General features: G+C 44.8%; 1 protein-coding gene across 1 annotated transcript; it reads right to left on the bottom strand.

Moving 5' to 3' along the window:
• Positions 1-82922: 82922 nt before the first annotated feature.
• LOC126035561 (ras-related protein Rab-3C-like) lies at positions 82923-267550 on the bottom strand. The gene is made up of 4 exons (XM_049794204.1): positions 267494-267550; positions 251193-251311; positions 122325-122449; positions 82923-83196 (listed from the first exon to the last, which is right to left on the bottom strand). Exons 1-4 carry the CDS (start codon positions 267548-267550, stop codon positions 83009-83011), a joined length of 489 nt encoding a protein of 162 aa, XP_049650161.1. The 3' UTR covers positions 82923-83008.
• Positions 267551-276372: the final 8822 nt, after the last annotated feature.

Raw genomic sequence — 276372 nt, 5'->3', positions numbered from 1 at the left:
TGGTAATTGTCCTTATGGACCGAGGAATGTCCTGCTTAGGCCATCTCAGAGACAAAGGGCTCGAGATGATAAGCAGTTCACGATTCAGTCTCTGATGTCAAACAATCCTTGAGATGAATGGCTTGAGATGACAGTCCAGTCTCTCACACCTAACAATCTTTGAGACAAACAGCTCGAGATAACAATTCAGTCTCTCACAAATATAAACACACACACATGCACATACAAGCTAAGATTTTTCCCTGTTATATATGAGGACCACAGCTCAGACATTCCTTAAAATAGCTCATGATAACAGATTCATGAGGAAACCATGCAACAGAACTAACTCTGTGTGGTAGGTTGACCCTGGCTGGGTGCCAGGTGCCCACCAAAGCTACTCTATCACTCCCCCTCCTCAGCTGGACGGGGGGAGAAAATACAACAAAAGGCTCATGGGTCAAGATAAGGACAGTTTAATAAAGTGAAAGCAAAGGTCGCGCACGAAAGCAAAAAAAAAAACCAAATTATGTTATTCTCTACTTCCCATCAGCAGGCGATGTCTGGCCACTTCCTGGGAAGCAGGGCTCCAGTACACATAGTGGTTGCTCCAGAAGACAAAAAAATGCCCCCCTTCCATCTCTCTTTACTTAGCTTTTATATCCGAGCTGACATCACATGGTATGGAATATCTGTTTGGTTAGTTTAGGTCAGCTGTCCTGGCTATGTCCCCTCCCAAGATCTTGCCCAGCCCCAGCCTGCCATTGAGGGGGGGCAAAAATGTTGGGGACACAGCCTTGATGCTGTGCCAGCACTGCTCAGCAGTGGCCAAAACACTGGTGTGTTATCAACACCTTTCTAGCTACCAATGCAGAGCACAGCACTACAAGGGCTGCTATGGGGAGAATTAACTCCATCTCAGCCAGACCCAATATACTCTGCCTGGACTTCAAAAGTATTTCATACACTCCATATTGGGGTGGTCAGGAAAGTCTCAAGGAAGAAGCGGGTGATGGCATTTTAATGAGTAAAATAGCCTTTGAATTTAACACTCAGTGGAGTTGAATGGAGCAAGCTCACAGCCCTGTTGCTTGCACATTCCCCCGAGCTGCAGCAGGAATGAGCTGACCAAGGAGTCACAGATGCTGGCTGTGCAGACTGGAGTGAGTGGTAAAATACTGTCTCATCTTTTTATTTCCTTTCTTTTTTTTTTTTTTTTAATTTCAATTTAAATGAAGAGAGAGAGCAGAGCAGGCTCTCTAATAAAAAAAAAATAAAAAAAAATTGCAAAACCCTGTCAATGTTTACTTCTGTTTTCTGTTCATGACAAACTCATTGGCAGTAAGTTTTGACAGGGCCATGTGGTGGGTTGACCCTGGCTGGACGCCAGGTGCCCACCAAAGCTGTTCTATCACTTCCCCTCCTCAGCTGGACAGGGGAGACAAAATATAACAAAGAGCTTGTGGGTTGAGATAAGGACAGGAGAGATCACTCACCAATTACTGTCACGGGCAAAACAGACTCAGCTTGGGGAAAATTAACTCAATTTATTACAAATCAACCAGAGTAAGGTAATGAGAAATAAAACGAAATCTCAGAACACCTTCCCTCCACCCCTCCCTTCTTCCTGGGCACAGCTTCACTCCCAGATTCTCTACCTACCCCCCCCCAGCGGCACAGGGGGACGGGGATGGGGTTTACGGTCAGATCATCACACATTATTTTCTGCTGCTTCATCCTCCTCAGGGGCAGGACTCATCACACTCTTCTCCTGCTCCAGGATGGGGTCCCTCCCACAGGAGACAGTCCTCCACGAACTTCTCCAACGTGGGTCCTTCCCACAGGTTGCAGTTCTTCACAAACTGCTCCAGCATGGGTCCATTCCACAGTGTGCAGTCCTTCAGGAGCACACTGCTCCAGCGTGGGTCCCCCATGGGGTCACAAGTCCTGCCAGAAAACCTGCTCCATGGGCTTCTCTCTACACAGATGCGCAGGTCCTGCCAGGAGCCTGCTCCAGTGCGGGGTTCCCACGGGGTCACAGCCTCCTTCAGGAACCCACCAGCTCCAGCGTGGGGTCCTCCACAGGCTGCAGGTGGGTATCTGCTCCACTGTGGACCTCCATGGGCTGCAGAGGGACAGCCTGCCTCACCGTGGTCTTCCCCATGGGCTGCAGGGGAATCTTTGCTCCGGCACCTGGATCATCTCCTCCCCCTCCTTCTTCACTGACCTTGGTGTCCACAGGGTTATTTCTCTTACATGTTCTCACTCCTCTCTCCGGCTGCCGTTTTCTGTCTGTCCCAACTTTTTTTTCCTTCTTAAAAATGTTATCACAGAGGTGTTACCACTATCGCTGATGGGCTCGGCCTTGGCCGGCGGCGGGTCCGTCTTAGAGCCAGCTGGTATGGTCTCTGCCGGACACAGGGGAAGCTTCCAGCAGCTTCTTACAGAAGCCACCCCTGTAAGCCCCCCTGCTACCAAAACCGTGCCACACAAAGCCAATACAGCCATCTTAAAAAATACCGAATGAGTCAAAAGATGAAAGTTGTTGGTTTGGGTTTGTGTGGCAGGGGTTTGGTAGTGGGGGAGAGGCTACAGGGGTGGCTCCTGTGAGAATCTGCTAGAATCTTCCCCGGCTCCAAGTCAGACCTGCCGCTGGCCAAGGCTGACCCAATCAGCAATGGTGGTAGCACCTCTTTGATAACATATTTAAGAGGGGAACCTGCAGCGGGGGAGGAGATTGGAATGCAAGAGAAACATCTATGCAGACAGCAAGGTCAGTGAAGAAGGAGGGGGAGGAGGTACACTGGACAAGGTGATGCCCCTGCAGCCCATGGTGAGAGGGCCAGCTGTCCCCCTGCAGCCCATGGAGGTGAATGGTAGAGCAGATGCCCACCTGCAGCGCATGGAGGACCCCATGATGGAGCAGGTGGATGCCCCCAAAGCTGGCCGTGACTGCACGGGAAAGCCTGTGCTGGAGCAGTCTGTGCCTGAAGGACTGCATCCCGCGGAAAGAAACCACACTGGAGCAGCTTGTGAAGAACTGCAGCCCATGGGAAGGACTCATGTTGGAGAAGTTCATGGAGGACTGTCTCCTGTGGGAGGGACCCCACAGTGGAGCAGGGGAGGAGTGAGGAGTCCTCCCCCTGAGGAGGAAAGAGCAGCAGACAAGGTGTGACTAACTGACCCCAACCCCATTCCCCGTCCCCCTGTGCTGCATGGGGGAGGAGGTAAAGAGAACCGGGAGTGGAGTTGAGCCAGGAAGGAGGGAGGGGTGGGGGGAAGGTGTTCTAAGGTCTGGGTTTACTTCTCATTATCCTTGTTTTGATTTGATTTGTAGTAAATTAAATTGATTTTGTTTCTTCCCCAAGTTGAATCTGGTTTTTGCCTGTGACCATAAGTAGTGAGTGATTCCTCCCTGTCCTTGTCTCAACCCGTGAGCGTTTCTTTATATTTTCTCCTCCTCATCCCACCAGGGCTGGGGGGGAGGAGTGAACGAGTGGCCTTGTGGTGCTTTGTTTCTGGCTGGGCTTAAACCATGACAGTTGTTTAATTCTGTATTCATCTGCAATGACCAATAAGTTTCTTGGATGTGGGTGGGGACCCCGTGCAAGCCTGGAGCTTGCTACAGCAGCTGCTGTAAAGGGACTGTCACCCCTCTACCAGCCCGCTCCAGGGACTTACTGCCAGCGTTGCGGCTCGAAGCCTTGTTTACTCCAACCTCCTTTGGATCAAATAATGCATGTTAGGTGGAGCACTTCTAAGAACAGAGTGCTTTTTCAAACAAAAGAAAGTTAGAGTGCCCCTCTGCCCAGCTATTGTTGAAGATGGGTTTATTTTCTGGTGAGGGAAAGGAGTGGAGAGTAGTGCCCCACTGGAGGTGGAGGCAGAGCTTCCCTGCGCAGCGTGGCTGGGGGGCATGGATGCCTGCGGGCTGTGCCTGTGCAAATGTATGCTTCAGACAGTGTGTGTTACGAAATTTGCAGTCTGTTGTCTCTCAGCAAGTCTAGTGTTTATGTCTTGTACCACCAAGTCTATCTAATGGGCACAGTGCAAAGGGCTGTCATTGTGGCTGTGTTAATTTTCCTAGCTTCCACCCACTTCTCCTCCCCCCCCCCCCCCCCAACATGTTACCTCCAATCTTCACTCCTTTTCCTGTCAGGCACTGAGAAAGGGATTAAATATCACCTCCCCTTCCAGTAGCTAGGCTGTAACAAAAATCCCTTCCCTGAAGCAGCACTCAGCCTCTGGGAGGAGGGAAGGGGCTGGAATAGGTTGCAGAGCCAGAGGGGGCTGCAGCCTCAGTCTGCCCCCTCCAACCCACTTCTCTCACAGCTCTGCAGAATTAACCCATTTGTCAAATGTATTTTAACTACAGTTCATCATATTCATCCCATTTCATTATCACTTCTCACACCTTTCCTCTTAGTAACTCCCTGCACTCTCACATTTTTGCTGCACACAGGGGTCCTTTCCTTTTAGGCTGGGACATTCAGTTGCTGTCATTTTCCCTGGTCCCATGAGGTTTCTTTCTTCGTACTTTGTACATCATCACCTTGATACTCTTGCACCTTCCACTTCCTTGGTTAAGCACTGTAAAGGATGTTGTTCTGCTCTTTTTGCTGTCCCTAGGATGGAGCAACAAACCTCTACCATATTATGTTGTTTGGAATGCATACATATAGCGAATGATAAAGGTAAATAGATACGTAACAGACAAACTTATTTTCCTTGTGGCACTGAGTCTCCCAGAAACATCCTCCTCAGATATTCCTTCCTGGTAAACATCATTCAAAAGCAAGTACTTTCAACCATGATCAGTGGGTCAGGATCAACTATTTCTTACCATAAAGGAACTTTGATGCTGCATTAGAAATAAACCCTTGTAGCATTTATACAAAAGGATTTTAGTCCCATTGTCCTGTCAGAGCACAAACTGGTTCACTCCAGGTACCAGGAGGTGAAAGGTTCCCTCTGGTGACTCTGGATGAAGTAGACATTGAGCATGTGGGATCCTTGACCTGCCTGCTGTACCCCTGGGGGAGGCACCTCTCCCACAGCACAGTCATCTGCAGGGAACATTGCCCATGACTGAACCGTTGCAATGCAAAGCCCAGCATCACTGATGACACTGCCACTGAAGGTGGATTTGTGCAAAGACATGGAGATATGCACTGAAACAACTAATGTTTGGGTGCCTGTTCCCTTCCCCTGTCTCTGCAGAGGAGAGGGGCAGGCAACTTCTCAAACTGCAGAGATGATGCTCATCAGAGAATATAAAAGCCAGCCCAGCATAAATGGCATGCTGTCATCACATACTCCTACCCACCCCGATGGGTGTAGCTGCGTTCACATTGACACTGTCCACATCTCTGTACAGGATGGAGTGGGATGGTTCACCATGTGTGTACACAGGCTCTCTGCTGTTCATTGAGCATGGGGATGTGGCCTGTCAGTACAAGAACAACACCTTGCATTGAAGCACCCAGCAGCCTTTCCTGCTGCCTGGAGAACTGCAACCAAGAACAGAAAGATATGGAGGTAAAAAGCTGAGCTGGTCTTGGCAGATGTCAGCATAAGAGAAAGGTAAAAGCAACAAAAAAAGGAAATACAGCCCAAGTGCCCAGGTATAACTGTAGGATGGCTCAAGGAGGCCCAGCAGTGTCAAAACTTGTCAAGGCTGGTTTTCAGTGCAGAAAAAGCTGGTGGTCCACTTGCAAAGAGATGAAACCTGGGCCCATATTCTCAGCTTCATCTGCTCAGTGGGGGCAAGAGCATCTTCTGCCTGCGCTAGAGCTATTTGCATGTGCCTGGAAGAGGGACAGGGCAAAGCAGTGCCTGGGCCAGGCAGAGGTTTACCACTAACTGCAAAGATACCTGTGTAATCTAAGGTTATATGACTTGGACCATTCTCTGAAGCCCTGCTTCACCCTACCTCTCCTCACACTGTATTTGGAGAGAAAGCCACAACCAGAATGGGTTTGAGGGGCATATACTGGGAAAAAGAGAAGCGTTCATATCTGCACCATGCCTTACTGTGGGCCATCTGGGTGGTAGCACTGTGCCTGGCCCCTCTGGCACCAGATATGAGGTCACTGAGGCAGGTCGGTTGGAGGAAGGTGGTTCCTACAGGCAGTCAGATCCAGGTGTACCCCCTGGCCTGGCAAAATGGCCTGTGAGCTGGGTCTGAGCAAGTAATTTCACATGGACACCAACATAAAACGTAGATGGGGCCAACTGAATAACTGCAGATCACTTCACAGGAGTGTTGCAACCAGAAAATGGAGGCCCAGGACACAGGCTGGCCTAAAAGCAGGGTGGTAGGCTCTGACAGGAGTCTTCATCTGTGTTGCAAGGGTAGAAGCCCTACAAGGCAGTGGAGAAGTGAAAGAGAGGGAAGGGCACTGCTGTGCAAGCCAGCTTCCTCTGGCTCCTGGAGACAGCCCAGGTCTTTGCCCTATCTCATGGGGGGGATCTCCCAACCAAAGGAATTTCCTCTTTATATTTCTTTATATTTATATATAGCTTTTCTTTATATTTTCTCCTCCCCATCCCACCGGGGCCAGGGGGGAGCAGTGAGTGAGTGGCTTTGTGGTGCTTTGTTGCTGCCTGGGCGTAAATCATGACAATAAGCAAGCAAATCTTTTGGCTTGACATGTTAATTTTCCTCAATACTCTGCAAAAGCTTGAGCTCACTGGCTTAGCCTGCACCCTGTCCTCTACACAGCACATTTAGGATGTTGGGAACAGAATGGGGAGCTGAAGCTGACATCTTTACCATGTTTCTGAGGCCATGGTTAGGGCTGAATACATGCCGTGGCCTGGCAGGACTGCTGTAAACCACCATGTGCACAGTGGCTTCACTTCTGATTGATTGATGTCAAAGATGGGTGTGTTTCTTTCCCAAAATCAATACAAACTACTACACTGTTCAAAACACCACTTAAGTGGGATGTAAGTGAAGCACTGGTCTTCCTGAATTCCCCATGCAGGTGCAAATTTCATCTAGTTGTCTTGTATCCAGAATCATAAATGTGCCTTGGAAATTTGGGCTCCTAATGAAAACAGCAGGAACTGGAGAATCAATATTATAATGTTAGCTCGTTGCCTCTATTGAATCACCTCCCAACACAACCAGCATCACATTCCATTAAGGCATGGCAGTACCACCTGATCCTAACCTAATTCGATCAATTTAAAGTAAAAATCTTGCTATGCAGACATCAAGGGGCATGTGTGGAAACAGTTACATACCTAAACAATGTTTTTTCTTTCATTTGAAACTATGCAGGCCTCATTAGAAACATGGAGAGTTTTAAATGCCTGCCATGGAAAACTGATAAGGCTTGCTTTTGGGAAGTTGACAGCAGTAAATTAATTCATTAAATTTTTCCTCCAAGTACTGAAAATGTGTCCTCTAACATGTTACCATGTGAAAATGAGCTGAAAGCCAAAAGAGTATTTCATAGAATGGTGGTATGAAATTGCACGTTTGTGGGCATGTGAGAGGGTTTTTTTCTTCTTTTTTTTCGCCCTGATATCTCCAGCTTTTAACAGCTCCTGCAGTAGGAAAATCTGTGAGGCTTTCCAGCCTGGCAGGCAGCAGTGGGAAGCTGGGCATGTTGCCAAGATCTGACTGGTGCTTCCAGAGGTACCAGTCAAAGTTGTCAGCCTGAAGGAAAATAAAATAGCCCTGAGCCACGGTCAGGTGTGCTTGCTGTGTTTAAATCAAGCTGCATTGCTCCAAGAATGTGCAGCATTTTTGGATTGCTTGAGAATGATAGCATCAGGGGAAAAGATTCAGAGGTTTTAAAAGTGTTTCTTCACGGCCTTGTCTTATGCCTTCAAAGTGTGGTTTTTAAAGGGCGCAGGTGACTTATAAATGCCTATTTCAAAGGTGGGCTCTAGTTAGAGTGTCACATACTGTAGGGTTCAGTTATATGGAACTTAGTTATTGGGCCTGAAAATAGCTCATGGTCGCAAGACCGTTCCAGGTGCCTTTAGAAGGCCTTGAACAGAATAAATAAGAAGATAGAAGAAGAAAGATCCCAATTAGAAAAACACAGGTGCACATTCCACGATAAAGGGAACTTGGCACAAACAACCTTAATTCAGGGGCTTATCTTGACCAACTGGACTAAGACAAGTCTTGTATGTTTTAATTAACACAACTAATTATGTCTTGTGTTTGTGCGCGTGGACAGTACCGATGTAACCAATCACCGCTTATGCTTGTGCGCGTGGACAGTAGCCAATCAAAGTTTCTAAGCAACTTAGAGAATTGTATAAAAATGATCAGCTAAGCTCAATAAACTGGCGACTTTAATCATCATATTGGTGTTCTATCGTCCGGGCCCTGCACGGAATAATCCCTAAACCCTACAACATACAAACCAGACAATGAGTGAATCCACTGGTGAAAGCCAGTGACATGATCTGGTGGGGAAGAAAACGTCAGTCCTGGTGATGGAAACGTTTTAGATACTGAAAGTGGAGGCAGGAATTCTTTGTGGTTTCGACTTCAGAGTCATTCAGTTGAGAGGAGCCAAGATCGCCAACTCCCTCCTCATTTACTTATCCACATGCAGACTTTGAGGATTGCAGAATCATTAGATCATGTAACCCAACCTTTTCATCTGTTGAAATCGCATGTAGTTACTCAAAGCGGTGTTTGACTAAAAAAATATCTTCTAGTATGATATTCAAGTAGCTGGAAGACTTTTCTTTTACCTTCTTATGCCAAAGTAAGTGCTTTATCTTTCTTTTGGAGAAACTGCCTCTTTGAAGAGACTTCTTTCTCTAGAGGCTATTTTTTTGTCAGAGCTGAACTGACAAACTTCTCAGCTGCATTATGATTCATTCTCTTACTAATCATTGTCTTCAAAAGTGAAATTCACTTATATACACAAGTCCTGTCTGAGCTGGCAAGACAGGAAAGTCCCTGTGTGTCTGAGCAAGGGCACGAGGATGCTACTGAGGACTAGGAACTCCCACCTGAAGTCTCTACATTGCACAAATGTCCAGGTTTCCATGCTGAGTGAGAAATTGGTCAGTATGGCTGTCATGATGCTGCTTAGTAGTGTGTGATTAGACCAGGGTTTATTCGTATAAAGACTATATGAGCGTGATCAACACTGTCCCTAAAACTGACAGAGCATTCAGAGCATTTCTGTGAGGAAAAGAGAGGGATCTTTGAGGACCCTAAAGTAAGTAACAGCACAGTGATGACATGGGTTCCTAGAAAGCTTCGTTGGAGCTCAGGAAAGACACAGCGAAGCATATGCAGGTAATGCTTTGGTGCAAGTGGTCTTGGGGAAAGTACAGCTACCTGATCCTATGCTATGTGACAGAGGAAAGCTGATACACCAAGCTGGCCTTTGAAAAGTAATACCAATGATGTGGTTGCTTCTGGTTGACCAGAGAGACAATATCAGGCCACCAATAGCTTCAGCCTTTTATGAAATGAGGTGCATGGCTGCCTGGACAGCTGCAGACCTGATAGTATCTTTGGCAGGGCAGGAGTAGCTGATGGCTCTGAGTAGGTACAGGAGTGAGAAGTACACAGATTCCTTCTTGTAGTGATTCCTGACTATTGCTGAAGCCCTCCTTCCCCTCCAAATCCAGCAAAACTGACTCTGATCACATCAAACCCACTTGTATTAGTGTCTTTCTCTGTCCCTCTGTGTTTTTTTCACAGGCTTTGGCAGTGCTTCTTCCTCCGAGCTCAGCTTTTGATCCTCTTTCCTCTCTCCTGTGCACATTTGGTTTCCTAAATTTTAAATAAAAATGCACCCTAGGCACACCCACAGATCTCAATGCATATTCATAGAGAGGTGAGAGTAATTTTCAGCATTTAAATGAATAAGGATTTTGTGGTTAACCATTATATCACTACCATATTCTAAAGCAAGCAACACACCTACTGGCCAGCACACTCTGACCTTCATTCTACATGCAGCAGCACTAAAACGCCCTTTTTGGAAATAAACCACTGTGAACTGGTAACCTTTCAGTACATATTTTTTTTTATTTTTATTCAGAAGTTTTTGTTTAACATGGGCATGAAAGATGAATCAGACTTAACACATTTAATATGCACTAATCGGTATGCTATACTATGTTAATTACCAGTGTCTTGTGTTGAACACCTCTATACACGTTTCTGCTTTTCTCTTTTTGTGTAGATTCTGACATTTTTGCAGAGAGAAGACAACCTTTGTTAGCACGTAATAACAGTAGACTTTAATTTGTACTGCTCTGCTGACTTGAAACATTTTTTAAAAAAACAACTGAACTAAAAACTCATGTAGCAATGTAAAAAATTTAGGAAGCATTTGGCATTTAACAAATGTTTCATTGGATTATGTTAAAAATTGCTTTTTCTGGAGACTTCCTTTTCCACTGTTGTTGCCGAAAAACTCGGAATAAAGAACTTATCAACACCAATTTAGTGTAGATAAGCAGACACTTCTTTATTGACGGCCGGGTGTGCGGGTGAGTCCTCTCAAAAACCACGCACACCTGAACGCCAAAATCATACACCTTATATTGAACTTATTCATTCATATTCATTAGATTTCTGAGAAATGTTATGCATATTCATTAGATTTCTGGGAAGTTATTAGCATATGTAAATGTCCTTTACGCAAGCGCATTGAAGGTCTCTGGTGGTCTTCTAGAGTCCTCTGGTGGTCTTTCATAGTCTTCCTCACTTGTCTGCTTCTTGACCTTCCTTAGGTGATTCTGCGCAGTTTGGCCCTTGGCAGGTAACTAACTGTTTCTTGGCAGATAACCACAAGTTGCTTCATAAAGAACTTATCAGTTTCCATTAATTTGAAATTCTGACATCTTATACATTCTTCTAGGTTATAATATACTCCTACTATATCCAAATTATCTTAAATCTTAAGCTTGTTATCTAAGTTCTAAATGTTCCTACTAGATGATTTTGGCCAATTCCTCCGGCCTTGGTACAGGGTTATACAGAGGATTTCACAGCAGCTGTTGGTTGTTGGTTAAATGTGTAAAATGCAATAGATATATAGTTTTTGCTAAAATATTTCTTATAATTCTATATTCCTATTAAAATTGAATATGATTAATTCTAACTAATAACAAATCAATAACAAATCAGTAACATTTCCCCCCTTTGAAAGTGTTGAAAATAATTTCAATACTTTCACATTATTTACATAACATTTATCCACTACTATTTTGAGAGTTAATATTTGTTTCAGCATATTTTGGTGGTGGACTGTATTCTGGTGGAATAATTGGAACCTCTCTCATGATCATGCGATTGACTGCAATTCTATTAGTAAATTGTCTCTTCCGACAAGCATATGTCAGCATGATCATCAAAAAGACAATTAGTAACAGAAACAAAGTTTTGATTATAAACTTTAACCAAGAGCTCAGATTCCATCCTAATCTGCTAAATTTTTTTCCCAGCCAATCTTCTGACATATCCTCTCAAATGGTTTCAGTTTCCTTTTCAATTTTGCTCAATAGCTCCAAATCATGTTCTACGTCCTGAGTGACATTAGGAATATGAATACAACAATGGTCCAATCTATCCCTGAGGTATCCACACACTTAAATTCATAGTTAGAATTCCCCACGGAATAGATTCCCCTACTGCTCTTGGTATTGGCAAACAAGCAGTAATCTGGGTAACATTTTGCAAGCTGGCGAATCCCTTAATCAATCATAACATCAAATTTTCTTCAGACATTTTTTTAGGAATACTAATCAATTGTTTTGTTTCTACTTGTCTTTTGTTTCTAATCATCAAATCAGTCCAGGTCCCCACCAACATCATCTGCCAAACTAGTATAAAGAGAACAATTACAAACTGATATCAAAAATTAAACATGTTTCAGAGTCAGTTTTAAAGTCTTTGGGTCACAGCTAATAATCTTCTATGGAGTAGGTGCCTTCTTCACTCGAGTGTAGTGTATCCAAGCATCCGATTCCGCAATCTTAATAGCCATGAAGGTGGTTAACAGTATCTGGAAGGGTCCTTTCCAGCATTCCTGCAGGGGTTCGGAAGCCCACGTTTTCACATAGACATAATCTCCTGGTTGAAAGTCATGCACCGGAGCTTCCAGGGATAATGGTCTATTCCACACCACTGCTCTCCGAATTACAAAGTTTTTCCTAGGGAAAGCAAATAGTTATACACATCTTGTTTCCCTTTTACATGCATGTTTAGGTTTCGTTCTGGGGACTCATAAGGTTTTCCATACAATAATTCATAAGGACTGATTGAGGTTCCACTCTTTGGCTGTACTCTGATTCGTAATAATGCCAATGGAAGTGCTTGAGGCCATTTTAAATTAGTGTCCTGACAAATTTTACTTATTTGCCTTTTTAAGGTTTGATTCATTCTTTCTACTTTCCCACTGGATTGTGGCCTCCATGGGGTATGCAAATCCCATGTGATACCCAGAATTTTGCTAACATTCTGGACTACTTCTGCAACAAAGTGTGGACCTCTGTCAGAAGAAATTCCAATAGGAACCCCAAACCTTGGAATTATTTCTTGTAGTAACCACTTTACTACTTCCTTTGCTTGTGTGGAGTGACAGGGAAAAGCTTCTGGCCATCCTGTAAAAGTATCAACCCCCACCAGGATGTATCGATACCCATTTTGCCTAGGTAGTTCTGAAAAATCTACTTGCCAATAATCTCCAGGCTCTGTACCAGATTTTATTTGACCCATTTGAACCTTTTTCCTGATTACTGGATTATTTTTCAAACATACTTCGCATTTTGCAGTTATTATTTTTGCCATTCCTAACATTTTGAGCGATACCACTTCTTTTTGTAAAGAAGTTACTAAGGCTTCTGCTCCCCAGTGACATTCATGATGTTTTGTTTGAATTATTTCTCTCATCAGAAAGGGTGGAACTACTACCTGTCCTTTAGGTGTTACCCACCATCCGGCTTGGTTTTTCTTAGCATTTAATAATTGACCTAACTTATCATCCTCTTCCGAGCATTTTGGTTCTTCCCTAGGAAGGCTTACAGTTTTGGAGGGAATTAATGCCATTTGCAATGCTCGTTCCTTGGCTACCTTTCTTGCTGCTCTATCGGCAAAATTATTTCCAGCAATTTCCTTTGTGTTTCCAATTTGGTGTGCTTTACAGTGCATGATTGCTATCTGATCTGGTTTTTGAACTGCTTGTAATATTTGTAAGATTTCATCTTGGTGTTTAATATTTGATCCCTGAGAGGACAATAATCCTCTTTCTTTCCACAATGCTCCATGGACATGTACTACTCCAAAAGCATACTTTGAATCTGTCCAGATATTTACTTTCTTCTTTTCGCTTAGTTCTAAGGCTCGAATCAAAGCAATAAGTTCCGCTTTCTGAGCTGAGGTGGTACTTGCCAGTGCTCCTGCTTCTATAACTGTGGTGTCTGTTGTTACCGCACATCCAGCGTATCGGACTCCTTGCTCCACAAAGCTGCTACCATCTGTATATGATTCCCAGTCTGGTCGCTCCAATGGTACATCCTTCAAATCTTCACGACTGGAATAAACATACTCAATAGCAGCCAAGCAATCATGTTCCAATTGTCCTTCTTCCTGTATGGAACTTAAAAACACCGCTGGATTTACCAGGTTAGTTGTTTTTAAAATTACATCATCTTGTTGGGTTAATATTACCTGATACTTCATCATTCTGCTCAGAGATAGCCAGTGTCCCCCCTTTTGTTCTAAAACAGTTTTCACCATGTGTGGGACATAGACTGTTATTGCTTTTCCCAAGGTCAATTTCCGAGCTTCTTGTATGACCATTACTGTTGCAGCCACTGCTCGAAGGCAAGTTGGCTACCCTTTACTCACTGTGTCCAGTTGTTTGGAGAAGTATCCGACGGGTCGTTTCCAGCTTCCCATCTTCTGGGTTAACACACCAAGTGCCAAGCATTGTCTTTCATGAACAAACAGCTGAAAATCTTTAGTTAAATCAGGAAGGCCTAAAGCAGGTGCAGACATTAAAGCACGTTTTAACTCTGTAAAGGCCCTTTGCTGTTTTGGACCCCACTCAAAGGAAGAGTTCTTTTGGGCCTCATACAACGGTTTAGCCATTAGACCGTAGTTCATGATCCAAAGACAACAGCACCCTGCCATTCCCAAGAATGCTCTAAGTTCATGGATATTTTTCGGCTCAGGTATACTACAAATGGTTTCTTTGCGATCTTTTCCCAATTGTCGCTGCCCTTTTGAAATCTCAAAGCCCAGATATATCACAGTCCGACATGCTATTTGGGCTTTCTTCCTGGATACCTTGTACCCATTTAGCCCTAGAAAATTCAAGAGGTCAATGGTTACCTGTATGCAGGTAAATCTTTCTTCTGTAGCAGTCAGTATGTCATCCACATATTGTAGAAGTAAATGTTCAGGCCTTGGTTTGTCCTGTTTCCCAATTTCAAGCTCTTTTGCCAGCTGGTTTCCAAAAATTGTCGGGCTATTTTTAAATCCTTGGGGTAGTCTTGTCCATGTCAACTGTATCTTTTACCCAGTTTGTGGATTTTCCCATTCAAAAGCAAACAACTTTCTGCTTTCCTTCTCCAAGGGTATGCAAAAGAAAGCATCTTTCAAATCAAGCACTGTAAACCACTGATGGGTCTCCTTTAACGCTGTTAACAACGTATAAGGATTTGCTACCACAGGATATATGTCCTTGGCTATTTGATTCACTGCTCTCAAATCTTGCACCAACCTGTATTCACCCGAGGGTTTTCTGACTGGTAAAATAGGAGTATTATATTCAGATTCACATTCCTCCAAAATTTTGTACTCTAAAAATTTGTCAATCAATTTCTTCAGCTCCTGCCTAACTTCTGGTTTGATTGGGTATTGTTTGATTTTTACTGTTCCTGCATCTTCTTTTAAATCTATTTTTACAGGTGCTGCCAATTTTGATCTACCAGGAATATCTGTTTCCCATACTGTAGGAATCACTGCAGAATCCACCTCTGGTGGAATTTCCTGCTCCTCCACTTTTTCTTGTATCATCAGGATTTCTCCTGTTTTTGACTCAGGTATTTTCAAAAAGAGTTCTCCTTCCTCAAAAACAATTTGTGCATTTAATTTAGATAACAAATCCCTTCCTAGCAAGGGTATCGGGCATTCTGGTACATACAAAAATTCGTGTGTAATTATTTCATTTCCAAATTTCAAATCCAGAGGTTGCAGGAATGGTCTGTTTTCTTCTTTCCCTGTTGCTCCTGTTTGCTGTTTTTGTTCCAATTTTTCCTTTACAAGTATTTAATACTGAAAATGTCGCTCCTGTATCCACTAGAAATTTAACTTCTTTTTCTCCCAGCTTAATTATAACCAGAGGCTCAGCTGGGTTCCCCTCCGGTCCCCTTCATTCATCCAAAACCATCATTCTGGCTACCTCCTTCCAAATATTTCCTCCTGAACATTGCTCATTTTTAGGACAATCTCTTTTCCAATGTCACATGCTAGACAACATTTCTTCTCTTTCTTATTATCAGAAGTTATAGCCATTACCAAATTGTCCCTACTAGTTAGCTTGCATTCATTCTGCCAATCTCATCTCTGTTTTAAGTAAAAGAATAAATCCACATATGGTATTTCACTCCATTTCCCTTCTCTTCTACAAAACAACATTAACTGCAAATGGTGTTATAATTCAGCGTCCCATTCATGTGCCACCTTTCCTGATCTTCCAATGTATACAGAGGCCACCAATGATTACAGTATTCAATCATCTGACTTTTACATAAATCATCATGCAATTCACCCCAATGTGCTAATAAACATCCTAACAGAGAAGTTTTTGGGATTTTTCCATCAGTGGACAAATTTCCCATACTCTTACTCTTAAATAATTTGGCCAATGCCATTATGTTTATACCCAATACCAAATATCTATTAGATATATATCAAATATCAAATATCAGAAGTCAATAATCTATTATCAAATGTCAAATACCGAACCAAATATCAAATGCCAAGTATCAAGTACAAAGTTTCAAATACCAAATGTATGCATCAAATACTGGATATCAAATTAATAGAAATAACAATTTTTGCCACATAATGGAGTCCACCTACTTGCCTAGGGCACGGACAAAGCCGACTTCCCTAGGCAAGAGTCATAACCAATGTCCCCTGGCAAAATTATTAACCAACCAAATGTATTCACACTTTATACCTTCCAACCTCAGTTAGAGCTATACAGTACAATATACAATATACAATCACTCAAATCTGTCACTTCATTCTTCCAAACTCCACACTCGCTTCGTGCACATCTCACACTTGCAGCACTCACACTCGCAGCACTCACACTCACACCTTTCCACAATTGTTAGTTTAAACAAAGGTATATAACACACTATAACGCAATTCTTAATTCTGATTTGTGATACTTCCAAATACACTAAATATCTCACAAAGGTACACATATACTCTTAAAGATTCCTTGGAATTGGGACTCAAACCCAAAGTTTCCAAAATGCTTTTGAAGCTGGGACTCCAACCCAGAATCCTCAAAAGTTGTGGGACTCTAACCCACTCCCAAATTGTCCAACCCAGCAATAGCTTTCGCTTATGTCTTACGGGCAGATGCCTAGGCTTCCACTTCCTTCAGGATCCTTTAGTCCAACCCTGCGCAGCTTTCGCGCGTCTGACAGGCAGACGATACGGTGGGACTCTAACCCACTCAGTGGGACTCTAACCCACTTAGTGGGACTCTAACCCACTATCCCTAATATTTCAAAGAAAAGAAGTGTCTTACCAAAATCCAGGGGACGTCACAAAGAGCCTTATGGATCGGGGATCGATGGGTATCAATGGAACCGATCAGGTCCCCGACTCCTCCGGTCTCTCTCAGTGAGGTCCCACCTGGGTCGCCAGAAACTGTTGCCGAAAAACTCAGAATAAAGAACTTATCAACACCAATTTAGTGTAGATAAGCAGACACTTCTTTATTGACGGCCGGGTGTGCGGGTGAGTCCTCTCAAAAAACCACGCACACCTGAACACCAAAATCATACACCTTATATCGAACTTATTCATTCATATTCATTAGGTTTCTGAGAAAGGTTATGCATATTCATTAGATTTCTGGGAAGTTATTAGCATATACAAATGTCCTTTACGCAGGCGCAGTGTAGGTCTCTGGTAGTCCTCTAGAGTCCTCTGGTGGTCTTTCATAGTCTTCCTCACTTGTCCACTTCTTGACCTCTCAGGTGATTCTGCGCAGTATGATTCTCACCATTATCTACATTAATTTACATAAAAATGCATACTATGTCTATTCTTAAATATAACCTTTCTAATGATTGGTTCTTACGTCACACCATCTCATTAATATTCTTATGTTAAAACAAACATTGGTTGATCTCACTTAACTCTACTGATTGGAATCCTCAATAATTAGATCGAGGTGGGAAGGGTAAGGGGTTTCCAAGCAGCAAACTGGTGTCCATAACGGTTTCCTTAGTTTCTTAAAACAAAACACTATAAATCAACAAATCTTTGTCAAAGTTTCTGTGGTTAACTGATTTTAGACAATACTTGAATCACAGCACACCTTCTAAAGTTCCCAAGTTCCTATGACTATACTTCAAACTTAACACTCCCATACCTATGCTTCACAATTTTCTACTTCTTAATCAAACTGTTGGTTAAATGTGTAAAATGCAATAGATATGTATAGTTTTTGCTAAAATATTTCTTATAATTCTACATTCCTATTAAAATTGAATATGATTAATTCTAACTAATAACAAATCAATAACAAATCAGTAACATTCCCTCATCCACTAAGTGATCATGTGTCGGAGTGGGAGACGGTCCCGGAGTAATGATGGAGTCTCAATATGAGTATGATCGTTCTCCTTTATTACAGGGTTTACAGGGTTTATATAGAAAAAAGCGATAGCACGCGCTAACAACAGCATTATTATTGGCTAAGCTTCTATGTCCACGCACCTTGAGCATTATTGCAATTGGAGCAGCGCTTTGTTCACGCGAAGTGGAGACTCGACTCTTATCAGCTAAATTTCCGCTTATTCTACTTGCAGCACCACCTGTGTACATCTGGCTGGTCACAGAGAGTCCAAGGTCACCTCCTTCGGGCCTAACTCTTGCTCAAAGCCTGGGTTGCTCAGTGGTACGAAATCGTGTCCCTTCTTGCTCAACCATGTTTCCACAATTCCCCCTTCTTGTTTTTGAGCAATCCAGGCTTGGTCAACTATCTTCATCATGGCCTTTTTAGCGCAACTAAGTGCTACACACAGAAAAATACCTAAAATTACAAAAATAATTAGAATGCGTAAGCCTTCAGTAAGCAACTCTAACAGCCAAGTCGGCAAGCTCCCAAAAATACTAGTCAGCCATCCGTCAAGAAAGCCATGGTTCTGACAAATCTGATTGGCATGCGTTTTTAACCATTGCAACTGCTTATGTATGGATTCACTGTGGTCAGACAGATTTATACAACACATACCTTCAAAATCGTCACAACCATGTCCTTGAGCCAATAATAAAAAATCTATCGCTGCTCTATTTTGTAAAATTGCGTGACGTAGTCTCTTTTGGTCGTCTAAAAGTGCTTCTAACACTTCCGTGGTAGCATTGGCTTGTTTCTCTGCCCAGCAAGCTAGTTTTCCTAGTTCATTTAGCGCTCTTCCTGCAGCTGCACCTGGAACAAACAATGATAAAAACACCCGTTCTGTGGGGCTAAGTAGGGTGACCTGATCATTACAGTCAGGAGCGAGACCTGTGACGCTTCGCTTCTGACGACCAGATATACTATTTCTGTTTAAATTTTTCCACCAATTTTGATTTGGAGCCAGCAATGTTAATTTGCCTAGATAACATGGTCCACCAAATACATTCTTTGGAATTCCCTGCCATGCTCTATCGCCACATATTAAAAAGACATCAGGAGGCAGGGCCTTGGGTGTGCCATTGTTCCAGATGGGCAGACCGCCTCTAGCTTCTCCCCCAAGGGCTCCTAGTTCCTGCGGCCGTGAGGTGTCATTTGTACCACAAAAGTTGCCTATGTCCATATAGTCGTAATAGGTGGCAGCTGAGGTGATATTTGTCCATCCTGACCAATTATAAGATCGATAATAGTTCAAACCAGTGAGGCCAGGTCCTCCAAAAATTATACAGGTTTGGGTCCAATTCTGTGAAGTGTTACCAATGCGCATTGAGCCTAACAAGTTCAATTCTTGGGGGTCCCACAGTAATGTGCGGTTCAAGTTATTCAAAAGCAAAGCAGAACAATGACTAACACTTATTGCAGCAGTACAGTTTGTTGTACTATAAGCGGCAAAATTTTCTGCTTGAAAGCCAGGCACTCCTATTAAGCAGGTTCGAAAAGGCTCTGTTGCAGAAGCAAGGGATAGACAAAAAGCGGGTTGGCCTGTCATGTTTGCCCAGGTAACCCACATGTTTTGTCTGGGTTCAATGTGATGGAGGGTCGTTGTCACTGGGACCATCATGCCTACAATCAAAATCCTGATCATTAAAGTAACTTCCTGCCCTTTCTTAGTTTCCATGCAAGTCATTTTTGGCATTTTTCTTTCATTTGAGTCCAATCTGGTTTGGGAACAGCCCATATAGCGGGCACTAGGTTTGTTCTGCTACACTCGAGGTCACAAACTAACACTTCTTCTGCTTTTTTAAACACTAAATTGGCCCAGTCCCCACGACTATGCAAATAACCGGGCTTGTTGTAAAATTTTCCAATCGTGTGATTCCCATTTTGCAGTGCCATTTTCTTGCACTACCGGGCAAGGTAGAGGTGGGGCACCTCCCAGGTTGGTGGCTGCACCCCACTGTCCTAGAATAGCGTCTCTTATGATGCCACTCCATCGTGTAGGCCTTACTGGTGCCGGTGGGCCTACAGGGCAAGGTGGGAGGTTGGCTTCTTCTCGTCGCAAAAAGGGGTTTGTTGTTGACGATCCTTGTTTTAGACGCAGATCTAAATCATCGAGACGCTGTAAGACTGTTCGTAGTAGTTTATCTGTATTTTCTTGGAGTGGTTTTTCATGGCCGCCGTTAGGTGGAGTCACTGGAGCGGATGAATCACAGGAGGGCGGTAACGGTGGGTATAGAGGTGGAGCCAAAGGCGGGGGCCGACATCCTTCTCCTCCCAACTCAGGAGGCGGACGGGGCGGTGCCGGCCACTCCTCCTCAGGAGTTCCCTGGGGCACTACTTCCGCATGCGGCTCACATCTCTGTCTCGGGCTAGTGGCGGCAACTTCTGGTTTTTCAATGTGCTGCGGCGGGTCCGGTGGCACTCCCGCTTTTAGCGGGATCAGGACAGAGTCAACACTTGCACGAATCTCGGCAACCGTCTTGCATGTAGTCCCGGTCATCCCTTTTACTGCAGGTAACCCAAAAAATCGCGCAAAAGCCCCGGGCTTAGGATCATTGTCTTTAGATTTCTCAGGGACTGGCTCAGGAGTTAACGTTTGGGCTGCGCCACAGGCTACTTCACATTCTGCTTTCATGGCTTTTGGAGTCTCTAATACTGTTCGCCACAACTCACGGACAGCTTTTATTTCCTTTTTGACTTTCTTGTCTCCAGTTATAGTTTTCTGCCACATTATCTCCCCGAATTCATGCCATTCCGCAACAGAGAACAACATGTACGTGTCTTTAAAGCGATCCCATCGCTGTCCTAATTTAATCAACTTAATAAGTTGTTTTACCGTTGTCTTGATCCCTCTCTTAGAGAGGATACTTGTGAGCAACGTCACTGCAGCTTCTATTTCCATTGCTGCGCCTTGTCCTCTGGGAGACGAGAGGCCAACTCGAACCGTGTCTGCTCTGACTATGCACCCAAGCAGCACTTCTCCCAGCTGTTTAGTTTTCCCACTCCCCTCCTCTCGCTGCTTACCGCAGTCTCAGAGAATTCAGTCGTGCAGAACCATCCTCTGCTACCAGATGTTGGAGTGGGAGACGGTCCCGGAGTAACGATGGAGTCTCAATATGAGTATGATCGTTCTCCTTTATTACAGGGTTTACAGGGTTTATATAGAAAAAAGCGATAGCACGCGCTAACAACAGCGTTATTATTGGCTAAGCTTCTATGTCCACGCACCTTGAGCATTATTGCGATTGGAGCAGCGCTTTGTTCACGCGAAGTGGAGACTCGACTCTTATCAGCTAAATTTCCGCTTATTCTACTTGCAGCACCACCTGTGTACATCTGGCTGGTCACAGAGAGTCCAAGGTCACCTCCTTCGGGCCTAACCCTTGCTCAAAGCCTGGGTTGCTCAGTGGTACGAAATCGTGTCCCTTCTCGCTCAACCATGTTTCCACAATCATCTTGTCATAGAAGGAAATCAGGTTAGTCAAGCAGGACCTGCCTTTCATAAACCCATGCTGACTGGGCCTGATCAGCTGCTTGTCCTGTACATGCTGTGTGATGGCACTCAAGATGACCTGCTCCATAACCTTCCCCAGCACCGAGGTCAGGCTGACAGGCCTGTAGTTCCCCAGATCCTCCTTCCAGCCATTCTTGTAGATGGGTGTCACATTTGCTAAACTCCTGTCAACTGGGACCTCCTCAGTGAGCCAGAACTGCTGATAAAGGATTGAATGTGGCTTGGTGAGCACTTCCACCAGCTCCCTCAGTACCCTTGGGTGGATCCCAAGTTTGCAGAGATGAAAGCCATCCAGCTAGTGTTAGACATTGCTGAAAGAAAAAAGTGGCCAGTGCTCTATCTCTATACCGAATCATGGATGGTGGCAAATGCCCTGTGGGGGTGGTTACAGCAACGGAAGCAGAGCAACTGGCAGCGCAGAGGTAAACCCATTTGGGCTGCCGCACTGTGGCAAGATATTGCGTCCTGGCTAGAGAATATGGTTGTACAAGTACGTCACATAGATGTTCACATACCAAGTTGTCGGGCCACTGAAGAACATCAAAATAATCAACAGGTGGATCAGGCTGCCAAGATTGAAGTGGCTCAGGTGGACCTGGACTGGCAACATAAGGGTGAGCTATTTATGGCTCGGTGGGCCCATGACACCTCAGGCCATCAGGGAAGAGATGAAACATATAGATGGGCTCGCAATCGAGGGGTGGACTTGACCATGGACACTATTGCACAGGTTATCCATGAATGTGAAACATGCTGCAATTAAGCAAGCTGTGGACACATATTTAGCTAACGGTCACAAGAGCATTCCAGATGCCTTTAGAAGGCCTTGAAAAGAATAAACAAGAAGACAAAAAAAGAAAGATGCCAATTAGAACACAGGTGCATATTCCACGATAAAGGGAACTTGGCACAAAGAACCTCAATTCGGCAGTTTATCTTGACCAATTAGACTGAGAAAAATTTTGCATGTTTTAGTTGGTATAACCAATAATGTCCTATGTTTATGCGTGTGTAGAGTGTCAATATACCAATCATATTTTATGCTTGTGCATGTGTACAGTGACTTTGCAGAATATGTGACTATAAGTATGTGTGTGTTTTAGCAATAAAGGGTCGTCTGTCGTCTGGTTTCAAGATTACAGGTTGTAGGGTTCAGTTATATGGAAGTTAGTTATTGGACCTGAAAATAGCTCATGGTCACAAGATTGTTCCAGGCGCCTTTAGAAGGCCTTGAACAGAATAAATAAGAAGATAGAAGAAGAAAGATCCCAATTAGGAAAACACAGGTGCACATTCCACGATAAAGGGAACTTGGCACAAACAACCTCAATTCAGGGGCTTATCTTGACCAATTGGACTAAGACAAGTCTTGTATGCTTTAATTAACACAACCAATTATGTCTTATGTTTGTGCGTGTGGACAGTACCGATGTAACCAATCACCGCTTATGCTTGTGCGTGTGGACACCAAGTGCTTGCATGTAGTAGCCAATCAAAGTCTCTCAACAACTTAGAGAATTGTATAAAAATGATTAGCTAAGCTCAATAAACTGGCGACTTTAATCATCACATTGGTGTTCCGTCGTCCAGGCCCCGCACGGATTAATCCCTAAACCCTACAACAGGTGTCCATCTACTTCAATCTCCTCAGCAAGCAAAGCGGTTAAAGCCCCTGTGGCATGGAGGGAGATGGCTGAAATATAAATATGGGGAAGCCTGGCAGATTGACTATATCACACTCCCACGTGCTATGTGCTGACAATGGTGGAAGCAACCACCAGATGGCTGGAAACATATTCTGTACCCCATGCCACTGCCCAGAACACTACCCTGGGCCTTGAAAAGCAGGTCTTGTGGCAACATGGCAACCCAGAAAGAATTGAGTCAGACAACGGGACTCATTTCCAAAACAACCTCATAGACACCTGGGCCAAAGAACATGGCATTGAGTGGGTGTATCCTATCCCCTATCATGCACCAGCCTCCAGGAAAATCAAACGATACCATAGACTGTTAAAGACTACATTGAGAGCAATGCAGGGTGGAACCTTCAAACACTGGGATACACATTTAGCAAAAGCCACCTGGTTAGTCAACACCAGAGGATCTGCCAATCGGAGTGGCCTTGCCCAGTCAGAACTTTTATGTACTGTGGAAGGGGATACAGTCCCTGTAGTGCACATAAAAAAAAGATGTCTAGGTCACTCCTGCCTCAGGCAAAGGTAAACCCATTCGTGGGATTGCTTTTGCTCAAGGGCCTGGGTGTGCTTGGTGGGTGATGCGAAAAGATGGGGAAGTCCGATGTGTGCCTCAAGGGGATTTGATTTTAGGTGAGAATAGCCAGAATTAAACTGTATGATATTAGTTGCTATATAACCCTGCTACTGTATGTTATCATTACTATAATTGTTATATGCTATATCCATAGTACCACAGTCAGAATCACTTACATCAAGCAAGAAAGAACTGCGATAAAACTGAGCGAAGCGCAGTAGTGATGGGAACAGAACTGACTCCAGCATGCAACAATCCAACGGTGCACTCCATCCTCCTGCTGCGTCAAATGTCATCTGCTCGTCACACCGCACTGAAGCCCAGTTCTGCTCTACCGACTGAGAGGACTTTGCACCATCCCTCCTGCCCAAAAAGACTGGTATGATAGATAGGGCCCAGAGTCGGGAACTAAATGAACTCAACGAACATTTTATGAACACGACCCATAAACTAAAGGAATGATGTCTCTGTGTGTGCATACATATATATGCATATATATAGAGAGATATAAATGTTTCTATGTCTCAAAGGGACGGAAAAGGTGCTGATGATTGACTGGGATGTAACTGAAGGTATGGGAACTGAGCATGACGTCAATGGTATAGAATAAGGGGTGGATACTGTCCTGGTTTCAGCTGGGATAGAGTTAATTGTCTTCCTAGTAGCTGATACAGTGCTATGTTTTGAGTTCAGTATGCGAAGAATGTTGATAACACTGATGTTTTCAGTTGTTGCTAAGTAGTGTTTAGACTAAAGTCAAGGATTTTTCAGCTTCTCAAGCCCAGCCAGCGAGAGAGCTGGAGGGGCACAAGAAGTTGACACAGGACACAGCCAGGGCACCTGACCCAAACTGGCCAACGGGGTATTCCATACCATGTGACATCACATCTAGTATAGAAACTGGGGGGAGTGGGGGCGGGGGGAATCACTGCTTGGGGACTAACTAGGCATCGATTGGCAGGTGGTGAGCAATTGCACTAAGCATCATTTGTACATTCCAATCTTTTTATTATTGCTGTTGTCATTTTATTAGTGTTATCATTGTCATTATTAGTTTCTTCTTTTCTGTTCTATTAAACCGTTCTCATCTCAACCCACGAGTTTTACTTCTTTTCCCGATTTTCTCCCCCATCCCATTGGGTGCTGGGGGGAGTGAGTGAGTGGCTGCATGGTGCTTAGTTGTTGGCTGGGTTTAAACCACAACAAGCCTATTTAGTAGAAACACAAAACCTTGGCCCAAATAGATGACAGGCTTTTCTGTCCTATTTATCCTCCAGAAAGAGGAGGGCCCTAATGTCTCGTATTGTGGGAAAGATGAGTGAGCACTGGGTAGATGTAGAACCTCTGTAATTTGGAATAACAAGATATTTTCCCTTCTTTTTCCTTATTTTGTAATAACTTTATATTCTTAAACCTAGAAATTCAGAATTTGTCGTTAACATGCATATGATAAAAATAGATTTCCTAATGTAAACTCCTCCTTGAGGCTGTAGCATTGGATTTTTTGCAACAATCAGACAGAGCTAGGTTGTGATGCTTAAACAGGTCTGCTAGATTTGTACCAGACATAGCCTATCCAGAAAATATCTGTGGCCTGAGCTTCCTTAGAATCTGAAATATACAGTTCTTCAAGTATCATGTAATCTGCTCTGGTGGCCAGCTGGAATCTACCACCATAGTAGTTTTAAGATTTGTTTTAAGTCACTGTCCATGACTTCCTTGAAGCTGAAATTTCCAAAAGTTGCATTTCATTGTTCATGCCTTGATGTTCTTTGTGTGGATTTGGCAGTGGCTTAAACAAGAAATGGGACTGACAAAACTAGACTCATTTTTTTTAATTGAAAACATTCATTATTAAGCATTCACTACGAATGTCTTAGATTAATGGTCAAGGTCTTGCAATATTCTTATGAGACACATGCTAAAGACTGATTCATTTGCAGACCAGACCTAAATAGCTGTCCTGGTTTCAGCTTGGATAGAGTTTGTTTTCTTTCTAGTAGCTGGTATAGTGTTATGTTTTTGAGTTAGGTATGAGAAGAATGTTGATAACACACTGATGTTTTCAGTTGTTGCTAAGTAATGTTTAGACTAAGACAAGGATTTTTCAGCTTCTCATGCCCAGCCAGCAAGAAGGCTGGAGGGGCACAAGAAGTTGGGAGGCGACACAGCCAGGGCAGCTGACCCAAAGTGGCCAAAGGGGTATTCCATACCATGTGACGTCATGCCTAGTATATAAACTGGGGGGAGTGGGGCTGGGAGGAATCACCGCTGGGGAATTAACGGGGCATTGGTCGGTGGGTGGTGAGCAATTGCATTGTGCATCACTTGTTTTGTATATTCTAATTCTTTTATTATTTTTAGTGTCATTTTATTATTGTTATTATTATCATTATAATTTTCTTCCTTTCTGTTCTTGTGGCAGAACACTTCCGCCCCCCCAGCAGGAAACAAAACTTCTCCAGGCAGGGAGAAGAGAAAAAACCCCAACTAAACCCTAGAGGCCACAGGTTGAAATTTGAACTGGCCACTTGAGATGTGCCAGGTACACTGAGGTGACCTTCTTGGCCAATAGGGATTAAATGACCACAGGTCAGGTTCGACAGGGGTATAAATGGGGTCCTGCCGGAGGACATGTTGGCAGTCCTCCTCAGAGCAGCGGGTCTGCAGTTGGGGACTCCCCCTTGGATCGGGGCACCACCTGAGGTAACTCCTTGAGGGAGAGAGCCCTCAGCTTTTAGGTGAGTGATATGCGCATTTTGGAGCCATCATTTTTAAATCTTAAGGATTCTTAAGTTGGCTGTGTAGTATTAATTCTCTTTACATCATTGAGCCTGTGGTTTTATAAAATGTTACTGGACTTCTAACTAACTTTTTACTGAAGAATAAATCTGAGCTTTAACAGCTGTTGGATTTGGTTGTGCGTGCATCCATAACAGTTTTATTAAACTGTTCTTATCTCAACCCACGAGTTTTACCTTTTTCCTTCCGATTCTCTCCCCTATCCCACTGGGTGGGGGGAAGTGAGTGAGTGGCTGCGTAGCGCTTAGTTGCTGGCTGGGGTTAAACCACGACAGTAGCATTAAATTATGCTTTGAAAATAACCACTGCTACTGGGTTACATTGGTATGTTACTTTGCAGTTTGAGTTTCAATATAAGAACATTGACGTCATGGTCCTGCTTGATCAGAGGGCTGAATTCCAATAAAATTTGTGCTCACCGATGTACAGTCTATATCTCGCATAGCTATCATCCTTTTAAAAATGCCAATGCTTGACACTTTAAACAAGCTGTGTTGACATCAGATGCAGAGGAATGGAGGAATCACAAGCAGAGAAGGTAGCAGGAGAAAGGAAGTGACTGGAGGGGAGCAGAGGTGAGGAAGCTAATGAGGGAGAGGGGACTCAAACTTCCTTTAGACTGCCCACAAGGCTATACACTGCTTTGCTGCTGACTCACATGTACTCAATTTTGTTGGCTTTTTAAACTAATAACCTTCAGGTGGCATGAATGAAACTGTAGCCTTTAGTACTACTGATATATATCCCAATCCACAGAAGATAACTGCAAATTTGAAATCCCCCAAAGGAACAGCTCCTTCATCGAATCTCAAGGTTTGAGTTTGGTGCAGGGGCCATGATATTCCTCTGAACTTAAGAATAACAGTATTAGAGTATGGAGAAAAGTAAATCTTCTGCCACTTGAGCTGAGGGTGGGAACTGTTCAGGGACATTACTGAGTCACTGACAAGACTCACATGTTGTTGGCTGGCAGTAGAGGTTTCATATGGGAATACTGAGCGACAGTGTAACTTTGTCAACATGCACAATTACGGGGAGATAAAAAGAGTATATTATAGAATCATTTAGGTTGGAAAGGAGCATTAGGATCATCAAGTCCAATTGTTAACTAATGCTGCCAAGTCCACCACTAAACCATGTCCCTAAGCACCACATCTACACGTCTTTTAAATACCTCCAGGAATGGTGACTCAACCACTTCCCTGGGCAGCCTGTTTCAATGCTTGATAACCCTTTCGGTGAAGAAATTGTTCTTAATATCCAATCTAAACCTCCCCTGGCACAACTTGAGGCCATTTCCTCTCATCCGATCACTTGCTACTTGGGAAAAGAGACCAACACCCACGTCACTACAGCCTCCTTTCGGATAGTTGTAGAGAGCGATAAGGTCTTCCCTCAGCCTCCTCTTCCCCAGTTCCCTCAGCTGCTTTCTCCAGGCCCTTCAACAGCTTTGTTGCCCTTCTCTGGACATGTTCCAGGGCCTCAATGTCTTTCCTGTAGTGAGGGGCCCAAAACTGAACACAGTACTCAAGGTGCGGCCTCACCAGTGCCGAGTACAGGGGGACGAGCGCTTCCCTAGTCCTGCTGGCCACACTATTTCTGATACAAGCTGGGATGCTATTGGCCACCTTGGCCACCTGGGCACACTGCTGCCTCATATTCAGCCAGCTGTCAACCAACATCCCCAGGTCCTTTTCCACCAGGCAGCTTTCCAGCCACTCTTCCCCAAGCCTGTAGCGCTGCATGGGGGTGTTGTGACCCAAATGCAGGACCCAGCACTTAGCCTTGTTGAACTTCATACAATTGGCCTCGGCCCATTGATCCAGTCTGTCCAGATCCCTCTGTAGAGCCTTCCTACCCTCGAGCAGATCAACCCTCCCTCCCAACTTGGTGTTGTCTGCAAATTTACTGCGGGTGCACTCGATCCCCTCTCATCCAGATCATTGATAAAGATATTAAACAGAACTGGCCCCAATACCGACCCCTGGGGAACACCACTTGTGACCCCCTGCCAACTGGATTTAACTCCATTCACCACCAGTCTTTGGTTCCGGCCATCTGATGCAGAGACTGACACTAGGCCTAGTAGATGTAGAAATAGAATGTATGTTTAGACTCAGTGTATTGCTAAATAAAAGACTCAGGAATTTGTTAGAAGGTTAACGACTGTCTCCATAAGTTGATCTACGTAGACAAGCCAAGGACATAAAGCACAAGATTCCTGTGTCTGTAATATACGACAAGATAACATGTCCTGTTTGAGGAGGTATTCTGTTTGATAAGAAAACATGTTCTGTCTCTTGTGATGACTGAGCCAAAAGCTAGGTGATAAGCAGAGAAGTTGTTTGTGGGGCCCAGAAGGGGATCATACTGCGGAAACTCATACAACAAGGGTCAAACAGCGGACAAGTGAGGAAGACTATGGAAGAACACCAGAGGACTCCAGAAGACCACCGAAGACCTTCAATGCATAGGCGTAAAGGACATTTACATATGCTAATGACTTCTCGGAAAATCAATGAATATGTATATTATTTCTCGGAAACTCTATGAATATGTATGTAAGACATGTATTTAACCTATACAATTAGTCCCAGCTGGGAAGCATGTTTGGAGGAGCAATCCCCCGTGCTTCCAGGGCTGCAATAAAGAATACTTAACTCCATCACCGAATGCTCATTTTGAGAAACACATCCAGCCAGATTTTTACTCAGCGAAGAATACGCCCGTCCAAGCCATGAGCAGCCAGTTTCTCCAGGAGAATGCTGTGGGAAATGGTGTCAAAGGCTTTACTAAAGTTCCGGTAAACAACATCCACAGCCTTTCCCTCATCCACTAAGTGATCATCTTGTCATAGAAGGAGATCAGGTTAGTCAAGCAGGACCTGCCTTTCATAAACCCATGCTGACTGGGCCTGATCAGCTACTTGTCCTGTACATGCTGTGCGATGGCACTCAAGATGACCTGCTCCATAATCTTCCCCAGCACTGAGGTCAGGCTGACAGGCTTGTAGTTCCCCAGATCCTCCTTCCGGCCATTCTTGTAGATGGGTGTCACATTTGCTAACTTCCAGTCAACTGGGACCTCCCCGATGTCGTGGTTTAAACCCAGCCAGCAACTAAGCACCACGCAGCCGCTCACTCAATTCCCCCCTACCCAGTGGGATGGGGGAGAGAATCAGGAAAAAAAAAAGTAAAACTCGTGGGTTGAGATAAGAATGGTTTAATAGAACAGAAAGGAAGAAACTAATAATGGTAAGAATAGCAATATTAAAATGGTAATAATAATACTAATAAAAGGATTGGAATATACAAGTTATGCACAATGCAATTGCTCACCACCCACCGACCAATGCCCCGTTAATTCCCCAGCGGTGATTCCTCCCAGCCCCACTCCCCCCAGTTTATATACTAGGCATGACGTCACATGGTATGGAATACCCCTTTGACCATTTTGGGTCAGCTGCCCTGGCTGTGTCGCCTCCCAACTTCTTGTGCCCCTCCAGCCTTCTTGCTGGCTGGGCATGAGAAGCTGAAAAATCCTTGTCTTAGTCTAAACACTACTTAGCAACAACTGAAAACATCAGTGTGTCATCAACATTCTTCTCATACTGAACCCAAAACATTACACTTGTCCTGGGTTCAGCTGGGATAGAGTTAATTTTTACAGGAACCTGGGAGGTGGGGGCATAGCCGGGGCAGCTGACCTGAACTAGCCAAGGAGCTATTCCATACCATGTGACATCCTGCCCAGTATATAAATGGGGAGCGGGCCGGGGGGTGGCCTCTGTTTTCGGTGGGGGAAGTGGCGGAGCCTCGGGTCCCGGGTGGTGAGCAGTTGCACTGTGCATCACTCTTTTTGTATACTTTTTCATTAGTGCCGTTGTTGTTGTTGTAATCTCCTTTGTGTTTGTCCCAGTAAACTGCCTTTATCTTAACCGTCGAGGTTCCAGTTTCTTTTTCTTTTCTCTCCTCCGTCTCCTCCCCATCCCACCGGAGGGGGGCGGAGGAGTGAGCGAGCGGCTGCGTGGTCCTTTGTTACCGGCCGGGCTGAAACCACGACAGTCCTTTTTTGGCGCCCAACGTGGGGCAGAAGGGTTGAGATAACGACAGATCTGGCCAGAGCGTGTTGAAACAAATTTGCCAAACGCATTTCTTAGATAAATAGATGTTAGTCACAATGTTGTTTCATTTGTTTACATGGTGGCGTTTTGTAAGCTCTTATATGCTCTATGTATTGCCTGTAGTTGCGTATCTCATCTCTGGGAGAGTGATTGGGATTATCATTTTGCTGTACTGGGCAATGTCGACTTATGAAATGATTACATCACTGGTCATGAGGTTAAGCTGGTATCTGTATGAGGCAGTGATATCATTTCCATACTTTGGGCGCCTTCTGTCGGATTTTATTGGTAATTACACCCAATCCATGGGGAAATTAGGGGGGGATACGTCCCCCCGTCCGTTCACCTCCCTTTTCTCCTTCCGACTAATTACAACAGCTTTTGAGAATTTTGAATATCCTTGGGATGCGCAAGCCAGTGTGCTGTTAGTGCTATGCCTCCTGAATATGTTTCAGGCCTTATATAGGGCTACAAAAAGGCTCTTTAAGAGTACCACCCAGAGATCTGCCCCAAAGCTGGATATTCATGGGTGGCACGGCATGTGGGAGGATGTGGGCAGGTATCTAGAGAACTTCTCACCGCCAGTGACTTGGAAGTTCACTCCTGAACAACTACAGAACCCTTATGAAGTGACAGAATATTTGAAAGAAAAATGCTGTGGCTATTCCAAAGACATACAACTCGCTGCACTGTGCTGGGCCCTGGCCAGTATCTACCAAACACTGCTTGATATTATGCAGCACCCTTGGGGGGAAAAGGGGGAAAAGATGGAAAACAGGACAACATGTACCGTGGCTACCCAAACCCTGACAACAGACACCGTGGCTGCCCCTACCCCGACAACAAGCACCGTGGCTGCCCCTACCACGACAACAGGTACCATGACTACCCCTACCCCGGTGACAGACACTGCAGCTAAACCAGAGAACCAGCCTGTGCCAGTATCAGTCGCCCCTGTACAGAAAAAGAAACACACAAATAGATCAGTTCGCTTAGCGAGAGATGAAGATGAACCAGGGTCATCGCGAGAACAGGAGGTAGAGGCAGAACCTGAAATAATTACCCGATCTCTATCCATGAGTGAGTTGCGTGACATGCGAAAAGATTTTAGCCGCCACCCAGGTGAGCACATTGTTACCTGGCTGCTCCGATGCTGGGATAGCGGGGCTAGTAGTGTGGAATTAGAGGGTAAGGAAGCCAAGCAGTTGGGATCTCTGTCTAGGGAAGGGGGCATCGACAAGGCGATTGGGAGAAAAACACAAGTCCTCAGCCTCTGGAGGCGACTTCTGTTAGGTGTAAAGGAAAGATACCCCTTCAGGGATGAAGTTACATGTCACCAAGGCAAGTGGACCACCATGGAGAGAGGTATTCAGTACCTGAGAGAATTAGCCGTGCTGGAGGTGATTTACAATGATCCAGAAAATGCGCAGTCACCCACAGATCCAGATGAAGTCCAATGCACACAACCCATGTGGCGGAAGTTTCTACGAAGTGCACCACCAACCTATGCCAACTCATTGGCAGTAATGTCCTGGAGAGAAGGCTATGGACAAACGGTGGATGAATTGGCTGTCCAACTCCGGCAATATGAAGGGAGTCTCTCTTCCTCCCTACGGGCCTGTGTCTCAGCTGTAGAGGAATTGTCCCGAGAGTTCCAGCAATTCAAAGTGGATCTGTCCTCCTCCTCACCTGTACAGGCCCGCATCGCAGTTATTGGGAGTAAGCGTTCCTCTGCCCAAGAGAGAGGAGAGAGAAAGTACACTCGACGGGCTAACCTGTGGTTTTACCTGCGTGACCATGGAGAGGACATGAGGAAGTGGGATGGAAAACCCACTTCAGTCTTGGATGCACGGGTACAGGAGTTGCGAGAAAAAGCAACCAGAAAAGAGAATTCTTCTTGGAAAACTGCTGCTCCAGGTTCCCGTGAGCAGTCCCCCAGACGCAGTAGATGGGCTGATCTCATTTCTGATCCCCTTGAAGGGACTTCCGATTTACGTGTGCAGAAAATGAGTAACGGATGTTCTAACCAGGATTAGAGGGGCCCTGCCTCCAGCCAGGTGGAGGAGAGGGACAACCGAGTCTACTGGACAGTGTGGATTTGATGGCCTGGCACATCAGACCCACAGGAATATAAGGCTCTAGTGGACACTGGTGCACAATGTACCCTAATGCCATCTAGTTATAAAGGGGCAGAACCCATCTGTATCTCTGGTGTGACAGGGGGATCCCAAGAGCTAACCGTATTGGAAGCTGAAATGAGTCTAACCGGGAATGAGTGGCATAAACACCCCATTGCGACTGGCCCAGAGGCCCCGTGCATCCTTGGTATAGATTATCTCAGGAGGGGGTATTTCAAGGACCCAAAAGGGTACCGTTGGGCCTTTGGTATAGCTGCATTGGAGACGGAGGAGATTGAACAGCTGTCTACCCTGCCGGGTCTCTCCCAAGACCCTTCGGTTGTGGGGTTGCTGAAGGTTGAAGAACAACAGGTGCCAATTGCTACCACGACGGTGCACCGGCGACAATATCGCACCAACCGAGACTCCCTGATCCCAATCCATAAGCTGATTTGCCAACTGGAGAGCCAAGGAGTGATCAGCAAGACTCACTCACCCTTTAATAGTCCCATATGGCCCGTGCAGAAATCCAGTGGGTAATGGCGAATAACAGTAGATTATCGTGGGCTGAATGAAGTCACGCCACCGCTGAGTGCTACTGTGCCAGATATGTTAGAGCTTCAATATGAACTGGAATCAAAGGCAGCTAAGTGGTATGCCACAATTGACATTGCTAATGCATTTTTCTCCATTCCCTTGGCAGCGGAGTGCAGGCCTCAGTTTGCTTTCACTTGGAGGGGCGTCTGGTATAACTGGAATCGACTGCCCCAGGGGTGGAAACACAGCCCCACCATTTGTCATGGACTGATCCAGGCTGCACTAGAAAAAGGTGAAGCTCCAGAGCACCTGCAATATATTGATGACATCATCGTATGGGGCAACACGGCAGAAGAAGTTTTTGAGAAAGGGAAGAAAATAATCCAAATCCTTTTGAAGGCTGGTTTTGCCATAAAAGAAAGTAAGGTCAAGGGACCTGCGCAGGAGATCCAGTTCTTAGGAGTAAAATGGCAAGATGGGCGTCATCAGATCCCTGTGGACGTGATCAACAAAATAGCAGCTATGTCCTCACCGACTAATAAAAAGGAAACACAGGCTTTCTTAGGTGTTGTGGGTTTTTGGAGAATGCATATTCCAAATTACAGTCAAATTGTAAGCCCTCTCTACCAAGTTACTCGGAAGAAGAACGATTTTAAATGGGGGCCTGAGCAACGACAAGCCTTTGAACAGATTAAGCAGGAGATTGTTCACGCAGTAGCTCTTGGGCCAGTCCGGACAGGACAAGATATTAAAAATATGCTCTACACTGCAGCTGGGGAGAATGGCCCTACCTGGAGCCTTTGGCAGAAAGCACCTGGGGAGACCCGTGGCCGACCTTTGGGGTTTTGGAGTCGGGGATATCGAGGATCCGAGGCTCGCTATACTCCAACTGAAAAAGAGATCTTGGCAGCATATGAAGGAGTTCGAGCCGCCTCAGAAGTGGTTAGTACTGAAACACAGCTCTTCTTAGCACCTCGACTGCCAGTGCTGGGCTGGATGTTCAAAGGGAAAGTTTCCTCTACGCATCACGCGACTGACGCCACGTGGAGTAAGTGGATCGCACTGATCACACAGCGAGCTCGCATAGGAAACCCCACTCGCCCAGGAATGTTAGAAGTGATCACGGACTGGCCAGAAGGCAAAGATTTTGGAATGTCGCCAGAGAAAGAGGTGACACGGGCCGAAGAAGCCCCGCTGTATAATAAACTGCCAGAAAATGAGAGGCAATATGCCCTGTTCACTGATGGGTCCTGTCGCATTGTGGGAAAACATCGAAGGTGGAAGGCTGCTGTATGGAGTCCTACACGACTAGTCGCAGAAACTGCTGAAGGAGAAGGTGAATCGAGTCAGTTTGCAGAGGTGAAAGCCATCTAGCTAGCGTTAGACATTGCTGAAAGAGAAAAGTGGCCAGTGCTCTATCTCTATACTGACTCATGGATGGTGGCAAATGCCCTATGGGGGTGGCTACAGCAATGGAAGAAGGGCAATTGGCAGCGCAGAGGTAAACCCATCTGGGCTGCCGCACTGTGGCAAGATATCGCTTTTCAGATAGAGAAGCTAGTGGTAAAAGTACGTCACGTAGATGCTCATGTACCCAAGAGTCGAGCCACTGAAGAACATCAAAACAACCAGCAGGCAGATCAGGCCGCCAAGATTGAAGTGTCTCAGGTGGACCTGGACTGGCAACGTAGGGGTGAGCTATTTATGGCTCAGTGGGCCCACGATACCTCAGGCCATCAGGGAAGAGATGCAACATATAGATGGGCTCGAGATCGAGGGGTGGACTTGACCATGGACACTATCGCACAGGTCATCCATGAATGTGAAACATGTGCTGCAATTAAGCAAGCCAAGCGGCAAAAACCCCTGTCGCATGGAGGGCGATGGCTGAAATATAAACAGTGGGAGGCCTGGCAGATTGACTATATCACACTCCCACGAACACGCCAAGGCAAGTGCCATGTGCTTACAATGGTGGAAGCAACCACTGGGTGGCTGGAAACATACCCTGTGTCCCATGCCACTGCCCAGAACACTATCCTGGGCCTTGAAGAGAAAATTTTATGGCAACACGGCACCCCAGAAAGAATCGAGTCGGACAACGGGACTCACTTCCGAAACAACCTCGTAGACACCTGGGCCAAAGAACATGGCATTGAGTGGGTGTATCACATCCCTTATCACGCACCAGCCTCCGGAAAAATTGAACGGTACAATGGACTGCTGAAAACTACATTGAGAGCGATGGGGGGTGGAACTTTCAAGCATTGGGATACACATTTAACAAAAGCCATCTGGTTAGTTAATACTAGAGGATCCGCCAATCGGGCTGGCCCCGCCCAACCAAGAGTTCCACATACTGTAGAAGGTGATAAAGTCCCTGTAGTGCGCATGAGGAGTATGTTAGGAAAGACAGTCTGGGTTAGTCCTGCCTCAAGCAGAGGCAAACCCATTCAAGGGGTTGTTTTTGCTCAGGGACCTGGGTACACCTGGTGGGTGATGCAGAAGGATGGGGAGGTTCGATGTGTACCTCAGGGAGATTTGATTTTGGGAGAGAATAGCCAGTGAATTGGGCTGTATGATATTTAACTGCTAAATAACCTGCCAATGCATGTCATTGTATCTATAGTGTCTATATGCCATATCAAGGGTATTATTGTGAGAATTATCCAAATGACTACAGGATGGACTTTTGAAACTGAGCCAAGTACAACAGCAATAGAACTTGAACTGGCACCCACCAATTTCCTCAAGATCAACATCTTCGACCTGCAGACCAGGGGCATGAGTTACACCAAATGTACTAGCCACAAGTTCCAGAGGCAGCGTACAACAACCCAACATCTCACACCATCTCTCTCTTATCCTGAAGAACTGTTACAACAGATAGAGCACCAAAATCGATGGACACATTAGAGAGATAGCCCATAGGCTAAAGGAACACCGTGTGTGTGTGTGCGAGGTCAGGGGGTGGAGTCCATATACTTATATATAAGACAAGGAAAGTTGTAGTGGTTGATTGAAAAAAAAAAAAAAAAAAAAAAAAAGTAAGATCTGGGCATGATGTAGATGGTATAGAATAAGGGGTGGATAATGTCCTGGGTTCAGCTGGGATAGAGTTAATTTTTACAGGAACCTGGGAGGTGGGGGCATAGCCAGGGCAGCTGACCTGAACTAGCCAAGGAGCTATTCCATACCATGTGACATCCTGCCCAGTATATAAATGGGGAGCGGGCCGGGGGGTGGCCTCTGTTTTCGGTGGGGGAAGTGGCGGAGCGTCAGGTCCCGGGTGGTGAGCAGTTGCACTGTGCATCACTCTTTTTGTATACTTTTTCATTAGTGCCGTTGTTGTTGTTGTAATCTCTTTTGTGTTTGTCCCAGTAAACTGCCTTTATCTCAACCCTCGAGGTTCCAGTTTCTTTTCCTTTTCTCTCCTCCGTCTCCTCCCCATCCCACCGGAGGGGGGCGGAGGAGTGAGCGAGCGGCTGCGTGGTCCTTTGTTACCGGCCAGGCTGAAACCACGACAACACTATACCAGCTTCTAGGAAGACAATTAATTATCCCAGCCAAAACCAGGACACCCGGTTAGCCAGGACTGCTGATAAAGGATTGAATGTGGCTTGGTGAGCACTTCCACCAGCTCCCTCAGTACCCTTGGGTGGATCCCATCCAGCCCCATAGATTTGTGTGTGTCTGAGTAGTGTAGCAGGTTGCTAACCATTTCCCCTTGGATTATGGGGGCTTCATTCTGCTCCTTGTCCTTGTCTTCCAGCTCAGGGGGCTGGGTGCCCTGAGAACAACTGGTATTATTAAAGACTGAAGCAAAGGCAGCATTAAGTACCTTTGTCACTATGTTTCCCCCCACATCCAATAAAGGATGGAGGTTGTCCTTATCCCTCCTTTTGTTGATAATGTATTTACAGAAACAATTTTATTGTCTTTTACCGCAGTAGCCAGATTAAGTTCTAGTTGGGCTTTGGCCCTTCTAATTTTCTCCCTGCATAACCTCATGACATCCTTGTAGTCCTCCTGAGTTGCCTGCCCCTTCTTCCAAAGGTCATAAAATCTCTTGGCTTTTTCCTGAGTTCCAGCCAAAGCTCTCTGTTCAGCCAGGCCGGTCTTCTTCCCCACCGGCTCGTATTTCAGCACGAGGACGACCTGCTCCTGAGCTTTTAAGATTTCCTTCTTGAAGAATGTCCAGCCTTCCTGGACTCCTTTGCCCTTCAGGCCTGCCTCCCAAGGGATTCTGTCAACCAGGCCCCTAAACAGGCCAAAGTCTGCCCTCCAGAAGTCCAAGGTAGCACTTCTAACTACATTCCTCACTTTTCCGAGAATTGAAAACTATAATTTCATGATTGCTATGCCCAAGATGGCCTTCAGCCATCACATCACCCACAAGTCCTTCTCTGTTCACAAACAACAGGTCCAGCGGGGCGCCTTCCCTAGTTGGCTCACTCACCAGCTGTGTCAGGAAGTTATCTTCCACACACTCCAGGAACCGCCTAGACTGTTTCCTCTCCACTGTATTGTATTGCCAGCAGACATCTGGTAAGTTGAAGTCCCCCGCGAGAACAAGGGCTAGTGATCGTGAGACTTCTCCCAGCTGCTTATAGAATGTTTCATCTGCTTCTTCATCCTGTTTGGGTGGTCTATAACAGACTCCCACCATGATATCTGCCTTGTTGGCCTTCCCCCTGATTCTTACCCATAAACACTCAACCCTATCATCACCATCATCAACCTCTATACAATCAAAACTCTCCCTAACATACAGGGCTACCCCACAACCTCTCCTTCCTTGCCTATCCCTTCTGAAGAGTTTATAGCCATCCATTGCAGCACTCCAGTTGTGTGAGTCATCCCACCATGTTTCTGTGATGGCAACTATATCATAGTTTTCCCACTGCACAATGGCTTTCAGCTCCTCCTGTTTGTTGCCCATGCTGTGTGCATGGTGTAGATGCACTTCAGTTGGGCTATTGATCCCACCACCTTTTTGGGGGGAGAAGCCCTAATTCCTATGTGACCATTCTCAGGTGCTTCCATGGTTTCTAACACATCAATAACCCTTGCATCTTTTCTGCTGTGTGGATCTCCATCCCCTACCTCCACTGAGATGGCAGACCAAAGGACCTTGCTAGCACACCGTCCCTCAAATATTGGCATGCCACCCCCAGGCTTATCTCTAGTGGGCCTGGTTTTATCCCTTTCCTCCTTCAAATCTAGTTTAAAGCTCTTTCAATGAGCCCTGCTAACTCCTGCACAAAAGATCCTTTTCCCCCTTTGAGACAGTTGTACCCCATCTGTTGCCAGCAGGCCTGGTGTTGTGTAAACTGACCCATGATCAAAAAAAACAAAATTCTGCTGATGACACCAGGCTCTGAGCCAGGTATTGATCAGTTGGGTCTTCTTGTTTCTTCCCTCATCATTCCCTGCAACTGGAAGGATACTACTTGTGCTGCTGATCCCTTAACCAGTCTTCCCAAGGCCCTTGTGAGAGACTGAAAGAGTTAATGTCTCAAACACTGTGGTGGGGGAAGTTCTGCATAACAGTGAACTCTGCATAACAACGAACCCTGCAAAGCAAGGAACCACAGGTGAAAAGAAGCCGATCAGCACAGATCAACACAGGTCATCAGCAAGGGGACAGGAAAGGCTTGCCTGAGGGTGCACACCTCCATGTTCTGATATGCTGAGCAGGGCAGCTCACCATGCATGGCCAAAGATCAAACAAGGGTCGTGTCTGCAGAGAAGAAGTTACTCTCCAGATGACCCCCAAGCCCACCGACCCATTTCCCGAAGGTTCTGAAAGCACAAACTGCGCATGACACTTAATTAGCCTAATGAGTTCAAGTGCCTGCCCGAAGGAGGGGCAAGGATGATAAAAGGACACAAACTGAAGACACACATGCATACACCCACTGGAACTGGACCTTTAGACTGACTGGACCAATGCTGGACCCAGGACCAGTGAAATCTTTCTCTTTTCTTTTCCTCTCTCTCTCTCTCTCCTTTTTCATAATCCCTACACCTCATCCGTTTAAGACATAAAACTGTTGACCAAGTCTGGGACTAGGAGTGGATCCAGCTGCCCCTAGGCTCCTTTCTGAGGAGTAGTCTAGAAAGCAAGGGGGTCTGCTCTGAACCTCATGACTCAATGGGAGGACTCTCCTTTATTCCCTGAATTGATGTATATGGTTACCATGGGTTATACCGTTTAATGAGGTAGTTTTATGCCAATTCCTGTTGCGAGAAACTCCGCCACCTACTGTTATGCCTCCCAAGTTCAGTTTGCTTCTGCCATGAATAAAATGTTTAACTGATTGTTTGGTGTCGTTTCACCTTAATTTAGCCCGAGGGAATTCTGAAGTCACCGTGACCCCTCCCTGGTCTGTCCAGCCTGGGTCGAGACAGCCCTGAAGTCTCTCTTGATTACCCTCAGACTTCTTGTTGGAACTTCATCGCTGCCTATGTGAAAAATCAATAATAGATAGTAATCTGAGGGCCGTACCAGTTACTATTTAGCCAATAAATACTATTATTGCCACAAGATGTTATGACATTTATTACTAACAAAAATAAATATTGTGAGTTTATGATAACGTGGCAGGTTTTGTTTCTTTTGCTACTGGCTGTGTCTCTATAAAATAGAGAGACAGACTAGACTAAATATTGGAATCAGTATTTCATATATCTCCTTTATCATGCAGTTATATTGCCATGCTTAAGTTTATTTATCTTCCGAATAAACTTTGGCAGCTCACCATTGGCCTCTCAGAGGCATTTTCCTCTAAATTTTTGAAAAATAAAAGCGTTATCATATAGTCCAGGAAAAAGCAGACAAAACTGCAAATCTCATTAAGCGTATCATAGCATAGTTTAATTAATGGATAGCAGTTCAGCACAGCAGCATTTAGTTGTTAAGCTATCCGATCTTCTGGTTTGCTTTCATCTACCCCAGTGTAACCCTCAGTGATGATACCTGAAGAAGAGCAGGATCTGGTACAGAATGGAAGACACCTCCTTTATTTAACAACAGTTCTCTGAATAGCTGAGTATCTATAATGTCTCATCAGCCATGCAATGAAACTCCACTGTGAAATTTCTAGTCCAACAAAGCAAGTTTATTTTCAGACTGTCACATCTGCACTATTATTATTAATTATTGATGTTCAGTTCAGATATCAGCTGAGAGATAGCAGGCTACAAAATAGGTATGTTCTGCTTCTTGCTGTGTGATCATAAAGAGCAATGGGCAGAAACTCACCAACTAGAGGATAATTCTGCCACATACTCCTGGGAATTAAAACTGAAGTATGGGGATAGTTAAACCAGACCTCTCTTCTTGCCAGATGTAGATAGTAGCCAGGCATGATTTGCTTGTTTGTCATGTTTTCCCAAATAAAAGATTTTGGTGGTTTCATATCAGACAGGACTGCCACGTTTTTCTGAGTGAGGAAAAAAGGCCTAAGAAAGGAGCGATACAGCCTTCCTTACTACTGCCCAGCTCTAACAAGAGATTAATCCCCAAAACTGCAGCCCTTAATCTGTAGGGGTGGGGGCTATAGAAGAGGTGCAGCCACACTCATGTATTTCCTGGTCTGCAGCTGGTGCTAACAGAGAGGCTGCAGTCCATGGTGCTCCCATCTGTCTTGTTGGCCCTGCAGTGAGTTATATCTAGTTATGGCCAATAGTAGTCCTAATCAACTACTGTGAGAGCCAAAACTGAAAAAAAAATTAATAGGCAGTCATTTAAGCCACTCACTAGGCCAGTTAGGTCTAATGGAAATCAAGGGTGACTTTTAGTCTTGCTGGTGAATTCCTGAAGCATATAATTGAGATTAGCTCCACTAGGGAGCTCCACTCAGCCACCAGCAACTGAGCAGAACCTAGGTGAGTGTTTATCATAGAATCATTTAGGTTGGAAAAGACCTTTAAGATCATCGGGTCCAACTGTAAACCTAACATTTCCAAGTCCACCAAACATTGATTGCTATCAATGACTTCATGACTACGCTGCCCCATCTCAGATTTGAGGGAAAAGAAAGACATGGAGCACCCTGAGACAATTCTGTCCAGGCAGTATTTGCTCCCTTTTCTTATTAGACTCCGCACTGGCAGCATTCATATTGCTTGATGCAGCTGAGCACAGTTGAATGAACACCCTAATACCGGGTGGCAGCCTAGTATCTAAGAAGAAGATGGCACATCTATAGTGAAGGAGGTTCAAGGGGGGGATGTACAACCTTCTGCAGAAGTGCTTAGTCCCACAGCAAAATGAATGAAAGGAGTAAGTATGAGTAAGGGCCAATAGGACAAAGAACCACAAGTTCCACAAGTGTGTTTTCTCTATGGTTTAAGAACATAAAACCAGAAAAGAATGAAAAATGTCATGAAAACTTAACAGCTGTCTTTCCTGATTAACTGCTACAATGCCTGAATCTTTTTTTTTTTACAGTAAATCTACTGAAAACATTTTATGATAGGGTTTGAACTTTTAAATCAAAGTTTTACTATTTTCAAGATGAAAAACACTTGGATAAGGCTTTGCATAAATTTTCATGTGTAATATGAACATTTAAATTCAGGTGACCTCATCACAGTCTACAACTTCCTCAAGGGGGGCAGTGGAGAGGGAGGTGCTGATCTCCTCTCTCTGGTGATCAGTGATAGGACACGAGGAAATGGTATGAAGCTGTGTCAGGGGAAGTTCAGATTGGACATTAGGAAAAGGTTCTTCACTGAGAGGGTGGTCGGTCACTGGAACAGGCTCCCCAGGAAAGTGGTCATGGCACCAAGCTGGTCAGAGTTCAAGGAGCATCTGGACAACGGTCTTAGTCATATGATTTAGTTTTATGTAGTCCTGCATGGAGCAGGGAGTTGAACTCCGTGATCCTTATGGGTCCCTTCCAGCTTGAGATATTCTATGATTCTATGTCATCAAGAAGAGCCTTTTAAAAAACAGGCATATGTTCTTTTTTGTCACTGAAAGTTGTTTTCCAGGCAAACCTAAAGCCATGTTTTGGCAGTGTCAGTGATAAGAGAGGGTAATACATTAATTTCTGCCACATCCAAAACTTCAAGAATCCAATAAAGATTTTAGATGACATATTGAATATTTTTTGTTGGTCTTTCATGAGTGTTAAGAATGACCTGATGAAAATTATAGACGCCTGTAATGAAAAATAGAAAACAATACATTTGAAAAATTTTCCTACAATCATAGGTTCCTCTTTTTTTTTAGGGAGAATCAGTTGCAGTATATGCTGCTCCTCAAACTCTGGGGATATGCCCTTGACTTTGAAATGCAGGGACATTTTTTTTTTAAATGCTGGGAGAAATGTTTTGGAAAACATTGGGACTATGAAAATGGAAAGCATGTAGGTGGTTTAAGCTGGCACCAGTTTAGCACTTGTGAGCCAAAAAAAGTTTGATGACAAACTGTTGTAGTTTAACCCCAGCGGGCAACTAAGCACCACACAGCCACTCTCTCACTTCCCCCGGTGGGATGGGGGGTGAGAATTGGAAGGGTAAAAGTGAGAAAATTCATGGGTTGAGATAACAACAGTTTAATAATTGAAATATAACAATAACAATAATAATAAATGAAAAGGAAAATAACAAAGGGAGAGAAATAAAACCCAAGAAAGACAAGTCATGCAAATGAAAACAATTGCTCACCACCAACTGACCGATGCCCAGCCAGTCTCCAAGCAGCGGCCACCCTGCCAACCTCCCCCACAGTTTTATTGGTGAGCATGACATCATATGGTCTGGAATATCCCTTTGGTCAGTTGGGGTCAGCTGTCCCAGCTGTGTCCCCTCCCAACTTGTTGTGCACCCCCAGCCCACTCGCTGGTGGGGTGGTATGAAAAGCAGAAAAGGCCTTGACTCTGTGTAAGCACTGCTCAGCAGTAATGAAAACATCCCTGTATTATCAACACTGTTTCCAGCACAAACCCAAAACATAGCCCCATACTAGCTACTGTGAAGAAAATTAACTCTACCCCAGCCAAAACCAGCACACATTCTCCACCCCTTATTCCATAACATTTACATCATGCTCAGGTCCCACACTATCCAATACATCCTCATTAACCACCCAGCCCCCCTTCCCATCCTTTGATATAATACACAGATATCATTCCTTTAGTCTATGGATCACCCCTGCAAAATGTCCATAAAATGTCCACAAAGTGTCCACCGAGTTCATTTAGTCCATGACTTTGGGCTCCATCTGTTATGGTGGTCACTCAGGACAGGAGAGGTGGTATGTTGTGTGGAGTTACTGAGCACCAAAGCCAGCTCAGGTTGGGCCACTGCTGCACCTGCACTGCTTCTTGTAAGGTGTGTCCTCCATTGGTTCAGGTGGCTCCTGCTATAATTCCCATAACATGCAACTCAAATCATGGGTTACAACAATTTAAAGGTATATCCATTACATTCCCCACCCCTGGTCCTTTTGGACTAGGCCATAAGGTTTAACATTGCAATGAATTCTTCCTCTTGCCTCTAGCTTGGCTAGCAGCAAGAGGTTTCTGCTATAAAACCTTTGATATATGACAGTCACAGCAGTGGTGACATACAGCATCATGTAATACTGCCATCATACAACTGAAATCATGGATTATTTTCACCCAGGATTAAATCACCTTGAGGTACACATTGGAGTCCCCCATCCTTCTGCATTACCCACCAAGTGCACCCAGGTCCTTGAGCAAAACCAATCCCACAAATAAGTTTACCCTTTCCTGAGGAAGGAATAACCCAGACTGTTTTTCCTAGCCAGTTCCTTGTATGTACTATGGGGAACTTATCTCCTTCCACAGTGTGCAGGGGTTTTGATTGGGCAGGGCCAGGTCGACTGGCAGATCCTTTAGCGTTTCTAGCCAGGTGGCTTCTGCTAAATGTGTATCCCAATACTTGAATGTCCCAGCACCCATTTCTCTCAGCATAGCTTTTAACAGTCCATTGTATCATACGATTTTCCCGGAGGCTGGTGCATGATAAGGGGATGTGATACACCCACTCAATGCCATGCTCCTTGGCCCAGGTGTTTATGAGGTTGTTTCGGATTTGAGTCCCGTTGTCTGAATCGATTCTTTCAGGGGTGCCGTGTCACCACAAGACCTGCTTTTCAAGGCCCAAGACAGTATTCCGGGCAGTGGCATGGGTCACAGGATATGTTTCCAGCCATCCGGTGGTTGCTTCCACCATTGTAAGCACATGGTGCTTGCCATGGTGTGATAATGAGCTGATTTGTATGTTCCATCCCTTCCTAAATGTCCTGATGTGTCATGGGCCCATCGAGCTGTAAATAGCTCACCCTTATGTTGCCAGTCCAGGTCCACCTGAGCCACTTCAATCCTAGCAGCCTGGTCCACCTGCTCATTGTTTCAATGTTCTTCAGTGGCCTGACTCTTTGGTATGTGAACATCTATGTGACAAACTTTTACAACCACATTCTCTAACCAGGACACAATATTTTTCCACAGTGCGGCAGCCCAGATGGGTTTACCTCTGTGCTGCCAGTTGCTCTGCTTCCATTGCTGTAGCCACCCCCGCAGGCCATTTGCCACCATCCATGAGTCAGTATAAAGTACTGGCCATTTTTCTCATTCAGCAATACCTAAAGCCAGCTGGATGGCTTTCACCTCTGCAAACTGACTCGATTCACCTTCTCCTTCAGCAGTTTCTGCGACTAGTCGTGTAGGACTCCATACAGCAGCTTTCCACTTTCGATGTTTTCCCACAATACCACAGGATCCATCTGTAAACAGGGCATATTGCCTCTCATTTTCTGGTAATTTGTTATATAGTGGGGCCTCTTCAATACAAGTTACCTCCTCTGGTGACACTCTTAAGTTTCGGCCTTCTGGTCAGTCCATGATTGCTTCCAGGATTCCTCGGGCAGTGGGATTCCCCATTTGAGCCCATTGCATTATCAGTGCGACCCACTTACTCCATGTGGCATCAGTCACATGATGTGTAGAGGAGACCCTCCCTTTGAACATCCAGCCCAGCACTGGCAGTTGGGGTGCTAAGAGGAGCTGTGTCTCAGTACCAACCACTTCTGAGGCAGCTCGAACTCCTTCATATGCTGCCAATATATCTTTTTCAGTTGGAGTATAGCGAGCCTCAGATCCTCGATATCCATGACTCCAAAACCCCAGGGGTCGGCCTCGGGTTTCCCCAGGTGCTTTCTGCCAGAGGCTCCAGGTAGGGCCATTCACCCCAGCTGCAATGTAGAGCACATTTTTAACATCTTGTCCTGTCCGGACTGGTCCAAGAGCTACGGCATGAACAATCTTCCGTTTAATTTGTTCGAAGGCTTGTTGTTGTTCAGGGCCCCATTTAAAATCATTCTTCTTCCGGGTCACTATATAGAGAGGGCTTACAATCAAACTGTAATTTGGAATATGCATTCTCCAAAACCCCACGACACCTAAGAAGGCCTGTGTTTCCTTTTTATTATTTGGTAGAGACATAGCTGCTATTTTGTTGATCATGTTCATTGGGATCTGACGACGTCCATCTTGCTGTTTTATTCCTAAGAACTGGATCTCCTGTGCAGGTCCCTTGACCTTACTTTCTTTTATGGCAAAACCAGCCTTCAAAAGGATTTGGATTATTTTCTTCCCTTTCTCAAAGACTTCTTCTGCTGTGTTGCCCTATATGATGATATTATCAATGTATTGCAGGTGTTCTGGAGCTTCACCTTTTTCCAGTGCAGTCTGTATGAATCCACGACAAATGGTGGGGCTGTGTTTCCACCCCTGGGGCATTCGATTCCATGTGTACTGGATACTCCTCCACGTGAAAGCTGTGGCCTGCACTCTGCTGCCAGAGGGACTGAGAAAAATACATTAGCGATATCAGTTGTTGCATACCATTTGGCGGCCTTTGACTCCAGTTCATATTGGAGTTCTAGCATGTCTGGTACAGCAGCACTCAGTGGCGGCGTGACTTTTTCAGGCCTCAGTAGTCCACTGTTAGCCTCCACCCTCAGTTAGATTTTTGCACTGGCCATATGGGACTATTAAAGGGTGAATGAGTCTTACTGATTACTCCTTGACTCTCCAGTCACCAGATCAGTTTATGGATGGGAATCAGGGAGTGTCAATTCGTGTGATATTGTTGCTGGTGCACTGTCATGGTAGCAATTGGCACCTGCTGTTCTTCAACCCACAGCAACCCCACCACAGAAGGATCCTGTGAAGGACCAGGCAAGCTAGACAGCTGCTTAATCTTGTCCTTACTCAAGGCAGCTATACCAAAGGCCCACTGGTACCCTTTTGGGTCCTTGAAGTACCCTCTCCTGAGGTAGTCTATGCCAAGGATACATGGAGCCTCCAGACCAATCACAATAGGATGGTTTTGCTGCTCATTCCCAGTTAGGCTTACCTCAGCCTCCAACACAGACATTTCTTGTGATCCTTCCATCACTCCAGAAATACAGATGGATTCTGCCCCTTTCTAATCTGATGGTATTAAAGTAAACTGTGCACTGGTGTCCACTAGAGCTTTGTACTCCTGTGGGACTGACGTGCCAGGCCAATGAACACACACAGTCCAGTAAACTCGGTTGTCCCTTTCCTCTGCCTCGACGAAGGCAGGGACCCTCTATTCCTGGTCGGAGCACTCATTACTTGATTTCTGTAACTGCAAACAGAAGTCCCTTCATCAGGGTTAAAAGTATGGTCAGCCCTTCTACTCTGTTGTGAGAGACTGAAAGAGTTAATAAGATAAGAAAGATAGAATACAGCCACTCCACTGTCCTGGACAACCTGTTCTGGTAGGTTTACCTACTGTAGGGGAAGTATCTGACATTATTGCAAACCCCTTTGAACTTGTATGCGTGAATAGCAACCGATGCACATGGAAAAGACCACCAAATCCACATGCAATGGATAATACCCTCGTTTTAATCTATGTATGCTTTATATTTGCATTTTGTAGAACCAAGGAGAAAGACAGCAAGGGACACATGTTAGTCCTGACTATATTAATTGTTATTTGTGTTATCAGTTTATTGTTATTTGTAATTTTTGTCTGTTATTATAGAGAAAGATGTTTTGGGGAGCCTTCTCCCACATCCTGATCCTTTCCACTGGAGGATGGGGAAAAGATTCTCCAGATTTAGCTTGGAATATGATTCAAGGTTTTATGACACCAATCAAGGTGTTCATACAAAGGGATTCAATTCGGCCTCATTAATCTAAATATCACCAATCCTGTGGGGGAAAAAAAAAAAAAAAGCTGGTAAACCAAATTGCTCCTGGAACAACGCTTCTGGGAGACCTTTCATGGCTCTAAAAAACCCCACCTCCTCCCTCTGACTATTCAAAGATTTATCTTCTTCCCTGAGGAGGAAACCTTGAATCTTGTGATGTTGTTGCTAAAAGAACACAGGGTATATGGGATGTTAAATCTCACTGACAGAGAATGCTGTCTCACTATACACAATGCAACCACCTCCTTAGAAGAAGGGCGAAAGAAGATGAGTTAAGTTACAGACAAGACTGGAGAACTTTTCCAAGCGATGCAACCAAGAGACCAGTTTAATGGAGGATCGTTGCTGACTTCCCTCCTAATGTCCTTGGGACTCACGGAGTGGGGAAAATGGCTTGTTAGCATTGGACTCATGTTGGTATGTGGATTTTTGTTCTTAATGCTTGGCTTTTCAATTGTTCGCTGTATGATTACCCATGCCATCTCTTCCCTCTCTTTTCTCTTCTCTCCCTCTTCTGTCTGATGTTATCTCTCTCCCCCTTTTCTTTACATCTAAATCACCAGCCTGGGAGAAGACTATGGAGAATATTATATAGACAATGTTTGAGCCACAGGGTGGTGTGAGAGACTGAAAGAGTTAATGTCTCAAACATTGTGGTGGGGCAAGTTCTGCTTAACTACGAACTCTGCCTCACAAGGAACCACAGGTGAAAAGAAGCCAATCAGCACCCATCAGCAACAGGACAGGGAGGGGACTGGGTGTGGGAGGGTGCACAGCTCCATGTTCTGATATGCTGTTCTGATATGCTGAGCAGGGCAGCTCACCATGCATGGCCAAAGATCATGTCTGCAGGGAAGGGGAAGTTACTCTGCAAACGACCCCCAAGCCCACAGACCCATTTCCCAAAGGCTCACAAACTCCTCATGACACCTAATTAGCCTAATGAGTTCAATTGCCTGCCCAAAGGAGGGGCAAGGATGATTGATAAAAGGACACAAACTGAAGCCCCACATGGGCGTGCCCACTGGAACTGGACCCCTTGGCTGACTGGACCCCTAGGGTGACTGAACCAATGCTAGACCCAGGACTGGTGAAATCTTTCTCTTCTCTCTCTCTTTTTTTCCCATAATCCCTACACCTTATCCATTACTTTACATAAGCCGTTGACCAAGTCTGGGACTAGGAGTGGATCTAGCTGCCCCTAGGCTCCTCTCTGAGAAGGAGTCTAGAAAGCAAGGGGGTCCACTTTGAACCTTGTGACTTAACGGGACGGATGTCCTTATTGTCTTCCCTGAACTGATCCCCAAATAAGCAAGGCCTGTAGTATATGTTTGGTGATGTATGGGTAGCACATGCTACACAGTCTACTGATATAGTTTCATGCCAATTTTTGTTGTGAGCATACCAGTTCTTGTGGTGAGCATGCCAATTCTTGTTGTGAGTGAATAAATTTGAGTTTTGTGAGTTAAAGGTTCCCTGGTGTCATTTCACCTTAATCCTGACCTGGGAATCAGCAAACCTGAGTCGTCGTCCTGAGAATTTGGGATGTGACATCTGCCCAACAGACACTGGAACAGTTATTTTCCTGGATGGATGCTTTTTAGCTGTTGTTTTTCCTTGCAGCTCCTGTACCCAAGCTTCTAGTCTCCAAGTAGGTTCACCATCCCACTTCTTCATGTCCTCCCCCAGATCATGCAGGAAGAACCACAGGGTTGCACGTGGTGTGTGCCACCGGTACCCTCTCCCTTGAACAGAAAAAGGTTGACTCTTAATAGCTGAGATCTTGGTTGGAGTGTGTGAGGAAGACTTATCCTTCTCAGATTGCTTGGACAATTTTGGGGTCAGTTCCTTCACAGACACAGGCCTGCATGGAGGAAGAGAGATTATCTTTGTATTCTTGGAGTTGCTCTGGCCAATCCATCTATATTTGGCACCTCCATGTCTGTCTAGCTCATTATCACCTGGGTGTTGGTGTATGACATCAGAGCATTTTGTATAAACTTTTGCCACATGGACTGTATGCACTGGATTTCATCCAGGTCTTTGGATACCTGGTCATATCATAGAATCATAGAATAGCTTGAGTTGGAAGGGACCTTTAAAGGTCATTTAGTCCAACCACCCTGCAATGAGCAGGGACATCTGCAACTAGATCAGGTTGCTCAGAGCCCCATCCAACCTGACCTTGAATGTTTCCAAGGATGGGGCATCTACCACCTCTCTGGGCAACCTGTTCCAGTGTTTCACCACCCTCACTGTAAAAAATTTCTTCCTTATACCTATTCTAAATCTACCCTCTTTTAGTTTAAAAACATTACCCCTTGTCCTATCACAACAGGCCTTACTAAAAAGATTGTCCCCATCTGTTGTGGTTTAAGCCCAGCCAGTAACAAAGCACCACAAAGCCACTCTCTCACTCCTCCCCCCTCCAGCCAGTGGGATGAGGAGGAGAACATATAAAGAAACGCTCATGGGTCAAGACAAGGAGAGGGAGGGATCACTCACCACTTATGGTCACAGGCAAAAAACAGACTCAACTTAGGGAAAAAACAAAATCAATTTAATTTGCTACAAATCAAAACAAAACAAGGATATTAGGAAGTAAACCCAAACCTTAGAACACCTTCCCCCCACCCCTCCCTCCTTCCCGGCTCAGCTCCACTCCCGGCTTCCTCTACCTGCTCCCTCCAGTGGCACATGGGGATGGGGAATGGGGGTTGCAGTCAGTTTGTCACACCTTGTCTCTGTTGCTCCTTCCTCCTTAGGGGGAGGACTCCACACTCTTCCCCTGCTCCAGTGTGAGGTCCCTTCAAGGGGCTGAAGTTCTTCACAAACTGCTCCAGCGTGGGTCCTTTCCACGGGCTGCAGACCTTCAGGTACAGGCTGCTCCAGCACGGGTTTTCCCTTGGAGTCATGGCCATCTTCAGGGGCATCCGACTGCTCTGGCATGGGGTCCTCCATGGGCTGCAGGTAGGCATCTGCTCCACCGCTCACCTCCATAGGCTACAGGGGGACAGCCTGCTGTCTCACCATGGGCTGCAGGGGCATCACCTCCTCCGGCACATCTCCTCCCCCTCCTTCTTCACTGACCTTCGTATCTGCATAGGTGTTTCTCTCACATTCCAATCTCCTCCCCTACTGTAGGTTCCTCTTCTTAAATACGTGTATTGGTTTTGTTTGGCAAGGTTTTGGTAGCGGGGGGGGGGGGTTACAGGGGTGGCTTCTGTAAGAAGCTGCTGGAAGCTTCCCCTGTGTTCGAGAGAGAGAGAGCCCATACCAGCCGGCTCTGAGACGGACCCGCTGCTGGCCAAGGCCGAGCCAATCAGTGATAGTGGTAACGCCTCTGTGATAACATTTTTAAGACGGAAAAAAAAGTTGGGACGGGAGAGAAACTGCCGCCGGAGTGAGGAGTGAGAACATGTAAGAGAAACAAGCCTGCGGACACCAAGGTCAGTGAAGAAGGAGGGGGAGGAGATGCTCCAGGCGCCGGAGCGAAGATTCCCCTGCAGCCCGTGGTGAAGACCCTGGTGAGGCAGGCTGTCCCCCTGCAGTCCAGGGAGGTCCACGGTGGAGCAGATCTCCACCTGTAGCCCGTGGAGGACCCCACGCCGGAGCAGGTGGGTTCCCGAAGGAGGCTGTGACCCCGTGGGAACCCCGCGCTGGAGCAGGCTCCTGGCAGGACCTGCGGATCTGTGGAGAGAGGAGCCCACGGAGCAGGTTTTCTGGCAGGACTTGTGACCCCGTGGGGGACCCGCGCTGGAGCAGTGTGCTCCTGAAGGACTGCACACCGTGGAACGGACCCATGCTGGAGCAGTTTGTGAAGAACTGCAGCCCGTGGGAATGGCCCACGTTGGAGGAGTTCGTGGAGGACTGTCTCCCGTGGGTGGGACCCCACGCTGGAGCAGGGGAAGAGTGTGATCAGCCCTCGTCCTGAGGAGGTGAAGCGGCAGAAAATAACGTGTGATGACCATAAACCCCATCCCTGTCACCCTGTGCCGCTGGGGGGGCTTGGTGGTGAAATCCGGGAGGGTAGTTGTGCCCGGGAAGAAGGGAGGGGTGGTGGGAAGGTGTTCTGAGATTTCATTTTACTTCTCATTACCTTGCTCTGGTTGATTTGTAATAAATTGAGTTAATTTTGCAAATTGAGTCTGTTTTGCCCGTGACGGTAATAGTGAATGATCTCTCCTGTCCTTATCTCGACCCGCGAGCCTTTTGTTATATTTTCTCTCCCCTATCCAGCTGAGGATGGGGGAGTGATAGAACGGCTTTGGTGGGCACCTGGTGTTTAGCCAGGGTCAACCCATCACATATGCACATTTTGAGTCATCACTTTTAAACTGTAAAAATTCTTGTTGGCTGTGTAGTACAAATTCCCTTTACGTCATTGAGCCTGTGGTTTATAAATGTTACCGGAGTTCTAACTAACTTTTACTGAAGAATAAATCTGAGCTTTAAAACCTGTTGGATTTGATTGTGCTTTCCTCCATAACAGCCTCTCAAGGTTACCCCTCGAGGCTGAGAGATCCCTTACCTGACACCAGACATGATTTTCTAACTTTACTCCTGTTCCTGAAGACTACTGGTTTTACACCAAGATTTTGTGCAGCTTTTATGGACCCACACTCCTCTTTCCCCATATCTTCTTAAGTTTAGCACTGAGATGAAACCATTAGCTGAGCTGTGTGACTCCCTACTTGTTGGGCTGGAGCAGCACCTTCTGGAAAGCACAAGCAGATGCAGCACTCAGAAACCTTGTGGCTGGATCGTGAAGGGTGGCTGAAAGCAGACAACCAGGAAAGAGGCTGTCCACAAGAACATAGTTTCTGTTTCTCATGCTTGGAAGTGACTTTGTAGAGCTTGATGAAGTATCTGTGGTCATCAAAACCATCCAGGTCCAGCTGCCTTTTCCTGCCATGTCTTCTCTCTCATCATCATCATGTGCATATGCTGTGGCTTATTATTTGAGTGCAGCATTTATCCACACCTTTCCTGGCACAGTGAATGGTTCTTCTGGTTATTTGACGTTGTTTTCAAAAAACAAGACTCACTTCCCAGAATCCCAGCACTGAAAGGTCACAATTTCCCTTTGGAATATAAATGGTGAATGGGGGAGAAAGCATCTGTTTGCCTAGCACCAAGGCACTTGGCTCTGCCAAGGCCACTGACAAAAAGCTCATGAAGTTATGTTGTCCCATAAGTGGCATCATTTTCCTGGTGTGTGAAATGCCAATAAACACATAGAGCAGAGTTATTTTATTCCAATTCATGTTTGCACAAAGATGGGGGCTAGTTGGTAATCCACAAAGCTAGCACACCTCATGCCTAAACAGGAAAGCAATTTATACAGTTCAGTTATACATATTCAATTTCCAAAGTTCTTCCCCAAAACTATTACTGGTAGTTGCTTATCTAGTACAGTTTCTATTGGGTTAAAGTTTTCCCGATTTGAATTAAAGGTACAGTGTTCTTTTATTCTACAGCGCATGCTCAAGGAGAGTGTGTGTGTGGGGGGTAAGTCTTTTGGTCTTGAATTGAGTCTGTGGTCGTGATCTCTCCCTGCCGCCTTTACCTTTCCTCCAGTTATCAAAGATTTTTGCTGACTTCATGCCTATTAGCAATTATTCAGCTTTTCAGCACCTCCTGGGGTAGGATGTTCCCTTTTTATCAGTCTTTTATTTCTTCTTCAGGGGCACAGTCGTTAGCAAGGCATGCCTTGTATATACAAAGGGTATCTTATTTCACAAGACCTTTGTGGTCTTCTTAAGTACATCACTCCTTAAGTACATCGGTTAGCCCACTAGCAAGCTCAATGCTGGGGAAAATTCTGTTGCCGGCATGTCTCCAAAATGTAGTTCTGTGATTTTTACATTTCACATTGGTAGCAATTGCTAGGCACCTGCCATGCTGAGTTAGTGATTTTTGTATTATGGGAATATGTGGCCAGGGATTACATTTAGCCAAGATTGGTAATGCAAGAGAGAAGGTTTAGCAGGTTAATGAATTGTCTTTCTGGCTCCCTCTAAAATGTAATAGTAAAGTCATTATCTGCTAATGCAATAGGAAAAATCTCTACTATTATATTTCAGGAAAGTAATTAGTAGAAGAAAACTGGGAGTCACATGCAGAAGGGGAATTAGGCAATTTCCAGACTGAAATTCTCATCCCATGGTCAGGTGCTTATATCCCTTAGTACCAAGTGTAAGACTGAAAGAGTTAACGTCTCAAACACTGTGGTGGGGCAAATTCTACCTAACAACGAACTGTACATAACAATGAATGCTGCATAGCAAGGAACAACAGGTGAAAAGAAGCCAATCTCAGCACTGGACATCAGCAACAGGACAGGGAGGGCATGCAAGAGGATGCACAGCTCCCTGTTCTGATTATGCTGTTGTGATGGGTTGACCCTGGCTGGATGCCAGGTGCCCACCAAAGCTGTTCTATCACTTCCCCTCCTCAGCTGGACAGGGGAGACAAAATATAACAAAGAGCTTGTGGGTTGAGATAAGGACAGGAGAGATCACTCACCAATTACCGTCATGGGCAAAACAGACTCAGCTTGGGGAAAATTAACTCAATTTATTACAAATCAACCAGAGTAAGGTAATGAGAAATAAAACGAAATCTCAGAACACCTTCTCTCCACCCCTCCCTTCTTCCTGGGCACAGCTTCACTCCCAGATTCTCTACCTACCCCCCCCCAGCGGCACAGGGGGACGGGGAATGGGAGTTGTAGTCAGTTCATCACACGTTATTTTCTGCCGCTTCATCCTCCTCAGGGGCAGGACTCATCACACTCTTCCCCTGCTCCAGCGTGGGGTCCCACCCACGGGAGACAGTCCTCCACAAACTTCTCCAACGTGGGTCCTTCCCACAGTCTGCAGTTCTTCACAAACTGCTCCAGCATGGGTCCTTTCCATGGTGTGCAGTCCTTCAGGAGCACACTGCTCCAGCGTGGGTTCCCCATGGGGTCACAAGTCCTGCCAGAAAACCTGCTCCAACGTGGGCTCCTCTCTCCACAGATCCACAGGTCCTGCCAGGAACCTGCTCCAGCGTGGGTTCCCCATGGGGTCACAAGTCCTGCCAGAAAACCTGCTCCAACGTGGGCTCCTCTCTCCACAGATCCACAGGTCCTGCCAGGAACCTGCTCCAGCGCGGGCTTCCCACGGGGTCACAGCCTCCTTCAGGAACACACCTGCTCCAGCATGGGGTCCTCCACGGGCTGCAGGTGGATATCTGCTCCGGCGCCTGGAGCATCTCCTCCCCCTCCTTCTTCACTGACCTTGGTTTCCGCAGGGTTGTTTCCCTTACATGTTCTCACTCCTCTCTCTGGCAGCTGTTTCTCTCAGTCTCAACTTTTTTTCCCTTCTTAAATCTGTTATCCCAGAGGCACTACCACTATCGCTGATTGGCTTGGCCTTGGCCGGCGGCGGGTCCGTCTTATAGCCGGATGGTATTGGCTCGGTTGGGCACAGGGGAAGCTTCCAGCAGCCTCTTACAGAAGCCACCCCTGCTACCAAAACCTTGCCACACAAAACCAATACAGCTGTTCTGCTATGCTGAGCAGGGCAGCTCACCATGCATGGCCAAAGATCAAACAAGGGTCATGTCTGCAGGGAAGGAGAAGTTACTCCCCAGACGACCCCCAAGCCCACCGACCCATTTCCCGAAGGTTCTGAAAGCACAAACCATGCATGACACCTAATTAGCCTAATAAGTTTGAGTGCCTGCTGGAAGGAGGGGCAAGGATGATAAAAGGACAGGAACTGAAGCCCCACATGCACATGCCCACCAGAACTGGACCCCTAGGCTGACTGAACCAATGCTGGACCCAGGACCGGTGAAATCTTTCTCTCTCTCTTTTTTCCCCTGTAATCCCTATACCTCATCCCTTTAGACATAAACCATTGACCAAGTCTGGGACTAGGAGTGGATCTAGCTGCCCCTAGGCTCCTCTCTGAGAAGGAGTCTAGAAAGCAAGGGGGTCTGCTCTGAACCTTGTGACTTAACGGGACGGATGTCCTTATTGTCTTCCCTGAACTGATCCCCAAATAAGCAAGGCCTGTAGTATATGTTTGGTGATGTATGGTTAGCACATGTTACACAGTTTACTGATATAGTTTCATGCCAATTTTTGTTATGAGCATACTGGTTCTTGTGGTGAGCATGTGCATTGGGTCTGGCTGAGATGGAGTTAATTTTCCCCATAGCAGCCCTCATAGTGCTGTGCTCTGCATTGGTAGCTAGAAAGGTGTTGATAACACACCAGTGTTTTGGCCACTGCTGAGCAGTGCTCCCACAGCATCAAGGCTGTCTCTTCAACATTTCGTCCCCCTCAACAGCTGGCTGGGGCTGGGCAAGATCTTGGTAGGGGACATAGCCAGGACAGCTGACCTAAAGTAACCAAACATATTCCATACCATATGATGTCAGCTCAGATATAAAAGCTAAGTAAAGGGAGATGGAAGGGGGGCATTTTTTTGTCTTCTGGAGCAACCACTACGCGTACTGAAGCCCTGCTTCCCAGGAAGTGGCTAGACATCGCCTGCTGATGGGAAGTAGAGAATAACATAATTTGTTTTTCTTTGCTTTCACGCACAACCTTTGCTTTCACTTTATTAAACTGTCCTTATCTTGACCCATGAGCCTTTTGTTATATTTTCTCCCCCCTGTCCAGCTGAGGAGGGGGAGTGGTAGAGTGGCTTTGGTGGGCTCCCAGCCAGGGTCAACCCACCACAGCATGCCAATTCTTACTGTGAGCAAATAAAAGTTGAGTTTTGTGAGTTAAAGATTCCCTGGTGTCATTTCACCTTAATCCTGACCTGGGAATCAGCAAACCTGAGTTGTTATCCTGAGAAATTGGGAAGTGACATTTTAATTGGTGTCATGAACAGGATTCCCTGAGTTGAGGAGGATCAGATGGGAATACCAATGATCCACCTGATTTATGGGTGGGGAGAGTCAGGAAGTGACTTCTCAGCCATTGGCCAGGAGAGGTCCAAGCAGTGGCAAGCCATGGCTGCCCAGGAAATGCTGGAGCTTGACTGTTTTCCCCTTTCTGAAAAATTGGAGGAATGTAAGGCATGTCCCACTCCACCAGGGATGATACGGTCTCACAATAATTGGCATGATCCTAAATCAGTGGCAGAAAGAATTACAGTACTGGCAAAAGAGCAAGAACAGAGACTGGGAAAAGGAAAGGCAGTGGCATGTGGAGTGTTGGGAGCTGCTCTAATGGCAGCCCAATAGTATAGGAGTGTAAGCAAATCTGCTGAAAGCATAAAATCTCTCCAAGCTGCAAAATCAATTGGTGGAAGAAAGGGCTAGAAGGATAAGAGCAGAGACCCTGTTAGGTGTGGAACACAAGGCAAATCACCAACTTAACACAGACCTGTTTGTTTGACTTACGAGATAGGGAGAAAATACTGTGTGAGGCACTTAAGTACCAGAGGGGAGCTAGTGACTCCAATTCTGAAAGCGAGGTTGGTTTTCCATCCCTAGCAAAGAGAGACGACCCTAGAGAACCTTGGTCACTGACCCAAAGGGCGGCTTATTGGGCAGGAGGTTTAGACCCTCTAGAAATAGAAGAGATCCAATCAGTATTGATACCCCCAATATTGATCACTTAACTGAAAGCATCCAAAAAAATGCCTGCCTACAACTCATGCATCATAGACAATTAATCCCGAGGCAACCATGCCTGATGCTATTGATAGCTGATAAAATTCAGTTGCAAGACTGGTTAAGGGATGCCCTGACTCCCCAAGCAGGAAATCCTGCCAGGCTGAGAACAGGCAGAACCCTAACCTGGGGGGAGGTCGCCCAAGAATTAATTCATTATGGAAAGAGAATGGGAGTCAGGAGGAATTTATTATGGGCCGAAAGAACTGAGAGGGGAATTCCCTGAGATTTAATGGAGGGGATACCCGCCATGGCACTGGAAAAGCTTGTCTGTGCTGTCATGACCCCAGTTGGACAGACCAGGGAGTCGTGTTGAATTCAGAATTCCCTCAGGCTAAATTAAGGTGAAATGACACCAAATGATCAGTTAAACATTTTATTCATGGCAGAAGCAAACTGAACTTGGGAGGCATAAAAGTAGGTGGTGAGGTTTCTCACAACAGGAATTGGTATGGAACCACCTCAGTAAACCAGGTAGCCCATGCTAACCACATACATCGATTCAGGGAATAAGGAGATCCCTCCCGTGGAGTCACAAGGTTCAGAGCAGACCCCCTTGCTTTCTAGACTCCTTCTCAGAGAAGGGCCTAGGGGTGGCTGGATCCACTCCTAGTCCGAGTTGGTCAACGGTTTATGTCTAAAGGGATGAGGTGTAGGGGTTATGAAAAAGGAAAGAGGAAGAGGGAACAAGACAGAGAAAGAAATAGGAAAAGAGAAAGATTTCACCAGTCCTGAGTCCAGCATTGATTCAGTCAGCTGATGGGTCCAGTCAGCCAAGGGGTCCAGTTCCAGTGGGCTTGTGCATGTGGGGCTTCACTTCCTGTCCTTTTATCATCCTTGCCCCTCCTTCAGGCAGGCACTCAAACTTATTAGGCTAATTAGGTGTAACCTTTGGGAAATGGGTTGGTGGCTTGGGGGGTCTAACTTCTCCTTCCCTGCAGATGTGACCATTGATCTTCCTATCAGAACAGTGTATCAGAACAGGGAGCTGTGCACCCTCCAGCAGGACCTCCCTGCCCTGTTGTTGATGTCTGTGCTGATGGGTGCTCAGCGGCTGCTTTTCACCTGTGGTTCCTTGCTGTGCAGGGTTCATTGTTATGGAGAGTTTGTCTTTAAGCAGAACTTGCCCCACCACAATGTTTGAGACATTAACTCTTTCAGTCTGTCACACTTGCGTGGAAGGGAAAGGGGGAAATACCCCCAAAAGAAGGACCACCTACTCGAGTTAAGTGCTGGTTGCCAGGATATGAGACTGCAATAGAAACTATAATGATATTGGAACTAGATTTGCTGGAAGGATGAGCCTGGATAGACTCGAGAGGAAGAGGAAGAGAGTGGGTGTTTGGTCTCTCCACAGTGTCTTTTGGCTATTACAGCCTGCACCTGAACTACCCCCTTCTAAGACTGTTAATGTTAAACCTTATTTGGTCCCCCTAGGGGCAAGAGAAGGGATCACTTCAGTGATAGCTGAATTATGGGAGCAAGGGATAGTTGTCCCCACACACTCACCTTATAATTCCCTGGTATGGCCAGTCCATAAACCCAATGGAAAGTGGCGATTCACCGTTGACTATCAGCACCTGAATGCCAACACGGGCCTCTTGACAGCTGCAGTGCCTAACATGGCCTAGCTAATTGCGACCATACAAGAACAAGCCCATCAAATTTTAGCAACTACCAATGTAAAAGATCTGTTCTTTATGGTCCCTTTGCAGGAAGCAGACAGAGGTTGCTTTGCTTTTACATGGGAAGGCATGCAATTCACTTTTACACATCCCCCAAGGATATCAGCACTCGCCAACAATGGCTCATTGTGTATTGGCTCAAGAGCTCGCCAAAATCACTCCTGCAGAAGGGGTTATGGTATACCAGTATATTGATGATGTATTAATTGGTGGTCCTGATATCAAATTAGTGGGACAGACCCAAGCAGAGATAATTGCTCACCTAGAAAAATTTGGACTTCAAATTCCAGATGAAAAGATACAACTCCCATCTTCCGAAGTAAAGTTCCTGGGTATCTGGTGGAGGGGTGGAACAGCGTGCATTCCCCCTGAAACCTTAACTACCTTAACTACTTGAACAGGTTAAAATGCCTGGAAATAAGAGGGAACTACAACATGCCCTAGGTTCACAAGTATTCTGGAGGAAGCATATTCCAGATTTCTCTATCATAGCCCAGCCCTCTATGACTTAACACGCAAAAGAGCTGCTTGGGACTGGACCCCCATTCATGAGGAAGCTCTGAAGTGTTGGAGCGGCGGAGGAATGCACATAAGTCGACCCAATATGAGTGATAGAAGTGATTCAACTTTATTTGCACAGATAGCTCATATTTATACAGTTTGCGATAATTATGCCTACTAGTCCTAATATGATTGGTACATTGCTAATGTTTATTCATTACTAAAACACACCCACTTGTGGTTTGCAACTATGCGTGTTCAGTAACTTTCTCATGGGAACTTCTTCAAAAGTTACTTATGAAGTTATGCCAAGGTCACACTGTTTTTATTTTTCTCCCGATAACGGCAAGACCAGCTGCTGTTTTTCTCCTGCTATCAGTAAAGCCAGCTATTTTCGGCCAAGGCCTAATCCTGTTGCTCAAACTGACATTCTTTCACACAGAACTCTGCTCGCACAACTTTTCCACAGGCCCATGTCCTTTTTCAGCAAGCCACTTCCCAACAATTCCCCCTTTTTCTTTTTGTGCGAGTAGAGCTTGGTGTGTCAGCTTTGAGACTCCTCTCATCATGCACCCATACGCAATTCTAACTATTACACAGATTAATATCAATATACCCAAGCATCGTAAGGCTTCCTTAATCAATGACATTAGCCATGGTGTTATCCCACCAAATATTGACTGTAACACCCCATCAAACCAACTAGTTTCTTGCTGGATCTTTGTGTATGTTTCTTCAGCCAATCTATTTGTATATAGTTTGAGAATGATCACTTAAATTAAAGCAACACATCCCATCAACATCTTTACACCCGTGTCCTTGTGCCAGCAATAGAAAATACCCAGACCATGAGGACTATGAGGAAAATGAACCATTTATACATTCTTGTGCCATCTTGCTCCACGAACTCAGCCCAGCAATCGGTAGGTGCCAGCTTTCCGTGGGCGTCCCCACAGAGGCAACGATGGCCTCACTGTACACCAGCCCGATGCTCTTCGGAAAATCCCGGTATTTATACATTTGCAGAGGAACGGGGTTTAGCACACGTGCCCAGCGGGTGCCAAAAGTCCGCCTCGGTTGCAATCTATGACGCATGTGCTCGCTGGCCAGGCGCGCTGCACGAGTCATAGCCATCTTGTCTATTGGTTCGTGGGCTTTACGATACAGTTGCGATGCACAGAGAATCTTGACCTGTGATGTTAGTCAAGGTGACCTACACGTTAGTTTTCGGCTGAGGTAGTATTCATATTGCCACATCATCTATGATGCTCCAGATGATGATGGTTGTGTAAATCGAACAGGAGTCCGTCGTGGGCCTGTATCTGTGGAAACACAATCAACCTCGTTCCCAGGTTATTAATGGAAATAGACCTTACCCCTGATTTTGGCTTTAACTAACTTTACATTTACCCCACACTGTCTTCCCGTAATCACACTATGTTTAATCAAATTATGCTTAACACACTTTTTACCTAAAGCAAGTTCTATATACAATAAGGCACACTGTTCTAAGTCCTCTACAAGCGATACTCTATTAGTCGGAATCAGTCAGATCAGTGGCTCCAGCACCCGCCAGTGCCATGCCACTTGCCATTGGGACAATTCCGGGTCCAGCATCAGTGCGAAGCCATGGCTTGACCCACTTAGCTGGGATCTCCCAGTAAGTTTTACTTCTGCTGATCTGCACCATTTCCCGGATTCTGGGTCCTTATACATTACCATGATTCCTGTACTTTGTTGCGTCCTTTCTGCCTGTAAAAGAACATGATGCACTACCATTGGTGGGTCTTTGTGATCACCTGTCAATCTAAGATAATTTAGCACAAATAATTCTTTGGCCAATCGTTCCTCTGGGAGTAAGCCCTGGGTTCCCCCCTTTTGTTTTCGCAGCATGTTCTTTTAGGGTTTGGTTGGCCCATTCAACAATAGCCTGTCCTGTGGAAGATGTGGAATACCGGTACCATGGTGAATTCCCCACAAATTACAAAATCGAGCAAATCGTGTAGAACCATAGGCTGGGCCGTTGTCCATCTTAATTTCTTTAGGCACACCCAGTACTGCAAAAGAAGCATGAAGATATCATTCAATATGTAAGGCCTTTTCTCCAGATCGTGCCGTGGCCCATATGGCAGCAGGATAGGTATCAATACACACATGCACAGAACGCTTTGCACCAAACCACATGACATGGGTGACATCCATTTGCCACAACTGCAATGGCAAGAGACCTCGTGGGTTAACCCCACAGCCCAAGCCCAGCCCTTCCTTTTGACAATAAGGGCATGCTTTAACGATACCTTGGGCATCAGTAAGTGGTAAGTCAAATTGCTTTGCTAACATCCTAGCGGGTTGGTGCAAGAACGCATATGATTGAGATCTATAATTAACAAATACCATTCTTCTGGAAGCATAACTGGAGACGGCAAACCTGGCTGCAGGGCTCCCATACTGTCCATCACCGCATTCATAGCTCTGAGATCATGTAACAGTCTCCATTTCCCACTTTTCTTGGGAATGGTAAATATTGATGTATTCCATGGACTAGTAGAAGGAACAACATGTCCCGCTCTCAATTGGTCCTCAACTAACCCTTGTATTTTTAGCAGCCTTTCAGAATTTAGCAGCTACTCATCAATCCAAACAGGCTCATCTGTTTTCCAGCTAATTTTCAGAATTGGCTACACCTCAGTGACCGCTCCTAAAAAGGATGCGTCACTAACATTGCCTTCATTTGGCTCAATAAATCACGGCCTACGAGGCCAAACAATTCAGTTGGGGTAGTCATGACATACGGACACGTCGTAATGTGTTCACCATCGGGGAACACAAATGTAATCAGTAGCTGACTTACTAAGGTGGCTTGTGTGCCCCCTATCCCTGCAATACCAAAATTTGGATTGATCGATGGCCGTGATGGAGGCCAAATGCATCGTGAAATAATTGTAACATCAGCTCCTGTATTGATTGTCATCGGTTTCTTGACGACAACTCCATCGGGCCCTTCCAATTGCACTACCTTTTCTGGTTTACCTCTTGTTGTGTCCATGGCAAAGTATACCTGCGGTTTCCCTGTGGAGCCAAATCCACCATCTCCACGTTGTACTTCTCTTGGGTTTGGAACACATGACCTGAATGGAACTAATTGTGTTATTCTGGTACCTTTAGGAATACAAACAGGAGGGATTAAAACATGAATCATAATTTTCACAGTCCCACAATAATCTGCATCAATAAGCCCTGGGAGCACCAGAATTCCTCCTAGAGCTGTTGAAGATTGCCCCATTAAAAATGCACTAAGTCCAAACCCCAATGGTCCCTTTATGTTGACTGCGGTTTCCACATCCACTCCGGAGCTTCCTGCAGTGGCGGATCTGGTAGTTGCGAGGCTGCCTGAGGGCTGGCAGCTCAAGCCCCTTGCATTCGTGTCGTGCGAGGGGTCTTCGCAGTCGGTGTCCTGTATTCTTAGTGGTATGGTTATCTTTCTTACACTTGTTGCAGCACTTACTGTTAGCAGTACCTGTACATTTGCTCCTAATGTGTCCATGTTTGCCACAGTTAGAACACTTGACCAAGGGTGTCTTACTGGCCTTGTGTTTCTTTGTAGCTCCTTGGAGAGCTGTGGCAACATAGGCTACTTTCTGTGAGTCCACTGATCAATCCATGTATTCTATCATATCAACGACGTCTGCATTTTTCGGCAAATTACACAATGCTTTGCGTGTCTTTTCAGTAGCATTTTCAAAAGCAAATATTTTGAACATGTTTTCTTTCATGCCCTCGTTCATGTCAGGGTGGTCATAAATTGTATTCTCCTGTTTCACCTGGGTAAAAGCATGGCTGTACATATTGTTTGGTACGGTAAGAAAGGCTTGATACGCCAAGATGTGTGATAGATGATGAACCTCAGTGATACATTGTAACTGAGCGTTCCCTGATGCGAAGGGTCCAGTACCCATCAGCATCTGCGTGGTTACTCCCCATAGGGGATCTGTTTGTTGTCGTGATGTTGCTTGTTCCCTATCACAGAGCTTCTCCCACTGCCGGAAAAACACTGACATTTGGGCGGGTGTCAAAACCAACTGTGCTAGCTGTTTATATCTTGAGGTATCAGCGTATCAGCAGAAAAAATGAATTGCAGTATTTGGTGAGTTAACGCAGATTTGATTCCGTACTGACTCACAGCATTCCTTAATCTCTCAATGACCTTCCAGTCAAACGCCTCCCATTTTTTCTGTCCATTTGATGCAATAACTGGGAATGCTTGGAGCATAGTCCCTTCCATAATGGCCTCTTTTATTACACCCCTCCAATGTCTCTGCCTTTCTTCTGCAGCGGCTATTACAAGCGGCTCCGCATCTATCGCAGGTGCGGTTGGTTTCCCCGTCTCTTTTCCGCATTTCCTTTAACAATTCTAACATTGTCTCTTTTTGTTCTATTATTAGAGTAGCCAAGTCCTTGTTTGCATTATTTGAATCAGGTTGTATTCTAGGTATAATTTGTTCATGTTGAACGGTGGTATCTGGGGGCTGTGTTTTCGTAGGCAGATTTTTACTCACTCCCTGATTCTGTAGGGTTTCCTTTAATCGTACGGTTAGGGAGGCTTGGGAACTGTCAGATGGCTGATTAATATAAGTAGTCCCAGGGAGTGGAGCAGAAGTCAAGGGCACAAGAGCAGGCGAACAAGCTCCAAAAAGTCTCTCTCGCTGCATTATGTTTTTCTCCCCGCTTTCCCCTTTCGCTTGCAGTTGGAGAGAGAGAGCAGCAAAAGCAGACGCAGACGCTTTACGATCTGCTTTCATTTCTTGCAGAGTTGTCTTAATCAATTTCCATAAAGTTGCAAGATCTTTAACTTCTTTGGACCCATCACTAATTTCATCCCATAGGGAGGTTCCGATAGCATTCCAGGTACTAAGCTCAAAAGCTGTACCCACACTAATTGAAAGGTTTCTGTCCTTGCTTCATTAGTTTTTTAGCTGATTCATCATCGTCAATTACCATATCCCATAATACGTCTCCTAATCTACACCATTCACTCTCCTTAAATAATAAATCCGGATTCTTAAAGCATCCCTTAACACGACCTAAAGCAACTAATCCCGAAACTTGCTTAACGCAATTTACCCCCTGCTTTTCTAAAAAGCACTGTAATAATTTTAGGTCTACTGAGACACGTCACTACTTCTTGATCCATTGCCGGCTGGCTTCTCTATTCTCCTTGATACTCCTTGGTGCTTCCTTGATTAAGGCACCTCGGTTAAAAAGTCTTTGCAGCCTGTAGGGATTGGCGCTCGGAAGATCTCGCGATGTACGGAAAGAGAAGGGTTAAAGGAGGCGGGATGACCGACAGACAGTATATAAGGGCGTGACGCAGTTGAATAAACGCCATTTGCAGCATCCTCATATTGGTGTCAGTGCTCTGTGGCCCAGGGTATGGTGGACCCTGTGCCGAGTCCCACGGGGTGATCAGACGAATGTCTACAAGTGGTGACCCCGACGTGATTGGACATCGGCGGATTACGCGGGGCGTAATCGAAGGCCTGGCCAGGCATGGAAGCAGTCCTGAAGGTGTTGGACTCATGCTCTAGAGAGGTAAAAATCCCTATGGGACAAAAAGAAGCGAAAGCTTGCCTAGAGCGGCTCCTGAAAGAGGAAGCGATAGAGCGCCCGGGGGACATATTGTCTCCTGAGTGCTGGCCGAAATGCACCGCGGCTTTAGCGGAACGGGCTATGGCGACGCAGCATGGTCCGGAGTTAAAGACGTGGGGGCGGATTAGGGCGATTTTCAGGAAAGTGCGGGAGGAGGGCTTAACATGGAAGGAAGCAAAGAGATTGATGCACGCGCAGGCGGAGCGGGGCGTGCAGGCGGATGGGGAGGCGCGGACAGAAGGGCTGACGGAGGTAGCGGAGCAGACGCCTCTGGTGCTCCCAGTGCAGCCGTCAGCACCGGCCGAACCACCGGGATACCCTTGGGAGGAGTTTGAACGGGAGCGTGAACGGGCGAGAGAGGAGGAGCGGGAGAAAGAGCGACAGTTAATTCAGGAGGCAGAGGAACCCGTGGCTGAGCAAAGGAGACGGGAGAAGGAGAGGCAGAGACTAGAGGAGGCGGAGAGGGCTGTGATGAAGGGATCAGAAAAGGAGCAGGTAGAGGAGGGAGCGGTTCCCCTGTATGATCCGGAGGATTGGGTGCCGGGACGTGTTTTGCGAACCGCGCCACAAGCGCACCCTAAGATGGCGCCGACATCCGCTTTCTCCCCGGATGTCTCTCCGGAGGTCGGGAGAGGCGGAGCACGGCCAAAGGAAGGAGGAAGGAAAGTCAGGACACTCCCACTTCCGCGCGTAGCGGAAGAGGAAGAGAGTGGGCCGGACTCAATCGAGGGGTCGGCTCAACGGTTAGAGGAGGCGTGGCAACTGGTGGGCGGAAACCGCTGTCGTCCGCCGCACGCAGCGATAAAACAAAAGGCTATCTCCGGCTGTAAGGCGCAGTCGGCAGCAGCCAGTGAAAAGGCAACGCCTATGCCTTTAACACCTGCGCCCGACCCAGCTACAGATCCGCTGCAGATGCTGCAGCGAGTAGTAGAGGAGTTGCAGGAGCAGGTGAAGCAACAGCGGCAGCTGCTACAAGCAGCTGGGGAACAGAAAGGAGTTCCCAATTCACCGAAGGTCACGTTGCCGGACTGGAAAATTGTAGCAAAGGAATGTGTTATGGACGGCATACGTTTTGAAGGACCCCCTTTAGTTTGCCCAGTCCGAGCTGGTCCAGGTGGTGTAGGGGTGGAGTGGTCTCCGTTAGATAGCAAGCTTTTGCAACAAGTGAAGAAGACCGTGGATGATTACGGCTTAGGACATCCCATGACAGGCCATTGTAGAACGCGCACATCGCACATTAAAAGCCAAGCTTGATGTTCTTAGGGAGGGGGAGCAGGTACCCCAAGAGACAGACCCTCTTGACCACAAAAATCATCAGCAACAAAATCCCAAATGCCGACGTTCTGCTCGTGAGACCCCTGTGCACCGTAATGCACGGTTGTTGGCTTTAGCACTATTTGCACTCAATCAGTTTGCCCGTGGTACAGAGTCACAGAGTCCAATGCAGAAGCATTGGCAACAGGCGATAAGGGGAGTAGGGCCACCAGTATTGGTCCGTGACCCAGAAACAGGAAAGTGGGAAGGAGGGTGGCGCTTGGTGACACAGGGAAGAGGGTATACTGCAGTACAATCATCAGAGCACCCAGACTCACGTATGCGCTGGGTGCCGGCACGGTGGTTGAAACCAGACCTCAGTCAATAACGATTTGTTGTGAGTTATTTTGCAGGATGCCGTTCAAAAGATCATCTGAGTACCTGCACTGTGGTCGTTGTGACCCTTGGGTGCTTGTCAAGTATGACCGCTGTGGACAACAACTCTGGAGACGCACCAGCCGAGCATCAAAATGGTGTGACCGATGTTTTGAACACCGCAGACCCACTTTACAGCAACCGCTGTGTGTACCCCATAAGCAGGGGACTATGATATGCTTTTAGACAAAGCCAATCAATTACAGGAGGCAGGTGACAGTGGCTTGACAATCTCCTCTCGTCGACCTGGCGATGGCTCCTGTCTTTGATTGACTGAAAAACGTTGACCCTATTTGGAATCCTTTTGGTGGTGGTGGTTATTATGGTTTGTTGTGGGATACCAGCACTGACTGTTTGCGTGCGGAAACTCTTTATACAGAGTGCGGGTACCCACCAGTACACGAATTACCATGAGGTGGTGGAATCGCTTATAGCTGTAACGCCAGTTTGTACCGTCGGTCATCCGCCATAGTGAGGGGGGACTTGTAGGGATTGGCGCTCGGAAGATCTCGCGATGTACAGAAAGAGAAGGGTTAAAGGAGGCGGGATGACCGACAGACAGTATATAAGGGCGTGACGCAGTTGAATAAACGCCATTTGCAGCATCCTCATATTGGTGTCAGTGCTCTGTGGCCCAGGGTATGGTGGACCCTGTGCCGAGTCCCACGGGGTGATCAGACGAATGTCTACAGCAGCCTTTTTCCAGTAGCCCTCACTGATGGCGAACCCCTTTTGGACGGTCCAGGCACGAGAGTTAACACACCAACCAAGACGATCAGCGTTCGGTTAATCTTTTGCCCCCCGGTCGCTGCTACCGGTGCTTCTCAGTGTCCGTCGCTCCAATTCCCCTTTCTTTGGTCCCCGTTCGGGCGCCATTTGTTGGAGCAGCGGAGGAATGCACGTAAGTCGACCCAATATGAGTGATAGAAGTGATTCAACTTTATTTGCACGGATAGCTCATATTTATACAGTTTGCGATAATTATGCCTACTAGTCCTAATATGATTGGTACATTGCTAATGTTTATTCATTACTAAAACACACCCACTTGTGGCTGGCAGCTATGCGTGTTCAGTAACTTTCTCATGGGAACTTCTTCAAAAGTTACTTATGAAGTTATGCCAAGGTCACACTGTTTTTATTTTTCTCCTGATAACGGCAAGACCAGCTGCTGTTTTTCTCCTGCTATCAGTAAAGCCAGCTATTTTCGGCCAAGGCCTAATCTTGTTGCTCAAACTGACATTCTTTCACACAGAACTCTGCTTGCACAACTTTTCTATAGACCCATGTCCTTTTTCATCAAGCCAATTCCCAACACTGAAGCTGTTAATCTTTGAGGCTAGGGTATATCAGGCCTTAGGGCCAATACACCCAATAGATCCACTCCACATCGAGTGGGGTTTTGCAATTCACGGACTGTCCATACACATGTGGCAATGTGGACCAGAAGGCACGACTCGGCCTATCAGATTCTATTCGCGACGTTTCAAAAATGCAGGAAAATGGTATTCAGTTTGGGAAAAAGGCCTCTTTGTAGTTAGCCTAGCTTTGCAGGAAGCTGAAGGAAAGATAGGACAGCTATCAATCCAATCAGATAACGGGAGCTACTTTACTGCCGGGTTGGTCCAAGAGTGGGTACACAATGAAGAAATACAGTGGGTTTTCCACACCCCATACTACCCTCAAGCAAATGGGATAGTGGAGCATACTAATGGACTTCTAAAACAAACCCTAAAACTCCACAAACGGGAACATCTGAAAGGAGTGCCAGACACGGTCATGGAAGTGAATAGCTGCTGGGGGGGTGAATGGATGTCCTAGACTGACTGCATCTTGCCCAAACCCCCCTACCTACTTCCAGGAAGGGGAGATGAGAAAGATACAATACACCCCCTCCACTGTCCTGGACAACTTGTTCTGGTAGATTTACCTACTGTAGGGGAAGTAGCTGACATTGAAAACCCCTTTGAACTTGAATGCGTGGATAGCAACTGATGCACGTGGAAAAGACCACCGAATCCAAACGCGATTGTGATGGGTTGACCCTGGCTGAACACCAGGTACCCACCAAAGCCGTTCTATCACTCCCCCATCCTCAGCTGGACAGGGGAGAGAAAAAACAAAAAACAAAAAGCTTGCGGGTCAAGATAAGGACAGGAGAGATCATTCACTATTACCGTCACAGGCAAAACAGACTCAATTTGGGAAAATTAACTCAATTTATTACAAATCAACCAGAGCAAGGTAATGAGAAATAAAACGAAATCTCAGAACACCTTCCCAACCACCCCTCCCTTCTTCCTGGGCACAACTTCACTCCCGGATTTCACCACCAAGCCCCCCCCAGCGGCACGGGGGACAGGGATGGGGTTTATGGTCATCACACGTTATTTTCTGCCGCTTCACCTCCTCAGGACGAGGGCTGATCACACTCTTCCCCTGCTCCAGCATGGGGTCCCACCCACGGGAGACAGTCCTCCACGAACTTCTCCAACGTGGGCCATTCCCACAGGCTGCAGTTCTTCACAAACTGCTCCAGCATGGGTCCATTCCACGGTGTGCAGTCCTTCAGGAGCACACTGCTCCAGCGTGGGTCCCCCACGGGGTCACAAGTCCTGCCAGAAAACCTGCTCCGTGGGCTCCTCTCTCCACAGATCCGCAGGTCCTGCCAGGAGCCTGCTCCAGCGCGGGGTTCCCACGGGGTCACAGCCTCCTTCGGGAACCCACCTGCTCCGGCGTGGGGTCCTCCACGGGCTACAGGTGGATATCTGCTCCACCGTGGACCTCCCTGGACTGCAGGGGGACAGCCTGCCTCACCAGGGTCTTCACCACGGGCTGCAGGGGAATCTTCGCTCCGGCGCCTGGAGCATCTCCTCCCCCTCCTTCTTCACTGACCTTGGTGTCCGCAGGCTTGTTTCTCTTACATGTTCTCACTCCTCACTCCGGTGGCTGTTTCTCTCCGTCCCAACTTTTTTCCTTCTTAGAAATGTTATCACAGAGGCGTTACCACTATCACTGATTGGCTCGGCCTTGGCCGGCGGCGGGTCCGTCTTAGAGCCGGCTGGTATGGGCTCTCTCTCTCTCGAACACAGGGGAAGCTTCCAGCAGCTTCTTACAGAAGCCACCCCTGTAACCCCCCCCGCTACCAAAACCTTGCCAGACAAAACCAATACAGTGATGGATAATACCCTCGTTTTAATCTATGTATGCTTTATATTTGCACTTTGTAGAACCAAGGAGAAAGACAGCAAGGGACCTTTATTAGTCCTGACTATATTAGTTATTTGTGTTATCAGTTTATTGTTATTTGTAATTTTAATCTGTTTATTATAGGGAAAGATGTTTTGGGGAGCCTTCTCCCACATCCTGATCCTTTCCACTGGAGGATGGGGAAAAGATTCTCCAGATTTAGCTTGGAATATGATTCAAGGTTTTATGACACCAATCAAGGTGTTCATACAAAGGGATTCAATTCGGCCTCATTAATCTAAATATCACCAATCCTGTGGGGAAAAAAAAAAAAAAAAGCTGGTAAACCAAATTGCTCCTGGAACAACGCTTCTGGGAGACCTTTCATGGCTCTAAAAAACCCCACCTCCTCCCTCTGACTATTCAAAGATTTATCTTCTTCCCTGAGGAGGAAACCTTGAATCTTGTGATGTTGTTGCTAAAAGAACACAGGGTATATGGGATGTTAAATCTCACTGACAGAGAATGCTGTCTCACTATACACAATGCAACCACCTCCTTAGAAGAAGGGCGAAAGAAGATGAGTTAAGTTACAGACGAGACTGGAGTACTTTTCCAAGCGATGCAACCAAGAGACCAGTTTAATGGAGGATCGTTGCTGACTTCCCTCCTAATGTCCTTGGGACTCACGGAGTGGGGAAAATGGCTTGTTAGCATTGGACTCATGTTGGTATGTGGATTTTTGTTCTTAATGCTTGGCTTTTCAATTGTTCGCTGTATGATTACCCATGCCATCTCTTCCCTCTCTTTTCTCTTCTCTCCCTCTTCTGTCTGATGTTATCTCTCTCCCCCTTTTCTTTACATCTAAATCACCAGCCTGGGAGAAGACTATGGAGAATATTATATAGACAATGTTTGAGCCACAGGGTGGTGTGAGAGACTGAAAGAGTTAATGTCTCAAACATTGTGGTGGGGCCAGTTATGCTTAAAGATGAACTCTGCATAACAGCAAACCCTGCATACAAACGAACCACACAGGTGAAAAGAAGCCAATCAGCACAGGGCAGGGAGGGCGTGCTGGAGGGTGCACAGCTCCCTGTTCTGATTATGCTGTTCTGCTATGCTAAGCAAGGCAGCTCACCATGCATGGCCAAAGATCAAACAAAGGTCACATCTGCAGGGAATGAGAAGTTACTCCGCAAACAACCCCCAAGCCCACCAACCCATTTCCCAAAGGTTACACCTAATTAACCTAATGAGTTTGAGTGCCCGCCCAAAGGAGGGGCAAGGATGATAAAAGGACAGGAAGTGAAGCCCCACATACATATGCCCACTGAAACTGGACCCCTTGGCTGACTGGACCCCTCAGCAGACTGAACCAAAGCTGCACCCAGGACCGGTGAAATCTTTCTTTTCTCTCTCTCTTTTTCCCCATAATCCCTACACCTTATCCATTACTTTACATAAGCCGTTGACCAAGTCTGGGATTAGGAGTGGATCTAGCTGCCCCTAGGCTCCTCTCTGAGAAGGAGTCTAGAAAGCAAGGTGGTCCACTTTGAACCTTGTGACTTAACGGGACGGATGTCCTTATTGTCTTCCCTGAACTGATCCCCAAATAAGCAAGGCCTGTAGTATATGTTTGGTGATGTATGGTTAGCACATGTTACACAGTTTACTGATATAGTTTCATGCCAATTTTTGTTGTGAGCATACCAGTTCTTGTGGTGAGCATGCCAATTCTTGTGAGCGAATAAAAATTGAGTTTTGTGAGTTAAAGGATCCCTGGTGTCATTCCACCTTAATCCTGACCTGGGAATCATCAAACCTGAGTCGTTGTCCTGAGAAATTGGGACGTGACACCAAGGTATGGGAAGCACCCATATAATAAACACAGATAGCAAGCAACCTGCTGACCAAAAGCATAGGAATCATGAAATGAAAGGATGTATCTGAAATCCTGTGCGTTCTCTTGGTTAACTGCTCTCCTATAGTCTTGAAATGGCCACCAAGTTCCTCTGTCCTGGTAGATGCTCCCCATTCCCTGTGAGGTGAAAGGAGGCTATTTAACCAGGTTCTCAGTAATGCTAGTGCTTATGTTTTTATCCTGCATAGATGCAAAGCAACATTTGTTGCATCTTGACTTTAGTTATACAGTAGAACCTTAGTGGTTTTCTGCTTTGCCAGGTGGCATGTGGATGGTTATGTGCCCTCATGCAGGGAAGACGTCAGAAAACTCATCTTTCTATTGTTAATTACTAAAGAAAGATACTGCAATTTGAAATGGGTTTTATTTTCTGCACAATTTCTGATGTTGTTCCCCAATGGAAATAAAAGAGATGGCTCATAGGCAAGTTCCACCTGAGACACCCACCAGATGTTGCCTGAGCTGATGGCCACCCTGCTGCTGCAGGGCAAGGCTGGCTCGATGGTGTGTGGAGCAGAGCAAGCTGCACGTGTTGTGTTGTTGACCTGCAAAGGATCTGGTAGCATTGGGGTCAGGGGCTAAGCTTTTTTCTTCCTTGTTGAGTATTAAAGATAACAGTAAAAGTGAAGATACGTGGTGGCCAGCTTTGCTCTTAGGGTACATCTTGAAAGAAATGCAGGGCATGGTTTTAAAAAATGGCTGCCTGATGTTATATTCCTAAAACCTTATTTAAGCTTTAAAGCTTTAAGAGGTTGACATCTTGTGTGGCATCCCCAGATGTTCTAAAACCATTCATAGAGTTATTTTCTAACCACAAGCACTGGTTTGAAACAAGTGCACAGGCACAGGCACTTCCTGGGGCCTCAGAAACCCCAGCACCCCGGCATGGGCCACAGAACGAGGTTGCTCTGCTATGAGCATACTTGTGTGTGTCTGGCTGAGTTGTATCGGGCTAGCTGCATTGCATCATTAGAGACTGATAATTTGCCTGCCCAAGGTCACTCTTTGTGCATGCTTGGACATGAAGAAAAGGCAATATCTCCTCAGGAGCATATGTTCCTGCTTAGGGGAGGCCCCAGATATCCTCCCCAGGACAGCTGTTAGGAAGCGTAACGCTAGAGTTTCTAACTCTCCAAGAAGATGGCTTTTATCTTCCTAACAACAGGGGGTTTGGGTGGGATTTGACCCTTCCACACCTTTTTTCTACTGTTGGAATGGTCCCTGGTCTCATTTTCCATCCCCCTGTGGTGGGTCACAGAGCTGCCTGAGCTCACTCTTGCGCTTGGTTGCTCATATGGCTGGGGTGTCTCCTCATCCTGCCACTCCTCAAGCACCTCCAGTTTCTTGAGCCCTAGTGGAGCCTAGATGCATTGGGACCAGACCCTAGGCAGACCCTCTGGCTAGCACATCATGGAGGACAGGACCTCACACCAGCTTCCCATTGCCTGTGCCTATCACTGATGACCTGAGTTCACTATGGCTTAAAGCACGTCTTTTCCTGATGTCAACTGGTTAAGCTGTACATCTTCTGGTTTACAGTTTAACTCTTCAGGATCTTGCATAGGTGCAAACAGACACACAGATATAGCAAGGCACTTCATAAGATTTTCAAAGGCACCTTTGTTTTTCACTTTACAGCTCAAGAGTTGCACAGATCTGTACAAAAACAACTAACCCTCCTTGCACTTAACTGCCTCGATTTTCTGATTAACTTGCAGATTTCCTTCAGTCGGGTGTAAGCCCACAGTTTGTCTTGATTTTGGTGGTTCCCATTGCTAAATCGTCCACCCTCACTTCACTGGAACATTCTGCCTGCTTGTCCTTTCTTACTCAAAGTTGGGAATCTTTTTTGTGCCACTTTATATCTCCCCTTTCCAGCATCTTTTCTGATATCTTTTTCTTTGGTGGTTGGGAACTTTCTACCTCTGTCTCCAGCCTTCTGACTGGAAATAAGATAAAGATGGGTTTTCTTGAGCAAGAAACACCTGTTGTTGACACAGTTTTTATCCTAGTAGATCACTGTTCTCATCTACCCATCTGTAATTTTCTCTAGTCTAGTTCTATGTTAAAAGTTTCAACATATTCAAAATAACAGCAATTAAAAAATAGCCTCGTTTCAAGGTATCTGTCAGAAGTTGTCTGTTCCTTCCCTGTTATCTTACCCCTCATTCTCTTGTCTTCCACTCACCCTAGTAGGCAAAGCAAGTACATTAGGGCCAATCTCACACAGCAATGGCATGAGGAAGATGCTCAGTTTGGTAGCTGGGAGGAATGAGGGAGTTTCATTCTCAGATGTGATTCAATAGCAAGAGTCGGTGCCAGAAAGAGAAGCTCTATGAGTGAGGGCAGCGAGCTGCACAGATAGACCCCCTCAGCAGGAACCTGCCTAGAGATACGGGGTCCTGAGCAATAAGTTAGGAAGCACTTGGTGCTGAATGAGAACTTTGCATTAATCAGGCATTGTTTACTCTGCAGATGAGATGTAAATATACTAGAAAAACTGGGGAACTTGACTGAAATACAGTGGAACAATGAGAGGGAACATGAGCTAAAGGAGTTTGCAGGCAGACCCCTGCAAGCAGGAGCTGGGGGTCAGTGTGACCTGTTCAACAGATTGGATGAAGATTAGGATTTATGTGAAGGGAAGATAAATTCAGGAGTTGCAATAGGGTTCAAACTAGCACAAGGGTGGCTGTGTGTCTAGAAAAAAGCAATACCTGGATACTAATATATCACACTATGTGTGAACTACCACCCTCACAATTAAGATGGATCATACGGGCTAAGATTGCATGGCAAACTAATAACAGCATCCAAAAGGCACGGACAGTGTTTAACAGTTTATACAGTGAAAAAACTTTACCCCATGCTAAAGGGCCAGCGTATAGGCTGACACAACACAGCTTTTGGTAGGGAAAAGTCTAATCTTTCTCCTGCAGACTCCTAGGGCAAAATCTCCAGTGAATTCTGTGGGATGGAGACAGAACTACAACTCACCAGTGCTACTGAGGGGATATTAATGAAATTATGTAGTATCATTGTCCATTATTTTATCAAAACTGAAGTAATTCTCTCACAGTTTTAGTAAGTGAAAGGAAATAAACAGAGGGAGGGGGGTAAGACCATATCACTGCAACTGAGATATTCATGAATATAGTCTCTTGAATATTTATTGTAATCACAAAAGGAAAAAAACTTTCAACAAAAAATTAAACAAACAAAATCCACTTGGTATATGGAAGTCGCATACAAACAGAATATCCAATGGAATACAGACTGTCTCTACTTCCACATAGAATTAAAACTCTGCACATAGATAAAACTTGTCACATTCAGACAAGAGCTCCCATGGATTCACAAAATTTGTCACCCAGCAGCATTTTAAATTAACATTTTTTAGAACCACAGTCACTATATTGCATTAATAGTTGGGGGAGGAGGGACAGAGTGAGTCTCATCCCCCTCACAAATGTATCCTAAGCAAGCACTTCAAGAACAATTCAGCAAGTAAGTTAGCTTGAGGGAGCCAGAACAGCTACATATTTTCAAGGTAAGCATTTATCTTTGTGTATGTAATCACATGTCTATGAGGAATAATAAAAATACTAGGTAAAATTATTTGCCAGACCTTGAACAGTCAGGTCACTTAGCAATAAAGAGTTTAGGTAATGCATCCTCAGTCCTGTAGCAGCCTGTATATTTCTATTTAAGTGGTATCTCATATTATGATTCTTACTTTGTCTGCTCCTCAGCTACAAAGATATCCAGAATTTCCTTTTTTATTAAGCAATCCCAAATTTATCTCCAAATACATTTTCATTTCACTCTGGTCTTTATAAATTTGCAGAAGCTTTCATGTCAGAAGGTATAAAAACAAGAAGAATTTTAAGGGCTGCTCAGGTCGTTGCAAGTACCTTCCTGTGCTACTTAATGCAATCTGGCTACTTTGCTTTTGCAGAGAAACTATTTGATGACATAGGAAAGGAAACCCATGCTACTGGTTTCCAGTAGGCTTTAGAGTTTGATTCTTTGTCTGATCAGGCTAATTTAAAAAAAACAGAACCAAATCTAAATCAACCTTGTAGATTATCAGAAAATTGTATCAGATCAAACTAAAAATCTACTTAAGTATCTTTTAATGTGTTACTGATGAAAACAATTTGTTATGAAATTTGTTCAGCAAAAACAGTTACTCTCCTTGGCCCAGACTCAGTGGCCCATCTCTATTTAGCAAATTCCCAAGGTGCATGACATGTTCCTTTGAAACCAGAGATGTAGCAAGAATTAGCAGAATGAGCTTCTCCTCTGCAGAGTCCATAGACACAGCTGGGAACCCATGGCAGATCAGTGATTCAGGGTTTAAAGTCCCAAATGTACCCAAGGGTTTTGCTGAATAGTGATGGCCTTGCTTGTTTGCTTAGAGATTTATTAGAAATATGCAAGGATAACTGGAAAGAAAAAAGAAATTATTGAATGTCTCCTTTTAATATCATGGTTAAGTAATGGGCTGAATTTTGTTTCCATTTATACTGCAGCTTTACTGCTAACAGTGGAGTTGTTCAACATTGAGGGCCATGTAACAGTTGAGTGAAGTCTGGGTCAATATATTTAAGGATGTATCTTCCATCTTTAGGATCTAGAAAAGTTAAGAAACTTAATTGACAGAAGTGACTAATTAAGGTCACCATCCACTGTGCTGGACCATTTTGACTGTAACCTTCAAGCTGTTCCCAAAAATGTTAACTCAGTACATCAACTGAAGTTTGCCGAGTCATCTGCAAGAGTATCAGGTACTCCTATTTAATATTTCAAGTAAGTATTATGAGTTAACTGTATCAGATTAAAGAAAACATGCCCACATGATATAATGCAATATAGGCAGACAGAGCATGTAATGGATTCTTTAAGAATAAATAACTCGCTGTAACTGCTGAGCTCTAGGAGGTTCTCTTAATGCTTCTAAAGAACATGCTTTAAAAATATAGGCAGATAGTTTAGAAATGTTTACAAGCATCTTCTGACTGAAAGCGCTATCCCACTAGTGTTGGTGTAACATGATCATTTTCAAAAAGGACACAAGTCTAAAAGTAAAATTGACATGCACTTGCAGTAAACCTACAGATATCTTTTACTGTCATCTCATATATGAAAAATAGCTCAAATGACTTAAGAATATTCTTACACTACACTGGTAAAGCATTACTATATAAATTTTACTACAAGACACATATAGCTACTAGAAATCTTAAGCCACACAGGCATCATCAACAGCTTATTACACATACATGACACTTCTTCCTTTCACACAAGTTTATATACACTAAGTCATTAAATATTGCACTTACTGGCCCATGATTCCTCAGCTTTGAGGTATTAAAAAATAGAAAACATATCTATTTTTATAACATATTTTCATGCAACATTTCAGACATTTCAGTTCCACAAACACTAGTATATAGGTTACACATTCTGACAGTCCAACTGAGCCATGACACGTCTGACATTACTGACAAAATATTAAATGGGAATTACAGCACAAACATTTCATTTAACACTAGTTGCGGGTACATGTCAGAATTACTTGAGGAAATTTATTGCCAGAAGTGGTAAGCATTCCCTAGCTTTCATTTCTGCATGTTATGCATGATCCTGAAGTTACTGGAAGATTAGGACTTATGCTTCCCCCCAAAATCAAATACCAGGTACCTTATTGTATAAATGACAAGCCATCTACATCTGCTGGAACCATGGATAATAAACCTATGGCCTGCAAATGTAACCCAGCTGATTTCTGGTGCTAATGAGAATTTATGGATAAATTCCACTGTGGCATTTAGGGAAGGCTGCACTGAACATGAACAAGTAGCAGTGGGAACTGAATGAGTGTCAAAGATGTACTGCTGTGTATATGTGTATACTATATGTGTGTAGTTACAATTTCTGCTTCAATGAACATCCATGGATAAACAAAGTTAAAAAAAAGAAAAAAGAAAAAAAAGCTTAAATTGCAAAGATGAACTACATTTACCCCTTCTTAATAAAGAAAACTGGTAGAAATAATTCAAATAATTGAACTGAGTTGCCTCTTTAAATGAGACTTGACAAATGATGAACCTTGGAGAATCTGGAGTCAGTGTGTACTGAAGAGAATATGCATATGGATTAAATAGTGTAAATCAAAACAACTCACTCCCCTGTTGGCATAAATGAAGATCTGTTGCTTTACACCCCTGAGGGTTTATCTATAAGGATTTACATACTCATGGTCTCACACCGCTAAATCTGTCATCATAAAGAGGATCTAGACACTGTGTGTCTGTCTATATGAAACAGGCCAAGGAGGAATCTGTCCTAACAGTCAGTCAGCAGAACAGTAATTTAGTTGATGCCCTTAAAAAGGCAAGTAATAAAACTTGCCTCTCACAAACAAATATAGAAAAGAGTAGTTGGGGAGGGATTTTTTTTTGGGGGGGGTCTTTTGGAATGCAAATCAGCATAATTCATCTGCTATTGAAGAAACAAAGGCATCATCATCAGATGTAGAATTTGTACCACCATTTTTTTTCCTAAAAATGACAATTAAACTCAAAGCATTCTCAAAGTTAGGATCAAACTCCAGCACTTTTTGTGCACCCTGAAATAGCACTTCATTCCTAAAATAAAGAAGGTGCATGTGCCACAGCTGAATATACACAGCTGAGCAAACTGGGAAGAAAGCTTAATCTTTCAGACTGATGCTCTAGGAAGGCCACCTAGATGTAGTTGCTCAGGTAGTTTCTCTAGGCATTACATTAAATATAAGCACAAAGGAACAAACAGTTCCAGGTATGTCACATACACAGCTGTTCAGAAAGAGTATTTTTTGACAGAAAATCAGGCTAGTTCATATGTATTTCAAATGCCAATCAAACAAGTCTAAATAAACCAAACAACAACAAAATCAGTAATAAGTTAGTTGCACTATAAGGATCAGAATGCTTGTGAAGATTAACTCTTATAAAAATTGAAAACATGCATATGAAGGTTCAGCCCAGCAGGGCTTGCTAGCTGTTTGGTGGGTCTGTGCTGGGAGGCACCACAGGAGCCAGTTACATCCCACACTGTCATGTGCTCCCAAGGCATTTTCTGAGCACTAGTTTGATCATGCAGCAAGACACTGTCAGAACATGATAAGGCTGGTGCATTACCCATGCACAGGATTAGCCTGCTTCTAAAAGCTTTAGTCTAGATCATAACTTGGAAAATAGGTTGCGTAGTTCAGCTGGCACCACGGAGCTCAGGACCCTCTGTCCAAAGGCATCTAATCTCTCATAAATTTTATGTGCTCTGTGTGTCAACTGCTGTATCTCACCAAGTGGCCTAAATCTCAGCTGAAGAGGTTATCTATGGCTGGACCAATAAGGCTGCATGACATTCAGTCCTATTTCTGTGCTGAGAGTGACAACAAATTAGTGCAAAGTGTGTGAGTACTTTTGCACCAAGAATTGTGATGAGGCTAAAAATAGTTTTGGATCTCCTATCCCAGGTTTCAATTTAATGATCCAGCCCTCTTCCATCACTAAAATATATATCTTTTTAGCCTGGTACTTTCTCTTGCCGGAACTGTGCTACAACAGTGGATAGATCAGGGATCTAACCAAATCCTGCTTGTCTCATCCAACAACTCATAATCAGTGACTATTGGATATGTGTGAAGAACGAGCCATTGATTGTTTAAATTTTGGCACTTGATCAGTTTGGGATGGGATTTCCAAAAGTGCTCAATATTAGCCTAACTCTACTTGCATTTAAGAAAATTGCAATTCCATCACATAAGTCAATAGGAGCTGAACTAGATTGACACAAGCTGCTTTTGGAAATCCTACCCTATGAAACAGGCCAAGGCATAATTTTAAATAGAATGAAAATCCCAATCCTGCTAGTTCCCCCAGAATTCAAACTAAATTTTTAGAATGTTTGGGAAGGGATAGTAAGTTACTTCCCCAAAGCCTTTTTGTGTTTCGTGTTTCTCTACAATAGCCAGGTTCCAGCTGAGAGAGGTACTGAGATCATGATGCTTCTGATCTAAATCTGACCAAACTCAATATTCCTGTGAAACACATGGCTCCAAAAGCCAACCCATGATGGAAAATCAAAGCCTACTTTTCCAACAGTAAGTAACCCGGATTGTTCAGAAAAGGTCTACTTGAACTTCCACACATAGGATAAATTGGGTTCGATAGGACATCAGCAGGTCATCCAGCCCAACCTCCTGCTCAAAACAGTGCCAACTAAGAGGTCCGAGCAATTTGCTCAGGGCTTTATCCAGTCTAATCTTGAAAACCTTCAAGGATTTGATGTGAACACTTTAAAAATTAATCTAATTCTGAACTCTATGACAATATCTGAGTGTCAATACAAAGATCCTAGGAGTTTTTAATCTACTGACTGGTTCTGCTGTTGTACTTCAGATGAGCCTTTTCCTTATAACACATGGCTGGCAGTCTAATGAACAATGTTACTCTGGCAGCTGCTTCACCCATCCCATACAGAAGGTCAGACATGTTGGAGGCCTGGGTAGTTAGTTGTCTCAGAAATCCAAAGGAGAGATTCTCCCTCTTTGATTTTGCTATTACTCTTCTGCCCAGTCTTTTGATGCAAAATGAAAAGCAATTTATTCATCTTATTTAAGTAAAGAACTATTTATATATCACTCAATTTCTTTAAAAAGATATATGCTAATAATGTATTGCCACCACTGATTAGAGTCTACATGGTCATAAAGAGGCAGGAAGGGTCTAGAATTCATTGCAATGGAGTATAAGCAAGGTGTGGCTGTAGCAAGGGGCATCTTGGGGTCTTTTTTCCTTGTTACAACATGCATAGGAGATGACCATTTTGCAGCCAGCATCCCAGAGCAAAGCTGGGAGAATATTTGCACTTGTAGCCATGCTGCATGATCCAGGATATGCCCAAGCTCATGTAAGATGTGACCATGTCCTCCTGTCACCTTGCCTTGCCTGAGGATGGCTCAGACTAATAATACAACCTAAATCTTTCCTAAAGGACTGAGGGCTGCAGCTGAGTGCTGTCTCAAGGCTTCCTTGCTCCTTTTTCTCCAGCAGGAATAACTGCACATAGCAAGCATAGGGTGGAAAACTGCTCACCATCTCACACAAATCTTCCTCAGCTTCTTATTGCTTCTTTTTCCAAAGCAGCTGGTACCTAGTGGGTGAAGAGGTATCAATTAAAGTCTCTCAGCACAGTTATCAACATTCTACCTTAGATGGGGGATAGAAAAGCAGCATCCCTGGAGAGAGACAGGGTTATGGTTAGGGTAGCACATGCCTCTTCCACCTGGCTGCTCATCGGCCCCAAAGAGGACAGTGCTTTCCCTTCATAGAAGTAAACAAGTGAAGGTTCAGCTTCCATGTCTACTAGGAAAACAAGTGCTTAAGGAAGCTAGCTAACAGGACAGATATTGTTTAAAACCCCAGACTGAAGAAAGAACATTTATTCATTTAAGTTAGGCAGCCAATGTAGCTCCCTGATGGCATACCCATTTTACATGTGTCTATATGCCTTGTTTGAAAGTTGTTTTTACTGTGTCAAAGTTTATGTAGGTTATTTAACCAGTAAAAAAGTGTGACCATTTTCTCTTAGTGTGTTTCAGGAAGTTATATAAATTGCCTTCAAAAAAGGTAATGTGCGTAAGGGATTTCTTTGCAGTCATGAACAGTTTGCAATACCTCATGTTACTTCCTTTTTTAAAATTTGTCTTCCAATTTTTCCCATTGCAGTCATTTTAAGAAATGTCAGCCTTGTCCTAAATCCTGTTTAATAGGAACAATAAAACAGTTAACACTTCTTCAATTATGCAATTTAGTTAAAAAAATGTCACTGTGACCCAAATAAAGCATTTATACAAAGTACTCCAGGGCACAGATGTAAGAAACTGCCACCAAGTACTAAAGGAGTACTTTTAAAAACTGTGAAATATTAATATTTTTAACACTTTATTAAAAAAGAATTGTGTACTTTATTCTGCTGTCTTCACAGCCTTTTGCTGATCTTATGAATATATTCAGCCTAACTCCAGAAATATTGACAATTGACAATTTTTTATTACTCCTAAAATTTTAAAAAATCTTGTGAATTTCTAATTGTCTTGTAAAAACCAAGATATTCTCATCAAAGTAAAATTGAGGTCAAACTCCAGTTCACTGACACCAGCAGCAGTTCTGCAAGAGGTCTGAGTGAAATACAAGTGTTTGTAGCCAGTGTGGTGATGGTTGTCTCAGTGACTGAACGGGAGATGAAATTCCTGAATGTTTAAGTATACAAGTTTGACAGCAACATAAGACAGTTTTCGGCTATGAACAACTGAGTGTAATGGATTTGGCTCTGCCAGGGGTAATATCAGAACTGTGTATTTAATATCTCATGCAGGTAGAAATGAAAAGAGCTAGTCAGCCCTCCAGTACTGGGGCAGGTACTACTGGGATCTTTGTAATGATCCAGTTTCAGAAAGGTATTAGATAGATATGCAGCTTCCATGGAAATGTAAACATACTAGCTATTCAAACAGGATGAAGTACCTAATATCTCTGAGGATCTGCACTGAACACCCACATCCAGTTGGAAACTCACAGGGAAGTTCGGTGGCTTTGGGTCCAGGAAGGATGGAGGTTTTTCCTTTCTAACTTCTGCAATTTCCAAGCAGCCATGATGTGTAACATAGTGAGCGTAGATTTGCCACAGCAATACGCTCCAGGAAGTGTCCCTTATACAAATGATCTAGACAGAATGAGTGATTGGCTCACTAGAGCAATATTTCTAAATTGATTTTCAGTGAGGAGAAAATATAAGTGACATCAGGAAGCTTATTCTAAACCACCTTGGCCACTACCCTAAGGATTCAACTATATAATTTGAAACCCATGAAGCAAAAATTAATTCTAGGCAAATGTGGTCTGAGGATATGGCACCAGCTGAAGTAAGTGTAATGTAAAACAGTAAAAAGAAAAGAGAAACTAACAGCCATCCTGCATGCAAAAGCCAGATGCTAAAAAATGGATCGTCCTTTCAAACTAATAAAACCTCTATCTCCATACACATGCTCAACCAGCTGCTGATGTAAAATAAAAGATTTTTCTCCCAAATAAATTAATAAGACAGTATAAATAAAGGCATATAGACCATTCATAAATACTCTGTTGGCAACAGAACGCACTGGAGCTGCCTTTGTTGATAGTTGCATTAACAGCCACAGTTGGGCTGCTGTGGAGGAGGGGTGTCTTTTAGCCGTGTGTTCTGCTTGCTGGCAGCAATGGTAGGATCCATCTCCAGACTTTCCAACATTTTGTCACAGATGATATCCACGAGTTGCTCAAATGTCTGCTTGATGTTAATGTTGTCCTTGGCACTTGTTTCAAAAAATTCAAATCCTAAGAAAATAAACAACACATTCATGTTTGATGCATATTCCAACATCTCCAATAAATATACAAACTTCTCTTGGGCAAGGAAGAGTAGAGAGACACACAGAAAGGAAATATGTGAGAGCACACATATAAAAGAGCGATATTGCAATAACAGTTAAAATTGTAACACAGAGTAACTACATTAGTGTTATTTGCTTTATACCAAGCCAGATGAAATCAGGATGGGCCCCAGTATATTCCCTTAAACAAATTCTATTTTAAACCAGTTTCATCTAAAAATTGACATCTGTTTGAGAGTGCTATTATTTTAGAAATGCCCTATATATTCAGCCATTGTGAAGGAATAATCTACTGCTCCATCTCTAACTATTATGTTCCTCTGAGCATTATTCAGCTGGAAACAGCCACTTCCATTGTGACATTAACCTGATGCCAAAATAGACAACTGTGTTTGGACATAACCAGGAAAAAAAAACCACAAGGCAAGGAAAGATTTCTGCAATTTGATATTTAAGATAGAGGTAAATCTGTGAGAACAAAGGGGCCCCCAACCCCCCAAACCAAACTAATAAACAAATAGACAAATGCACATATTTTTCTTCCTTAATTAATTTATATAGAAGGACTTTTTATTTATCCATTCCCAATGACTACCCCAAAGGCAAAAATTAGAGCTATCCTTAAACCAGAAGGGACACTGGAAGCCTTTATGGAGAAGAGCCAGCTTTCCTAAGCTCACTTCTCTGCCCCCATTTGTCCCACATCTTATCTCCCATGTCTGCCTCCTCCATCTGGGCCAGGTTTGCAACTTGCTAGTCAGTCTACTATCCAGCAGGCTTCTGCTAGTGCTGGGTCTTTCCATGTTCTTACTTCCTTTACAATTCCTTTGTCTTTTTTTTTTGTTTGTTTTCAAAGCCTTTTCTGCCATGCTCCATCTTTTCCCACAGTTACCACATTGCTCACCTGAAGCAATTGGTAATTTAATACTTTCTCCTACTTCTGTCTTTCCACTGCCTAAAGGTTCAATATTAACACAGTTTACAAAACATCTAATCCACTGGTAATTTTACAGAAGTGGCTTAAACTTTGCAGAACTATTTTGATTCTTTTTGATTAACTCTGAATAAGAATGTGCAAATACCACTGCATTTAATTATGAGGAAAATTCCAGTAAGAAAAAGTCAGTCACTTGAAACTCATGGCTTAGACAAGTGTACTCTTCGCCGGGTAAAAAACTGGCTGGATGGACGAGCCCAGAGGGTTGTGCTGAATGGAGTTAAATCCAGTTGGCGGCTGGTCACAAGTGGTGTTCCTCAGGGCTCAGTGTTGGGGCCAGTTGTCTTTAATATCTTTATTAATGATCTGGATGAGGGGATCGAGTGCACCCTCAGCAAGTTTGCAGATGACACCAAGTTGGGAGGCAGGGTTGATCTGCTCGAGGGTAGGAAGGCTCTACAGAGGGATCTGGACAGGCTGGATCAATGGGCCGAGGCCAATTGTATGAGGTTCAACAAGGCCAAGTGCTGGGTCCTGCACTTCAGTCACAGCAACCCCATGCAATGCTACAGGCTTGGGGAAGAGTGGCTGGAAAGCTGCCTGGCAGAAAAAGGCCTGGGGGTGTTGGTTGACAGCTGGCTGAATATGAGGCAGCAGTGTGCCCAGGTGGCCAAGAAGCCAACAGCATCCTGGCCTGTATCAGAAATAGTGTGGCCAGCAGGACTAGGGAAGTGATCATCCCCCTGTACTCGGCACTGGTGAGGCCGCACCTTGAGTACTGTGTTCGGTTTTGGGCCCCTCACTACAGGAAAGACTTTGAGGTGCTGGAGCGTGTCTGGAGAAGGGCAACGAAGCTGGTGAAGGGCCTGGAGTACAAATCTTATGAGGAGCAGCTGAGGGAACTTGGGTTGTCTAGTCTGGAGAAGAGGAGGCTGAGGGGAGACCTTATCACTCTCTACAACTACCTGAAGGGGGGTTGTAGTGAGGTGGGTGCTGGTCTCTTCTGTCAGGTGGCTGGTGATAGGACAAGAGGAAATGGCCTCAAGTTGTGCCAGGGGAGGTTTAGATTGGATATTAGGAAAAATGTCTCTACTGAAAGGATTGTCAGGCATTGGAACAGGCTGCCCAGGGAAGTGGTTGAGTCACCATCCCTGGAGGTATTCAGAAAGCACATAGACAAGGCACTTCAGGACATGGTTTAGTGGGCATGGTTGATGGTTGGACTCGACGATCTTGAAGGTCTTTTCCAACCTAAATGATTCTATGATTCTATGAAACTCTTGGCAGAAGGGAAGAAAAAAGCTTTTTTTTGCCTTTTTTTTAATGTTATGTGTGTTTTCTAGTGAATGGGCTAATCTTCCATTTCCAAAGGCCACTTGAAATTTAAATGCAACTACTTTAATAACATTAGTACTATATATTCAATATGCCAGCTAAACAAGATGTAATGTGCTCATTCAGTCCTATAACTGCTTACCATGTAGCTTTCGCATGTTTGAATACTAGTCTAGACTTACAGCAGATGATAGTTACATTTAGCTTGGCATGATATCCCAGCATGCGTTAATAACCAATGCAAAAAATTAATGCTATGTTCTGAATTTTCTTCATATTTTTAATTTACATAAGGTGCCTTGTGCTGAAATGGCTGTAAAGGGGACTAGGCCTTAAGCCTCATTGTTTCTAAGACTATTCATATCAGACGTATAACTAATGATTAGAGATTGTTTTAGATGGGGTTAATAGAATGCAGGTGCTTATAAAACAATATGCATAAGCTGCTCATTGGTCCCTCATATAGCCCTCACCATAGCTGGCTTAAAACCCAGTCAAGCTGAATCAACAGAAAAAGGATCATACATCTTTAGGTCTAAGACATAAGAATAGATAAGAGTAAGTGATTAACTTCAGAGTAAGCAATATCAGAAAAGTTAGCTATTTTGGACTAGACATAGGCTAAGTATGAATTAATAGAACAACCTGAGTGATCTTCAGAAATTCAAAGGTGATCTTTGATGTGTAAGAAGATAAGTGACTGTGGTGACTGGAGACTTTCTGCCTACGACCACTAACTTCAGAAGAACCGAGATGAGATGATAAGAATCAGTTGAGACAGGAAGATGTATTGGACTTTTGAAACCACTGGAGAATAGAGCAATGAGAGTTCATGGAAATACACCAAGAATACCAAGAACTTCTTTTGACAAAACATCAATTGTATAATGTTTTGTAAAATCATATATATAGAAGGCGTTTTTGTTATCCTTCGCCATTCACTGTGCTGGTGGCCCAACTCTGAGTTGTTAATAAAGCAAACCTAGAGAAACCCATGACTGAAAATTCTTTAACAATGGCACAAAGTGCTAAATTGTTTAAATGCATAGGAGCTAAACACAGGCCAAAGTTAGTGTTCATAGGTAGTTTAGATAATAAGAAATATAAACATTGTACAGGGATTTAGGCATAAAATTTCTATTAATATCAGCAAGAAGTGTGAGGATAACCTCACAGGTATGAGTATATATTGGTGTGAAAACTTTTCCTTTCCACACTTCTCTGGAAAGCAGGAAAATGATGCATAATTGTATTGGTTTTGTTTGGCAAGGCTTTGGTAGCGGCGGGGGGGGGGGGGGTTACAGGGGTGGCTTCTGTAAGAAGCTGCTGGAAGCTTCCCCTGTGTTCGAGAGAGAGCGAGCCCATACCAGCCGGCTCTAAGACGGACCCGCCGCCGGCCAAGGCCGAGCCAATCAGTGATAGTGGTAACGCCTCTGTGATAACATTTTTAAGAAGGAAAAAAAAAAGTTGGGACGGGGAGAAACTGCCGCCGGAGTGAGGAGTGAGAACATGTAAGAGAAACAAGCCTGCAGACACCAAGGTCAGTGAAGAAGGAGGGGGAGGAGATGCTCCAGGCGCCGGAGCGAAGATTCCCCTGCAGCCCGTGGTGAAGACCCTGGTGAGGCAGGCTGTCCCCCTGCAGTCCAGGGAGGTCCATGGTGGAGCAGATATCCACCTGTAGCCCATGGAGGACCCCACGCCGGAGCAGGTGGGTTCCCGAAGGAGGCTGTGACCCCGTGGGAACCCCGCGCTGGAGCAGGCTCCTGGCAGGACCTGCGGATCTGTGGAGAGAGGAGCCCACGGAGCAGGTTTTCTGGCAGGACTTGTGACCCCGTGGGGGACCCGCGCTGGAGCAGTGTGCTCCTGAAGGACTGCACACCGTGGAATGGACCCATGCTGGAGCAGTTCGTGAAGAACTGCAGCCCGTGGGAATGGCCCACGTTGGAGGAGTTCGTGGAGGACTGTCTCCCGTGGGCGGGACCCCATGCTGGAGCAGGGGAAGAGTGTGATCAGCCCTCGTCCTGAGTAGGTGAAGCGGCAGAAAATAACGTGTGATGACCATAAACCCCATCCCTGTCCCCCTGTGCCGCTGGGGGGGCTTGGTGGTGAAATCCGTGAGGGTAGTTGTGCCCGGGAAGAAGGGAGGGGTGGTGGGAAGGTGTTTTGAGATTTCATTTTATTTCTCATTACCTTGTTCTGGTTGATTTGTAATAAACTGAGTTAATTTTGCAAACTGAGTCTGTTTTGCCCGTGACGGTAATAGTGAATGATCTCTCCTGTCCTTATCTCGACCCGCAAGCCTTTTTTTATATTTTCTCTCCCCTATCCAGCTGAGGATGGGGGAGTGATAGAACGGCTTTGGTGGGTACCTGGTGTTCAGCCAGGGTCAACCCGTCACAATAATAAAAGACCATATACAGAAATCATATACTGGGAGGTGGTTTGAATCTATATGTCATTGTTTCAGTTTCGCTTGGCTTGCATGTCTTTTTTGTTGTAAACTAGAAGGAAAATCAGGAAAGCCAGTGTAGCCTCACTTGCTGGTGGCTTCAGTGCTCCCATAGAGCTCCATGCAGAAGACTGTTCAGATCTCTTGGGGAGTGCTTGGGGGAAGGAAGATCCTCCACATTTTCAGTGCTCTGTATTGAAACCCAGCTGCAACCATGTAACACAGCAACACAGTCAGATCCTTCTACTACTGTTAGCATCTGCTACACAGGAAGCAGGAGGAAAGCTGCTGTTCCAAAGAGGAAGAAGCAGGACCAGAGGGCAGAAAAGTTGAGGGACAATGAGGGGAAACCTGAGAACTGGAACACCAAAGCCTTGGAGAAGATGACAGGAAGAAGAATGAATCTTAAGGACATTTCTGAGGGGAACAGTTTTTACAGATAAGAAGACAGAATAACTGGCACATGAGATGATCATGAAATGGCAGATATGACAGGTAGGTAAGAGATCTGGATAGAGAAAAGGAGAAAGTGAAAGGAAAAGAGTCACAAAGAAGAGAGGAGACCAATGTCAGGAAATACTGTAACATAGAGAGGATCAAGAAAACAGGTCCACTACCACGATGAGGACGTTCTGCGTAAGACCACCGTGAAAAACTGAGGCACCCATTTTCCAAGTAAAATAGGGACTTACAGAGTGTTCAAGCACAAATGCATTTATTCAAATAAAATGCAAAATAGACAGCACATCTGTGGTAAAATCTATGGAATTTCAGTTATGATTTTGATATAAGAAGGAAATTGTAGTCACAGCAGTGGCGTAGCTGGGTATCAGGCTATGCCTGTATAGACATCCCATCGACTTATTCATTAATTCCCTGGAAGATCCAGGACTTCCCTGGCTACACTCTGTGTAGATGAGACAATGCACTGACCTGTGAGAAGGTGACTGAACTCTCAGCTGCCTCCACAACAAAGTATTTGCCTTATTCTTTACAGGAACTGTACGACTGGGAATTTTGGACAGTCCTGGAGATTCCCCCAAGCAGCCCCTGCTGTGCATAGGACAGCTGATTGGCACTATTTATATGCTTAAATGTGCTGATAAACATCCTGAGTGGAGAACATGGCCATGCCAGTGGGCTCCTCCCAAGCAGTTCCTACTGTAGAATGGCTTCAAATGCACACAGGTAAGACACTTGTAGATGGTCTATAGAAACTGTTCATGCAGATGCAGAAATGGTCATGCAGAACAGTCTTTTGAAGACAGTTAAGACAGTTAAGAGATGCTCTGTGCACAGTTTAAAATAATCACTGCCAATGGATCATAACATGTACTGCGGTGGGCACATAGGACCAGACGGATTACAAGAATTCATCAGAACAGGAGTTCAGAGTCTCACCTGATGCAGCTGAAGACACCATTGCAAGGACCCTTTCAACAGAGGCTCCTGTTGCCATCCAGACAGCAAATGACTGTCCTGTCCGGGGATTCAATTCTTCACGAGTGTTACCTTATGCAAAAGAGCCCAATAAATTAGGGTTGTGGTGTTTCTTTTTTTTTTTTTTTTTTTTTTTTTTGTATAACAGAAACTCTGTCTGTGGAACAGTTTCAAAGAGATAGGGAGAATTTTTCCTAGCAGAGTGTGTCTGGAATCATAGAATCATAGAATCATTTAGGTTGGAAAAGACCCTTAAGATCATCAAGTCCAACCATAAAACTAACACTGCCAAGTCCACCATTAAACCATGTCCCTAAGCACCACATCTACACAACTTTTAAATACCTCCAGGGATGGTGACTCAACCACTTCCCTGGGCAGCCTGTTTCAATGCCTGACAACCCTTTCAGTGAAGAAATTGTTCTTAATATCCAATCTAAACCTCCCCTGGCGCAACTTGAGGCCGTTTCCTCTCATCCGATCACTTGTTACTTGGGAAAAGAGACCAACACCCACCTCACTATAACCTCCTTTCAGGTAGTTGTAGAGAGTGATAAGGTCTCCCCTCAGCCTCCTTTTCTCCAGGATAAACAACCCCAATTCCCTCAGCTGCTCCTCATAAGACTTGTTCTCTAGACCCTTTCCAGCTTTGTTGCTCTCTTTTGGACACACAATGAATAAGTCAGAAAAAATGGAATTATGTAAAACCTCCTAAATTCTGGCTGTTTTCCATTTTGTTATGAAATATTTTGCAGACCTCGCCTCTCCTCCTGACTCATCTTGCAAATATTTTAATAGTGCTTAGAGACCCTAAAGTTCTAAAATGCCTGTGTATGACAGCCTCAGATCTATGCCTTTGTGGTCGGTTGACCCTGGCTGGACACCAGGTGCCTACCAAACCACTCTATCACTCCCCCCCTCAGCTGGACAGGGGAGAGAAAATATAACAAAAGGCTCATGGATTGAGATAAGGACAGGGAGACATCACTCACTAATTACCATCACAGGCAAAACAGACTGAACTTGGGGAAATTAATTTAATTTATTGCCAATCAAAAGTCAGAGTAGGGTAATGAGAAATAAAATCAAATCTTAAAACACCTTCCTGCCACCCCTCCCTTCTTCCCAGGCTCAACTTTGCTCCTCATTTTCTCTACCTCCTGCCCCCGAGTGGCGCAGGGGAATGGGGAATGGGGGTTGTGGTCAGTTTATCACACTCTGTCTCTTCCACTCCTTCCTCCTCACACTCTTCCCCTCCTCCAGCGTGGGGTCCCTCCCACGGGAGACAGCCCTCCACGAACTTCTCCAACATGGGTCCTTCCCAGAGGCTGCAGTCTTTCATGAACTGCTCCAGCATTGGTCCTTTTCACAGGGTGCAGTCCTTCAGGAACAGACTGCTCCATCATGGGTCCCCCGTGGGGTCACAAGTCCTGCCAGAAAACCTGCTCCAGCGTGGGCTCTCCACAGGGTCACAGCCTCCTTTGGGCATCCACCTGCTCTGGTGTGGGGTCCTCCTTTGGGCTGCAGGTGGGTATCTGCTCCACCGTGGACCTCCATGGGCTGCAGGGGGACAGCCTGCCTCACCATGGTCTTCCCCATGGGCTGCAGGGGAATCTCTGCTCCGGCACCTGGAGCACCTCCTCCCCCCTCCTTCTTCACCGACCTTGGTGTCTGCAGAGTTGTTTCTCTTACATATTCTCACTTCTCTCTCCCAGCTGCTGTTGCACAGCATTTTTTCCCCCTCCTTAAGTAATGTTATCACAGCGGTGCTACCACCATCACTGACTGGCTCAGCTTTGGTCAGCGGTGGGTCCATGTTGGAGCTGGCTGGCACTGGCTCTATAGGACCTTGGGAAAGCTTCTCACATCTTCTCACAGAAGCCATCCATGCAGCTCCCCTGCTACCAAAACCTTGCTACGCAAACCCAATACAGCCTTTTAATACTTTCTTCAGTTTTTTTAAGTGAGAGGAAAGATTTTCCATGTGAGTATGAGCCTGAAGTGAGGCAACTCCCTGGTGATGACGAGGGCAGCAAAGCTCAAAGAACACCATGTTCCTACCACCTGTGATGATCTGTACTGCAGATGTGGATGAGACCAGGCAGAGCAGATGACTGCACAGATATGACAAAGCCCAAGAGGCAAGTGGGTAGGTAAGGCAGAACAGAGCTGAAACTGGAAAAATGCAAAATATCCATGTGCTGCCTGAACATATGAACACTGTGTGTGGAAGATGCATCAGGATATTCTCATTTAAATCCCTTTTTCTGTGTTTCATTCAGTTTTCCTTTTGCTGTCCTTATACTGTGTCTCTTTCCCTTATCTACCTTCTTCCCTCTAGTATTGACTCAAAGCAAGCTGGCAAGCTCTCAGCAGCCCCTGGCAGAGCACTACAGCAGCAAGGGCCAGTCAGGACACTGGCATGGTGCTGTTGCTCAGCTGGTGAGCTATAGTTCACACTGAGCAGTTTAGATAACCACCCTGAAACACATAGGCAGCCTGAATTACTGACTTTGTTCCCTCTCTGCCTCACACTTGCACTGGCTCTGAAGAAGCTCCTTCATCAATGCTCGTTAACACGTGTTTATGCCTGCTTTCAAAAAATAAGGAAGAAAAAAAAACCAGAAAGGAGAGCCATGTGCAAAGGGAAGAACATTCTGCACCCTTTCATCTTCCTGAGAAAATGTGACATCAAGAGAACACACTAGCTAATGCATTTTAAGCACACTTCCACAGCCAATACAGACAAGAGCTATGTTAATGTTTCACTAGCTGATCAAGAAGACCTTCTGATTTCAGAGTGTTTGTCCACAACCAAGACAATTTTATTTACCACCCCTGATGTTATGGTTAACAGACGTCCTCAAGGGTATGTTCCTGCAATAGCTATCCTTCCTTGAAGACAAAGCTTGAACTGTGACGCTTGGTGCTGCTCTTGCCATTGCCTTGGTGAATCCAGTATTTTGAGGAGTAGTAGGAGAATTGTATTGGCTTTGTGTGGCAAGATTTGGTAGTAGGGGGGTTACAGGGGTGGCTTCTGTAAGAAGCTGCTGGAAGCTTCCCCTGTGCCCGACAGAGCCAATACCAGCCGGCTCTAAGACGGACCCGCCGCCAGCCAAGGCCGAGCCAATCAGCGATAGTGGTAGTGCCTCTAGGATAACAGATTTAAGAAGGAATAAAAGTTGCTGGGACACAGAAACGGCAGCCGGAGAGAGGACTGAGAACATTGCCCTGCGCATCATTTGTACATTCCAATCCTATTAATACTACTGTTGTCATTTTATTAGTGTTATCATTATCATTATTAGTTTCTTCTTTTCTGTTCTATTAAACCGTTCTTATCTCAACCCACGAGTTTTGCTTCTTTTTTTCCCCGATTTTCTCCCCCATCCCACTGGATGGGGGGGTGGAGTGAGTGAGTGGCTGCGTGGTGATTAGTTGCTGGCTGGGGTTAAACCACGACACCCTCCCAGGCCAACTCCCCCCAGTTTATATACTGTGCATGACATCACATGGTATGGAATATCCCTTTGGCCAATTTGGGACAGCTGTCCTGGCTGTGTCCCCTCCCAACTTCTTGTGCCCCTCCAGCCTTCTCGCTGGCTGGGCATGAGAAGCTGAAAAATCCTTGACTTTAGTCTAAACACTACTTAGCAACAACTGAAAACATCAGTGTGTTATCAACATTCTTCTCATACTGAATCCAAAACATAACAGTATACCAGCTACTAGGAAGGAAATTAACTCTATCCCAGACAAAACCAGGACAGCTTCTTTCTACAGTGATATAGCGGAGGGTCTTTCCCTTCCCCCAGTCTTTTTATACCTGCATTTAAAAATATTTTGTATTCTTTTTAAAGCCCTGAGCAAAGGTGAGGGACAGAAACATTTAAAGAGATCAATTTTGCATTACTGACTGTTTCTCTGCATGAGGGTTTTATAACATAAGTCATTTATTTGATTGCTGGCTATGCTTAAAGTTGTTGGCCAGAAATCTTTGAACTTCACTGAAGTACAAAAAGCAAGCTGTTCATTTAATCAGCACATTTAATTCATCCTGCTTTGCATGCTGCTCCACACTCTCTTCTTTCCATATAAGGATTCTGTGGTATCTTCCTGCAGCACCCCTGCCTTTATTCTGAAAGCAGCCAAAGATGGCTTTGTGCATATTGCTTATATATGCTATAGGCCCAACTCCTTTTTGGTGTGCAGTGTAGCAGCTATCTCCCTCTCATATATCTCTTCTCTTCAGGTGAGTTGTTTATGTTCTTTTCACACCAACTGAGAGCATGTTCTTAATTTATCTTGCTTTTTAATATTTTAGCTCTGAGTGACTAAGTGGGAAGTGAATCAGCAAAATAAGCTTTGGTTGTATTAAGGATTTATATCATTGATAGGTGTCTTCTGCCTTTAGACATTTCTTTTTGCTTAATACTGGTTATTCATCAGATTTCTCTTTAAGCAGCCATTGTTTAGAATCCAATGAGGGCTTTCTAATACTATGCAAAAAATTTTAAAAAAACCTTCAGGGCAAAATTAAGGAGAGGGAGGAAAGATTTTCTAATTTAGCAATCATACTATATTAACAAAAATATATCATATTTGTTCTGGGCTTTAGTAAGATTAGGGATGTTTGTTTATTCTCTCAGAATCGCTCTCTCACTCATGGATTATATATAAATATGTAACATGCAGTTTACAACAAAATAATACAACCTTTTGTGTGACTTTTGGTGGACTCTTTTTAATGTAATTTACTTTCCTATTCTAAATTAAGGACAGTGTGCCACTTCAGCCTTCAGAGATTATCTACCACAAATGTTAGAAAACGTACTTGATTATCCCTTAGCATCTGTTCATGCAGACCCCACTTTACTTTACTGGACTGGTTTCAGATAACTCAGAATTTCTTTCTCAGCCACATCCTCTCTTCCATTCTAAGATATCCAGAGGGTAGAACTTAAATTTTTTTTATGAAACTGTCCTGGTTTCAACTGGGATAGAGTTAACTGTCTTCCTAGTAGCTGGTACAGTGCTATGTTTTGAGTTCAGTATGTGAAGAATGTTGATGGCGCTGATGTTTTCAGTTGTTGCTCAGTATTGTTTAGACTAAAGTCAAGGATTTTTCAGCTTCTCATGCCCAGCCAGCGAGAGAGCTGGAGGGGCACAAAAGTTGGCACAGGACACAGCCAGGGCAGCTGAGCCAAACTGGCCAACGGTGTATTCCATACCATGTGACATCCCATCTAGTATAGGAACTGGGAAGTGGGGGCGGGGAATCGCCGCTCGGGGACTAGCTGGGTGTTGGTCGGCGGGTGGTGAGCAATTGCCCTGCGCATCATTTGTACATTCCAATCCTTTTATTACTACTGTTGTCATTTTATTAGTGTTATCATTATCATTATTAGTTTCTTCTTTTCTGTTCTATTAAACCATTCTTATCTCAACCCACGAGTTTTATTTCTTTTCCCAATTTCCTCCCCCATCCCACTGGATGGGGGGGAAGCTAGTGAGCGGCTGCGTGGTGTTTAGTTGCTGGCTGGGGTTAAACCACGACACAAGCCGGTTGCAAGAGTAAAGCGTTTAATATATCCCATTTTTGCTATTACATCCACTTCTCCCTGGATCCTTTTCCCTTGCTGCTTTGTGATACTGAGATTGGAAAAAAAATGATTTGTTCATTTTTTCCCCTTCTTTGCCCCTTCATCCATGTTCAATACTCTTGTGTTGCTGGGACATCTTAGTCTACTCTCTTTCATACGTTAATAAGCACTTGTAGTCATCAGCTGCTGGTACGATCACTGAAAATAAGTATTGCAAATGCAGTATACCTCATGTATTCTGAATAGAAAGGGAGATGCTACGACGCGCACTAGATTTAAATCCTCTATGAGAAGAGCATACCTCCGTGCAATTTCCCCATTCCTGTCACAGGTTCATCTACTGCAGCTTTCTATTTTGATAATTGTTTCCTTTATTGAGTGCTTTTCTTGACTTTCACTAACTGCTTCAATAATTGTAAAGGGATTCATGAAGGGAAGAGGTAAAAGAATTTGTATTGGCTGTAATCACTGAGCTTTTATGACACTCAGCTGGAGCATGGCAGACTAATGAAATGAGTAGCAATAGTCTGAATTTAAAAGTTGCAAAAATCCAAACATTCCTGCATGGTTTAACCCCAGCGGGCAACTAAGCACCACACAGCCACTCACTCACTTCCCCCGGTGGGATGGGGGGAGAGAATTGGAAGGGTAAAAGTGAGAAAACTCATGGGTTGAGATAATAACAGTTTAATAATTGAAATATAAAAATAAAAATAATAATAAATGAAAAGGAAAATAACAAAGAGAGAGAAATAAAACCCAAGAAAGACAAGTCATGCAAATGAAAACAATTGCTCACCACCAACTGACCGATGCCCAGCCAGTCTCCAAGCAGCGGCCACCCTGCCAACCTCCCCCACAGTTTTATTGGTGAGCATGACATCATATGGTCTGGAATATCCCTTTGGTCAGTTGGGGTCAGCTGTCCCAGCTGTGTCCCCTCCCAACTTGTTGTGCACCCCCAGCCCACTCGCTGGTGGGGTGGTATGAAAAGCAGAAAAGGCCTTGACTCTGTGTAAGCACTGCTCAGCAGTAATGAAAACATCCCTGTATTATCAACACTGTTTCCAGCACAAACCCAAAACATAGCCCCATACTAGCTACTGTGAAGAAAATTAACTCTACCCCAGCCAAAACCAGCACACATTCTCCACCCCTTATTCCATAACATTTACATCATGCTCAGGTCCCACACTATCCAATACATCCTCATTAACCACCCAGCCCCCCTTCCCATCCTTTGATATAATACACAGATATCATTCCTTTAGTCTATGGATCACCCAGGATTAAATCACCTTGAGGTACACATTGGAGTCCCCCATCCTTCTGCATTACCCACCAAGTGCACCCAGGTCCTTGAGCAAAACCAATCCCACAAATAAGTTTACCCTTTCCTGAGGAAGGAATAACCCAGACTGTTTTTCCTAGCCAGTTCCTTGTATGTACTATGGGGAACTTATCTCCTTCCACAGTGCGCAGGGGTTTTGATTGGGCAGGGCCAGGTCGACTGGCAGATCCTCTAGCGTTTCTAGCCAGGTGGCTTCTGCTAAATGTGTATCCCAATACTTGAATGTCCCAGCACCCATTTCTCTCAGCATAGCTTTTAACAGTCCATTGTATCATACGATTTTCCCGGAGGCTGGTGCATGATAAGGGGATGTGATACACCCACTCAATGCCATGCTCCTTGGCCCAGGTGTTTATGAGGTTGTTTCGGATTTGAGTCCCGTTGTCTGAATCGATTCTTTCAGGGTGCCGTGTCACCACAAGACCTGCTTTTCAAGGCCCAAGACAGTATTCCGGGCAGTGGCATGGGTCACAGGATATGTTTCCAGCCATCCGGTGTTTGCTTCCACCATTGTAAGCACATGGTGTTTGCTATGGCGGGTTCGTGGTAGTGTGATATATTCAATCTGCCAGGCCTCCCCATATTTATATTTCAGCCATCGTCCTCTATAGCAAAAAGGCTTTAGCCGTTTGGCTTGTTTGATTATGGTGCACGTTTTACATTCATTGATAACCTGTGCAATGGCATCAATAGTCAAGTCCACCCTGGATCACAAGCCAATATGTATGTTCCATCCCTTCCTAAATGTCCTGATGTGTCATGGGCCCATCGAGCTGTAAATAGCTCACTCTTATGTTGCCAGTCCAGGTCCACCTGAGCCACTTCAATCTTGGCAGCCTGGTCCACCTGCTCATTGTTTCAATGTTCTTCAGTGGCCTGATTCTTTCATATGTGAACATTTATGTGACATAATTTTACAAGCACATTCTCTAGCTGGGATGCAATATCTTTCCACAGTGTGACAGCCCAGATGGGTATACCTCTGTGCTGCCAGTTGCTCTGCTTCCATTGCCGTAGCCACCCCCACAGGGCATTTGCCACCATCCATGAGCTAGTATAAAGTACTGGCCATTTTTCTCATACAGCAATATAAAGCTAGGGGAAGAAGAAGGAAGGGGGGGGACGGACGTTCAGAGCTATGGCATTTGTCTTCCGAAGTAACGTTTACACATGATGGAGCCCTGCTTTCATGGAGATGGCTGAACACCTGCCTGCCAATGGGAAGTAGTGAATGAATTCCTTACAGGGGTGGCTTCTGTAAGAAGCTGCTGGAAGCTTCCCCTGTGCCCGACAGAGCCAATACCAGCCGGCTCAAAGACGGACCCGCCGCCAGCCAAGGCCGAGCCAATCAGCGATAGTGGTAGTGCCTCTAGGATAACAGATTTAAGAAGGAATAAAAGTTGCTGGGACACAGAAACGGCAGCCGGAGAGAGGACTGAGAACATGTAAGAGAAAGAACTCTGCAGACACCAAGGTCAGTGAAGAAGGAGGGGGAGGAGGTGCTCCAGGCGCCGGAGCAGAGATTCCCCTGCAGCCCGTGGGGAAGACCCTGGTGAGGCAGGCTGTCCCCCTGCAGCCCATGGAGGTCCACAGTGGAGCAGATAACCACCTGCAGCCTGTGGAGGACCCCACGCCGGAGCAGGTGGGTTTCCGAAGGAGGCTGTGACCCCGTGGGAACCCCGCACTGGAGCAGGCTCCTGGCAGGACCTGCGGATCTGTGGAGAGAGGAGCCCACGGAGCAGGTTTTCTGGCAGGACTTGTGACCCCATGGGGGACCCACGCTGGAGCAGTGTGCTCCTGAAGGACTGCACACCGTGGAATGGACCCATGATGGAGCAGTTCATTAAGAACTGCAGCCCGTGGGAAGGACCCATGTTGGAGAAGTTTGCGGAGGACTGTCTCCCGTGGGTGGGACCCCACGCTGGAGCAGGGGAAGAGTGTGATGAGTCCTGCCCCTGAGGAGGATGAAGTGGCAGAAGTAATGTGTGATGAACTGACTGCAACTCCCATTCCCCATCCCCCTGCGCCACTGGGGAGGGTAGGTAGAGAATCTGGGAGTGAAGCTGTGCCCGGGAAGAAGGGAGGGGTGGAGGGAAGGTGTTTTGAGATTTGGTTTTATTTCTCATTACCCTACTCTGGTTGATTTGTAATAGATTGAGTTAATTTTCCCCAAGCTGAGTCTGTTTTGCCCGTGACGGTAATTGGTGAGTGATCTCTCCTGTCCTTATCTTGACCCACAAGCCCTTTGTCATATTTTTTCTCTCCCCTGTCCAGCTGAGGAGGAGGGAATGATAGAATGGCTTTGGTGGGCACCTGGCGTTCAGCCAGGGGCAACCCGCCACAAGAATGCAACGTCAGAGCAAGAAGCGGCTGCAGGAAGCTGCTCCCTTTGTAACACAGCAGTGTAGAAAAGGCAAAGTGTAGGAAGCCATGGGAATGAATCATTTCACAGTGTCATAGTATATAAAGGAGAGGAGCTAATGATGCCTTATTTTCTTGGATTTGCATCCCATGGTCAGTTTGGAGGGGGCACTCATCTTCTTGCCTGCTGTGAATAGTATCTAATAGTGTTTGCATTCACATTGCAGGCTGTCAGTCAAGGCAACTGTAAGACCTGTCTCCTCTGCTCAGTTGTCCACTTCCTTCAGAACTGTTAATATCGTTGAGATCTCTACCCCTCTCTCAAGAAGAGGCACACATGGCATGATTGCAAAGGTCATTTCTCCTAAGAAACAGGGCTGAAAGTAGCTGGTGACCATTGTTGCTCTTCAAAGTTGTAATGGTTTTGGCTGTGATAGAGTTAAATTTCTTCATAGTAGCTATTATGGGGCTATGTTTTGGATTTGGTGGGCACCTGGCACCCAGCCAGGGTCAACCTACCACAACTGAAAACAGTGTTGATAATACAGGGATTTTTTTTGTTACTGCTGAGCAGTGCTTAGACAGAGTCAGGGCCTTTTCTGCTTCTCACCCCACCCCACCAGTGAGTAGGCTGGGGGTGCACAAGAAGTTGGGAGAGGACACAGCTGGGACAGATGACCCCAACTGACCAAAGGGATATTCCAGACCATATGATGTCATGCTCAGCAATAAAAGCTGGAGGAAGAAGAAGAGGGGGACATTTAGAGTGATGGCGTTTGTCTTCCCAAGTAACTGTTATGCATGATGGAGCCCTGCTTTCCTGGAGGTGGCTGAATGCCTGCCTGCTGATGGGAAGTAGTGAATGAATTCCTTGTTTTGCTTTGCTTGCATGTGCAGCTTTTGCTTTATGTATTAAACTGTCTTTATCTCAATCCATGAGTTTTCTCACTTTTACCCTTCCGAATGTCTCCCCCATCCCACTGTGAGGAAGTGAGTGAGTGGCTGTGTGATGCTTAGCTGCCTACTGGGGCTAAACCACTATGAAAGTATATCCTGCAACTGCAGCTATAGTAGCAGATCTGGTTACACTGTGCTGTGCTTTGTAGGCCAGCTGGATGGGACCTGTGCTGTCCAAACAAGCCCAAGGACTAGACTACGTTAAGAAAAGTATTAAAACAACATTAAGCCCCAAAATAGGACTTTACTATTATTATCTCAGCAAAGAGCAGTGCTTTAGCACTATTCTGGATAGAGCTAATGTAAACATTGTTAACAGAAAGGCTAAGATATTTATCCATCCTTTAGGGTGGCCAAATTAAAAATAAAAAAAAAAAGCTAAAAGAAGACTCTCAGCTGTGACAGAACAGACAGACATGAGAGGTGGTTACTGGTAATGTGCTAGCAAACACCTTCTTTTCCAGTCTTTCAGAACATAAGTTTTCCATATAAATTCCAGTTGTACTGATTTTGTTTGTGGCTTCCAGATACCTTTTGAAAGAGTGCATTTGGGGAATAAATTAGATTCCTGGCAAAGAAATTTTTGTTTGTTTGTTTGTTTGTTTACATGAGACATTTAGCGAATGAAAACAATCCCTTGCTTCTCATTGTCGTTAAGTAACTTTCCTGTAATGCAGCTCCAAGTGCGTGAAAGCAACGGCAGGTTGGCATTTCCCCCATGTAAAAAAACATCCTGGGGACAGGAGCCTTTAATTGGTCTGCCAATACCCTGTGTGTGTTGTAACTAAACAGAAGACTCTGGTTTGTCAGTGCTATTAGTCTGTCTCCTTCCTCTGGCACTGACCTTTGCTCTTTAAAAAGAACTAAAAAATGGTGAACTATGAACAGGCATGTTCCTGCACAATCCAATTATTTTCATTTTTTAATGCAAAGTTAGATGCAGCCATATGTCTGTGCTCTTGAAGCTGCTGGTGACCCTGCCTTCTGCACCATGGCCTCCAGCCGGCCATGGAGGTAAAACAACTTGCTGCTCTAGCAAGCTGTGTGCTGAGGTGCTAAGTCCCACTTGATTCCTGATTTAGATGCTAAAATTACAGCCCTAAAAATGCCTCTTCAGTTGCTGCCTAAACTCACAGATACCTAATACCCCCAGTGTACCCACAGATGCCTAATGTACACAGATGCCTAATACCCACAGAGCTTATACCCCAAGGCATGCGAAAGTTCACCCCAGTCCTAATGCTGCAGAGCTGCTGTCTTGTGCCCCAGCCCTGGCAGGATTCAGAAACCAGTCACGTTCCTGCCCCATCTCAGGAGCAGGCCTGGTCTTGCAGGCTTGGTCAGATCACACAGAAGTGCTGGGTGCCAAATTACACCCTGTATAAGCACAGGGCACTGACAAACACTCTGCTTTCAGGCTTGCTGGGGTGCTAAATGGGTTTAATTTGAAGAAATCTAATCACCTCTGAATTGGGTCTCTGGCATGTCCCCAGCACAACCATTATGTATATACATGCTTGAGCCAAGAACAAAATGAAAACAAAATAGGCAAGGCAGGCTGATTTTGGTTTGAAGTGAGAAATTTTCTTTTTGTTTTTGGTGGAACATATTTTCAAAGCACTGGGAATCAAGAGAAGGAAAGAAAGAAAAAGCTGAAAAGAAAGACTATAAGGAAGAAATGGCACAAAAGAGGTGAGAAGCAAAAGGATGGAGAGAGGGGAAAGAAGACACGAAATATGCAAAATAAGGTATGTGTTAAAAGCTGAGGGATAAAATGACCACCTCTGTGAGTGACAAGCTGTGTACGCACACTGAAGCCCTGGGCACTGCTGACCCTGGGGCATGTAGCATTCACAGCCCTTTGCAGGTGCCCTGAATTCAGAATGAGGGCTGGCTTCTGCCTGCCCTTGCAGAATGGAATGTGAGAGCTCACCCAGAAAGGCCCCATTTTGTTTTGTTTTCTGGCATCAGTTGGAGGCCTCTGGGAGAAACAGTGTGCCAGGATACATTTGCAAAGCAGGTGAGCGCATCCTAAGACATGCTCAGAAGTTCTGGGTGCTGCCAGCCATGGGTGACCCTGGGTGACAGAGAGTAAGCACAGAAAAATCTGATGGGAAGGGCACTGCCCTGAAAACTGCTTGACAGAACATAGAGTCAGAGGTAGATTTTAGTGGGACATCACTCTAGATGATCACCAGAGGTCCCTTTCCAACCAATGTTTCTTTGATACAACAACAGCTCTGTTTCCCAGAGCCTTAACCAACCCGAGCCAAAAAGTTGGGGTAGGACAAACGGGACCTTACAGCAAAGATGGACAGACATTTGGGGCAGATATTGCAGTATCCCCCTAGTACCTGGTACAGCATGAACACAACAGGCATAGTTTGCACCTATAGCAGGATTGTACTTCTGCAGCAACCTTAGAGGTCCCTGGTCTTAAAGATATAATATACCCTGTAATGACAGAACTTGCAATTAAAAACTAATTAGCGTTTAAACAATTTGTAGCATGCGCATAGCAAATAGGAGTTGTACAGAAGCACATGAATAACCAAAGGCAAGAAAACATATAAAATTATGTACCTAATTTGCAGGCACAGCCAAACAGCATAAATAAATGGGGAAACTGTATGTCAAACTACATATGCAACCATCCATTTGTGTGTGCAGTTACTCAGTGTCTATTCAAAGCTCTGCACATGCCTCTGCCTGCTAAGCCTTTGCCAGAATGTAGATCACAATATATCATGCAGACCACAAATAAAAAGAACCAAGAAATTAATGCCATCTGTGAGTCATTCTTTTTATTTCTATTCTGACAAGTGACACCAAACTTTTATGAACATATGAAGCTTTGAACTCAGCTGAGATGAATATGTTAGAAAAGCTGTGCGAGTAATGCAGATGGCAAGTGTGCATGCATTTTGCTTGCAAGAAGTTTCAAGCCTTTTTTACTAAAATGCTTTAAAGCATATAAGTGTTGACTATATTGGGGTTTCACTTGATAGCCAATGCATGTAGTGCTCAGAGTAAACATTCATGAAGTGACAAAATAGCATAAGCATAATGTTCCACACCCTTTATTTTTAGTGATTAGTAAATAAACCTGTTTAAATGTGATTGCTGTGATCACCACATCAATTACCATTATGTTAATTTGTTCTTTCTACTGGCTGATTTGTCACATTTCTATATTTTCTTGGTACGATATCTCTGTGAGGTAAAGTTACATGACTCAGCTGAATTTATTTGATCCTGTCTGTTTTCATCTCATTCTAACATTACTCTTTTAATGATGCTAATATGTTAAACAACCATGAACTAATTTCTCAAAAAAAAAGATGTACCACTTACTTACAAAAAGTACTGAATAGGGTGACAAGGAATGACTAAGGTGTGAGATGGTCTTGTGTCTGAAATGATGAAATAGTCTGGGAATTTCAGCCTGGAGAAAAAGGAGGGGTATGATAGAGGTCTCTAAAACCAACAGTGGTACAGAGCAGGTAAGAGGAAACAATTGTTCACTGCTTCTCAGAATATAACAGTTAAGAAACATCAAATAAAATGAGCAAGTGGCCAATTCAAAGCAGAAACAGATGACCCAGATAAACTGTGTATATTTAAAGGATGTTGTGGATGGTAAGATTTTATATGATTTCAAAGACATCATTGGACAAGTCCATGGGAAAAAATCAAGAAAGGTCTACTGAATATAAAGATACTGCCCGCGAACATAATTTGCTACAGTCTGGGAAAGTATCACTATATGTTTGCACTTTTATACCTTTCCCAAGGCACCTACTTCTGGCCATTAATGTAGGTAAGGTCGTATGCTGCTTGCAGCTATGATCTGTGGTCATATCACCATTGTTATGCTCTATGTCATTAACAACAAACTTTAAAAAATGTAAAATGGAAATTAGACAAATTCTGTCTTCATAAACACTCTGTTAATTTCCCTTCAAGGTCAGATCTGGTTTTATTAACCATTCCTTCTCTCTTTTGTGAACTCCCATTAGTGTCATGAGGAGAGCTACTCAGAACTACCACAGGGTACTTGACTAGTTTAGTCAGACTTCAGCAGGTAATGAAACCTATTGCCGGTTGATCTAAACCACTTGTTTGGGGTTACAGCTGAGAAATAAACCCGCACTGAGATTTAAAGAAATTATTGATTACACCTCCTTAATAAAATTGAAGGCCACACTTTTCAAAGAGGTCAGCAGCCACAATTTTCCGATAACGCTGTTCTCAACAGGACACCGTGATTCCTGGAGGGCTAAATGCCCAGTGTTCTTTTTGACTTTTTGTAACCCCTGCCCAAAATGTACATGTATTCATTTTCTCAGTGACTTCAAATAAACCAGGGCTAAAAATAAAACCACACTTGAGAAAATAGTGTTTCACAATGTGTTCTTTGTACAGCACTCACATGTGTTGTGCTTGCTTCTAATTGCAGCTGTAACCAACTTTGCAGACCATGGCATTCAAAGGGCCCACAGTCTTAAAATGTCTTGCTGGACACAAAAATCTATATCATTATTGTCCTGGGTTCAGCTGGGATAGAGTTAATTTTTACAGGAACCTGGGAGGTGGGGGCATAGCCGGGGCAGCTGACCTGAACTAGCCAAGGAGCTATTCCATACCATGTGACATCATGCTCAGTATATAAATGGGGAGCGGGCCGGGGGGCGGTCTCTGTTTTCGGTGGGGGAAGTGGCGGAGCCTCGGGTCCCGGGTGGTGAGCAGTTGCACTGTGCATCACTCTTTTTGTATACTTTTTCATTAGTGCCGTTGTTGTTGTTGTAATCTCTTTGTGTTTGTCCCAGTAAACTGCCTTTATCTCAACCCTCGAGGTTCCAGTTTCTTTTTCTTTTCTCTCCTCCGTCTGCTCCCCATCCCACCGGAGGGGGGCGCAGGAGTGAGCGAGCAGCTGCGTGGTCCTTTGTTACCGGCTGGGCTGAAACCACAACAGTCCTTTTTTTTGAGGCCTGTTGTCGGGGTTGGGGTAGCCAACGGGCCTGTTGTCCTGTTTTCCATCTTTTCCCCCTGTAGGGATTGGCGCTCGGAAGATCTCGCGATGTATGGAAAGAGAAGGGTTAAAGGAGGCGGGATGACCGACAGACAGTATATAAGGGCGTGACGCAGTTGAATAAACGCCATTTGCAGCATCCTCATATTGGTGTCAGTGCTCTGTGGCCCAGGGTATGGTGGACCCTGTGCCGAGTCCCACGGGGTGATCAGACGAATGTCTACAAGTGGTGACCCTGACGTGATTGGACATCGGCGGATTACGCGGGGCGTAATCGAAGGCCTGGCCAGGCATGGAAGGAGTCCTGAAGGTGTTGGACTCATGCTCTAGAGAGGTAAAAATCCCTATGGGACAAAAAGAAGCGAAAGCTTGCCTAGAGCGGCTCCTGAAAGAGGAAGCGATAGAGCGCCCGGGGGACATATTGTCTCCTGAGTGCTGGCCGAAATGCACCGCGGCTTTAGCGGAACGGGCTATGGCGACGCAGCATGGTCCGGAGTTAAAGACGTGGGGGCGGATTAGGGCGATTTTCAGGAAAGTGCGGGAGGAGGGCTTAACATGGAAGGAAGCAAAGAGATTGATGCACGCGCAGGCGGAGCGGGGCGTGCAGGCGGATGGGGGGGCGCGGACAGAAGGGCTGACGGAGGTAGCGGAGCAGACGCCTCTGGTGCTCCCAGTGCAGCCGTCGGCACCGGCCGAACCACCGGGATACCCTTGGGAGGAGTTTGAACGGGAGCGTGAACGGGCGAGAGAGGGGGAGCGGGAGAAAGAGCGACAGTTAATTCAGGAGGCAGAGGAACCCGTGGCGGAGCAAAGGAGACGGGAGAAGGAGAGGCAGAGACTAGAGGAGGCGGAGAGGGCGGTGATGAAGGGATCGGAAAAGGAGCAGGCAGAGGAGGGAGCAGTTCCCCTGTATGATCCGGAGGATTGGGTGCCGGGACGTGTTTTGCGAACCGCGCCACAAGCTCACCCTAAGATGGCGCCGACATCCGCCTTCTCCCCGGATGTCTCTCCGGAGGTCGGGAGAGGCGGAGCACGGCCAAAGGAAGGAGGAAGGAAAGTCAGGACACCCCCTCTTACGCGCGTAGCGGAAGAGGAAGAGAGTGGTCCGGACTCAATCGAGGGGTCGGCTCAACGGTTAGAGGAGGCGTGGCAGCTGGTGGGCGGAAACCGCTGTCGTCCGCCGCACGCAGCGATAAAACAAAAGGCTATCTCCGGCTGTAAGGCGCAGTCGGCAGCAGCCAGTGAAACGGCAACGCCTATGTCTTTAATACCTGTGCCCGACCCAGCTACAGATCCGCTGCAGATGTTGCAGCGAGTAGTAGAGGAGATACAGGAGCAGGTGAAGCAACAGCGGCAGCTGCTACAAGCAGCTGGGGAACAGAAAGGAGTTCCCGATTCACCAAAGATCACGTTGCCAGACTGGAAAATTGTAGCAAAGGAATGTGTTATGGACGGCATACGTTTTGAAGGACCCCCTTTAGTTTGCCCAGTCCGAGCTGATCCAGGTGGTGTGGGGGTGGAGTGGTCTCCGTTAGATAGCAAGCTTTTGCAACAAGTGAAGAAGACCGTGGATGATTACGGCTTAGGACATCCCATGACAGGCTCTCTTTTAGATGTGGTTTTTTCCGGTTCACTGACTCCCTGGGATTCGCGACAGTTTTACAGTATGATTTTGACTCCCATTTTTTTTTGATTTAGAAAGAAGCTTGGACAAACAGATTACGAGCAGCACTAGTTGAGACCCAACAAGAAAGACCCAGAAACAGGAAAGTGGGAAGGTGGGAGGCGCTTGGTGACACAGGGAAGAGGGTATACTGCAGTACAATCATCAGAGCACCCAGACTCACGTGTGCGCTGGGTGCCGTCACGGTGGTTGAAACCAGACCTCAGTCAATAACGATTTGTTGTGAGTTATTTTGCAGGATGCCATTCAAAAGATCGTCTGAGTACCTGCACTGTGGTCGTTGTGACCCTTGGGTGCTTACCAAGTATGACCGCTGTGGACAACAACTCTGGAGACGCACCAGCCGAACATCAAAATGGTGTGACCGATGTTTTGAACACCGCAGATCCACTTTACAGCAACCGCTGTGTGTACCCCATAAGCAGGGGACTATGATATGCTTTTAGACAAAGCCAATCAATTACAGGAGGCAGGTGACAGTGGCTTGACAATCTCCTCTCGTCGACCTGGCAATGGCTCCTGTCTTTGACTGACTGAAAAACGTTGACCCTATTTGGAATCCTTTTGGTGGTGGTTATTATGGTTTGTTGTGGGATACCAGCACTGACTGTTTGCGTGCGGAAACTCTTTATACAGAGTGCGGGTACCCACCAGTACACGAATTACCATGAGGTGGTGGGATCGATTATAACTGTAACGCCAGTTTGTACCGTCGGTCATCCGCCATAGTGAGGGGGGACTTGTAGGGATTGGCGCTCGGAAGATCTCGCGATGTACGGAAAGAGAAGGGTTAAAGGAGGCGGGATGACCGACAGACAGTATATAAGGGCGTGACGCAGTTGAATAAACGCCATTTGCAGCATCCTCATATTGGTGTCAGTGCTCTGTGGCCCAGGGTATGGTGGACCCTGTGCCGAGTCCCACGGGGTGATCAGACGAATGTCTACATCCCCCTGAGGGTGTTGCCTAGTATCAAGCAGTGTTTGGTAGATACTGGCCAGGGCCCAGCACAATGTAGTGAGTTGTGTGTCTCTGGGATAGCCACAGCATTTTTCTTTCAAATATTCTATCACTTCATGAGGGTTCTGTAGTTGTTTGGGAGTGAACTTCCAAGTCACTGGTGGTGAGAAGTTCTCTAGATACCTGCCCACATCCTCCCACATGCCGTGCCACCCATGAGTATCCAGCTTTGGGGCAGATCTCTGAGTGGTACTCTTAAAGAGCCTTTTTGTAGCCCTAAACAAGACCTGAAACATATTTAGGAGGCATAGCACTAACAGCACACTGGCTTGAACATCCCAAGGATATTCAAAATTCTCAAAAGCTGTTGTAATTAGTCGGAAGGAGGAAAGGGAGGCGAATGGGCGGGGGGAAGTATCCCCCCCTAATTTCCCCATGGATTGGGTGTGATTACCAATAAAATCCTACAGAAGGTGCCCAAAGTATGGAAATGATATCACTGCCTCATACAGATACCAGCTTAACCTCATGACCAGTGATGTAATCATTTCATAAGTCGACATTGCCCAGTACAGCAAAATGATAATCCCAGTCACTCTCCCAGAGATGAGATACGCAACTACAGGCAATACATAGAGCATATAAGAGCTTACAAAACGCCCCCATGTAAACAAATGAAACAACATTGTGACTAACATCTATATATCTAAGAAATGCGTTTGGCAAATTTCTTTCAACACGCTCTGGCCAGATCTGTCGTTATCTCAACCCTTTTGCCCCACGTTGGGCACCAAAAAGGACTGTCGTGGTTTCAGCCCAGCCGGTAACAAAGGACCACGCAGCCGCTCGCTCACTCCTCCGCCCCCCTCCGGTGGGATGGGGAGGAGACGGAGGAGAGAAAAGAAAAAGAAACTGGAACCTCCAGGGTTGAGATAAAGGCAGTTTACTGGGACAAACACAAAGAGATTACAACAACAACAACGGCACTAATGGAAAAGTATACAAAAAGAGTGATGCACAGTGCAACTGCTCACCACCCGGGACCCGAGGCTCCGCCACTTCCCCCACCGAAAACAGAGACCATCCCCCGGCCCACTCCCCATTTATATACTGAGCATGATGTCACATGGTATGGAATAGCTCCTTGGCTAGTTCAGGTCAGCTGCCCCGGCTATGCCCCCACCTCCCAGGTTCCTGTAAAAATTAACTCTATCCCAGCTGAACCCAGGACAATTATTTTAAAATGTTGTCTGCAAGACATGTTATCAACTCACTGGCAGAGAAAGAAAAGACAGTCCCAAGTGTTTGATACAACTCGTGCCCTTCAAACTGGCCAACATGGCCAGAGCACTTATTACAGTTCAGGGAAACTCATTCTTCTGCTTTTCCTGACATCATCTCCCAAAAATCTCTGAGCAGATTTAAGAAATGATTGCAGCTGTACAGAAATCATATAAACATTTCTGTGTGCAGTTGTGGTGGTGTGCTCCCCCCCACAAGTTGACCTGTATTTCCTATAATCCTGCTCAGGTGATAACCACCAGTGGTGGTCGTAATGGATGCATCTGGTCATGATGGCTGCATCCAGCTCAAAGTGGATTTGGGGGAGACAGATAACAACACAATAGCCAAGGGCTAAATTTGAACAATGTGCCCATTTAACCACAGTGCTGGTCAATGTCCAACTCAAGCCAAATTTGGAAGAAACTAACACCTGTAGTCAGTATGTAAATATGACTATGAGTCAATTATCTTACTCCATAAGATAAGTGGCGGAGGTACTTGCCAAGCTACTCTCCATCATCTATCAGTGATCCTGGTCAACAGGGGAGGTCCCAGAGGACTGGAGGCTTGCCAATGTGATGCCCCTTTACAAGAAGGGTCAGAGGGAGGATCCGGGGAACCACAGGCCTGTCAGCCTGACCTTGGTACCGGGGAAGATTATGGAACAGTTTGTCTTGAGAGCACTCACATGGCAAGTCCGGGACAAGCAGGGGATCAGGGCCAGTCAGCATGGGTTCACGAAAGGCAGGTCCTGCTTGACCAACCTGATCTCCTTCTATGACCAGGTGACCTGCCTAGTAGATGAGGGAAAGGCTGTGGATGTTATCTACCTTGACTTCAGCAAGGCCTTTGACACTGTCTCTCATGGCATACTCCTTGAGAAGCTGGCGTCTCATGGCTTGGACAAGTGTACTCTTCACTGGGTGAAAAACTGGCTGGATGGACGAGCCCAGAGGGTTGTGGTGAATGGGGTGAAAACCCAGTTGGCGGTGGGTCACAAGTGGTGTTCCTCAGGGCTCAGTATTGGGGCCAGTTCTGTTTAATATCTTTATCAATGATCTGGATGAGGGGATCGAGTGCACCCTCAGCAAGTTCGCAGACAACACCAAGTTGGGAGGGAGGGTTGATCTGCTCGAGGGTAGGAAGGCTCTACAGAGGGATCTGGACAGGCTGGATCAATGGGCCAAGGCCAATTGTATGAGGTTCAACAAGGCCAAGTGCCGGGTCCTGCAGTTCAGTCACAGCAACCCCATGCAGCACTACAGGCTTGGGGAAGAGTGGCTGGCAAGCTGCCTGGCAGAAAAAGACCTGGGGGTGTTGGTTGACAGCCAGCTGAATAAGAGCCAGCAGTGTGCCCAGGTGGTCAAGAAGGCCAGCAGCATCCTGGCCTGTATCAGAAATAGTGTGGCCAGCAGGTGACTGTTCCCTTGTACTCGGCACTGGTGAGGCCGCACCTTGAGTACTGTGTTCAATTTTAGACCTGTTATGGTTTAACCCCAGCTAGCAACTAAGCACCATGCAGCCACTCACTCACTCACTCCCCCCCATCCAGTGGGATGGGGGAGAAAATCAGGAAAAAGAAGCAAAACTCGTGGGTTGAGATAAGAACGGTTTAATAGAACAGAAAAGAAGAAACTAATAATGATAATGATAACACTAATAAAATGACAACAGTAGTAATAAAAGGATTGGAATGTACAAATGATGCGCAGGGCAATTGCTCACCACCCGCCGACCGACACCCAGCTAGTCCCCGGGTGGCGATTCCCTGCCCCCCCTTCCCAGTTCCTATACTAGATGGAACATCACATGGTATGGAATACACCATTGGCCAGTTTGGGTCAGGTGCCCTGGTTGTGTCCTGTGCCAACTTCTTGTGCCCTGGCTGGGCATGAGAAGCTGAAAAATCCTTGACTATAGTCTAAACACTACTGAGCAACAACTGAAAACATCAGTGTTATCAACATTCTTCGCATACTGAACTCAAAACATAGCACTGTACCAGCTACTAGGAAGACAGTTAACTCTATCCCAGCTGAAACCAGGACAGTATCCACCCCTTATTCTATACCATTGACGTCATGCTCATTTCCCATACCTTTAGTTACATCCTGATCAATCATCATCACCTTTCCATCCCTTTGAGACATATGAACAATGAGATATCATTCCTTTAGTTCATGAGTTATGTTCATAAAACATTTGTTGAGTTCATTTAGTTCCCGACTCTGGGCTCCATCTGTCATCCCAGTGTGTCTGGGCAGGAGGGATGGTGCAAAGTCCTCTCAGTCGGTAGAGCAGGATCGGGCTTCATTGTGGTGTGACTAGCGGATGACATTTGACGCAGCAGGAGGATGGTGTGCACCGTTGGATTGTTGCATGCTGGAGTCAGTTCTGGTTCCATCACTACTGCGCTTTGCTCAGTTTTATCACAGTTCTTTCTTGCTTGATCCAAGTGATTCTTACTGTAGTACTATGTATATAGCATATAACAATTGTAGTAATGATAACATACAGCAGCAGGGTTATATAGCAACTAATATCATACAATTTAATTCATTGGTGTCTTACATACATAAAAGATGACAGATGTAATGGGTTTTAAAGTATCTAAAAAAATGTCAGCCAGCATATTGCTTCTCGTGCTGATTAAAAGGACATTTCCACTGTATTCACTCTTTCCAAAATTAACTCTATCCCAGCTGAAACCAGGACAGTATCCACCCCTTATTCTATAGCATTTACATCATGCTCAGGTCCCATACATTCCAATAAATTTCCAATTAATCACCATCACCTTTCCTGTCCTTTGACATATATATATATATATACACACACACACACACACACACACAGAGATTTCATTCCCGCAGTCTTTGGGCCATCCCTGTAAAATGTCTGTTGAGTTCATTTAGTCCATGACTTTGGGCTCCATCTGTCATACCAGCCTTTCTGGGCAGGAGCGATAGTACAAAGTCCTCTCAGTTGGCAGAGCAGGATTGGGCTTCGGTGCAGATCAACAGGTAGGTGACACTGGGTGCAGCAGGAGGATAGTGTGTATTGTTGGATTGTTGCATGCTGGAGTCAGTCCTGGTTCCATCACCACTGCGCTTCACTCAGTTTTATCACAGTTCATTCTTCATTAATCTAAGTGATTCTTACTGTAATACCATGGATATAGCACGTAACAATTAAAGTAATGATGACATACAGTGGCAGGGTTATATAGCAACTAATATCATACAATTTAATTCATTGGCTATTTTCACCTAAAATCAAATCCCCTTGAGGCACACATCGGACTTCTCCATCTTTTCGCATCACCCACTAAGTGCACCCAGGGCCTTGAGCAAAAGCAACCCCATGAATGGGTTTACCTTTGCCTGAGGCAGGAGTAACCCAGACTGTTTTCCCTAACATATTTTTCATGTGCACTACAGGGACTTTATCCCCTTCTACAGTATGTAAAAATTCTGATTGGGCAGGGCCACTCCGATTGGCAGATCCTCTGGTGTTGACTAACCAGGTGGCTTTTGCTAAATGTGTATCCCAATGTTTGAAAGTTCCACCCCCCATTGCTCTCAATGTAGCTTTTAACAGTCCATTGTATCACTCAATTTTCCCAGAGGCTGGTGCATGATAGGGGATATGATACACCCACTCAATACCATGCTCTTTGGCCCAGGTGTCTATGAGGTTGTTTCAGAAGTGAGTCCCGTTGTCTGACTCAATTCTTTCTGGGGTGCCATGTCGCCACAAGACCTGCTTCTCAAGGCCCAGGATAGTGTTGCGGGCAGTGGCATGGGGTACAGAATATGTTTCCAGCCATCCGGTGGTTGCTTCCACCATTGTAAGCACATGGCGCTTGACTTGGCGAGTTTGTAGGAGTGTGATATAGTCAATCTGCCAGGCCTCCCCATATTTATATTTCAGCCATTGCCCTCTATACCACAGGGGCTTTAACTGCTTGGCTTGCTTAATTGCAGTACATGTTTCACGTTCAAGAATAACCTGCGCGATGGTGTCCATGGTAAGGTCCACCCCTCGATCACGAGCCCATCTATATGTTGCATCTCTTCCCTGATGGCCTGAAGTATCATGGGCCCACTGAGCCATAAATAGCTCACCCTTATGTTGCCAGTCCAGGTCCACCTGAGCCACTTCAATCTTGGCAGCCTGATCCACCTGTTGGTTGTTTTGATGTTCTTCAGTGGCCCGACCCTTGGGTACGTGAGCATCTACATGACGTACTTTTACAACCAGATTCTCTAGCTGGGACGCAATATCTTGCCAGAGTGTGGCAGCCCAAATGGGTTTACCTCTGCGCTGCCAGTTGCTCTGCTTCCGTTGCTGTAACCACCCCCACAGGGCATTTGCCACCATCCATGAGTCAGTATAGAGATAGAGCACTGGCCACTTCTCTCTTTCAGCAATGTCTAACGCTAGCTGGATGGCTTTCACCTCTGCAAACTGACTCGATTCACCTTCTCCTTCAGCAGTTTCTGCAACTTGTTGTGTGGGACTCCATACAGCAGATTTCCACCTTCGATGCTTTCCCACAATGCGACAGGATCCGTCAGTGAACAGGGCATATTGCCTCTCATTTTCTGGCAGTTTACTATACAGCAGGGTTTCTTCAGCACGTGCCACCTTCTCCTCTGGCGACATTCCAAAATCTTTGCCTTCTGGCCAGTCCGTGATCACTTCTAAAATTCCTGGGTGTCTGGGGTTTCCTATGCGAGCCCATTGTGTGATCAGTGCGACCCACTTACTCCACGTGGCGTCAGTCGCATGATGTGTAGAGGAGACCCTCCCTTTGAACATCCAGCCCAGCACTGGCAGTCGGGGTGCTAAGAGGAGCTGTGTCTCAGTACCAACCACTTCTGAGGCAGCTCGAACTCCTTCATATGCTGCCAATATCTCTTTTTCAGTTGGAGTATAGCGATCCTCGGATCCTCGATATTCTCGACTCCAGAACCCCAGGGGTCTGCCTCGGGTCTCCCCAGGTGCTTTCTGCCAGAGGCTCCAGGTAGGGCCATTGTCCCCAGCTGCAGAATAGAGCACATTTTTAACATCTTCTCCTGTCCGGACTGATGCAAGGGCTACTGCATGAACAATCTCCCATTTAATTTGTTCAAAGTCTTGTTGTTGCTCAGGGCCCCATTTAAATCATTCTTCTTCCGCGTCACTTGATAAAGAGGGCTTACAATTTGACTGTAATTTGGAATATGCATTCTCCAAAACCCCACGACACCTAAGAAGGCCTGTGTGTCCTTTTTATTATTCGGGGGAGACATAGCTGCTATTTTTTAATCACGTCCATTGGGATCTGACGACGTCCATCTTGCCATTTTATTGCCAAAAAACTGGATCTCCTGTGCAGGTCCCTTGACCTTACTTTCTTTTACGGCAATACCATCTTTCAGAAGGATTTGGATTATTTTCTTCCCTTTCTCAAAAACTTCATCTGCCATGTTGCCCCATACGATGATGTCATCAATGTATTGCAGGTGTTCCAGAGCTTCACCTTTTTCCAGTGCAGTCTGGATCAGTCCATGGCAAATGGTGGGGCTGTCTTTCCACCGCTGGGGCAATCGATTCCAAGTGTACTGGACACCCTTCCAAGTAAAGGCAAAATGTGGACGACACTCTGCTGCTAGAGCGATTGAGAAACATGCATTAGCAATGTCAGTTGTGGCATACCACTTGGCTGCCTTTGACTCTAGCTCATATTCAATTTCTAGCATATCTGCAATGGCAGCACTTAGAGGTGGCGTAACTTCATTCAGGCCGCGATAGTCAACTGTTAGTCTCCACTCCCCATTAGACTTCCGCACTGGCCATATAGGACTATTAAATGGTGTGCGAGTTTTGCTGATCACTCCTTGGCTCTCCAGTTGGGAAATCAATTTGTGGATGGGAATCAGAGAGTCTCGATTCGTGCGATATTACTGCCGATGCACCGTCGTGGTAGCAATTGGCACTTGTTGTTCTTCAACCTTCAGCAACCCCACAATCGAAGAGTCTTGAGAGAGACCAGGCAGGGTAGACAACTGTTTAGTGCCCTCCGTCTCCAAGACAGCTATACCGAAAGCCCATCGATACCCCTTCGGGTCCTTAAAATACCCCCTCCTGAGATAGTCTATGCCAAGGATACACGGAGCCTCTAGACCAGTCACAATGTGGTTTTTCTGCCATTCATTTCCAGTTAGGCTTACTTCAGCTTCCAATACAGTTAACTCTTGGGATCCCCCTGTCACACCAGAAATACAAATGGGTTTTGTCCCTTTATAACTTGATGGCATTAGAGTGCACTGTGCATTGGTGTCTACTAGAGCCTTATACTCCTGTGGGTCTGATGTGCCAGGCCATCGATTCCACACAGTCCAAAAACCCGGATATCCCTTTCCTCCACCTGGCTGGAGGCAGGGCCCCTCTAATTTTGGTCAGAGTATTCAGTATTCACTTGTCGTAAAATTGGCTCAGAATTCCCTTCAAGAGGATCGGAAATAAAATCAGCCCTTCTACTCTGTTTGGAAACTGGAGTGGCATTTTTCCTGGTAGAATCCCCTTTTGTGGTGGTTTTTCCTCGCAGCTCACGTACCCGTACATTTAGGACCGAGGTAGGTTTTCTGTCCCATTTCCTCATGTCTTCTCCCTGATCACATAGGTAAAACCACAGGGCACCTCGCGGTGTGTACCTTCTATATTCTCTCTCTTGGGCAGAGGAACGCTCACTCCTAATAGCTGAGACAATGGTCCTTAGAAGTGGGGAGTAGGACATATCCTCTTTGAATTGCTGGAAATCCTCGTACAGCTTCTCCACAGCCAAAATGCAGGCTTGTAGGGAGGAGGAGAGATTTTCTTCATATTGACGGAGTTGGCGAGCCACTTCATCCACTGTTGGTGCCTCTTCATCTTTCCACGCCATTATTGCCATAAAGTTGGCATAGGATTATGGTGTGCTCCATCCAAACTTCAGCCACATGGGTCATGTGCATTGGACTTCGTCTGGATCTTTGGGTAATTGTGGGTTGTCCGGGTCATGATGAATTGTCTCTAGCACAGCTAATTCCCTCAGATATTGAATACCTCTTTCCATGGTGGTCCACTTGCTTGAATGACATATAACATCTTCCTCGAAGGGGTACCTTTCCTTCACACTTGACAGGAGTTGCCTCCAGAGGCTGATGGCTTGTGTCCCTTTTCCAATTGCCTTGTTAATGCCACCATCCCTGGCAAGCGATCCCAGCTGCTTGGCTTCCCTACCTTCTAATTCCAAGCTATTAGCCCCATTGTACTAGCATCAGAGGAGCCAGGTGATAATTTGCTCACTTATACAGCAGGCAAAATCTTTTCGCGTATCCTGCAGCTCACTCAAGGATAGGGACCGGGTTATTACCTCTGGTTCTGCCTCTTCCTCCTGTTCCCATGATGGCCCTGGTTCATCTTCATCCTTCGCTAAACGAACTGATTTTTTTGTATATTTCTTTTTCTGTACGGGGGCAACTGATACTGGTGCAGGTTGGTCCGCTGGTTCAGTTGCAGTATCGCTCGCTGGGTTTTGGATAACTGCAGTGCCCGCTGCTGAGGTTTGGGTAGCTGCTGTGCTCATTTCCGGGGCTGGAGGGGCTGCAGTGCCTCTTGCTGAGGTTTGGGTAGCCCAAGGTCTCATCACCAGGGCTGGAGGGGTCACGGTGCCTGTCGCCAAGGTCTGGGTGCCTGCAATGCTCATTGCCAGGGCTGGAGGGGCCACAGCGCCCGTTGCCAAGGTTTGGGTGGCCGTGGTGCTCATCTTTTTGTTGTCAGGTCCAGAGACTTTCTCTTCCCCTTGAGGGTACTGAGTGGTGTCGAACAGGGCTCGATAGGCATGGGACAGGCCCCAGCACGTTGCAGTGATTTGTATCTCTCTGGCGCTGCCGGGGTGACAGCATACCTTTTCAAAATATTTTACTAGTTCTTCTGGATCCTGCACTTGTTTACGGGGTGAATTTCCAAAATATTGGAGGTGCCCACTTTTCTAGGTACTTGCCCATACTACCCCACACACCCTGCCACTCATAATTATCCAGCCTTGGGGCACATCTCTGGGTGATCTTCTTAAATAGTTGTTTAACCTTAAACGAGAGCTGAACCACATTCAGAAGTATGCTAATTCCTAGCAGTAGGGCTAGGACTGTGCTAGTCCCAACACCCCAGGAGTATTCAAATTTTGCAAAATTCTCAAACACCATTGTAACTGGACTGAAGGAGAAAGGAGAGGGGAAGAAAGGTACCCCACCCATAGAGTGGTTCTCCAAGGAGGAAAGGTAAATGGTATAATTATTAATAGTTTCCCACAGGTGGCTCCCGCAGTATAAAGGTGACAATGCTGAGTGCAAATACCGGATTAATCCCACAGCCGATGACTTTATCATACCATAAACCAGTGTTATACCATACATCAAAGCGAAAACCTTAATCCACCTCCCAGGGATGATAAGCAGCAGAAGAGGAACTATATACAGCAAGCAAGGTGATACATAACAGAGCTTTAAAAACCAGAGCAACAACTCTAGGAACACATAAATCAGCATAATGAAAGCTTGGAACAAATTTGTTTTAACAAGCTCTGGTCAGGTTTGTCGTTATCTCAACCCTTCATGCCCCACGTTAGGCGCCAAAATGGACTGTCGTGGTTTAACCCCAGCCAGCAACTAAGCACCACGCAGCCGCTCACTCACTCCCCCCCCCCATCCAGTGGGATGGGGGAGAAAATCGGGAAAAAGAAGTAAAACTCCTGGGTTGAGATAAGAACGGTTTAATAGAACAGAAAAGAAGAAACTAATAATGATAATGATAACACTAATAAAATGACAACAGTAGTAATAAAAGGATTGGAATGTACAAATGATGCACAGGGCAATTGCTCACCACCCGCTGACCGACACCCAGCTAGTCCCCAAGCGGCGATTCCCTGCCCCCCCTTCCTAGTTCCTATACTAGATGGGACGTCACATGGTATGGAATACCCTGTTGGCCAGTTTGGGTCAGGTGCCCTGGTTGTGTCCTGTGCCAACTTCTTGTGCCCTGCTGGGCATGAGAAGCTGAAAAATCCTTGACTATAGTCTAAACACTACTGAGCAACAACTGAAAACATCAGTGTTATCAACATTCTTTGCATACTGAACTCAAAACATAGCACTGTACCAGCTACTAGGAAGACAGTTAACTCTATCCCAGCTGAAACCAGGACAGTACCCCTCACTACAGGAAAGACATTGTGGTCCTGGAGCGTGTACAGAGAAGGGCAACCAAGTTGGTGAGGGCCCTGGAGTACAACTGAGGAGCTGCTGAGGGAGCTGGGGCTGTCTAGTCTGGAGAAAAGGAGGCTGAGGGGAGACCTTATCACTCTCTACAACTACCTGAAGGGGGGTTGTAGTGAGGTGGGTGCTGGTCTCTTCTGTCAGGTGGTTGGAGATAGGATGAGAGGAAATGGTCTCAAGTTGCAGCAAGGGAGATTTAGGTCAGATATTAGGAAAAATTTCTTTACTGCGAGGGTTGTCAGGCATTGGAATAGGCTGCCCAGGGAAGTGGTTGAGTCACCATCCCTGGACATATTAAAAAAACACGTAGACAAGGTACTCCGTAACATGGTTTAGTGGGCATGGTTGATGGTTGGACTCGATGATCTTGAAGGTCTTTTCCAACCTAAATGATTCTATGATTCTATTATTCTATAAATAGTGGACAGTCCAGGGCCCATTGAGCTCTCCTACATGGAAGTGGGCTGCATGCCAGGATCTCCCCTTGAGTAGGGATGCCTCTCAAGGTTACTCCTCGAGGTTGAGAGAATCCTTATTGCATCAGATACTCAGTAAGTTAATTAGGAATAAGCATGCTGAAACTTTGAAATCTTACCTAAGTGATATCAAGGACTGTTGTGCACATATAATCCTTTAGACATAAACTATTGACCAAGTCTGGGACTAAGTCTCAATCCAGCCGCACCTAAATTCCCCTCTGAGGAGTTTAGAACGCAAGGGGGTCCTTTCTGAACCTCATGACTCAATGGGAGGGTGTCCCTGACAATTTTGTCTGACCCTGTCCTCTATGCAGTAAATAATCAAGTGTACCTTGCCATCGAATCTTGTTAAACCACTGTCGCATTTACTATCAAACTTTGTTAAATCACTGTTTTATATCAATAAACATTGCTGCTTCTTTCTTACGAGTGAAGTGCGTCACTCCATCTGCGACAGCAGTCTGAGTACAGTAATTGACATACTTGATCAGAGCCACAATTTATCCAATACAATAATCTTTCCTTGACATAGCCACAGGACGTATATCTGAGAAAGGAAAACCCAAGAGTAGATAAAGATGGGAGTAGAGGATAATCTGCTTCCATAAAGACTGAATTCTAAATCCCAGGAGTTAGAGTTTGCTTTAAAGCCTGAAACATGAGTTTTTATATCTATCTCATTCCCGATTTTTTTTTTTTTTTGCAAGCATTGGTTATTACACCTGAGGATTCTTGACTGTACAACATGCAAAGTTCCTTCTCATCCTGCTAAATTCATGACCTTAGGGATTGCTTGTTAACTCACTGTATTAATCTTTTAATAGGAAAATAGTTCAAAGAGTAGAAATTCAGATTAGTTATGTGACTTAAAAAAAATCTTCAAATTGCAAATTTACAGAGTGCCAGGCATTTTAGTGTCTGGTCTAAATTTGGGGTAAACATATACAGTTACAATTTTTGGATGTCTTTCTGCATTGAATACACTTTCCTAGCTGCTATTAAAATGAATAAATATAAAAAATGCTCACAGAGGGAGAACAGATTATAGAAATATATATAATGTGATAGGTATTTCTGCAAAGAAAAATATCCTGTTAAAGCAGGTGCAATTGCAACCATTTTGTTTTTGTTGCAAACAGTTCTAAAAAACTCAGTTCTTCACAAATATTGGCAATTTTTCTGGACATAGCCTATTAAATCTTTTCTGTCACCTTTCAAGGACTAATTTATGGTTACTTCTAATGGATACTTTTGAGGTGTACTTTCACACATATGTAATGCTTATTTAGACAGATGTGATAGGAAGATATGTTATTCTGATGAAATTATTTACCAGGACAAGCAATTGTACAACTAGAAAAATAATTTTTAAAAAAATTAGGTCATCAAGCTATGAAAATACGTAAATTAAAATACGCCAGCATGGGATTAGATCCAGCACACGTGGTGTACTGTGAAATGTCACCATCTCTTTCTGTTTCCCATGCAGTCATTTTTATAATACCCTTTCCCCTAAACACCTATATAAGAATAGTGACAAGGAGATCTTAGATACATACATGTTCACCAGAAGCCAGACTGAGCCTTTACCACAGTCAGTTTTAAAAATAATAATAATAACAATAACAACAACCCCATGCCCAGTACAGCACAAAAATTGACCTCCAATGATGCCAGGGTTTGATTTGCACACCTGCTGAACATGCTCTCCAGATATCAGCAAATCTGGAGAAAAAAACAGGCCAAGTAGTATTATTATGCTGCTCTGGAGCTTTTTCTATTACAGTTTGGCCAGTGTCACCTCAAAAACATTTCATGGTGTGAAAGGATATCACTGCTGGGCATAAACAGAAAGAATAGAGATGCTCACAGCTCCGTAATTTTCTGTGTGGGCAACATTTGCCTCCTAGAGGGAGACTTTGCGAGAAAGAGGTTCATCTTTACACCTGTGTAAATGTGCAATAGGTGAACTGATAGCAGTGGGAGTTGGCTATTGGTGTCTTTCTGGTTTGGATTATTGTTATTTGTGGTGGTGCATTCCCCCCTCCTGGGCCGCTCTAGGACCTCAGGGATTCCCGTTAGGCCTTAGCATTTGTGTAATGAGTTGGGTGGTTAAGCATCCCTTGACTGTACCAGAAACTCTTGCATGCCTAAGACGGGGAGCAGCACTGACCGTACCAAGGACTCCTGTTGCCTAACGGAGGAGGAGATACGGAAGCAGGAATATTAGTCATCTCCTGACAGCCTTGGAGCATCCCTTATCTGTTTTTTGTTGTTTCCTGACATCCTTGGAGCCTTCCTTATGCGAATCTTAAGTCATTCCCTGACAGCCTTGGAGTCATCCCTTATCTGAATTATAGTTCATGTGAAAACAGTACCAGTGCTACTGGAATCCCAGGAATTTGCTGATGACTAAAGCCAATCATCTCATGAACCTATAAACAGCGATCCTAAGTGAGGCCCTTTGAGCTCTCCTGAACCACAGTGGGCTGTGACCAGCATCTCCCTCTGAGGGGGATGCCTCTCAGAGCTCGCAAACTCTCCAGTTTGTGAAAATCAGAGGACTGTTGCTGAAAGCTGACGACAGGACCTGGGCTGAAACCTTTCGCTCCTTGAGGTTCAACCCTTTGCCCATTGAGAAAGTGCTGAGACATTAGACGTGAATATTTTACTTAACTCGAGGGGAATTTTTAACAGGTATATCTTTCTCTCTCTCCCTCTCTCTATCTTAGTGTCTGTGTGCATGCGTGTGTGAACTAACTCAGATATCCTATAGCAAGTATAGTACAAATATTGCCCTTTCGAATCTATACCTAAGTCACTGTTGTGATTATAGTAAATTCTATTCAAACTGTGAATGAACCTTAGACTGCTGCTATACACATAATCCCTTTAGACATAAACCGTTGCCCAAGTCTACGACTAGGAGTGGATCCAGCTGCACCTAAGCTCCACCAGGAGTTTAGAAAGTAAGGGAGTTTTCTCTGAACCTCGTGACTCAACGGGAAGGTCTCCCCTACCTTTTTACATTCCTGATCTCTGTGCAAATCATGAAGAATTAATTCTAACTCGATTTTTCCTTGTATGTTTCTGTCTTACTCTTTTGCATCTTCGGTCTTTGTATAAATCATTCTAGTTTGATTCTAACTTGATTTTCTTTCGTATATTTCATCCATGTATTAAGTAATAGAGTGAACCTTGACATTGAATTCTGTGAAGTTGGGCTTTTATAAATTCCTATTAAATCACTTTTGCTAATACCTTTGATGGTGAGTCTTTAAGCGGTCCAAACCATTCATTCACAACAGTATTGGAAATCACAACCCAAATGTTCTCAACTTGCATAAAAGTCACATTCTGAGTAAGCTGTTTCTTCAATCTCTTCACTCCTCTCCTTCTCCTAGTGTTTTTTTTTTTGTTGGTTTGTTTTGTTGTTTTTTTTTTTTATTTTTTTCCGTGGCTAGGACGTATCTGCCTATGGCTATAACTACTTAAACTTATTGTATATATACATATGCATGCCTAATCTTGCTGCTTATCACAAAGGCCATAACATACTTCCTATCTAAGGAGCAGCATAAGGAATGATGTATCAGATATGTCTTTAGTCTGAGCCAGCACTAGTCTTGTGAACACTTTTAGATGACAGACATGTCACAGCTCTGCACAAGGTCATCCCTGGACTCATGTCCATTCTAATGATGTTACAGTTTTAGTGACATCAACAAGGACAGTTCAGAGCTCAACCTACAGTAACAAAAGGGAGGTGCTGTATGACTATTTCTTTACAGTGAGTGTATCACGAATTTTTCATTACAAGTACTGTAGCAATTAATGACATTACATTGTGCAGTCTCACAAGCAATCATAAAGCTTTTGTAATTTCTTTTCTTACCAAGTTGCTCTGCTAAATGTTTGCCTCTCTCAGTGAAGATTACCCGTTCATCCTCCATGTCACATTTGTTACCAACCAAAATAACCTGGGCATTATCCCAAGAGAATGTTTTTATTTGAGTTGACCTTAAAAGAGAGACAGAGAGAGAGGGAGAAGTCAAAAAAAAGCAAATCCCCCTTAAATCAATTTCAAACAGAAATGTAACAGGGCAAAAAATACTGATTTGACATCTAGGGTAACATGATATATTGGGTTTGCATGGCAAGGTTTTGGTAGCGGGGGAGGTACAGGGGTGGCTTCTGTGAGAAGCTGCTAGAAGCTTCCCCTATGTCTGATAGAGCCAATGCCAGCCGGCTCCAAGACAGACCCGCCACTGGCCAAGGCTGAGCCAATCAGCAACAGTGGTAGTGCCTCTGGGATAACAGATTTAAGAAGGGAAAACAAGTTGCAGCAAGCACAGAAATGGCAGCTGGAGAGAGGAGTGAGAACATGTGAGAGAAACAACTCTGCAGACACCAAGGTCAGTGAAGAAGGAGGGGGAGGAGGTGCTCCAGGTGCCAGAGCAGAGATTCCCCTGCAGCCCGTGGGGAAGACCATGGTGAGGCAGGCTGTCCCCCTGCAGCCCATGGAGGTCCACGGTGGAGCAGATATCCACCTGCAGCCCATGGAGTACCCCACGCCGGAGCAGGTGGGTGCCTGAAGGAGGCTGTGACCCCATGGGAAGCCCACGCTGGAGCAGGCTTCTGGCAGGACCTGCGGATCCATGGAGAGAGGAGCCCATGCTGGAGCAGGGGAAGAGTGAGGAGTCCTCCTCCCCCTGAGGAGGAAGGAATGGCAGAGACAATGTGTGATGAACTGAATGCAACCCCAATTCCCCATTCCCCTACGCTGCTCAGAGGGAGGAGGTAGAGAATTCGGGAGTGAAGCTGTGCCTGGGAAGAAGGGAGGGGTGGTGGGAAGGTGTTTTAAGATTTGGTTTTATTTCTCATTACCCTACTCTGATTCTCATTGGTAATAAATTAATTTTCCCTGAGTCAAGTCTGTTTTGCCCATGACGGTAATTAGTGAGTGATGTATCCCTGTCCTTATCTTGATCCATGAACCTTTTGTTATATTTTCTCTCCCCTGTGCAGCGGAGGGGGGGAGTGATAGAGTGGTTTGGTGAGCACCTGGTATCCAGCCAGGGTCAACCCACCACACATATGTCCATATGCACACTGCTTCAGTACTAGCGTGCTACCTAGTTCTGCTCCTAGGAAATGCCTGGTAATACTTTTTAGTTCACAAAATATTCTCCTGAAAAATTTGCTTTTTAGTTCAATAGGGTATAATAAGATTTTGTATTGCTGCCACTTCTAACACTGTCATTTACTGAAGTAGAGAATACACCCAGTATTGCCTAGGCAAAGATATCCTCTGTTACCTCATCTCTCATGAGCACACAGGTTTCAAGGTGAATATTACAATGCTTAAAATGGTGGGCACACCATTATGAAGACCAAAGATGCTATTATTATGCACTACCCCCTCCAAGTCTGCCAGAGAATTAAATGTCAGTTCTGGTTATAACCAAGCATAGTGAAATGATCCTTCATGACAGAGATGAAGCAGTAGGTAAAAGGTCTATGTTGCAATACACTATCTTTTGGGAAAAGATCAGGTCGCACACACACACACAAACATGCACACACATGCATGCACACACACACTTGGAGCTAGCCAGGACTCCCCTGATCCCCCGTAGCAACTCCCCAATGGTCTTGCCCTTAGAGAAACCCTTAGAAAGAAATTTAATTATGTTGTGGTTTAACCCCAGCCAGCAACTAAGCACCACACAGCCGCTTACGCACTCCCCCCCACCCAGTGGGATGGGGGAGGGAATTGGAAGGAAAAAGGTAAAACTTGTGGGTTGAAATAAGAACAGTTTAATAGAACAGAAAGGAAGAAACTAATAATGGTAATAATAACAATAATAAAATGATCGGAATATACAGAACAAGTGATGCACAATGCAATTGCTCACCACTCGCCGACCGATGCCCAGTTAGTTCCTGAGCAGCAATCCCCCCCCCAGGCCAACTACCCCCAGTTTATATACTAAATGTGACATCACATGGCATGGAATACCCCTTTGGCCAGTTTGGGACAGCTGCCCTGGCTGTGTCCCCTCCCAACTTCTTGTGCCCATCCAGCCTTCTTGCTGTCTGGGCATCAGAAGCTGAAGAACCCTTGACTTTAGACTAAACATTACTTAGCAACAACTGAAACATCAGTGTGTTATGAACATTCTTCTCATACTGAATCCAAAACATAGCACTGTACCTGCTACTAGAAAGAAAATTAACTCTATCCCAGCTGAAACCAGGACACACATGCACTGATAGCAGAGAATCACCCTAATGAAAATGCTCCAGAGGAGGCCATATATAATATTTATTCCAGCAAGTTCAGGTGACATGCGGAAAACAGACTCCACAATCAGTGAGATTGTAAAGTAGGTATGTTCATTCAGCACTGGGCAGCATGGGGGGTAGTCCCACCAAAGTTGTGTGTGCCCGACTTGGCAGTTTGCCTTAAGTTTATACAGTCAGGTATTACATATTCACAATACGCCTATACATATGCATGACCTATCCCCGCTTCATATTAAAATTAGCTCCGAGAGGTCATTTCCATAGTCTCCTCTCAACTGCGCTTGCACAGTGCCTCTTTATGGTGGTCGTCTGGTGGTTGCAGAGATGAAGATAGATGACTCCTCTTTGTCACCGCTAGTAACCTCTTTCCTTGCACAGGCTCAGTGATTTCTTGGTATTCACCCAAGCCGCAAGAGCAGTCTTAGCTGGCTCTTGGGGCCTGCTCCCGCTTCTTATCAAGGACTGTCTCTACCTCATTGGCTGGTTCTTGGGACCAGCTCTTCTTATCAAGGACTGTCTCTACCTCAGCTAATTTCAACAATGTAAGCACTAAACATCATCTTTCATCCCCCTTTATTATGTCTACTGAGATTCTTTTGACTCCCCTTGTCTCACAGGGAACATGTACTTCTGATGTTCTGGTTTCAGAAAGGAGTATGCAATTAACTAGAGTGCATCATCTTGCCAGGAAAATAAATAAAACAAAATTAAAAACCCCCAACCCCAGCCCAAATAAACAAATCCCCTACCAAATCTTTTTTTTTTTTTTAAGTTACTGTTATGTTGAGTTAACTGACTGGTTGATCCTAAAAACTCTCTCATGTCTGTCTCCAGCACGATGCCTCCAAAGTCCTTTAGCTGAACTATCAGGGGCTGCAGGGCAATGATGTGACCTGCAGTGGAGTCCAGGTTATCTATTCTAAAACTTTCTCAGTTTCTTGAAATATTTGGTGAGGGGGAGTGAAAAAGAAGCAGCTATGAGTTTGGAGGTGTGTCCAAAAGCATTCGGTGCCCCAAGCTGAATTTCTTCTCTTTATTTGCAGGTGAGAGTGCCAAATGCCTGGCTACCTCTGAGCAGGAAGGCTGGCTTTCCAGCATTTACAGGAGACAATTTTCTTTCTGTAATTGAGGCAATGGAGGGTATCTTCCCCCCCCCCCCCCCCTTCCCCCAGTCCCCTTCTTATGATGTGGGAAGGTATGGCACAGCCCCCTCCAACCCCCAACACAGACTGGGATGGTAAGGGGAAGATCTGCCATTCCCATCTTTTCAGGGGATTAGATTGCATCAGGAGCCCTTTCCCACCCTCATTGTCTGGGAGGAGCTCTGGCACTCTCCCCATTCAAGCCATCTTTTCCACAGGGTTAATCTGAGGTCTCCCTCATACTACCAAGTGTCTTTAAGACTTCAGTGTGTACCATATGCTCTATTCCTTTCCCTGTGCCCTCCTTTAGGTCGCCTAAGCCCTTATTATTCCCAGCAAGCCTGATATGTGCCTTAAGAATGCCCTTGTATCTTGGAGTTTTCCCATATCCTCTCTCTATTCCACTCACCTTGGAGATATGATGGAGATGGAGGATATAGAGGATTATTCTATACAGAATCATAGAATCATAAAATCATAGAATCAAGAATAGCTTGAGTTGGAAGGGACCTTTAAAGGTCATTTAGTCCAACCACCCTGCAATGAGCAGGGACATCTTCAACTAGATCAGGTTGCTCAGAGCCCCGTCCAACCTGACCGTGAATGTTTCCAGGCATGGGGCATCTACCACCTCTCTGGGCAGCCTGTTCCAGTGTTTCACCACCCTCATCGTAAAAAATTTCTTCTTTATATCTAGTCTCGATCGAACCTTTTTTAGTTTAAAACCATTAGCCCTTATCATATTGCTACAGGCCCTACTAAAAAGTCTGTCCCCAAGCACATTAATTAATTGCAATGCTGAATCTTGGTGGCCATTTGGAAGCTGGCTCAGTACCAGCTGCTCTGCACTTGGCACTCAGACCCTGCCACAGGGAGGGCAGGGAGAGAGGTGGCCTCAGGCTTTCTATCTGTTCCCCAGAATAATCCATGGCTGGCAGCACCCAGAACTTCTGAGCATGTCTTAGGATGCGCTCACCTGCTTTGCAAATGTATCCTGGCACACTGTTTCTCCCAGAGGCCTCCAACTGATGCCAGAAAACAAAACAAAATGGGGCCTTTCTGGGTGAGCTCTCACATTCCATTCTGCAAGGGCAGGCAGAAGCCAGCCCTCATTCTGAATTCAGGGCACCTGCAAAGGGCTGTGAATGCTACATGCCCCAGGGTCAGCAGTGCCCAGGGCTTCAGTGTGCGTACACAGCTTGTCACTCACAGAGGTGGTCATTTTATCCCTCAGCTTTTAACACATACCTTATTTTGCATATTTCGTGTCTTCTTTCCCCTCTCTCCATCCTTTTGCTTCTCACCTCTTTTGTGCCATTTCTTCCTTATAGTCTTTCTTTTCAGCTTTTTCTTTCTTTCCTTCTCTTGATTCCCAGTGCTTTGAAAATATGTTCCACCAAAAACAAAAAGAAAATTTCTCACTTCAAACCAAAATCAGCCTGCCTTGCCTATTTTGTTTTCATTTTGTTCTTGGCTCAAGCATGTATATACATAATGGTTGTGCTGGGGACATGCCAGAGACCCAATTCAGAGGTGATTAGATTTCTTCAAATTAAACCCATTTAGCACCCCAGCAAGCCTGAAAGCAGAGTGTTTGTCAGTGCCCTGTGCTTATACAGGGTGTAATTTGGCACCCAGCACTTCTGTGTGATCTGACCAAGCCTGCAAGACCAGGCCTGCTCCTGAGATGGGGCAGGAACGTGACTGGTTTCTGAATCCTGCCAGGGCTGGGGCACAAGACAGCAGCTCTGCAGCATTAGGACTGGGGTGAACTTTCGCATGCCTTGGGGTATAAGCTCTGTGGGTATTAGGCATCTGTGTACATTAGGCATCTGTGGGTACACTGGGGGTATTAGGTATCTGTGAGTTTAGGCAGCAACTGAAGAGGCATTTTTAGGGCTGTAATTTTAGCATCTAAATCAGGAATCAAGTGGGACTTAGCACCTCAGCACACAGCTTGCTAGAGCAGCAAGTTGTTTTACCTCCATGGCCGGCTGGAGGCCATGGTGCAGAAGGCAGGGTCACCAGCAGCTTCAAGAGCACAGACATATGGCTGCATCTAACTTTGCATTAAAAAATGAAAATAATTGGATTGTGCAGGAACATGCCTGTTCATAGTTCACCATTTTTTAGTTCTTTTTAAAGAGCAAAGGTCAGTGCCAGAGGAAGGAGACAGACTAATAGCACTGACAAACCAGAGTCTTCTGTTTAGTTACAACACACACAGGGTATTGGCAGACCAATTAAAGGCTCCTGTCCCCAGGATGTTTTTTTACATGGGGGAAATGCCAACCTGCCGTTGCTTTCACGCACTTGGAGCTGCATTACAGGAAAGTTACTTAACGACAATGAGAAGCAAGGGATTGTTTTCATTCGCTAAATGTCTCATGTAAACAAACAAACAAACAAACAAAAATTTCTTTGCCAGGAATCTAATTTATTCCCCAAATGCACTCTTTCAAAAGGTATCTGGAAGCCACAAACAAAATCAGTACAACTGGAATTTATATGGAAAACTTATGTTCTGAAAGACTGGAAAAGAAGGTGTTTGCTAGCACATTACCAGTAACCACCTCTCATGTCTGTCTGTTCTGTCACAGCTGAGAGTCTTCTTTTAGCTTTTTTTTTTTATTTTTAATTTGGCCACCCTAAAGGATGGATAAATATCTTAGCCTTTCTGTTAACAATGTTTACATTAGCTCTATCCAGAATAGTGCTAAAGCACTGCTCTTTGCTGAGATAATAATAGTAAAGTCCTATTTTGGGGCTTAATGTTGTTTTAATACTTTTCTTAACGTAGTCTAGTCCTTGGGCTTGTTTGGACAGCACAGGTCCCATCCAGCTGGCCTACAAAGCACAGCACAGTGTAACCAGATCTGCTACTATAGCTGCAGTTGCAGGATATACTTTCATAGTGGTTTAGCCCCAGTAGGCAGCTAAGCATCACACAGCCACTCACTCACTTCCTCACAGTGGGATGGGGGAGACATTCGGAAGGGTAAAAGTGAGAAAACTCATGGATTGAGATAAAGACAGTTTAATACATAAAGCAAAAGCTGCACATGCAAGCAAAGCAAAACAAGGAATTCATTCACTACTTCCCATCAGCAGGCAGGCATTCAGCCACCTCCAGGAAAGCAGGGCTCCATCATGCATAACAGTTACTTGGGAAGACAAACGCCATCACTCTAAATGTCCCCCTCTTCTTCTTCCTCCAGCTTTTATTGCTGAGCATGACATCATATGGTCTGGAATATCCCTTTGGTCAGTTGGGGTCATCTGTCCCAGCTGTGTCCTCTCCCAACTTCTTGTGCACCCCCAGCCTACTCACTGGTGGGGTGGGGTGAGAAGCAGAAAAGGCCCTGACTCTGTCTAAGCACTGCTCAGCAGTAACAAAAAAAATCCCTGTATTATCAACACTGTTTTCAGTTGTGGTAGGTTGACCCTGGCTGGGTGCCAGGTGCCCACCAAATCCAAAACATAGCCCCATAATAGCTACTATGAAGAAATTTAACTCTATCACAGCCAAAACCATTACAACTTTGAAGAGCAACAATGGTCACCAGCTACTTTCAGCCCTGTTTCTTAGGAGAAATGACCTTTGCAATCATGCCATGTGTGCCTCTTCTTGAGAGAGGGGTAGAGATCTCAACGATATTAACAGTTCTGAAGGAAGTGGACAACTGAGCAGAGGAGACAGGTCTTACAGTTGCCTTGACTGACAGCCTGCAATGTGAATGCAAACACTATTAGATACTATTCACAGCAGGCAAGAAGATGAGTGCCCCCTCCAAACTGACCATGGGATGCAAATCCAAGAAAATAAGGCATCATTAGCTCCTCTCCTTTATATACTATGACACTGTGAAATGATTCATTCCCATGGCTTCCTACACTTTGCCTTTTCTACACTGCTGTGTTACAAAGGGAGCAGCTTCCTGCAGCCGCTTCTTGCTCTGACGTTGCATTCTTGTGGCGGGTTGCCCCTGGCTGAACGCCAGGTGCCCACCAAAGCCATTCTATCATTCCCTCCTCCTCAGCTGGACAGGGGAGAGAAAAAATATGACAAAGGGCTTGTGGGTCAAGATAAGGACAGGAGAGATCACTCACCAATTACCGTCACGGGCAAAACAGACTCAGCTTGGGGAAAATTAACTCAATCTATTACAAATCAACCAGAGTAGGGTAATGAGAAATAAAACCAAATCTCAAAACACCTTCCCTCCACCCCTCCCTTCTTCCCGGGCACAGCTTCACTCCCAGATTCTCTACCTACCCTCCCCAGTGGCGCAGGGGGATGGGGAATGGGAGTTGCAGTCAGTTCATCACACATTACTTCTGCCACTTCATCCTCCTCAGGGGCAGGACTCATCACACTCTTCCCCTGCTCCAGCGTGGGGTCCCACCCACGGGAGACAGTCCTCCGCAAACTTCTCCAACATGGGTCCTTCCCACGGGCTGCAGTTCTTAATGAACTGCTCCATCATGGGTCCATTCCACGGTGTGCAGTCCTTCAGGAGCACACTGCTCCAGCGTGGGTCCCCCATGGGGTCACAAGTCCTGCCAGAAAACCTGCTCCGTGGGCTCCTCTCTCCACAGATCCGCAGGTCCTGCCAGGAGCCTGCTCCAGTGCGGGGTTCCCACGGGGTCACAGCCTCCTTCGGAAACCCACCTGCTCCGGCGTGGGGTCCTCCACAGGCTGCAGGTGGTTATCTGCTCCACTGTGGACCTCCATGGGCTGCAGGGGGACAGCCTGCCTCACCAGGGTCTTCCCCACGGGCTGCAGGGGAATCTCTGCTCCGGCGCCTGGAGCACCTCCTCCCCCTCCTTCTTCACTGACCTTGGTGTCTGCAGAGTTCTTTCTCTTACATGTTCTCAGTCCTCTCTCCGGCTGCCGTTTCTGTGTCCCAGCAACTTTTATTCCTTCTTAAATCTGTTATCCTAGAGGCACTACCACTATCGCTGATTGGCTCGGCCTTGGCTGGCGGCGGGTCCGTCTTTGAGCCGGCTGGTATTGGCTCTGTCGGGCACAGGGGAAGCTTCCAGCAGCTTCTTACAGAAGCCACCCCTGTAAGGAATTCATTCACTACTTCCCATTGGCAGGCAGGTGTTCAGCCATCTCCATGAAAGCAGGGCTCCATCATGTGTAAACGTTACTTCGGAAGACAAATGCCATAGCTCTGAACGTCCGTCCCCCCCCTTCCTTCTTCTTCCCCTAGCTTTATATTGCTGTATGAGAAAAATGGCCAGTACTTTATACTAGCTCATGGATGGTGGCAAATGCCCTGTGGGGGTGGCTACGGCAATGGAAGCAGAGCAACTGGCAGCACAGAGGTATACCCATCTGGGCTGTCACACTGTGGAAAGATATTGCATCCCAGCTAGAGAATGTGCTTGTAAAATTATGTCACATAAATGTTCACATATGAAAGAATCAGGCCACTGAAGAACATTGAAACAATGAGCAGGTGGACCAGGCTGCCAAGATTGAAGTGGCTCAGGTGGACCTGGACTGGCAACATAAGAGTGAGCTATTTACAGCTCGATGGGCCCATGACACATCAGGACATTTAGGAAGGGATGGAACATACATATTGGCTTGTGATCCAGGGTGGACTTGACTATTGATGCCATTGCACAGGTTATCAATGAATGTAAAACGTGCACCATAATCAAACAAGCCAAACGGCTAAAGCCTTTTTGCTATAGAGGACGATGGCTGAAATATAAATATGGGGAGGCCTGGCAGATTGAATATATCACACTACCACGAACCCGCCATAGCAAACACCATGTGCTTACAATGGTGGAAGCAAACACCGGATGGCTGGAAACATATCCTGTGACCCATGCCACTGCCCGGAATACTGTCTTGGGCCTTGAAAAGCAGGTCTTGTGGTGACACGGCACCCTGAAAGAATCGATTCAGACAACGGGACTCAAATCCGAAACAACCTCATAAACACCTGGGCCAAGGAGCATGGCATTGAGTGGGTGTATCACATCCCCTTATCATGCACCAGCCTCCGGGAAAATCGTATGATACAATGGACTGTTAAAAGCTATGCTGAGAGAAATGGGTGCTGGGACATTCAAGTATTGGGATACACATTTAGCAGAAGCCACCTGGCTAGAAACGCTAGAGGATCTGCCAGTCGACCTGGCCCTGCCCAATCAAAACCCCTGCGCACTGTGGAAGGAGATAAGTTCCCCATAGTACATACAAGGAACTGGCTAGGAAAAACAGTCTGGGTTATTCCTTCCTCAGGAAAGGGTAAACTTATTTGTGGGATTGGTTTTGCTCAAGGACCTGGGTGCACTTGGTGGGTAATGCAGAAGGATGGGGGACTCCAATGTGTACCTCAAGGTGATTTAATCCTGGGTGATCCATAGACTAAAGGAATGATATCTGTGTATTATATCAAAGGATGGGAAGGGGGGCTGGGTGGTTAATGAGGATGTATTGGATAGTGTGGGACCTGAGCATGATGTAAATGTTATGGAATAAGGGGTGGAGAATGTGTGCTGGTTTTGGCTGGGGTAGAGTTAATTTTCTTCACAGTAGCTAGTATGGGGCTATGTTTTGGGTTTGTGCTGGAAACAGTGTTGATAATACAGGGATGTTTTCATTACTGCTGAGCAGTGCTTACACAGAGTCAAGGCCTTTTCTGCTTTTCATACCACCCCACCAGCGAGTGGGCTGGGGGTGCACAACAAGTTGGGAGGGGACACAGCTGGGACAGCTGACCCCAACTGACCAAAGGGATATTCCAGACCATATGATGTCATGCTCACCAATAAAACTGTGGGGGAGGTTGGCAGGGTGGCCGCTGCTTGGAGACTGGCTGGGCATCGGTCAGTTGGTGGTGAGCAATTGTTTTCATTTGCATGACTTGTCTTTCTTGGGTTTTATTTCTCTCTCTTTGTTATTTTCCTTTTCATTTATTATTATTTTTATTTTTATATTTCAATTATTAAACTGTTATTATCTCAACCCATGAGTTTTCTCACTTTTACCCTTCCAATTCTCTCCCCCCATCCCACCGGGGGAAGTGAGTGAGTGGCTGTGTGGTGCTTAGTTGCCCGCTGGGGTTAAACCATGCAGGAATGTTTGGATTTTTGCAACTTTTAAATTCAGACTATTGCTACTCATTTCATTAGTCTGCCATGCTCCAGCTGAGTGTCATAAAAGCTCAGTGATTACAGCCAATACAAATTCTTTTACCTCTTCCCTTCATGAATCCCTTTACAATTATTGAAGCAGTTAGTGAAAGTCAAGAAAAGCACTCAATAAAGGAAACAATTATCAAAATAGAAAGCTGCAGTAGATGAACCTGTGACAGGAATGGGGAAATTGCACGGAGGTATGCTCTTCTCATAGAGGATTTAAATCTAGTGCGCGTCGTAGCATCTCCCTTTCTATTCAGAATACATGAGGTATACTGCATTTGCAATACTTATTTTCAGTGATCGTACCAGCAGCTGATGACTACAAGTGCTTATTAACGTATGAAAGAGAGTAGACTAAGATGTCCCAGCAACACAAGAGTATTGAACATGGATGAAGGGGCAAAGAAGGGGAAAAAATGAACAAATCATTTTTTTTCCAATCTCAGTATCACAAAGCAGCAAGGGAAAAGGATCCAGGGAGAAGTGGATGTAATAGCAAAAATGGGATATATTAAACGCTTTACTCTTGCAACCGGCTTGTGTCGTGGTTTAACCCCAGCCAGCAACTAAACACCACGCAGCCGCTCACTAGCTTCCCCCCCATCCAGTGGGATGGGGGAGGAAATTGGGAAAAGAAATAAAACTCGTGGGTTGAGATAAGAATGGTTTAATAGAACAGAAAAGAAGAAACTAATAATGATAATGATAACACTAATAAAATGACAACAGTAGTAATAAAAGGATTGGAATGTACAAATGATGCGCAGGGCAATTGCTCACCACCCGCCGACCAACACCCAGCTAGTCCCCGAGCGGCGATTCCCCGCCCCCACTTCCCAGTTCCTATACTAGATGGGATGTCACATGGTATGGAATACACCGTTGGCCAGTTTGGCTCAGCTGCCCTGGCTGTGTCCTGTGCCAACTTTTGTGCCCCTCCAGCTCTCTCGCTGGCTGGGCATGAGAAGCTGAAAAATCCTTGACTTTAGTCTAAACAATACTGAGCAACAACTGAAAACATCAGCGCCATCAACATTCTTCACATACTGAACTCAAAACATAGCACTGTACCAGCTACTAGGAAGACAGTTAACTCTATCCCAGTTGAAACCAGGACAGTTTCATAAAAAAAATTTAAGTTCTACCCTCTGGATATCTTAGAATGGAAGAGAGGATGTGGCTGAGAAAGAAATTCTGAGTTATCTGAAACCAGTCCAGTAAAGTAAAGTGGGGTCTGCATGAACAGATGCTAAGGGATAATCAAGTACGTTTTCTAACATTTGTGGTAGATAATCTCTGAAGGCTGAAGTGGCACACTGTCCTTAATTTAGAATAGGAAAGTAAATTACATTAAAAAGAGTCCACCAAAAGTCACACAAAAGGTTGTATTATTTTGTTGTAAACTGCATGTTACATATTTATATATAATCCATGAGTGAGAGAGCGATTCTGAGAGAATAAACAAACATCCCTAATCTTACTAAAGCCCAGAACAAATATGATATATTTTTGTTAATATAGTATGATTGCTAAATTAGAAAATCTTTCCTCCCTCTCCTTAATTTTGCCCTGAAGGTTTTTTTAAAATTTTTTGCATAGTATTAGAAAGCCCTCATTGGATTCTAAACAATGGCTGCTTAAAGAGAAATCTGATGAATAACCAGTATTAAGCAAAAAGAAATGTCTAAAGGCAGAAGACACCTATCAATGATATAAATCCTTAATACAACCAAAGCTTATTTTGCTGATTCACTTCCCACTTAGTCACTCAGAGCTAAAATATTAAAAAGCAAGATAAATTAAGAACATGCTCTCAGTTGGTGTGAAAAGAACATAAACAACTCACCTGAAGAGAAGAGATATATGAGAGGGAGATAGCTGCTACACTGCACACCAAAAAGGAGTTGGGCCTATAGCATATATAAGCAATATGCACAAAGCCATCTTTGGCTGCTTTCAGAATAAAGGCAGGGGTGCTGCAGGAAGATACCACAGAATCCTTATATGGAAAGAAGAGAGTGTGGAGCAGCATGCAAAGCAGGATGAATTAAATGTGCTGATTAAATGAACAGCTTGCTTTTTGTACTTCAGTGAAGTTCAAAGATTTCTGGCCAACAACTTTAAGCATAGCCAGCAATCAAATAAATGACTTATGTTATAAAACCCTCATGCAGAGAAACAGTCAGTAATGCAAAATTGATCTCTTTAAATGTTTCTGTCCCTCACCTTTGCTCAGGGCTTTAAAAAGAATACAAAATATTTTTAAATGCAGGTATAAAAAGACTGGGGGAAGGGAAAGACCCTCCGCTATATCACTGTAGAAAGAAGCTGTCCTGGTTTTGTCTGGGATAGAGTTAATTTCCTTCCTAGTAGCTGGTATACTGTTATGTTTTGGATTCAGTATGAGAAGAATGTTGATAACACACTGATGTTTTCAGTTGTTGCTAAGTAGTGTTTAGATTAAGTCAAGGATTTTTCAGCTTCTCATGCCCAGCCAGCGAGAAGGCTGGAGGGGCACAAGAAGTTGGGAGGGGACACAGCCAGGACAGCTGTCCCAAATTGGCCAAAGGGATATTCCATACCATGTGATGTCATGCACAGTATATAAACTGGGGGGAGTTGGCCTGGGAGGGTGTCGTGGTTTAACCCCAGCCAGCAACTAATCACCACGCAGCCACTCACTCACTCCACCCCCCCATCCAGTGGGATGGGGGAGAAAATCGGGGAAAAAAAGAAGCAAAACTCGTGGGTTGAGATAAGAACGGTTTAATAGAACAGAAAAGAAGAAACTAATAATGATAATGATAACACTAATAAAATGACAACAGTAGTATTAATAGGATTGGAATGTACAAATGATGCGCAGGGCAATTGCTCGCCACCCGCAGATCGACGCCCGGCTAGTCCCCGAGTGGCGATTCCCCACCCCCACTTCCCAGTTGCTATACTAGATGGGACGTCAAATGGTATGGAATACACCATTGGCCAGTTTGGGTCAGGTGCCCTGGCTGTGTCCTGTGCCAACTGCTTGTGCCCCTCCAGCTTTCTCGCTGGCTGGGCATGAAAAGCTGAAAAATCCTTGACTATAGTCTAAACACTACTGAGCAACAACTGAAAACATCAGTGTTATCAACATTCTTTGCATACTGAATTCAAAACATAGCACTGTACCAGCTACTAGGAAGACAGTTAACTCTATCCCAGCTGAAACCAGGAGAGTATCCACCCCTTATTCAATACCATTGACGTCATGCTCAGTTCCCATAACTTTAGTTACATTCTGATCAATCATCATCACCTTTCCATCCCTTTGAGACATATGAACAATGATATATTTAGATATATGTATACACACACAGAGATATCATTCCTTTCATTCATGGGTTATGTTCATAAAACATTTGTTGAGTTCATTTAGTTTCCGACTCTGGGCTCCATCTGTCATACCAGTCTGTCTGGGCAGGAGGGATGGTGCAAAGTCCTCTCAGTCGGTAGAGCAGAATTGGGCTTCAGTGAGGTGTGACGAGCAGACGACATTTGACGCAGCGGGAGGATGGTGTGCACCGTTGGATTGTTGCATGCTGGAGTCAGTCCTGGTTCCATCACTACTGCGCTTTGCTCAGTTTTATCACAGTTCTTTCTTGCTTGATCCAAGTGATTCTTACTGTAGTACTATGGATATAGCATATAACAATTGTAGTAATGATAACATACAGTAGCAGGGTTATATAGCAACTAATATCATACAGTTTAATTCTGGCTATTTTCGCCTAAAATCAAATCCCCTTGAGGCACACATCGGACTTCTCCATCTTTTTGCATCACCCACCAAGTGCACCCAGGCCCTTGAGCAAAAGCAATCCCACAAATGGGTTTACCTTTGCCTGAGGCAGGAGTAACCCAGACTGTTTTCCCTAACATATTTTTCATGTGCACTACAGGGACTTTATCCCCTTCTACAGTATGTAAAAATTCTGATTGGGCAGGGGCACTCTGATTGGCAGATCCTCTGGTGTTGACTAACCAGGTGGCTTTTGCTAAATGTGTATCCCAATGTTTGAAAGTTCTACCCCCCACTGCTTTCAATGTTGTCTTTAACAGTCCATTGTATCGCTCGATTTTCCCACAGGCTGGTGCATGATAGGGAATATGATACACCCACTCAATGCCATGCTCTTTGGCCCAGGTGTCTATGAGGTTGTTTCGGAAATGAGTCCCATTGTCTGACTCGATTCTTTCTGGGGTGCCATGTCGCCACAAGACCTGCTTCTCAAGGCCCAGGATAGTATTCCGGGCAGTGGCATGGGCTACAGAATATGTTTCCAGCCATCCGGTGGTTGCTTCCACCATTGTCAGCACATAGCGCTTGCCTTGGTGAGTTTGTGGGAGTGTGATATAGTCAATCTGCCAGGCCTCCCCATATTTATATTTCAGCCATCGCCCTCCATACCAGAGGGGCTTTAACCGCTTGGCTTGCTTAATTGCAGCACATGTTTCACATTCATGGATAACCTGCGCAATAGCGTCCAGGGTCAAGTCCACCCCTCGATCTCGAGCCCATCTATATGTTGCATCTCTTCCCTGATGGCCTGAAGTATCATGGGCCCACTGAGCCATAAATAGCTCACCCTTATGTTGCCAGTCCAGGTCCACCTGAGACACTTCACTCTTGGCGGCCTGATATTTTCTTCAGTGGCCCGACCCTTGGGTACGTGAGCATCTACATGACGTACTTTTACAACCAGATTCTCTAGCTGGGACGCAATATCTTGCCAGAGTGTGGCAGCCCAAATGGGTTTACCTCTGCGCTGCCAGTTGCTCTGCTTCCATTGCTGTAGCCACCCCCCCAGGGCATTTGCCACCATCCATGAGTCAGTATAGAGATAGAGCACTGGCCACTTCTCTCTTTCAGCAATGTCTAATGCTAGCTGGATGGCTTTCACCTCTGCAAACTGACTCGATTCACCTTCTCCTTCAGCAGTTTCTGCAACTTGTTGTGTAGGACTCCATACAGCAGCCTTCCACCTCCGATGCTTTCCCACAATGCGACAGGATCTGTCAGTGAACAGGGCATATTGCCTCTCATTTTCTGGCAGTTTATTATACAGCAGGGCTTCTTCAGCACGTGCCACCTTCTCCTCTGGCGACATTCCAAAATCTTTCCCTTCTGGCCAGTCTGTGATCACTTCCAAAATTCCTGGGCGACTGGTGTTTCCTATGCGAGCCTGTTGTGTGATCAGTGCGACCCAGTTACTCCACGTGGCATCAGTTGTGTGATGTGTAGAGGAGACTCTCCCTTTGACCATCCAGGGCAGCACTGGCAGTCGGGGTGCTAAGAGGAGCTGTGTCTCAGTACCAACCACTTCTGAGGCGGCTATAACTCCTTCATATGCTGCCAAGATCTCTTTTTCAGTTGGAGTATAGCGAGCCTCGGATCCTCGATATCCTCGACTCCAGAACCCCAGAGGTCGGCCACGGGTCTCCCCAGGTGCTTTCTGCCAGAGGCTCCAGGTAGGGCCATTCTCCCCAGCTGCAGTATAGAGCACATTTTTAACATCTTGTCCTGTCCGGACTGGTCCAAGAGCTATGGCATGAACCATCTCCCATTTAATTTGCTCAAAGGCTTGTTGTTGCTCAGGGCCCCATTTAAAATCATTCTTCTTCCGGGTCACTTGATAAAGAGGGCTTACAATCAAACTGTAATTTGGAATATGCATTCTCCAAAAACCCATGACACCTAAGAAGGCCTGTGTGTCCTTTTTATTAGTTGGTGGAGACATAGCTGCTATTTTGTTAATCATGTCCATTGGGATCTGACGACGTCCATCTTGCCATTTTATTCCCAAAAACTGGATCTCCTGTGCAGGTCCCTTGACCTTACTTTCCTTTATGGCGAAACCGGCTTTCAGAAGGATTTGGATTATTTTCTTCCCGTTCTCAAAGACTTCTTCTGCCGTGTTGCCCCATACGATGATGTCATCAATGTATTGCAGGTGATCCGGAGCTTCACCTTTTTCCAGTGCAGTCTGGATTACTCCATGGCAAATGGTGGGGCTGTCTTTCCACCCCTGGGGCAATCGATTCCAAATGTACTGGACACCCTTCCAAGTAAAGGCAAATTGTGGACGACACTCTGCTGCCAGAGGGATTGAGAAAAACGCATTAGCAATGTCAGTTGTGGCATACCAATTGGCTGCCTTTGACTCCAGTTCATATTGAAGTTCTAGCATATCTGGAACGGCAGCACTTGGAGGTGGTGAAACTTCATTCAGGCCGCGATAGTCAACTGTTAGTCTCCACTCCCCATTAGACTTCCGCACTGGCCATATGGGACTATTAAAGGGTGAGTGAGTCTTGCTGATCACCGCTTGGCTCTCCAGTTGGCGAATCAATTTTTTGGATGGGAATCAGAGAGTCTCAGTTGGTGTGATATTGCTGCTGATGCACCGTTGTGGTAGCAATTGGCACTTGTTCTTCAACCCTCAGCAACCCACAAGCGAAGGGTCTTGAGAGAGACCAGGCAGGGTAGACAGATGTTCAGTGCCCTCTGTCTCCAAGGCAGCTATACCAAAAGCCCATCGATACCCCTTCGGGTCCTTAAAATACCCCCTCCTGAGATAGTCTATGCCAAGGATACACGGAGCCTCTGGACCAGTCACAATGGGGTGTTTCTGCCGTTCATTTCCAGTTAGGCTTACTTCAGCTTCCAATACAGTTAACTCTTGGGATCCCCCTGTCACACCAGAAATACAAATGGGTTTTGTCCCTTTATAACTTGATGGCATTAGAGTGCACTGTGCATTGGTGTCTACTAGAGCCTTATACTCCTGTGGGTCTGATGTGCCAGGCCATCGATTCCACACAGTCCAAAAACCCGGATATCCCTTTCCTCCACCTGGCTGGAGGCAGGGCCCCTCTAATTTTGGTCAGAGTATTCAGTATTCACTTCTCGTAAAATTGGCTCAGAATTCCCTTCAAGAGGATTGGAAATAAAATCAGCCCTTCTACTCTGTTTGGAAACTGGAGTGGCATTTTTCCTGGTAGAATCCCCTTTTGTGGTGGTTTTTCCTCGCAGCTCACGTACCCGTACATTTAGGACCAAGGTAGGTTTTCTGTCCCATTTCCTCATGTCTTCTCCCTGATCACATAGGTAAAACCACAGGGCACCTCGCGGTGTGTACCTTCTATATTCTCTCTCTTGGGCAGAGGAACGCTCACTCCTAATAGCTGAGACATTGGTCCTGACAAGTGTGGAGTAGGACATATCCTCTTTGATTTGGTGGACATCCTGGGACAGCTTCTCCACAGCCAAAATGCAGGCTTGTAGGGAGGAGGAGAGATTTTCTTCGTATTGACGCAGTTGGCGAGCCACTTCATCCACTGTTGGTGCCTCTTCATCTTTCCAGGTCATTATTGCCAATGTGTTGGCATAGCACAATGGCGCACTGCATACAAACTTCCGCCACATGGGTCATGTGCATTGGACTTCGTCTGGATCTTTGGGTAATTGTAGGTTGTCCGGGTCATGATGAATTGTCTCTAGCATATCTAATTCCCTCAGATATTGAATACCTCTTTCCATGGTGGTCCACTTGCTTGATTGACATATAACATCTTCCTTAAAGGGGTACCTTTCCTTCACACTTGACAGGAGTCGCCTCCAGAGGCTAATTGCTTGTGTCCCTTTTCCAATTGCCTTGTTAATGCCACCATCCCTGGCAAGCGATCCCAGCTGCTTGGCTTCCCTACCTTCTAATTCCAAGCTATTAGCCCCATTGTACCAGCATCGGAGGAGTCAGGTGATAATTTGCTCACTTATACAGCAGGCAAAATGTTTTCGTGTATCCCGCAGCTCACTCAAGGATAGGGACCGGGTTATTACCTCTGGTTCTGCCTCTTCCTCCTGTTCCCATGATGGCCTTGGTTCACCTTCATCCTTCACTAAGTAAACTGATTTTTTTGTATATTTCTTTTTCTGTACGGGGACAACTGATACTGGTGCAGGTTGGTCCGCTGGTTCAGTTGCAGTATCGCTCGCTGGGTTTTGGATAAGCGCAGTGTCTGTCGCTGAGGTTTGGCTAGCAGCAGCGCTCGTCGCTGGGGCTGGAGGGACCGCAGTGCCCATTGCCAAGGTTTGGGTAGCTGCCGTGCTCGTTTCCGGGGCTGGAGGGGCTGCAGTGTCTGTTGTTGAGTTTTGGATAGCCCGAGTTCTCATCGCCGGGGCTGGAAGGGTCACGGTGCCTGTCGCCAAGGTCTAGGTGCCTGCAATACTCCTTGCCAGTCCTGGAGGGGCCGCAGTGCCCGTTGCCAAGGTTTGGGTGGCTGCGGTGCTCATCTTTTTGTTGTTAGGTCCAGAGACTTTCTCTTCCCCTTGAGGGTACTGAGTGGTGTCGAACAGGGCTCGATAGGCATGGGCTGGGCCCCAGCACGTTGCAGTGATTTGTATCTCTCTGGAGCTGCTGGGGTGACAGCATACCTTTTCCAAATATTTTACTAGTTCTTCTGGATCCTGCACTTGTTCAGGGGTGAATTTCCAAAACACTGGAGGTGCCCACCTTTCTAGGTACTTGCCCATACTACCCCACACACCCTGCCACTCATAAGTATCCAGCCTTGGGGAACATCTCTGGGTGATCTTCTTAAATAGTTGTTTAACCTTAAACGAGAGCTGAACCACATTCAGAAGTATGCTAATTCCTAGCAGTAGGGCTAGGACCGTGCTGGTCCCAACAGCCCAAGAGTATTCAAATTTTGCAAAATTCTCAAACACCATTGTAACTGGACTGAAGGAGAAAGGAGAGGGGAAGAAAGGTACCCCACCCATAGACTGGTTTTCCAAGGAGGAAAGGTAAATGGTATAATTATTAATATTTTCCCACAGATGGCTCCCGCCTTATAAAGGTGACAATGCTGAGTGCAAATACCGGATTAATCCCACAGCCGATGACTTTATCATACCATAAACCAGTGTTATACCATACATCAAAGCGAAAACCTTAATCCACCTTCCACGGATGATAAGCAGCAGGACAGGGACTACACACAGCAAGCGAGGTGATACATAACAGAGCTTTAAAAACCAGAGCAACAAGTCTAAGAACACATAAATCAACATAATGAATGCTTATAAAAAATTTGTTTTAACAAGCTCTGGTCAGATTTGTTGTTATCTCAACCCTTTGTGCGCCACGTTGGGCGCCAAAATGGACTGTTGTGGTTTAACCCCAGCCAGCAACTAAACACCACGCAGCCGCTCACTCACTCCACCCCCCCATCCAGTGGGATGGGGGAGAAAATCGGGAAAAAGAAGTAAAACTCCTGGGTTGAGATAAGAACGGTTTAATAGAACAGAAAAGAAGAAACTAATAATGATAATGGTAACACTAATAAAATGACAACAGTAGTAATAAAAGGATTGGAATGTACAAATGATGCGCAGGGCAATTGTTCACCACCCGCCAACCAACACCCAACTAGTCCACGAGTGGCGATTCCCTGCCCCCCACTTCGCAGTTCCTAGACTAGATGGGACGTCACATGGTATGGAATACACCATTGGCCACTTTAGGTCAGGTGCCCTGGCTGTGTCCCCTCTCAACATCTTGTGCCCCTCCAGCTCTCTCGTTGGCTTTACATGAGAAGCTGAAAAATCCTTGACTTTAGTCTAAACACTACTGAGCAACAACTGAAAACATCAGTGTTATCAACATTCTTTGCATATTGAACTCAAAACACAGCACTGTACCAGCTACTAGGAGGACAGTTAACTCTATCCCAACTGAAACCAGGACAGAGGCATTGCTGCTTGGGAACTAACTGAGCATTGGTACGTTAGTGGTAAGCAATTGCATTGTGCATCACTTGTTTTATATATTCCAATCCTTTTATTATTATTGTAATTTTATTATTGTTATTATCATTATTAGTTTCTTCCTTTCTGTTCTATTAAACTGCCTTTATCTCAACCCACAAGTTTTACTTTTTTTTTTCTGATGCTCTCCACCATCCCACTGGGTTGGGGGGAGTGAGTGAGCAGCTGCGTGGTGCTTAGTTGCTGGCTGGGGTTAAACCATGACAAATAGAAATTAAATAGGAGATCGTAATTTTTCTCAGAATTCCCAAACCTCATAGAACCAGCCTATTTCTCAAAGAATCCTTGCACAAAGGACTCCTTATATCTTCTTGGATGAGCATACTTCATGTTATTGTCTTTTTGGTTTTTGGCTGTTTCTCTGTCTTCTGCCTTTAAACACATAGAATAGGTTCCATCTTACCTAACCTGAGACATTTACAGTGTATGTGTCCATGACTGTGGGTCAGTCACTGCTGAATCCCTCAATGGAGAGAGAAAGGCACTTTTAGGGCACAGATCAAACAACCCATTTTAGATGTCTGTCTTAGGATGAGACAAATCATGTGACAAAAGTGCCCAGTTCTCTGCACTGGCTGTAAAGTGAGCCTAGAGTAACTAGCACAGGGCAGATGCTGACATCTTGTCAGATTGTCCTGGGTTCAGCTGGGATACAGTTAATTTTTACAGGAACATGGGAGGTGGGGGCATAGCCGGGGCAGCTGACCTGGACTAGCCAAGGAGCTATTCCATACCATGTGACATCATGCTCAGTATATAAATGGGGAGTGGGCCGGGGGATGGTCTCTGTTTTCGGTGGGGGAAGTGGCGGAGCGTCAGGTCCCGGGTGGTGAGCAGTTGCACTGTGCATCACTCTTTTTGTATACTTTTTCATTAGTGCCGTTGTTGTTGTTGTAATCTCTTTGTGTTTGTCCCAGTAAACTGTCTTTATCTCAACCCTCGAGGTTCCAGTTTCTTTTTCTTTTCCTCTCCTCCGTCTCCTCCCCATCCCACCGGAGGGGGGCGGAGGAGTGAGCGAGCGGCTGCGTGGTCCTTTGTTACCGGCTGGGCTGAAACCACGACACAGATGAATCCCAGCCTTACAGATCATCAACATCTCATGATCCCAGCTTAGTCATAACTTTTTTCTTTCCTTATTTTTTTCTTTCTCAAAATGCTGTGTGTCATATATATATTGGGTAGAAAATTTCAACTTTTTAACTAGCTTATTCCAAAATGGAAATTTTTACTAGTTCTTCTATTTGTTTTTAATGACATACGGCCATCATATCAATAGCATAGTGAGATGGGTTGACCCTGGCTGAACACCAGGTGCCCACCAAAGCCATTCTATCACTCCCCCATTCTCAACTGGACAGGGGAGAGAAAAATATAACAAAAAACTTGCGGGTCGAGATAAGGACAGGAGAGATCATTCACTAATTACCGTCACGGGCAAAATAGACTCAATTTGGGAAAATTAACTCAATTTATTACAAATCAACCAGAGCAAGGTAATGAGAAATAAAACCAAATCTCAGAACACCTTCCCTCCACCCCTCCCTTCTTCCCGGGCACAACTTCACTCCCGGATTTCACCACCAAGCCCCCCCAGCGGCACAGGGGGACAGGGATGGGGTTTATGGTCATCACACGTTATTTTCTGCCGCTTCACCTCCTCAGGACGAGGGCTGATCACACTCTTCCCCTGCTCCAGCGTGGGGTCCCACCCACGGGAGACAGTCCTCCACGAACTCCTCCAACGTGGGCCATTCCCACAGTCTGCAGTTCTTCACGAACTGCTCCAGCATGGGTCCTTTCCATGGTGTGCAGTCCTTCTGGAGCACACTGCTCCAGCGTAGGTCTCCCGCGGGGTCACAAGTCCTGTCAGAAAACCTGCTCCGTGGGCTCCTCTCTCCACAGATCCGCAGGTCCTGCCAGGAACCTGCTCCAGTGCAGGGTTCCCACGGGGTCACAGCCTCCTTTGGGAACCCACCTGCTCCGGCGTGGTGTCCTCCACGGGCTACAGGTGGATATCTGCTCCACCGTGGACCTCCCTGGACTGCAGGGGGACAGCCTGCCTCATCAGGGTCTTCACCACGGGCTGCAGGGGAATCTCCGCTCTCACGCCTGGATCATCTCCTCCCCCTCTTTCTTCACTGACCTTGGTGTCTGCAGGGTTGTTTCTCTTACATGTTCTCACTCCTCTCTCCAGCGGCTGTTTCTCCCTGTCCCAACTTTTTTTTTTCCTTCTTAAAAATGTTATCACAGAGGTTTTACCACTATCACTGATTGGCTCGGCCTTGGCCGGCGGCGGGTCCGTCTTAGAGCCGGCTGGTATGGGCTCTCTCTCTCTCGAACACAGGGGAAGCTTCCAGCAGCTTCTTACAGAAGCCACCCCTGTAACACCACCCCCCCCCCCCCGCTACCAAAACCTTGCCACACAAAACCAATACACATAGTTTCATCTGAGCATCATAATAATACAGTAACTCCAACATATAAATTGTTTGCAGAAGCTTGCTTGGAACAAGATGCTGAGTTCTAGTCACTCTGGTACAGAAACGTATAAATAAAAACAGCCTTGACATGTAAATATGACATGAGAAAAAGCATACTGTATGATATGGAAATTGGAATTTTTATTTCCTGTGAGTAGTCAGTGTCCTATGTACCTATAACAAATGATGGCTTCATTTACATTTATTTTTGGTTCAGACAAGTGCATTTGTTAGTTTCACTGATAGAAACATGTAGTATTCATTCTGCAAAACTGTTAAGTTATTTTTTAAATGAAAAAAAAGTACTAAAAAGCATTCTATTGTCTTATAGTGGGCTGAATACCTGAGTACACTACAGCTGCCTGGTACTTGGATAGAAGCCTGTCTTGGGGTTTCAGGTGTCATAGCTGCAAGCCAGAGTTATGACCAGTTTAAGGCACATGAACACAAGAAGCTGAAAATCTTCATTCAGTTTGTTGTAACTGATGGATGGAAATAATAAAAAAGAATTTTTATTTAATAAGTAGCAGATGGAAGCCAAACAATAATAATTTTATCTGAGAAAAGCATATAAGACTTAAAAATTTTAGGCCTCAAAAAAGAGTATTTAAAAATAGTCTTTCCAGACCTCAGCCCTTTACATTGAATTAATTCTATTCTTCATGCTCAGCATCTAATTTTTCCCATTAAATACAATAAAGATTGCCATACACAAAGTGGAGATGTCTGCTTGGGTACAGCACTGAGTAAATGAAGGCCTTCTGGTAAGTATAGATAATAGGGATGCTTTTAACCCTCCCTTAGCTCCGTAGTTCTTATAAAAAAACAAAGCACTGAAGGGACAAGTTTGCAAATAATTGTGGGTTAGTAAAACAGGCTTTATAAAAATCTTTGAATCTATACAGAGCAGAAACCTGATGTTCTCTGAAGATGTTAGGAAGGTGAGCTTGAACAACTTGCCATGATAAAAGAGCTAGAGGGCATGAAGTTAATGCCTTCTTCAGATGTCTCACATAGATAGCTATGGGAGTCAGGGAAACACAATAAAATCCTTCCTGCAGGGACTTGTTCTATGCCAGTATACTTTTAGGATAGTTTACAGCAAATAAATTGAATAGTGGGAGAGGATCTTTCTGATTTAATGTTTATGTAAGTAGACAAAGTATGGGTTGGAGTTTTTTTTTAGTTTGCCAACCCTTTCCTTTATAAGTATTTAGAACAATGTTGTCCATTTTAAACATATCTATTTGTATCCTACCTTACAGCGGCTTGAATTTAGAGTGAGTCAGGCAATCCAAAGCCTTCTCTGCAATTTTCAAATACACTGAGTGGCTTAATAAAAATTAACACCATTACATATTGATATCTCTCTACTTATGTCTTTAGACCATCACAGTTACAACACTTGTACCATTCCCTGTGAATGCTGAAAAATTTGGTTTGTGATGTGTGTAAAAAAGTGAAGGATTTGCTCAGACCTTCCTGTCTTTCAGTTTTGACATCACAAGTGATTCTACTAATTATGCAGAGAATTAGGGAACATACAAATGCATAAATAAAACAGATCTTCTGTAGGAGGTCTAAGATATTTTGAAATGAGTATTTTGATGTAACATATGTAGTCTTTTTCCAAAATTATTTTTGTTTAGGTTATGACATTCCTACACAGAGAAACTGGGGGAGATAGAACCATTAAGTAGGATGAAGAGAGATATGGTACCAACTTCAAGTCTGTAATAATGAGTATGTAAAAGTCTTCAAGCATTTTGGCTAAATTATCTTTGTTAAATCAGAAATAGATGGAAAACTATGCAGACCTACAGAGGACTGCTTAGATGTGTGAGCAACACATACTAGTCAAGGCATTGCTCTCTTCCCCACACCCATCATACATCAGTATTTTATGATATCAATTGGCAAGAGGCTTTGAAGCCAGTCATCTCAAATGTTTACTATTGTGCCAAGAATTTATGTACAAAGTATGATCATTGTGTCTAGTCTCAGTCAAAAATCAGTATTATTACATGCATTTAATCCATTCACATTTTTCTGTGAAGAATATCTCATAATATAAAACATAAGATTCAGCAGATAGGATTGTTTTACAATAAAAAATGCATATTGATTCACAAAATAGCAGAGGAGGTGACCCTCAGTCATTCAGTCAAACAGTTGTTAATTGACCAAACAAGTACAGACAGGGTTCCTCATATACCCAATTGGCATTTGTGTCTCTGAAGACATAAATTTGACCTTAATTTAGGTAGTGCATTAAGAACATTCTTTGAATAAGTTTGCAGTAAATACATTTTGGAAGGAAAGGTTAAATCTGTCTGAATCTCCTGAAGGGCTCTAAGAAGCTTAGTTATAAAAGCTACCATTTTCCATCAGAAAAATATTTTGTCCCTGAGGAATAAAACCTAAGATAGAATACTCCAGGTGAAAAAAATCCTAAGTGGGTGTATCAGGAAAGCATCTATAGAATGTCAGCTGCATATAGGGAGACTGCCCAATGAGGTTGTATCTTTTATTAGGCCAAGTGACAGAGCTGGGAAAACAGAAAAGCTTTCAGCCACATATATCCTTCTTTAAGTCTTCAGGAAAAAAGCCTAAAATCTTGTCTCTTTATTCCAGCTGTATTACTTGGTCGAATAAAAGCAGATTTTATTTGCATTCAATTGTAACTTGCTTTGAGTAAGGAGTTATTTTGAAAGTTTCCTCATCTAAGGTGGAGATGAATCTAAAAACTGAGATCCTGGTGCAGCTTAATAAAAGTGCTTAGCTCCCCAACATGTTTTCCAGAGTACCCAAAAAGTAAGAGAATATATCCGCACTGAAACTTCATTTGCAGAAATGCCTTCAAGTGATTAGTGATAGCAGAAAGGTGTTTTCCATGGTACAAAGCTATGAGTACCTATCTGGATCCTTCCAGTTTTGTAGGAATCTGATTCTTACAAGGAGCAAGAGTTATGTCTCACACAATTATGGAGGGATATAAAAATAGCAACATTCAAATAAAAAGTTATATATATGCATTAGAAGTAAGCTGGAAAAAAGGGGAAATATAGATCAGCTGACTGAGTGGGGAAGAATTATGGCTTGACAAAGTCCAAGTGTTCAATATCCTGTACTTGATACCTTATTCAGTCTTTAAAATAAAGATTGATTTTCATGCATAATGCAAGTTTAACAACAGGAGAGAAGTGCATGCCAAAATAGCAAAGATGTTAATGAATGTTCAGGCAATTTAGACATATTTAAGTCAGCAGATCCTGATGCTTCCTAAAGTATTATGGAAACTGTTGAAATAATCTCTAAACTATTAGTGATTGTCTTTGAGTACTTGTGGAGTAGGTCCCAAGAAATTAAACACTGTGGGAAAATAACAGAAGATTGGCAAGAAGGATTGTAAACATGCTCAAGTGACTTGCAGCTGGGGTGTTGAAAAATAAATATATCATTCTAATTGTTGTCTATCCTTGTGTGTGTGACAAGTAGAACATCTGTGTCCAGATAACATAGGCCTGTGACAGACTTAGAGGCACCCTATTGAACATGCTTGAGATTCCTGCCCTGCTGTGGGAAAGATCAAAGCACAGTGGTAAACTACGCCTGTGCAAATCCCTGAAATACAGGTGAAAACAGCAGGTTTGGTGATCCTCTAGCATGGACCGAGCTCCACAGTGCCTGCGTCTCGGCTTGTGTGCCTCTGCCCAGGTGCTGCTTCAGGGATCCCCTGGTTGGCGAGGTAACGAAAATAAATTTAATCTCTGCGTATCATCTGTGGTTTTGTGGTTGTACCTACACCCTGCCTGTGTCAGCTCACACACACAGGAAAGCTTAGAACACATTAAAAAAAAGCAAACAAAAACTTTAAAGCAGAAGCTGAGGAATTATAGATCAGTAAGCCCACTTAATGGCTAGAAATATTTAAAACCAGAACAGTTTCCTAGCTCCTTAGGTATAACAAGTTCATGAGACATAGCCACCATAGATGTGTTACTGACATTGCTATGTCAATAACAAACAATGTCAGACCAATCTAGTTGCCTTCATTGATACGCTAGCTAACCTGGCAGGTACAGGGGAGAAAATGAATGAGATTCCTCTTGATTTTAGTAAGGTTAATGTGCAATAGGAATTTTCGATACAGCAGCAAAGGAAATATGTGGAAGAGAAACAGAACAAAATTAAAATCTGCCCTCAAATTAGTAATGAATGATTTACTGTCAAGCTAGAAAGGCACTCTGAATGTGGTCTCTCAATGCATTTCTATTTGCTGCTGTATTAATGACTTGGATGACAGAATAAGGAAGACACTGATCAAATCTGAAGACACCAAGCTGGAGGGAAGCATTTGCAACTGCTTCAGAGAATGGGATCAGAATTCTAAATGGTCTTGATAGACTAATGGAGCAATATGGAATCAATGAGATGAAATTTAATACAGACAAGTGCAAAGTGCTACCTTCTGGAAGAAGAGAGCAAATGCATAATTATGAGCTTTGAAATAACTGACTAGATGGTGTTTTTAAAGAAAAGGAGTCTGGGGCTGCAGTGACCAAAAACTCAATATGGGTAACGCAGTGACAAAACAAATCTAACTCTTGGCAGTTAAGAGGTATTATAAAGAACAAAGATTATTCATTCTACTTAGCATTTGCAGGACTTTTGCTCTGTTTTGCATGCTACACTTTAAGAAATGCACAGGCAAATTAGGAATATTGTAGAGGAGAGAAACAAGACAGATCAGAAGTTTAGAAAATATCATCTGTGAAAAAAATATTAAAGGATTATACTTTTAATTTAGAAAGGCTGGTAGAAGAAGCAACATAATAACAGTACTCTAATACTTAAAAAAACAAAGATACGAAGAAAAATAAATGATCAACCTCAACTGGAGACAGATCAAGAAACAATTTGCCTAATTTGCAATGAAGTAACTTTTTGCTATTAGGGCAAGCTTTCAAACTGTAAAGGTAGACAAACAATGAAACAGAATAATGGAAGTTATGGGACCTCTTCTCTAGTGACTTTTAAGAATAGGATAGATAAACATTTTTTCAGGAAAGAGTTAGCCCAATGATTCCCTAACTCTAGTTTGGGGCTACAGTGACAAACTATGTAACACTAGGTAACTATGTCAAATGTTTCACTGCTAGCTTGTAAAAATAGATTACTTCAGCATGCTTAAAGGCTGGATGATGAAAGTTGCATAGCCCATGAGAAATTGTGAGCACTGACAGTGGCCCATGGGGAATATCTAGCATAGGGCTATGAACTAGACACTATTCTGGGGTTCCCACAGCCCCTGTTGGCAGGGAGTATTTTGATTTCATGCCGCTTCTTTCTTAGTGATGTAGTTGACAAGCTTGGCTTACTGTGGTTCTGAATATCCTTTTCTATGGCAAATCAATTTGCTGCACTTCTTATTAGAGTCACCCAGGCATACATGAGCATTTCTCTTTGTGCTTTGCAGATGTGCTACATGCACTCTATTCCAGAGAAAATTCCTTTATATGCACTACGGCACCGCATTTGAAAACATGATGAGTCTCAGAATCCCTCAAACTGTCAAAGTCCCTTTATTATGAAATCCTAACAAAAGATAAAACCAAGATATTTGACACATATTGAGGGTCCACGCTCCAAGTATGGAATAATGTGGTAAAGTGTATGAAACAGCCCTGTGCTCCCAAATCCACGCACAATGGCTTTATCCATGAACAGCTATTAAATGGAAACTTGTTTAGCTAGCTAGTTAAACACTGTATCTTGACATTTTGATCCTGAATGTCCACAATATTTTTACATGACTTCTTCATGGAACAGTGAGCAATCAGAAGTCCAAAACAAAATACAGCAAGGCTAGGATTCAGCACTTTTACCTTCAGACTCTGAAAGCCTAGGCATCCACTCTAAGTCAGTTGCTTTGGCTCCTTCCATAGTCAAAGCAAAGGCACAGGACCTGGCAGAGAGCAGTTCTTTTCACTGTATAATGACTGTGGAAGTTTGGTAGATGAATTTCCCCTCACAGGTTCTAATTTATCTTCTTTGATTATAAATAGAGCCTTGGTGACTGACTTAGACTAATACCTAATTTAAAGTTAGGAGATTGATTCTATTATAACTAACTGAGCATGTTGCTTAGTCATTTATACACAGATCTGAAGGGTCAAAGTAAGACAAATGAACATTGATTAATATGTAATACATATAGAAAGTAAACAGACTTTTAAGAGGTTGAAGATGCTAGATATGAAGAGATAGAGAAAATTAACTTTGGTGTAGAAATATAAAGAGAGATCAAAGGTTAAAAAAATCCAGCAGTGACCTGAGCAATTACCAAGAAAAATGTTTACTGACAAGCTCCAAAATTCCCCTAAAGTAGGAACACAAAGTACATGTTCTGCAACAACTGTATAATCAAGATAATAAGCAGTTTTCAAAATAACACAGTAGGCCTTCTCTTGTGACCAAAATGTTAAAGGCTATTAAACAAGACCTAAACAGGATACTGCTATATCAACAACTTCAATTAAGGAATATTGTAAAATAAATACTTTAAAAATAAATATGCCCATGCACAAAGGATGCATTTTGTTTTTCTGATGATTTAGGCAAAAATGACCTATGATGTGTTTTATAACGATTGTTATAAGACATTTTCCAGAAAAGACAGTTAGAGAAACACAACTTTGATAAAAGAAACATGAATCCATTTCACCGCCTCTCCTTGAACTGTGCACCATGCACTCAGACTCTGCAGAATTTCCATTACAGATGGAGATTCTTCTGAAAGTCACCCTCGCTAGAGTCACCCAAAGCAATCGCAAGCATTGAAATTTACCCATGACAGTAGCTTTCTTCTTCTAATTCTGACAATAGAAGACTAATTACAACACTCTCAAACTGAAGTTTAAGATGATCCTTGGTGTTACAAATTAAATTGAAGGTATGGATATTTGAACAACACTGTATTCACTCATATATAGTTGAAGAGACCTTGACAGAATTTTATTTGGTGAATCACCTGTTTCTTTTATTTGAGACACTATCACAGGTAGTATCTTTTATTAAGCTGATTTATCTAGTTGATACAACTGGCCACTTTTCAGATAACAAATTAAATTTTCAAAAGCTAAACAGAAAGTGTGTATCGGACTGCAAGGAAGTATATTATGAATGACTTAAGGCAGTTAGACATTCTTTGATTAATACTAGTGACTTATATGATTAATAGATTACTAGATCTAGAGCATTTCTATTGGATTATTATACATAAGATCATGTTTTATATCATTATTAAGTCCTCTATTAAAGTGAGCTATAGATTTGATACATCTATTGTGTCAGAACAGGAGCAGTTTCTGTCTTGCATCAATTGCTTTGTTTTATTTTACTCTGAGACCCATTTAGGAAATTCTAAATTGCTTATACGGTCAATATTTAAATAAAACAAAAGCAAAATAAATTATAATTGGGCATGCTTTCTATAAAATACTGGCAACATTCAGAATGTTCTTAATGAGGTATCATTTCCCTGCTTTTTTCCAGATAAAAGAAGATATTTTTGCAAGGCTTTTTTTCATTGCCTCCTGGTACTCTGTACTTTTCTGTGCTCTCCTGCCATACATTTTGTGTTCCAACCCTCCCAAAGCCTTACTGTCTCAATAGGAAAAAATCATTTTAAGAAAAAAACCAATGATCTTTCAAACCTTTTACAGGAAATATTTTAATGTGTGTTGAGTGTGCAAAGAGAACTCTCTAAAATGAGTGTTCTGCCTTTACATGCTATTTTCAGATGTGTGGAGCAACTACTTAATGCAACAGAGAAGATAGCAATTTATGCATTAAATGGTATTATTGAATATAATTTGCCTCTATTGACATATCCTCATTACTCTCTATAAAATACAGTACCCTTCCTAGCCTGTGGAGAGAGCAGAGATCAAAGGAAACTACAGTAACCTGACATCCAGATACCCAGGAATTCATCCAAAATTAATCTGCCTTTCCTGTAAGAGCAATTTTTCCAAGTGCTGCTTGGCACCACTTACAATACCTCTAAAAATGTGCTACTGAAACACCTGCATTAACAGTTTAAATATTAACCACTTCTTATTTACTTTTGTCATCTCCTTTGTCACAGTGGAAAGAAAGCAGCATGTGGGGTGTGTGTACATGTGTGTGTTAAAGTTCAAACTATATCTCAGGAAATGAAAAAAATCATTCAGCTTCACAAAACAGGTGGAAGCACAGCAGAGATTTATAGTGGATGGGATTGGTTACCTTGGAAACAGGTTTGAATTCTTTCATCAAACAAGATGCTCAGTGTTGACCTATTTCCAACTGCTGTGTATGGATTTAAGGTGGAATTTTTTGCAAAGTTTATACCAAAAGGTCTTCCTATCAACACTGAGTATTTGTGTACTGCTTAAATGCATTACTTTGTTTCCTCTACACTTCTAAGCCTTTAAAGTGAGGAAGATATTTGAGAACATAAAAGCAAAAGTGTAGAAGTATGTGATAATCTCCCTGACAAGAATTTGTTTCCAATGTATTTGAAATACTTGTGAACACTTTTAAAAATGTTTTGGCCAACATATTATCTTTACAATAACTACTTAATGAATATAGATGAACAACTGTTTATGGAAACAAGCCACCCCCCACCCTATTACAGAACTTACAAACCTGAAATAAAGTTCTAGCAGATATTTAGCATTATTTTGTTTTCCATGAACTCAGCTCCAAAGCTTTGTTTTATTGTTGTAAGAACTGACATTTTAAGTGGCATTTTTGCATGAAGCCTATTACAGCTGGCACTCAGTTCTGATAAGACTTTTAATGCAGTGCATTAACAATAGAAGGGTAACTGTTTCTCATCATATCCTATGAAACATCAGTATATAGGAAAAGGAAAACAGAAAGGATCATTAATGTAGGTATGATACATGCACAAACATACAGATGGAGTCCATGTGTATAGCACCATGTGTCCCTAATTTAGGGATCCTCCTCGGTAGTCTGGATAGCTAAGTGGTACAATGCAACGCAGCATCACACAGAGACGTGACATCAAATCGCAGAAGCAGTCAGTATTGTCTGGTGCATATGCCGATTATCATCTGGTCTGAACTATTTGGGGGAAATTTACTCTCTGTTCCTTGGCATCATGGAAGGCCCAAGTTGGGGAATGAGCAGAAAGAAAGGAAAGCCAAAAACTCAGCAACTGAAATTCAACTGAGCCTGATGAAGGAAGAAAATAATTGAGGATTGCATAAAGCAATACTATGCAAATAAGATTGGGCTGCATTCCTAATGTACAGTTAGTTCATATCATCATATCTAAGTGATAATATGATTTTTAGAGCCATTCTTAAGGTCACTGTATATATCGTATTTTCTGAAGTCTTCCATTTTTTTAATAATTTTAAGGGAGAAGAGATGGATTGTTTGTGCTAGGGCATGTTTCTTGCAAGAAAATACATTAAAAGGTTATATGTCTGCAGCATTCTAAATGCCAAGATTTTATTTCTCTTAAAAATTGTCATAAAATTCAGCATTTTCTTTGAAATACCAGCTCTTGAGATAGTGATATTACATATAATTTTAATGTAATTTTTTTAAAAGCAAACAAGAGATATTACTGGCCCACATGGTCCTTGGTAAAGGTTTGAAAACATTTAAACCACCAAAAACAGGTGTGTCCTGGTTTTGGCTGGGATAGAGTTAATTTTCTTTCTAGTAGCTGGTATAGTGCTATGTTTTGGATTCAGTATGAGAAGAATGTTGATAACACTGATGTTTTCAGTTGTTGCTAAGTGGTGTTTAGACTAAGTCAAGGATTTTTCAGCTTCTGATGCCCAGACAGCAAGAAGGTTGGAGGCGCACAAGAAGTTGGGAGGGGACACAGCCAGGACAGCTGACCCAAAGTGGCCAAAGGGATATTCCATACCATGTGACGTCATGTCTAGTATATAAACTGGGGGGAGTTGGCCTGGGGGGGATCACTGCTCGGGAACTAATTGGGCATCATTCTGCGAGTACTGAGCAATTGCATTGTGCATCGCTTGTTTTGTTTATTCTGAATCTTTTATTATTATCATTGTCATTTATTATTATTATTACCATCATCATTATTTTTTTTTTTCTTCCTTTCTGTCTGTCCTGGGTTCAGCTGGGATAGAGTTAATTTTTACAGGAACCTGGGAGGTGGGGGCATAGCCGGGGCAGCTGACCTGAACTAGCCAAGGAGCTATTCCATACCATGTGACATCATGCTCAGTATAGAAATGGGGAGTGGGTCGGGGGGTGCTCTCTCTTTTCGGTGGGGGAAGTGGCGGATCGTCGGGTCCCGGGTGGTGAACAGTTGCACTGTGCATCACTCTTTTTGTATACTTTTTCATTATTACCGTTGTTGTTGTTGTAATATTTTTTTCTTTCTGTTTGTCCCAGTAAACTGCCTTTATCTCAACCCTCGAGGTTCCAGTTTCTTTTTCTTTTCTCTCCTCCGTCTGCTCCCCATCCCACCGGAGGGGGGCGGAGGAGTGAGCGAGCGGCTGCGTGGTCCTTTGTTACCGGCTGGGCTGAAACCATGACACTGTCCTATTAAACTGTCTTTATCTCAACCCACGAGTTTTACTTTTTTTTGATTCTCTCCCCCATGCCACTGGGGGGGGGGGGGAGTGAGTGAGCTGCTGCGTGGTGCTTAGTTGCTGGCTGGGGTTAAACCGTGAGAGACCTTTTTGGTGTCTAACGTGGGGCCTAATGGGTTTAGATAATGACAAATCTGACTGGAAGATATTGGAACTGATTTTTTATAAGCATTCATGTCATGGTTTCATCCCAGCTGGCAACAAAACACCACAGAGCAGCGCGCTCACTCCTCCGCCCGTGGTGGGATGGGGAGGAGAAAATATAAAGAAAAGCTCGTGGGTCAAGACAAGGACAGGGAGGAATCACTCACCACTTATGGTCACAGGCAAAAGACAGACTCAATTTGGGGAAAAACCAAAACCAATTTAATTTACTACCAATCAAATCAAAACAAGGATAATGAGAACTAACATCAAACACCTTCCCCCCACCCCTCCCTCCTTCCCGGCTCAACTCCACTCCCAGTTTTCTCTACCTCCACCCCACCATGCAGTGCAGGGGGATGGGGAATGGGGGTTGTGATCAGTTCATCACACCTTGTCTCTGCCACTCCTTCCTCCTCAGGAGGAGGTCTCCTCACTCTTACCCTGCTCCAGCATGGGGTCCCTCCCATGGGAGACAGTCCTCCACGAACTTCTCCAACGTGACTCCTTTCTGTGGCCTGCAGTCCTTCACGAGCTGCTCCAGCATGGGTCCTTTCCACAGGCTGCAGACCTTCAGGCACAGGCTGCTCCAGCACAGGCTTTCCCTTGGAGTCACGGCCATCTTTGGGGGCATCCAACTGCTCCAGCATGGGGTCCTCCACGGGCTGCAGGTAGGCATCTGCTCTACCATTCACCTCCATGGGCTGCAGGGGGACAGCCTGTCATCTCACCACAGGCTGCAGGGGCATCACCTCCTCCGGCACACCTCCTCCCCCTCCTTCTTCACTGACCTTCCTATCTGCATAGGTGTTTCTCTCACATTCCAATCTCCTCCCCCGCTGCAGGTTCCCCTTCTTAAATATGTTATGCCAGAGGCGCTACCACCATCGATGATTGGGTATGCCTTAGCCAGAGGTGGGTCCAAATTGGAGCCGGGGAAGCTTCTAGCAGCTTCTCACAGGAGCCACCCCTGCAGCCCCTCCCCCACTACACAACCACAAAACACACCCTGACTGCCAGTGCTGGGTTGGATGTTCAAAGGGAAGTTTCCGTCTACACCTCATGCAACTGATACCATGTGGAGTAAGTGGGTTGCACTGATAACACAACAAACTCGCATAGGAAACCCCAGTCACCCAGGAATTTTAGAAGTGATCATGGACTGGCCAGAAGGCAAAGATTTTGGAATGTTGCCAGAGGAGGAGGTGGCATGTCCTGAAGAGGCCCCACTGTATAATAAACTGCCAGAAAATGAGAGGCAATATGCCCTGTTCACTGATGGGTCCTGTTGCATTGTGGGAAAGCATCAGAGGTGGAAGGCTGCTGTATGGAGTCCTATATGAGAAGTTGCAGAAACTGCTGAAGGAGAAGGTGAATCGAGTCAGTTTGCAGAGGTGAAAGCCATCCAGCTAGCATTAGATATTGCTTAAAGAGAGAAGTGGCCAGTGCTCTATCTCTATACTGACTCATGGATGGTGGCAAATGCCCTGTGGGGGTGGTTACAGCAATGGAAGCAGAGGACCTGGCAGCGCAGAGGTAAACCCATCTGGGCTGCCACACTGTGGCAAGATATTGCGTCCCGGCTAGAGAATCTGGTTGTAAAAGTACGTCATGTAGATGTTCACATATGAAAGAGTTGGGCCACTGAAGAACATTGAAACAATGAGCAGGTGGACCATGCTGCTAGGATTGAAGTGGCTCAGGTGGACCTGGACTGGCAACATAAGTGTGAGCTATTTATGGCTCAGTGGGCCCATGACACTTCAGGCCATCAGGGAAGAGATGCAACATATAGATGGGCTCGTGATCGAGGGGTGGACTTGACCATGCACGCTATCACACAGGTTATCCATGAATGTGAAACGTGCTGCAATTAAGCAAGCCAAGTGGTTAAAGCCCCTGTGGTATGGAGGGCGATGGCTGAAATATAAACAGTGGGAGGCCTGGCAGATTGACTATATCACCCTCCCACAAACTCGCCAAGGCAAGCGCCATGTGCTTACAGTTGTGGAAGCAAGCATGGGATGGCTGGAAACATACTCTGTGCCCCATGACACTGCCCGGAATACTATCCTGGGCCTTGAGAAACAGGTCTTCTGGCAACACGGCACCCAGAAAGAATTGAATCAGACAACGGGACTCACTTCCGAAACAACCTCATAGACACCTGGGCCAAAGAGCATGGCATTGAGTGGGTGTATCCTATCCCCTATCATGCACCAGCCTCTGGGAAAATTGAGTGATACAATGGACTGTTAAAAGCTACATTGAGAGCAATGGGGGGTGGAACTTTCAAACATTGGGATACACATTTAGCAAAAGCCACCTGGTTAGTCAACACCAGAGGATCTGCCAATCGGAGTGGCCCTGCCCAATCAGAATTTTTACATACTGTAGAAGGGGATAAAGTCCCTGTAGTGCACATGAAAAATATGTTAGGGAAAACAGTCTGGGTTACTCCTGCCTCAGGCAAAGGTAAACCCATTCATGGGGTTGCTTTTGCTCAAGGCCCTGGGTGCACTTAGTGGGTGATGCAAAAAGATGGGAGAAGTCCGATGTGTGCCTCAAGGGGATTTGATTTTAGGTGAAAATAGCCAATGAATTAAATTGTATGATATTAGTTGCTATATAACCCTGCCACTGTATGTCATCATTACTTTAATTGTTACGTGCTATATCCATGGTATTACAGTAAGAATCACTTAGATTAATGAAGAATGAACTGTGATAAAACTGAGTGAAGCGCAGTGGTGATGGAACCAGGACTGACTCCAGCATGCAACAATCCAACAATACACACTATCCTCCTGCTGCACCCAGTGTCACCTACCTGTTGATCTGCACCGAAGCCCAATCCTGCTCTGCCAACTGAGAGGACTTTGTACTATCGCTCCTGCCCAGAAAGGCTGGTATGACAGATGGAGCCCAAAGTCATGGACTAAATGAACTCAACAGACATTTTACAGGGATGGCCCAAAGACTGCGGGAATGAAATCTCTGTGTGTGTGTGTGTGTGTGTGTGTATATATATATATATATGTCAAAGGACAGGAAAGGTGATGGTGATTAATTGGAAATTTATTGGAATGTATGGGACCTGAGCATGATGTAAATGCTATAGAATAAGGGGTGGATACTGTCCTGGTTTCAGCTGGGATAGAGTTAATTTTGGAAAGAGTGAATACAGTGGAAATGTCCTTTTAATCAGCACGAGAAGCAATATGCTGGCTGACATTTTTTTAGATACTTTAAAACCCATTACATCTGTCGTCTTTTATGTATGTAAGACACCAAACATTCAATGTGCTTTGCTCAACAGACACTCTGGTGTTTGTTAGTTTCTAGTTTATACTATATTTGCCACCTGCTCACTAAGTTACAGGTACATGATTACATAGAATTGTATATAAATAAATTTATATTATGAATTAGCTGCTGCAATGAATTAATACACCAAACAAAGCAATAAATGTCTGGAGGAAGAAACAAGCTCAGCTCCAGTGTATTTTATTGTCATTTTTCATCTCCACAGTTTTGTATATGTCAGGAGGCATACATTTTGACGTATTTTTACTGTGAACGTGACATTTTGGCTTAGAATATGTCTGGAATTTGTTTAAAACTTGCCAGGCTTATATTCTTGAACCCCATCCCATGCAGGTCTAAAGCTCTGCTGACAACATCAAGGACACCGGTGCTCCAGGAAGCTTGCCCATCCCTGGCATGTGCCCTGGGTGAGCAGACAGGTTCCTGCGGCTTCTAAATAAACAACTTGCTCTGGCATTAAACTGCCCCTGGCCTGGAGGCTGAACAACACTTTCGCGTCACGGTGAGCTAGCACAAAATGTGTACCACTTGTCAGCCGTCAGTGAAGACAAGGGGAGTTTCCCAAAATGGAAAATGGCTGGAACGAGTACAGCCAATGCTCCTGACTTGATGAAAGCCCATCAGAACCACTTCATTTCTCAATTCTCTTTCTTCAAAAAACGAAATGATTCTTACCATTGTTTCCTATCCTTGTTGAGCACAGTATCTCACTATTCACACTCCTAACCCCCCTTTCTTATATCCATTTAATTTGGGCCTTTTATTTCACACTCATGCTATTTTCTACTTTATTATATAGTCATCTGGTCAAGAAGTCAAAGCCCAAAGAAATAATCTACATCCTGAAATATCCTAATTTATACCTCTAAGTGCCCAGAGAACAAGCAGAAAACACAACAAAATAATTAGTTACCTGATTTAACAGAGGAGATTACATCTCATTTTCTTCATGCCTTTTGCTTCTTTCCCCCCTTATCCAAATCCTAAGCAAAACTGAAAGACATTCCCAGCAGTCTTCATTCCTAAGGCTCGGAAGGAAACCATGTACTCCATGGTAAGGTATATATACATTCTTTTCTTAAATTCTCTCTTTCCTCTCCCTTGATTTCCTCAGGTTTTTTTATGAATGCAGAGTTCAACTTAAAAAAAAAAAATCACTAGGAAATGGTAATCAAAAGGAATACTATAAATGCTAATTAATTGCTGAATATTAAATAAGCAATATTCCAAGCATTCACATTTTCAAGCACTTAATTAGGAAGGACTTGCTGATTTCATCCTTGATAGCCTTAGCTATATATGAAAATGAGAAAGCAAAAGACATTTAAAATTTGACTTTTAATAGTGTGGAGGACTTCAGCTGTCTCTGTAGCAGATTCTTATGTGTATGATATTGGCAATGGCTGTAAAAAAAGGAAAAAATAAAAAAGGAGAGCAACCAATGTAATGAATCAATAGTTTTCAATTAAGTATACCTAGGAAAGTACCACAGTACCTTCAGGATAAACAAAAAAGTCCAAAAACCAATACAGTAAAAATGTAAGTAATGAAATCTGTATTGACTGATTCACTTAATACTTAAAAGTGAATCCAAACACTTGTGTTTATGAGCATTTCCCCCCCTAGGATTCCTATGCAGAATGTATTGAGTTTGGTTTTGTGTTCAAATCTTACCACATAAGAAAGGAGTGCTGCATTTCCTGGAGTTTTAATTAATAGTCATATCAGTGATCTCTAATAAAAACAACTTAAATATATCCAAATATTGAAATAGTTATTTTATGATGCCATTCACCTCTTTGTGACTTTTACTACTAGGATAAGAACTTTTTTTTCAAGATTGAAATCAGGATCTTTATTTCAAGTCAGTCCAAGTCTAGGAGAGAGCAGTGTTGACTCCATTACAAGATAGCACTATTAACAGAGTGAATAAGCATAGGACATATAGAAACAAACTGGATGTGTACATACATCATGGAATAAAACAGTTAATGATTCAAATATTCTACGAAATAAGAATGAGCCTACATTATGATTTCCCTTAACAGGTTTTGCAGCTTGTAAAGCTTAATTTTAATTCATTTCCTCCAACATCTTTATTAAAGAAAATGAAATATAGAATCTGGTTTCAATATACTGTATTTTGGTGAGACTGCTGCACATTATAGCAAGCCTGATTAAAGAGACAGAGTGAAAACTTGGTCTCACTGAAGTCAGAGGGAGTTTTCCATTTTGCTTTGCATTCAAGTCAAAGCAAAACTTGCATTGGGCTAGGATCCAGATACCCTGCTTAAAAAACTTCCAGGTTTTGTTAAGATGAAAACAAAAAGGGGTAGATACAACAGAAGGAAACAATAAAACCGAAAAGGACTGGGTGTCCCACATGATCTCAGCTATGTAAGCAATATTCCACTATGAAAACAGCAAAGCAAGCAACAACAGATTCAGAAGATTTACTAGAATATGAAAGCAGGTAATTATTCAGGGGTAACAAGATTATTAGGGCAATGGGAAGCTATGCCACTATATCCCAGCAAGAAACCATAGAAGACCTTTGCCATCAAAGGCAAAAACCATTTGCATGTAATAAAGCTGTGACAGAGACCCATGCAATCTATAGGATTCTACAATAACATTTTAATGCAACATGCACATACAGTGCAACTTTACACTTCAAAACTCTCCCCCAGTTCTGTCTGACTGGCTAGGCACAAACAGAGGCTAGTAAGATCTGTCCATGGCTGGGGAATAAGCAGTCTGCATATGAGGCAGCTTTAGTCTGGAAGATATAAAAGCAAACTTAAGCACTTCCTCTATATATGATAATAAGATGGAAGAACATGGGAGACAGTGTCCAGCACACCTCATGGAAATATGAACTGCCTTAACCTACCCAGTAATTTAACATAAGCCTTTACTTTCATCACCTTTCTGTAACTCATGGGATGAACTCTAATACTTGGACTTCTTCCTTCAGAAAACAGTGTGGGTTACCAGACACACTCAGGGAGAAGACTTGACTATGTTCTTACAGTAAGATGCTGCCCATACAAGTGGGGATAACTGTGCTTTTCCAAGCCATCCCAGCACTTCTTCTTGGAAAGCACAGTTCTCTGCTGTTTTAAGCTGTGTGCTTTGAAAGTGCATTCTATCCCTTAGTGCTCAGGAAATGATTTTGTGGAGAAAGGGCTGTCATTATCAGCTTCAGCTTTGTGCTATGAATATACCAGATCAATACTGAAACAACCTTGTTTGGTCTTTTGTTACACTGTTCTCAAGATAACCTTTGCTGTCAGAAAAGTAAACTTCAGCAGTTTATTATATAAAATCAGACTGAAATGCAAGAGAGCTGATTCAGAGACTTTCTAGCAATATGTGTCCATGAGTGGGCTCTGGCAAACCCTAAGTGAAAACAGAACCATTCCAAGACTTGTTCAAATATATTTTACAAACCTCCTTCTACTTTATGCAGTGCTCTTAGTCTGCAGCATTCTCCTCCTTCCTAGCAAAAGCCTTTTTCCTTTGTTTCTCGAAATGAGCATTCGGTGATGGAGTTAAGTATTCTTTATTGCAGTGCTGGAAGCACGGGGGATTGCTCCTCCAAACATGCTTCCCAGCTGGGACTAATTGTATAGGTTAAATACATGTCTTACATACATATTCATAGAATTTCCGGGAAATTATATACATATTCATTAACTTTCCGAGAAATCATTAGCATATGTAAATGTCCTTTACGCAAGCGCATTGGAGATCTTCAGTGGTCTTCTGGAGTCCTCTGGTGTTCTTCCATAGTCTTCCTCACTTGTCCGCTGTTTGACCCTTGTTGTATGAGTTTGCGCAGTACGATCCCCTTCTCGGCCCCACAAACAACTTCTCTGCTTATCACCTAGCTTTTGGCTCAGTCATCACAAGAGACAGAACATGTTTTCTTATCAAACAGAATACCTCCTCAAACAGGACATGTTATCTTGTCGTATATTACAGACACAGGAATCTTGTGCTTTATGTCCTTGGCTTGTCTACGCAAATCAACTTATGGAGACAGTCATTAACCTTCTAACAAATTCCTGAGTCTTTTATTTAGCAATACACTGAGTCTAAACATATATTCTATTTCTACATCTACTAGGCCTAGTGTCAGTCTCTGCATCACTTCCTTCTTCATCCCTTCCCATGAAGCCTTTTGCCAGTTAAGTGAAGAGAGGATAAACCCCATTTTTGGAAGAAGAGTCTCAAGAAGATGCTGGTGTTCTGGATTCAGGAGAAAAGTGAAGAACACCAACAAAAATAAAGATGTTAATAGGCTAGAAATTATGGAAGATAGCTCAGCTATCTTCTTCTTTCTCACAGAGTAATGAGAAATAATTTTTAAAGAGCTGCAGTGGAGACTAGGGAGAGAAATCAACATGAGGGGGGATGTATGAATTCAATAAAGATTAATAACAGAAATATCAGATAAAGACAAGCTTCCAGCAGCAGTTATCCAGTGATTTTGGTGTGTGAGCCCTCCTGCTCCATCCCACTCACAGACTGAGGATAGGTGCTCAAGCAGTGGGGAATGATCCTTGCTGCCTTGTTCCCCAGCCCTCACTCAGCCCCCTCCCATTAGTGGCATCTTCTGGTTCCCACAGGTCCCTGTGAAACCTCCCACAGCCCTGTGACCCCCCACTGCAAGGACTGTGCCCCTCAGCAAGAGTTGCTGCCATTCACCTACTGCAGAAGTTGACTTGAAGAAAGCTCTGAAGGATGACTGATCACCTTCCAGTCCTTCTGTACTAGAAATATATCTACTTTCCAACATAACTATCACTCTTGACAAACACCTTTGCTTCTCCTTGGCTGACTTGGAAGACCTATTTCTTTTTTCAGCTCCCTCCTTTAAAAACCTCCTTTCTGTCCATTCGGGAATTTGCCATTGTCCTGGTTTCAGCAGGGATAGAGTTAATTGACTTCCTAGTAGATGGTATAGTGCTATGATTTTAAGTTAGGTATGAGAAGAATGCTGATAACACTGATGTTTTCAGTTGTTGCTAAGTAATCTTTAGTCTAAAGTCAAGGATTTTTCAGCTTCTCATGCCCAGAGAGCAAGAAGGCTGGAGGGGCACAAGAAGTTGGGAGGGGACACAGCCAGGACAGCTGACCCAAAGTGGCCAACGGGGTATTCCATACCATGTGACATTGAAACGGGGAGCCAAAGGAACCTTAGTAGATATAGTAGATATATGGATGTAGATAGGAATTGTTTAATAATTATCTAGCTTATAATGAAGTTAAAGAAATTTCAATAGAGGTAGACATGGCCCAAGGGGATGAGAAGTGATGTTTAATGTTTGCATTGTTGAGGCTGGCTGGGGCAGGAAATAGTCCCTGATAAGAAGCAGAAGTCGACCCCAAGAACCAGCCAAGACCGGCCTTGTGATTTGGATAAATGCCAAGGAGCGACTGAGTCTGCGAAGGGACAGAAGGTTAAGAGTTCACCGTGAAGAAGACATACAACCTTCATCTTCACGACCACCAGACGACCACCGTAAGGAGGCACTGCACAAGTGCAGTTGGGAGGAGACTATGGAAATTACTTCCTGGAGCTAATTTTAATATGAAGCAGGGATAAGTCATGCCTATGTATAGGCGTATTGCAAAACTCTCTATATATGTAACACTTGACTGTATAAATTTAAAGCGAACTGCCGAGTCAGGCACACACAACTTTGGTGGGACTACCCCCCGTGCTGCCCAGCGCTGAATGAACATACCTACTTTACAATCTCACTGATTGTGGAGTCTGTTTCTGCACGTCAGTTTGGTGAGCTAGGCAGGAGACTCTCTGGTCTGCTGCGGGACTGACTGTGGAGCGGACACCCCTAGGCACACCCCAAGCACTTTCCTCGGAGAAGCCTCTGCTGCCAGCTGCTCACTGCGGGAGCAGACAACGGAAGCCACAGACCAAACGGTATGTGTCACAGAAGGAGCCTGTAAAAGTACGGGCTGGGGCAGCTGGTAAATCGCGCAGAGATGTCTGGCATGCAGCGTAGTCCCCGTATGGGAGGAGGGTACCCTGTATGGTAACAAGGGGGGATTTGCTGACCGATAGAGTGGCCGCCGGCGATCTTGGGGGTAGATCAAGCAAATCTGGGGTGACCGCTGCATCCCAGTATTGGGAGCCAGGACGGACCTGTCGATGACTGGTATATAAGAGGCAGGAGAAGGATAAGCGGACCCCCTCACAATTGCGCTTGGTACATTTTTGCAGCTGCTGAAGGTTGTCAACTGGAGCGATGCTTGTATGATGTGAATGTTTGGAAATTTAATGTTCAAGATTTTGTGTAAGTATGTGGAAATGTTATGTTGAGATTTATATGCGTATATATGCTTGTTAATGTGTAAATGTCTAAAACTGTAGATTGAATATTTGAGTAAAAGAGACACAGCTCAGCTGCGGAGCGTGTGTGGAGTTCTGATCCACAGTTTCGTAACTCCATAAGGGGTATGGCCAGAGACAAACGAAGTGTGACTCACTGAGGATTTGGAACTTGAATTTATATGTTAGTGTTGTAATTGTAAGTTTGAGTTTGATTATCTTAATCATTTTGTGGTGTTAGTATAAGAAAGTCCCTGTATGGTGCATCACATAAATGTGGGTATTTGAATAGTGTCTTTTACATCCAGGAAATGAGTGTATGCCCTCATATGTCCTGGAATGTGTGTGGTGTAAAGAGAGGTTGCAAATAGATTGTGGAGGGGATATTGAATGCCCTGAGTGTCAGGTTTGAACTCCCTGGGATAAGAGGGGATAGGCTATGTACACAGTTGAGATTGTTTGTGGTTGGAAAGATAGCCGAAATAGTGAAATTGATGCGTGGAAAGGAAAATTTAATCCCGGAAATTCGGGACGTGTGGGAGGAAAACTGGGAGAATTCTATAAAGAGGTGTAAGAAATTATTTGCATGGAATCTTATTAAAAGGAGAAGTTATAAAATGAGAAACATTCTAGGGGGAATATTGAGGAAGAGTCCTCTAGGTTGTGTAATTGCCCACTGGAAAGATATTGTTGGGACCAAAAGTACGGAAAGTAAAAAGAACCTTATGAAATACTGCAATCAATGGTGGCCATTGTATAAGTTAGAAAGTGATGCTTAGTGGCCACTTAATGGGTCAATAGATTATAATACTCTATTACAACTAATGCTGTTTTTAAGGAGAGAAAGAAAATGAGATGAGGTTTCATATGCAGACATGTTTTTCACCCTCCAAAATCATCCGGAGTGGCAAAGGGACTGTGGAATGGTACCCCCACAGGACCCCATGGTGCTTGCACTTGAGCGAGAGAACAACAAGGAGCTTAGAGGTAAACTGAGGCGGTGTTGTTTGGCATGTAGTATTGGACAAAGATGTACAAAGACAAATAAAATCCATCAGGCACCAGAACGAGATCTAACTGATTTGTTTAAGCCTCCCCTGTTGGGAAGTGGCTTGCTGAAAAAGGACATGGGCCTGTGGAAAAGTTGTGCAAGCAGAGTTCTGTGTGAAAGAATGTCAGTTTGAGCAACAAGACTAGGCCTTGGCTGAAAATAGCTGGCTTTACTGATATTGGGAGAAAAACAACAGCTGGTCTCGCTGTTATCAGGAGAAAGACAGGGACGGTGTGACCTTGGCATAACTTCATAAGTAACTTTTGAAGAAGTTCCCATGAGAAAGTTACGGAACACGCATAGCTGCAAATCACAAGTGGGTGTGTTTTAGTAATGAATAAACATTAGCAATGTACCAATCATATTAGGACTAGTAGGCATAATTATCGCAAACTGTATAAATATGAGCTATCCGTGCAAATTAAGTTGAATCACTTCTATCACTCATATTGGGTCGACTTATGTGCATTCCTCCGCCGCTCCAACAAATGGCGCCCGAACAGGGACCGAAGAAAGGGGAATTGGAGCGACGGACACTGAGAAGCACCGGTAGCAGCGACCGGGGGGCAAAAGATTAACCGAACGCTGATCGTCTTGGTTGGTGTGTTAACTCTCGTGCCTGGACCGTCCAAAAGGGGTTCGTCGTCAGTGAGGGCTACTGGAAAAAGGCTGCAAAGACTTTTTAACTGAGGTGCCTTAATCAAGGTAGCACCCAGGAGTATCAAGAAGCCGGCCGGCAATGGATCAAGAGGTAGCCCTAAAATTATTACAGTGCTTTTTAGAAAAGCGGGGGGTAAATTGCGTTAAGCAAGTTTTGGGATTAGTTGCTTTAGGTCGTGTTAAGGGATGCTTTAAGAATCTGGATTTATTATTTGAGGAGAGTGAATGGCGTAGATTAGGAGACGTATTATGGGATATGGTAATTGACGATGATAAATCAGCTAAAAAACTAATGAAGCAAGGACAGAAACCTTTCAATTAGTGTGGGTACAGCTTTTGAGCTTAGTACCTGGAATGCTATCAGAACCTCCCTATGGGATGAAATCAGTGACGGGTCTAAAGAAGTTAAAGATCTTGCAACTTTATGGAAATTGATTAAGACAACTCTGTAAAAAATGAAAGCAGATCATAAAGCGTCTGCGTCTGCTTTTGCTGCTCTCTCTCTCCAACCGCAAGCGAAAGGGAAAAGCGGGGAGAAAAACATAATGCAGCGAGAGAGACTTTTTGGAGCTTGTTCGCCTGCTCTTGTGCCCTTGACTTCTGCTCCACTCCCTGGGACTGCTGATATTAATCAGCCATCCGACAGTTCCCAAGCCTCCCTAACCGTACGATTAAAGGAAACCCTACAGAATCAGGGAGTGAGTAAAAATCTGCCTACGAAAACACAGCACCCAGATACCACCGTTCAACATGAACAAATTATACCTAGCATACACCCTGATTCAAATAATGCAAACAAGGACTTGGCTACTCTAATAATAGAACAAAAAGAGACAATGTTAGAATTGTTAAAGGAAATGCAAAAAAGAGACGGGGAAACCAATGCACCCGTGATAGATGCGGAGCCGCTTGTAATAGCCGCTGCAGAAGAAAGGCAGAGACATTGGAGGGGTGTAATAAAAGATGCCATTATAGAAGGGACTATGCTCCAAGCATTCCCAGTTATTGCATCAAATGGACAGAAAAAATGGGAGGTGTTTGACTGGAAGGTCATTGAGAAATTAAGGAATGCTGTGAGTCAGTACGGAATCAAATTTGCGTTAACTCACCAAATACTGCAATTCATTTTTTCTGCTGATACGCTGATACCTCAATACTTGCTTTTGAAAATGCTACTGAAAAGACACGCAAAGCATCTTGTAATTTGCCGAAAAATGCAGCCGTCGTTGATATGATAGAATACACGGATCGATCAGTGGACTCACAGAAAGTAGCCTATGCTGCCACAGCTCTCCAAGGAGCTACAAAGAAACACAAGGCCAGTAAGACACCCTTGGTCAAGTGTTCTAACTGTGGCAAACGTGGACACATTAGGAGCAAATGTACAGGTACTGTTAACAGTAAGTGCTGCAACAAGTGTAAGAAAGATAACCATACCACCAAGAATACAGGAAGAAGGGAAATTTTACACTGACCACGAAGGCCCCTCGCGTGACGACACGGATGCAAGGGGCTTGAGCTGCCAGCCCTCAGGCAGCCTCGCAACCACCAGATCCACCACCACAGGAAGCTCCGGAGTGGATGTGGAAACCGCAGTCAACATAAAGGGACCATTGGGGTTTGGACTTAGTGCATTTTTAATGGGGCAATCTTCAACAGCTCTAGAAGGAATTCTGGTGCTCCCAGGGCTTATTGATGCAGATTATTGTGGGACTGTGAAAAATTATGATTCATGTTTTAATCCCTCCTGTTTCTATTCCTAAAGGTACCAGAATAGCACAATTAGTTCCATTCAGGTCGTGTGTTCCGAACCCAGGTGAAGTACAACGTGGAGATGATGGATTCGGCTCCACAGGGAAACCGCAGGTATACTTTGCAATGGACACAACAAGAGGTAAACCAGAAAAGGTAGTGCAATTGGAAGGGCCTGATGGAGTTATCGTCAAGAAACCGATGACAATCAATACAGGAGCTGATGTTATGATTATTTCACGATGCATTTGGCCTCCATCACGGCCATCGATCAATCCAAATTTTGGTATTGCTGGGATAGGGGGCACACAAGCCACCTTAGTAAGTCAGCTACCGATTACATTTGTGTTCCCCGATGGTGAACGCATTACGACGTGTCCGTATGTCATGACTACCCCAACTGAATTGTTTGGCCTCGTAGGCCGTGATTTATTGAGCCAAATGAAGGCAATGTTAGTGACGCATCCTTTTTAGGAGCGGTCACTGAGCCAATTCTGAAAATTAACTGGAAAACAGATGAGCCTGTTTGGATTGATCAGTAGCTGCTAAATTCTGAAAGGTTGCTAAAAATACAAGGGTTAGTTGAAGACCAATTGAGAGCGGGACAAGTTGTCCCTTCTACTAGTCCATGGAATACATCAATATTTACCATTCCCAAGAAAAGTGGGAAATGGAGACTGTTACATGATCTCAGAGCTGTGAATGCGGTGATGGACAGTATGGGAGCCCTGCAGCCAGGTTTGCCGTCTCCAGTTATGCTTCCAGAAGAATGGGATTTGTTAATTATAAATCTAAAAGATTGCACCCAGATGGCGCTGAACGGTTCGCCTTTTCGGTACCATCGATTAACAAGGCAGATCCCTATAAGAGATACCATTGGGTCGTGTTACCGCAATGAATGCGCAATTCCCCCACGATGTGTCAGGTGTATGTGGCCTGGGCATCAGAGCCTGTAAGAAAGCAGTTACCTCAGTAACTTGCCACAGGATGAGATTTTAACTCAATTGCAGGACATCTTAAGCCATCGCGGAGTAATAATTGCTCCTGAAAAGGTGCAAAAGGCAGCACCTTGGAAGTATTTGGGGTGGCACATAAATGCTAGCAATGTTAAACCTCAGAAGGTTCAAATAACATGAGAAATTTCAATGTTACATGATGTCCAGAAGCTTGTGGGAGATATCCAGTGGGTGTGGAATCTTTGCGGTATCACTAATGGCGATATGGCCCCTCTGGTAGAACTCTTGGGTATGAGAACACTGTGCAGATGAGAAACGGGAAATGACAGAGCTGACCAATTGGTTGCAGCGCCACGGGAGCCTCCTCCAGGGAATTGTTTTCAACAAAGCACGGCAATCACATGCGTTCTTGCACCAACCCGCTAGGATGTTAACAAAGCAATTTGACTTACCACTTACTGATGCCCAAGGTATCTTTAAAGCATGCCCCGATTGTCAAAAGGAAGGGCTGGGCTTGGGCCGTGGGGTTAACCGATGAGGTCTTTTGCCATTGCAGTTGTGGCAAATGGATGTCACCCATGTCACGTGGTTTGGTGCAAAGCGTTCTGTGCATGTGTGTATTGATACCTATCCTGCTGCCATGTGGGCCACGGCATGAACTGGAGAAAAGGCCTTACATATTGAATGACATCTTCACGCTTCTTTTGCAGTACTGGGTGTGCCTAAAGAAATTAAGACGGACAACGGCCCAGCCTACGGTTCTACACGATTTGCTCGATTTTGTAATTTGTGGGGAATTCACCACGGTACCGGTATTCCACATCTTCCCACAGGACAGGCTATTGTCGAATGGGCCAACCAAACCCTAAAAGAACATGCTGCAAAAACAAAAAGGGGGGAACCCAGGGCTTACTCCCAGAGGAACGATTGGCCAAAGACTTATTTGTGCTAAATTATCTTAGATTGACAGGTGATCACAAAGACCCACCAATGGTAGTGCATCATATTCTTTTACAGGCAACAAAGTACAGGAATCATTGTAATGTATAAGGACCCAGAATCCGGGAAATGGTGCGGATCAGCAGAAGTAAAACTTACTGGGAGATCCCGGCTAAGTGGGCCAAGCCATGGCTTCGCACTGATGCTGGACCCGGAATTGTCCCAATGGCAACTGGCACGGCACCGGTGGGTGCTGAAGCCACTGATCCAACAGATTCTAACTAATAGAGTATTACTAGCGGACACCGAGTCCTTCAGACAGGTTTTTAGAACAGCGTGCCTTATTGTATATAGAGCTTGCTTTAGGTAAAAAGTGTGTTAAGCATAATTTGATTAAACATAGCGTGATTACGGGAAGACAGTGTGGGGTAAATGTAAAAGTTAGTTAAAGCCAAAATTAGGGGTAAGGTCTATTTCCATTAATAACCTGGGAACGAGGTTGATTGTGTTTCCACAGATACAGGCCCACGATGGACTCCTGTTCGATTTGCATGACCATCATCATCTGGAGCATCATAGATGATGTGACAATATGAATACTACCTCAGCCGAAAACTAATGTATAGGTCACCTTGGCTAACATAACAGGTCAAGATTCTTTGTGCATCGCAACTGTGTCGTAAAGCCCACGAACCAATAGACAAGATGGCTATGACTCGTGCAGCGTGCCTGGCCAGCGAGCGCATGCGTCATAGATTGCAACCGAGGCGGACTTTTGGCACCCGCTGGCCATGTGTGCTAAAACCCGTTCCTCTGCAAATGTATAAATACCGGGATTTTCCGAAGAGCATCGGGCTGGTGTATGGTGAGGCCATCGTTGCCTCTGTGGGGACGCCCACGGAAAGCTGGCACCTACCGATTGCTGGGCTGAGTTCGTGGAGCAAGATGGCACAAGAATGTATGGATGGTTCATTTTCCTCATAGTCCTCATGGTCTGGGTCATTAGGGGTAACAGGTTGGCTCAAAGAATTATGGGCATTATTGTAGTTACTGTGATTGTAGCTATTGTAATAGTTTTACCTTGTTCAGCTTATTAAGGAAAATGGCATCCCAAATTATTAAGCAAGCCTGGATTGCTCAAAAACAAAAAGAGGGAGAAAGATTTAAACAGAGACCTACAGTGGATTCGACCTTGTTGTGGTATTACAAATACAGACTTACAGCTGCTGCTGGATTTCTTGAGGGGCAGCGATAGCTTAACTTCTACAAGACAACTAAGTGCACCGGGACGGCAAGCCTTGACAGCAATTGGACAAAAAATCACATCCTCCATGTCTGGCAGATACGTTCCTGATTTACCCATAAATTTGAAACCTTATGCTGAGATTGATATGGAACACACTGACTCTAGTAAACAGCATGACAGTGACACCGGTGATTGATCCACATCGGTTAATGCCATGGAACAGTAAGAATGTTTGGGTGTCACTAGCTAAAGCTATTAATCAAATCTCTTTTTGTGTGTCATTGGCATTACCTGAACAGTCTTTTATTCTTATGTGTTTTATTAGGTATAATGTTGTTTTTACTGTGTTTAATTAATTGTGTTCACAGATCTTTGCAAAGCGCAATACAGCAGGTGTTAAAATTTTACCTCAATCTATACACAAACAGATAAATTGGCTGAAGAAACATACACAAAGATCCAGCAAGAAACTAATTGGTTTGATGGGGTGTTAGAGTCAATATTCGGCGGGATAACACCATGGCTAATGTCATTGATTAAGGAAGCCTTACGATGGTTGGGTATATTGATATTAATCTGTGTAATAGTTAAAATTGCTTATGGGTGCATGATGAAAGGAGTCTCAAAGCTGACACACCAAGCTCTACTCGCACAAAAAGAAAAAGGGGGAATTGTTGGGAAGTGGCTTGCTGAAAAAGGACATGGGCCTGTGGAAAAGTTGTGCGAGCAGAGTTCTGTGTGAAAGAATGTCAGTTTGAGCAACAAGACTAGGCCTTGGATGAAAATAGCTGGCTTTACTGATATTGGGAGAAAAACAACAGCTGGTCTCGCTGTTATCAGGAGAAAGACAGGGACGGTGTGACCTTGGCATAACTTCATAAGTAACTTTTGAAGAAGTTCCCATGAGAAAGTTATGGAACACGCATAGCTGCAAATCACAAGTGGGTGTGTTTTAGTAATGAATAAACATTAGCAATGTACCAATCATATTAGGACTAGTAGGCATAATTATCGCAAACTGTATAAATATGAGCTAGCTGCGCAAATAAAGTTGAATCACTTCTATCACTCATATTGGGTTGACTTATGTGCATTCCTCCGCCGCTCCAACACTCCCCCTTGACCACAGGAACAGGATGCAAACTCGGATAGAACTCCGCCCCCCCCCCCCCCCCCGGACAGCCCTGTATCTTCCCGTACTAGGAAGAAAACTACCTCAACAGCTTTACAAGCACCTCTCCGAGAGGCGGTGGGGCCGGATGGTGGGACAATGTTAATCAAAGTACCCTTTTCTACTGCTGACCTAGGGGAATGGAAAAAGGTTGCAAAAGATTATAGGAGAGATCCGGTAAGTGTAACTAAGCATTTACAATTTATTGTAAAACAGCATAACCCTGATTGGAAGGATATACAGCTATTATTGGAATATATGACTGAGACAGAGAAACAGCTGATTTTAAAAACAGCAAGGAACCTTGCTGAAGACCATTATAAGATCACAGGAGGGGACATTAAGGAATATTTCCCTTTCCAAGACCCAAAGTGGGATGTTAATAGATCTGCATATATGGAAAGATTGCAGGGGTATCAGGAGTGGATTACAAAAGGAATGGAGAGAGCAATCCCCAAAACCATAAATTAGTCAGCTTTATATGCAGTTAAACAGAGTCCTTCTGAGTCTCCATCCAAATTCCTGGATCGACTGAGGGATGTAATGCGCTGCAGCACACCGCTGGATCCTGGGTCAGAGGTAGGAGTGCAACAATTGGTCTCCCTGGTTTTGGGTCAATCTACAGGGGATATAAGGCGCAAACTTCAGAAATTACGCCCTACAGAGGGTAGGAATTTAGAAATATTGTTGGATGAAGCATGGAGAGTATTTAGTAACAGAGAAGAAGGATATAGGCAAGGGCAAAGGAAATTAATGGCTGTTATTCAGGAAGAAAGAGGAAGAGGGCCTAGACGAGACTTGCCCCGACTGGGCAAGGATCAATGCGCTTTGTGTAAGAAATTCAGTCATTGGAAAAAGGAATGCCCAAAGAACAAGAAGGAGGATCAGAGGGCTCAAACAGGAAGAACGGTAGCCCATGTGAAGGGAGACTGATGGGAACCTGGGGAATCTACCCTAGCAGATCCACTGGTTATAATTAAGCTAGGGAAAACACAACAAGAGGTAGAATTTTTGGTAGATACAGGAGCAACATACTCGGTTCTGAACCAAGTTTTGATGCCCCTGGGAGATGATTATGTCATGGTGAAAGGAGCGACTAGCCAAAGTGAAAAGGCATATTTTTGTAAACCTTTAGGATATAAATTAGGAAAACAGTGGGGCATTCATAAATTTTTATATATGCCCAACTCCCCAAAGGCACTTTTGGGAAGGGACTTGTTGGAACAATTGGAAGCAAAAATTGTATTTGAAAACGGAGAAATTACTCTGGAGGTAAAAGATCAGCAATATATTCAAATATTGAGCCTAACCTTAACCAGTCTCCCCCTAGAAGGAAGCATTAACGAGGACATCTTAAACCAAGTGTACCCGGGGGTATGGGCTACCGATGCACCTGGAAGAGTGAAAAGTGCTCCACCTGTTAAAGTTAGGATCAAGGAAGGCCAAAAGCCGGTAAGAATTAAACAATATCCCCTAAAGAAGGAAGACAGAGAAGGAATCTGGCCGGTGATAGAAAAATTTTTGCAGTTGGGATCATTAAAAGACTGTGAGTCTGAATTCAATACCCCTATATTACCGTCCGGAAACCCGATGGGTCATACCCGGTGGTCCAAGACTTACGGGTGGTGAATAAGAAAACTGAAGGTCTTTACCCGGTAGTGGCGAACCCATATACCCTGTGAACCATATTAACACCTGAATTGACTTAGTTTACTATTTTAGATTTGAAGGATGCTTTCTTTTGCCTCCCTCTCCATGAGACCAGCCAAAAATTATTTGCATTTGAATAGGAAAACCCCAAGAGTGGTCGAAAGACCCAGTTCACTTGGACGGTGTTGCCACAAGGATTTAAGAATAGTCCTACCATTTTTGTCAATCAGCTTGCAAAAGACTTGGAATCCTGGGAAACTCTGTCTGAGGAGGGAAAGCTGTTACAGTATGTGGATGATATCCTGATCTCCACAAAACAGAGAAAGATTGTATGACATGGACGGTGAGTCTGTTGAATTTCCTGGGACTTCAAGGGTACCAGGTATCCAAGAAAAAGGCACAGGTAATGCAACGCAAAGTGAATTATTTGGGCTATGAAATTAGTGCAGGACAAAGAACTTTGGGACAGGCACGTAAAGAGGCAATATGCCAAACTCAGAGACCTTAGACAGTAAAAGAGTTAAGGACTTTTCTGGGAATGACGGGGTGGTGCTGATTGTGGATCTATAATTATGGATTGCTTGTTAAACCACTGTATGCGCTGACAGCCACTGAACAGAAACACCTTGAGTGGAACAAGGAGACCGAACGAGCCTTTGAGCTACTGAAAAAGGCTTTGATGTCAGCCCCGGCCTTAGGACTCCCAGATGTAAGCCCTTTCTTCTTTACTCACACGAGAAGCAGGGCATTGCCCTGGAAATATTAGCACAAAACCTGGATCCATATCGACGGGCAGTTGCCTACCTCTCTAAGCAGTTAGACATGACTGCAAAAGGTTGGCCTGGATGCCTGCAGGCGGTTGCAGCTGTGATACTGAATATACAGGAAGCCCGAAAGATTACTCTGGGCCAGAAAATGACTGTTCTGGTGTCTCACACAGTATCAGCAGTACTGGAAGCAAAAGGCGGACACTGGCTTTCTCCACAAAGATTCCTGAGATATCAAGCTATATTGGTAGAGCAGGATGACGTGGAGATTGTAGTCACTAACATTGTCAACCCAGCTTCTTTTCTCAGCGGGAACACAGGAGAACCGGTACATCATGACTGCTTGGAAACCATTGAAGCAACATACGCCAGTCGCCCAGACCTGAAAGACAGCCCCATGGAAAATGGGGAAACTTGGTTCACAGAGAAGCAGTTACGTCCTAAATGGTAATCGACATGCGGGATACGCCATCACCACCAGCCAAGAGGTAATAGAATCAGGGGCTTTGCCCATGAACACCTCCGCACAGAAGGCAGAAATAATTGCTCTAACCCGCGCCCTGGAATTGGCCCAGGGCAAAGTTGTGAACATTTATACAGACTCAAAATATGCCTTTGGAGTTGTACATGCACATGGAGCAATTTAGAAGGAGAGAGGACTACTGAGTTCTCAAGGGAAAAATATCAAACACGCAGAAGAAATTCTGAAGTTACTGGAAGCTGTCCAGCTCCCTAAGAAAGTAGCAATTATGCATATTAAGGCACACCAGAAAGTGAGCTCAGATTTAGAAAAAGGGAATGAGCTGGCGGACAGAGAGGCAAAACAAGTGGCCAAAACAAAGGTAAAAATAGAAGGGGCTTTAATTCCTGATAGACAAATCTCCCTAAAAGGTAAGCCAGAATATACCAGAGAAAATCAGAAGCTTATTACAGATTTAGAAGGGTCATATAATGAAGAGGGGTGGGCTCATACCCCACAGGGAAAACTAATCATTCCCTCTTGCTTACTGTGGCTTTTGATATGGAAGGAGCATAGAAAAAGACACTGGGGGACAGAGGCTCTGTATAATCATTTGATAAGAGAAATTGTAGCTAGAAATTTATATACCACGGTGAGACAGGTGACTCAACAATACGATCTTTGCCTTCAGACTAATCCTAAGAATACCCCCAAACTAGAAATGGGTCAGATTGGAAAAGGCAATGGGCCTGGACAACAATAGCAAATTAATTTCACAGAACTTCCAAGAAAAGGGGGGGTTATCGATATTTACTAGTACTGATACCTTCTCAGGTTGGCCAGAAGCATTCCCAACAAGAACGGCTAAAGCTCGGGAGGTAACTAAAATATTAGTGCAAGAGATAATACCACGTTTTAGGGTTCCAGCAACCATGTCCTCTGACAGAGGACCACATTTTGTCTCAAAAATAGTACAACAAATTAGCCGCCATTTGGGTATAGATTGGCAGCTTCATACTCCATATCACTCCCAGTCGAGTGGTCAAGTGGAAAAAATGAACCACTTAATCAAACAACAAACTGTGAAATTAGGACAAGAAGCAAATCTGACATGGCCTCAGTCTCTCCCTTTAGCCCTTCTGCGTATACGAACAAGGCCAAGGGCGAAGGAAGGACTGAGCCCCTTTGAAATTTTGTATGGACGACCCTATGAAATACAGAAAGGGGTGTCTGTGCAAGCTGGGGATGAAATTGTGACCTCTTACGTGGTAGCATTCAATAAACAGCTCAATAAATTAGGAAGCATGTGGCTGGGACTCGAGGGAGAGGTTTGGATGGGCCTGTACATAATATACAACCTGGGGATTATGTATATGTAAAGTCTCTTACAGAAAAACCCCTGGAGCCACAGTGGGAAGGACCATTCCAAGTACTACTCACCTCCTTTACTGCAATCAGAATCAAGGAACAGAAGACTTAGATTCATCACACCAGAGTAAAAAAGACACCCAAAACTCCATGGAAAGTCACCACAAAACCCGATGGACACTTAGTTTTTACGCGGTAATATGGGCAACCATGGGGACAAGGAGCGTAACATGGGATGGGAACATGTTTGTTCAACTCCCCAAGAGTATTGCAAAAATAGTGAATCAAACTGATTGCTGGATATGTTCACGTTTTCCTAAGGGTCTCGGACGGGGCTACCCCATAATTACTACAGTCTTTTCTAACACCTCTGTGATAGCAGCAGCTTTTAATAACATGCCCCTCACAAAGTACACTGAAATACCCCCTGAGAACCTTCAATGACAAACAGATTTGAGCGAATTGTGGAATGAAACCCAAAGGGTTCCGTGTGTTCAAAGGTGCCATCTGAAAAATACAACTAAGAATTCTGGAGGTAATAACACGGACCCTAAATGTGGACCAGTCAAGTTGTTTGTTGGGAGTTACCCCAATTGTACTGAATATATTAAGTATGGTGGTGCAAACATGTGGAACTCCAATCAAACCTGGGTTGCAAGAACCCAGGGGCATATTTCTACTAGACCCAGGGGATGGCCCACTCCAGTAGGATTAGGATGGTATTGGATTTGTGGACAGACAGGATATAAAGTGCTGCCTCTAGGTTGGACTGGCCAATGTGCCATAGGAACCATAGCCCCTAATACCATTATGGTTAAAAATTTGACTGACCATGATTCCCAAAACTTTTTACGGACTTATATGAAACCAGTAATAAGGCAAAAACACACCAGCAATCCCCTAGTGGAAAGACCAACTAGCTTTCATAGTTTTGTATGATGGCTCATTCCATCATTGGGAGTTAGTGAGTTAGAGAAAGCTCTGGTAAATCTTTCTGCCACTATAGAAATTATTAATAATGCCACAACTGATGCTATAAAGACCCTCCAGGAAAAAAACACTTCCTTAGGAAAAATGGTGCTCCAGAATCGACTAGGTCTAGATATGCTCTTCGCTCAACAAGGAGGCCTGTGCACTGTAAATAATGAATGCTGCTACACCTATGTTAACCAAAAGAGACGAATAGAAACAGATCTCTCTCAAATTTGGAAACAAACCCAACTTTTACATTTAATGCCACTATGGATGACACATCTTGGGGATTCTCTGAGATATGGGAAAAACTAACTTCCTGGTTACCAAATTTAACATGGCCAAAACAACTGTTTGTGACAGCAATAGTAATCATTTTTCTGTTCATAATCCTTTGTACAATTCCATGCAGCTTATGGTGTTTCCAAAGCACAAGGGATTCCTACAGTGAATAGAAAAAGAATCAGTTGCCACGAAAACTCGAGTCCAACAAATATTTTGAGAGAATGCTATATAGAGAAACAATACATTAGAAATACTAGAGTTGGATATAGTAAAAGAATTTACTATTTTCTAGAAAAGGGGGGACTGAAACAGGGAGCCAAAGGAACCATAGTAGATATATGGATGTAGATAGGAATTGTTTAATAATTATCTAGCTTATAATGAAGTTAAAGAAATTTCAGTAGAGGTAGACATGGCCCAAGGGGATGAGAAGTGATGTTTAATGTTTGCATTGTTGAGGCTGGCTGGGGCAGGAAATAGTCCCTGATAAGAAGCAGAAGTCGACCCCAAGAACCAGCCAAGACCGGCCTTGTGATTTGGATAAATGCCAAGGAGCGACTGAGTCTGCGAAGGGACAGAAGGTTAAGAGTTCACCGTGAAGAAGACATACAACCTTCATCTTCACGACCACCAGACGACCACCGTAAGGAGGCACTGCACAAGCACAGTTGAGAAGAGACTATGGAAATTACTTCCTGGAGCTAATTTTAATATGAAGCAGGGATAAGTCATACCTATGTATAGGCATACTGCGAAACTCTATGTATATGTAACACTTGACTGTATAAATTTAAAGCAAACTGCCGAGTCAGGCGTGCACAACTTTGGTGAGAATACCCCCCGTGCTGCCCAGCGCTGAATGAACATACCTACTTTACAATCTCACTGATTGTGGAGTCTGTTTCTGCACATCAACGTCACGTCTAGTATATAAACTGGGGGGAGATATCCTGGGGGGGATAGATGCTCGGGGACTAACTGGATGTCGGTCGGTGGGTGGTGAGGAATTGCATTGTGCATCACTTGCATATTCCAATCCTTTTATTATTACTATTGTCATTTTATTAGCGTTATCATTGTCATTATGAGTTTCTTCTTTTCTATTCTATTAAATCGTTCTTATCTCAACCCACGAGTTTTACCTTTTTCCTTCCGATTTTCTCCCCCATCCCACTGGGTGGGGGGGAAGTGAGTGAGCGGCTGCATGGTGTTTAGTTGCTGGCTGGGGTTAAACCACGACAGCCATCCTCTCCAAAAAGGAGACGGGGCCTCAGATAATTCGTTTTCTCTGTCTGCACTCCCTGTTTTCTGTGTGGGACAGCACTTTCAGTCTCTTTAAGAGAGCTGCAATATCATCACCCCCTTACACATTTCCCTTCTGTCTCCTGGGACATTTCACATTCTGCTGACAGGACAGCTCTTGTAAGGAGTGTTATTCCAGAATCTCACTGTAGCATTTCAGCTAGCTTGCATCTTTCTGTGCAGCACTGCATCATACAGCAAATGCAACTGCAACATATTCAGCCACTGAGATGGTCCTCAGTTGTTTGGCAGCCAGCACAGAGGAGGATTAAAGCAGAAGGACAGAATCCCTCCTCTGGTCCCTCTGGGGAGTTTTATAAGCAGCTTGTGACCTCCAAGGCTCACTGTTTTCACTGTCAGTTCTGCAAGGGTATGCCTGGAGAAATTAGGTGCTGTTGAAGTATGTTTTCTGCTAAAGCCTTGTCCTGGTTTCAGCTGGGATAGAGCTAACTGTCTTCCTAGTAGCTGATACAGTGCTATGTTTTGAGTTCAGTATGCGAAGAATGTTGATAACACTGATGTTTTCAGTTGTTGCTAAGTAGTGTTTAGACTAAAGTCAAGGATTTTTCAGCTTCTCAAGCCCAGCCAGCGAGAGAGCTGGAGGGGCACAAGAAGTTGACACAGGACACAGCCAGGGCACCTGACCCAAACTGGCCAACGGGGTATTCCATACCATGTGACATCACATCTAGTATAGAAACTGGGGGGAGTGGGGGCGGGGGGAATCACTGCTTGGGGACTAACTAGGCATCGATTGGCAGGTGGTGAGCAATTGCACTAAGCATCATTTGTACATTCCAATCTTTTTATTATTGCTGTTGTCATTTTATTAGTGTTATCATTGTCATTATTAGTTTCTTCTTTTCTGTTCTATTAAACCGTTCTCATCTCAACCCACGAGTTTTACTTCTTTTCCCGATTTTCTCCCCCATCCCATTGGGTGCTGGGGGGAGTGAGTGAGTGGCTGCATGGTGCTTAGTTGTTGGCTGGGTTTAAACCACAACAAGCCTATTTAGTAGAAACACAAAACCTTGGCCCAAATAGATGACAGGCTTTTCTGTCCTATTTATCCTCCAGAAAGAGGAGGGCCCTAATGTCTCGTATTGTGGGAAAGATGAGTGAGCACTGGGTAGATGTAGAACCTCTGTAATTTGGAATAACAAGATATTTTCCCTTCTTTTTCCTTATTTTGTAATAACTTTATATTCTTAAACCTAGAAATTCAGAATTTGTCGTTAACATGCATATGATAAAAATAGATTTCCTAATGTAAACTCCTCCTTGAGGCTGTAGCATTGGATTTTTTGCAACAATCAGACAGAGCTAGGTTGTGATGCTTAAACAGGTCTGCTAGATTTGTACCAGACATAGCCTATCCAGAAAATATCTGTGGCCTGAGCTTCCTTAGAATCTGAAATATACAGTTCTTCAAGTATCATGTAATCTGCTCTGGTGGCCAGCTGGAATCTACCACCATAGTAGTTTTAAGATTTGTTTTAAGTCACTGTCCATGACTTCCTTGAAGCTGAAATTTCCAAAAGTTGCATTTCATTGTTCATGCCTTGATGTTCTTTGTGTGGATTTGGCAGTGGCTTAAACAAGAAATGGGACTGACAAAACTAGACTCATTTTTTTTAATTGAAAACATTCATTATTAAGCATTCACTACGAATGTCTTAGATTAATGGTCAAGGTCTTGCAATATTCTTATGAGACACATGCTAAAGACTGATTCATTTGCAGACCAGACCTAAATAGCTGTCCTGGTTTCAGCTTGGATAGAGTTTGTTTTCTTTCTAGTAGCTGGTATAGTGTTATGTTTTTGAGTTAGGTATGAGAAGAATGTTGATAACACACTGATGTTTTCAGTTGTTGCTAAGTAATGTTTAGACTAAGACAAGGATTTTTCAGCTTCTCATGCCCAGCCAGCAAGAAGGCTGGAGGGGCACAAGAAGTTGGGAGGCGACACAGCCAGGGCAGCTGACCCAAAGTGGCCAAAGGGGTATTCCATACCATGTGACGTCATGCCTAGTATATAAACTGGGGGGAGTGGGGCTGGGAGGAATCACCGCTGGGGAATTAACGGGGCATTGGTCGGTGGGTGGTGAGCAATTGCATTGTGCATCACTTGTTTTGTATATTCTAATTCTTTTATTATTTTTAGTGTCATTTTATTATTGTTATTATTATCATTATAATTTTCTTCCTTTCTGTTCTTGTGGCAGAACACTTCCGCCCCCCCAGCAGGAAACAAAACTTCTCCAGGCAGGGAGAAGAGAAAAAACCCCAACTAAACCCTAGAGGCCACAGGTTGAAATTTGAACTGGCCACTTGAGATGTGCCAGGTACACTGAGGTGACCTTCTTGGCCAATAGGGATTAAATGACCACAGGTCAGGTTCGACAGGGGTATAAATGGGGTCCTGCCGGAGGACATGTTGGCAGTCCTCCTCAGAGCAGCGGGTCTGCAGTTGGGGACTCCCCCTTGGATCGGGGCACCACCTGAGGTAACTCCTTGAGGGAGAGAGCCCTCAGCTTTTAGGTGAGTGATATGCGCATTTTGGAGCCATCATTTTTAAATCTTAAGGATTCTTAAGTTGGCTGTGTAGTATTAATTCTCTTTACATCATTGAGCCTGTGGTTTTATAAAATGTTACTGGACTTCTAACTAACTTTTTACTGAAGAATAAATCTGAGCTTTAACAGCTGTTGGATTTGGTTGTGCGTGCATCCATAACAGTTTTATTAAACTGTTCTTATCTCAACCCACGAGTTTTACCTTTTTCCTTCCGATTCTCTCCCCTATCCCACTGGGTGGGGGGAAGTGAGTGAGTGGCTGCGTAGCGCTTAGTTGCTGGCTGGGGTTAAACCACGACAGTAGCATTAAATTATGCTTTGAAAATAACCACTGCTACTGGGTTACATTGGTATGTTACTTTGCAGTTTGAGTTTCAATATAAGAACATTGACGTCATGGTCCTGCTTGATCAGAGGGCTGAATTCCAATAAAATTTGTGCTCACCGATGTACAGTCTATATCTCGCATAGCTATCATCCTTTTAAAAATGCCAATGCTTGACACTTTAAACAAGCTGTGTTGACATCAGATGCAGAGGAATGGAGGAATCACAAGCAGAGAAGGTAGCAGGAGAAAGGAAGTGACTGGAGGGGAGCAGAGGTGAGGAAGCTAATGAGGGAGAGGGGACTCAAACTTCCTTTAGACTGCCCACAAGGCTATACACTGCTTTGCTGCTGACTCACATGTACTCAATTTTGTTGGCTTTTTAAACTAATAACCTTCAGGTGGCATGAATGAAACTGTAGCCTTTAGTACTACTGATATATATCCCAATCCACAGAAGATAACTGCAAATTTGAAATCCCCCAAAGGAACAGCTCCTTCATCGAATCTCAAGGTTTGAGTTTGGTGCAGGGGCCATGATATTCCTCTGAACTTAAGAATAACAGTATTAGAGTATGGAGAAAAGTAAATCTTCTGCCACTTGAGCTGAGGGTGGGAACTGTTCAGGGACATTACTGAGTCACTGACAAGACTCACATGTTGTTGGCTGGCAGTAGAGGTTTCATATGGGAATACTGAGCGACAGTGTAACTTTGTCAACATGCACAATTACGGGGAGATAAAAAGAGTATATTATAGAATCATTTAGGTTGGAAAGGAGCATTAGGATCATCAAGTCCAATTGTTAACTAATGCTGCCAAGTCCACCACTAAACCATGTCCCTAAGCACCACATCTACACGTCTTTTAAATACCTCCAGGAATGGTGACTCAACCACTTCCCTGGGCAGCCTGTTTCAATGCTTGATAACCCTTTCGGTGAAGAAATTGTTCTTAATATCCAATCTAAACCTCCCCTGGCACAACTTGAGGCCATTTCCTCTCATCCGATCACTTGCTACTTGGGAAAAGAGACCAACACCCACGTCACTACAGCCTCCTTTCGGATAGTTGTAGAGAGCGATAAGGTCTTCCCTCAGCCTCCTCTTCCCCAGTTCCCTCAGCTGCTTTCTCCAGGCCCTTCAACAGCTTTGTTGCCCTTCTCTGGACATGTTCCAGGGCCTCAATGTCTTTCCTGTAGTGAGGGGCCCAAAACTGAACACAGTACTCAAGGTGCGGCCTCACCAGTGCCGAGTACAGGGGGACGAGCGCTTCCCTAGTCCTGCTGGCCACACTATTTCTGATACAAGCTGGGATGCTATTGGCCACCTTGGCCACCTGGGCACACTGCTGCCTCATATTCAGCCAGCTGTCAACCAACATCCCCAGGTCCTTTTCCACCAGGCAGCTTTCCAGCCACTCTTCCCCAAGCCTGTAGCGCTGCATGGGGGTGTTGTGACCCAAATGCAGGACCCAGCACTTAGCCTTGTTGAACTTCATACAATTGGCCTCGGCCCATTGATCCAGTCTGTCCAGATCCCTCTGTAGAGCCTTCCTACCCTCGAGCAGATCAACCCTCCCTCCCAACTTGGTGTTGTCTGCAAATTTACTGCGGGTGCACTCGATCCCCTCTCATCCAGATCATTGATAAAGATATTAAACAGAACTGGCCCCAATACCGACCCCTGGGGAACACCACTTGTGACCCCCTGCCAACTGGATTTAACTCCATTCACCACCAGTCTTTGGTTCCGGCCATCTGATGCAGAGACTGACACTAGGCCTAGTAGATGTAGAAATAGAATGTATGTTTAGACTCAGTGTATTGCTAAATAAAAGACTCAGGAATTTGTTAGAAGGTTAACGACTGTCTCCATAAGTTGATCTACGTAGACAAGCCAAGGACATAAAGCACAAGATTCCTGTGTCTGTAATATACGACAAGATAACATGTCCTGTTTGAGGAGGTATTCTGTTTGATAAGAAAACATGTTCTGTCTCTTGTGATGACTGAGCCAAAAGCTAGGTGATAAGCAGAGAAGTTGTTTGTGGGGCCCAGAAGGGGATCATACTGCGGAAACTCATACAACAAGGGTCAAACAGCGGACAAGTGAGGAAGACTATGGAAGAACACCAGAGGACTCCAGAAGACCACCGAAGACCTTCAATGCATAGGCGTAAAGGACATTTACATATGCTAATGACTTCTCGGAAAATCAATGAATATGTATATTATTTCTCGGAAACTCTATGAATATGTATGTAAGACATGTATTTAACCTATACAATTAGTCCCAGCTGGGAAGCATGTTTGGAGGAGCAATCCCCCGTGCTTCCAGGGCTGCAATAAAGAATACTTAACTCCATCACCGAATGCTCATTTCGAGAAACACATCCAGCCAGATTTTTACTCAGCGAAGAATACGCCCGTCCAAGCCATGAGCAGCCAGTTTCTCCAGGAGAATGCTGTGGGAAATGGTGTCAAAGGCTTTACTAAAGTTCCGGTAAACAACATCCACAGCCTTTCCCTCATCCACTAAGTGATCATCTTGTCATAGAAGGAGATCAGGTTAGTCAAGCAGGACCTGCCTTTCATAAACCCATGCTGACTGGGCCTGATCAGCTACTTGTCCTGTACATGCTGTGCGATGGCACTCAAGATGACCTGCTCCATAATCTTCCCCAGCACTGAGGTCAGGCTGACAGGCTTGTAGTTCCCCAGATCCTCCTTCCGGCCATTCTTGTAGATGGGTGTCACATTTGCTAACTTCCAGTCAACTGGGACCTCCCCGATGTCGTGGTTTAAACCCAGCCAGCAACTAAGCACCACGCAGCCGCTCACTCAATTCCCCCCTACCCAGTGGGATGGGGGAGAGAATCAGGAAAAAAAAAAGTAAAACTCGTGGGTTGAGATAAGAATGGTTTAATAGAACAGAAAGGAAGAAACTAATAATGGTAAGAATAGCAATATTAAAATGGTAATAATAATACTAATAAAAGGATTGGAATATACAAGTTATGCACAATGCAATTGCTCACCACCCACCGACCAATGCCCCGTTAATTCCCCAGCGGTGATTCCTCCCAGCCCCACTCCCCCCAGTTTATATACTAGGCATGACGTCACATGGTATGGAATACCCCTTTGACCATTTTGGGTCAGCTGCCCTGGCTGTGTCGCCTCCCAACTTCTTGTGCCCCTCCAGCCTTCTTGCTGGCTGGGCATGAGAAGCTGAAAAATCCTTGTCTTAGTCTAAACACTACTTAGCAACAACTGAAAACATCAGTGTGTCATCAACATTCTTCTCATACTGAACCCAAAACATTACACTTGTCCTGGGTTCAGCTGGGATAGAGTTAATTTTTACAGGAACCTGGGAGGTGGGGGCATAGCCGGGGCAGCTGACCTGAACTAGCCAAGGAGCTATTCCATACCATGTGACATCCTGCCCAGTATATAAATGGGGAGCGGGCCGGGGGGTGGCCTCTGTTTTCGGTGGGGGAAGTGGCGGAGCCTCGGGTCCCGGGTGGTGAGCAGTTGCACTGTGCATCACTCTTTTTGTATACTTTTTCATTAGTGCCGTTGTTGTTGTTGTAATCTCCTTTGTGTTTGTCCCAGTAAACTGCCTTTATCTTAACCGTCGAGGTTCCAGTTTCTTTTTCTTTTCTCTCCTCCGTCTCCTCCCCATCCCACCGGAGGGGGGCGGAGGAGTGAGCGAGCGGCTGCGTGGTCCTTTGTTACCGGCCGGGCTGAAACCACGACAGTCCTTTTTTGGCGCCCAACGTGGGGCAGAAGGGTTGAGATAACGACAGATCTGGCCAGAGCGTGTTGAAACAAATTTGCCAAACGCATTTCTTAGATAAATAGATGTTAGTCACAATGTTGTTTCATTTGTTTACATGGTGGCGTTTTGTAAGCTCTTATATGCTCTATGTATTGCCTGTAGTTGCGTATCTCATCTCTGGGAGAGTGATTGGGATTATCATTTTGCTGTACTGGGCAATGTCGACTTATGAAATGATTACATCACTGGTCATGAGGTTAAGCTGGTATCTGTATGAGGCAGTGATATCATTTCCATACTTTGGGCGCCTTCTGTCGGATTTTATTGGTAATTACACCCAATCCATGGGGAAATTAGGGGGGGATACGTCCCCCCGTCCGTTCACCTCCCTTTTCTCCTTCCGACTAATTACAACAGCTTTTGAGAATTTTGAATATCCTTGGGATGCGCAAGCCAGTGTGCTGTTAGTGCTATGCCTCCTGAATATGTTTCAGGCCTTATATAGGGCTACAAAAAGGCTCTTTAAGAGTACCACCCAGAGATCTGCCCCAAAGCTGGATATTCATGGGTGGCACGGCATGTGGGAGGATATGGGCAGGTATCTAGAGAACTTCTCACCGCCAGTGACTTGGAAGTTCACTCCTGAACAACTACAGAACCCTTATGAAGTGACAGAATATTTGAAAGAAAAATGCTGTGGCTATTCCAAAGACATACAACTCGCTGCACTGTGCTGGGCCCTGGCCAGTATCTACCAAACACTGCTTGATATTATGCAGCACCCTTGGGGGGAAAAGGGGGAAAAGATGGAAAACAGGACAACATGTACCGTGGCTACCCAAACCCTGACAACAGACACCGTGGCTGCCCCTACCCCGACAACAAGCACCGTGGCTGCCCCTACCACGACAACAGGTACCATGACTACCCCTACCCCGGTGACAGACACTGCAGCTAAACCAGAGAACCAGCCTGTGCCAGTATCAGTTGCCCCTGTACAGAAAAAGAAACACACAAATAGATCAGTTCGCTTAGCGAGAGATGAAGATGAACCAGGGTCATCGCGAGAACAGGAGGTAGAGGCAGAACCTGAAATAATTACCCGATCTCTATCCATGAGTGAGTTGCGTGACATGCGAAAAGATTTTAGCCGCCACCCAGGTGAGCACATTGTTACCTGGCTGCTCCGATGCTGGGATAGCGGGGCTAGTAGTGTGGAATTAGAGGGTAAGGAAGCCAAGCAGTTGGGATCTCTGTCTAGGGAAGGGGGCATCGACAAGGCGATTGGGAGAAAAACACAAGTCCTCAGCCTCTGGAGGCGACTTCTGTTAGGTGTAAAGGAAAGATACCCCTTCAGGGATGAAGTTACATGTCACCAAGGCAAGTGGACCACCATGGAGAGAGGTATTCAGTACCTGAGAGAATTAGCCGTGCTGGAGGTGATTTACAATGATCCAGAAAATGCGCAGTCACCCACAGATCCAGATGAAGTCCAATGCACACAACCCATGTGGCGGAAGTTTCTACGAAGTGCACCACCAACCTATGCCAACTCATTGGCAGTAATGTCCTGGAGAGAAGGCTATGGACAAACGGTGGATGAATTGGCTGTCCAACTCCGGCAATATGAAGGGAGTCTCTCTTCCTCCCTACGGGCCTGTGTCTCAGCTGTAGAGGAATTGTCCCGAGAGTTCCAGCAATTCAAAGTGGATCTGTCCTCCTCCTCACCTGTACAGGCCCGCATCGCAGTTATTGGGAGTAAGCGTTCCTCTGCCCAAGAGAGAGGAGAGAGAAAGTACACTCGACGGGCTAACCTGTGGTTTTACCTGCGTGACCATGGAGAGGACATGAGGAAGTGGGATGGAAAACCCACTTCAGTCTTGGATGCACGGGTACAGGAGTTGCGAGAAAAAGCAACCAGAAAAGAGAATTCTTCTTGGAAAACTGCTGCTCCAGGTTCCCGTGAGCAGTCCCCCAGACGCAGTAGATGGGCTGATCTCATTTCTGATCCCCTTGAAGGGACTTCCGATTTACGTGTGCAGAAAATGAGTAACGGATGTTCTAACCAGGATTAGAGGGGCCCTGCCTCCAGCCAGGTGGAGGAGAGGGACAACCGAGTCTACTGGACAGTGTGGATTTGATGGCCTGGCACATCAGACCCACAGGAATATAAGGCTCTAGTGGACACTGGTGCACAATGTACCCTAATGCCATCTAGTTATAAAGGGGCAGAACCCATCTGTATCTCTGGTGTGACAGGGGGATCCCAAGAGCTAACCGTATTGGAAGCTGAAATGAGTCTAACCGGGAATGAGTGGCATAAACACCCCATTGCGACTGGCCCAGAGGCCCCGTGCATCCTTGGTATAGATTATCTCAGGAGGGGGTATTTCAAGGACCCAAAAGGGTACCGTTGGGCCTTTGGTATAGCTGCATTGGAGACGGAGGAGATTGAACAGCTGTCTACCCTGCCGGGTCTCTCCCAAGACCCTTCGGTTGTGGGGTTGCTGAAGGTTGAAGAACAACAGGTGCCAATTGCTACCACGACGGTGCACCGGCGACAATATCGCACCAACCGAGACTCCCTGATCCCAATCCATAAGCTGATTTGCCAACTGGAGAGCCAAGGAGTGATCAGCAAGACTCACTCACCCTTTAATAGTCCCATATGGCCCGTGCAGAAATCCAGTGGGTAATGGCGAATAACAGTAGATTATCGTGGGCTGAATGAAGTCACGCCACCGCTGAGTGCTACTGTGCCAGATATGTTAGAGCTTCAATATGAACTGGAATCAAAGGCAGCTAAGTGGTATGCCACAATTGACATTGCTAATGCATTTTTCTCCATTCCCTTGGCAGCGGAGTGCAGGCCTCAGTTTGCTTTCACTTGGAGGGGCGTCTGGTATAACTGGAATCGACTGCCCCAGGGGTGGAAACACAGCCCCACCATTTGTCATGGACTGATCCAGGCTGCACTAGAAAAAGGTGAAGCTCCAGAGCACCTGCAATATATTGATGACATCATCGTATGGGGCAACACGGCAGAAGAAGTTTTTGAGAAAGGGAAGAAAATAATCCAAATCCTTTTGAAGGCTGGTTTTGCCATAAAAGAAAGTAAGGTCAAGGGACCTGCGCAGGAGATCCAGTTCTTAGGAGTAAAATGGCAAGATGGGCGTCATCAGATCCCTGTGGACGTGATCAACAAAATAGCAGCTATGTCCTCACCGACTAATAAAAAGGAAACACAGGCTTTCTTAGGTGTTGTGGGTTTTTGGAGAATGCATATTCCAAATTACAGTCAAATTGTAAGCCCTCTCTACCAAGTTACTCGGAAGAAGAACGATTTTAAATGGGGGCCTGAGCAACGACAAGCCTTTGAACAGATTAAGCAGGAGATTGTTCACGCAGTAGCTCTTGGGCCAGTCCGGACAGGACAAGATATTAAAAATATGCTCTACACTGCAGCTGGGGAGAATGGCCCTACCTGGAGCCTTTGGCAGAAAGCACCTGGGGAGACCCGTGGCCGACCTTTGGGGTTTTGGAGTCGGGGATATCGAGGATCCGAGGCTCGCTATACTCCAACTGAAAAAGAGATCTTGGCAGCATATGAAGGAGTTCGAGCCGCCTCAGAAGTGGTTAGTACTGAAACACAGCTCTTCTTAGCACCTCGACTGCCAGTGCTGGGCTGGATGTTCAAAGGGAAAGTTTCCTCTACGCATCACGCGACTGACGCCACGTGGAGTAAGTGGATCGCACTGATCACACAGCGAGCTCGCATAGGAAACCCCACTCGCCCAGGAATGTTAGAAGTGATCACGGACTGGCCAGAAGGCAAAGATTTTGGAATGTCGCCAGAGAAAGAGGTGACACGGGCCGAAGAAGCCCCGCTGTATAATAAACTGCCAGAAAATGAGAGGCAATATGCCCTGTTCACTGATGGGTCCTGTCGCATTGTGGGAAAACATCGAAGGTGGAAGGCTGCTGTATGGAGTCCTACACGACTAGTCGCAGAAACTGCTGAAGGAGAAGGTGAATCGAGTCAGTTTGCAGAGGTGAAAGCCATCTAGCTAGCGTTAGACATTGCTGAAAGAGAAAAGTGGCCAGTGCTCTATCTCTATACTGACTCATGGATGGTGGCAAATGCCCTATGGGGGTGGCTACAGCAATGGAAGAAGGGCAATTGGCAGCGCAGAGGTAAACCCATCTGGGCTGCCGCACTGTGGCAAGATATCGCTTTTCAGATAGAGAAGCTAGTGGTAAAAGTACGTCACGTAGATGCTCATGTACCCAAGAGTCGAGCCACTGAAGAACATCAAAACAACCAGCAGGCAGATCAGGCCGCCAAGATTGAAGTGTCTCAGGTGGACCTGGACTGGCAACGTAGGGGTGAGCTATTTATGGCTCAGTGGGCCCACGATACCTCAGGCCATCAGGGAAGAGATGCAACATATAGATGGGCTCGAGATCGAGGGGTGGACTTGACCATGGACACTATCGCACAGGTCATCCATGAATGTGAAACATGTGCTGCAATTAAGCAAGCCAAGCGGCAAAAACCCCTGTCGCATGGAGGGCGATGGCTGAAATATAAACAGTGGGAGGCCTGGCAGATTGACTATATCACACTCCCACGAACACGCCAAGGCAAGTGCCATGTGCTTACAATGGTGGAAGCAACCACTGGGTGGCTGGAAACATACCCTGTGTCCCATGCCACTGCCCAGAACACTATCCTGGGCCTTGAAGAGAAAATTTTATGGCAACACGGCACCCCAGAAAGAATCGAGTCGGACAACGGGACTCACTTCCGAAACAACCTCGTAGACACCTGGGCCAAAGAACATGGCATTGAGTGGGTGTATCACATCCCTTATCACGCACCAGCCTCCGGAAAAATTGAACGGTACAATGGACTGCTGAAAACTACATTGAGAGCGATGGGGGGTGGAACTTTCAAGCATTGGGATACACATTTAACAAAAGCCATCTGGTTAGTTAATACTAGAGGATCCGCCAATCGGGCTGGCCCCGCCCAACCAAGAGTTCCACATACTGTAGAAGGTGATAAAGTCCCTGTAGTGCGCATGAGGAGTATGTTAGGAAAGACAGTCTGGGTTAGTCCTGCCTCAAGCAGAGGCAAACCCATTCAAGGGGTTGTTTTTGCTCAGGGACCTGGGTACACCTGGTGGGTGATGCAGAAGGATGGGGAGGTTCGATGTGTACCTCAGGGAGATTTGATTTTGGGAGAGAATAGCCAGTGAATTGGGCTGTATGATATTTAACTGCTAAATAACCTGCCAATGCATGTCATTGTATCTATAGTGTCTATATGCCATATCAAGGGTATTATTGTGAGAATTATCCAAATGACTACAGGATGGACTTTTGAAACTGAGCCAAGTACAACAGCAATAGAACTTGAACTGGCACCCACCAATTTCCTCAAGATCAACATCTTCGACCTGCAGACCAGGGGCATGAGTTACACCAAATGTACTAGCCACAAGTTCCAGAGGCAGCGTACAACAACCCAACATCTCACACCATCTCTCTCTTATCCTGAAGAACTGTTACAACAGATAGAGCACCAAAATCGATGGACACATTAGAGAGATAGCCCATAGGCTAAAGGAACACCGTGTGTGTGTGTGCGAGGTCAGGGGGTGGAGTCCATATACTTATATATAAGACAAGGAAAGTTGTAGTGGTTGATTGAAAAAAAAAAAAAAAAAAAAAAAAAGTAAGATCTGGGCATGATGTAGATGGTATAGAATAAGGGGTGGATAATGTCCTGGGTTCAGCTGGGATAGAGTTAATTTTTACAGGAACCTGGGAGGTGGGGGCATAGCCAGGGCAGCTGACCTGAACTAGCCAAGGAGCTATTCCATACCATGTGACATCCTGCCCAGTATATAAATGGGGAGCGGGCCGGGGGGTGGCCTCTGTTTTCGGTGGGGGAAGTGGCGGAGCGTCAGGTCCCGGGTGGTGAGCAGTTGCACTGTGCATCACTCTTTTTGTATACTTTTTCATTAGTGCCGTTGTTGTTGTTGTAATCTCTTTTGTGTTTGTCCCAGTAAACTGCCTTTATCTCAACCCTCGAGGTTCCAGTTTCTTTTCCTTTTCTCTCCTCCGTCTCCTCCCCATCCCACCGGAGGGGGGCGGAGGAGTGAGCGAGCGGCTGCGTGGTCCTTTGTTACCGGCCAGGCTGAAACCACGACAACACTATACCAGCTTCTAGGAAGACAATTAATTATCCCAGCCAAAACCAGGACACCCGGTTAGCCAGGACTGCTGATAAAGGATTGAATGTGGCTTGGTGAGCACTTCCACCAGCTCCCTCAGTACCCTTGGGTGGATCCCATCCAGCCCCATAGATTTGTGTGTGTCTGAGTAGTGTAGCAGGTTGCTAACCATTTCCCCTTGGATTATGGGGGCTTCATTCTGCTCCTTGTCCTTGTCTTCCAGCTCAGGGGGCTGGGTGCCCTGAGAACAACTGGTATTATTAAAGACTGAAGCAAAGGCAGCATTAAGTACCTTTGTCACTATGTTTCCCCCCACATCCAATAAAGGATGGAGGTTGTCCTTATCCCTCCTTTTGTTGATAATGTATTTACAGAAACAATTTTATTGTCTTTTACCGCAGTAGCCAGATTAAGTTCTAGTTGGGCTTTGGCCCTTCTAATTTTCTCCCTGCATAACCTCATGACATCCTTGTAGTCCTCCTGAGTTGCCTGCCCCTTCTTCCAAAGGTCATAAAATCTCTTGGCTTTTTCCTGAGTTCCAGCCAAAGCTCTCTGTTCAGCCAGGCCGGTCTTCTTCCCCACCGGCTCGTATTTCAGCACGAGGACGACCTGCTCCTGAGCTTTTAAGATTTCCTTCTTGAAGAATGTCCAGCCTTCCTGGACTCCTTTGCCCTTCAGGCCTGCCTCCCAAGGGATTCTGTCAACCAGGCCCCTAAACAGGCCAAAGTCTGCCCTCCAGAAGTCCAAGGTAGCACTTCTAACTACATTCCTCACTTTTCCGAGAATTGAAAACTATAATTTCATGATTGCTATGCCCAAGATGGCCTTCAGCCATCACATCACCCACAAGTCCTTCTCTGTTCACAAACAACAGGTCCAGCGGGGCGCCTTCCCTAGTTGGCTCACTCACCAGCTGTGTCAGGAAGTTATCTTCCACACACTCCAGGAACCGCCTAGACTGTTTCCTCTCCACTGTATTGTATTGCCAGCAGACATCTGGTAAGTTGAAGTCCCCCGCGAGAACAAGGGCTAGTGATCGTGAGACTTCTCCCAGCTGCTTATAGAATGTTTCATCTGCTTCTTCATCCTGTTTGGGTGGTCTATAACAGACTCCCACCATGATATCTGCCTTGTTGGCCTTCCCCCTGATTCTTACCCATAAACACTCAACCCTATCATCACCATCATCAACCTCTATACAATCAAAACTCTCCCTAACATACAGGGCTACCCCACAACCTCTCCTTCCTTGCCTATCCCTTCTGAAGAGTTTATAGCCATCCATTGCAGCACTCCAGTTGTGTGAGTCATCCCACCATGTTTCTGTGATGGCAACTATATCATAGTTTTCCCACTGCACAATGGCTTTCAGCTCCTCCTGTTTGTTGCCCATGCTGTGTGCATGGTGTAGATGCACTTCAGTTGGGCTATTGATCCCACCACCTTTTTGGGGGGAGAAGCCCTAATTCCTATGTGACCATTCTCAGGTGCTTCCATGGTTTCTAACACATCAATAACCCTTGCATCTTTTCTGCTGTGTGGATCTCCATCCCCTACCTCCACTGAGATGGCAGACCAAAGGACCTTGCTAGCACACCGTCCCTCAAATATTGGCATGCCACCCCCAGGCTTATCTCTAGTGGGCCTGGTTTTATCCCTTTCCTCCTTCAAATCTAGTTTAAAGCTCTTTCAATGAGCCCTGCTAACTCCTGCACAAAAGATCCTTTTCCCCCTTTGAGACAGTTGTACCCCATCTGTTGCCAGCAGGCCTGGTGTTGTGTAAACTGACCCATGATCAAAAAAAACAAAATTCTGCTGATGACACCAGGCTCTGAGCCAGGTATTGATCAGTTGGGTCTTCTTGTTTCTTCCCTCATCATTCCCTGCAACTGGAAGGATACTACTTGTGCTGCTGATCCCTTAACCAGTCTTCCCAAGGCCCTTGTGAGAGACTGAAAGAGTTAATGTCTCAAACACTGTGGTGGGGGAAGTTCTGCATAACAGTGAACTCTGCATAACAACGAACCCTGCAAAGCAAGGAACCACAGGTGAAAAGAAGCCGATCAGCACAGATCAACACAGGTCATCAGCAAGGGGACAGGAAAGGCTTGCCTGAGGGTGCACACCTCCATGTTCTGATATGCTGAGCAGGGCAGCTCACCATGCATGGCCAAAGATCAAACAAGGGTCGTGTCTGCAGAGAAGAAGTTACTCTCCAGATGACCCCCAAGCCCACCGACCCATTTCCCGAAGGTTCTGAAAGCACAAACTGCGCATGACACTTAATTAGCCTAATGAGTTCAAGTGCCTGCCCGAAGGAGGGGCAAGGATGATAAAAGGACACAAACTGAAGACACACATGCATACACCCACTGGAACTGGACCTTTAGACTGACTGGACCAATGCTGGACCCAGGACCAGTGAAATCTTTCTCTTTTCTTTTCCTCTCTCTCTCTCTCTCCTTTTTCATAATCCCTACACCTCATCCGTTTAAGACATAAAACTGTTGACCAAGTCTGGGACTAGGAGTGGATCCAGCTGCCCCTAGGCTCCTTTCTGAGGAGTAGTCTAGAAAGCAAGGGGGTCTGCTCTGAACCTCATGACTCAATGGGAGGACTCTCCTTTATTCCCTGAATTGATGTATATGGTTACCATGGGTTATACCGTTTAATGAGGTAGTTTTATGCCAATTCCTGTTGCGAGAAACTCCGCCACCTACTGTTATGCCTCCCAAGTTCAGTTTGCTTCTGCCATGAATAAAATGTTTAACTGATTGTTTGGTGTCGTTTCACCTTAATTTAGCCCGAGGGAATTCTGAAGTCACCGTGACCCCTCCCTGGTCTGTCCAGCCTGGGTCGAGACAGCCCTGAAGTCTCTCTTGATTACCCTCAGACTTCTTGTTGGAACTTCATCGCTGCCTATGTGAAAAATCAATAATAGATAGTAATCTGAGGGCCGTACCAGTTACTATTTAGCCAATAAATACTATTATTGCCACAAGATGTTATGACATTTATTACTAACAAAAATAAATATTGTGAGTTTATGATAACGTGGCAGGTTTTGTTTCTTTTGCTACTGGCTGTGTCTCTATAAAATAGAGAGACAGACTAGACTAAATATTGGAATCAGTATTTCATATATCTCCTTTATCATGCAGTTATATTGCCATGCTTAAGTTTATTTATCTTCCGAATAAACTTTGGCAGCTCACCATTGGCCTCTCAGAGGCATTTTCCTCTAAATTTTTGAAAAATAAAAGCGTTATCATATAGTCCAGGAAAAAGCAGACAAAACTGCAAATCTCATTAAGCGTATCATAGCATAGTTTAATTAATGGATAGCAGTTCAGCACAGCAGCATTTAGTTGTTAAGCTATCCGATCTTCTGGTTTGCTTTCATCTACCCCAGTGTAACCCTCAGTGATGATACCTGAAGAAGAGCAGGATCTGGTACAGAATGGAAGACACCTCCTTTATTTAACAACAGTTCTCTGAATAGCTGAGTATCTATAATGTCTCATCAGCCATGCAATGAAACTCCACTGTGAAATTTCTAGTCCAACAAAGCAAGTTTATTTTCAGACTGTCACATCTGCACTATTATTATTAATTATTGATGTTCAGTTCAGATATCAGCTGAGAGATAGCAGGCTACAAAATAGGTATGTTCTGCTTCTTGCTGTGTGATCATAAAGAGCAATGGGCAGAAACTCACCAACTAGAGGATAATTCTGCCACATACTCCTGGGAATTAAAACTGAAGTATGGGGATAGTTAAACCAGACCTCTCTTCTTGCCAGATGTAGATAGTAGCCAGGCATGATTTGCTTGTTTGTCATGTTTTCCCAAATAAAAGATTTTGGTGGTTTCATATCAGACAGGACTGCCACGTTTTTCTGAGTGAGGAAAAAAGGCCTAAGAAAGGAGCGATACAGCCTTCCTTACTACTGCCCAGCTCTAACAAGAGATTAATCCCCAAAACTGCAGCCCTTAATCTGTAGGGGTGGGGGCTATAGAAGAGGTGCAGCCACACTCATGTATTTCCTGGTCTGCAGCTGGTGCTAACAGAGAGGCTGCAGTCCATGGTGCTCCCATCTGTCTTGTTGGCCCTGCAGTGAGTTATATCTAGTTATGGCCAATAGTAGTCCTAATCAACTACTGTGAGAGCCAAAACTGAAAAAAAAATTAATAGGCAGTCATTTAAGCCACTCACTAGGCCAGTTAGGTCTAATGGAAATCAAGGGTGACTTTTAGTCTTGCTGGTGAATTCCTGAAGCATATAATTGAGATTAGCTCCACTAGGGAGCTCCACTCAGCCACCAGCAACTGAGCAGAACCTAGGTGAGTGTTTATCATAGAATCATTTAGGTTGGAAAAGACCTTTAAGATCATCGGGTCCAACTGTAAACCTAACATTTCCAAGTCCACCAAACATTGATTGCTATCAATGACTTCATGACTACGCTGCCCCATCTCAGATTTGAGGGAAAAGAAAGACATGGAGCACCCTGAGACAATTCTGTCCAGGCAGTATTTGCTCCCTTTTCTTATTAGACTCCGCACTGGCAGCATTCATATTGCTTGATGCAGCTGAGCACAGTTGAATGAACACCCTAATACCGGGTGGCAGCCTAGTATCTAAGAAGAAGATGGCACATCTATAGTGAAGGAGGTTCAAGGGGGGGATGTACAACCTTCTGCAGAAGTGCTTAGTCCCACAGCAAAATGAATGAAAGGAGTAAGTATGAGTAAGGGCCAATAGGACAAAGAACCACAAGTTCCACAAGTGTGTTTTCTCTATGGTTTAAGAACATAAAACCAGAAAAGAATGAAAAATGTCATGAAAACTTAACAGCTGTCTTTCCTGATTAACTGCTACAATGCCTGAATCTTTTTTTTTTTACAGTAAATCTACTGAAAACATTTTATGATAGGGTTTGAACTTTTAAATCAAAGTTTTACTATTTTCAAGATGAAAAACACTTGGATAAGGCTTTGCATAAATTTTCATGTGTAATATGAACATTTAAATTCAGGTGACCTCATCACAGTCTACAACTTCCTCAAGGGGGGCAGTGGAGAGGGAGGTGCTGATCTCCTCTCTCTGGTGATCAGTGATAGGACACGAGGAAATGGTATGAAGCTGTGTCAGGGGAAGTTCAGATTGGACATTAGGAAAAGGTTCTTCACTGAGAGGGTGGTCGGTCACTGGAACAGGCTCCCCAGGAAAGTGGTCATGGCACCAAGCTGGTCAGAGTTCAAGGAGCATCTGGACAACGGTCTTAGTCATATGATTTAGTTTTATGTAGTCCTGCATGGAGCAGGGAGTTGAACTCCGTGATCCTTATGGGTCCCTTCCAGCTTGAGATATTCTATGATTCTATGTCATCAAGAAGAGCCTTTTAAAAAACAGGCATATGTTCTTTTTTGTCACTGAAAGTTGTTTTCCAGGCAAACCTAAAGCCATGTTTTGGCAGTGTCAGTGATAAGAGAGGGTAATACATTAATTTCTGCCACATCCAAAACTTCAAGAATCCAATAAAGATTTTAGATGACATATTGAATATTTTTTGTTGGTCTTTCATGAGTGTTAAGAATGACCTGATGAAAATTATAGACGCCTGTAATGAAAAATAGAAAACAATACATTTGAAAAATTTTCCTACAATCATAGGTTCCTCTTTTTTTTTAGGGAGAATCAGTTGCAGTATATGCTGCTCCTCAAACTCTGGGGATATGCCCTTGACTTTGAAATGCAGGGACATTTTTTTTTTAAATGCTGGGAGAAATGTTTTGGAAAACATTGGGACTATGAAAATGGAAAGCATGTAGGTGGTTTAAGCTGGCACCAGTTTAGCACTTGTGAGCCAAAAAAAGTTTGATGACAAACTGTTGTAGTTTAACCCCAGCGGGCAACTAAGCACCACACAGCCACTCTCTCACTTCCCCCGGTGGGATGGGGGGTGAGAATTGGAAGGGTAAAAGTGAGAAAATTCATGGGTTGAGATAACAACAGTTTAATAATTGAAATATAACAATAACAATAATAATAAATGAAAAGGAAAATAACAAAGGGAGAGAAATAAAACCCAAGAAAGACAAGTCATGCAAATGAAAACAATTGCTCACCACCAACTGACCGATGCCCAGCCAGTCTCCAAGCAGCGGCCACCCTGCCAACCTCCCCCACAGTTTTATTGGTGAGCATGACATCATATGGTCTGGAATATCCCTTTGGTCAGTTGGGGTCAGCTGTCCCAGCTGTGTCCCCTCCCAACTTGTTGTGCACCCCCAGCCCACTCGCTGGTGGGGTGGTATGAAAAGCAGAAAAGGCCTTGACTCTGTGTAAGCACTGCTCAGCAGTAATGAAAACATCCCTGTATTATCAACACTGTTTCCAGCACAAACCCAAAACATAGCCCCATACTAGCTACTGTGAAGAAAATTAACTCTACCCCAGCCAAAACCAGCACACATTCTCCACCCCTTATTCCATAACATTTACATCATGCTCAGGTCCCACACTATCCAATACATCCTCATTAACCACCCAGCCCCCCTTCCCATCCTTTGATATAATACACAGATATCATTCCTTTAGTCTATGGATCACCCCTGCAAAATGTCCATAAAATGTCCACAAAGTGTCCACCGAGTTCATTTAGTCCATGACTTTGGGCTCCATCTGTTATGGTGGTCACTCAGGACAGGAGAGGTGGTATGTTGTGTGGAGTTACTGAGCACCAAAGCCAGCTCAGGTTGGGCCACTGCTGCACCTGCACTGCTTCTTGTAAGGTGTGTCCTCCATTGGTTCAGGTGGCTCCTGCTATAATTCCCATAACATGCAACTCAAATCATGGGTTACAACAATTTAAAGGTATATCCATTACATTCCCCACCCCTGGTCCTTTTGGACTAGGCCATAAGGTTTAACATTGCAATGAATTCTTCCTCTTGCCTCTAGCTTGGCTAGCAGCAAGAGGTTTCTGCTATAAAACCTTTGATATATGACAGTCACAGCAGTGGTGACATACAGCATCATGTAATACTGCCATCATACAACTGAAATCATGGATTATTTTCACCCAGGATTAAATCACCTTGAGGTACACATTGGAGTCCCCCATCCTTCTGCATTACCCACCAAGTGCACCCAGGTCCTTGAGCAAAACCAATCCCACAAATAAGTTTACCCTTTCCTGAGGAAGGAATAACCCAGACTGTTTTTCCTAGCCAGTTCCTTGTATGTACTATGGGGAACTTATCTCCTTCCACAGTGTGCAGGGGTTTTGATTGGGCAGGGCCAGGTCGACTGGCAGATCCTTTAGCGTTTCTAGCCAGGTGGCTTCTGCTAAATGTGTATCCCAATACTTGAATGTCCCAGCACCCATTTCTCTCAGCATAGCTTTTAACAGTCCATTGTATCATACGATTTTCCCGGAGGCTGGTGCATGATAAGGGGATGTGATACACCCACTCAATGCCATGCTCCTTGGCCCAGGTGTTTATGAGGTTGTTTCGGATTTGAGTCCCGTTGTCTGAATCGATTCTTTCAGGGGTGCCGTGTCACCACAAGACCTGCTTTTCAAGGCCCAAGACAGTATTCCGGGCAGTGGCATGGGTCACAGGATATGTTTCCAGCCATCCGGTGGTTGCTTCCACCATTGTAAGCACATGGTGCTTGCCATGGTGTGATAATGAGCTGATTTGTATGTTCCATCCCTTCCTAAATGTCCTGATGTGTCATGGGCCCATCGAGCTGTAAATAGCTCACCCTTATGTTGCCAGTCCAGGTCCACCTGAGCCACTTCAATCCTAGCAGCCTGGTCCACCTGCTCATTGTTTCAATGTTCTTCAGTGGCCTGACTCTTTGGTATGTGAACATCTATGTGACAAACTTTTACAACCACATTCTCTAACCAGGACACAATATTTTTCCACAGTGCGGCAGCCCAGATGGGTTTACCTCTGTGCTGCCAGTTGCTCTGCTTCCATTGCTGTAGCCACCCCCGCAGGCCATTTGCCACCATCCATGAGTCAGTATAAAGTACTGGCCATTTTTCTCATTCAGCAATACCTAAAGCCAGCTGGATGGCTTTCACCTCTGCAAACTGACTCGATTCACCTTCTCCTTCAGCAGTTTCTGCGACTAGTCGTGTAGGACTCCATACAGCAGCTTTCCACTTTCGATGTTTTCCCACAATACCACAGGATCCATCTGTAAACAGGGCATATTGCCTCTCATTTTCTGGTAATTTGTTATATAGTGGGGCCTCTTCAATACAAGTTACCTCCTCTGGTGACACTCTTAAGTTTCGGCCTTCTGGTCAGTCCATGATTGCTTCCAGGATTCCTCGGGCAGTGGGATTCCCCATTTGAGCCCATTGCATTATCAGTGCGACCCACTTACTCCATGTGGCATCAGTCACATGATGTGTAGAGGAGACCCTCCCTTTGAACATCCAGCCCAGCACTGGCAGTTGGGGTGCTAAGAGGAGCTGTGTCTCAGTACCAACCACTTCTGAGGCAGCTCGAACTCCTTCATATGCTGCCAATATATCTTTTTCAGTTGGAGTATAGCGAGCCTCAGATCCTCGATATCCATGACTCCAAAACCCCAGGGGTCGGCCTCGGGTTTCCCCAGGTGCTTTCTGCCAGAGGCTCCAGGTAGGGCCATTCACCCCAGCTGCAATGTAGAGCACATTTTTAACATCTTGTCCTGTCCGGACTGGTCCAAGAGCTACGGCATGAACAATCTTCCGTTTAATTTGTTCGAAGGCTTGTTGTTGTTCAGGGCCCCATTTAAAATCATTCTTCTTCCGGGTCACTATATAGAGAGGGCTTACAATCAAACTGTAATTTGGAATATGCATTCTCCAAAACCCCACGACACCTAAGAAGGCCTGTGTTTCCTTTTTATTATTTGGTAGAGACATAGCTGCTATTTTGTTGATCATGTTCATTGGGATCTGACGACGTCCATCTTGCTGTTTTATTCCTAAGAACTGGATCTCCTGTGCAGGTCCCTTGACCTTACTTTCTTTTATGGCAAAACCAGCCTTCAAAAGGATTTGGATTATTTTCTTCCCTTTCTCAAAGACTTCTTCTGCTGTGTTGCCCTATATGATGATATTATCAATGTATTGCAGGTGTTCTGGAGCTTCACCTTTTTCCAGTGCAGTCTGTATGAATCCACGACAAATGGTGGGGCTGTGTTTCCACCCCTGGGGCATTCGATTCCATGTGTACTGGATACTCCTCCACGTGAAAGCTGTGGCCTGCACTCTGCTGCCAGAGGGACTGAGAAAAATACATTAGCGATATCAGTTGTTGCATACCATTTGGCGGCCTTTGACTCCAGTTCATATTGGAGTTCTAGCATGTCTGGTACAGCAGCACTCAGTGGCGGCGTGACTTTTTCAGGCCTCAGTAGTCCACTGTTAGCCTCCACCCTCAGTTAGATTTTTGCACTGGCCATATGGGACTATTAAAGGGTGAATGAGTCTTACTGATTACTCCTTGACTCTCCAGTCACCAGATCAGTTTATGGATGGGAATCAGGGAGTGTCAATTCGTGTGATATTGTTGCTGGTGCACTGTCATGGTAGCAATTGGCACCTGCTGTTCTTCAACCCACAGCAACCCCACCACAGAAGGATCCTGTGAAGGACCAGGCAAGCTAGACAGCTGCTTAATCTTGTCCTTACTCAAGGCAGCTATACCAAAGGCCCACTGGTACCCTTTTGGGTCCTTGAAGTACCCTCTCCTGAGGTAGTCTATGCCAAGGATACATGGAGCCTCCAGACCAATCACAATAGGATGGTTTTGCTGCTCATTCCCAGTTAGGCTTACCTCAGCCTCCAACACAGACATTTCTTGTGATCCTTCCATCACTCCAGAAATACAGATGGATTCTGCCCCTTTCTAATCTGATGGTATTAAAGTAAACTGTGCACTGGTGTCCACTAGAGCTTTGTACTCCTGTGGGACTGACGTGCCAGGCCAATGAACACACACAGTCCAGTAAACTCGGTTGTCCCTTTCCTCTGCCTCGACGAAGGCAGGGACCCTCTATTCCTGGTCGGAGCACTCATTACTTGATTTCTGTAACTGCAAACAGAAGTCCCTTCATCAGGGTTAAAAGTATGGTCAGCCCTTCTACTCTGTTGTGAGAGACTGAAAGAGTTAATAAGATAAGAAAGATAGAATACAGCCACTCCACTGTCCTGGACAACCTGTTCTGGTAGGTTTACCTACTGTAGGGGAAGTATCTGACATTATTGCAAACCCCTTTGAACTTGTATGCGTGAATAGCAACCGATGCACATGGAAAAGACCACCAAATCCACATGCAATGGATAATACCCTCGTTTTAATCTATGTATGCTTTATATTTGCATTTTGTAGAACCAAGGAGAAAGACAGCAAGGGACACATGTTAGTCCTGACTATATTAATTGTTATTTGTGTTATCAGTTTATTGTTATTTGTAATTTTTGTCTGTTATTATAGAGAAAGATGTTTTGGGGAGCCTTCTCCCACATCCTGATCCTTTCCACTGGAGGATGGGGAAAAGATTCTCCAGATTTAGCTTGGAATATGATTCAAGGTTTTATGACACCAATCAAGGTGTTCATACAAAGGGATTCAATTCGGCCTCATTAATCTAAATATCACCAATCCTGTGGGGGAAAAAAAAAAAAAAGCTGGTAAACCAAATTGCTCCTGGAACAACGCTTCTGGGAGACCTTTCATGGCTCTAAAAAACCCCACCTCCTCCCTCTGACTATTCAAAGATTTATCTTCTTCCCTGAGGAGGAAACCTTGAATCTTGTGATGTTGTTGCTAAAAGAACACAGGGTATATGGGATGTTAAATCTCACTGACAGAGAATGCTGTCTCACTATACACAATGCAACCACCTCCTTAGAAGAAGGGCGAAAGAAGATGAGTTAAGTTACAGACAAGACTGGAGAACTTTTCCAAGCGATGCAACCAAGAGACCAGTTTAATGGAGGATCGTTGCTGACTTCCCTCCTAATGTCCTTGGGACTCACGGAGTGGGGAAAATGGCTTGTTAGCATTGGACTCATGTTGGTATGTGGATTTTTGTTCTTAATGCTTGGCTTTTCAATTGTTCGCTGTATGATTACCCATGCCATCTCTTCCCTCTCTTTTCTCTTCTCTCCCTCTTCTGTCTGATGTTATCTCTCTCCCCCTTTTCTTTACATCTAAATCACCAGCCTGGGAGAAGACTATGGAGAATATTATATAGACAATGTTTGAGCCACAGGGTGGTGTGAGAGACTGAAAGAGTTAATGTCTCAAACATTGTGGTGGGGCAAGTTCTGCTTAACTACGAACTCTGCCTCACAAGGAACCACAGGTGAAAAGAAGCCAATCAGCACCCATCAGCAACAGGACAGGGAGGGGACTGGGTGTGGGAGGGTGCACAGCTCCATGTTCTGATATGCTGTTCTGATATGCTGAGCAGGGCAGCTCACCATGCATGGCCAAAGATCATGTCTGCAGGGAAGGGGAAGTTACTCTGCAAACGACCCCCAAGCCCACAGACCCATTTCCCAAAGGCTCACAAACTCCTCATGACACCTAATTAGCCTAATGAGTTCAATTGCCTGCCCAAAGGAGGGGCAAGGATGATTGATAAAAGGACACAAACTGAAGCCCCACATGGGCGTGCCCACTGGAACTGGACCCCTTGGCTGACTGGACCCCTAGGGTGACTGAACCAATGCTAGACCCAGGACTGGTGAAATCTTTCTCTTCTCTCTCTCTTTTTTTCCCATAATCCCTACACCTTATCCATTACTTTACATAAGCCGTTGACCAAGTCTGGGACTAGGAGTGGATCTAGCTGCCCCTAGGCTCCTCTCTGAGAAGGAGTCTAGAAAGCAAGGGGGTCCACTTTGAACCTTGTGACTTAACGGGACGGATGTCCTTATTGTCTTCCCTGAACTGATCCCCAAATAAGCAAGGCCTGTAGTATATGTTTGGTGATGTATGGGTAGCACATGCTACACAGTCTACTGATATAGTTTCATGCCAATTTTTGTTGTGAGCATACCAGTTCTTGTGGTGAGCATGCCAATTCTTGTTGTGAGTGAATAAATTTGAGTTTTGTGAGTTAAAGGTTCCCTGGTGTCATTTCACCTTAATCCTGACCTGGGAATCAGCAAACCTGAGTCGTCGTCCTGAGAATTTGGGATGTGACATCTGCCCAACAGACACTGGAACAGTTATTTTCCTGGATGGATGCTTTTTAGCTGTTGTTTTTCCTTGCAGCTCCTGTACCCAAGCTTCTAGTCTCCAAGTAGGTTCACCATCCCACTTCTTCATGTCCTCCCCCAGATCATGCAGGAAGAACCACAGGGTTGCACGTGGTGTGTGCCACCGGTACCCTCTCCCTTGAACAGAAAAAGGTTGACTCTTAATAGCTGAGATCTTGGTTGGAGTGTGTGAGGAAGACTTATCCTTCTCAGATTGCTTGGACAATTTTGGGGTCAGTTCCTTCACAGACACAGGCCTGCATGGAGGAAGAGAGATTATCTTTGTATTCTTGGAGTTGCTCTGGCCAATCCATCTATATTTGGCACCTCCATGTCTGTCTAGCTCATTATCACCTGGGTGTTGGTGTATGACATCAGAGCATTTTGTATAAACTTTTGCCACATGGACTGTATGCACTGGATTTCATCCAGGTCTTTGGATACCTGGTCATATCATAGAATCATAGAATAGCTTGAGTTGGAAGGGACCTTTAAAGGTCATTTAGTCCAACCACCCTGCAATGAGCAGGGACATCTGCAACTAGATCAGGTTGCTCAGAGCCCCATCCAACCTGACCTTGAATGTTTCCAAGGATGGGGCATCTACCACCTCTCTGGGCAACCTGTTCCAGTGTTTCACCACCCTCACTGTAAAAAATTTCTTCCTTATACCTATTCTAAATCTACCCTCTTTTAGTTTAAAAACATTACCCCTTGTCCTATCACAACAGGCCTTACTAAAAAGATTGTCCCCATCTGTTGTGGTTTAAGCCCAGCCAGTAACAAAGCACCACAAAGCCACTCTCTCACTCCTCCCCCCTCCAGCCAGTGGGATGAGGAGGAGAACATATAAAGAAACGCTCATGGGTCAAGACAAGGAGAGGGAGGGATCACTCACCACTTATGGTCACAGGCAAAAAACAGACTCAACTTAGGGAAAAAACAAAATCAATTTAATTTGCTACAAATCAAAACAAAACAAGGATATTAGGAAGTAAACCCAAACCTTAGAACACCTTCCCCCCACCCCTCCCTCCTTCCCGGCTCAGCTCCACTCCCGGCTTCCTCTACCTGCTCCCTCCAGTGGCACATGGGGATGGGGAATGGGGGTTGCAGTCAGTTTGTCACACCTTGTCTCTGTTGCTCCTTCCTCCTTAGGGGGAGGACTCCACACTCTTCCCCTGCTCCAGTGTGAGGTCCCTTCAAGGGGCTGAAGTTCTTCACAAACTGCTCCAGCGTGGGTCCTTTCCACGGGCTGCAGACCTTCAGGTACAGGCTGCTCCAGCACGGGTTTTCCCTTGGAGTCATGGCCATCTTCAGGGGCATCCGACTGCTCTGGCATGGGGTCCTCCATGGGCTGCAGGTAGGCATCTGCTCCACCGCTCACCTCCATAGGCTACAGGGGGACAGCCTGCTGTCTCACCATGGGCTGCAGGGGCATCACCTCCTCCGGCACATCTCCTCCCCCTCCTTCTTCACTGACCTTCGTATCTGCATAGGTGTTTCTCTCACATTCCAATCTCCTCCCCTACTGTAGGTTCCTCTTCTTAAATACGTGTATTGGTTTTGTTTGGCAAGGTTTTGGTAGCGGGGGGGGGGGTTACAGGGGTGGCTTCTGTAAGAAGCTGCTGGAAGCTTCCCCTGTGTTCGAGAGAGAGAGAGCCCATACCAGCCGGCTCTGAGACGGACCCGCTGCTGGCCAAGGCCGAGCCAATCAGTGATAGTGGTAACGCCTCTGTGATAACATTTTTAAGACGGAAAAAAAAGTTGGGACGGGAGAGAAACTGCCGCCGGAGTGAGGAGTGAGAACATGTAAGAGAAACAAGCCTGCGGACACCAAGGTCAGTGAAGAAGGAGGGGGAGGAGATGCTCCAGGCGCCGGAGCGAAGATTCCCCTGCAGCCCGTGGTGAAGACCCTGGTGAGGCAGGCTGTCCCCCTGCAGTCCAGGGAGGTCCACGGTGGAGCAGATCTCCACCTGTAGCCCGTGGAGGACCCCACGCCGGAGCAGGTGGGTTCCCGAAGGAGGCTGTGACCCCGTGGGAACCCCGCGCTGGAGCAGGCTCCTGGCAGGACCTGCGGATCTGTGGAGAGAGGAGCCCACGGAGCAGGTTTTCTGGCAGGACTTGTGACCCCGTGGGGGACCCGCGCTGGAGCAGTGTGCTCCTGAAGGACTGCACACCGTGGAACGGACCCATGCTGGAGCAGTTCGTGAAGAACTGCAGCCCATGGGAATGGCCCACGTTGGAGGAGTTCGTGGAGGACTGTCTCCCGTGGGTGGGACCCCACGCTGGAGCAGGGGAAGAGTGTGATCAGCCCTCGTCCTGAGGAGGTGAAGCGGCAGAAAATAACGTGTGATGACCATAAACCCCATCCCTGTCACCCTGTGCCGCTGGGGGGGCTTGGTGGTGAAATCCGGGAGGGTAGTTGTGCCCGGGAAGAAGGGAGGGGTGGTGGGAAGGTGTTCTGAGATTTCATTTTACTTCTCATTACCTTGCTCTGGTTGATTTGTAATAAATTGAGTTAATTTTGCAAATTGAGTCTGTTTTGCCCGTGACGGTAATAGTGAATGATCTCTCCTGTCCTTATCTCGACCCGCGAGCCTTTTGTTATATTTTCTCTCCCCTGTCCAGCTGAGGATGGGGGAGTGATAGAACGGCTTTGGTGGGCACCTGGTGTTCAGCCAGGGTTAACCCATCACAATACGTTATCCCAGAGGTGCTGCCATCGTTCTTGATTGGGTCGGCTTTGGCCAGAGGCAGGTCCAAATTGGAGCCAGGGAAGCTTCTAGCAGCTTCTCACAGGAGCCACCCCTGCAGCCCCGCCCCTGCTACCAAAACCCCGCCACACAAATCCAAAACACCATCCTTCTTATAAGCCCCCTTTAATTACTGAATGGCTGCAATAAGGTCTCCCTGGAGCCTTCTCTTCTCCAGGCTGAACAACCCCAACTCTCTCGGCCTTTCCACATAGGAGAGGTGTTCCAGCCCTCGGATCATTTTTGTGGCCCTCCTCTGGACCTGCACTAACAGGTCCACTTCTCTCCTGTGCTGAGGGCTGCAGAGCTGAATGCAGTACTCCAGGCGGGGTCTCACCAGATCAGAGGGGCAGAATCACCTCCCTTGACATGCTGGCCACGCTTCTATTGATGCAGCCCAGGATACAGTTGGCTTTCTGGGCTGCGAGCACACATTGCTGGCTCATGTCCAGCTTTTCATCCACCAGTACCCCCAAGTCCTTCTCTGCAGGGCTGCTCTCAATCCACTCATCCCTCAGCCTGTACTGATACTGGGGGTTGCCCTGAACCAGGTGCAGGACCTTGCACTTGGCCTTGTTGAACCTCATGAGGTTCACATGGTTCCACTTCTTGAGCTTGTCCAGGTACCTCTGGATGGCATCCCATCCCTCAGGCGTGTCAACTGCACCATTCAGCTTGGTGTTGTTGGCAAACTTGCTGAGGGTGCACTCGTTCCCACTGTCTATGTCATTGACAAAGATATTAAGCAGTACTGGTCCCAATACAGACCCCTGAGGGACACCACTCGTCACCGATCTCCATCTGGACATTAAGCCATTGACCGCTACCCTCTGGATGCAACCATCCAGCCAATTCTTCATCCATCGAAGAGCTCACCCATAAAATCCATATCTCTCCAATTTAGAGAGAACGATGCTGTGGGGGACTGTGTCAAAGGCCTTACAGAAGTCCAGATAGATGACATGTGTAGCTCTTCCCTTGTCCACTGATGTAGTCACTCCATCATAGAAGGCCACTAGGTTGGTCAGGCAGGACTTGCCCTTGGTGAAGCCATGCTGGCTGTCTCGAATCACCTCCCTGTCCTCCATGTGCCTTAGCATAGCTTCTAGGAGGATCTGTTCCATGATATTTCCAGGCATGGAGGTGGGGCTGACAGGTCGGTAGTTCCCAGGGTCCTCCTTTCTACCCTCTTTAAAAAATGGGTGCAATGTTTCCCTTTTTCCAGTCACCGGGGACTTCACCTGACTGCCATGACTTTTCAAATATGATGGAGAGTGGCTTGGCAACTGCATCAGCCAATTCCCTCAGGACTCTGGGATGCATCTCGTCATGTCCCACAGACTTATGTATGTTCTGGTTCCTCAGGTGGTCACAAACCTGATCTTCTCTTACAGTGGGAGGGACTTTGCTCCCCCAGTCCCTCTCTTGTGGTCCATCCATGTGGGAAGAGAGGTTGCCAGTGTGAAGACTGAGGCAAAAAAGTTGTTGAGTACCTCAGCCTTCTCCTTGTCTGTTGTTACCAGTTTGCCAGTCTTGTTCATCAAGGGGGGGTACACTTTCTTTGACTTTCCTTTTCTGGCTGACATACCTGTAGAAGCCCTTCTTATTATTCTTTGCATCCCTTGCCAAGTTCAGCTCCAGCTGTGCCTTGGCCTTCCTGACCCCATCCCTACACAACCAGGAAGCATCCCTATACTCTTCCCAGGATACCTGTCCCTGCTTCCACTGCCTGTGCATTTCCTTCTTGCCCTTCAGTTTGACCAGCAGGTCATCCATGCTGGTCCCTTGCTGTCCTTTCCTGATTTCTTTCTGTCGATCGAGAGCTCTTGCGCTCTATGGAAACAGTCCTTAAAGATCTGCCAGCTCTGTACTGCTCCCTTGTCCCTGAGGACAGTTTCCCAGGGGTGTCCTATTGACTAACTCCCTGAAGAGCTGGAATTTTGCTTTCCTAAAATTCAGGGTCCTGACTTTACTCTTTGCCTGACCCATATGCCTCAGGAATGTGAACTCCACCAGTGTATGATCACTGCAGTCCAGGCTGCTTCCAATTTTGACGTCACTGATTAGCTCACTTGTGTTGGTGACCATCAGGTCCAGTATTGCATCCCCTCTGGTAGGGCTGTTTATTACCTGGCTTAAGAAGTTATCCTCAATGCATTCCAGGAGCCTCCTGGATTGCCTACAGCTTGCCATGCTACTTTTCCAGCAGATGTCAGGGTGGTTGAAGTCCCCCAGCAGGATGAGAGCCTGTGAGCACAGTGCCTCCTGTTGCTGGAGTAAGAAGGCTTTGTCAATAGGCTCCCCTTGACTGGGCGGCCTGTAGTAGACACCAACCACAAGGTTCCCTTTGGTGCCTTGGTCTCTAATTCTTACCCATAAGCTTTCAACCTGCTCGTGACTATTCTTCATCATCCAGGTTGTTATAGACCACCTCCACCATGGCTAACTCCCTCAGATACTGGATACTTCCCTCAGTGGTGGTCCATTTGCTTCAGGAATTTGCAAGTTCTTCCTTGAAAGGATACCTGTTTTTCATACTTGACAAGAGTTGCCACCAAAGACTCCTGCCCTTTTTCCAATCCCTTTGTCAATAGCCTTATCCCTAGCAAGGGATCCCAGCTGCTGGGCTTCCTTACCCTCTAATTCCTGACTATTGGCCCCAATATCCCAGCATCGGAGTAACCAGCTGAGAATTAGCTCACCTGGTTGACAGCTGAAATCTTTTTGCATATCTCACAGCTCACTTAGGGATAGGGATTGGATGGTTTCTGTCTCATTTATGATTGTCATGGTTTAACCCCAGCCAGAAACTAGGACAATGATTTCAGTCTCTTCCTCCTCCTGTTCTTGTGACTGCTCTGCTGCAGAACAGGCTGCCTTTTCTGATTCTTTATCCTGCTCCCTCTTAGGAGAATCTTCTTCATCCCTTACTAAATGAGTTTTCACTTCCATTGTTTCTTTTTAGTTATAGGGGCAACTGATAGAGTGTCTGGTTTAGTCATAGTGTCTGTTGGTATGTTTTCAGATCCAGAGATCCTCTCTTCTCCTTGAGGGTGCTGCATAATATTGAGCAGCGTTTGGTAGATGCTGGCCAGGGCCCAGCACAGTGTGGTAAGTTGTGCCTCTTTGGAATAGTCAAGACATTTTTTTCCCCAAACATTCTATCACTTCATCAGGATCCTGAACTTGTTTGGGAGTGAAGTTCCAGACCATTGGAGGTGGGGAGTTCTCTAGATACCTGCCCATATTCTCCCACATGCCTTGTGACCCATGACCATACTGTTGCGGAGCCTGGGTTATATTCCTAAATTGCTTGTTAACTTTAGACAAAACCGAAGCAATATTCCTAATACCAGTAGAAGTACTTTAACTATCCAAGGATGTTCAAGATACTGAAAAGCTATAGTAACGAGGGAGAAAACATCACAGAAGAAGGTGGTGAAGGTGCCATTCCGTATTTCCTCCACAAAAAAAACTCTCAGAGGAAGAAGTATAATTATTAATTTTCTCCATGAGATGGTACCTGAAGTACAGTAATGGCTTCAGTACAGAGCCCAAACACCAGATTAAGCTCAAGGTCAGTGTTTTAATAATAAATCTCCCAGGCAAAACATCTCTAATCACTACAGAGCACAGCAAACTGCAAAAGCCAAAACCAGTCTTTAACATGTACAGCAAAAAAAGGAGCATGGCACAGATCTGATAAACGAATATCAAGAACAGATGAATCAGTATCATGACCCACAACTGTTAACAGATATAAATCCATTCTAATACGCTCTGGTGAATCTGTTATTATCTCAAACCTTTCAAGCCCCACGTTAGGTGCCATAAAGGACTGTTGTGGTTCAACCCCAGTGGGCAACTAAGCACCACACAGCCACTCACTCACTTCCCCCGGTGGGATGGGGGGTGAGAATTGGAAGGGTAAAAGTGAGAAAATTCATGGGTTGAGATAACAACAGTTTAATAATTGAAATATAACAATAACAATAATAATAAATGAAAAGGAAAATAACAAAGAGAGAGAAATAAAACCCAAGAAAGACAAGTCATGCAAATGAAAACAATTGCTCACCACCAACTGACCGATGCCCAGCCAGTCTCCAAGCAGCGGCCACCCTGCCAACCTCCCCCCCCAGTTTTATTGGTGAGCATGACATCATATGGTCTGGAATATCCCTTTGGTCAGTTGGGGTCAGCTGTCCCAGCTGTGTCCCCTCCCAATTTGTTGTGCACCCCCAGCCCACTCGCTGGTGGGGTGGTGTGAAAAGCAGAAAAGGCCTTGACTCTGTGTAAGCACTGCTCAGCAGTAATGAAAACATCCCTGTATTATCAACACTGTTTCCAGCACAAACCCAAAACATAGCCCCATACTAGCTACTGTGAAGAAAATTAACTCTACCCCAGCCAAAACCAGCACACAAATTTTTGAGGCAAAAGATAATACATCATCTCAGAGAACCAAGTTTTCCATATGCAATTTACAACATCAGGAATTCAGTACCAAAAAATGGGTGAGAAATGGCTAAGCAAACTGACCTGGGATACAGAGTTTTGTTTAAATATTTGAAAACACAGTTGTTCCACCAAGAATAACTTTTGATAAATGTCTTGATACTGAGCAGGTATATATTGCCCTGGGTGAAGAACTGGCTGAATGACAGGGCTCAAAGGGTTGTAGCGAATGGGGCTACATCTGGCTAGCAACCAGTCACCAGGGGTGTTCCTCAGGGTTCAATCCTAGAGCCAGTTCTGTTCAATATTTTTATCAATGATCTGGATGCAGGAGCTGAATGCACCATTAGCAAGTTTACTGACAATATTAAACTGGGAAGTGCTGTTGACACTCTTGAGGGATGAAAGGCCTTGCAGAGGGATCTAGATAGATTGGAGCATTGGGCAATCATCAGTGGCATGAAATTTAACAAGTCCAAATGGCAGATTCTGCACCTGGGATGAAGCAACGCTGGACAGAAGTATAAATTGGGAGAGGAATAGCTTGAGAGCAGCCCTGCAGAAAGGGATCTGGGGATGCTGGTTGACAGCAGGCTCAATATGAGACACCAGTGTGCCCTGGAAGCCAAGAGGGCAATCCGCATCCTGGGGTGCATTAAACACAGTATAACCAGCCAGTCAAAAGAGGTGATTATCCCACTGTATTTAGTGTTGGTGCGGCCTCACCTTGAGTATTGTGTGCAGTTCTGGATCCCACAATTTTGTTGGAGCGGCGGAGGAATGCACATAAGTCGACTCAATATGAGTGATAGAAGTGATTCAACTTTATTTGCACGGATAGCTCATATTTATACAGTTTGCGATAATTATGCCTACTAGTCCTAATATGATTGGTACATTGCTAATGTTTATTCATTACTAAAACACACCCACTTGTGATTTGCAGCTATGCGTGTTCCGTAACTTTCTCATGGGAACTTCTTCAAAAGTTACTTATGAAGTTATGCCAAGGTCACACCGTCCCTGTCTTTCTCCTGATAACAGCGAGACCAGCTGTTGTTTTTCTCCTGATATCAGCAAAGCCAGCTATTTTCAGCCAAGGCCTAATCTTGCTGCTCAAACTGACATTCTTTCACACAGAACTCTGCTCGCACAACTTTTCCACAGGCCCATGTCGTTTTTCATCAAGCCAATTCCCAACAATTCCCCCTTTTTCTTTTTGTGCGAGTAGAGCTTGGTGTGTCAGCTTTGAGACTCCTTTCATCATGCACCCATAAGCAATTTTAACTATTACACAGATTAATATCAATATACCCAACCATCGTAAGGCTTCCTTAATCAATGACATTAGCCATGGTGTTATCCCGCCAAATATTGATTGTAACACCCCATCAAACCAATTAATTTCTTGCTGGATATTTTGTGTATGTTTCTTCAGCCAATCTATTTGTTTGTGTATAGATTGAGGTAAAATTTTAACACCTGCTGTATTGCCCTTCGCAAAGATCTATGAACACAATTAATTAAACACAGTAAAAACAACAACATTACACCTAATAAAATACATAAGCACACAAAAAGAGGTTTGATTAATAGCTTTAGCTAGTGACACCCAAACATTCTTACTGTCCCATGGCGTTAACCAATGTGGATTAATCACCGGTGTCACTGTCATGCTGCTTACTACAGTCAGTGTGTTCCATATCAATCTCAGCATAAGGTTTCAAATTTATGGGTAAATCAGGAACGTATCTGCCAGACATGGATGATGTGATTTTTTGTCCAATTGCTGTCAAGGCTTGCCATCCCAGTGCACTTAGTTGTCTTGTAGAAGTTAAGCTATCGCTGCCCCTCAATAAATCCAGCAGCGGCTGTAAGTCTGTATTTGTAATACCACAACAAGGTCGAATCCACTGTAGGTCTCCATTTAAATCTTTCTCCCTCTTTTTGTTTTTGAGCAATCCAGGCTTGCTTAATCCAATGTCTCTGCCTTTCTTCTGCAGCGGCTATTACAAGCGGCTCCGCATCTATCACGGGTGCGGTTGGTTTCCCCGTCTCTTTTCCGCATTTCCTTTAACAATTCTAACATTGTCTCTTTTTGTTCTATTATTAGAGTAGCCAAGTCCTTGTTTGCATTATTCGAATCAGGGTATATGCTAGGTATAATTTGTTCATGTTGAACGGTGGTATCTGGGGGCTGTTTTTTCGTAGGCAGATTTTTACTCACTCCCTGATTCTGTAGGGTTTCCTTTAGTCGTACAGTTAGGGAGGCTTGGGAACTGTCAGATGGCTGATTACTATCGGCAGTCCCAGGGAGTGGAGCAGAAGTCAAGGGCACAGGAGCAGGCGAACAAGCTCCAAAAAGTCTCTCTCGCTGCATTATGTTTTTCTCCCCGCTTTTCCCTTTCGCTTGCGGTTGGAGAGAGAGAACAGCAAAAGCAGACACAGACACTTTACGATCTGCTTTCATTTCTTACAGAGTTGTCTTAATCAATTTCCATAAAGTTGCAAGACCTTTAACTTCTTTAGACCCATCACTAATTTCATCCCATAGGGAGGTTCCGATAGCTTTCCAGGTACTAAGCTCAAAAGCTGTACCCACACTAATTGAAAGGTTTCTGTCCTTGCTTCATTAGTTTTTTAGCTGATTTATCATCGTCAATTACCATATCCCATAATACGTCTCCTAATCTACGCCATTCACTCTCCTCAAATAATAAATCCAGATTCTTAAAGCATCCCTTAACACGACCTAAAGCAACTAATCCCAAAACTTGCTTAACGCAATTTACCCCCCGCTTTTCTAAAAAGCACTGTAATAATTTTAGGGCTACCTCTTGATCCATTGCCAGCCGGCTTCTTGATACTCCTGGGTGCTGCCTTGATTAAGGCACCTCGGTTAAAAAGTCTTTGCAGCCTTTTTCCAGTAGCCCTCACTGACGGCGAACCCCTTTTGGACGGTCCAGGCACGAGAGTTAACACACCAACCAAGACGATCAGCGTTCGGTTAATCTTTTGCCCCCCGGTCGCTGCTACCGGTGCTTCTCAGTGTCCATCGCTCCAATTCCCCTTTCTTCGGTCCCTGTTCGGGCGCCATTTGTTGGAGCGGCGGAGGAATGCACATAAGTCGACCCAATATGAGTGATAGAAGTGATTCAACTTTATTTGCACGGATAGCTCATATTTATACAGTTTGCGATAATTATGCCTACTAGTCCTAATATGATTGGTACATTGCTAATGTTTATTCATTACTAAAACACACCCACTTGTGATTTGCAGCTATGCGTGTTCCGTAACTTTCTCATGGGAACTTCTTCAAAAGTTACTTATGAAGTTATGCCAAGGTCACACCGTCCCTGTCTTTCTCCTGATAACAGCGAGACCAGCTGTTGTTTTTCTCCCGATATCAGCAAAGCCAGCTATTTTCAGCCAAGGCCTAATCTTGCTGCTCAAACTGACATTCTTTCACACAGAGCTCTGCTCGCACAACTTTTCCACAGGCCCATGTCCTTTTTCATCAAGCCAGTTCCCAACACAATTTAAGAAGGATGTTAAGGTACTCAAATGCATCCAGAGGAGGGCAACAAAGCTGGTGAAGGGGCTGGAAGGCATGTCCTATGAGGAGTGGCTAAGGACTCTGGGTTTGTCTAATTTGGAGAAAAGGAGGCTGAGGGGCAACCTCATTGCTCTCTGCAGCTTCCTGAGGAGGGGAAGTGGAGACGGAGGTGCTGATCTCTTCTCCCTGGTATCCAGTAATAAGACACACAGGAATGGTTCAAAGCTGCACCAAGGGAGGTTCAGACTGGACATTAGGAAGCATTTCTTTACCGAGAGGGTGGTCAAACACTGGAATAGGCTTCCTAGAGAAGTGGTTGATGTCCCAAGCCTGTCAGTATTTAAGAGGCATTTGGACAATGCCCTTAACAACATGCTTTAACTTTTGGTCAGCTCTGAAGTGGTCAGGCAGTTGGACTAGATGATCGTTGTAGGTCCCTTCCAACTGAAATATTCTATTCTACTCTACTCCTATTTTTCTAGTCTAGTCTAGTCTATTTTGAGTGGGAAAAAATATCTTTTGGTTTAGAAGCATATCTAATTTACCACTGGCCTTAATTCTTCTTACAGGAATAAAAAGTGAAAAGGCAAAGTAAAATAAAGCAAGTATTCACAGTTTATGAAGAAGCAAAGAATTTTAGTGTCATTCTGTGCATAACAAAAATCTATTACCAATAGTGAACATTAAAAGGGAAAACTGTAATTTTCATGTAATTGCAATCTCTAATAATATTTCAAATTTTAAATGTTTTTGGTTTCCTATATTTAAGTCTGTAAAGAATACCAGTCCCCTTATGTTCATCCATTGTGCAGAAGAAAGACTTTGACAGAAATGAAAAAATATTCCAAACTGTGATTCCTTTGAAATATTAATCCTTAAATTTCACTCTCTTTTTTTCACAGTCTATAATTTGTGTATTATTAGTGTTTCATTCTTTTGTTTCCAATATAATGCCATGAAACTATCAACCAATGTGCAACTTGTTGCACCTGCTTGGTGTAAGCTGGCTCCACGTTGCATTGCTGTGTGGAGGTTGCTGTTGTCTGCATGGCAGACTCTCAGTTTGTGTGTGAATCACTAGTGGACATAACGCAGCTCATGTCTGGACACAGCCCCATGGAACAGAGCTCCCGAAGATGTGCATGGGGAACAGCATACATGACTTGAGTCTGCTCTCTGTGCAGCAGAACCGCACAAACTGTGCTGCATGTCAGGTCATGTTTTGGCAAAGAGGGATAGAGGCTAAATTTGCCTAGAAGCACTTTCCAGATTGGTATCCTGATATACAGCAAATAATGGATTTCTCTTAAATGATAGAACTAAGTTCAATATTGAGAGGTAAAAGAAAAAGAGCCTGTCTGTAGATCAAGTGGGTGCTGAGCATGAATATTAGACTGACATTTTAGAGGTGGAAGCAAAAAGAAGGTACCCTTTAGAACATATGCCCTTTAGAAGTGCATGTAGCAGTACTGACATAGGCTTAATTTGCTTTGAGGACTTTTTACATTCACCCATTAACATGCTAATGTATTTTCCAAATTTATTTTTTCTCTTAATGACAATTCAAAAAATGCCATCATGTCTTTTATTACAAGAGAGTGTGGAATGATTGCTGGAGGTGACTTATTGATATGTCCCCTCCCCCTCTTAAGGGAAGGTAAACCTCTAGGGTGGAATGCAGTGGATACGCAAAAAAATCTGTTCCATAATAATTCCTTAAGCAACATAACCTGCAACCTTAGATGTTAGCAACACCAGGGGAGCTTGGTATGCTGACTCTGAAAAACAACACAGAGGGTGGAACGGATTGGAGACACCACAGCCAGGCTCGGTGATATCACCGTAGGGATAGGGAACTGGAACTACTGGAACAAGAGTGCAAGGTCCCTGCATTGAATCCACTGAAGCAAGGAGGTGAAATAATGGGGTTCTGTCAATGCTATGGCCTTACTTCTGATTTATATCATTAGTGCCCAGTTCTGGAGTAGTGACATGCTAAATTATGTTCTCTGGGTGAACTTTGCTCATTATAATACCAAAACACACTTCCATCCCAAAAGCTATCCTCCTCCAAGGTGCGACCACCCCTCACTGAGCATTCACTCCGAATTTTCTCTAGGATATACCTTTAAAAGTAAAGCGAGGAGATTTTACACCAATCATAATAAAGGTATATTTGACCCTGGCAAACTGACACACCACCTGATAGAGAGGTGCCTTGCCTACACCAATGAAAACCAGCAGCTTCTCGCACTGTACTGGGGCCTGGCCTATGCCTACCGAGCCATAGTTCAACACTCTCAGAGGACCACAGTTGAGGCAAGGACCCAGACTGCATCTGAGGACACCATGCTCAATATAGGGACCCAAATAACAACTACAGTAATTGCCCCAGTCGTGAAAAAGAAACAGTGGACAAGGAGATCAACAGGTCCACGTCATCGATTAGTAAGGGAAGAGGAAGAAGAAGAGGAAAGGTTTAATCTAGAAGCTGTCCTTCGACAAAGAAATTGGAGGAAGGGGTGAAAGAACTTAAACAGGAAACAGAAACTACCCGGTCCCTGATGTCCTCAGAACTTCGGGACATGTGGAAAGATTACAGCCACCAGCCAGGTGAGCAGATTGCTGCCTGGCTGCTCCAATGCTGGGATAACGGGGCTGACAGTCATCAACTGGAAGGCAAGGAAGCCCAACAGCTGGGATCCCTCGCTAGAAACCGGGGAATTGAGAGAGGAATTGGAAAAGAGGCAGCAATTTGCAGTCTCTGGAGCCGGCTCCTCTCATGTGTGAGGGCAAGATATCCATTCCAGGAAGATCTTGTGAACTCCTCAGGAAAGTAGACTACTGCAGATGAAGGCATCCAGTACCTGAGAGAGTTAGCAGTGGTGGAAGTCAGCCACAGTGATCTAGATGATGAGGAAGTCTCCAAAGATCCAGAGGATGTCCTGTGCACACGGGCCATGTGGAGAAAGGTGATTCAAGGTGCCCCAGTGTCATATTCTAACAGCTTGGCAGCGACGTATTGCACAGATATGGAAACACCAACTGTGGAGGAAGTGTCATCTTGGCTCCAAAACTTTGAAGAAAATCTCTGTATCTCTTCATCCCTACAGGACAGTGCCTTGGCTGTTAGGGACGCTCCAAGAAATCAGTCCTCTCCTGCCCTGGTCAGAGGGAAAGGGAGCCCCAGGCATATGCCACGTGGTGCACTCTGGTTCTTCCTGCGTGACCAAGGGGAGGACATGAGGAAGTGGGATGGTGAACCCACCTTTAAGCTGGAAGCCCATGTACGTGAACTGAGAGGGAAGACAACTGTTAAGAAGGGGTCACCCAAGAAGAAGGCTGTCAGCGTAGTTGCTGTAGAGGCCCAAGAAAGCAATCAGCAATCCTCCAGGCATAGAAGAACTGAAACCACCTCCCTTGACCCTGGTGAGGGGACTTCTGGTCTGGCACCGCGAGGGTCAGACAGTGAATATTCTGATGAGGAACAGCAATAGAGGGTCCCTACCTTCGGCCAGGAGGAGGAAAGGGATGACCAGATATATTGGACTGTGTGGATTCGATGGCCTGGCACATCAGACCCACAGAAGGATAAGGCTTTGGTAGACACTGGTGCACAGTGTATGCTGGTGCCATCAGTGTACAGGGGCATAGAACCCATCTGGATTTCTGGTGTGACGGGGGATGCCAAGAATTGTCTATATTGGAGGCTGAGGTGAGCTTAACAGGGGACAAGTGGGAAAAGCACCCCATTGTGACTGGCCCAGAGGCCCCTTGTATCCTTGGCATAGACTACCTCAAGAGAGGGTACTTCAAGGACCCAAAGGGGTACCGGTGGGCTTTTGGTGTAGCCACTGTGAATACAGAGAAGATCAAACAGCTATCCACCCTGCTTGGCGTCTCGGAAGATCCCTTCATTGTGGGATTGCTGTGAGTTGGAGAACAGCAGGTGCCAATTGCTACCAGGACGGTGCACTAGCAGCAATATTGCACAAACTGAGACTCCCTGGCTCCCATTCATGAGCTGATTCATCACCTAGAGAGCCAAGGAGTCATCAGCAAGACTCACACGCTTTTTAATAGTCCCATATGGCCAGTGCAAAAATCTAATGGAGGGTAGAAGTTAACAGTGGACTATTGAGGCCTGAACAAAATCATGCTGCCACTGAGTGCTGCTGTACCAGACATGTTAGAGCTCCAATATGAACTAGAGTCAAAGGCAGCCACGTGGTATGCTACAAGTGACATTGCCAATGCATTTTTCTCCATTCCTTTGGCAGCAGAGTGCAGGCCACAGTTTGCTTTCACATGGAGAGGTGTCCAATACACCTGGAATCGACTGCCCCAGGGGTGGAAGCACAGCCCTACCATTTGTCACGGACTAATCCAAACGGCACTGGAACAAGGCGATTCCCCTGAACATCTACAATACATAGATGACATCATTGTGTGGGGCAACAAGGCAGAAGGGAAAAAGAATAATTCAGATTCTTCTGAAAGGTGGTTTTGCCATAAAGAAAAGCAAGGTCAAGGGACCTGCACAGGAGATTCCGTTCTTGAGAATAAAATGGCAGGCTGGACACCCTCATGTCCCTATGGATGTGGTTAACAAGATAGCAAGTATGTCTCCACCAGCTAACAAGAAGGAAACACAAGTTTTCCTAGGCCTTGTGGGGTTCTGGAGAACGCATATTCCAGGTTATAGTCAGCTTGTGAGCCCTCTCTGTTGAGTAACCCAGAAAAAGAAGTATTTTGAATGGGGCCCTGAACAACAACAAGCCTTTGAGCATATCAGACAGGAAATAGCTCGTGCAGTAGCTCTTGGGCCTGTCCGGACAGGACCAGATGTACAAAATGTACTCTACACTGCAGCTGGGGAGCATGGTCTCACCTGGAGCCTCTGGCAGAAAACACCAGGAGAAACCTGAGGTCGACCATTAGGGTTTTGGAGCTGGGGGTACTGAAGATCAGAAGCCCACTACACCCTGACTGAAAAAGAGATACTAGCAGCATATGAGGGGATTCGAGCCACTTCAGAAGTTGTTGGTAGAGAAGCATATCTCCTCTTGGCACCACGATTGCCCGTGCTACACTGGATGTTCAAAGGAAACATCCCCTCTCCACATCATGCAACCAGCGCTACATGGAGTAAGTGGATAGCACTGATCTCGCAACGAGCTCGACTGGGGAAATCCATCCGCCCAGGAATTCTGGAAGAGATCATGGAATGGCCAGAAGGCAGAGATTTTGGAGCATCGCCTGAGGAGGTGGCTCGTGCCCAAAAGGCACCACTATATAATGAGTTATCAGAAGATGAGAGGCGTTATGCTTTGTTTACTGATGGATCCTGTCGTGTGCTAGGGAACCATCGGAAGTGGAAAGCTGCTGTGTGGAGTCCCGCACGACAAGTCGTTGAGGCCACTGAAGGAGAAGGTGAGTCAAGTCAGTGTGCAGAAGTGAAAGCCATCCAACTAGCCCTAGACATTGCTGAACGAGAAAAGTGGCCGGTACTCTACCTCTATACCGACTCCTGGATGGTGGCTAATGCCCTATGGGGGTGGCTACAGCAGTGGAAGAAGACCAATTGGCAATGCAGGGGTAAACCCATCTGGGCAGCAGCATTGTGGCTGGACATTGCTGCCTGTGTAGAACACATGGCTCTAAAGGTACATCATGATGATGCTCACGTGCCCAAAAGCCGTGCCACTGAAGAACATCGAAATAATGAACAGGTAGACAAGGCTGCTAAAATTGAAGTAGCTCAGGTGGACCTGGACTGGGAGTGTAAGGGTAAGCTATTTGTAGCTCGATGGGCCCATGAGACATCGGGACATCTAGGGAGAGATGCAACATATAGGTGGGCTCGTGATCGAGGGCTGGACCTGACCATGGAGGCCATCACACAGGTCACTCATGAATGTGAAACATGTGTTGCAATCAAACGAGCCACCAGAGTAAAGTTTCCCTGGAACAGAGGGTGGTGGCTGGGTTTTTCATATGGCAAGGCCTGGCAAATTGACTACATTGGACCACTGCCACGAACACGCCAAGGCAAGCGCTACATACTCACCATGGTGGAAGCAACTACTGGTTGGCTAGAAACATATCCTGTAAACCATGCCACTGCCCAAAACACCATCTTAGGCCTCAAAAGGCAAATTTTATGGCGACATGGTACCCCAGAAAGAATTGAATCAGACAATGGGACTCAATTCCAAAGTAACCTCATAAGCTCCTGGGCAAAGAAACACAGCATTGAGTGGGTGTACCACATACCCTATCACCCGCAGGCATCTGGAAAAATTGAGAGATATAATGGACTGTTGAAGACTATGTTGAGAGCGCTAGGCAATGGGACATGGAAGCATTGGGATACAAATTTAGCAGAAGCCACTTGGCTAGTTAACACCAGAGGATCTGCTAACCATCCTGGTCCTGCCCAAACAAAACCCCTACATACTGTGGGAGGAGATAAGGTCCCCGTGGTGCACATGGGGAAGTGGCTGGGGAAGGCAGTGTGGATTGCACCTCCCATGTGAAAAGGCAAACCCATTCGTGTGTTTGTCTTTGCTCAGGGACCTGGGTGTACCTGGTGGGTAATGCGGAAGGATGGGGAGACCCAGTGTGTGCCTCAAGGACATTTAACCTCGGGGGGAAAATAATCTGTGATGTGAGTTGTATGTTGTAGGAAGTAATGTAGCAGGAATGACCTGAACTGCAGAGGAGTGAACTTCGCAAGGAACCAGACAAGTGCATCGGTGACCCAAACCAAGCCAGTGTTGGTGCCCAACAATCGAACATACTGCTTCTCCTGTCCTGACCACTCATCTTGACAGATGGGGCCCAAGTCATAACCTGTGTGTGAACATCTGGAGGAGTGGAAGAAGCCCATGGAATATCTATCTCTTAAAGGACAGGGGATAGTAATTAATAAGAATATATAAATCTGTACGTTGGGTATAAAGGTGGTTTAAGTATGTAGTTTCAGTTGTAAGTGTTGGTAAGAAGGGATTTCAGTAATGAGAATTAAATACAATGGCATGGTCAGAAGATATATGTGTATTAAATTATGTGGGACATGAGCATGACGCAAATGGTATGGAATAAGGGGTGGAGATTGTATTGGGTCTGGCTGAGATGGAGTTAATTCTCCCCATAGCAGCCCTCATAGCACTGTGCTCTGCATCTTTAGCTAGAAAGGTGTTGATAGCACACCAGTGTTTTGGCTACTACTGAGCAGTGCTGGCACAGCACCAAGGCTGTCTCTCCAACATTTCCCCCCCTCCCTCACTGGCAGGCTGGGGCTGGGCAAGATCTTGGGAGGGGACATAGCTGGGACAGCTGACCCAAAGTTACCAAAGGGATATCCCATACCATATGACATCAGCTCAACTATAAAAGCTAAGTAAAGGAAGATGGAAGCAGGTGCATTCGTTATTTTACGTTGGTCTTCCGGAGCAACTGCTACGTGTAATGAAGCCCTGCTTCCCAGGAAGTGGCCAGACATCGCCTGCCAATGGGAAGTAGAGAATAACATCATTTGTTTTTCTTTGCTTTTGCTTTATTAAACTGTCCTTATCTTGACCCACGAGCCTTTTGTTATATTTTCTCTCCCATGTTCAGTTGTGGAGGGGGAGCGATAGTGTGGATTTGGTGGGCACCTGGCACCCAGCCAGGTTCAACCTACCACAATAATCTCATTATAATACCAAAACACACCTCCATCCCAAAAGCTACCCACCTCCATGGTGCAACCACCCCTCACTGAGCATGCGCTCTGAATTTTCTCTAGCATATACCTTTAAAAGCAGATCAAGAGAACTTTATACTAATCAAAGTAAAGGTATGTATGACTAGAGTCACTCAAGCTCCACCTAAAAATAAGAAAATATAAAAGGGCTTAAGAGAGGAGGGAATGTTAGGGAAGATTCCATCATGGACAAGTTGGGAGGACATCGCTGACTTCTGGGATCAGTCGATGGGCTGAACCTCTCTTCCCCCCTATAGGGACACCTATTGGGTGAGATTTGAACACTTGTTTATACAGAGTGCTTTCCTGGGAAACTTAGAATTCTTTAGAGCTCTTTTCTTTCATAATTTAATGCACTTGTAGTCAACTGTATTATTATTTGCACATACTTTGCAGAGAGTGTATTTATCACCAGCAATCCGAAACAACCTGTACTGTTGCTTTAATAAACTGCGCTGCTCATTAATCTAGTCATGATAGTTCATTAATGCAACCAAACTCCCTAAGTCTGGTAATCCTAGTGCATTGAACACGGCTAAGCCGAGAGTGCAGTACGCTATTAAGTGCATCCATCATCATGATAGTTCAACATATTGAACATGACCGAACATATAGCGTAGAATTGGACATCACTCAGAAATTAAACCTAGCTGTCCCCAGCCCCTCTGACATCTGAGGACAAGCTGGAATGCAAGGGGGTTTGTTTTCTGCCAAACTTCTTTACTCTTTACCGCAACAGAAAATTGGCATAGTTGTCAGGATTGCCATGGATAAACTGCTGCAAAAAATATAATTGTGCCCCTTCCCTGGCTGGGAAGGAGTGGGCTCAAAAGTTTTAGAAGGATGAGAATGCATTGAGCAGTGTCAGGCTGTGCATTTGTGCGATTTTTAGGAGCCTGTTTATCTTGTGCTCAGCAAGAAGATAAGTAAGCGTATGCTCCCAAACAAATTTCTGATGTAGATTATGGAGCTTTGAAAACTAAAACTGAAGTGTTGAAGTCATCATTGGCTTTTGAGAGGGAGATGGGAGAAAAACTGGGAATCCGAGTTGATAAACTTGTGAGTGGAGTGAGAATAATCATCTTAAACAGCTATTGGAAAAGGTGAATCAGCTATTAGATAAAACCTGAATATTCTATAGCAAGTATATTACAAATATTGCTTTCCAAAATCTATGCTTAAATTACTGTTGTGAACTTTATTCAACTGTGAATGAATCCCAGGCTGCTATTATACTCATTATCCCTTTAGATATAAACTGTTGACCAAGTCTGAGACTAGGAGTTGATCCAGCCACACCTAGACTCCGACAGGAGTTTAGAAAGCAAGGGGTCTTCTCTGAACCTCATGACTCAATGGGGGGGGGTCTCCACTACCTTTCTCTAACTCGATTTTTCTTTGTATATTCCTCTTTTTTAACTTACTACGTTTTCAGTCTCTGTATATCTAATTTTAGATTGATTCTAACTTAATTTTCCTGTATGCATTTGTGGAGGGTTGACCCTGGCTGGACGCCAGGTGCCCACCAAAGCCGTTCTATCACTCCCCCTCCACAGCTGGACAGGGGAGAGAAAATATAACAAAGGGCTCATGGGTCAAGATAAGGACAGGAGAGATCACTCACCAATTACCGTCACGGGCAAAACAGACTCAGCTTGGGGAAAATTAACTCAATTTATTACAAATCAACCAGAGTAGGGTAATGAGAAATAAAACCAAATCTCAAAACACCTTCCCTCCACCCATCCCTTCTTCCTGGGCACAACTTCACTCCTGGATTCTCTACCAACCCCCCCAGTGGCACAGGGGGATGGGGAATGGGAGTTGCAGTCAGTTCATCACACATTACTTCTGCCGCTTCATCCTCCTCAGGGGCAGGACTCATCACACTCTTCCCCTGCTCCAGCATGGGGTCCCACCCACGGAAGACAGTCCTCCACGAACTTCTCCAACATGGGTCCTTCCCACAGGCTGCAGTTCTTCACGAACTGCCCCAGCATGGGTCCTTTTCACAGGGTGCAGTCCTTCAGGAGCACACTGCTCCAGCGTGGGTCCCCCACGGGGTCACAAGTCCTGCCAGAAAACCTGCTCCAATGTGGGCTTCTCTCTCCACAGATCCGCAGGTCCTGCCAGGAACCTGCTCCAGCGCGGGGTTCCCACAGGGTCACGGCCTCCTTCGGGAACCCACCTGCTCCAGCGTGGGGTCCTCCATGGGCTGCAGGTGGAGATCTGCTCCACTGTGGACCTCCATGGGCTGCAGGGGGACAGCCTGCCTCACCATGGTCTTCACCATGGGCTGCAGGGGAATCTCCGCTCCGGTGCCTGGAGCATCTCCTCCCCCTCCTTCTTCACTGACCTTGGTGTCTGCAGAGTTGTTTCTCTTACATGTTCTCACTCCTCTCTCTGGCTGCTGTTTCTCCCGGTCCCAACTTTTTTTTTCCTTTTTAAAAATGTTATCACAGAGGCGTTACCACTATCGCTGATTGGTTCATCCTTGGCTGGCGGCGGATCTGTCTTAGAGTCGGCTGGTATGGGCTCACTCTCGAACACAGGGGAAGCTTCCAGCAGCTTCTTACAGAAGCCACCCCTGTAACCCCCCCCACTACCAAAACCTTGCCACACAAAGCCAATACAGCATTTCATCCATGTTTTAAGTAACAGAGTGAACCTTGCTATTGAATTCTGTGAAGTCGTGCTTTTATAAATTCCTATTAAATCAGTTTTGCTAGTACCCTTGAAGGTGATTCTTTAAGCTGTCCAAACCACTCCTTTCATGACAAATTGGCATCACAGACAGGATGGCAAGTAGTATCACTGATTACTTACCAACCATGGAATAAGTTTAGGCCCCAAATTTTCAGAGGAAAAGGCTCGTGATAACTGGCATGATTGGAAATGTGTTGAAGAACAGATAAAACTGGCAAGGGCCAATATAAAAGTTGGAGGAAAGAGTTGAAATGATGTTTATGTAAGCTCCCCATCCCCCTGACATTGTGCAAATTAGGAAACTAATTGTATTCCCTGAAGAATGGGATGGAAACATATGGGGTCACCCCGATGATAGCTATGCAAGCGGAAATAATCCTCTGTCTCCTTTAGATTCCCCCAAATATGAGGCCAGGCCCATTATAAAAACAGAAGAAACCACTGGACCTCGGGGTGGAGCAGGAGATCATACCCGAAAAACAACCCCATTTGATCCAATTCAGATGGCCAATTTGTAAGAATGCTACAGTCGTAAGCCAGGTGAAACTGAAACTGAATTGGTCAAGCATTTCGCAAAGACTCATGAATCTGGATGGCATTTGTGATTGTATAACGCCATCTACCAATTGAATAATAGATGGAATGGAGGTGGCTGCCCCCAGATATGAAAGCCTTTTGTGTATCTGCTAATACAACTGCTCCAAAAGTTCATACCAAGCCAGGAGAATATCCTACGGGATTTTACACTGGACAACCCGTGCTGGTGAAAATGCCTCAGATTGGAACAGTACCAATGGTACTAACTACACCCAAGAATCCCTATGCATGGGAAGCCAGAGATTGCTCAGGAAAGGTACACCAGATTAGCACCCGGTGAATCTCACCTCCCTTTTAACCCTGCTAGTTGAATATGACCGAGCATATTTTCTTCCCTTTTTTGTATTCACAGGAATCCTGAATGAACTGCATGTGGATGTGGAAACCCAAGCTTTAGGCCATACCAGCGGAGAAAATACAAACTGGCTGCTGGGTAAATAATGGAACCAAATTTAGATTGCTGGCATAATTTCACCTTCACCAAACCTGTAATTGCATATTGTATTTGGGGTTATAGGGACACCAAATTGCTACTGGAATTTATAATTAATACACAAAATATATGGAATACGTGTACAATGGAGTGGCCATGGATCCATGCCTACACCGACTGTAATGGATCAACACCAACTCTGTCTGTAGTGGTGTTACAAAACAATGTTACCTTTTCCAAGCAAAAATAGGTCCTAAAAGATGAAGACAGAGATTAACAAATTCTGTCACTGATGGAGAAAGGTAGAGACACCATCTCAATAGGATGCCAATTGAAAACAGCACTGAATGTGCAACAGCCTCATGAACTACCACAGAATATGCTGGAAGTAAGCTCAAACACAACTTCGATCACATACATGCCTGTCCCTATGGACACGAATGTTGGTATACTTTTACCCTATTTCGCTCAGCGCTTATAATGTGTTTCTGGGCCAATTTCAAGATCAATTCCAGCATGACACTCCAGTTTAAAATTGAAGTTGAACAGCCATTTGCACCAACTTGGCCTCCTATTGAGCCAAATCCTCACACCTTCAGCACAGGCCCTTACATAATTAGAAACATGGGTTAACAACAAGTTCTCTTTAACCCTAGTTGGTCTCTCAAAAGGGTAGAGCTAGTGCTACACATTAATATCTCAGAAATTAAACCAAACTGTTCCACCTTTTTGGGAACTGTCATGACCCAGACTGGACAGACCAGGGAGTCATGTTTAATTCGAAATTCCTTCAGGCTAAATTAAGGTGAAACGACACCAAACGATCAATTAAACATTTTATTCATGACAGAAGCAAACTGAACTTGGGAGGCGTGGTAGTAGGTGGCAGGGTTTCTCACAACAGGAATTGGCATAAGACTACTTCTGTAAACTGTGTAACCCAGGGTAACCATATACATCAATTCAGGGAATAAGGAGATCCCTCCCGCTGAGTCACAAGATTCAGAGCAGAACCCCTTGCTTTCCAGACTCCTCCTCAGTGAAGGGCCCAGGGGCAGCTGGATCTACTCTTAGTCTCAGACTTGGTCAACAGTTTATGTCTTGGAATGGATGAGGTGTAGGGATTGTGGAAAAGGAAAAGGAAAGAGAGAAGAAGACAGAGAGAGAGAAAGGAAGAGAGAAAGATTTCACGGGTCCTGGGTCCAGCATTGGTTCAGTCAGCTGAGGGGTCCAGTCAGCCGACGGGTCCAGTTCTGGAGGGCTTGCACAACCGGGGCTTCAGTTTGTGTGTCCTTTTATCATCCTTGCCCCTCCTTCAGGCGGGCACCCTAACTGGTCAGGTTAATGAGCAGTTTGTGAGCCTTTGGGCTTGGGGGTAGTTTGTGGAGTAACTTCTCCTTCCCTGCAGACATGGCCATTGTTTGATCTTTGTATCAGAACAGGGAGCTGTGCACCCTCCAGCACACCCTCCCCTCCTGTTGCTGATGTCTGAGCTGATGGGCTTTTCACCTTGGTTCCTTGCTGTGCAGTGTTTGTCTTTAAGCAGAACTTGCCCCACCACAATGTTTGAGACATTAACTCTTTCAGTCTCTCACAGGAACTGCTCACACTGGCTGGTTGGCATGGTTACCTGGATGATCTCTGAAACAATCTCGACACCTGTCACAAGACCTCACTGGGTTATTGGGAACAGGATTAAGAATAGTAAATAACATAGATGCTGAGATCCTAATGAACAAAATTACTGCTACTACAGATGACCTAAGGAAATTGGAATATCTATTAAAATCATCCTTATTGGCCTTAGGAGCAAGTCAATGGCTCCTATCAGACATTTTACCCCATTGGGAACAAATTGAAGAAAATCATAACATCAATTAATTGTAAAAGCCCTCAGAGCAACCCAAGGTGATACTTCCCTTGCCTTGAGCTGCATCTAAGCACAGTTATGGATACAGTCTATAGCAGCAGCTATTATTAGAGAAGGACAGGGAGGAATCTTACCCACTGAAATTCGAAAATTGATTTGGGACTGTCCTGGGTTCAGCTGGGATAGAGTTAATTTTTACAGGAACCTGGGAGGTGAGGGGCACAGCCGGGACAGCTGACCTGAACAAGCCAAGGAGCTATTCCATACCATGTGACATCATGCTCAGTATAGAAATGGGGAGCGGGCCGGGGGGAGCTCTCTCAACTTTCGGTGGGGGAAGTGGCGGAGCGTCGGGTTCCGGGTGGTGAGCAGTTGCACTGTGCATCACTCGTTTTGTATATTTTTTTATTAGTACCATTGCTGTTGTTGTAACTTCTCTTTTTGTGTTGTCCCAGTAAACTGCCTTTATCTCAACCCTCAAAGTCCCAGGTGTTTTGTGGTTTTTTTTCTCTCCTCCTTCTCCTCCCTATCCCACCAGAGGGGGGTGGGACGAGTGAGCAAGCAGCTCCATGGTCCTTTGTTACTGCCTGGGCTGAAACCACGACAGTCCTTTTTGGCACCCCATGTGGGGCACGAAGGGTTGAGATAACGACAGATCTGGCCAGAGCGTGTTGAAACAAATTTGCCAAACGCATTTCTTAGAGAAATAGATGTTAGTCACAATGTTGTTTCATTTGTTTACATGGTGGCGTTTTGTAAGCTCTTATATGCTCTATGTATTGCCTGTAGTTGCGTATCTCATCTCTGGGAGAGTGATTGGGATTATCATTTTGCTGTACTGGGCAATGTCGACTTGTGAAATGATTACATCACTGGTCATGAGGTTAAGCTGGTATCTGTATGAGGCAGTGATATCATTTCCATACTTTGGGCACCTTCTGTAGGATTTTATTGGTAAATCACACCCAATCCATGGGGAAGTTGGGGGGGATACTTCTCCCCGTCTGTTTGCCTCCCTTTTCTCCTTCTGCCTAATTACAACAGATTTCGAGAATTTTGAATATCCTTGGGATGTGCAAGCCAGTGTGCTGTTAGTGCTATGCCTCCTGAATATGTTTCAGGCCTTATATAGGGCTACAAAAAGGCTCTTTAAGAGTACCACCCAGAGATCTGCCCCAAAGCTGGATATTCATGGGTGGCACGGCATGTGGGAGGATATGGGCAGGTATCTAGAGAACTTCTCACCTCCAGTGGTGTCGTGGTTTCAGCCCGGCCGGTAACAAAGGACCACGCAGCCGCTCGCTCACTCCTCCGCCCCCCTCCGGTGGGATGGGGAGGAGACGGAGGAGAGAAAAGAAAAAGAAACTGGAACCTCGAGGGTTGAGATAAAGGCAGTTTACTGGGACAAACACAAAAAGATTACAACAACAACAACGGCACTAATGAAAAAGTATACAAAAAGAGTGATGCACAGTGCAACTGCTCACCACCCGGGACCCGAAGCTCCGCCACTTCCCCCACCGAAAACCGAGACCACCCCCCGGCCCGGTCCCCATCTATATACTGAGCATGATGTCACATGGTATGGAATAGCTCCTTGGCTAGTCCAGGTCAGCTGCCCCGGCTATGCCCCCACCTCCCAGGTTCCTGTAAAAATTAACTCTATCCCAGCTGAACCCAGGACAAGTGGCTTGGAAGTTCACTCCCGAACAACTACAGAACCCTCATGAAGTGATAGAATATTTGAAAGAAAAATGCTGTGGCTATTCCAAAGAAGTACAACTCGCTACACTGTGCTGGGCCCTGGCCAGTATCTACCAAACACTGCTTCATATTAGGCAGCACCCTCAGGGGGAAAAAGGGGAAAAGATGGAAAACAGGACAACAAGCACCGTGGCTGCCCCTACCCCGACAACAGGCACCGTGGCTACCCCTACCCTGGTGACAGGTACTGCAGCTAAACCAGAGAACCAACCTGTGCCAATATCAGTTGCCCCTGTACAGAAAAAGAAACACACAAATAGATCAGTTCGCTTAGTGAGAGATGAAGATGGACCAGGGTCATCGCGAGAACAGGAGGAAGAGGCAGAACCTGAAATAATTACCCAATCTCTATCCCTGAGTGAGTTGCGTGACATGCGAAAAGATTTTAGCCGCCACCCAGGTGAGCACATTGTTACCTGGCTGCTCCGATGCTGGGATAATGGGGCTAGTAGTGTGGAATTAGAGGGTAAGGAAGCCAAGCAGTTGGGATCTCTGTCTAGGGAAGGGGGCATTGACAAGGCGATTGGGAGAAAAACACAAGTCCTCAGCCTTTGGAGGCGACTTCTGTTAGGTGTACAGGAAAGATACCCCTTCAAGGATGAAGTTACATGTCACCAAGGCAAGTGGACCACCATGGAGAGAGGTATCCAGTACCTGAGGGAATTAGCCGTGCTGGAGGTGATATATAATGATCCAGAAAATGCGCAGTCACCCACAGATCCAGATGAAGTCCAATGCACACAACCCATGTGGCGGAAGTTTCTACGAAGTGCACCACCAACCTATGCCAACTCATTGGCAGTAATGTCCTGGAGAGAAGGCTATGGACAAACGGTGGATGAATTGGCTGTCCAACTCCGGCAATATGAAGGGAGTCTCTCTTCCTCCCTACGGGCCTGTGTCTCAGCTGTAGAGGAATTGTCCCGAGAGTTCCAGAAATTCAAAGTGGATCTGTCCTCCTCCTCACCTGTACAGGCCTGCATCGCAGCTATTGGGAGTAAGCGTTCCTCTGCCCAAGAGAGAGGAGAGAGAAAGTACACATGATGGGCTAACCTGTGGTTTTACCTGCGTGACCATGGAGAGGACATGAGGAAGTGGGATGGAAAACCCACTTCAGTCTTGGATGCACGGGTACAGGAGTTGCAAGAAAAAGCAACCAGAAAAGAGGATTCTTCTTGGAAAACTGCTGCTCCAGGTTCCCGTGAGCAGTCCCCCAGACACAGTAGATGGGCTGCTCTCATTTCTGATCCTCTTGAAGGGACTTCTGATTCCCATGTGCGAAAAGTGAGTAACGGATATTCTAACCAGGATTAGAGGGGCCCTGCCTCCAGCCAGGTGGAGGAGAGGGACAACCGAGTCTACTGGACAGTGTGGATTTGATGGCCTGGCACATCAGACCCACAGGAATATAAGGCTCTAGTAGACACTGGTGCACAATGTACCCTAATGCCATCAAGTTATAAAGGGGCAGAACCCATCTGTATCTCTGGTGTGACAGCGGGATCCCAAGAGCTAACCGTATTGGAAGCTGAAATGAGTCTAACCGGGAATGAGTGGCATACACACACCATTGCGACTGGCCCAGAGGCCCCGTGCATCCTTGGCATAGATTATCTCAGGAGGGGGTATTTCAAAGACCCAGAAGGGTACTGTTGGGCCTTTGGTATAGCTGCATTGGAAATGGAGGAGATTGAGCAGCTGTCTCCCCTGCCTGGTCTCTCTCAAGACCCTTCGGTTGTGAGGTTGCTGAAGGTTGAAGAACAACAAGTGCCAATTGCTACAACGACGGTGCACCGGCGGCAATATCACACCAACTGAGACTCCCTGATCCCCATCCATAAGCTGAATTGCCAATTGGAGAGCCAAGGACTGATCAGCAAAACTTGCTCACCCTTTAAGAGCCCCATATGGCCCGTGCGGAAGTCTAATGGGGAATGGAGACTAACAGTACATTATCGTGGGCTGAATGAAGTCATGCCACCGCTGAGCGCTGCTGTGCCAGATATGTTAGAGCTTCAATATGAACTGGAATCAAAGGCAGCTGAGTGGTATGCCACAATTGACATTGTTAATGCATTTTTCTCCATTCCCTTTGGCAGTGGAGTGCAGGCCTCAGTTTGTTTTCACGTGGAGGGGCATCCAGTACACCTGGAATTGACTGCCCCAGGGGTTGAAACACAACCCCACCATTTGCCATGGACTGATCCAGGCTGCACTAGAAAAAGGTGAAGCTCCAGAGCACCTGCAATATATTGATGACATCATCGTGTGGGGCAACACAGCAGAAGAAGTTTTTGAGAAAGGGAAGAAAATAATCCAAATCATTCTGAAAGCTGGTTTTGCCATAAAAGAAAGTAAGGTCAAGGGACGTGCGCAGGAGATCCAGTTCTTAGTAGTAAAATGGCAAGATGGACGTTGTCAGATCCCAATGGACATGATTAACAAAATAGCAGCTATATCTCCCCCAACTAATAAAAAGGACACACAGGCCTTCTTAGGTGTCGTGGGCTTTTGGAGAATGCATATTCCAAATTACAGTTTGATTGTAAGCCCTCTCTATATAGTGACCCGGAAGAAGAATGATTTTAAATGGGGCCCTGAGCAACAACAAGCCTTCGAACAAATTAAACGGAAGATTGTTCATGCCGTAGCTCTTGGACCAGTCCGGACAGGACAAGATGTTAAAAATGTGCTCTACACTGCAGCTGGGGTGAATGGCCCTACCTGGAGCCTCTGGCAGAAAGCACCTGGGGAAACCCGAGGCCGACCCCTGGGCTTTTGGAGTCGAGAATATCGAGGATCCGAGGATCGCTATACTCCAACTGAAAAAGAGATCTTGGCAGCATATGAAGGAGTTCGAGCCGCCTCAGAAGTGGTTGGTAGTGAGACACAGCTCGTCTTAGCACCCCGACTGCCAGTGCTGGGCTGGATGTTCAAAGGGAGGGTCTCCTCTACACATCACGTGACTGACGCCACGTGGAGTAAGTGGATCGCACTGATCACACAACGGGCTCGCATAGGAAACCCCAGTCGCCCAGGAATTTTAGAAGTGATCACAAACTGGCCAGAAGGCAAAGATTTTGGAATGTCGCAAGAGGAGGAGGTGGCACATGCTGAAGAGGACCCGCTGTATAATAAACTGTCAGAAAATGAGAGTCAACATGCCCTGTTCACTGATGGGTCCTGTCACATTGTAGGAAAGCATCGAAGGTGGAAGACTGCTGTATGGAGTCCTACACAACAAGTTGCAGAAACTGCTGAAGGAGAAGGTTAATCGAGTCAGTTTGCAGAGGTGAAAGCCATCCAACTAGTGTTAGACATGGCTGAAAGAGAAAAGTGGCCAGTGCTCTATCTCTATACTGACTCATGGATGGTGGCAAATGCCCTGTGGGGGTGGCTACAGCAATGGAAGCAGAGCAACTGGCAGCGCAGAGGTAAACCCATTTGGGCTGCCGCACTGTGGCAAGATATTGCGTCCCGGCTAGAGAATCTGGTTGTAAAAGTACGTCATGTAGATGTTCACGTACCCAAGGGTCGGGCCACTGAAGAACATCGAAACAAGGAACAGGTGGATCAGGCTGCCAAGATTGAAGTGGCTCAGGTGGACCTGGACTGGCAACATAAAGGTGAGCTATTTATTGCTCGGTGGGCCCATGATACTTCAGGCCATCAGGGAAGAGATGCAACATATAGATGGGCTCGAGATCGAGGGGTGGACCTGACCATGGACACTATCGTGCAGGTTATCCATGAATGTGAAACATGTGCTGCAATTAAGCAAGCCTAGTGGTTAAAGCCCCTGTGGTATGGAGGGCCATGGCTGAAATTTAAATATGGGGAAGCCTGGCAGATTGACTATATCACACTCCCACAAACTCACCAAGGGAAGCGCTATGTGCTGACAATGGTGGAAGCAACCACCAGATGGCTGGAAACATATTCTGTACCCCATGCCACTGCCCGGAACACTCTCCTGGGCCTTGAGAAGCAGGTCTTGTGGCGACATGGCACCCCAGAAAGAATCGAGTCAGACAATGGGACTCATTTCCTAAACAACCTCATAGACACCTGGGCCAAAGAGCATGGCATTGAGTGGGTGTATCATATCCCCTATCATGCACCAGCCTCTGGGAAAATTGAGCGATACAATGGACTGTTAAAGACTACATTGAGAGCAATGGGGGGTGGAACCTTCAAACATTGGGATACACACTTAGCAAAAGCCACCTGGTTAGTCAACACCAGAGGATCTGCCAATCGGAGTGGCCCTGCCCAATCAGAATTTTTACATACTGTAGAAGGGGATAAAGTCCCTGTAGTGCACATGAAAAACATGTTAGGGAAAACAGTCTGGGTTACTCCTGCCTCAGGCAAAGGTAAACCCATTCGTGGGATTGCTTTTGCTCAAGGGCCTGGGTGCACTTGGTGGGTGATGCGAAAAGATGGGGAAGTCCGATGTGTGCCTCAAGGGGATTTGATTTTAGGTGAAAATAGCCAGAATTAAACTGTATGATATTAGTTGCTATATAACCCTGCTGCTGTATGTTATCATTACTACAATTGTTATATGCTATATCCATAGTACTATAGTAAGAATCACTTGGATCAATCAAGAAAGAACTGTGATAAAACTGAGCAAAGCGCAGTAGTGATGGAACCAGATCTGACTCCAGCATGTAACAATCCAACGGTGCACTCCATCCTCCTGCTGCGTCAAATGTCAGCTGCTCGTCACACCGCACTGAAGCCCAATTCTGCTCTACCAACTGAGAGGACTTTGCACCATCCCTCCTGCCCAGACAGACTGGTATGACAGATGGAGCCCAGAGTCGGAAACTAATTGAACTCAACAAATGTTTTAAAAACATAACTCATGAACTAAAGGAATGATATCTCTGTGTGTGTATACATATATATATATCATTGTTCATATGTCTCAAAGGGATGGAAAGGTTGTGATGATTAATCAGGATGTAACTAAAGGTATGGGAACTGAGCATGACGTCAATGGTATAGAATAAGGGGTGGATACTGTCCTGGTTTCAGCTGGGATAGAGTTAACTGTCTTCCTAGTAGCTGGTACAGCGCTATGTTTTGAGTTCAACATGTGAAGAATGTTGATAACACTGATGTTTTCAGTTGTTGCTCAGTATTGTTTAGACTATAGTCAAGGATTTTTCAGCTTCTCATGCCCAGCCAGGGCACAAGAAGTTGGCACAGGACACAACCAAGGCACCTGACCCAAACTGGCCAACAGTGTATTCCATACCATGTGACGTCCCATCTAGTCAAGGAACTGGGAAGTGGGGGCGGGGGATCGCTGCTCCGGGACTAGCTGGGTGTTGGTCAGCGGGTGGTGAGCAATTGCCCTGCGCATCATTTGTACATTCCAATCCTTTTATTACTACTGCTGTCATTTTATTAGTGTTATCATTATCATTATTTCTTCTTTTCTGTTCTATTAAACCGTTCTTATCTCAACCCACTAGTTTTACTTTTTTTTCCCCGATTTCCTCCCCCATCCCACTGGATGGGGGGGAGTGAGTGAGTGGCTGCGTGGTGCTTAGTTGCTGTCTGGGGGAAGTGGCGGGGCGTCAGGTCCCGGGTGGTGAGCAGTTGCACTATGCATCACTCTTTCTTTTTGTATACTCTTTCATTAGTACCGTTGTTGTTGTTGTAACCTTTCTTTTTTTGTTGTCCCAGTAAACTGCCTTTATCTCAACCCTCGAGGTTCCAGGGTTTTTTTCTTTTCTCTCCTCTGTCTCCTCCCTATCCCACCGGAGGGGGGCGGGAGGAGTGAACGAGCAGCTGCGTGGTCCTTTTTGTTACCGGCTGGGCTGAAACCACGACAGGGACAATGCCTCACAATTTGAGAAGGAGTTTCAATCATGGTGGCAATTAGTCAACTTTACCTACCATGCAGAAGGTGATAAAATTATTGCCTTTATCCTCACAATACTCAATGCTTCGGTATACACCATATACCCAATCGTTGTGCTAGGATTAAACCATGATGGAACTGTATTCTATCCATTGGAACATAGAATATGGGCCCAAGAAAATGGAAACAAATGGCAAACCGTTGATGTTGATGCATGCATTGTACAGGAACAACAGGGATTTATTTCTGAAAGTAATACCATCAAGGCCCAAGCCATTTGTCCTGATACTGAACAAAATGTCTGCCATTTTGAAATACATCCCAATGAAACCCCTGAAACTGTATTTATATATATATATACTGGAAAAGGATGTGTTTGTATAAGAACACTTCATGATTTTATATTTGTAGATAACATTACTGTAGATACAAATAATCACTCAAATATTTGTGTTTGTAACTTTACTAAAATGATGGGATATAACTTTGATTATTCATCTCCTGTTACCTCTTAACAATTGTTACAGTCTGACTACACGCTAATTCATGACCTGCTGCCTACTCCTATTGGAATGAACATCACCTTGGTGAGAAAATTCCTATGACATGAAGACCTGAAGTGGCTGTTGAAGCAAGTTCAAGAAAATGGACAAAGAACTCTACTGTCCATCATGATGCAGAGAGGATATGTCAGGTGTTCAAAGAGTAAAGAAAGATGGAGAACATAAATGGTGGGACTCTCTTTTTGGATGATCACCAACTGCCACAGGAATCTTCAACAGATGCTTCATCCTGTCATTATCTTATTAGTATTCACTGTATTGTGCTTAGCTCATCTGTTACCCCCATGAGATATATATATATGATGGACATACCCAATTCCTTTTAAATATTGTGAAGCTTGAGTGACTATAGTTATGGGGTGGATTATATGGAATAATTGCTGAAGGTGGATTATTGATATGTCCCCTCCACCTCTTAAGGGAAGGTAAACCTCCAGGGTGGAATGCAGTGCATACGCAAGAAATATGTTCCATAATAATTCCTTAAGCAACATAACCTGCAACCTTAGATGTTAGCAACACCAGGGGAGCTTGGTATGCTGACTCTAAGAGAAGCAACATGAAGGGTGGAGTGGAGTGGAAGCACTGTGGCCAGGCTCTGTGATATCACCGCAGGGATGGGGAATTAGAACAAGAATGGAAGGTCCCTGCATTGAGTCCACTGAAGCAAGGAGGTGAAATAATCGGGGTTCTGTCAACACTATTGTCTTACTTCTGATTTATACCATAAGTGCCTGGTTCTGGAGTAGTGACATGCTAAATTATGTTCTCTGGGTGAACTTTGTTCATTATAATCTCATTATAACACCAAAACACACCTCCATCCCAAAAGCTACCCTCCTCCAAGGTGTGACCACCACTCACTGAGCATGCGCTCTGAATTTTCTCTAGCATATACCTTTAAAAGTAAAGCAAGGATGTTGGGAATTAGATTGATGAAAAAGGACATGGGTCTTCGGAAAAGTTGTGCAAGCAGAGTTATGTGTGAAGGAATGTCAGCCTGGGCAGCAAGATTAGGTCTTGGCCAAAAATAGCTGGCCTTGCTGATATCAGGAGAAAAATAAAGCCAGTGTGACCTTGGCATAGTTTCATAAGCAACTTGTGAAGAAGTTCCCATGAGAAAGTTACGGAACACGCATAGCTGCAAACTACAAGTGGGTGTGTCTTAGTAATGAATAAACATTAGCAATGTACCAATCATATTAGGACAAGTAGGCATAATTATCGCAAACTGTATAAATATGAGCTATCCGTGCAAATAAAGTTGAATCACTTCTATCACTCATATTGGGTCGACTTATGTGCATTCCTCCGCCGCTCGCAAATGGCGCCCGAACAGGGACCGAAAAAAGGGGAATAGGAGCAGCGGACACTGAGAAGCACCGGTAGCAGCGACCGGGGGGCAAAAGATTAACCGAACGCTGATCGTCTTGGTTGGTGTGTTAATTCTCATGCCTGGACTGTCCAAAAGGGGTTCGCCATCAGTGAGGGCTACTGGAAAAAGGCTGCAAACACTTTTTAATCGAGGTGCCTTAATCAAGGAGCATCAAGAAGCCGGCCGGCAATGGGTCAAGAGGTAGCCCTAAATTTATTACAGTGCTTTTTAGAAAAGCGGGGGGTAAATTGCGTTAAGCAAGTTTTGGGATTTAAAGTGGCTTCTACAATGGAGCAAGGACAGAAACCTTTTAATGAGTGTGGGTACAGCTTTTGAGCTTAGTACCTGGAATGCTATCGGAACCTCCCTATGGGATGAAATTAGTGATGGGTCTAAAGAAGTTAAAGGTCTTGCAACTTTATCGAAATTGATTAAGACAACTCTGCAAGAAATGAAAGCAGATCATAAAGTGTCTGCATCTGCTTTTGCTGCTCTCTCTCTCCAACCGCAAGCAAAAGGGAAAAGCGGGGAGAAAAACATAATGCAGCGAGAGAGACTTTTTGGAGCTTGTTCGCCTGCTCCTGTGCCCTTGACTTCTGCTCCACTCCCTGGGACTGCCGATATTAATCAGCCATCTGACAGTTCCCAAGCCTCCCTAACCGTACGATTAAAGGAAACCCTACAGAATCAGGGAGTGAGTAAAAATCCACCTACGAGAAAACAGCCCTCAGATACCACCGTTCAACATGAACAAATTATACCTAGCATGTACCCTGATTCAAATAATGCAAACAAGGACTTGGCTACTCTAATAATAAAATGAAAAGAGACAATGTTAGAATTGTTAAAGGAAATGGGGAAAAGAGACGGGGAAACCAACCGCACCCGCGATAGATGCGGAGTTACTTGTAATAGCCGCTGCAGAAGAAAGGCAGAGACATTGGAGGGGTGTAACAAAAGATGCCATTATAGAAGGGACTATGCTCCAAGCATTCCCAGTTATTGCATCAAATGGACAGAAAAAATGGGAGGCGTTTGACTGGAAGGTCATTGAGAAATTAAGGAATGCTGTGAGTCAGTACGGAATCAAATCTGCGTTAACTCACCAAATACTGCAATTCATTTTTTCTGCTGATACGCTGATACCTCAAGATATTAAACAGCTAGCACAGTTGATTTTGACACCCGCCCAAATGTTAGTGTTTTTCCGGCAGTGGGAGACGTTCTGTGACAGGGAACAAGCAACATCACGACAACAAACAGATCCCCTATGGGGAGTAACCACGCAGATGCTGATGGGTACTGGACCCTTCGCATCAGGGAACGCTCAGTTACAATGTATCACTGAGGTTCATCATCTATCACAGATCTTGGCGTATCAAGCTTTTCTTACCATACCAGACAATATGTACAGCCATGCTTTTAGCCAGGTGAAACAGGAGAATACAATTTATGACCACCCTGACATGAACGAGGGCATGAAAGAAAACATGTTCAAAATACTTGCTTTTGAAAATGCTACTGAAAAGACACGCAAGGCATTGTGTAATTTGCCGAAAAATGCAGACGTCATTGATATGATAGAATACATGGATCGATCAGTGGACTCACAGAAAGTAGCCTATGCTGCCACAGCTCTCCAAGGAGCTACAAAGAAACACAAGGCCAGTAAGACACCCTTAGTCAAGTGTTTTAACTGTGGCAAACGTGGACATATTAGGAGCAAATGTACAGGTACTGCTAACAGTAAGTGCTGCAACAAGTGTAAGAAAGATAACCATACCACCAAGAATACAGGAAGAAGGGAAACTTTACACCGACCGCGAAGGCCCCTCGCGCGATGACACGAAAGCAAGGGGCTTGAGCTGCCAGCCCTCAGGCAGCCTCGCAACCACCAGATCCACCACCACAGGAAGCTCCGGAGTGGATGTGGAAACCGCAGTCAACATAAAGGGACCATTGGGGTTTGGACTTAGTGCATTTTTAATGGGGCAATCTTCAACAGCTCTAGAAGGAATTCTGGTGCTCCCAGGGCTTATTGATGCAGATCATTGTGGGACTGTGAAAATTATAATTCATGTTTTAATCCCTCGTTTCTATTCCTAAAGGTACCAGACTAGCACAATTAGTTCCATTCAGGTCGTGTGTTCCGAACCCAGGTGAAGTACAACGTGGAGATGGTGGATTCGGCTCCACAGGGAAACCGCAGGTATACTTTGCCATGGACACAACAAGAAGTAAACCAGAAAAGGTAGTGCAATTGGAAGGGCCCGATGGAGTTATCGTCAAGAAACCGATGACAATCAATACAGGAGCTGATGTTACAATTATTTCACGATGCATTTGGCCTCCATCATGGCCATCGATCAATCCAAATTTTGGTATTGCAGGGATAGGGGGCACACAAGCCACCTTAGTAAGTCAGCTACCGATTACATTTGTGTTCCCCGATGGTGAACACATTACGACGTGTCCATATGTCATGACTACCCCAACTGAATTGTTTGGCCTCGTAGGCCGTGATTTATTGAGCCAAATGAAGGCAATGTTAATGACCCATCCTTTTTAGGAGCGGTCACTGAGGGGCAGCCAATCCTGAAAATTAACTGGAAAACAGATGAGCCTGTTTGGATTGATTAGCAGCCGCTAAATTCTGAAAGGCTGATAAAAATACAAGGGTTAGTTGAGGACCAATTGAGAGCGGGACATGTTGTCCCTTCTACTAGTCCATGGAATACATCAATATTTACCATTCCCAAGAAAAGTGGGAAATGGAGACTGTTACATAATCTCAGAGCTGTGAATGCGGTGATGCACAGTATGGGAGCCCTGCAGCCAGGTTTGCCATCTCCAGTTATGCTTCCAGAAGAATGGGATTTGTTAATTAGAGATCTAAAAGATTGCACCCAGATGGCGCTGAACGATTTGCCTTTTCGGTACCATCGATTAACAAGCTAGAGCCCTATAAGAGATACCATTGGGTCGTGTTACCGCAATGAATGCGCAATTCCCCCATGATGTGTCAGGTGTATGTGGCCTGGGCATTACAGCCTGTAAGAAAGCAGTTTCCACAGTAACTTGCCACAGGATGAAATTTTAACTCAATTGCAGGACATCTTAAACCATCGTGGAGTAATAATTGCTCCTGAAAAGGTGCAAAAGGCAGCACCTTGGAAGTATTTGGGGTGGCACATAGATGCTATCAATGTTAAACCTCAGAAGGTTCAAATAACATGGAAATTTCAACGTTACATGATGTCCAGAAGCTTGTGAGAGATATCCAGTGGGTGCGGAATCTTTGCGGTATCACTAATGGCGATATGGCCCCTCTGGTAGAACTCTTGGGTATGAGAGCACTGTGCAGATGAGAAAGGGGAAATGACAGAGCTGACCAATGGGTTGCAGCGGCATGGGAGCCTCCTCCAGGGAATCGTTTTCAACACAGCACGGCAATCACATGCGTTCTTGCACGAACCCGCTAGGATGTTAACAAAGCAATTTGACTTACCACTTACTGATGCCCAAGGTATCTTTAAAGCATGCCCTGATTGTCAAAAGGAAGGGCTGGGCTTGGGCCGTGGGGTTAACCGACGAGGTCTTTTGCCATTGCAGTTGTGGCAAATGGATGTCACCCATGTCATGTGGTTTGGTGCAAAGCGTTCTGTGCATGTGTGTATTGATACCTATCCTGCTGCCATGTGGGCCACGGCACGGACTGGAGAAAAGGCCTTACATATTGAATGACATCTTCACGCTTCTTTTGCAGTACTGGGTGTGCCTAAAGAAATTAAGACGGACAACAGCCCGGACTATGGTTCTACACGATTTGCTCGATTTTATACTTTGTGGGGAATTCACCATGGTACCGGTATTCCACATCTTCCCACAGGACAGGCTATTGTCGAATGGGCCAACCAAACCCTAAAAGAACATGCTGCAAAAACAAAAAGGGGGAACCCAGGGCTTACTCCCAGAGGAACGATTGGCCAAAGCCTTATTTGTGCTAAATTATCTTAGATTGACAGGTGATCACAAAGACCCACCAATGGTAGTGCATCATGTTCTTTTACAGGCAGAAAGGACGCAACAAAGTACAGGAATCATGGTAACGTATAAGGACCCAGAATCCGGGAAATGGTGCGGATCAGCAGAAGTAAAACTTACTGGGAGATCCCGGCTAAGCGGGTCAAGCCATGGCTTCGCACTGATGCTGGACCCGGAATTGTCCCAATGGCAACTGGCACAGCACCGGCGGGTGCTGGAGCCACTGATCCAACAGATTCTAACTAATGGAGTATTACTAGCGGACACTGAGTCCTTCAGAGAGGTTTTTAGAACAGCGTGCCTTATTGTATATAGAACTTGCTTTAGGTAAAAAGTGTGTTAAGCATAATTTGATTAAACATAGTGTGATTACGGGAAGACAGTGTGGGGTAAGTGTAAAAGTTAGTTAAAGCCAAAATTAGGGGTAAGGTCTATTTCCATTAATAACCTGGGAACGAGGTTGATTGTGTTTCCACAGATACAGGCCCACGATGGACTCCTGTTCGATTCGCACGACCAACATCATCTGGAGCATCATAGATGATGTGGCAATATGAATACTACCTCAGCCGAAAACTAATTTATGGGTCACCTTGGCTAACATAACAGGTCAAGATTCTCTGTGCATCGCAACTGTGTCGTAAAGCCCACGAACCAATAGACAAGATGGCTATGAGTCGTGCAGCGCGCCTGGCCAGCAAGCACATGCGTCATAGATTGCAACCGAGGCGGACTTTTGGCACCCGCTGGCCACGTGTGCTAAAACCCGTTCCTCTGCAAATGTATAAATACCGGGATTTTCCGAAGAGCATCGGGCTGGTGTACGGTGAGGCCGTCGTTGCCTCTGTGGGGACGCCCACAGAAAGCTGGCACCTGCCGATTGCTGGGCTGAGTTCGTGGAGCAAGATGGCACAAGAATGTATGGATGGTTCATTTTCCTCATAGTCCTCATGGTCTGGGCCATTAGGGGTAACAGGTTGGCTCAAAGAATTATGGGCATTATTGTAGTTACTGTGATTTTAGCTATTGTAATAGTTTTACCTTGTTCAGCTTATTAAGGAAAATGGCATCCCAAATTATTAAGCAAGCCTGGATTGCTCAAAAACAAAAAGAGGGAGAAAGATTTAAACGGAGACCTACAGTGGATTCGATCTTATTGTGGTATTACAAATACAGACTTACAGCCGCTGCTGGATTTATTGTGGGGCAGTGATAGCTTAACTTCTACAAGACAACTAAGTGCACCGGGACGACAAGCCTTGACAGCAATTGGACAAAAAATCACATCATCCATGCCTGGCAGATACGTTCCTGATTTACCCATAAATTTGAAACCTTATGCTGAGATTGATATGGAACACACTGACTGTAGTAAGCAGCATGACAGTGACACCGGTGATTGATCCACATCGGTTAATGCCGTGGGACAGTAAGAATGTTTGGGTGTCACTAGCTAAAGCTATTAATCAAACCTCTTTTTGTGTGCTTATGTATTTTATTAGGTATAATGTTGTTTTTACTATGTTTAATTAATTGTGTTCATAGATCTTTGCAAAGGGCAATACAGCAAGTGTTAAAATTTTACAAAATAGAGCAGCTATTGATTTTCTGTTGTTGGCACAAGAACACGGCTGTGAAGATGTTGATGGGATGTGTTGCTTTAATTTAAGTGATCATACACAAAAGATCCAGCAAGAAACTAGTTGGCTTGATGGGGTGTTACAGTCAATAGTCGGCGGGATAACACCATGGCTAATGTCATGGATTAAAGAAGCCTTACGATGGTTAGGTATATTGATTTTAATCTCTGTAATAGTCAGAATTGCGTATGGGTGCATGATGAGAGGAGTCTCAAAGCTGACCCACCAAGCTCTACTCGCACAAAAAGAAAAAGGGGGAGTTGTTGGGAATTGGCTTGATGAAAAAGGACATGGGTCTATAGAAAAGTTGCGCGAGCAGAGTTATGTGTGAAGGAATGTCAGCCTGGGCAGCAAGATTAGGTCTTGGCCAAAAATAGCTGGCCTTGCTGATATCAGGAAAAAAATAAAGACAGTGTGACCTTGGCATAGTTTCATAAGCAACTTGTGAAGAAGTTCCCATGAGAAAGTTACGGAACACGCATAGCTGCAAACCACAAGTGGGTGTGTTTTAGTAATGAATAAACATTAGCAATGTACCAATCATATTAGGACTAGTAGGCATAATTATCGCAAACTGTATAAATATGAGCTATCCGTGCAAATAAAGTTGAATCACTTCTATCACTCATATTGAGTCGACTTATGTGCATTCCTCCGCCGCTCGCACTGAGCAGTGCTCCCACAGCATCAAGGCTGTCTCTCCAACATTTCCCCCCCTCCCTCACTGGCAGGCTGGGGCTGGGCAAGATCTTGGGAGGGGACATAGCTGGGACAGCTGACCCAAAGTTACCAAAGGGATATCCCATACCATATGACATCAGCTCAACTATAAAAGCTAAGTAAAGGAAGATGGAAGCAGGTGCATTCGTTATTTTACGTTGGTCTTCCGGAGCAACTGCTACGTGTAATGAAGCCCTGCTTCCCAGGAAGTGGCCAGACATCGCCTGCCAATGGGAAGTAGAGAATAACATCATTTGTTTTTCTTTGCTTTTGCTTTATTAAACTGTCCTTATCTTGACCCACGAGCCTTTTGTTATATTTTCTCTCCCATGTCCAGTTGTGGAGGGGGAGTGATAGAGTGGATTTGGTGGGCACCTGGCACCCAGCCATGGTCAACCCACCACAAATGTAATGATGAATAAGGCTAAAAAATGTAAATGCTACAGCTGGTAGCATAAAAAAGGAATGAATGCAACCACTGTGACATTATAACTGAACTAAAACAAATATACATTCAAGTGGCATGAAGCCACTCTCAACATTCACTTATTTCCTCTTCAGATTTAATAAGGAATTTGTTAAAGGAAATCAGATTCTGCTAGACCAATTACTTGAAATGTGTGGATGCTGTCTAAAGAATTCTGCTCAATGGCATGCTTTGGTTATTGCTTGTTTCTAATTTAGACCTCAGCCAGGCAGAAAAAAATTATGCCCTACAATTGGTTCCTATTTATAGGAAATAAAGCTATTCCCAAAATCTGCATCTTTTAGGGTGGCATGACCACCATGCACCAAAGCACTGCAAGTTACACACTTGGCACTTGCAGCATTAGCTACATTTCTGAAGGAAAAAGCCTCCTGGAAAAGGCAGCTTCAAATTCTGATCAGAGCTCCATAGGAGATCTGCCGAGTCAAAGCATGTTTGCTTTGCTGTTTCTGCTAGCAGCCAGATTTTCAGTGCACATCCCCTCTCACTGAATAAAAACAGAAATTGTTTGTCCTTGTGAACTTCTGAAAACCTGTATCTATAAAAGGAGAATATTGTTCAGTGCTCTGACCACTGCCACTGGCATTTTCTTCAGAGGAAACACATTCAGAGACTGACCTAGCACTGCTTCCTAGCCAGCAGTACTGGCTTGTTCAGGCTGTCCTGAGAAAAGGGTCATGTACACAGGTTGCTTGCCTAACCTGCTACCAGAGGCAGAAGTAAGAGCCAAGTGAGAGAAACTAACTTCCTCCTACCTGAGTCAAATGAATACTCTTATCTGTCTGAGGAAGACAAATTCTATTTCCCCATTTTGTCTAGACCTATAACATTAATTTGGAATTTCAGTATTATAAATAATACACTCCAACCCTTTTCCATCATGGAAAAAGGTTATGCAGGTACTGAGTGTTTCCTTTGTCTTGATGCATGAACAACTCCAAATATTTCACAAAGAAAAATAAAGTGACAAAAAAACCTGTTAGCTACAGAATTCAAATTCAAAATACTTCTGAAATCTAGAGCAGGAAAGTATTTTTGCCTGTTACTTTCTTGCTTTGATTTCATTTTAGCACTGTCTAAAGAATTAGAAATATATACTTAAAAATACAGTCAGTTTGGAGAATACTAGCAGAATACAATGCAGAGATAAAAGTAGGTGACATTCTTCTTCAGGAGAACTAGTTAGAAGATTAGCAATGCTCCCTAAAATTAACATGCAGAAACAAATTAGTCCCTGAAAAGGATTAAAAACCTGAATTAGCTCTCAGTAGAGAAATGGAAAAGGGTAATCATTAACTTGGGAACGTGGCTAGGGGTCTTGCATGAATCTTCTTGGAGAAATACTCTTCACTTATTTTATCAAAGTTTTTAAACATTTAGAATAACTGCTGATAAAGTCTATAGATGATACAAAAAATATCCAAATGGTACAAAATTATTAAGGACCTGTCAATTATGTAGGCCAGTCTGAACTGTCTACCAAACTAGGCTCATTTAAACAGTATCTGTTGTAGTACATGTGAAACTATACAGGGAACATAACTATTCAGACACAGATTAGGTGAACATAACCTAGAAGGCAGCAATTCTGAAGTGACCGAGCAATTCTAGGACACGAGCACTGACGGTGTATTCTTAGCATCATCCTCTGGATGAGACTGAAGGCAATAAATCACTGGGTGTACATACAGAAGAACTATCAGAAGGTAGAAACTCAAGATTTCTCATGCCAAAAGTTTTTGAATCTCAAAAAAAAAATCTCTATTTAGGTTACAACTTTTGTTGTTGCCATTATTTGTAATCTTTACTTTTTTTTTTATTTTACTTAGGGAAAGTGAGATATGAATGTTTCCTGAAGTGTCTGCAGTATGGTTGAAATTTATTGGACCTTCAAGTCATTTAGCCAAGCTCTTAGGCAAAACACTTTCTCAGTCTCACAGTGGTGGACAAATGCTTAGCTACTATACTGTTGCATATATTGGTGCTAAGAGGTTTAGGTAAAATTACAGATACTGATTTTTTCTTAATGTAAAATGTTAATAGTCAAAATAGATATAGCATTTCTCACAGCTGAATAGATTCATGCTGACCTAGGCATGGCATCTGGAAATATGACTATCCATCTGTTGTTATAAAGGAAAAATGTCAGCCAGACTTCAGACTGAAAAAAATGCCTTTCAGTATGAATACAACAGCTTTGACCAAACTGCTTTTAAAGAATCATCCCAACACACATTTTAAACCAAACTCCTTTATCCAAATCTAAAAGGCACCTGTAGATTCATTGTCCTGACTGCAGTGCAGTTTCTAGATCAAGCCTTGAAACTGATGGGATGGGATCTGAGCATGGATTTGGCCAATTGTGCACATATATGAAATGGCACCACTGTCTTCACAGGCACATTTATCACAGGGAAAAGCATTTTAAGCCCCAGAGAGGCTTGAAAGTTCCCACTGCCTCCCCCCATATCTTTCACAAATGCACAGACACATACGCACAGTCATGCTTGCTCTTCTGCAACATTGGTAATTCAGAGTTTTCTTTAACTTCTCTCACATTCAGAAGCAAGCTGTAATTTTGTAATTACTATCAAAATTGGAGCATGGGCTAATCAAAACCAACTATCAGCTGTGAGATGGGAGGAATAAAACAGAGGAAGAACAGCAGGGCAGCAACTAGGCTCATGAAATTAAAAATAAAAGCACATCTATGTCTCATCCTGACAAGTGAGGCACTCTGCCTCTCTGTCATCCCTTTCATCATGCAGATGACTGCTCAGTAGCTCTTAGCACATAATCATGCAATCTCTCCTCTCCACCAAATTTTTATAGTAGCTGCCAATTGTTTGTACAGCTTCTAGATATATTGATGGAAAAATCATATTTCACAAACCTATTTAAGAACTCCATAGCTTTTAAATATTTTCTCGTTTCATTTTACAGGGATTTATTTATTTTTAAATTAGTATGAAGCCTAGTTATTTTTCACTAGGAGAGAAAGAGTGCCAACCACACCAGATATAAGAGGCTGGAAAACAAACAGGTGAGAAAATTAATAATAAGTACCCATATTTACACTTGCTATACAGAAACCTTTGTATCAGAGGAAGCTAGATAATACATGGCATGCCATCTGGTTAGCCCGGAGATGGGGTAATGAGATTTGCAGATTACAGCTGGTCCCAGACAGCCATTATCACCCAGTTAACCCAGCACTTGAATGGAATCAGCCCATAGACAAAGGACAGCAGAGACAAAGCAAGAAAGTGCTTCAGCTAGCAGGCCTAGGAAGCAGTGATGCTGGCAGGCACAATTACAGGTTCAGCTGGGAGGTTCGGTGTACTCCTTGATTCCCTGGTTTTGCTAAACTTTCACAGCAGCATCTACAAATAAGACTTTCAGCTACCTCCTGTTAGGTAGGAGATTCCGTCTCATGCTGTTGAACAGAGCAGTACTCACAACTGTGTAACAGCAAGCCCTCAGCATGATGCCTCCACCTTGTACAAAATGGGCAGAACATCCCTTTGGCATAACAAGTCACAGTGAGCAAATGCATCTTCCCCTTTGAGTATCAAGCAGAGACTCCTCTCAGATAAATTCAGTTGTCCAAAAGCTAGTTGTCTGGTCTATGCTAGTCATGTAAGCTTATTGATTGTCTAGTAAATGGAAAGAGACACTTGTAAGAGCAATTCAGTGTAGAGTCGTACAGATAACTGATGGGGAGAAGAAGGTGGGACACACTCTGGAGTTGTCCCTTTCCACTGGAGGAGTGTGAATGACTACATCCCTAGCGCTTACACAGGAAATGTTATGCAACCCAAGCTCCCATTTCTTGTAGAGCAGAATCAAGGTAAGGCTCTCAGTTCTTATTTTCAGAGTGCTGAATGACCAGGCTCAGCGTATACAGACCAAGAAAAACTCCAAGTGTAGAGGGGGAAGCTGCTCCATGGGTTCAGTGTCACTTTCTATCACAATAATAATTAGAAGAGTGTGAAAGAAAGAAAGATTTTTTTCTTGGAGAGTCTGGGGCTGGGCAACGATTCCCATTAGAAACAAGCATCACAACATCACTGCCTTTTACGTCAAGTGTGAAACATGTTTCTGACCTTGCCTGTCCTGAAAAAAGTACACAGTAGTGTACATTTAAAATAACAAAAAAGCCAAAGAAACATACTGAACAAATCACACAAACTCTGAACAAAATCCTCTCTCAAACACAATTCTCCCATGCATATGGACCGCACATGACATGCTATTCATATAATTCAGAGCACTGCTAGAAGGCTCTCAGATATTAACACAAATCATAAAGGAAGAGACCACTGAGATTAATTCTAGCTTTCCTTTTGGGTCAGCTTTACTTGAAAAAGCCTTCAATTGTTTGGATCCTGACTGACCGATGTCTGATTAAAATGACACACTTCTATGGAGACATTTTGACATTCACAAAATACATGGTAATATGAGTACCAGCCATATTAGGTTCTACTATTCTGATTAAGTTTGCTCATCATTTTTACACTTGAGGCACAAGACTGACACCATAATGTCTAACCAGCTACAGTTAAAAGCAACATGATGAAAAAATAAATCAAAAGACAACCCCCACATATGGTATTCCTTGTTTTTCCATGAACTATGGAAACACTTTCTGGTATCTCAGCAGTTACTCTCCATGCTAGCATGTTGTTGGTTTTAGTGGTATAAATAACCCACATCAACTGAAATCACAGAAAAACATAATGGTTACAATGAATTATATGCAACACATTTTAAAGTAATCATTGTCTTTCCACAAGAAAACCCCTATGTTTCGGTATAGGAATGCTTGGGTACAGCAAGTGAGTGATATCAAATATTCTCTGTGATATTTAATATGAATTCTAAGTTTTACTTACCAATCCTGCACAGCATTGAAGGATTCTTCATTCGTGATGTCATACATTAAAATGAAGCCCATTGCACCCCGGTAGTAGGCCGTGGTAATTGTTCTGTATCTCTCCTTACCTGCTGTGTCCTGAAACAATAAGAAAATTTTTACATGTTGCAAATAAAATTACAATTTCTTTTTCTTTTTAAAGAGGAAGAAAACTCTGAAAACAGTCATTGTACAACTCTGGGTTTGATCAAAAGGTAAAGATTGTAGAATATAGGGGTTTGAAGCTCGCAATGTAGTCATCGAAACTTAGGAACATACAAAATGTGTTGTATACAATCACAAGGAAATAAGTATTGTCTAAAATTAGTTAACCATAGAAACTTTGACAGATTTCTTAGCTTGTAGTGTTTTGTCCTAAGAAACTAAGAGAGATCGTTATGGATCTTAGTTCTGTTGCTTAGAAACCCCACTTTGATCAAGATTCCAGTTAGTGGAATTGAGTAAGATTAACCAATGATTGTTTTAGTATAAAAATATTGATAAGGTGGTGTGACTGAGGGCCAATCACTAGAAACGTTAAATTTAAGAATTAACATTGAATGTAGTTTTATGTAATCTAATACATGATGGCGAAAATCGTACTGCGCAGAATCACATAAGAGAGGTCAACTATCGGACAAAGTGAGGAAGACTATGGAAGACCACCAGAGGGCTTCTGAAGACCACCAGAGACTTCACCACACCTGTGTAAAGGGACATTTACATATGATAATGATTTATTGGACAGTTGATGATTATGTATGACATTTCCCAGAAATTTAGTGAATATAACAGGTATGTATTTAACCTGCATGATTAAACCAGACAGGTGCACACACTAGGTGGAGTGATCCCCTGTGTGCCCAGCGCTGCAATAAAGGAGTGCCTGCTTCTTAACTTCTCATTGCTGTTAAGGAGTTTTATTCCGGATTTCGGTAACACAAGCACGCAGAATCTGACACCACAAGGTTTGTCAGTCACACTTAGCCTGACCAGTGAAGGCAGAAACAAGTGCTAAACTTCCCCACAAAGTAAGATCTTTCAGTAGCTTATTAATATGACAAATTTACTTTGTCCTTGTTTTGTTAATATAATTTGAACTGGTGAGCAATTCATTCTTTTAATGATGATTGTATGCTTTTTTCTCAAGTCTAATAATTACATCTAAAATAAATTAGCCCTTCAGAAAGTCTACCTGAATGTGAAGCTGCTACTTGTATAAATAATACACACTGCTCCATTACAGAGAAGTATAAACTTTAATGTTCACAGTTTTTGGAATTACTCAGAGGCAATGAGGAATAAGGAAGATCGTGTTCAAGCATATTAGCTGATTTTTTAATTGGTACTGGACTAGATCCTATGCTCATGTAGGTCAGGGTAGCTCCACAAAAGCCAGAGGAATAACACAGACTTATCTCAGCTGGTCATGTAGCATACTACTGTAAAATTGTGTTGCATAAAATAAAAAAAGCAGTCCGAATCTGTATCACACTTGGACAACTGATGAAAGAATTTAGAAACACCAAGAAATTTTTTTTATAGCGAAGCTGTAACTAAAATGCCTTGAAAGAGTCTAGAAAGAGCAAGGCTGAACAGATTTTACAATAATTGGGTAGTAACCCCAAACCATTTATAGCTCTGTGTGGATAATGAATCCACTTGTCCAGAGTGATTTGTTTTGACAGGAATATCACCAATACCATATTTGTTGCAAGGAACTTATAATATTCCTCTGACAGAATAAGCTTAAACTCCTTTGACAGAATAAGCAGTGATACTCATGCCACACTGACTGTCCTGAAAGTTAATAAAGGATCTGTGATGCCATAGGGATTGTCTCTTATCTACCCCATACAGAAGGAACATTTGTTTATATCAGGTGATATAAATAACTCTTTCCCAGCTGTCAGCAGCTTCACAGTAATCTCTGCACATTGCTGTCCTAAGCTCAAGAGCTCCATAAAGATATCCTGAGGTACCAGTTCCACTGAAGCATCTGCACACTAGGCTTGTTCCAATTGCTGCCTCCTTGAAGACAATGCACACAAAAATGTACCCATGTCATTCACAGTTCACACAAACCATCACTCCATATCCCAATGACAGAGAGGCTTTATAATAAAGCCAAAGCAAGCTGTGCTTAAAAGTTGAGGTCATTTTAAAATGAACATTTGTGACCTTTTATCTGTGTTAGGTTCTCTATTTAAAAATCTAATCACTACAAACACAGAGATCTGATGAAGATCAGAACAATGATAGGAGGAGGAACCTAATGAGCTAGTTAGTGAAAATGGAGCAGACTGAATCAGCTACTCCAAGAATCCATCCAAGGGGAACGATTAGTGCTGTTCTACTTAATTCCTACCATTGTGGAGTTTGACCCTTAAGAAGAAAAAAAGTGAGAAGCAAACATCACATTTAGCTTACAATGAACATGCCAAACTAAACAGATTCATTCACTATGAAGTCTTGAAAGGCAGAAAGGAAAGAAACACATGAAAACAAGGCAGAACACTTGCACACAGATTTATTATTTTCTGAAGCAAGAACAATGTTTTCCAGTTTCCTAGTTGTCCTTTTTCTCAAGTACTGGCAGACATGAATAATATTTTGTTTTTTTATTTTAGCACGAAAACAGTTCAGAGACTTTTTCTGTTCTATGGGAAATCTTTGGGAATTGAGCTAGAAATTCTTCACTAATTAAATAGTCCCATGTTCTTCTGATATCAAGCTGTCATTTTAGGATTAAGACTAATATTTATCGCTATACAAAAAGCTAGCACAAGATCTACACATTGTTTAAGTACACCTAACTTCTACAGAATCCATTATTTTTTGATTTATTATTGTCATCTAGCATGTTCTCTTCAGCAACAACCTGGGGAGAAATATTGCTTTAAGTAAAAGTTATCAAACTTCTCCACCAAACTAAGTACTCCCTTTCCACTGAATTCCCTATTTTAAGATAACATTAGGGAGTTTTTCTCACTGCAAAAGTTTTTAAGCCACAGTATTTCATAAAATGCCTGTAGGTAATTAAAAGCCCCATGTAAAGTAAGGCAAAATCACATGCCACTAATTTTGTGCTGTAGCTTTTAATAAGCTCATTAGCAATCACACAGGAAGGCCATATGTTGACTACTTCACAGATGTTCTGAGAAATTAATGGCAATGGAAAGAAACAATGTCAAAGAGCAAGAGGAAAGCTGAGGAACAACAGATTTGCTCTGTAATCATGGGCAAGTTGTGAGAACCTTCTGTGCCTCAGTTGCTTTGTCAACATCGTGGGGAAGATACCATTATTTACCTTTTTGTCAAAGGCCCGTTCCCAGCAACTACAAAGATATTCTAAGAGGTTCAGTGATATTTGTCATAAGAGTGGAAAATTCTGCTGATTCCATGTTTCACATCTGCTAAGTGCTGAAAAAAACCTGTCCTTAACCAATGTAGCATGAGGCACTCATAGAAAGAAATAGTAGTGAGAGAGGAGATGCTTTAAATTAATATTTGAACATATTTTGAGAGAGAAAAAAATGCTACAACATACTTCCGCTCCTAAATATGGTTTGCTCTCTCTTATTCCACCCTACCTAGCTGCCATTCTGATTTCCTCTACCTCTTTTTCTGCAAAAAGAAGGTCCCACCCTAGCCCTACTCTACATGAACAGGTGATATGTGTACAAACAAGAAGACTAACATGTCCTGAAAATGTGACAGTCTGCTATGAAAAGCAGTAGGTTTCTCTAGTCTGCAAGTGCACCAAATGTTATTCCTCCTCCTTCCATTCTCAAAAACTCAGTAGGGAACCTAAAGAACATTAACATACCTCACAAAACACAGTAATTTTTTAGGACAAGTAACAAGAAGAAAGGAACATATATGTTCATCTAACATCAATATTTCAGATATTCCATCAGTAGACAGGACTTACAAATTAGACACCCCAGAAATACAAGATCTCAATATGAATTTTTCTCCTATTTCTGAAGATCCTTAGGCATTCTTCTCTTTCACAGAGTAGGAAGTAGATGCTTTCTCAATGTTAATTCTTCCTTATGATTTTTCTCTATGCAGACGCAATACTGTACAGATCATATTAAGTAGACAATAAAACTGATCACAGGTAGCCCTGTATGTAATTAATGAGGGTCTCCAAGTGGTTGGACTGTAATAACATTTCCAGGTCTCCTGTCATAATTAACTACATGTGTTGCAGAACAGGTACAGAATGTGATTTGAGAACAGGCAGCTGCCACCAGGAATTAATTGTTACTAGGTAGAAATACATTTAGCCATGACTCAAATGAGAGAAGTTGATGGTAAAATTTGAAGCTGAATGATTGCAGATCTCTAAGGGGTAGGTAATATGGACCTGGTCTTTCAGTCTTTATTTGCCCGAGTAATCTCTTTATTTGCAGTAGTCAAATTCATGTGATCAGGAATCACTCAAGTGCTGCAGAACTGAGATTTAAGACTGAAAATTAGGATTTTTCACTTGCAAGTTATTTCTATTCTGAAAGCTCCTGACAGCAGGAAGGACTACAGAGACAAAGAACATGGTTTCTCTTTAACACATACTCATGGATGGTAGAGGCAAGCATGTTATTTTTGTGCAAGTGAGCAGCTTACTAGCATGGAGGCCAAATCACAAAAGTTAGTTATAACTCTCCCTTTTGAAGAGCCCCATAAATAATTTTGAAAAGGCACAGAAAAGTGCAGATTTGTGCCAAGACCTATTACAGACTGAAAAAGAAAAACCCTAAATGATTAGTATCACATGCAGCTCATTTACTTAATACACATGCTTCAAAATCTTGGCTTGCATTCAAGGGAAATGCCTGGCTTTTAGGAAAAAAATACTATTTAAGATTTCTAATGTAGAAGAATATAAGGGACAATTGAATTACAGTCCAGATAATTAACAGTAAAAAGAATGGCAGCAGGCATTACAAAGTGTTCTCTGAGAAATATAAACAAATCAGAAAATGGATTGGTGAGCAGAACTCACCACTGTGAGAATTAATTACATATCTTTTTCCTAAACTATGGTTATGAATCAGATTCCTGCTCACTCCCACAGATAAGAGGAAAAAACAAGGAAATTCTTGCCAGGCCCTTTTTGAAGTTCTTTCTTGATCTCAGTTATTGCTCCAGAAGTCCTTTGGCTACCTGGCTCATGACCCATTGGAAAGAAATCTATGTAATCTTTTTCCAAACACAAAAACATACCTGTTTGTAAAAGATTTTGGGGAAAGACGACAACTCTTAGAAGCTGTTTTAAAAATGACCATTTAAAAAAGGCTTAAGAAACCATACAACCTCCTTAGCAATTTCTTTATGAGGCACTACGCCACCGACTGTAGCAAAAGTAGGTTTTGCTTGTAAAAATCATGCCTAGAAATGCTTGATAAAATAGCAAATTTAAGGAAGCGCAGCCTCTTTCTCCATGGGAAGCATCCATCACAAACACCACCTTTGAAAACAATTAGCAGTGTACAGAGGATCTTAAATCTATCAGCCTGCAACAGGTATTATGAGCTATGTTCAAAGGACTGGAAAATATCACCTCAGTCCAAAACAAATTGTACGAGCTCTATTCTCAGTTCTCTGCCTTTTTGTAAAAATATAGCATCAGCAACATTTTCTAGACCAAAAATATAGAGACCTCCTAGAATATTCTGGATCCTGCCACAAAGGTTTTTCAAGATAGACCCAATTACAATAAAATTCAGACAATCATTCGGTCTCCATAGAGACATCAGACCAAATCACAAAGATAACTTTTTCCCATAAAATGGACACAGGCATCTATCCATACACACTGGGATGAGAAAGCTTTATTGTTTTGCTTAAAATTTCTGCCTTGATGACCACTCTTTCCCACTCCCTTTCTCAAAAATTTAACAAAGCTGGCATAGTCATGTCTTTGCTCTCTAAACTTTCCTGGTTAATAATTATTAGTACCCATCTTAAATTTTCCTTCTGCAAAATCCTTTTCTTCACCAGACAGTGAAATTCAGAATAAGAACATAGCCACCTGGTTCTAATTAAAAAATCCTTAATGTTATTAACCACTGGTGTCATCTCAGCAATGACATCCAGCTAAAGGAAGCTTCTGTGTGCATAACACCGATTCATCATTTGGCTTCTGCCTCCTTAATATCATTTGTGCTACTCATAACCTGCCCAAAGTGCTCTGGTGGTCATTAATTTACAACATACAGATTTTTGCAAAAATTATGAAAAGCCATGACAAAACCAAGAGTGATCTCTCATCCACTGGCTGTTCTTGTTGTCAAAGGTATCCCTTTGTTTTCCATCTACTAGGGGTGGGATTCAGCCATCTAAAAATATAAGCATTTATTTTACTATATTTTAGGCCTATTTCTTTCTCAGTTTAATAGAAGATACATTTCCAAAAAGGACATTTTTAGGGGGAAATTTTCTTTTAGAGAGGTATTTTAGTGCAGAATAAATCACTTTCTGAAGATAGCTATTTCTGACTACCAGTTATAGAGCCATGGTAAACTACTAGCTTAGAGCAGATACCTAAATCTTAGCTAAGACCTTAAGTTACTGATTCCACTTCTATGTTACCTCTCCCTCCCCCATTTTCAAATATAAAACCTGGATCTCTACCTTGCCAAGCTTGTTAACTTAGGTCTTTTCACTTCAGTGGAACAACACTGATGTATATCAACTGACAATCTGTCCCTAAGTGTAACAATTACTTATAATTCCAGAATAGATAAAATGAGAAGTTGCTATTGTATGCTTTTCTGAAGGCTTTCTTGTTTGAACTACTCAAGAGCAAACATCACCAGTGTATTGGTTTTGTTTGGCAAGGTTTTGGTAGCGGGGGGGGGGGGGGGGGGTTACAGGGGTGGCTTCTGTAAGAAACTGCTGGAAGCTTCCCCTGTGTTCGAGAGAGAGCGAGCCCATATTAGCCGGCTCTGAGACGGACCCGCCGCCGGCCAAGGCCGAGCCAATCAGTGATAGTGGTAACGCCTCTGTGATAACATTTTTAAGAAGGAAAAAAGTTGGGACGGGGAGAAACTGCCGCCGGAGTGAGGAGTGAGAACATGTAAGAGAAACAAGCCTGCGGACACCAAGGTCAGTGAAGAAGGAGGGGGAGGAGATGCTCCAGGCGCCGGAGCGAAGATTCCCCTGCAGCCCGTGGTGAAGACCCTGGTGAGGCAGGCTGTCCCCCTGCAGTCCAGGGAGGTCCACGGTGGAGCAGATCTCCACCTGTAGCCCGTGGAGGACCCCACGCCGGAGCAGGTGGGTTCCCGAAGGAGGCTGTGACCCCGTGGGAACCCCGCGCTGGAGCAGGCTCCTGGCAGGACCTGCGGATCTGTGGAGAGAGGAGCCCACGGAGCAGGTTTTCTGGCAGGACTTGTGACCCCGTGGGGGACCCGCGCTGGAGCAGTGTGCTCCTGAAGGACTGCACACCGTGGAATGGACCCATGCTGGAGCAGTTCGTGAAGAACTGCAGCCCGTGGGAATGGCCCACGTTGGAGGAGTTCGTGGAGGACTGTCTCCCGTGGGTGGGACCCCACGCTGGAGCAGGGGAAGAGTGTGATCAGCCCTCGTCCTGAGGAGGTGAAGCGGCAGAAAATAACGTGTGATGACCATAAACCCCATCCCTGTCCCCCTGTGCCGCTGGGGGGGCTTGGTGGTGAAATCTGGGAGGGTAGTTGTGCCCGGGAAGAAGGGAGGGGTGGTGGGAAGGTGTTCTGAGATTTCATTTTACTTCTCATTACCTTGCTCTGGTTGATTTGTAATAAATTGAGTTAATTTTGCAAATTGAGTCTGTTTTGCCCGTGATGGTAATAGTGAATGATCTCTCCTGTCCTTATCTCGACCCGCGAGCCTTTTGTTATATTTTCTCTCCCCTATCCAGCTGAGGATGGGGGAGTGATAGAACGGCTTTGGTGGGCACCTGGTGTTTATCAGATTTAGAAATCAGACTGAAAATCTCATCAGGATAGGTTCAGAAAACATCATTCAATTTCATTAAGTAGGAGAGAAGAAAATATTGTCTGGTATAATAGTCAGAGCTCAACTTTCCTACAATGTAGATGCTGACTCAGTCACAGCACCTCATAAAACTGTTAGAGCTTGAACTTAATATAATAGTCAAACTCACCTGTTTCCTTTCTGCAATGAATCTAAAATCTTTCCTAAATCCTTACTTCATTTTAGGGAGTCTGGCTATATTTGTGTACAAGAGATGCAAATGATAGGGTAATTGCTAAGTTAGATTCACAGGTGATTCAGTTCTGAATGAAGGACTGTCAATCAGTTAATTTAAGACCTTCAAGGACATGAACAGATGTTAAACTTATTTCTTTCCTCCCTAGCTTATTCAAAGCCAGACTCCAAAATCCTTTCCAGAAACAGAAAACAGAGCCTATTAATCTACAAAATGCTAAAACTCTGGAAATCCTGGAGATATAATTTGGGTTACCCAGAAGATAGATCACAGTAATTCAGCATCAATTCTTTCAGATTTTGAAGTGGTTTGCCATAGAGGAGGATTTGTTCTATTATTAAAAATTATATGTGATAAAAAACTATGAAACAGTCAACCACATTGAAAACCCTTGTTCATAAACCACTAACAAAATCCACAAGGCAGTCAGAAAAAAAAAACCCTATATTACTTAGTTTTGGAGTTATATTTAATGAGACAAATCAATGGAAGATATACTAATGGACATTTTATGTGGGTGGCCCTACCCACTGTTTTAAATTGCTAAGATAAAAGAAACTTTCAGCATCTAAAATTTATTTTACATAGGACATGTTTATAAACACACTAAACAAGATATCCTTGTGTCACTGGACTGTACCTGTGGATTTAACTATATGCTTCCAAAAGAAACAGCCATAGTAAGAGATGAGTGCTACTCTTGAAAACTCAAGTTCTCACAACAGACAGACACTCATTTTGGTCTGTTGAAAGTTATATTTGGGCAAATCATTAACACAGGCTCCCTTCTGCATAATCAGAAAGAAACCACTGTAGGAAGTGAATTCTCCTGCTCTGCAGAATGTTCCTATTTCCTAAGAACTTCTGTACCTAAGGGAAAAAACAAATTTACCTTTGCACCCAGCAGAGTTTATCTGGAGTTGGGCTGTAAATTAGGCCATGTGAGCCAACACAGGAACAACCACAAAACCATGGATGAAATGCAAAGAGTAAATTCATTTTCATTACCTCATGTTATGGTTTAACCCCAGCCAGCAACTAAGCACCACGCAGCCACTCACGCAATTCCCCCCAAACCAGTGGGATAGGGGAGAGAATCAGAAAAATAAAAAGTAAAACTCATGGGTTGAGATAAGAGCAGTTTAATAGGACAGAAAGGAAGAAACTAATAATGATAACAACAACAATAGTAAAATGACAATAATAATAATAAAATAATTGGAATATACAAAACAAATGATGCACAATGCAATTGCTCACCACTCGCCAACTGATGCCCAGTTAGTTCCCAAGCAGTGATCCCTCCAAGATAAACACCCCCCACCCCCCCACCCCCCCGTTTATATACTAGGCATGAGGTCACATGGTATGGAATACCCTGCTGGCCAGTTGGGGTCAGCTGCCCTGGTTCTGTCCCCTCCCAACTTCTTGTGCCCCTCCAGCCTTCTTGCTGGCTGGGCATCAGAAGCTGAAAAATCCTTGTCTTAGTCTAAACATTACTTAGCAACAACTGAAAACATCAGTGTGTTATTAACATTCTTCTCATACCTGACTCAAAAACATAGCACTGTACCAGCTACTAGGAAGACAATTAACTCTATCCCAGCCAAAACCAGGATACCTCACCAACCAGGGGATCCCCGAAGCAGCACCCGGGCAGAGGCGCACAAGCAGTGACACAGGCACCGCAGAGCTTGGTCCTTGCTAGAGGATCTCTGAACCTGCTGTTTTCGTCTGTATATCAGGGATTTGTGCAGCCGTAGTTTACCACTGTGCTTTGATGTTTCCCACAGCAGGGCAGGATTCTCAAGCATATTCAATAGGGTGCCTCTGAGTCTATCACAGGCCTATGTTATCTAAACACAGATGTTCTACTTGTCAAGCACACAAGGCTATACAATGATTAGTATGATACATGTGCTTTTCAACACCCCAGCTGCAAGTCACTTGAGCGTGTTTACAGTCCTCCTCGCCAATCTTCTGTTATTTTCCCACACAGACAAACTCACTGGGTACTCTTTATGTTCTCACTGTACTATACAGAAGTAAATCAAGTAAAAAAAACAAAAGGGAAAAGAAAAAAGCCCCCAAACTTAAAAAGGTTTAGAAAGACATTGCCTGTTTCTACTATGCAAGGGCTGCCATGCTGTGGTCCTGTGTCATTGCTTTGTGTTTGAGACCCTTTGTGTGGTAGCACACTGTGTGCTGGAAAAAACACAATACTGGTTTTTCCCAGCCTTTCCATTTCCCAGCCAAAGCAACTATAACCCCCCTTGCCATTATATGATCCTTTTAATGCCTTTCTGCCTTGATAGACTCTATACTCCCTGCAACATGGTGTCCTGGTTTTGGCTGGGATAGAGTTAATTGTCTTCCTAGTAGCTAGTACAGTGCTATGTTTTGGATTCAGTATGAGAAGAATGTTGATAACACACTCTTTTCAGTTGTTGCTAAGTAACATTTAGTCTAAAGTCAAGGATTTTTCAGCTTCTGATGCCCAGCCAGCAAGAAGGCTGGAGTGGCACAAGAAGTTGGGAGGGGACAGAGCCAGGGCACCTGACCCAAACTGGCCAAAGGGATATTCCATACCATGTGACCTCATGCCTAGTATATAAACTGGGGGGAGTTGGCAAGGGGGGGGGGCAGATCGCTGCTCGGGAACTAACTGGGCATCAGTCAGCAAGTGGTGAGCAATTGCATTGTGCATAATTTGTTTTGTATATTCCAATCCTTTTATTATTACTGTCATTTTACTATTGTTATTATTATCATTATTAGTTTCTTCCTTTCTGTCCTATTAAACTGTTTTTATCTCAACCCACAAGTTTTACTTTTTTCCTTCTGATTCTCTCCCCCATCCCACTGGTTGGGGGGGAAGTGAATGAGTGGCTGCGTGGTGCTTAGTTGCTGGCTGGGGTTAAACCATGACACATAGCAAAGACATGTCCACATTCAGCTGCTGTCTGGTGAGTTTCTTTGTCTGCGAGACTCATCATATCCAATGACCAAATTGATTTCCTGTTGATCGCCCTTGAGTCACACTTCTGTTCTGACTCTTCCTACCTGCCACCAGCTCTATCTTATGGGATGCAGCCAGCTAACGACACTATTCTGTCCCCCTCATTTTGTTAAACTGCCTGAAGCAGAGTGGTGTGAATAAAACATTCTTAGCACATGCATGGATGGACTTTCCAAAAGAAATTTATCCTAAATAAGAACAGGAAGAAGGATTGTGGCTCACAGACATGAAATAAGACAAATACTTGAGTCTTTAAGGTAGTTAGACCACTGCCATATTCAAAATATCATCATATAAGCATTAATTTCCACTATGTGATTGGGAGAAAGCAATTGGGAGCATTCAGAACAGTGCATGTGCCATATGTCAGCCCAACTCCACACATTTTCTAAGGCAATTTAGGAATGCCTCTGTCTTTTATACAGCTCATCAGTGCATATCCTGTTCATTTCTTAGAGGTTTCTTCTTACAGCACATTGATGTCATGTAAATAACAGGCCTGCCTACACATTTTCCCATCCAAATTGTTTCTCAGTGGAGAATTGTGGGGTTTGGACAAGTATATTGAAAAAAATTACTTTGTCAAAAAACAAAGCACTACTCTTGCCTTTGTTTTCTAGAGTAAAAAAAGTCACACTTTTAGCTTCCTTCTATCTCTTTTAGTTCCTCTACTCACTACCATAGGGTTTTACTGCACCTGTTTTCATTTTGAGTTCCTTTTTCCATATGAAGTATCTCCAGTGCAGTAGATAATGGTATTGTCCTATTTCCTCTGGAAATACCACCAGGCACATGCAAGAGCCATATTAACTGTTTTTCATTGGATGGTTGGTAGGAATCCTTTCTCTTCCTTGTATACCCAGATTGTGGCTTTCTTCAGTGGTTGCTAACTGAATAACTTCTAGTTTATAAAATAATTTCTTATTGTTGTTCCCAAAGTGCACAATTCATTACTGTTAAATTAAATTCCATTTCTATTACACTACACTTGAAAGTCATTATTATTTTCTGTATATATTTGATCTTCTTCCATACTGGTAACACTTCCCAACTTCCCATCATTAATAAGTTTTATTAGCATATACCTACTGTGTATTAAGATTACTATTTGAGTCCTAAAGCCTTTCCACAATGCATTCTAAGTCTTATGTCCTCTCCTTTCAAGACAGCTTGTCATCAGTTCCTTACTCTCTCTTCTTCTCATTACTAAACTCCACCTTCTCCAGGAACTTTCCTTGATTCCTTTTGTTCACACAAAGAATCTTACATTTACATCCCGCCAACTGGGATGCTTCCACACTTCTCTCTCTGGCACTTCTAGTTCACAGTGCAGGTGAAGCCATCTCATGTGTGATCATACCCACTAAAATCTAGGAACCCTGATCTTATATCAGAACTCTGTGGCACTAGTCATTGTACAGGGAAGACACAAACAGATTTCTCTAAAGAAATTACAGTAGGTAAATTGCACTTATTGCTGTTAAAAAGTCTCCTATGATGACTAGAATTTGAATATCTTTTGGAGAAGAGGTCAGAAATAAGCAGTCCCAGAAGATTTCAGGAGTCTGCAGAAAATATGAGTCCTAATTATAGGTGAATATAGAATTATAAAATATTACATTTCCAGGCTATTTTAGCTCAGCTTATCCTAGAACGATTCATTAAGCTGAACAGCTAGCATTGCTAGCCAGCAGCTAGCATTGCTGGCAGCTTGCTAGCCAGCATGACAGACCAAACCATCCTGAAAGGAAAACCAGAAACCCCTATAAGAGGTTACTTTGTATTCCTTTCTGCAGAGATGGCTTTATTTCCAAATAAAATAAACCAAAGTCTACAGTATCCAATCTATATGGGGCAAAAATATCTACCAAATATCATTCTTGCTGTCAGAACAGAACAACTGATTTCCTGCGACAGACCTAAATTCCTTTTTCTTTTATAAATACACCTAAATAATAACCTGATGGGCAGGAAAGTAAGAACTCTTTATACCTAGGTACCTGTCATGGTTTAAGCCCAACTGGTAACAAAGCACCACAAAGCCGCTTGTTCACTCCTCCCTCCCAGCCCTGGTGGGATGAGGAGAAAATACAAAGAAAAGCTCATGGGTCAAGACAAGGACAGGGAGGGGATCGCTCATCACTTATGGTCACAGGCAAAAGACAGGCTCAACTTGGAGAAGAAACAAAATCAATTTAATTTACTACAAATCAAATCAAAACAAGGATACCGAGAAGTAAAACCAAACCTTAGAAGACCTTCCCCCACCACTCCCTCCTTCCTGGCTCAACTCCACTCCTGGTTTTCTCTACCTCCTCCCCCCGGTGGTGCAGGGGGACCAGGAATGGGGGTTGCAGTCAGTTCGGTCAGTTCATCACACCTTGTCTCTGCTGCTCCTTCCTCCTCAAGGGGAGGACTCCTCACTCTTCCCCTGCTCCACCGTGGGGTCCCTCCCACAGGAGACAGTCCTCCACGAACTTCTCCAATGTGAGTCCTTCCCACAGGCTGCAGTCCTTCATGAGCTGCTCCAGCGTGGGTCCTTTCCACGGACCGATCTTCGGTCACAGACTGCTCCAGCACAGTCTTTCCCATGGAGTCACAGCCATCTTTGGGGGCATCCACCTGCTCCAGCGTGGGGTCCTCCATGGGCTGCAGGGGGACAGCCTGCCCTCTCACCACGGGCTGCAGGGGCATCACCTCATCCGGCACGGCACGCCGCCACCACCACCACCTCCTCCACCCTCGTCACTGACCTAGGTATCTATATAGGTGTTCCTCTCATGTTCCAATCCCCTCACTCACTGCACGTTCCCCTTCTTAAATATATTATCCCAGAGGTGCTACCACCGTCACTGATTGGGTCAGCCTTGGCCAGAGGTGGGTCTGACTTAGAGCTGGGGAAGCTTCTAGCAGCTTTTCACAGGAGCCACCCCTGCAGCCCCTCCCCTGCTACCAAAAACCCTGTCACACAAACCCGAAAACAGTACTATCCTAATTTTAGAGTAAACAAGTTGGCTAAATTACACCATCGATAACTTCCATCTGAGTTGCTGACTGAATTCATTGAGGCAGAATTCTCTGTATTTCTCAAACTGCAATTAATGAATAAATAAAGTAATAACAGTTAAAAACTGTGGAAAGAATTTGTTTATGGGCAGTGAATAATAAAACAATCTGGGTTAAACCAGAAAATACCTAGATGATTACAGAACAACAATATATTTATTCAGAAAATACTGGAGGAGATTAGCCTTCAACTACACTGAAAAGAAATAAAATTAGAAAAAGCAGCTTCTCTACTAGAAAAAAATGCAGCCAATATCCTAACTGATTTTTCCTAGCTGATCAGTGCAAGAAATAACAATGTAAATATAGAGCTAAATCCTCCAGGGATGCTGTTTTGCTTGATGTTATCTTTTCACGTGTAAAAGCTGTGTGCATTGTCCATGATGTGTTAGCTACTACAAACATTATCCTGACATGACACAGAGCCCCATATGGCTCTGGCTTCTAGAGATATGCACTTAAGCTTACATCCAGAATATAATGCAAACTGGGTAGCGTTAAATAAAAATTAGTTGGTTTTGTGTGACCCCCATTCTACCTCAGTCACTTTGTGCCCCTCTCAAACCAGCATAATTTCAGAATGACTTCAAGCTGTTCTAACACAGCACAGGGAAACAGCTTGCACTTCGCAGCAGAAGGCAAAAGCAAGCTTTAAATACTGTTTCTACACTCCCCTTTTCATGGTATTTTCATTATGGCTCCCATCCAAGGCTCTGGTCCTCCGATTTGAAAGCAACAATTGCACAGCAGGAGTGCAACGCTGCTGTAATCTACAACACAAATCTTATTAAAATGCAGTGAAGAGCCTGTATTGGCTTGCTTTTTCTTTGTAGATTCACTGCAGCTGTACAGATGTCTTAAATGTGCCATTAAAATGGTTCACAGGACCTGGCAGCACAGTTGATTTCACTTTAAGGAATGCCGTCAACATTAATTTCATTTTAGAAATAGACTTATTCTTGCTTCTTAAAATGATAGCTTAGTAAGTATAACTTACATCTCACAGTTTAAAGTATACTAACAGATTTCTCTGGATTTTATTGAGCCTGAACAATTAAAATAGCTTATTTGTTTTTCAACATTAGTTCTTGCTTCAATCCCCTATCACAGCAAAATTGTTCCCTCCCCTTTTTCCTTCCCATCCTGAATCCTCACTTTAAGCAAAATCAAAGATCTTGCTATTCAGGTATACATGTATTCATGAAATACTTTTCTATCTTCCCTTTCCTTTTCTCATCACCAGTTTTTAAGGAGCCTATGTAATATCTATATGATGCTTGCATATATGTAAGTGCTGGTTCATGACAGTTCTTACACTGGTATATGATTCCCTACCTGGGAAAAGCTGGCAACTTGCAGATCATCATGTGGAAGGCAAAGGCAGCTGAAAAAATGTTATATCAGACTGCCTGGTCACAGGTTAGGGGAAGCTGCAATTACTTTAGGTCTGGCAGGATAATGATTTGTTGGCCTAAACAATGGCAGGATGCATTTCCCGGGAGTCCTATGAAGAAATCTGTCTAAGACACACTATAGTAAAGTGTTCTAGAAAGTGTCTTAAACTAGCTCAGTTTCTCTTAAAGAATCCCCATGGAAATTTCCACTTAAACAGTGAAATGAGCCTTACCTAGAATTTTTATTATGTTAAATGCCACCTTCTCTTTCCAATTAATCTTTGCCTTTGAATACAGATGTATCATTTTACTGACAACAGGAGTCTTTGTCTGAGAATATTTAAAGTCCAGCTATGATATATATATAGCACTAAGCTGGTCACAAGGACCTGATTTCTATGCTGCAAGCAAAGCTATACAGCAAATTTGTTAAAGTAGTCAATGGAGGGTTTTGTAAAGCACAGAACTTTGTAAAAGAGTAAAGACTTTGACCTAATATTACAGAAGGCTTTCCCAAAACCATTGGAATATTGGGAAAAATAGTGGAATTTAATGCTAGTTGCAGTTGCAGGACTGACATTTACCTCCAGTTTCCTCTCCAAAATATCTGAGGCCAGGAGTTTGCAACCACTTTGGTGCATATGAGCATAAGAGCAAGCACATGGAATCAGGCCACAGGGTTCTCTAGCCCAGTATCCTGACAGTGGCCAAAAGCAGTTGCCTAGTGTGCTGGTTTTGGCTGGGGTAGAGTTAATTTTCTTCATAGTAGCTACTATGGGGCTATGTTTTGGATTTGTGCTGAAAACAGTGTTGATAATACAGCGATGTTTTCGTTACTGCTGATCATTGCTTACACAGAGTCAAGGCCTTTTCTGCTTCTCACACCGCCCCACCAGTGAGTAGGCTGGCGGTGCACAAGAAGTTGGGACGGGACACAGCCGGGACAGCTGACCCGAAATGACCAAAGGGATATTCCAGACCATATGATGTCATGCTCAGTATATAAAGCTGGGGGAAGAAGAAGGAAGGGGGGGGATGTTTGGAGTTATGGCATTTGTCTTCCCAAGTACTGTGCATTAAGTGGGTGTATCATATCCCCTATCATGCACCAGCCTCTGGGAAAATTGAGCGATACAATGGACTGTTAAAGACTACATTGAGAGCAATGGGGGGTGGAACCTTCAAACATTGGGATACACATTTAGCAAAAGCCACCTGGTTAGTCAACACCAGAGGATCTGCCAGTCGGAGTGGCCCTGCCCAGTCAGAATTTTTACATACTGTAGAAGGGGATAATGTCCCTGTAGTGCACATGAAAAATATGTTAGGGAAGACAGTCTGGGTTACTCCTGCCTCAGGCAAAGGTAAACCCATTCGTGGGATTGCTTTTGCTCAAGGGCCTCAGTGCACTTGGTGGGTCATGCGAAAAGATGGAGAAGTCCGATGTGTGCCTCAAGGGGATTTGATTTTAGGTGAAAATAGCCAGAATTAAACTGTATGATATTAGTTGCTATATAACCCTGCTACTGTATGTTATCATTACTATAATTGTTATATGCTATATCCATAGTACTATAGTAAGAATCACTTGGATCAAGCAAGCAAGAACTGTGATAAAACTGAGCAAAGCGCAGTAGTGATGGAACCAGGACTGACTCCAGCATGCAACAATCCAACGATGCACACCATCCTCCTGCTGCGTCAAATGTCAGCTGCTCGTCACACCGCACTGAAGCCCAATTCTGCTCTACCGACTGAGAGGACTTTGCACCATCCCTTCTGCCCAGACAGACTGGTATGACAGATGGAGCCCAGAGTCAGAAACTAAATGAACTCAACAAACGTTTTATGAAAATAACTCATGAACTAAAGGAATGATATCTCTGTGTGTGTATACATATTTATATATATATCATTGTTCATATGTCTCAGAGGGATGGAAAGGTGGTGATGATTGATCAGGATGTAACTAAAGGTATGGGAACTTAGCATGACATCAATGGTATAGAATAAGGGGTGGACACTGTCCTGGTTTCAGCTGGGATAGAGTTAACTGTCTTCCTAGTAGCTGGTACAGTGCTATGTTTTGAGTTCAGTATGCAAAGAATGTTGATAACACTGATATTTTCAGTTGTTGCTCAGTAGTTTTTAGACTATAGTCAAGAATTTTTCAGCTTCTCATGCCCAGCCAGGGCACAAGAAGTTGGCACAGGACACAGCCAGGGCACCTGACCCAAACTGACCAACTGTATTCCCTACCATGTGACGTCCCATCTAGTTTAGGAACTAGGAAGTGGGGGAGGCGGGGAATCGCCATTCGGAGACTAGCTGGGTGTCGGTCAGCGGGTGGTGAGCAATTGCCCTGCGCATCATTTGTACATTCCAGTTCTTTTATTACTACTGTTGTCATTTTATTAGTGTTATCATTATCACTATTAGTTTCTTCTTTTCTGTTCTATTAAACCATTCTTATCTCAACCCAGGAGTGTTAATTCTTTTTTCCCAATTTTCTCCCCCATCTCACTGGATGGGGGGGAGTGAGTGAGCGGCTGCGTGGTGCTTAGTTGCTGGCTGGGGTTAAACCACGACAGTGATCATTGTATCTAGTCCATGAAGTCTATGGCTAGTCCCAGCCAGCAACTAAGCACCACGCAGCCGCTCACTCACTCCCCCCCATCCAGTGGGATCGGGGAGAGAATCGGGGGAAAAAAAAAAAGTAAAACTCCTGGGTTGAGATAAGAACGGTTTAATAGAACAGAAAAGAAGAAACTAATAATGATAATGATAACACTAATAAAATGACAGCAGTAGTAATAAAAGGATTGGAATGTACAAATGATGCGCAGGGCAATTGCCCACCACCCGCCGACCGACACCCAGCTAGTCCCAGTTCGGTGATTCCCCGCCCCCCACTTCCCAGTTCCTATACTAGATGGGACATCACATGGTATGGAATACCCTGTTGGCCAGTTTGGGTCAGCTGCCCTGGCTGTGTCCTGTGCCAACTTCTTGTGCCCCTCCAGCTTTCTCACTGGCTGGGCATGAGAAGCTGAAAAATCCTTGACTATAGTCTAAACATTACTTAGCAACAACTGAAAACATCAGTGTTATCAACATTCTTCGTATACTGAACTCAAAACATAGCACTGTACCAGCTACTAGGAAGACAGTTAACTCTATCCCAGCTGAAACCAGGACACAGTGCCACTGCACAGGCCCTTTTTCTCATCCTGGTAAAATATTTTAACTTCTTGTTTTTCTTTTTAATTATTGCTTGATGGGAATGGAAAAAAAATAATGCTTACACTCTCCTTTAACTTGTTTTTATCATGATCAAAAGATATACACTTGATCACTCTTTCTGTTGCTGGACAGTTCAGAGATGGTAGCTCTGTAACAGATTGTTCCATAAAGCTGTTGTGTGCAAAGAAACTATGTTTGTTTCATGTAGTAGGAAATCAGATAGCTAAAAGATAAACCAAGCAATTAATTCAGCCACTCTAAACCACATTTGTACAAGGACCAACCATACTAGCCTAATGTTGGGAAAAGAAAAGACACTTAAGAAGAAGAACCCACAATAGAATAGTGTTTTACTTCAATCTTTAATAAGAATAATATTTGAGTATACTGGGAATGGTGTAAGTAGAAGAAAGAAAAGAAAACATACAGAAACTGCAAGTGGGAATCAAACCTCATCTGCCAGACTGCATTTTCACATCTTGAAAAAATCCAGATGCTTGTGATTATAATTTTGGATGAGATATGCTTAAAAATAGACATTTTTTGACCATCTCACCAACCTTGAAAAAGTAGAATTTATAGGGTTTTTTATAGCTCCTTGCTGTCTCTTTTTATCCTAAGGCTCTGATTTCTGATGACTTTTATTCAACTATGTTTAACAATAATTCCATTTGCACTGACAATCATATAAAAAACCCAAGAAGCTGTTCTCCGATATGTCAAGTACATGTTTTTTTTTAACTGGACTTTCCTTTCTTTAGATTTTATTTTAATGTTGTACCACCATTTTGTTTCCACAACTATTTAACAACGTCACTGAATTCAACACCTGTCAAATGTCAAATACAATAGTGAACAATCTGTATTTGTCATCCTTTACTAGCAAAATTTGCTCTCCAAAGCCAATACATACTAAACATGACTTCAGTATCTCAATAATCATATATAAATAAATAGCAAATACCACATAAACATTCCCAATAAATGCATGCAGCATGCAGAACTAGGCATCTTAAACAGCATCCTAATTATTGCTGTTCTCCAAACAGAAAACTGAAAGACATTCTTGCTGAAGAAGGGCTTATTTCTAGAGCACCTCTTTGGTTGAAAGGTTTCAGCATGTGATATCTGAACAATTGCTCTGCAAAAGATTTATGAGATTATCAGTCTCTGTCCAAAGTCAAACAAACCCAACTCCATATCAACCTAACTTAAGATTTCAGATTTCTTTTCGAACATGCTTATTGAAGAGGATGCGGATCTTCCCTTCAAGCTGAAATTCTATTACTGCCAGAGCAGATATCCAGCATGAAAAATATTAGCTAACAGAGCTGCAGTTCATAACTTAAATCACAGCAGACTGCAAAAGTGCTCTTTGCATTGTATAAAATAAGCAGGATTGATTGTTACCAATCCACTGGTAACATGACTGTTTTTCTATTAAAAAAGTCATGTGTTTGAGTGTATAGTCTGGGGCCCCCAGAGCTCCTGCATAATATTATAAAATAGGTCCTAATAAATAACTGAAGTACAGTACACCAGCATAAACTGTTTTGAAACAACTACCTAGAAACTAAAAACTGCATAATGTAACTTGTATCTGTATATCATCTGTTTCTCCAGTGCTAAGGGGCATTATATTTTTCCATATATAAAAACTGCTGAAAGGGGGCCACCTCTTTGCTACCCCCAATTCCAGCAATGAACCTTCTTTCTCTAGTGCAGATGGATAACTGCTCCTTGAATAAACAGGTGGAGATATCGTGCCAACTTCCTGCGCATCCAGGTAGGACCTCGTTACATCTCATCACCTAACAACTTACATCCTTTCACTCCCAGGGGAGCTGCGACCAACGCTCAAAGGGCAGACAGTATCGTAAAAGACTGTTTGGTTCGCCCGTATGAGACCCGAAACACACACGCGGCCATCGCGGCGGGGTGGCGGCCACCGCAGGGCCGTGCCGCCCAGCTTCCCGCTCGGGATGCCCCCCGGGCCGGGGAGCCGCGCTGCGTGGGGGAAGGGGCGGCCCCACCGCACCCCCGCCCCGCGACGGGCTGCGGTCGCCCCCCGCCCGCCGAGGCCCCCTCTCACAGGGATGCGACCCCCTCCCCGGGCCCCCTCACACCGCGGAGCCGCCTCACGCACCCCCGGACCCCCTCACGCAAGGGGCGTCCTCACCCCCTCCCCCCTCACACTCCCCGGCCACCAGCGGGAGAGCCCAGCCCGGCGGCCCCGCCATGTCGCTGCAGGGCGGAGGGGCTCCTGCCCCGTCCCGCGGGCGCCGGGGCGCCCAGCTCTCGGCCGCGCTGCGCTCGCCGCCCCCCTCGCCGCTCGCTTGGCTCCAGCCTGGGGACCGACCTGCATGGGCGCTTCGTGCCTCATCGCCGGGCGCGGCCCACCTCTCGCTCCGCTGCCGCTCGTCGCTCGCTCGCGCACGCCAGCCGCCGCCTCCGCCCACCGCCCACCCGGGCTCTGTTGACAAATCCGCCTCGCGATCAGCACCGGAGCTGTCCCCGCTCCTCCCCCGGCACCGCGCACCCTCGGGAACTGTAGTCCCCGGTGCCCTGCTCCCGCCGCCGTCAGGGCGGGGAAGACTACAACTCCTGGGATGCTCCCCGGAGGAGGAGGGGAGGGTGTGGCGCTTTGCAAACTCCTCTCGGGGCTGTGGAGAGAGGGGGGGGCTGGGGAAAGGTCGGGCGATACGGGGCGCTCTGGTGGGGGGGCGCGGCACGGCACGGTTTGCCTGCGCTGAAGCGGAAAGCAGGGACGGAGCTAGCAGAGCCGGGCGCTGCCGGTTTGGCGGATGCGCTGCCCTCCGCGGCCCCACCAGCCCGGTCCAGCCCGAGCGCCGGCAGCCGCGGAGGAGCAGCGTCGGCATGGGGGAGCGAGGCCGGCAGCGGGCCCCGGGCAGGGCAGGCAGTAGCTCCCACGCGGGCTGCGGAGAGTCGCTCGGTGACGCGGGAGCCACGGACTGGGGCAGACACCCCTCTCCTCCTGTGCCGAGCCGTCTGTATTGGCTCTGTGTGGCAAGGTTTTGGTAGCGGGGGGGGGGTGGGGGGGGGGGTGGGTTACAGGGATGGCTTCTGTAAGAAGCTGCTGGAAGCTTCCCCTGTGTTCGAGAGAGAGCCAATACCAGCCGGCTCTAAGACGGACCCGCCACTGGCCAAGGCTGAGCCAATCAGCGATAGTGGTAATGCCTCGGGGATAACATTTTTAAGAAGGAAAAAAAGTTGGGATAGACAGAAAACGGCAGCCGGAGAGAGGAGTGAGAACATGTAAGAGAAACAACTCTGCAGACACCAAGGTCAGTGAAGAAGGAGGGGGAGGAGGTGCTCCAGGTGCCGGAGCAGAGATTCCCCTGCAGCCCGTGGGGAAGACCATGGTGAGGCAGGCTGTCCCCCTGCAGCCCATGGAGGTCCACAGTGGAGCAGATAACCACCTGCAGCCTGTGGAGGACCCCACGCCGGAGCAGGTGGGTTCCCGAAGGAGGCCGTTACCCTGTCGGAACCCCACGCTGGAGCAGGTTCCTGGCAGGACCTGCGGATCTGTGGAGAGAGGAGCCCACATTGGAGCAGGTTTTCTGGCAGGACTTGTGACCCCATGGGGAACCCACGCTGGAGCAGTGTGCTCCTGAAGGACTGCACACCGTGGAAAGGACCCATGCTGGAGCAGTTTGTGAAGAACTGCAGCCTGTGGGAAGGACCCACATTGGAGAAGTTCGTGGAGGACTGTCTCCCGTGGGAGGGACCCCACGCTGGAGCAGGGGAAGAGTGTGATGAGTCCTGCCCCTGAGGAGGATGAAGCGGCAGAAAATAATGTGTGATGATCTGACCGTAAACCCCATTCCCCATCCCCCTGTGCCGCTGGTGGGGGGGGGTTGGTAGAGAATCCGGGAGTGAAGTTCTGCCCAGGAAGAAGGGAGGGGTGGTGGGAAGGTGTTCTGAGATTTGGTTTTATTTCTCATTACCCTACTCTGGTTGATTTGTAATAAATTGAGTTAATTTTCCCCAAGCTGAATCTGTTTTGCCCGTGACGGTAATTGGTGAGTGATCTCTCCTGTCCTTATCTCGACCCATGAGCCCTTTGTTATATTTTCTCTCCCCTGTCCAGCTGAGGAGGGGGGAGTGATAGAGCGGCTTTGGTAGGCACCTGGCGCCCAGCCAGGGTCAACCCACAGCAGTCCTTTTTGCTGCCCAACGTGGGGCACGACAACGGCAGTTTTGCATTAAGCGTTCTATAGCTAGTTATTAAGTGGCAAGCTCCTGTGCAGGTCACAGAGCTTGTTAGCTGCTTGCTTATCTCTAGCTTGCTGAGTTTGGGAACATGTTAGTGCAAATAATGGCTGTGTGCTTTGTCCTGGCACTGATGGCTTTGTTGTGCTGCGGGAGCTATCTTGTGGGGAGAATGAAGGAACGCGGGAACGTGCTAATACAAATAGTGTCTATGTGCTTTGTCCTGGCAGTGATGGCTTTGCTGTGTTGTGGGAGCTATCTTGTGGAGGAGATGAGGGAACACATCTCCCTCTCCCTACCAGGCATTGATGTGAATGCTTTTATTATGCAGGCTCCCGAGGTCCTTGTTCACCCTTATGTGAGCTTTTCAATACTAATAATTAATACTGGTGGCATATTATGGGTATTGTGGAATCTGGTCTCGTCCTAGTATAAGAGAAGACAAGTTTCAGGTGAGGCAATACTGAAATGTGCCCTCAAGCAACTGGTCCCTGGGTGGCAGGGTATATGGAAGGATTTGGGCAGGTTCCTAGGATGGTTATCACCTCCCATAATCTGGGATTTTACATCCGAACGGGCAAGTAACCCTGGCAAACTGAAGCGCCACCTGATAGAAGGGTGCCTTGCCTATCCCAATGAAAACCAGCAGCTTCTCGCACTCTACTGGGGCCTGGCCTATGCCTAACGAGCCATAGTTCAACACTCTCAGAGGACCACGGTTGAGGCAGGGACCCAGACTGCATCTGAGGACACCATGCTCGAGATAGGGACCCAAACAACAACAACAACTACAGTAATTGCCCACATTCTCCACCAAAAAGACTGTGGTGGGCACCTGGCATCCAGCCAGGGTCAACCCACCACACCGTGCCACTGCACCACACCTCCTGCGGTGTTGGCTGGGAAGTGTCTGTGTTGCGCTGCCATTTCACGTCCCTTTATCCCTGTACCCGCAGCCGAGCTGGTCCCGTGACGGGGCGCGGCACCGCTCTGCCCCACCAGCAGGGGGCGCCTGCCTCACCCTCCCGGCTGCAGGCCTCACAGCAGGCCGGGCCTTGCCGCCGGCTGGGGCCCACTACAGAGTGCCGGCAGCCTAGTGGGAGCTGGCGGGGAGGCCAGCCCGGGGGGCACCCGAGGGGAGAGTTTGTGGCGGCTGTAGCCCTGCACTCACAGGATTCCCACAGCATCCGCCATGCCTCCCTCCCTCTCCTGCCTCCCTCCTCCTTCCCCACAGCTGGCCAAAGGGCTGAGGGAGGCTGAGTGCCCTTTGGTGTAGCGATCACTGATAATGTTGTTATTGTTGTATAATATATAATAACAGTCCCTAAACACTCCATGACTTCTCTATCATAACCTACTGTCTGTTCCTGCTCTCTCTTTCCTCACTTTGATTTTCTCCAACCTTTGACAAATGGCAGCAGGCAGGTGCTAAGCCATGCTGCTGTACGATGGCAGCAGCCCCATGCAGAAACGGCAACATTGCTTCTGGGTTGTGGCACTCATTTTTGATGGTGATATCGAGGTCATCATAAAAGAATGCCAGTAAAACACCAAAAAAGCAGCACACCTATGCATGTGTCCCCAACACTGGTTTTTACTGTCCAAGAAGATGTTATAAATATCTTTCTTGGCAATTTTCATAACCCCATCCTCTAATGCAGAATCTGTACTTATCTTGGGGCCAAATATACAGGTCCCTAGTTGGCGGGAAAATGTATAATCAGTTTTGTATTCAGATTTAAGATTTGGTATGTTCTCTACTGAATGGGTGAAGATGAACCATGGGTGTGAGTAGCATGGGTAACTCACTCTGGGGATGTTTGCCCGAGGTTTGAGAGCTGGACGTTGTCTGGGCAGAGAGGGAAGGGCAAGGAGAAGGCAGGTGTAGTGGCCAAGGCACCATGAAAACAGCAGTCTGTCCTGTGGACTACACATTTCTACGTATGTGGTATGTGTTGTGTAAAGTAAATCACCTATAGGAGCTATG

Source organism: Accipiter gentilis, chromosome W, assembly GCF_929443795.1.
Source record: "Accipiter gentilis chromosome W, bAccGen1.1, whole genome shotgun sequence".
In the NCBI taxonomy this organism is placed as follows: Eukaryota; Metazoa; Chordata; class Aves; order Accipitriformes; family Accipitridae; genus Astur; species Astur gentilis.
Note: the sequence above shows the minus strand (reverse complement) of the source record. Positions and strands in the feature narration are given on the sequence as shown.

Excerpts from the sequence above, each read along its gene's own strand:
- LOC126035561 (XM_049794204.1), bottom strand. The coding sequence starts at position 267,550 with ATGCACCAAAGTGGTTGCAAACTCCTGGCCTCAGATATTTTGGAGAGG. Across the intron at positions 122,450-251,192 it reads TTCAATGCTGTGCAGGATTG|GTCAACTCAAATAAAAACAT; the intron begins GTAAGTAAAACT and ends CTCTCTTTTAAG. Across the intron at positions 83,197-122,324 it reads ACATTTAGCAGAGCAACTTG|GATTTGAATTTTTTGAAACA; the intron begins GTAAGAAAAGAA and ends TTATTTTCTTAG.